Raw genomic sequence first — 243,793 nt, 5'->3', positions numbered from 1 at the left:
GAGGTGTTGAAGCTACATAAAGAAGGTATGCGCACCTGCCCAATTATTAATTCCAGGAATGTACTTGGTTTTCACCTAGAGAAGTTATTGGCAGAATATTTGAATAGGAATTTTAAACATCCAGTGAATTATAACACAAATTATTGGCAGAATATTAGAATAGGAATTTGAAACATCCAATGAAATACCACATTTTGAATAGGGAGGAGTTGATTAGTAAACTTTCTGAGGAGTTGATTAGTAAACTTTCTGAGTTGTCATTCCTGGAGGGGTTTCTCTAGTTTCCTTTGGCATAAAGAATATGTATTCCAGCATACCTACAAAGTTTCCACTTCTGCCTTCAACAGTCAACTATTTTTCATAATGATGGTAAAGAAGGTTATGTTAAATCTCAAAAATTTTATTTGCATTTCACGTTGGAAGCAAGTAGCTCACAGAATTTCTGTGATTCACAGTTTACATGCAACACAGGTTGCCACTTAATTATTTGATCTCCAGTAACTATTTTTACTTTCCTGATACTTCACTGTGACTCTCATCTCTGGTGAGACGTTCTGCACGTGAAAAATGATTTGACAGTGATTCAAGTTCTTTGTCACATGATAGGTTCCATCATAATAATTCTGAGTAAACTGTTTTACACCTTAGAGATAGGGTTATGCCATCTGTTGTAGTAAAGCATTGTAGTATTTTTTAAATAAAAAATCAGTCTTTTTGTTGATGTCTGTGTAGTGCCAGATGAAAAAAGCACTTCAGACATTGGAGTTGGGACTGTAGTGGGGCCTAGCATGCCTAGATTTACTTCTGGAGGAGGCTGAGCAGATACTGTAACACACACAAAACATTAGATATTTTATTAAATTTTGAAAATACTTAACTCTGAACAATCCATGTCCACAGGAATATCTATGTACATGTTACTGTTGCTGAACTCTATAGCTTATATTTTGGTACAATACAGAATGATGGTTCCATCTCAATGTACAATTAACTATAACCTTTGATGTATATTTTGGGCTTCTAATACAATTCATAGTGCTGGATCTGAAGTAAGAAGATCCTGTCATCACTGGTAATAATTAAAGAGTAGAGCTGAGTGTCACTGTGCTCTGACATAAGTACTCTTCCAGCAGTGGAGGTGTATGGAACCTCTTGAGGGTACATCAATGTCAACATCTGTCATTCATTACTGTGACAGAAGTGACTGTCCTTGGTTCATTCATGAGGTACCAACTTTGACATGGGACCTCATTCTTCAGACGACATAACAGATTAAAGTACTTTACTTGAAGAGGAATCTGCCAGGAAGTTTCATACTTTATCTGAGTTAGCAATAATTTAGTGCATACTTTATAAATGGCTACAGAATTATCTATATTTTTGACAATTCTTTTACTAAATTCAACTTTTATGTGCCACAAGGCAGCCTCATTACATTCATTAGTTTATGTAGCAAATTCATAAGTCATATCTTAGAAGAGTTTCATTCCCCAAATCTTTCTAGTGTGGAATAACAAATCTTGTTGGTGAAAGGAAGGAAGGTAAAGATTTTACATCACATCAATGACATTGTTATTACAAACAGAGAAAAAGTATGAAGTCATCTGTTAAAGCAAATTGAACTGTGACCAAGACTGCAATTTATACAGGACTAGTGCCTTAAATGTATCTGTTGAGTGTGTCTGCCATGTAGTATCACATTTGTGTTCTGCAATAATGAAAGGAGGAGAGGGTGAAACCTCGCTCAAGTAAGCAGCACACAACCCAGTCCTTTTTATTCACAGAGAGAAGACATTGTGGAGAAGTTTGGTGATCAGGAACTGTACCACAACCTCTCCTCTCCTAGCCAGCCAAATACTAGTGATGAAAATCTCTTCCACTGCCAGGAGTCACATCAGCTGCTCACAAGCTAAGCTCCACCACATGAGTGCATTAGTGATCTTGGCTACCCAGCTAGTAAGGTGAGGTACCTGACTGGTTAATTCCTTGTGTAATTTGCACATTCTGTTATGGAAAAGTTTACTGTCTGTAAAGTGTGTATGTAATATGCAGGATGCTACAGCATCTTTTTGAAATTCTATGTTTCTTTGAAGATGAGTTCAATAAGCTAGTGGCAGCTATTACACATGTGACAGGCAATGCATAAGATGACCATTTTATTTACACTGGTTTCCACAGCTGGTAACAAGAAGTTAAAGGTTAAAAACCAGGATTCCACTTGGGCTAGTTTAAACTTAAACAGTGCATAAGAAATTTCAGGTAATAATGTCAGGGTATATGTCATCACAATTGTTTGAGAAATGTATCCTCAAACAAAAATGGAAATGAGCATATGGCATTGTTGGCCAGGAGGCCCCATTCGGGGAAGTTCGGCCGCCAGATACGACTTACTGCAATCAACGCCATACTGGGCAATTACGTGTCAGTGATAAGGATGAACTGATGATGAGGACAACACAATACCTAGTCCATGAGCAGAGAAAATCTCCAACCCGGCCAGGAATTGAACCCAGGCCCATTGCACAGGAGGTAAGCACGTTGCCACCCAGCTAAACAGGCAGACATCCTCAAACAATTACTCATGTACTGAAACTAAAGCTGACCAGTTACATGTGATGACAAGAATTTTCAAGCTGTATTTCTTTACAAATAGCAAATAGTGCCATTAAATGCTACATATTGGAATGTAAATGAGCTCAGCTGTTGTACATGTACAGAAAATTCACTTTGGTCTGAAACCCCAGACTGTGGCTCAAATCCATGTCCTTGCCTTTCATGAACAATATTCTCATTGACTGAACTATGCTGCCTGGAGAGCTTCACTGCACATCCTCAGAGCATTAATGCAGTAATACTTCTTTTCCATCTCTCCAAACTCCACAGAAGTTTTCCTGAAAACTACAATAAAATGCCTACAATGTGATTATGGACAAGTGCTTTTTATTCAATTAAAACTTCATGTCCAAAGGATAAAGTAACCTGAACAATACTTAAAAATTACTGGGAAATGAAAGCAGGCGCAGTATGTTACCTCACTGACTTGTTTGTCTCAAAAACTTGCAATTTCATAAAGTATAAGAGTTATTGCAACTACTGTTTAAGAAATTTTAAACTGAATCATGCTGTTTAAATTCTCATTTACATGTACATCTAAAATTTTTAAAGCTTTTGCTTCATTAATAGAACAGATGGGAAAGTAGTGAGAGACAGTATATAACATGATGCTATAGCCAATAGCATCATTTCATCAATCTCATTTATGAGTGTGCTTTGAAACTTTAGTGGCAATTTTCACTGAAGTGCATTGTGCTAATGGTTGTATTGTTCTTGTAATGACAGAAAGAAAAGTTTCAAGTATTGCACAAACAAGCTACAGCTATTCCGTTATATGTGTATGATTTCTCAAAAAGTCATAAGCAGACATCTTGTTTCATGTGGTGCCTCCCACACCACTGCCAATTGCTAGGCAAGAGCAACTAAAGTTGATGTTGTGGCATTAGAACTGTACAGCAGGTATCCAGCAAAGTAGCCTTGTCTATTATCACATTCACTGTGGGCTTAAATATGAACTATATGACCTCATTCCCGTAGTACAGTTTTCAACAAGGGTTATGGGTACCAGCAGCACTGCTATTGATAACATTTTCGTAGATACTACCACACTATAAGATCATCGTATAAATCCAATATTTAATAATCTTTCAAATCATGATGCATATTTGCATAGACAAGCGTAGGGTAGGCAGTCTCTTTAGAAGTCCTGTTGCATCTTGTAAGTGTTCTGACAATAAAACACAGTCTTTGGTTTTCCTTCCTCACAGTATAACTTATGTGATTGTTCCAAGTTTTTTGTAATTGTAATTTGTAGTTATTTAATTCAGTTGACAGCCTTTAGATTTGTGTGACTTATAATGTAACCAAAATTTAACAGACGGTTACTTATTTGGATGATCTCACACCTTTCATTATTTAGGGTGAATTATGTCTTTTCTCACCATACAAATATCTTGTCTAAATCATTTTGCAATTGGGGTTGATCATCTGAAGACTTCACAAGATGTTAAATGACAATATCATCTGCAAACAATCTAAAAGGGCTGCTCAGATCGGCTCCCAGATCCTTTATATAGATCAGGAAAAGCAGAAGGCCTTTATTACTTCCCTGGAGAATGCCAGATATCATTTCTGTTTTACTCGATGACTTTCCATCACTTACCATGAACTGTGACCTATCTGACAGGCAATCACGGATCCAGCTGCACAGCTAATACTCCATAATTTGATTAGAAGTCACTTGTGAGAAATAGTGTCAAAAGCCTTCTGACAATCTAAAAATATGGATTCAATTTGAGATCCCTTATATATAGCATTCATTACTTCCTGTGAATAAAGAGCTAACTGTGATTGACAAAAATGAAATTTTCTGAATCTCTACTGATTGTTTGCCAATAGATCACTTCATTGAGGTAATTCCTAATGTTCAAACATGGTATATGTTCCAAAAGCCTATTCCAAATTGACAGAAGTGATATGCGTCTGTAATTCAGTGGATAACTCCTATTTTCGTTCTTGAATACTGGGGTGAACTACGTAACATTTCAGTCTCCAGGGATTGATCTTTCATTGAGAAAGTGGCTGTATATCATTAATAAATACGGAGATATTGTATCAGAACAATCTGAAAGGAATCTAAGTAGTATACAGTTTGGACTGGAGTCCTTGCTTTTATTAAGTGATTTAAGCTGCTTCTCTATACTGTAGGTACTTACTTCCAAGTTACTCATATTAGCAGTTGTTCTTGATTCGAATTTTGGAATATTTACTTTGTCTTCTTTGGCAAAGGAATTTCAGAAAAGCTTGTTTAATAACCGTGCTTTAGTTGGCGCTGTCATCAATAACATTTCCATTGTTATCAAGCATCAAAGGTATTGATTATGTCTTGTCGTTACATACTTTACATATGAGCAGAACATCTTTAGTTTTCTGCCAGATTTTGAGGCACAGTTTTATTTTAGAAATTATTAAAAGCTTCTCACTTTGAAGTCCACACTAAATTTTGAGCTTCAGTAAGACGTTGCCAATCTTGGAGATTTTTCATTCTTTTAATTGTGACACGCTTTGTTCAGTGCTTCTGCAACAGTATTCTGACCTGTTTTGTGTACTGTGGAGGATCAGTATCATATCTTACCAATTTGCTTGGTATATATCTCTCAGCTGTCAGCATACTATTTTTCTGAATTTAATCATTTCAAGTCTACACTTACATAGTCAGACTGGAAGGAATGTTGACTGCCGCTTAGGAAGACATCACGTTAATTATTAACTGCTTTTTTAAATGTTACAGCATTCATTTTTGATAAACAACCTTGTGCTCACTAATCCTTGTATCCGTCATGATGGTCCATGAAATCCTGAGTGTTAAAAAGATGCACAGATAGCATCTGATGTGATAAGATCAATATATAATGTGTGCACATTGCTCTTCCACTCATTTGACATCTATTAAAAGTCCATGTGCCATTATCACAAAACTAACATTCCGATGAAAGTGCATTCACAATTATATCACGTGAACAGTTTCATGGTATTCCATCATTTTACAGGCATGCATCCAGGATATTTTTAATTCTAGTTCCAATATCTTGGCTGATAACGTTTCTACCATTCTTACAGTGAGTCATTTGCAAGTTTTTAAATAACTCTACACACTGTGGAGTAAACATGCACCATTAATAAGAAGAGCTCAGTGATAGATAAAGCTTTATGCATTTACAGGTAAAACAAAGCAAGCACAGAGTCGGTGAATTATGAAATACATTTTTTATTATTATGGATGCCATATGTTGGAATGCCAGGCAGTGAAGACTTGGACAATGTTTTCTTTGACTTTGCAGAAGTAAAATTAGGCATTTCCATGATTCGTCAAGTAGGAAACCCTTGTCTCATTTGAACAGGTTACTTTCCCATAATCCATGGAATGGCTAGAGGAAATACAACATTCAGCCACTGCAGATTTATTAGATTATAGAAGGCAGATGTATCACTGGTGTTCAATGTAACATTGTTGAACAATGCATATTGTTTGTTCTACATACCTTTTACCACATTTACATGGAATTTCATATATACACAACTTTCATAAAAGCAAATCATTCTTCACAGATCCCAGAAGAGCTGCCATTTTGGCTGGTGGAAAGATCACATCTGCTTTATGCTTCTTCATTTTTCTTGCAATTTTTGAAGAGACATTTCCCACATACAATAGAAAGGATGTAGACTCACATCTCTTTCTTCCTGCTCAGCTTTTGGTTGGCCTGGCTCTCTTAATTTGTAATTTTGTATATCAAGTCTTATGTAATATTTCTTAAGTGTATCAGATCATTTTGTAGGTTGTCAGTATCAGACACTAAATGAGTCCTGTGTACTAAAATTTTAAGTACACTCATAACTTGAGAAAGATGGTGGCAGCTAAATGCCTGCAAGTATAAACTAGTACGAGTGGACGTATAGTAAATGGTATGTCCTAAAAATCTGTCTTCCTTAAGCAAACTAATACATCTAGAAATGGTACGTGGCCATTCATTTCCCATACAACTATAAAATTGATATTTTCAAGAATGGCATTTAGATGTCCAAGGAACTCGATCAATTTGTCCTCACTATGGGCTGAAACTATGAATGTATCATCGACGTTTGTCCAGAATTCTGTTGATTTTCAGACTGCAGAGTTGAGTGTTTTTTCTTCAGAATTTTCCATAAATAAATTAACTACCATGGGCTAGAAAGGACTACCCTTGGCAACACCATCATTCTGTTCAAAATGTTTATTGTCAAATAAAAATTAAGTAGAGGTTAGAGCATGTTTAACTAACACCATTATGTCTTCTTCAAACTTGCTGATAATCAATGGTGGCTAACAATAAGTGCTATGGTGAACAATGAAAACATGTCAGATCTGACCAATAAATCAGAGTTGTTACATTTCAAAGTTTTTAACCTAATAACAAAATCAGCTGAGCTACATATATAATGTTCACATTTACCTACAAAGGTCTCAATAAACAGGCTAAATGTTGGGCCACCCAATAAGTAGCTACATCTACGTTGGTCACTCTTGCCCCAAATGTCAATGCTTTTAGTATCTGCCACAATTGTGGTTAAGTCTTAATCTTCTGAAATACCAGCAAAAATATTGAAACTAGAATTAAAAATATCTTGAATGCACACCTGAAAAATGATGGAATATTTGCTGAAAAACTTCAATAAACACATCACATACCTCTTCTGGGAGTAGATGGTTGTGTGTGTCTCCACAGTAATGCTTAATTCAGACTAGCGGTTTATTAACTTTTGTATTATGGATAACAGGACAGATAGTAATCATTTGTTGCATTATTCTGATGGAATGTGACTTGAAAGACAGTTAGGCTCACAGTAACTAAATACTGAGTTCCTGTTAATGAACTAATTATGACTGTGTTGGGAGTGAATTCAATGGACTTTAAAGTAGTGTATGTACAAGTGAACTGTTTAATGACAACATGAATGGACTGTGTAAACATGTTACCACTGAGTGTTATTGCTGTTTATAACATTGAAAAGTAAAGTTGCTTTACTTGGTTGTTTAATGACATTATTTTGGATGCATATTAGCAGGGCAGTTATTGCTAAACCTACCAGAGGAATTATACTTAAAGAAGTATCAGTTGATAGAGACTGGTCATCTCACTGTATGAAAATATCTATGTTGAATGAATCTGAAATCTTGAAAAATTTAACCCAAGCATGTTGTGTTCATCACTGAACTGCATTACTACAAACAAAAATCAGTTTCAGATAATGAGACTTCAATTCTGCACATACCATTGTGGAACTTCAAGCAGTAACCAAGTAAGTAACCTTATAACTGTTTCAGAAAAACATTCATTTTTATTTAGTTCCTGTAAATGAAAGCTGACACATGCTTAATAATTTTTGACTGAGGTTGAGCAATGCCCGTAGTTTTGTTACATATACAGAAACATATTTTTCAAATAAAACTTTGTTTTATTCATAATTTTTGTAGTTACTGACTCACTGCTTCCTTGCACAGAATGGCTACAAAATCTATGTCACATTAAAATAAATGAATGCTCTGCAGAGGTTTTACAACATTACTGATTTTTCAGCTTTTTACATGAGTACTTCACTAATTTCACCTGTAACGTGTTGGTTACAAGGTAGTTTCATCTATGTGGCTTTCATTTAAATTACTTATTTGGAACTTCTGCTTTTACAGGCATATTTGCTGTTAATTCATCACATTTAGTAGTGTCTCTGAAATAGGATGTAACAATAGTACATAGTTGACTCCTCTCACAGTCTGCATCACACCCTGATTCTAAGCTTGGATCTCCCTCTTTCACAGAATATCTGAAACAAATTTGATTAATTCAGAACTATTTTTAAAAATATGCATTTTAGATACACGATATGAAGATAATATCAGAATTGATTGGAAAAGCCAGTTTACTGACTGATCCAAACTATAGTTTAAAAATGAATTTTAAACTCTTTGTGTGGTACAATCACAGTATTGTTGCTGACTAACTTTAAAAACAAAGTAAAGGTGATTATAGATCAATAACTTGTTCAGTGAAATACACTGATACCTACTTGAGGAATAACTGTGTTATCTTATTTTTTCAAGAAATCTGGAAATGACAAACACAACACTATTGTACCACTTTTTTTTAAAAAGATACATTTTTTGTAGAATTGAACCAATAATCTCATTAAAAAAGATTATCTCAATCTCTCAGAAACACACAATTATTCTGAGGGAATGAAATAAACTGGAACCTAGTAACACAGATGATGGGATGATTAACTTTTAGGCTGTTACGTCAAAGCCCACAAAGAATGAAAGAATTCAGAGGAGGCATATAGACATTTACCATTTTAACTGTTTGTGTCTGAGATCACATATTTTCAGTTAACTTTGTTTTTCATACTTACACATTTTTTAAAAAAAATTTTTTATTGTAAAACTGATGTGTGTACACATGCTCTCTACAGCAATAAAAAATTACAAGAGGGAATTGTGATTTGTAGCAAATATTAACTATGAAATTGGTATGAGAACCATATAAGTGTACAAAAAATAACATTAAAAGTTTAGTAGTTGCTAAGGAATGAGCACAGTTTAGTGCAAATTGACTTCATAAGGCTTTCTTTGTTAAATTGTTGAAATGACATGTGGTTGGAAGAATAAAATTGCAGTGCAATTAATGTAAGAATGGCACAACTGCAGAGAACGCTCTGTAGCTCTTTACAGGAGAGAAAGTGAAAAGTTTTATATATATTAATTGCTGATATCTGTGTTTTCTTCCAAGTATAGTTGGCATTTTTCTCAACACTTAGCAGATAACAAACCCTGAATGCTGACTGTGGCCCATTTCTTAGAAGATGGCTTTGTAAGAATGCAAGATGGTTGCAGAACTGGGGAACTAAATAATGCTTCTTATGCTCCATTAAGATTATTCTGTCCAGTGACTGGAATGAATGATTGTGAGTTAAGTAAATGCTGTAGAATGCTAAGTACACTTTCAGAAAATATCTGATACTGGCTGCTAAATATGATGTTCATTGGGAATAGGATGTTACCCAAGTGTGGCTTGTGGTTTTCATACTGGGGAAGGTGCGACATTTATTGATCAGAACCAAACTAGATCTTAAGTTACGCTTCACATCAGTCTGTCTCCGCAACCAAGATTTCAGAGAGAGAGAGAGAGAGAGAGAGAAGGAGGGAGGGAGGCCAATATCACACTCTATCCAAAATTTTGCATACTGTATTTTCTTTCTGTTTTATAATCAACTGCTAAATATCACCAAAAGCTAAGTGCAAGATAAGATCTACAGCTGTGCCACAGCAGCTAGAGACAAGGCCCATGTGTGTGGGAGTTGTGATTGTGTGAATGTATGTGTGTTTTCTATTTCTGAAGGAGGACTTATTAGTCTGAAAGATCAAATGTTTAAAAATCCTTTCATTATGCCTGTTTGCATTTCAGCACCTCCTCTAACTGGTGAATAGTGATCTAACTTTTTCATGATATTGTTGTTTGTGTGGAGTTTTCAGGTAGTAAAGTGTGTGCTAATATTGACTTACCTTCGAACTGAAATTGCATGCTACTTGGAGTTATAAATATATGAGGACCAGTAAGAGAAAAGAACTGCCATATTTAATAGACTACAAGATGCATCTTAATTTTTAAGCACTTTTTAAGAAAATAACATTTTTATTATTAGATTGCAAAGCTGCGCTAAAAAAATCTTAGTTTATAAAACTGAACTGGCCTTTAAAATCCCTGAAAATCGTCATCTGAACATTCTTCTTCTTCTTCTTCCTCTTCATCATCATTGTTGTCCTTTTCACATATAAGATGGTCTCCACTGCCATCGAGAGCATTGCAAATGCTGCACTTATTGAAAGAATTAACAATAAATTCTTCTCTCAGTCTAGACCATAACTGTTTTATCCACTGACACACTTGTTTGATTGTAGATCATTTTAAAACTCCCTTCGGTGTGAATTCGTGTTGGGTATCATCCATCATCCATTTGTTCCATTCCTCTCTCATATACATTTTAAATGGTTTATTTATTGAACCATCAAGAGGTTGCAATTGTGAAGTAAGTCCTTTTGGATTAACAACAAGCTTTGTGTTTCCCTTTCTCAATTTCTCTTTCACAAAATTTTTCAAATGACTACTAAACTGATCTAGCACAACTCCTTTTCAACCAAGCACCTTCCCTTCTCCCCCACACTCTGTTAATCCATAATTTGATACAAACCTTATCCATGCAACCTTGTCAGGTATATGAACAACAACACCTGGCAATACTTCAGAAAGTTTTTGGCATTTTTTGAGCTTGAAAAATGATCATTGGAGTACACTTAGTACCAGCAGGACATGGAAAGACAACAATGTAATGCAGCAGGACATGGAAGGACAACAACATAATGCAGTTTTTTCATTTGCACTTGCTTTTGTAGTTACAGTTTCATTACTTTTCATGGCAACGGTTCTGTTAATCAGCGCATTAAATGTCAGAAGAGTTTGTCCATATTCACTATTTGGATTAGTTCCACACTGGTTTTCTTTTGATGTTGAATAATAAAGTGACAGAAAGATAGTATTTTCTCTCTATACTCTTGTGGCATTTTCTGAGATGTTTTGGTTCATGAACTTGTAGCACCAGTCAAGCCTGTAGCACCAGTCAACTCCACCTTTAAATTCTGATAAATTCCACTGTATCACTAGCTTATGAGGGCATAATTGAATCATTTTTGTTTCAATTCCAACACAATTTTGATGGTGTCCTTGAATCAATTTCAATACGTCATCTTCTAGTTTTAGCCATTTTGCAGTCAGTCTTCTATTTCCACCTTTAGTCTTCCTCGTTTTTTTCAGTTCTTCTTTACTAGTCTGCCAATTGTGAATCGTTTTTCCTGTGGTTGAGGGCCGAAATACTGCTTAGCTGCTCTGTTCCATGTTCTTCTGCATATGCTATTACTTTCAGGGTGGCAGGGAGATAGTGTTAGCAAGCTTATGAATCCCCGCAACTCATGTTTGACACATCAGTGCAGTGCTACTGCTATCAGTGCAGTGCTACTGCTAGTTGAGTCCAATGTTGCCAGATAGAGATAGGTTTCCTGTGGCATTAAATATGTGCCCATTTTTAAGGTGGTAGGAATTTTAAATCAAATGCTGGTTATTTTTATATTGATTTTGTGTATAAGCTGCACCTGAATTTTAGAGACAAGTTTTCAAAAATAAAAGTGGGTCTTATAATCCATAAAATAAGGTACCAGGCTGCAGCTGGAAGACTGCTCATGATGTAAGTTTGCCTTACCTGATAAGAACACAGCATCCAAAAGCCAAAAAACATTGATCGTATCATAGTCCGGCACACACATTAAATATGTTAAGGGGCTCAATATCAATGTGTATTTCATTAGAAACCTGAAGCTTTAATACTGAATGTATACCTTCATAATGTTTGAAATATAGGACAACTGTAAATGATTCATTCATTTTCAAAGCTCTATATTTTCTGAAGTATTACATGTGCAACTCTAATAGGTACATAAATAGAACTGTTAACTCACCAAGTTTACATTCTGTACTCAACAAATGTTCTATGAGTGTCCATCTGGTCACATGATGCACATTCAAGTGACAGTCAAGTTCATTCCATACCTTATATAGCAACATCCTATCTGCAGTCATCACAGCAGTGTTCCTGAGTTGTCCCATTGATCTTGGCAGAGGAGGTATGTAAACATGTGTCTCAATGTATCTCCAAAGGAAAAAAGGCATTAGGTCAGATGACCTTGGAGCCGCTACCATGCCCAATCCAGTAATGTGGAAGTTCATCTTTTAGGAAGTAACAAACATTGATGCTCTGCTGAGGAGGTGCCCTGACTTGTTCTTTTTTTATAATTCTTTCTGAATACAAGCTGCACTGTTGTAACAGATAAACATCTTGCATGTTTCAATACACAAAAACTCTTTTCTTGCTTTGTTGTCAGATTGCCAAGAAACTGCACTTACAACACCAACAGGTGGGCAAAATGCAAACTCGTCAAAGTTATGGTTCTAATCATTCATCAATCATATTTGTACATGTAATACTTTGGTTAATGTAGAACTCTGAAAAGGAATGAATCATTTATAGAAGCCCTGTATATGAAAATTTATCACAAAAGAAATCAAATGCATTTATATCAATGAGAAATGCAGTGAAATAATCCAAGAAGAGAGAGACACATATCATGAACAATATTTTTTGCTAAGTAAAATACAGTTAAAAGAAAGCAAAATAAAGAACCTTTCATAAAATTAGAAAATGTCATAAATATACCTCATAGGATGCATTTATAACAATATATAGTATAGTTAGACATCTAATTCCTTTCAGATTGCAGATTATGTCCATATATCTGGCCAACAAAAGAATCTGCACTAATTTAGGAAATGACATATTCAGCTTACCCATAGTATTGTTGTATGATCTCAGGAGTCTCGGCCATTCGATGGACTAATTTGTTCAATTCAGTCAAGTTCATAGACTCTACACCATAAGCTTCTTGGAAGGAGTAAAGTTTGTACCAGTTAGGTTCATTATCAGGGTCAAGGTTGGCTTCAGTAAGATTAAACATCCAAGTAGTGTAATCCACAACAGCCTGTATTTGAAATAAAAAATTTTGCCACAGAGTGCATTCTTACCACTTTTGTTAAGGTTTTTAAAAGTATCAATGCTTTTGAGATTAGCTCCATTCCTTTTTAATTAATTTACAGTAAAATACAAACATGTAAAGGAAATACAAACATTATTGACTGCAAAAATAATAACTTTTTCTTGTCATTGTTAAGAATGCAAAAAAACTTTAGCCATTTTCGATAGCTGAGCAGACAAAGAATATTAAACTTTAAAAAATATTTACGTTAATTGGTATTATAATGATAAATGAAATGTGTATGCTTCCATTTTCAAAGTTATTAAATGGTTACACACACACACACACACACACACACACACACACACACACACACACACACACACACAGTTTGTATTCTATAAATGTGACGAAGAGTTTGATGAGACAGTTTTTTCTGATGAATTTTGGTTAGTGAACGCCCTGATAATGCAGGGAGGCTATGTAAGAAACACACTATGCATTGCAGAGATCATAACTCTCAAAATTTTGAGAGCCTGATTGCCAGTATCCATAAAAAATATAATTCTTCCTCCAAATTATATTTTATGTAATGATTATGAGGGTAAATGGTTCTATTTAGAAGAATAGTAACCATATTTCTTCCTACCCATCTTTTAGATAATTGTACAGAAAAGGGGAATGAGCAGGGAGGGAAGTGAGAAACAATTCTGGTACACCATGTATCTGACCCAAGTTGTGGGGTACAGACATAAATTTTTGATGGAATTTCTCAGCAAAATAAACATTTTGGCAAAGTCTCTTGAGTCCTTGTTGTCGTATATGGCAGCTTTTATACGAATGGATAGGAAACCAAAGAAAAATTTGGAGGAGGAATTATAGTTCAGGAAGATAAGATAAATTTTTTTAGGTAATTTGGCAATGACATTGTAATTCTGTTAGAGACATCAAAGGACTTAGACAAGCTGTTGAATGGAATAGACAATGTTTTGAAAAGAGGACATAAAACTAATATTAACAAAAGCAAAACAAGGGTGATGGAATGAGACAATGCCAAGGGCATGAGATTAGGAAGTGAGATACTGAAAGTAATAGATGAGTTCTTTTATTTGGGGAGTAACATAACAGATGATGACTGAAATAAAGAAAATAAAATCTAGACTGGTAACGATTTAAGTATTAGGAAGTCCTTTCTGAAGGTATATGTATGGAGTGCAGCCTTGTGCAAAAGTGAAACATGGATGATAAACAGTTCAGACTAGAAAAGAATAAAACATTTTGAAATGTGCTGCTACAGAAGAATGATGAAAATTAATGGGCAGATCACATAACTAATGAGGAGATACTGAATAGAATTGGGAAGAAAAAATATATGTGGCATAACGTGACTAAAAGAAGGGATTGGTTGATAGGACACATTCTGAGATATCAGTGGAAGCGGTACTGGAGGGAAGCATGGGGGTAAAAGTTGTAGAGCAACACTAAGAGGTGAATACAGTAAGCAGGTTCTACATGATGTAGGTTGCAGCAGTTATTTGAATATGGAGAGGCTTGCACAGGATAGAGCAGCACTGAGAGCTGCATCAAATCAGTCTTTGGACCAAAGACCACAACAATACATATATTTAAATTTGACATTACGTACATATTGTATTATATTCTATTTGTATTTCTAAAGTGATTTATTTATTCTTGTATCAGAAACATACTTATTATACACAGTTATGACTTACTACTTTTGCCCAAAACTTGGCCACTTCCAATGCATTTTCTGTTCCTTAAGGATTTCCTCTTCTTTTCAGGAGACTGGACATAGTTGGCATTGAAGTAAATGATGAAAAGTCTGTTCTCTTTCCACAGTCACATTGTATATCATCTTGATCAGTGTAGCCCCATCTTGCCAAATTAACCTTTGATCTGGCAACTCCAGTCTCAGTCTATTCAGAGACTTCCTAGTCATCGATTTCTCATCATAGCCAGGTGTCTTCTTCTCTGGAACTCTTTTTCCAGCTGGGGGAAGGTAGGTCATAGTCCTCCATAGTTGCAATCTTGCTTTTTCAGCTGTGGTTCTAAATGCAGTCGAAGTTTTAAGGAAATTCCTCCTCGACTTCAGTCATTGTGGATGTGGATCTGGCCATACAGAGCAAGCACTCTCTCTTGCTCCACTTTTTCTCTTTCCTCATTCACAGCTATTTATCTTTGAACAGGAAATGGTTCTGTTCCTGCACAGTGGTAAAACCATGTGACTGGTGTGGATTTCAGACAACCTTGTTTGATTCTGCATGTGTCATTGATAACCATGTCTATCTGTTTGGCCTTTGTTGATTTATACCAAACAAGATACGCATACTCTGCTGCAGCATAGCATAATGCCATTGCAGAGGTTCATAGAGTTTCTGGTTGAGAACCTCCTGTGGTCTGGTCAGTTTCTGTAGAAGATTGTTCCTGGCGGAAATTTTTGACTTTCAGTTCATGCAGTGCTTTTTGAAGGCAATAGATCTATCAGGTGTCACTCCTAAATATTTTGGGGTTTCACAGTGTTCAACACCTGACCATACTATCTGTAATTTGTGACTAGCTTCCCTGTTTCTCAAATGAAAAGATTATGCTGACTTGTGATTTGTACAGTAACAAGCAGTCAGGCGTATCCTGGTATATGTCAGAGAATGACAGGTAATCCTTTCACACCAGAAACATCCACATCTAGAGTGATGTGCAACTGCTACACCATGAACCACAAGGTATTGGTGAACGTTGATCCTTTCCCTTCCAAGACTTTAGAATGGGTCCAACATGTAATGTATAATGTGCTTAATGGATAAGACTCAATAATAGTATTATTTTAAAAGTTACGTTAACTATTGCTCATTCCTAATACATAAGGCATATAAGAGATGCTAGGGATAAAGACAAACCATTTGCACTATTGTATGGGGAGGGAATGGGAAAAGCTTCTGACTTTAAAAGAGTCTCTAACAAAAACAGACACACACACACACAGTTTCATTTTCCCAGACAGATGTCTTGTCCTGACACTGTGACCTGAATGAGCTGGGGGACAGGGTAGGGGGGGAACGGGTTAAAGAATATGACTTACTGTATGTTATTTGTCTTATAGATGTAGTACTTAAACTGCAGCATCACAAAATAGAATATTTCGAATTGTTGTACACATTTGCAATGTAAGTATCAATTTTTGTTTGTAATGTTACACTGCATGTGATTAATGCCATTGAAACTGATATTTGTAATAGTTTCTTATGTGTCAGAGAGTAGAATTCCACCTATTTCAAGACTTATAACTTATATCTAACTTTCTATTCTAAATATCTATCCACTATACCTTTTTTTTGTACAGTATGCACCACACATGCAAAAATTAATGTTATCAAAACATTTTGACAGAAAGGAAATTTTGAATTTCCCACACACTCGTCAAAACTTTATTCTAAAGGAGACAGTATTAAAAATTATAATAAGTTCAAAATCAGGAAAGTATTGAATTTGGAGTTTGATTTACTACTATAATGTCATAATAAAGACGTAGTATTATTCTGAAAAGGAATTCATGGAAGATGATGTAGCAATTTGAACAAGGATTTATATATTTAATATATACAGTGTGTCCCATTTATATTGATCACCCTAAATAACTGTTTGTCCAGACGCAAATTACAAAATGTTTCAAGCAAATGTTCTTTAGCCACCAAGGAGACATCAATCAGCACGATTTCCTTCATTGTAGCTTTGTTTTTTACAAAGATATGAACAGTGGTATGACTTTCTTAAATGGCATTCTGTGTTTTTTATTCTGTAATTCATTTCCTCACCTGAAGACCTATTCAAAGGTGTATCTCATTGTACCATTCACTGAAACACAATGTTATAAATTACATAACACAACATTGATGTTGATGCTCCCAGCACTTAGTGCAGCTACTCGGGGTAATGGAACACAGCTGCATGCTGACGTTATCAGAGGAAAAATGTAAACATAAGTATAATGCACACCCGTCATTCCATCAACCATCATCAATTGAAGAACTGTGTGAGCAGAATGTACACCAATGAAGGGAAGGTAGAAATGCTACTCATCTATGGGGAATGTAAGCTAACAGAATAGTAATTGCAATACTGTTTCCTTATGTACGGGTACATTTAGTACAGTAGTTTAGTCCTGCCAAATACTGTTGTGTAGAGTAGGCATGCAGTAAAGCCTGTCCTTCCTACAAACTGCATTCACATAACGTTTCTTTTATTGTTGTTGTTGAAGGTAGGTGAAATGCTACGCAGGCAGCGCAGCTGTACAGAGAGCAATATCCTGACACGAACCCACCTTCCCAATGAATGTTTTCTCATCTTGCGGCACTTTAGGAGATGGGAAGTTTCAACCTATGACAACGCAATCTTGTAGCACTCGCACAGATAAAGCTGCCGGAGCTACTGTTCTCGCTTCCAATGCTATGAATCCACATGTGAGCACATGACAGCTTGAACATGAGACTGGTATTCTTAAAACCAGTGTACATTGTATTCTTACACCTGACCGGTTCCATCCTTACCATGTACACCAACATCAAGAATTGGATGGGAATGATTTCCAGAATTGTGTACAGTTCTGTCAGTGGGCCCAGCAGCAAATCCTCACCAATCCGAACTTCTTCTCCAATGTTCTATTTACCGATTAATGTTCCTTCTTAAACAAAGGACAGGTAAATACGAGGAACATGCATTATTCATCCAGTAACAATCCATGATGGCCTAGACAGGTGTAACATCAGCATCAATGGAGAGTTAATGTCTGGTGTGGGATGCTTGGTACTACAATTATTGACCCTTATTTCATCAATGGTAGTCTAAACAGCACAGCATATGCCAACTTCCTCAGATGAATTCTTCCTTCTCTTCTGGATGAAGTGCTGCTAAGAACCAGAATGCTTATGTGGTATCAACATGATGGATGACCAGCACATAATGCCTTGCATCCACATCATGTTCTGAATCAAAGGTATCCTGCCAGATGGATTGGTCGAGGAGGAACAGTTGTGTGGCCTGCTAGATCTCCTGATTTAAATCCTCTGGACTTTTTTCTTTGGGGATGCATTAAAGATGTCTATCGTGATGTTCCAACAATTCCAGAGGACATGCAGGAACGTATCTTGCTTGCTTGTAATTCTCTTCAGCTGGCAACACTGGAAGCAGTAAATAATTCTTTCATTCAATGAGTGCACCAGTGTATCAGTGCCCGGGTCACCACTTTGAGCACCTTTGAATGTTCTACTCCTGGGCAATGGTACAGGAGGGTCAAAGTCAATTTTGTGTTGTTTTTTACTTGGTTTTCATTTGTTTTCTGACAACTCCAGTAAGTGGACGAATTTGTGATCCAGGGCTCAAAGTCAATGTTGTGTTATGTAACTAATAACATTGTGTTTCAGTGAATGGTACACTGTGATACATTTTTGAATAGGTCTTTAGGAGAGGAAATGAATTACTGAATAAAAAATAGAGGGATCCATTTAAAAAAGTCATACTGCTGTTCATATCTTTGTAAACAACAAAGCTACAACAAAGGCAATCATGATGATTGATGTCCCCCTGACAGCTAAAGAACATTTGCTTGAAGCATTTTGTAATTTGTATCTGGATGAACAGTTATTTAGGGTGCTCAAGGTAAGTGGGACACCCTGTATATTTAATAACAGGAAGCTAAGGATGGAAACAACAAATAAAAATGAGAAAAGCAATCAGTACCTATAGCTGGCTAAAGTGTGGCACACAGACACACTTAACAGCACAAAGACAACAAGGTTTCAAGTTACTGCTCTATTTTTAGAACTGGTACACACTTTTGGACACAGACATCAAAATAAACCCACCTGCAGCAGCACTACTTGTTTAGGACTAGTTGCTCAAATTGAGAAGAATGGGAGGAGGGGAAAGTCATGTGGAAACTGTATAGGGCATGTACAAGACAGTGATGAAAGGTGTGAAGAAATGTAGGCAGCTTTAGGCCTTAGGGATTATGAGAATGGAAGATAAGCTGGAGGTATCATGGTACCATTACCTGAGGAGAGGGGGAGGGGGGGGGGTTGGATGGCGGAGAACTAGGTGTGGTGAAGCTTTTAAGTTTTTTCAAATGCTTTCCTTACTTCGTATTGCAAAACATGGATGCATGTGTTCGAGTCTTTTGTGCAACACAGACAGAAATAGTGGGGTGTGTTCACACAAACAAACAGGAAACATGCCATTGGTGGAAATAGCTGTTGTGAATGGTCCCTGATATTCTGGATACTGGCACTGGGACAGAGTTGACATCTGAACAGGTCCTACACATGTTCTATTGGGGACAGATCTAGGGATCTTCATGGCTACGAGAGTGCCTTTACATCACACAGACAGTCATAAAGGAACACTCCACGTCTGCTGAAAAGTGGCATAATGATATTTCACATGAGAGGTAACACGTGGGGATGTAAGATGTCCATACATATCCTTGTGCACTCAGAGCCTCCTCAATCACTACCAGCTGTAACCTGAAGTCATACTTGATGGCTCCCCACATTATGGCACAAGGACTAACATCACAATGCCTCTCCAAAACACTGGAAGAAAGGGATCTCTTCCCAGGTTGCCATCATATTTGCTGATGGTGGTCACCTAGAGTAGTACGGAACCATGACTCACTGCTAAACACGATGTGATGAAGTTCATCAGCAGTACATATTTCCCAGCAATAGCAACACTCCAAATGCAGCTGGGACACAGAATGGGATGGTAATGTCCTAGTCCAGCTTCTGACCCACAGTGTTCAATGGCACAGAATGTTGGAGGTATAGATTTGAAGGGAATACGATGTGCTTCTTGGTGCATCATACTGAGATCCTTCCTTCTGATGTTCGACTGAACATTGATGACAAGTATACCTGCCATCACAGTCTCATGCAGCCAAAAATTAGGTATCGTGTTTACTCGAATCTAAGCCGTACTTTTTTCTGGTTTTTGTAATCCAAAAAACCGCCTGCGGCTTAGAATAGAGTGCAAAGTAAGCGGAAGTTCTGAAAAATGTTGGTAGGTGCCGCCACAACTAACTTCTGCCGTCGAACATATGTAGCGCTACACAGACATGCTTTGCAGGCACAAAGATAAATACTGGCGCCAAAACATCTGCGTCACTGAATAAATTTAAAAAAAAGGTGGAAGACGAGCTTTTTTTCTCCGCCCGGAGTTTCGACCACTGCATTTTCATACATTATCCAACGAAGTAAATACAAATTCCGTATTGTTCATCTTCGAATGTAGCAGCATTTCAATGTAATACGAAAATCCAACTGGCAAGACTATTTGGGATGTTTGTCAATATGGCCAACTCTACGTTCTGAATTTTTTCCTACCTGTGAGAAGAGATGGTTGCTAATAGGAACTTTTATGAATTTTGAATCACATGCAGTATTCTCTTCACCATAAGAATAATATGAATATAAACATTTTTCCATGTATTCTTTCGTGTTTGCTGCTATCTCATTTAAATCCTGTCTGCCTAATAAACTACGAAACTAGAGTGAGACAACAGCAAACGCAGAAGAATATACATATCATGTCATGTTTATATTCGTATTATTCTTATGCCAAATAGTGATACAGTCAGAAATTAAGCACGGCAATTGACTAGATTTTTAAATCTAAGATGACTCTAATCTCTGTGCAGAATGTAATGTAGTAAAGAGGCGTCTGAAAAGATTTTCAAACAGAGAAAAATTTTCGCTAAACTCTTGTTCAGAACATGTTCTATCATACGCAGGCTATCATTTGGTTCTTGTTGGTCATTATCAAAGAAAGCAGCAGTGTAAGTAACAACAAGTAGCAGTCTCTTGCCATTTTTTCACTAATCAGACGATTCCTCTCTTTTTTTTTCTTTTTAATTGTAAGCGGCGGTAGCGCGCACGAAAGCAAGCCATGCCGCGAGTGGCGACAGGCTGAAACACTCATTATCAGAATGCGACAAACAATGCATGACACAGTACAGTAATGCATTTTCAGCTTAGAGTGACGTAAACACCTATAACAAAGAGAACAGCACTTATCAGATCAAAGGAAAATAGGCAATCAATTCAAATCAGACGAAGTACATGAAAAAGGAAGGGTACCCGTATAAATACGGACGGAGCACCTGACGCATGGCAATGGTTACCTGGTAAAGCTTAACTGCTAAGCTTACGACTCGAACCAAACTACTGTAGCTGTATCGTCATTCATTCGACCTAAATTGTGTCTCATATTACAATGGACCAACTTTGTTTCGATTTGGAGGTGCGTCCTTAAACTCTCTCTCCCCTTGAATTTCGAGTCTCAAATTTCAGGTGCGGCTTAGATTCGGGAATTTTTTTTTTCCTTGATTTCAAGTCTCATTTTTCAGGTGCAGCTTAGATTCGAGTAAATACGGTAACTATCACATCCAGAAGCACCACATATCTAGATATTGCGCAATGTGACCAGCCGGCCAAATGGAGACTCACAAAGAGGCCTCTTTCAAATTCTGTCAGATCCAGATAATAATGTCTCACATGAGTATGTGGGGTCTGCGTGTCCTTTACAGTTATCATTCAGTACCTAGTGCTGTTCATACCCCTTGTATATCCTTGAGGCCTGCTAACAACACTAAACATGAACAATACAAATCCATTCTGGTGGGCAATATGCCTGTTACAGAGAATTGCAACTCTAGTCATTTGCATATACACCAATTGTGTGGATGTGATATAAATACACTGACTTCTGATCATGTCTTCACTTTTCTTGTCAGGCTATGTATTTAGGTGAAGAACTAACGTACTAAAGTTTCATAAGCCATGAACCACATAAGTGATTATTGTATTAAAGGGAAAGAGCAATGGGGAAAGTGACAAGACAAAATGTTCCTCATTGGGGGGCAGAGTGCTGAAACTGAGGCTGTGGAAATTGTATTTGTCAGAAGATTTAATGTTGCCAGAAATAATACATCAAACAGAGAGGGCAGCAAGTGAGTGTTGACCACACTGCTGTAGCTGATGGGTTCCCATACAACAGCTGCAATTGTCAACTCACCTGGTTGACTCTCTAAGATCCCAAGTAAAATTGTGAGTAATAGCTGGGGGGGGGGGGGGGGGGGGGGAGGCATACACAGGGGCAAGGCCCTGCCCCCCCACGCCCTACCCCTCCCAGCTCTCAGGGGAAGGAAAAATACAGTGTAGTTAGTTGTGTTTCTTCAATAAATGATTTAAAAGTCAGTATGACACAGATTTTTAACAGGATCAGTACAGGAACTTTTTTTTATGCTACATACAAGTTGCCATTTGTCCTCCAAAATATTAAAAATACTCCATATGCCTAGGTCTACCTCTCCTCCACTTTCAAACTATTGTATGGGTACCCTTGTCTAGGACTATAATAGTTAAAATAATGTTTAAATTGGTGTTAGTCTAGGGGTTGAAGATGGCTGCTATTTGCTTCACTGCTTTGCAACTAGCGCTGTCTATCGGCAACACAAAACACACACACACACACACACACACACACACACACACACACACACACACACACACACACACAGGTTCTTTTGCAATAAATAATTGAATGTATTCCCAGACTTCATGTACACCCTGTATGAGAAGGATTAATTGTATCAGAACTCCTTTGTTCAATAGAATTATGATGATAACATAACCAAGCAGAAGTGTCATAGGTTTTTTTAGAGGGGAAATATCTGTGTGATGTAAGACTGGGAGAATATTTGGCCTAGGGATGAATTTGGATATTGTTTAGGTTGTTCGGGTGACAGAATAATATTTTGGGTAATTATGATCAGATTTTTGTACCAAGATTAATCAAGAACACTTATTTTCTGGGATGCTTATCATCATAAGGCTACTGACAAGGCTTTGGAAACAACAAGTTATTGTAATGGATGTAAATTACTCACTCCTGTATTTCCATCTACTTTGTATACTTTGTAATTTGGATTTACATCATAGTATGTCACAAGACTTCCTCCATTGTAAGCAACAATGCTGGCCCTTGATGGATCATCAGAAGCATAGTGCAGCTGAAACCTGTCTCTGTGTGTGTGTCCATTGAATACAGCTGCAATGGTATACTCAAATCTGGAAACGAATAATGAAGATGAATAATAACAATAAATAATAAAGATTAACAATAATAATAAAGCAGAAGTTTACAAATTAACACAGAAACACACAATCAGTTTTATTTGAGCATAGTTTTTCAGTTGTTGTTTGTTGTTGTGGTCTTCAGTCCTGAGACTGGTTTGATGCAGCTCTCCATGCTACTCTATCCTGTGCAAGCTTTTTCATCTCCCAGTACCTACTGCAACCTACATCCTTCTGAATCTGCTTAGTGTATTCATCTCTTGGTCTCCCTCTACGATTTTTACCCTCCACGCTGCCCTCCAATACTAAATTGGTGATCCCTTGATGCCTCAGAACATGTCCTACCAACCGATCCCTTCTTCTGGTCAAGTTGTGCCACAAACTTCTCTTCTCCCCAATCCTATTCAATACTTCCTCATTAGTTATGTGATCTACCCATCTAATCTTCAGCATTCTTCTGTAGCACCACATTTCGAAAGCTTCTATTCTTTTCTTGTCCAAACTATTTATTGTCCATGTTTCACTTCCATACATGGCTACACTCCATACAAATACTTTCAGAAATGACTTCCTGACACTTAAATCTATACTGGATGTTAACAAATTTCTCTTCTTCAGAAACGATTTCCTTGCCATTGCCAGCCTACATTGTATATCCTCTCTACTTCGACCATCATCAGTTATTTTGCTCCCCAAATAGCAAAACTCCTTTACTACTTTAAGTGCCTCATTTCCTAATCTAATTCCCTCAGCATCACCCGACTTAATTAGACTACATTCCATTATCCTTGTTTTGCTTTTGTTGATGTTCATCTTATATCCTCCTTTCAAGACACTGTCCATTCCATTCAACTGCTCTTCCAAGTCCTTTGCTGCCTCTGACAGAATTACAATGTCATCGGCGAACCTCAAAGTTTTTATTTCTTCTCCATGAATTTTAATACCTACTCCGAATTTTTCTTTTGTTTCCTTTACTGCTTGCTCAATATACAGATTGAACAACATCGGGGAGAGGCTACAACCCTGTCTTACTCCCTTCCCAACCACTGCTTCCCTTTCATGTCCCTCGACTCTTATAACTGCCATCTGGTTTCTGTACAAATTGTAAATAGCCTTTCGCTCCCTGTATTTTACCCCTGCCACCTTTAGAATTTGAAAGAGAGTATTCCAGTCAACATTGTCAAAAGCTTTCTCTAAGTCTACAAATGCTAGAAACGTAGATTTGCCTTTCCTTAATCTTTCTTCTAAGATAAGTCGTAAGGTCAGTATTGCCTCACGTGTTCCAGTGTTTCTACGGAATCCAAACTGATCTTCCCCAAGGTTGGCTTCTACTAGTTTTTCCATTCGTCTGTAAAGAATTCGTGTTAGTATTTTGCAGCTGTGACTTATTAAGCTGATAGTTCGGTAATTTTCACATCTGTCAACACCTGCTTTCTTTGGGATTGGAATTATTATATTTTTCTTGAAGTCTGAGGGTATTTCGCCTGTTTCATACATCTTGCTCACCAGATGGTAGAGTTTTGTCAGGACTGGCTCTCCCACGGCCGTCAGTAGTTCCAATGGAATATTGTCTACTCCGGGGGCCTTGTTTCGACTCAGGTCTTTCAGCTTTTTCAGTAGCAAGACCTAAAAAAATTATGAAACATTATTGCAAAAGAGTATCATTTTCTTGAAGTATAATAAAGCATGTGTTGACTAGCGACTATACATGAGCTCTGACTGACAAAATAAACATTGCTGCCCTGTGCAGTAGAGTGAACAATAATATCTGTAATGGTTTAGTATGTGTCAAACTGCTGACCAGTGTAGACCAAGATGTAATTGTAATTCTGTCTTGTAAATAAAGTAAGTATTTGTCTACCACACACTGTGTACCATTTATGACTTACGCATGTCTGCCAGTACTGGATTAACTACAAAAAAAAAAAAAAAAAAAAAAAAAAAAAAAAAAAAAAAAAAAAAAAAAAAAAAAAAAAAAAAAAAGAAAAAAAGAAAAATTGGGGGCCTCAACTATGTACTCTCAGAGTCATAGTTGAAATATTAAAAGCTTTGGATGGTTTCGTTGTCTAGGGGATGGGATACATCGTTGCTGCAGTACATGCCAAATACTGCTGAGTCTACAGTATACAAAATAAATACACACATGAATCAAATGGTCCAAAGTTCCTATCACTTGGCAATTGTGAATTTTGAATATAACATAGAAATTTATGAATGAAAGACTGCAATTAAATAAAATCTGCAGGCCCTATTTTAAAGATTTTGAATGATGAGTATGATAGCAGAAGTACTTTTAAGAAAGCTGTTTGGTTCTGCAAAACACTTATTGGTGTCAATGGTCCAACAATTAAATAAAATACAAGTTGAGTAACAGGGAAACAATAGATTCCTAATTCACATAATTAGTTATGAACAACAACATGACTCGTGAAACACATACTGTGTCTTCACTGCAGAAGTCACAGAAATGTCACAAGTGCACAAGTTGGCACTACGAAATATTTCTATCTCCCGCAACCACGCGCAAACTGCTCAACACTTTCCAAGTACTTCATGCGACCCTCTGTTGCGCCTTCCTGTCCAAAACTCCCCCGCAGAACGTGCCACTCAATGCTCCTCCCCCACTTCCCTACAGTCTCTCCATTGACTTTGGTAGTCGCCTACCATGGTAACGATCACTGTGGTTGGTTTTGGTTAGAGGGCTCCCGCCATGTCTCCAAGCCAACGCACACTCACAAACATATTAAAACACTTATGAAATATTGGATTTGCATTTAAATAACTTGAAATTAAATAAATATTCCTATGGCTGGACCATAAACATGCTCTAACACACATTATTAAATATATAAACAAATTAAATAAACGTATATCAAAGGAATAGAAACAAAAGTAGGCCAGTAGCCTAATGTACCTATACTTTCTAAAACACAGTAAATATTTGACCAATTTCTTCATGAATAGTATATATTGGATATAAACAAAGACATAGATGAATAAATATACTTATAAGCATGCTGCTACCGTTTTTTTGTGTAATTGTGGAGTACTTATGGCCTGACATGATCAGTAGTAATCGTCCACTTTGACCTCCAATAACTCATGTACTATTCAAGTTACATGCCTGTAATTCATACCAATTTAGGTTTACACTAATATCTTTCTAAAGACATGTTGATTGACAAAATTTGATGAACTGTTTAGATTTTGGGAACTCATTGCTGGGTGTTACTTGTATAATTTACAGTCAGATATTAAGCTTTAAACTAATAAAGACATTGAAAATATGATTGCACCATCAGAATTGACATGCAAATAATGGTAATGTACATGTTTCTTTTTAAGGCATCGTGATTTCTCTGGCTATTATTAATTTCTACATGAACTGTGAAATGTGTGCCATTATGGTTTTGCAAAGTCCACCATCTTTGGAACTTTCGGCATACAAATCTCCTTCATCGACACCAAGCACAGTCCTTGACACTGATACAGCATCAACATGGAATTCCCAGCCATTTGGTCAGCCTGGACTGCACACATTCAACCAGGACTGGAGGAACTTCAGTGCAGTGGTTTAGACAGAAGCAATGCCAGGTGGTGTGAAGAACAGTGGTGGCCTGTTTATCCTGAAACAGTTACTTCCTGTGCTCTCAGTTTTTCCTCTGTTCCAGCTCCCACACCTATCCATGGACTTCTGAACCTTTCCAGTAATATTCTCCAGCCACAATGCTATACAAATGCTCCTAATGGTGCCTTTCCGATGCATCAACAATGGACTCTATCAAATAATATTGCCCAATGCTTCAATGTATGGACAGCAAGTAACCATGCCCAATCCCACCACAGTGTCTGAGTCTCATGTTGTAACTACTTCCACACTGTTCATTCTGTTCAAAAGTGATCCCTGTGCGCTGAATAGTGACATCACTCTTGTTCCAGCCATGTCCCTCATGCCGTGTACCATGTTTAACCTAACCACTGCCACACACCTGGTATCTCACACCTCTCAGGTGAATTCAGCATACGGCACTAACGTGCTCCACAGGCCTGAACTTTTGCAGCATTCACTGCTTCAGGTTCCATCTACATTGTGCCCACCCATGACTGATGTCATGTCCATGCCAGCCACATCACACACTTTTGACTTCTCATACACCATTCTTGGAAATGGCATGCATCTGTTTGACTAGTTGAGCTTTACACATCCCATGCTTGCCGTGTTGGTTTTCAAGACACACAGCGCCGTGCTTCCACAACTGCCTCATCAGTACAGTATGTCACTCAGGTCTATGCTCCAAATGACATGATGTCTGCACCACCTGCACTGTGTGCTTTTATGTTGCCACCAGACATGCACTTCCAAGAGATGCAGCAACCACATACTACATGCTCTGTTGCTCCCATGTCGGTCAACGCCATGCTCTGGCTGGTCCTTTGTGTGCAATCCATGGACAGTCTCCACACCACCTGGCCTTATTTTAAACTGCCTCCATTCCATACTGACCTTCTGACAGTATGGTTCACTCTATGTGTGTGCTTGATGTCTGACCACAGGATCATCAATGGCGATGCACGATGTATGACCTTCCTCTGCCACCTCAGCGACAATGCAGACATAATCAGTGACCTATTCCTGGCAGTACCCACTCACAACAAGCACAAGATGACTAAGGCTTTGCTGCTCCAGCACCTCCCACACTCCCCGGAACAGCAACTACATGTAGTTATGCATGAAGAAACCCTTGGAGACAACCTGCCATCCTCGCTCTGGCTACATCTATGAATACAGACTGAGCCTACGCTGATGTCTGACTGCATGCTCTGGACAATGTGCCTATTGAAACTTCCCATATATGTCCAGACCGCAATGCTTAAGCATGAGGATGACCCCTTCAATGCCAGACCTTTTCCTCAAGAACCAAATTCACACCATGGTGCAGCACTGTACTCTCATTAACAGCTACTCCATTGTCAGCAAGGCCATCACCCCACTTGACTACAAGGTGACTTAGGCTAATCGACTACCACCAAGCTGCCCTGAACTGCTCCACTTGCTGCTGGCCGCCATCACTACCCCCACTCTGCTTAGCAGCGATATGTCTGGAATCAGCTGACTCCAGCTGATTCAGGCTGGCCCCCGCCCGCTGCCATGCCGTGTGACCTTCACAGTGCCAGCAGACAAGACTCGATAAACTATACAGCCCAGAGTGTCCCCCCCCACCCCTCCCCCCCACCCCACCTCCCCCAGCACTGTTTACAAACAGATGGTGTGCCACTTCAGAGAAAAATGCCGCCCACCTCCATCCCTTCAATGGCCAAGAATACTGTTGGTTCCATAGCAGATTCAGACAGGAGGCTAGCGAACTGCAGAGTGCCTCAAGCTAACCCAAACAAACACAGTAGCCTGCGCTAACCCAAACAAACACAGTAGCCTGCCACAGGTGCACCAGGCCACTCTACAGTCAAAAGGTACCTTAATCAACAGCACCTTCACAGTTCTGCCACCTCATGTCACCCTTCTGATGGCTCACACTTATTTGTTTACAACCATCAGATGCCAACCTACTTCGTTGTTGACATGGGTGCTGACGTCAGCACCCTCCTGTCAGCTTGAGCACTTACTAATCTCTCACCATCATCGTTCCAATTACCTGCTGCGAATGATACTGTTATCATGGTCGCTGGCACTGCCTCAATCACTGTGGACTTGAGAGCAAAGAATCACATGCACTGGACCTTCCCATCATCTGCTTGCTGTCCTCATCCACGCTTTGTTGCTGCATCATGATGGTTGGCAGCCAGTCATTGGAGTTATCAACGACGTTTTCCCTGAACATTCCTGACCAGCCCCCACCTCTTCATCACATGTAGATACACCATTGGTATCTCCTCATAAAGTGCTCAGCACTCTTCAACAAACTTTGCTCTCTGATGTCCAACTATTCTTCACTATGCACCACAGATGACATCATGTGATGCAAAAACATGGATCTTCGGCAGTGCTTTCCTGAAAGTGCATAATCACTTCACACTGCCAAGTGCAACATTGCAGCAGCCATGCCAAACATCTGTCTCTTCCAAGGATGCCAACATACCTTCAGAGCCTATCTGAAAGGAATCTGAACAGGTTCATGAAGTTCTGCGTTCAACTTCAGTCCGCGATTCTGACAGTGTACCCATTCTCCCCCCAGTGACCCTCCTCTACAATGCAGCATGTTTCTGCCTACAGACATGCACACTACTATCAGGGCACATGCAGTTTGTGACAGTACTAATCATTATATAAACACTACAGCCAGCCCACTTGTTTGACATAGACCTCGACGCCTCCCTCCCCACAAACTTACAGGGGCAAAAGCCACTGTGGACAAACTAATGGAGCCAGGCATTGTCAGTCCATTGAGTGCCCCTATAAAGCTTGTTTTAAAGAAAGACAAATCGTGGCCCTTGTGTGGCAACTATTGGTGGCTTAATGATTGAACTACTATGGACAGTTATCCAGCACCTAACTTACAGGACTTCACTCAAATGTTAGCTGACGCCAAAATATTCAGCATTATTGACTATAAAACAGCATACCTCCAGATTCCCATGGTGGAGCAAGACATACCGAAGACAGTGGTCACTACACCGTTTGAACTCCTGGTGTTTTTGTGTATGCCTTATGGGTTAAAAAACACCTTGCGAACATGGCATTGTTTTATTGACAAAGTTTTGTTCAGCGTACCATTTTGTTATACCTACATAGCCGATGTCCACATATTCTCACCATCAGCAGAAGAGCACGAGGCTCACCTCCAACAAGTCCTGTCTGTAGGGTAATCATTAACAAAGACAAATGTCAGTTATGGTAAGCCTGCGTGACATTTGTCTTCCACCATGTAAGACAAATGTCAGTTATGACAAGCCACCACATAGATACCTCAGGCATCTACTGGCTCCAGAGAAGACCAATCAGATATTACTTTTGTCACCTCCCTCCACCTACCAAGAGTTACACAGACTTTTAGGTGTCATAAATTTCTACAAGAGACACATGCTAGACTCTCCTTTCTCTGACCAAAGTCCTGTGTGGGAATAATACTGTGGGAAACTCCACCTCAAGTGGGCACATCCTATGCAGTCCTCCTTTGATAAAATCTAGGAAGACTTACTGCAAATGACTACACTGGCTCATCTGTCCCCTGATGCCCATCTGACTAACAGCGGACATGAGTGATCTCATTATCAGTGCCATGTTACAACAGGAGATAACTGGTGTTCCCCAGCCTCCGTGGTTTTTCTCTCATAAACTTTCAGACATTCAGTGTAAGTGGTCAATCTCTGACCATGAGCTACTCACCATCTATGAGGCCATCCACTACTTTTGAGAAGTGATAGTGGGCAGACCTCTTACTATTTACATGGATCACCATCCCCTGGCCAGCTAATTAACACAGCCCATCTCTCCCAGGTTTTTTCAATACCTCTATTTTATTTCACAGTTCATGATCAATATGTGCTATGTCAAAGGCACTGACAATGTTGTCATGGACTATATATTGCACATTGCATCTTCCTCTGCCCTGCCTAATTACGACCGGATTGCCATGGTGCAAGACTCAGATCAAGACTTACAGAACCACCTTCATAACCTGGACACAAGCCTCAGACTGGAGCAACATGCCTTCCCTGGCTTCACCACATCAGTTTGGTGTGATGTGTCCTGTGACTGGGGCTGACTGGTTGCCACAAAACTTTTTTGTAAACAAATCTTTGATCTCGTCCACAATCTCACACATCCAGAGGTACGCCCCCCCTCCCCTCCCCCATGGCAAATTCCTGATCCTCAAGAGGAGGTTCCAACAAGTGCACATGGACATAATAAGATCATTTCCTATCTTGGATGGACAGCTTTACATTATATTACATATTGATGGAGTTACTGCTGGGCCAAGGCTACACCTACTGTTGGTATATCCACCGAGACTGTTGCCAAAGTTTCCATCAACATGTGGATCGCATGTTTTGGCTGCCCTGTGTCACTCACCACTGACCAGGGCAGACTGTTTGAGTCCTCTCTATTCAATGAACTGTCTCCATTTCCATACCACCGCATATCATCACATGTTAAAAGCAGTATTAATGTGCCATCCTTAATCATGGACAGAAGCCTTTCCCTGAGTATTGCTTGGTGTCCATCCCTCCCATAAGGAAGACCTTGATGCATCTTTAGCCAAGATCCTGTGTGGTGAGACATTATCTCTACCTGCTAATTTTGCTGTAAAGGCTACATCCCCCACTGATCATGATCGATCTGCCAGATCTCGCTGCCCATGTCAGACCCCACATACAGAACCTGCATATACCCCCCCCCCCCCCCCTGCCCATCACACTGTGCAACACTGTGGGTCTTCATCCATAAAGACCTGTCTACCTGCTCGCATGTGATGCTTCATGCTGATGCTGCGAGACCTGCTCTGCACCTGTCATATATAGATCCTCATAAAGTAATTACTCATGGCAAGAACACATTCAACATCATGATCGGTGGCAAATGATTGACAGTGCCTGTTAATAAATTGAAGCCGGCTTGGATCATCACAGAACAGTCTCCGCAGCCACTACCTAGCCCAGCACCCAACCAACCATCTTCTATCTCTTCCACACGTGCAACTCAACCTCTCTGACTTTCTCCCTGAGGATATATCTGTGATGCTCACTAATGGAAACCTGGTCATCTTCATGCAGTATGAAGACAAGAGATCCAGGGCCAGCACGATTTCACAACCACCACAATTTTGGCTGATGTGGACATGGCGGAGTTGACATCCCAACTTGCTACCAAGGACTCTTTCATCATAACTGCCCCAGTTTATGGTGCAGTTGTCCCAACTGCAGCTGACAATAGAACTACACCATTGGCCACTCCACCCTCAATGCCCACCGCCGAGGTTGCTACCGATGACAGCACATTGGTACTGACTACTTCCGCTATGGACATACCCTCCAGCCCCCTGCTGCCACAGAGGCTACAAGGTCTCTAGCATCACTGTGGCCATTGCTCCACGACAGATCAACACTGACACCTCACCTCCTCGCAACACTTACCCTTCTCCTGTGCTCCTCGTGGGGTGTGGGGGATCTATGGCAACATAGCACCTATGTGTTGACTCTGACTGACAAAATAAACATCACTGCCCTATGCAGTAGAGTGAACAATAATATCTTTGACAGTTTAGTATGTATTGAACCTCTGGCCTGTGTAGACATGATGTAATTCTGTCTAGCAAATAAAGTAAGGATTTGTCTACCCATTTCCATGCACCATTTATTATGTACGCATTCCCACCCACTGATACTGCATTTCCTACAAGAGTATGTTAAGTATAAAATATCTGTAGCAAAGAATAAATAAAACTGACCACAATTAAAAATACAAAACCTTTGAAAATGTATGAAATTAGTACCAAAATTTAGAAAGTTAAGGCTCAAATACTCTCTCCAAAATAACCAATCTTTGTACTGATTGAGTATACTGATGCCATAAAAGTTACTGTACCTTAACAGGTGAAAAAAATGAGGCAGTTGGGGCTGTTTAATCTCCAGTGTATCTGTTAGAAGCAAGTTCTCCTTCTTCACTCAAGGAATGCTAAAGCTATATTAAATTGTGATTATGAGTCTGTGTTATAACCACTCTCAAAAACATAATGACCCGTGAAGAGACAGATTAATGAAAACATCTAAATAGATCTATTCCCATCAACACAGCATAGTTTAGTTTCAGAAGCCAGAAGTACAAAGTCTGCTGCAACAGAAGACCTAACACAGAATCATTTCAGGGCTTAGATCCTGTTACCTACAAAATTATGGAAAATAGTGGGAGAACATTACTTACTTATGAGCCAGAACAACAGTTTCATCTGTGTAAATATTCTGCGAACCAGTGTGAAGTATATAACACAGAGCACTTAGCATCATAGGGGAAGATTGTGTATGTTTGACCAGAATGTACCTTTGACTACTGAGGCTTTTGGAGGCATCTGTAAGAGGTCTGTTCAAAACATTCCAGAACATTCATAATTTCATACCATAGGTGTGTTGGAGGGAAATGCGGCTGGCATCCCTACAGACACATGTGCTTAATGTGTAAATGCTGCAAGTTTCATTGTTGTATATCTGTTAGTTATTGTTCAGTGGTGTATTGAGTAGAATGTTGTGTCACACAGTTTGTGAATTTTGAAATGGCAGAGGTAGAGGAGCAACTTATTTGCATTAAATTTTGTGTGAAACTCAAGAAAACCTATACAGACAAACACCAAATGATGCAGTAACCCTATGGTATGAGTGCTTAAGCCATTCTTGGTGTTACAAATAGTTCATATTCTTTTAAAATGGTTGCACAGAAGTTAAAGATGGCACTCATTCAGGATGCCCTTCAACATCTATCAACGACGATCATGTCAGGAATCTCAATATAATTGTGCATGCCAATAGAAGGCTGACTGTGTGAGAGACTGCAGAAGACTATAACATTTCAATTGGATCATGTCACAAAATCCTTGCACAGCATCTTGGAATGCTCTGTGTTGCCACCAAGTTCGTCCTGCAGCTCATGAGTCAAGACCAGGTAGACCTTCACTTCACAATCTGTGAAGAGCTTTTAAATCACACAAATGATAACAAAATATTCCTTAAGAGAATCATAACTGGTGGTGAGACATGGGTCTATGATTATGATACTGAGACCAAGGTTCATTCATCACAAGGTGTTGGGAAAGGTTCTCCAAGACCAAAAGAAGCTCGTCAGATCAGGTCAAATGTCAAAGCCACACTGATAGTTTTCTTTGACTTTGAAGGATTAGTTCATCATGAATTCAGGCCACAAGGACAAACTGTTGATTGATGGTATTATCAGGATGTGTTGTGACACCTGTGAGAAAATGTGAGAAGGAAATGGCCTGAAATGTGGTGAGACATTTCATGGCTCTCACATCATGATAATTCACCCACACATTCATCCAGGTTGGTATGTGACTATTGCACCTAAAAGGAAAAACACTGTTATGTCCTAGCCAGTAATGCCACCCGAGCCCGCTGCCAAAAGGTTGGCAGCATCAAAGTCCGGACGCCGTCCGCATAAGCAGCGCCAGCAAGACAGCAAATCGCCGCAAGTCTGCGCGCGCCACCGCTGGCTTCTGGCTTCTTAAGCGCTGGAGTCGCGAGCGCTAGGACAGTTCTGTATTCGCCGCTCAGTTGTATACTCGCCACCGAATTGTGTACTTGCTAGTCAGTTGTGTGTTCATCGCAGCAGAGTTGTTGTTTGTCGTCAGCCGACGCTGACCTAGCCGCTCCGACTCGAACTAGACAGATTTCTGTAGACACCGAGTTCACCCCTGTGTTTCTGTATCTTCTTTAATAAAGATAAGTACCGACTTTTATTTAATCAGAGTGTTTGGGTTTTCATCTTTCTGTTCACTGTTCCAGCGGACCGGTCGGCCCGCTATTAAAAGTGTGGCGGTGACTTCGTAAGCCATTTCTACAGCCAAGTGTTTGTCGCTACGAACACCGCCACAAAATTGGCGACGAGGACTTCCGAACTCATGTGCAGGGCTGGTTCAACTTGTTTCTGGTTTTCCTAATTGTAGCGATAGAATTTTGGGGGCTGGTTTAATTTGTGTTCACTATGTCTGCCGAATTACAACAGTTGATCTTGTTACAGAGTCAGCAAATACAAAGTCTGGTGGAAGCAATCGCCAAACAAGCGGCTAATCCTCCAACACAAAAGGAACAAGCACAGGCAGGACCACCGTTCCGTGCTTTTGATGCATCAAGAGAAGAATGGCGGGAATATTTCGCGCAGTTGCAGGCGCACGACAGTCTACAAAATCACAGGTACTGAGGGGCTGCTTTATTTACTTTCCACTGCAGGCGTGGAAGTCTATCGACTACTTTGTAAGTTGTTCCCGGAATCCCAGCCAGAAGCTTTAGACTATGACGTTGTTGTTAACAAGCTCGCTGAGTATTTCGAGTCGCGAGTTTATGTGGCAGCAGCCAGATTCAAGTTCTTCAGATTAAAGAAACTGCCGCATCAATCTAATAAACAGTGGTTAACAGATTTACGGGGCCTCACCCGTCAGTGCCGATTTAATTGTGTGTGTGGAGCTTCCTACAGTGATGTCATGTTACGAGACGCTATTACTCAAAACATTGCAGATTCTCGTATTCGTGCTGCTATCTTAAAGTTGCCTGACCCGTCATTAGAGACTGTGATGAACATCATTGAAGCCCAAGATACTTTTGACTATGCTGAGTGTGAGTTAGATCAGCCATGTATTTCTCAAATTGCCTGTGCTAAGCAAGTTCTGTCACGCCCGCGGCCCCACCGGCAGAGTCAGACTGTAAACACTAGCCGGCCGCGTCATGTTAAACACATTCGTCAGCCGCGTGTGCAAAATGATAGAGTTAAGTCTTGCCCTAAGTGTGTTCTTGCTCATCCTCGTGACTGTTGCCCGTTAAGAAACGCGGTTTGTCACTTTTGTCAAAGGAAAGGACACATCCAGACTGTTTGTTTGCGTAAACGCAAGAACAATTCTAGTGCTGCCCAGCCCATGGATATTCATGTTCTTCAAAGCCAGCCCGCCCAGAAGGTCGCGTTTAAAGACTCTTCCACGGTTCGTGTGGGTAATAAACTTGTTCGCAATAAGCCACCCACTGAGCCCTCTGCTATGCGACCCAAGCGTAATTCAAACACTGTAAAACGTAATGTACAGACTGCAAGTGAAGCGGGAGTTGTTGTTCCACCCGCCCAACCCACGAGTTGTCGTAAGCAGCGAACACGCGCTAAACGCGCTGATTTTGTGTCTTCCGCCTCCACTGCACCGATCCAGAGACAGTGTAATAAACTATTTGTGAAGCTACGCATCCAGGATAAGACCTTCAATTTTCAATTAGACACTGGTGCGTCTGTGACTCTCATAAATAGTGCTACGTATGCGGCAATCGGCCGCCCTAAACTTTCAGCGGCAAAACATTCTTTGGCTACGTATAGTGGCGAACAAATTCCGGTGTTAGGTGTATGTAGCGTGCCAGCCACATTCCGTGGCAATACAAAAACAGTTTCATTCACAGTGCTCCGCGCTACAGACAGTGTAAACATTTTCGGATTAGACTGTTTTGACTTGTTTGGCCTGTCTATCCAAGACACTGTGTTGCAAATTAATTCTGTTGTTGTTCCTCAAGACAGCATAACCGATTTGTGTAAACGATACAGTGACATATTGAAAGACGAACTGGGTTGTGCTGCGAACTTTGCCGCTCATATTACGTTAAAAGATAATGCTCAGCCTCGATTTTGTCGTGCTCGTCCAGTGCCTCACGCCCTCCGGGCACCTGTAGAAGATGAACTTCGTCGTTGGCAAAACAACGGTGTTATTCAACCCGTTTCAGCGAGCCAGTGGGCTTCTCCCTTAGTTATTATAAAGAAACCGTCTGGCAAGTTACGTTTGTGTGCTGATTTTAAGTCGACAGTTAATCCTCAGACTGTCATTGATTCTTTTCCTTTGCCTAGACCGGGCGAGCTGATGGATAAGTTAGGGGAAGCTCGTTTCTTTTCCAAAATTGATCTCCGTGAAGCATATTTGCAATTGCCCCTCGACGAGCAATCACAACAGTATTTTGTCATAAACACGTCGTTGGGGTTGTTCCGTTTTCTGCGTTTGCCTTTTGGTTGTGCGTCAGCTCCAGCTGTTTTTCAGCGTTTTTTGTCACAACTTCTGGCTAATGTGCCATCGTGTTGCAACTATTTAGACGATATTGTTGTGTCCGGTCGGACGCCTGCTGAACATTTCCGTAATTTGGAGTGTTTGTTTAAAGTGTTGTCTCAGGCAGGCCTACGTTGCAACATCGATAAATGTTCATTTTTCCTTACGGAGATGGAGTATCTGGGACATGTTATTAATGCTCAAGGCATTCATCCCTCCCAGTCACATTTAGCAGCTATTCGTGATTTGCCCGCCCCTCGCAATCTGAATGAATTGCACGCAGTTCTTGGCAAATTGACATATTATATTAGGTTTATACCTAATGCATCACAGATTGCTGCACCGTTGCATCGTCTCTGCCGTAAGAATGTTCCGTTTGTGTGGTCAGCTGATTGCCAATCAGCCTTTCAGCAGCTTAAAGAGGCTTTATTGAATGGTCGTTGTCTGGTCCATTATGACCCTAACAAGCCTCTGGTGTTAGCTTGTGATGCCTCTTCTTTCGGCCTCGGTGCTGTGTTGTCTCACCGAGTCTGTAACACCAAACGTCCTATTGCGTTCGCATCTAAATTGCTAAACAAAGCTCAGTGTAATTATAGCCAATTGGACAAGGAAGCGTTGGCTATTGTGTTCGGTGTCACAAAATTCCATCACTACCTCTATGGTAGACCATTCTATTTAGTAACAGATCACAAGCCCCTGACGTCACTGTTTCATCCGTCTAAACCAGTTCCTCAGCGGACGGCTCAGAGACTACAACGTTGGGCTCTTTTGTTATCACAATACCAGTATGAGATACTGTATCGCCCTACAGCTCAGCATGCAAACGCTGACGCGCTTTCTAGATTGCCGATTGCTGCGGATGATGTCTTCGATTCCTCTGACGACTCTTGCCATCAGATTGACGCCGATGAGCATCAATCCCTCCGGGATTTTCCGATTGATTATCGTCAGGTGGCACGTGAGACAGCTACGGATCCTCATCTGCGTTTACTATTACGTTTTGTTCAACCTGGTTGGCCGTCCAAGGCAAAGGACATATCAGATCCTGTGGTTCGTCGCTATTATCCGCAACGTCATCTGTTGTCTGTTTCGCACGGAGTTGCTGTTACGCACCGAGAATGACCAGCTTCGTGTAGTGGTTCCCCAAGTGCTCCAATCCAAGGTCCTCGACTTGTTGCATCAAGGTCATTGGGGAGTGGTCCGCACCAAGCAGCTTGCCCGCCGTCATTGTACATGGATCGGCATTGATAAGCAGATTACGCAGATGTCTACAGATTGTTCGACTTGTGCCGAACACCAAGCTGCTCCGCCTCAACGCCATTTTGAGTGGGCACGCCCTGCCGGTCCCTGGCAGCGAGTACATATTGATTTCGCTGGTCCATATTGGAATTCTCGTTGGCTCATCGTGATAGATGCATTTAGTCATTTTCCGTTTGTTGTGCCCATGCAGTCTACAACGTCTGCACAAACTATACAGGCGTTGACTTCAATTTTTTGTATTGAGGGTCTTCCAGAAGTTTTAGTGTCTGACAATGGTCCACAATTTACCTCTGCTGAATTTGAAAGTTTTTGTTCTGCCAATGGCATTCGCCATGTTCTTACTCCGCCGTTCCACCCTCAATCGAATGGTGCAGCGGAACGTTTTGTACGCACATTCAAGGATCATATGGACCGCCTTCGTGCTACGCACTCTCGTCAGCAGGCCCTCATCACGTTCCTGTCGTCGTACCGGACCACGCCACGCGACGGCCCTTCGCCTGCGGAGCTTCTCCACGGCCGTCGTCATCGCACCCTACTACGGTTGTTGCACCCCCCGGATCGACCCGCCGCTTCTGAGCATCGCACGCGTTTTCAGCGCAACGACGCCGTTTTTTTCAGAGTTTATCACGGTCGCCGTCGTTGGGAACATGGTACCGTGATAAGTGTCCAGGGTCGCGGTTTTTATACTGTTCAAGGTGCTACTGGGATGCACAGGAGGCATCAGAACCAGTTGTGCCGCGCTGGCCGCCCGGATTCTGCCGCTCGTTCTTTGTCCACAGATTTGGTCCGCGGCGGGTTCCAGCCGCGCCTTCCGACTTCGCTGCCGCCCCCAGGGCAGCAGCAGCAGCCGTCGCCGCTACCACGTCGACAGCCCGTCCCGTTGATGCCTCCCGCGCAGCTTCATCCGGGAGCGCCCCAGGTGGTCGCTCCGGCGCCTGCAGTCCCTCTTCAGTCGCCACCACCTTCGGAGCTGATGGACGTCGACCCCTCAGCCGGGCCGCCTTCCCAAGCGGTGGCTGTGCAGCCTGTCCTGCAGCCGCTTTCCTTGGGCACCCGCAAGGAGTCTGACACCGCAGCGCCTTGTCTGGCGCCCACTCAGCAGCCGTCGACGCAGCGTCAGGAGCCGCTGCCTCTCTTCGTGGGTCCCGACGCCCCGTCGCGTCCAGTACCAGAAGCTGCGCCCGTGGTCACAGGCGTGCACCCTGACCTCGGTTTTCAGTCGGTGTTTCCCGAGGCCCCGCGCAGCCAATGCTGGGGTGCGGACCGGGGACTGCCACCGACAACAGTCTCCGCCCCGGTCTCTTCTGCTACGCCTGCGGCCAGACCCTCCCCCGCCGTCGACGCTCGCCACGTCATTATTCAACGATGGTGTGGCGATTTGGGGGGGAGGAGTGTTATGTCCTAGCCAGTAATGCCACCCGAGCCCGCTGCCAAAAGGTTGGCAGCATCAAAGTCCGGACGCCGTCCGCATAAGCAGCGCCAGCGAGACAGCAAATCGCCGCAAGTCTGCGCGCGCCACTGCTGGCTTCTGGCTTCTTAAGCGCTGGAGTCGCGAGCGCTAGGACAGTTCTGTATTCGCCGCTCAGTTGTATACTCGCCACCGAATTGTGTACTTGCTAGTCAGTTGTGTGTTCATCGCAGCAGAGTTGTTGTTTGTCGTCAGCCGACGCTGACCTAGCCGCTCCGACTCGAACTAGACAGATTTCTGTAGACACCGAGTTCACCCCTGTGTTTCTGTATCTTCTTTAATAAAGATAAGTACCGACTTTTATTTAATCAGAGTGTTTGGGTTTTCATCTTTCTGTTCACTGTTCCAGCGGACCGGTCGGCCCGCTATTAAAAGTGTGGCGGTGACTTCGTAAGCCATTTCTACAGCCAAGTGTTTGTCGCTACGAACACCGCCACAAGAAACACCATGCTGCCTCATCCTCTGTACTGTGCAGACCTGGCCCCTGTACACTTTTTCTTATTTCCAAAGTTGAAAACCCCATTTTTGTAACAATAGATGAGATAAAAGAAAATTCGCAGATAGTGCTTCAAGCGATCCAGCAAAAGGCATACCAAGACTGTTTCCAGAAGTGGAAACATTATCTTGAGCAGTGTATCAATTGTGGAGGAGAGTATTTCGAAGGAGACCAAGCACAATAAGTAAAAGGTAGGTGCAGAAAAAATTTGTGGACAATGGTCTGGAATTTTTTTGAGCAGACCTCATATGTGGAGAGATGAACTACATGCTCTAGCTCACAGTTTTGCCATGAGGCAGTGTATGCACATGTTTTTGTGGAGCTGTTTGAAAATATATTTGTAAAATAAGAAGTTATCCATTTGCAGCCAGAAAGTATGTATTGTACATATACTTCAGGATGTTATTTTATCATGTAAATTTGTTTAAATATTAAATTTATAGTTATTGATGTATAAAAGAGTTAATATTGAATAATATTTGTAAATAAGTTTTAACTAACAACATAACCTAACACAGACATGTGGTCCTAAGTGAAAACCTTACTGTAATGCATGTTGTACCTTTGACCACTCATTTCATGTACATTTGACAGGTCAAATGTACAGCATCGATTTATATTCAGCCATTACCAAGATTTTTTTTAAACTGCAGAGTGCCAAAAAGTAAGGCAGGAGTAACCAGAAAAAATATTGATAGAAATATGGAGGAAACAGTGAATGCTGTAAAGTTGGAAGTTATGGCTGTAGGAAAGGCAGCAAAAAATCTATACTGATTTTTTTACTTCAAACAATCCAGAGCATCTGGACAGGGAAAGTTTATATATTCACCTAACTTGGCTGTGCTAAAAATTTTTGAGGAGGATGAACTACTGCTGGTTAAATATATGAAAGAAGCTGTCAAGACCACCATGGTTTAAGCCTGATGATTGTAAAACAGTTGGCATACCAGTATGCTGTGGCCAACAATAAAAATGGTCCTCCATCCTGGAAAACCACAGAGAAAGATGGATTACAGTGGTTAAAAGATTTTCATAAGAGGCACTCCAATGAACTGTTGCACCCAGCCTTGCTTGAGCCTCTGGCTTCAATTGTGACAATAGTCCAACAATTTTTTTTAAACATTCCATCTGACATGCCAAGCCCAGTTGAGAAAGCCCTGTGGTTTTACTGATGGACAATCATGAAAGCCATATTACCATCCCAGCAATAACATTAGCAAAAGTGATGGGAATTTTCATGATGACTTTTCACCCTCATACAAGCCATAAGATGCAGCCCCTCAATGAGAAAAGATTTGGACTATGCAAAACTTACTTCAACACTTTCATGAATGGCTGGATGTTAAAACTTGGGAATACAGGAAAATCTTTGACACTTTATCAGATTACAGTCCTTGTAGGAATAGCCTATTAAAAAGCATTTGGCCCACAAACATTATCATTGGATTTTGTGTTTTGGGACTAGTTCCCCTGAATGAAATTTTTTTTTTGGCAGTTATGAGTTGGCTGTCTCAAGCATCACTCACAGATCAAATGATAACACAGTCTTGGGTAGTCCAACTCGCAAAATCTCAGAAGAACCACTTCATGAAGCACAGTCATCTACAGACTGCAAGATCCAGCCTGTCACTCCAGACATTATTCATCATTTCCCAAGAGCTGACCCAAGAAAAGAAAGTAGCAAAAGTTGGAGGAGAGGAAAATAAGAACAGTAACCAACACCCCTAAGGAGGAAGACATTGAGAAAGTAAAGAAGAAAGTCACTTCAAAGAATATGTAGGCCTACTGCCCCCAAAGTGAAGAGCTATGAGATGTAGTATTATTGATTATTCTTCTGATTCTGAAGCCATGAATGCAAGTGGCCTATGTGATGCTGAGTCATCACTGGGCTAGGAAGAGGAATTAAATGATTTAGATGACCAAGATGAAGTATGTCTAACTAACCCAACCTTGAGCCAAGAAAACATTAAAGAACACAATAATGTTTGAGTTAATGTGTCTGAAGTTAAACATTTTGCAGCTCAAGTGTTAAAAGTAGTTGGAAAAGAGAGAGCTGACGTGAAATTTGTGAGACAGTATAGGATGCATATCAATATTTTCACAATACCACTTGTGGATGACATCAGTGTGTCGTTCAAAGAAGGATCTGTTAGAAATTTCACATGTGCAATCACAACATCATGAACAAGTCAAATTTTTGAAATTTTTCATTCAAAGGCCAACACAAAAATGAGAGCAAGTTACATTTGTGTAATTTTTTTGTCTTGTTCTAGATAAAAGTATAACGCAAAGTCAGTTTTCATACCAGCGTTCTGTTTTCTTTGCATGGTCAAAGATACAACATGGGAGGTATCATTGTACCTTTGATCAACTGCACACTTCCACTAAAAGTAATACTTCTGTCAAACTGTTTAAGACAAAAAAATTAAAATGTTACTATATTATGAGATAAGGTAAGTACTGTCAAATACAATAATAAAAATATTGTTTAAAATATTTATGTGTCATTTATAATTATAAATATGAAAAGTGGTCAAAGATATACAACTTTCCCCTACTACATGGTAGGGTTTCTTCCCTTTACAATTGCTATGAAGTACAGAAAGAATGATTGTTTAAATGTCTCTGTGTGTGTTGCAATTAGTGTAACTTTGTCTTCATGGTCCTTCCAGGAGGCTGAAGTGTATCTTCAGATTCTTCACTTAATATAGATTCTTGAAATTTTGTAAATAGGCTTTTGCGGGATAATTTATGTCTATTTTCAAGAGGTTTTCCAACATTTCCATGATAGATAACAAATTTTAAAACACATCCCAATTGAACCATCAAGTGGTTTGTAAACATTTTATTGGCAACCATAATATATATGCCACAGGAGAAATCTCAACAACCTGGTGAATGTCAGCTGGGGTCGATGCTACAGCTTAACCTACAAACATTGGCTCACTTACCACACTGACAATTAGATGGGTCATCTCTGCCAGTAGAACTTTTATTCTCACACTGTGCATATGCACAAGACACTTTCCTCCCATCATGTTCCTTGCCTGTATGATATTGGACAACTTGTTGTACTGTCATGTTAACAAATTAACTTTCTGTTGGAGAACCAATACCTGCAAATATGTGCAAAATATTCACTATGGAGATGTTAGGATGACTAACTATATTGTGTGGTTATTGTCTTTACTGTTTTGTGTATGTATCCCCAGATGGTTGGTTGGTTTTGGGGAAGGAGACCAGACAGCGAGGTCATCGGTCTCATTGGATTAGGGAAGGAAGTCGCCCGTGCCCTTTCAAAGGAACCATCTCGGCATTTGCCTGGAGCGATTTAGGGAAATCACGGAAAACCTCAATCAGGATGGCCGGACGCGGGATTGAACCGTTGTCCTCCCGAATGCGAGTCCAGTGCCTAACCACTGCGCCACCTAGCTCGGTCATATCCCCAGATATTAGTCCTAAAACCCCATCATATCCACTAGCTGACAACAGTCTTAACACAGTTTAACACTGCACAAGTTGAAAAATTTGGAAGATTGAAGGTTCAGCCCTTCAGATACCTAAATATAACCACAATAAAACAGCTTCCAATCCTTTCATTTCTCCCTTACATAGAAATGTTCTTTATCTGCTGACCAACCAGACCACCTGATACTGTCTATTGTGAGTCATCATGACTTTCACAGGACCTAATGACCAAGTTGTTGAACGGACATAATTTTGTGATTATTTATTGTGTCCACAGACACAGAGAAGATAATACTGTAGATAAACATTAACAATGAACTGTTACATATTTCGTAATGTTTTTACAGCGACATACCGATCAACTATTCTGTTGTATTCTCTTGACCATGTTGAATAGCAGTTACTATCTCCTGATGGTATGTGGCCAAGAATGTGTACTTTTTCTCCTGCTGCTTCAGCTGCAAGTAATGTTTCTGCTAACCACTTTAGCTGCCCATATGGATCTGCAGGCTTGTAATGAATCCACCTATGAAACAATAAGTTATATTGTTGTACTGAATTTCAGAAGCATGAATATAGATAATTTTTACCTCTCTCTCTCTCTCTCTCTCTCTCTCTCTCTCTCTCTCACTCACTCACTCACTCGCACACACGCACACACACACACACACACACACACACACACACACACACACACACAGAGAGAGAGAGAGAGAGAGAGAGAGAGAGAGAGAGAGAGAGAGAGAGAGAGTAGGCCGAGCACTCGTATGTGACCACTTAAATAATGTTGTTTCTTTGGCGGCTAACTAGAGTGCACCAAGGGCCCGACCCATGTGACCTCTGCAATCATGTCTGTGAACTATATGAATGCATCCTCTCTGACATCACACACGTCATGAGTGCAGGTACACCACAGTCATAAGACATTATGTTTTCACAAATTGAAAACTGTGAACATTTAAAGCATGTTGTCAATTTTTGCACTACTCTGAAATCTTATAAGGATCTGACTGGATAGTGCTTCATTATCTGAGAAAATTCTGATGTTATTATTAATATCTCCTGTCAGGTCATTAGAATTCAACATGAATTGTAAGGACTCCAACAGACTTCCCTCGGGCATGGCTGAAATTATTGTAACATCAGTTAATGGCTCTCCACTGAAATAACATGTTGTATCCTCCTTACCAAGAATCCTTAGTAACTGAGACACTAAGAATCACAAGGCCCTAAAGCAAACTGCCATTGATTCTGAAACTGTAGCAGCACTTTTGCATGTTCCTGACATCTGTTGATCTTACACTGAACCAGCTTTATCTGTGCTGTTGGCCCACATTGAACATATGGAATTTCATGAAAAGCTGTCTCACCAACTTCTCTGGATTTCACTTACATATGGGCTCAAAGCACAAAACACTCTTCTGCTATGTGATAATAAATTCGGTCAAATTTGAAAAATGAAGAGTAGTGTGTTTCAGTTTTTTCACCTGATTGTTGGTGTCATGTGATACAGAAAGCTACACTAGCTAAACCTTTTATAGTCTCTAAAATGGACGCTGAGGATTTCAGAACATTTATGAGCATTACTGACCTTACTATCAAACCTAAAGTAGACATACATTGTACATTTCATAAATTCTACAATGATTAAGTTTTCAGCTGGTTGCCAGAAACTGTTGTTTAGAGTAACATAGTCTTCTTATGAGTCTTGGGAGGCCACCATGTTCTGCAAGTCATGCTGAGCAAGACCACTATTTGTCATTTCCCCACAGTTTGTAGCTGCCCTGAACAAGTGAGTGGCCAAATATGTACATGGAAGGCAAATATCAATCTTCACACTCAAAAACTTAACATAGCTACTAGATTTCATGCCTGAAGTGAACTGATAGTTTTACCTGAATCTCAAACCACTGAATGTTCTCAATGAAAATGACGTTAATGAGGAACATGAAGTATTTGCATAGGTCATATTTGTGTGTGTGCATTTAGTAGCTATTATTTATTTTCTGATTCTAATTTTACATTAATTACAAACTGTAATACAGCTTTCAAAAAGACACTATTGCCACCAGTGGATACATAAAAATTTTGTGAATTAATACCAATAATAAGTATCCTAAATGTTATTTAAAAATTCACAACATAAAAGTGGATAAATTATTTCTCATGGGAAATATAGGACATTGGGACTTGGTTAAAAAACAGGTTAAACATATGAGACTGTTGGCTTGTCTACAAATATGATTTTAACAAACATCTATTTTTCTCAAAACTTTGTTTCTGTTCTTTCCCACCTTTATCATTTTCAGTGCCTCAGTTATATAGTTAAAAGTTAATGTGTATCAGCATAATATGCAGAGATTAACTTCAGAATCTGTAAGAACTATATTGACTTTAATGTGACAACCAAATAATTTATGATAGAGGTTGTTGGCTTCTAAATGCCCTATCTTGCTTATACTGCTGAAAATCACTTGTATGTCATTCTAAAAGAACACAGTGATCACTAGCATTTAAAAAATGTAATTGTGGTATTTTTTGTACCAGAACATCACATCTGTATCAAAAAAATAATATTAAGTGATATAAATATTTTGTAAATCTGATAATAATAGACTGAACAGCAAAATTATATTTCATTTGTAGAATTTTGTGCTGTAGTTACTGCTACTTATATAGTGTTATGCGAAGCAGTTTACTCCAGTTTTCATAGTGTGTGGTGTGAACATCATATATCGCTTGTGTCAGAAGCACTAGCATCCATCATTTACCATTTCCATTAATAGCTTAAGAATGACATTCTTTTTCAAATCATTGCACTGAACCACTACATAGCTAAGCACACTTGGTTTGACACATACACTATCTAATCAAAAGTAGCCAGATACTCCTATGTAATTGGCCACTAAATGTCATGAGAGGTCGACCCTCAAGTATAAAAGGAGTCAGGGCATGTTGAGTTGTCAGTAGAGCAGCAGTAACAGCAGAATGGCCCAATCAGGAGAGATCAGTGGCTTCAAATGTGGACTAGTCATTGGACATCACATGAGTAAGAAATCCATCAGGGACATTTCAACTCTTCTAAAGCTGCCCAAGTACTGTTGGTGATGTGATTGTGAAGAGGAAAAAATGAAGGAACAGCCACAGCTAAAGCAAAACCAGGCAGACCTAATGTACTAATAGACAGGGAGCATCAAGGATTGCAGAGGGTAGTTGTAAACAGCTGCATGAAATCAGTAGAGGAATCACTTGTGACTAAAGTGCTACCAGCACTCTAGCTAACATAATGACTGTGCCTAGGGAGTTAAAAAGAATGGGGTACAATGTTTGAGCAGCTCCTCATAATCTGTACATTTCTGTAGTCAGAGTGAAGTGATGCTTGAGGTGGTGTAAAGAGAGATGCCATTGTACAGTGTACAATTGGAAACAAGTGATTTGGAGTGATACCCCATGGCAGTCTGATAAAATGGTTTGAGTTTGGTGACTTCCTTAAGAAAGATACCTGTCAAGTGTAGTGCCAACAGTGAAGTACATAGCTGGTTGTGATATGGTATGGAGAAGTTTAACACAGTTACGGTGCACTTATTGCATGTAATAAAACACTAAACACGGAAGGATATGAACACGTTTCACAGACTGTGTATTGTATAGAGTAGGGGAACCCTTTGGAGATGATCATTTTTCACATCAGCATGACACTGCATCTATCACAAAGCAGCTTCTGTGAGGCAATGGCCTGTGGACAATAACATTCCTGAAATGGACTGGCTTGCCCAGTGCCTCAAGCTGAACCCAATGGAAAACCTTCAGATAACTTAGAATACTGACTTCACTCCAGACCCCAATGTCCAATGTCACTCCCTTCTCTGGTTTTGGTTCTTGAGGAAGAGTGGACTGCCATCCCTCCACAGACATTTAGATACCTCATTAAAAGTATTCCTGGCAAAGTTGAAGCCATCAAAAAGGTGAAAATTAGACAAGCCTCATATTAATGTCTAGTAGTAGGTGTCCAGATACTTTTGATCAGAAGGGATATGTACATGAAAACCCATTTGTAATCCATGAAAACAGCAAAGAGACATTCTATTGAAGTTTTGTGTGGGTTCTCATACCTCTTGAGCAAATAATGACTCCATTATTACTTTAATATTTGTAAGACACATTTTATATACATGTAGGATATAGTAAGTACACAGAATAGTTCACCATTGCCTTTCTGTCATGAGACCATAGCCTTCCTGGTGTAATTCAGATTATGCATTTTGTAGAAATTAGTGCAACAGTTGAATTACAGTAGATGAGAATACTTACAGCGTCTGGCTGGTGTCTGAAAATTAGTCAGCATGGTAGCATGTTTAAAATACAGGGTGTCTCAAGAAAGATGCCTAGGGGGAGAAGGGAAGGGGAGAGGGGGGTGGGGGGACCGTGGGTCATGCAGCATGGCCACCGGCTGCCGCCACCGCTGTGCCCACCTCTCGGACACTTTTCTGGTGGTAGTTGGCTGCATGTGTACTTTCCCTGAGTTAAGCATAAACAACCTTGCCATCTGATTAACTTAAGCTTACTTTTATTTACAGCAGCTGTTCAAAATAGTGTTCCTCTTTGTTAAGAGCAGCCTAACATCTCCTGAACATATTAGCAAACACTTGACAAATTTTGGCCATCGCAATCTGGGAAGTGACTAGCCAAACCCTGTCTAGTATTGTATTGTATTGTATGTTAACCGGGGACCTAGAAATGATGGAGAGGCTCCGTCCCCGCCGCAGCCGCAGTGGTCCACAACCCCAGTACGACTACCGCAGCCCACTTCACCCTCCACCTCTCCACACCAAACCCAGGGTTATTGTGTGGTTCGGCCCCCGGTGGACCCCCCCCCCCCCCCCATGGAATGTCTCACACCAGACAAGTGTAACCCCTGTGTTTGCGTGGTAGGGTAATGGTAGTGTACGCGTACATGGAGAACTTGTTAGCACAGCAATCACCGATATAGTGCAACTGAGGAGGAATAAGGGGAACCAGCCAGCATTCGCCAAGGCAGATGGAAAACCGCCTAAAAACCATCCACAGACTGGTTGGTTAACCGGTCCTCGACACAAATCCGCTGGGCAGATTCGTGCAGGGTACCAGGCGCTCCTTCCCGCCTGGAAAGCCGTGCGTTAGACCGCACGGCCAACCGGGCGGGCTAAACCCTGTCTTTCAACTCTGAGTGTGTGAGGATTGGTTGCATACACATTGTCTTTTAACATTCCCCAAAGATAAAAATCACATGGATTTAGACCTGGAGAATGAGGAGGCCAGTCAACTATTCTATCATCAAAAACACTTCGTATTGCTGTCATAGAAGCATTGGCAATGTGTGATCTTGCATTTTCCTACATGGCATAACAGAACATCTTTTCATTAGGTGTTAGTTCTCATAAAAATAGGATGCAGGATATTGTTCACATACCTGTCAGAATGTATTGTTTTGTGGAAAAAGATTGGTACAAAAATTTGTCTTGCACTAATTTTACACCACGTTGCTGTTTTCACTTTGTGCAGAGGTTGTTGATATAATTCATGAGGATTTTTGGAGCTCCAATGTTAATTGTTCTGAGAATTTATATAACCTGATAAATGGAGCCATGCTTCATCAGAAAAAAAGAAGCATTTCAGGACCAACTTCCCCATAATGCATAGACTGTAACAGCCAGTTGCAATGACAATGTCAAGCAACAGTATCTGAATTGCTCAGCTGATGCACTACCGTCATTTTGTATGGTTTCAATTTCAGTTTGTGCACAGCTCTATGACCAGGTGCTCTTGACACACCAGTCTCAAGCACCAAACACTGCAGAGATTTTCTCAGACTTCTTTCCAAGGCCTCCCCTATCTCGTCTAATTTATTTCCAGTTGAAACACTATGTTCTTTAGATCTTTGTTTGTGTAACACAGATCCAGTCTCTTGAAATTTCTCCACTAATTTTTGTATCATTGAAATGTTGGGAACATGCACACTGGGAAGTTCTTGTGTGAATCTGGCTGATATTTTACATATGATTCTGTTTTTGCATAGTTCAATAAAAGAAACACTCACTGATGCTTCATGTATACCATGTAGAACGAAAAACTCGACAGGAAACTCAAAGCAAACACTCAAACAGTTAGTTGCACAGTATAGAATACATGTGCACTTTCTTTCTGTCTGAGGACTAAGCCCTGAGACGTAACTGCAGGGAAAGTTCCATACTCTATGCAGTTCCAATAAGGATGTCTGGCAACAATATTTGAAGCGACTGAATTTGACAAAAAAACTCAAAAGAAAACACCAGCACACTCAGTCGCACAGTTTACAGGGCACGTCCAAAGTATTGGTGTCTGAGAATTATGCGTAGTGACAACCGGCAGACTCAGTGGAAACAGCTGGCAAATACACCTCGCAACCTGCAGACACCTCCCAGGCATCTTTCGTAAGACATCCAGCTTCAATAATTTGTTAATGACTCTTCTAATATAATAGTCTGTGTGCATTGTGCATGAACTGTTTATAGCTCTGTGTCTCCCTTATCTTATGATATAGGTCCTTGATATTATTAATGTAACAAAAATTGAAATCAATTTTGAGCATATTCTTGAGGGATGATGTACATAATGAAATATACCTTGATGCCGTTGTGATGCAGTTGTTACTGAAAAAAATTATGAGATGACTACATATAAGCAGATACTTCTTATTTGAATGAGTCTAATTTTTGTGTTTATATGTTTACAGACTATAAAATAATATAGGGAAATGATAATATAGTATGAACTGATGTCCTTCACCTGTTGGTTCATAAAGAGAAATATTGCCTCTCTAAATAATATCTTTGTGCTCAGTTTTGAATATCAAAGCATAAACTCACAAGTTAATGCAGTAAAAATTGAATCCTGCATTTTCTCCATCTTTTGACATACTGTCTAAAGAAATAGACTGATGTCGAGTCAGCGTAAGTTGATCCCTGATAGTTGTGTGGGCTGGATGTGGCAGCTTCACATGCCTACAACAACCAATAACATAACGCTATTTTGTGAACATCTCTATAGTAGCACTACAGTGTTGTCACAGCTCCATAGAAAGCAACTGTTTCTGCCTGTAGTCATTTGTGCTTCACAGGTGAAAGCTGGCAACAGTGCTGCAAGCTATCAGGGATCTTCTTAGGCCATCTTGAATACAGAAGTAATGTTATACTTCTTCTCTGTAACTAAAATTTGCTGTGTTTTGCAAATGAGGATAACAATTTCAGCAGTGTTTGTGGTGGAATGGATAATTTACAGTATGCCAATCTATCAACAGGCAGATTATTATATGAAGTAAGTTTCCATATTGATTCATTATATTATAAGAACGAAACATGAAGTTTTATACTGGATCAGCCCAAAAACAACTACTGTTTGGTGGTCAAATTAAGATAATTGTAATCAAAGGTGAATTCAAAATTGTAAAAAATCCAACTTGCTTACCAGTTGTATTTATAGCACACATTGTTGTTGAGAGATATGATCCGAAGACCTGGCCTCACAAGGGTTGTATAATATCCACCCTTTGTAACAGTTGGCACTATTTCAGCTGGTAGCCATGTCTGCCACAGGTTTGCCATTGTTTCATACAGCCATTTAGTGGACACGGCTTCATCTGTTACATCATCAGGTGCATACCTGTTTTAAAAATAGACCGACAAAATACCTGCAAATTACGGACACGGCTTCATCTGTTACATCATCAGGTGCATACCTGTTTTAAAAATAGACAGACAAAATATCTGCAAATTACAAATAATCAGTCATAGGAGTTTACTCACTATTAATCAGTAATTTTAGACATAATGTCTACAGAATTACCAAGATTGCTGTTTCTTGGTCTATTGTATATTCTATATTGTATCTTATTGGTCCTGTTGTCTACATAGCAGCTTATGCATAAGACATTGGACAAGTCAAGTTATAAATATACAGGCTGAAAGTAATTTCAAGGCATACATATTTAAGCTTACAATAGTACACTTTACACGTAAGTATTTATATAACACATTTCATAAATTTAAATATTCTTCAATGGAATAAAAGCAGTGATGCTGTAAATATGACTTTAGAGATTTTCCAGATGTATTGACCTCAGTGATAGCTTTTATGTTTTCAGGAAGTTTGTTGTAAAGCTTAACTCCCATGTGAAAAGTACCTTTTTGGCACAGTGCTGTGCTGATTTGAGTCATATGTAAGTTTCTGTTTTGTCTGGTAAAGTGCTCATGTATATCAGTTTTTTTGTAGTCTCCGGTCCTTGCCTATTACATTTAATTTAAAGAACAAAAGGGTTTCCATAATGTATACACACGGTAATGGGGGAATACTAGATTTCTTAAACAGGGGTTTACAAGAGTCTCTAGGCTTGCACCCAAACAAGATTCTAATGGCCCTTTTTTGTAGTTTAAAAGTGCTATTAGCTGTTTTAGAGTTTCCCCAGAAGGTGACCCCATATCTAAGACGAGAATGAAAGAACGCATGATATGCATTCAATACTGTTTTCTCACTACAGCATGATTTTAATGAACAAAGAAGATAACATGTTTTGCTCAGTTCTGCATTGAGATATTCAATATCCTTATTCCATCTGATGTTACTCTGCAGCCAAAGTCCTAAGAATTTGGTTTCAGTACTGTTACCAACTGGTTCGTCATTGATAGAGACTGATGGGATAAACATGTCCTTGTTAGGAACATTGTGGAATTTTAGAGCAATGGTTTTCTTACTGTTTATTATGAGCTGATTACTCTGTGCCCAGCTGCTAAGTTGTTTTGTGACCGTGTTTACTGTCTGCTGTAACTGTTCATCGTCGTCTCCTTTTAGTAGAATCGTGGTGTCATCTGCAAATATGATTGTTTTGTGTGCATCAATACTTAAGCTTAGATCATTTATGTACAGAAGAAACAGAAGGGGTCCCAATACGGATCCTTGGGGTACACCACATTTTATTTGTTTATAGTCAGATAAGTGATTAGATACAGTTTTTAGTTCAATATTTGTGTGCTTGACGCACACTGCCTGCATACGATTTGTCAGGAAGGAACTGATCCACTTGTTGGACAGACCTCGAATACCATATCTTTCTAGCTTTGATAGCAGAATTTTATGGTCCACCATGTCAAAAGCTTTTGTCAAGTCAATAAATACTCCTATTGTTTCCTCTTTTTGTCCATCAGGTTTAGGATGGAATTGATGCACTCATAGACAGCAGTTGTCGTTGACCTCTTATTTCTGAATCCATGTTGTTCATTACATAGGATGCTGTTTTTATTTATAAATTTCATAAGTTTCTCATACATAACTTGTTCCAGTACTTTAGAGATGCAGGAGGAAATTGTGGTGGGTCTGTAGTTATTTACATTGTCTTTATCCCCTTTTTTATATACAGGAATAACTTTTGATGTTTTCAACACATCAGGGAAAGTGCCTGCCTGAAGTGAGCAGTCGCATAAATGTGTGAGTACTTCAATTAGGTTTGATGCGCTCTTCTTTAACATTGTTGCAGGTATACCATCAGTACCCGCCGATTTGGAATTTATTAGACCTTTTATTGCTTTAGCTACTTCATCTTGTGAAACAGAACTGATGTACATTGATCCTCTACATGCACTTATTTTATATTCATTTGCCCGGGTGCTCTTAAAGTTTGATTGTAACATATTTTCAGCAACACATGTGAAAAAGTTGTTAAATGTGTTGGCTACTTCTAAGGGGTTTGTTACTTTTTTATTTTCATGTGATAGTGTTATATTTTTCCAAGGTTGTCTGTATTCTCCACATTCTTTTTTTATAACACTCCACATAGCCTTTGATTTATTAGCTGAATTATAAATGATTTCATCATTATGCATTATTTTTGCTGCTTTTATTACTTTTCTTAATATTTTGGAGTATTTTTGTAGTATGCGCGTACTACAGGTGAGGAATTTTTTGAGTGACATATTTCATGAAGTAGTCTTTTCTTCTGGCATGAAACCCTTATTCCCTTTGTGATCCAGCTGTTTGTTCTAGAGTTTCCCCATATGGTTAATGTTTTCAGTGGGAATGCAAGTTCAAAGAAATGGGTTAATGTATCAATGAAAGTGTTGAATTTTTCATTTAGATCGTTCATTTTGTACACTCCTAGCCATTTTTCTTTCTGTAATAAGTTGTTGAAGTAGTTCACATTATGCTGATTATAACTTCGATATGCTGTTCTGAAAGACATGTTGTTAATAATACTGCCTTGTACTTTTATGCTTAATATTTGAGCAAGATGATCACTAAAACCTGCATTGAAAATTTTTAGTGAGGTGTTGTGTAAACTCTTCTTGACTAGAAACTGATCAAGAGCTATTTGGCAAGTTTCTGATACTCGGGTAGCTGCTTTTACTTCAGCCTTTAAATTGTAGGATGTTGGAAGGTTCAAAATGGTCTCCCTATTTCCACTATTCGTGAGGAAGTCAATATTGAAGTCACCACAGATTATCAATTCACAATCCATTTTATTTACTTTATTTAGCAATGACTCCATTTTGTTTAAGGAAAGTTCAAAATTCCCGGACGGTGATCGGTAAACTGTAGCAATAACCAGGTTGAACTGAGTAATTTATATAGCTGCAATTTCATAATCCTTTTCGACATTTGCCCTAGTTAAGTCAGGTAGTGTAATAAAATCTACATTATCCTTTGTGTAAATTGCTACCTCACCCTGCTTGCTGTTTTTCCTGCAGTAGTAAGCAGCCAAGACAAATTTGTTTATTTTCGTATTGTGGATTAATTCTGGGTTAAGCCAGTGCTCAGAAATGCATAACACTGAGATATCATTAAGTTGATGTGTTAATAGAACGTTAATTTCATTGATCTTATTACGCAGGGATTGCACATTATGGTGATAAATTTTTAGTTCGGGCGTATTCACGATAAAAAAATACAGTCTGAATCATATTTATTTAATGTTAAACAATGGAAAGTCCAGGATGGACATTCACACAAGTACAACTCACACACCCATGATGTGATTTGTGCTTGAGTGAATGTCCTGTACTATTACACCCCCATGTTAACAATAAAGTTTATTGCAGCTAAATGCTCCCATAAATTATTTGATCTGTGAACTGGGTTCACCTAATATGTCATTTTCAGTAGACCATAGATACTTTTTGGTTAATGGCTGCATCAGAAGGTGTGAAGAGTCACCATTTATGTGATACTTCTAATTGAAATTTTATTGTAAAATGTAATGTGGTTGCTGCTGCTCTCTATCGATAACAAGGTAAACATGAAAAGCTTCCTACCAAGTCCAGTAACCAGAAGCAGTCTTCTAGTAAGAAACTCCCAGACTCCCAGCGGGTTCTTATGCTGCCTTTAGCCAAGAAGTATAGTGTGTGCAAAGTGCCGTGGCCACTAGATGCGCAGTCAATTGAAATCACTTCAGTCATAAATAATTTATGGGAGCATTTGACTACAATAAACTTTATTGTTAAAATTCATGAAAAATTGATGAAAAAATGGCAAATAGTAACATCCTTATGTTGGCTCCCAAGCATTCAGGACGCTGCAGGGTACTCCTCTGCTTCTGAAAAGAGGTTATTGATTTAGAATGGTCTAGTAAAGTCTACATTGACTATATTATACATTTAGTTCAAAGAATGTTGTGCTTTCTTATTTTGAAGGATTAGAAAAAGTAATTATACCTTTAAAATTATCTTTGAAAGTGCAGGCAAATTTCACAATTCATCTAGTATATTGAGAACTGGACTTACTGGTTCTGAGGATGTGCATCATGATTGCCAACTGCTGGAAAAACAGGTGCATCATCGAATGCTTGTTTCAGTGTTGGATAAAAAAGCTGGAATGACTCATTATTCCTTTCTTTACTTGTCTCCCACACTCCATGGTCAATTACATCACCAGTAAAGTAAACATAACTGATGTCCTGTGGAGCAAAGAATTTCAGAATTTGCATTGCCAAAACTTTCATATACAAGTTAAATTCACATAATATCTTGTTATTTACTATCCCATAAGACTCTTTTATTTTAAGGCAATTGAGCCATGGAAGGTTTTACCAGTACATGTAGTTTTTAACAACTTGCATCATGCTGCTGGTATGCAGTCTTTGCCACTTTTCACTATTCTGGTAGAAGAATGAATTTTATTGTTTAACAAAGGGAGTAATCATCAAAATATCCACTGCTGGCAAGATTCATATATTAATCACTCACATACATGCCCACTGTAAATAAACTACTTCTGTAACAATTACAAAGAGATCTTTTCCCTAGGTGCTGTAATTATGTTAGGAAACTGAAAGTGGTTTCTGCAGGACTTTCTTGGTGCTAATTGTAACGTATATCTAGCTGCCTTCTTCTGGCATCTAAAAATAAACATAACTCTTGGAGGATTTCCCTTTAATAGTACACCATACTGCAGATTTGAGTGAAAGAAAGTGAAACAAGATTGATGTACTAAGTAAAATCAAACAATGGAAAGTCCAGGACAGAATAATGACAATATTATGAGAAAGATACGTTGCTACTCACCATACACAGCATACACTGAGTCACAGGAAGGCCCAATGAAAAGACTGCTACACATTTAAGTTTTTGGTCAAAAGGCCTTCTTCTGAGGCAGAGAAAAACACACATTCACGTAAGCATAACTCATTCATGCATGACAACTGTCTCTGGCCACTGTGGCCAAGCTGTGGTCTGAAACAGCACTTGGTGATAGAAGTAATCTGGCTTGGGTGGTGGGGGTAAGAAGGAGGTTTGAGTGGGAAGGGTGACGGACAGCAGAGTAGTGGTGAGGGAAAGTGTAGTGCTGGTTGTGGAAGCAGGCATGTGTTGGGGATAGGGTAGGGTTGCTACGTACAGCTAGGAGGTTTGGAGGGGGAAGGAAGGGGGGAAATGGGAGTGGAAAAGGAAAGAAGTAGAGAAGGACAAGAAGACAAGTAGGTGTGTTGGTGGAATGTAAAGCTTGTAGTTCTGGAGTGGGAGCAGGGAAAGATTAATAGGTGAAGGGCAGGGACCAGTGAAGGTTGGGGCCAGGGATTATGGGAGTAAAGGATATATTGCAGGGAGAGTTCTCACCTGTGCAATTCAGAAACATTGGGGTTGGTAGGAAGGACACAGATGGGACAGGCTGTGAGGCAGTCACTGAAAAGAAGCACAATGCGTCCAGCAACATGTTCAGCAAGTGGGTGGTCCAGCTATCTCTTGGCCACAGTATGTTGGTAGCTATATATGTGGGCAGACAGTGTGTTATTGGTCATGTCCACACAGAAAGCAGCACAATGGTTAGAGCTCAGTTTGTGGGTGATTGCTTTCACTGGTAGTCCTGCCTTTGATGGGATAGGAGTTGCCTGCAACAGGCATGGAATAGGTGGTGGTGGGAGATGTGTAAGACAGGTCTTGCATCTATATCTACTGCAGGGATATGAACCATGAGGCAAGGGGTTTGGAGTAGGAATGGACAAGGATATTGTGTAAATTTGGTGGGTGTTGGAATATCACTATGGAGGGGTATGAAGCATAGTGGGAAAAATATTCCTCTATTCAGAGCATGATGAGAGGTAGTTGAAACCCTGGTTGAGAATGTAATTCAGTTGGTCCAATCCTGGTGGTTCTCAGGCATGAGGGACGTGCTCCTCTGTGGCCAGATGGTGGGTATGTCAGAGGTGGTAGATGACTGGAGAGACAAAGCATGAGAGGTTTGTTACTGTACAAGGCTGGAAGGATAATTTTGGTCTGTGACGTCCTCAGTGGGACCCTAGGTATGTTGGAAGAGGGACTGCTCATCACTATAGTTGCAATAACCATGCTTATGGATGTTGGATACCTGCTCCATTCACCGAAACCAGCTGCCATCATTGTGTGAAATGGTCTGAAGATCATCACAAATTGCCTGAAGCCAGTTACCATTACCAATAAATATTTTATTGCAGTCAAGGTTATTTGTAATTCAGTTGTAGAATATGTGCACATTTACTGCTTCAGAAGAAGGCCTTTTGGCCAAAAGCTTAATTGTGCCCACCTGTGTCACAACCTCTCCTTTATATGGCAAGCAGAAAAATCATTCATTCCATAATACTGTCATTGTGTATTAACTAGTTGCTCACACATCATGTTAATTTCTACAAACAAAATATATGGACAAGTCTACTGCACAAATCATTGATTTGTAGAAGTGCATGATGGCTATACTATTGCTTATATTTCATAACAAATTACCACTTGCATAGAGAAGCCATTACATTGCTAGCTTTTGGAACTAGAGATTGCTGTAATATTAGTACCTGAAATAAACAAAGGTGTGGAGGAGTAAGAGTACCCTATGGTTACCCTGAATATTTGAATGATGTGCCTCATTCAAGTTGAAATTTAGAGCCTCAGAATTTTTAATCTTTTACATGCTATGATATTTAATTATTTGCTTGCAAAATCATTTTCGATTCAATATATGACTGACACTAACAGAGAGAACAGACAGGACAGAAAAAACTGCTATTATCAATATGAATGGGTGAAGACTCCACAGATTTCATCAAGTCATAAACAGTATGGATACATTAGATGTCCTCAGTGTCTAATATTGATTTTGGGCCAACCTAATTTTCTAAATTCTGTCAACAGATCTCATCCCAGCCAGAGAGGCCTATAAGATTAAGATCTTGATCCCAATCTCCCTCTCCCTCTCTGACACACACACACACACACACACACACACACACACACACACACACACACACACACACACCTATCCCCCTACATGATGCCTGCTGGACACACAATGCCAGGATTGCAGTTGAGCAGTTGGACTGGGGTAGGGTGGTGGTAGCATGGGGTGAGGTGGTAGAAGGAGAGAAAGGTGAGAGGTTGGAGAGAGAGGTTGTGGAGCAACCCGCAGTTTGCAGGGAAGCAGCCTGTTTGCTGGCTAGGAATGTGGGAGGGAGGGGTGGCAGGTACACCACTACCCTTCAAGTCCTATCCTGCCCCCAGTGAACTTCCTTGTCAACCCTTGACAGCATCCACACCCTGCCTAGCTGACCTTTTCAATTTGTCACATCCTTCAAAACTTCCTTCCATCACTCCACAAAATCCAGGATCCATGCAAATCCAAAACACTGTTGTTAACCTTTCCACACCAATCCAACGAATGTTTCAATCCTTTCAAAGAGCTCACCTTCAACCCCCATTCAAAATTAACCATGTTGGACTTGTCAAAGATCTACTCTCCTTCTCCCAGTACCCCCGGTGGAAATACTTCTCTGCCACCAAACACTCCAACCAAAGCCAATCTAATTCCAATATCGAACCTTGTCTCTCCCAGTTCATACCACCATTCAACTGTGATCCTTCACCCTTCCCACCTAATCACCCCTTGTTCAACTTCTAGGAATTCCTTATCTCCAACTCAGCCTCACCATTCTTCCCTCAATCTCTTCCTAAGGATACTAACCTTCAAGCTGAGGAAAGGACAGCCATACACAATCTTGAAACATATTCTGACTTAATCACTCTCCCTGCAGGCGAACCTCCACCATTGCCATGATAAATTGCAGTGACTACCTGACAGATGGGTTCCACCAACTGTCTGACTCTTCCCTCTACAAGTTTGGCCACTATCATCGCATCCCTGCTGAAATCCTTTCTCCCGAGACCATTACCTCCCTCGTCCTACTAACACCCCACATGCACACCTACATGCTTTCCTAAATCCATAAACCCAACAGTCCTGAATGTCCCGTTTCTAGCTGTTATTGTGCTGCTGCTGAAAGAACGTCTGATTTTGTTGACCACACATCCAACAAGTTGCCTGAAACTTGGTCTCTCACATCAAAGATACTAACCACTGCCTTGATCGACTATCCTCCATCCTCGTCTCTTTACCTCCTGGATCCTTATTTGTCACTACTGATGCCACGTCCCTGTATGCCAACAACTTTCAAGCTCATGGTATTTCTGTTATCAAACAGATGGTGTCCTTCAGACTCCAAATCCACTACCTCATTCCTCACATGCCTTACCAAACATAGCCAGACCACTACTTCTCCTTCAAGGGGAAGTTATACTGCACAACACAATTAAAGGATTACTCTTTTAAAACCCATCATTGTTTCCCATTGTGATGTAAAAACTTTAAATTTGGCTCAAAGATGCCTACAACCTTCCTCTACAATGATGCAAAACTGTGGTGTGTTGTGACATCACCTGCGTGCTCAGTGGTACTTCATATAGCAAGGTGTCGACACATGGGAAAAAATTTTTACCACAGTTCCGCCCAACACAACTGTGGACAGGTCACATGATGGGAAGGTCATCACACCCCTTCTTACTCACATTTCACCCCTTTGTTCGACCTCTCTGTGATGGACGTGAAAAACTTGACACCCAGCATTGAGATATATTAATGAAAGTAACCTTTGGAATTTTCATAGCATGTTGCATAGTGTTGAATGGGACAGAGACCCAAACAAAACTGTAGACTATAAATGTGAGTCATTTTTCTCTCATTATAAATACTGTTGTGATGTTGCTTTCCCCCTCAAAAAAGTAAAAATCTCTCTCAAATCTAATTCATAGTTAACTGCAGGAATTATGAAATCTGCAGGTACCCTTGGAAATCTGGGTTGGCATTCAAAGCGTAATGCAGCTTTAAAACCATATTATTCATGCATCAAAAAAACTGAACAAAGATTTAATTATCAGAAAAGGCAGCAATAAAACTAAATCAGTTTGGAAGGTCATATACCTTAACATTGGCAAATCCAAAGTGACAAACGATAATCTTATCATAAAAAAGGGAGGAAATGTTGTTGAAGGCCCTCAATGTGTTGCCAATATGTTCAATGACTATTATATTAACAGTGCTCAAAATCTTATCAACAAGCTGGGGAACTCAAAAGGTAGTAAGTCAAAAGTTCCAGCAAATGAAAAGACAATGTTTTTGTACCCTGTTATGCATTCAGAAGTAAGAAATGCAATTAACAAGCTGCAAAATAAAAATGTCCTGTGGATGTGATGGTATTCCTGATAAGGTCATAAAATATAGTGCAAACAAAATAATAATTGAACTAGTTGATATCATTAATACATCATTTAAAACTGGTGAATTCCGTTATACATTTTAAAAAATCAATAGTAAAGCCACTTTATAAAAAAGACTGTCCATATACCATACACAATTATAGACCATTGTCACGACTTTCAGGTTCTGCTAAAGTAGTTGAGAGGATTATATATGAGAGACTGTTGAGTTTCCTAAACAAATGCAAAATTCTAACCAATGCACAGAATGGATTCAGCCAAAACAGGTCTACAGAAACAGCTGTATATCACTTCTTGGAACAGGTTTTAACTGTAATGGATAATGAGGACTTAAACTGTGGAATATTTTTAGATCTATCCAAGGCATTTGACCTCATCAGCCATGATATTTTGCTAGAGAAACTGTATTGCTATGGAGTACGTGGAAAAGTATACAGCTGGTTTCAATCGCATCTGTACAACAGATATCAAAGTGTTGAAATAATACATAATGGCATAAAATATTACTCAACATATCTGAGAGTCAACTGTGGTGTACCCCAGGGTTCTGTTCTAGGCCCTCTGCTCTTCTTACTTTTTATTAATGATTTTCCTAACCACCTAACAAGAGCAGAATCAGTACTTTTCGCAGATGATATGAGCCTTTTTATTAAGGGAGTTAGTAAAGCTGACCTACAAGAAAAAATAGCTTCAACAATGAATGAGGCAGCTGAATGGTTCAGGACAATTAATTATAAATGACAAAAAAAACCACTTGGATGAACTTTGTGCACATAAGGATCAAAGTAAAAAATAACGTAAGAGTAGAGATTGGGAAATGTCTGATAAAACAAACTTCTTTTACAAAATTTTTAGGTGTATGGCTAGATAATAACTTGAGAGGGGAAAAACATGTTGAACTATTGAATAAAATACTTAGTAAATACTGTTATACATTAAGAAAACCGAGCGAGGTGGCGCAGTGGTTAGACACTGGACTCGCATTCGGAAGGACGACGGTTCAATCCCGCGTCCGGCCATCCTGATTTAGGTTTTCCGTGATTTCCCTAAATCAATCCAGGCAAATGCCAGGATGGTTCCTCTGAAAGGGCACGGCCGACTTCCTTCCCCATCCTTCCTTAATCCGATGAGACCCATGACCACGCTGTCTGGTCTCCTTCCCCAAAACCAACCAACCAACCATTAAGAAAACGTAAAGAAAACTGCAATTTTGAAACAGTACTATGTGCCTACTACTCTTACATTTATAATAATCTAAGATATGTTATTATATTTTGGGGGAATACAGGTTTCACAAAAAGTTGTTTTAAGCTCCAAAAGAGAGCTATTCATATTCTGAAGGATGTTGCCTACAGAGATCCATGTAGAGGACTCTTTAAGGAGTTGAAAATTTTGACCCTCCCTAGTTTATTCATCTATGAATCAGTATGTTTCCTAAAGTCAAATCAAGAATTCTGTTCTCTAAACAGTGAAGTACACGACTATCAGACCAGAAACAGGCACAATTTCCATAGAAACATACATTCAAAATTCCTGTACCAAAATAGTGTGATATATCTACCCAAAATAATGTTCAATGCCTTACCAAAAGAAATAAAAAGCATACAAAACATACATATATTTAAAAAAGAATTAAAGAGGCTACTATTAGGTCAGAGTTTCTATAATGTTGATGAATTTCTTTGCTATCTAAACAGATAGTGCTCATCTTTTGATTTTTCTGCATAATCCTTCATTTTTTTCCAACTTGCATGTAAATAGAAGACAAAATATGTGAAGTTTAATTAAGAAAAATATTAAAGTGTAGTTAAGAAAATGTTATTCCCCTTAATGAATTTTTCATTGTATAAACCTTGTAAATTTTTTTTCTCATCTTTCATGTAGAAAGAAGACAAAATATGTAAAGTGTAACTAACAAAATGTTATTTCCTTTAATTGTTAAAAATATAAATCATGCTCTCTCTCTCTCTCTCTCTCTCTCTCTCTTTCTATATGACAATTCCTATGTCATGTATATGATAAAATGGATGATACTAAATTGAATTGAATTGAATCATATGGTTTTCTTATGGGTGGCTCAGAAAACCATTTCGGACACCTTGCCACTCAGAATCAAAATGAAAAGCTCTCAGGGAGTGGCATAAAGGCCATCAGTGAAACCACCCCTTCACTTGAGACATTGACTGGCATGCATTTTGTGGTCAAAAATGACAGTTCACAATGCAGTGAGCAAAGGATGACATTCTTGACATCTTTGACACTGCTGACACCCCAAGGATGCTCCAAACCTTATCTAAGGATGTCATGGGCTGGCAAGCTGACTGAACATGATCACATCCGTTTAGAGTGCAGTGCAACCACAATTTTTGCTTTGGTGTACAGTCTGTAATGACTAGGGAACATTCAAAACCATTCAACGAAATCTGAGTGCAATCTGAAGCAGCAAAGGACACTTATGCTTTCTCAGCCTTTCTGTTTCATGCCCACCTGTGGTGTGATCATGAAAGGGTATGACATTGACACTTGTATGAATAAAACAGCAAAGTGTCTCATTAATACCATTCAGTTAGGAAACACTGTCAGTGATAGCTGCCCAGGTCTGTTGAGCACTTTGAAAATGCACCAGCACAGAGAAAACCTGTGACGAGAGCCCTAAGCACTTGCAGGCAATCAACCCCTTGACATGCCTCAGACCCTGCATGCCTATCACCTGGCATAGAGATGGACTAGAATCATGTGTAGATCGGGTGGGTGACGGAAGATCACTTTAGGGGCAGAAGAAGGGATCTTGGCTGGGAAGTCTCTCATGATAAATAACCATAGCCCTGGCAATTGGTATGGTTCAGTTTTCCAGTCCATGGTGATATCGGGTGATGAAGGCACCGCTTCTTTGGAGTTGATTCTTTGGGGTGAGGGGAGGATTAGAGGTGTGTGGGGATATGGCACGGAAAATCTATTTGCAGACTAGGTTTGAGGGGTAGTGCCTGACTGTGATGGCCCTCATGAGACCCACAGCATACTGACCAAGGGAGTTCTCATCACTGTAAATTGCAATCTATGGGTGACATGGCTGTATGGGAGGGATTTTTTGGTGTGGAGGGGATGTCATCTTGAAATACAGGTGTCATTGGTAGTTAGGGGGTTTAATATGAACAGAGGCGTGATGGAGCCATCAGAGAGGGAAGGTAAACTTACAGAAAGGTGGCACAAGGGGTTGAGAAGGACCCGGCGAAGCAGGTGGTAGAGAAGGTGTTGAGTATGTGAAGGAATGAGGATAGAATTTATTGGCACTGACGCCAGATCTTGAAGATATCATCAGTGAACTTTAAATAGGCAGGGAGTTTGAGGTTTTGGGAGTCTAGGATGATTTCCTTTAGAGGATGCCATGTGAGTGCACATGACAGCGCTGCAAGTTTGTTCATACACATTTCTTTCAAAGGAGAAGTAGTTGTGTATCAGGGTGTAGTTAGTAAAATGTATGAGGAATGGGTTTGAAGCCTGTAGGATGTTGGGAGCAGTAGTGTTCCATAGCAACAATGGCATGGGTATGAGGGGTGTTGATGTATATGGAGGTGGCACCAGCAGTGATGGGTAGGAATCTAGGAGGAAAGTGCTGGGGAAGGTGGATAGTTGGCGAAGGAAGTGGTTAGTATCTTTGATGTGAGAGACTGTGTTTTGGGTAATTTGTTGGAAGTGTTGGTCAACAAGTGGGGAAATACTTCAATTTTTTTTCCTGACTAGTCTTAAGTAAGTCACATCAAAATCCTCTTCTGTGACAACCTTTTCATCTCAGGGTAGCACTTTCATCCTACATCCTCAATTATTTGATGGATGTATTCTAATCTCTGTCTTCCCTTGCAGTTTTTAGCCTCTACTGCCCCCTCTAGAACCTCTGAAGTCCATCCCTGATGGCTTAACAGATGTCCTATCATCCTGTCCCTTCTAGTCATCAGTGTTTTCCATATATTCCTCTCCTCACAAATTATGAAAAAGAACCGCCTCATTCCCTACCTTATCAGTCCATCTAATTTTCAACATTCTTCTGTAGCTCCACATCTCAAATGCATAAATTCTCTTCTGCTCTGGTTTTCCCATGGTCCATGTTTCACTGCTGCACAGTGCTGTGTTCTAAACATACACTACTGGCCATTAAAATTGCTACACCAAGAAGAAATGCAGATTATAAACGGCTATTCATTGGACAAATATATTATACTAGAACTGATATTTGATTACATTTTCATGCAATTTGGGTGCATAGATCCTGAGAAATCAGTACCCAGAACAACCACCTCTGGCCATAATAACGGCCTTGATATGCCTGGGCATTGAGTCAAACAGAGCTTGGATGGCGTGTACAGGTACAGCTGTCCATGCAGCTTTAACATGATACCACAGTTCATCAAGTGTAGTGACTGGCATATTGTGATAAGCCAGTTGCTCGGCCACCACTGACCAGACATTTACAATTGGCGAGAGATCTGGAGAATGTGTTGGCCAGGACAGCAGTCAAACATTTTCTGTATCCAAAAAGGCCCATACAGGACCTGCAACATGCAGTTGTGCATTGCTGAAATGTAGGGTTTCGCAGGGATCGAATGAAGGGTAGAGTTACAGGTCATAACACATCTGAAATGTAACGTCCACTGTTCAAAGTGCCATCAATGTGAACAAGAGGTGACTGAGATGTGTAACCAATGGCACCCCATACCATCACACTGGGTGATACACCAGTATGGCGATGACGAATACATCATGATGCTGTAAACAGAACCTGGATTCATCTGGAAAAAATGACGTTTTGCCATTCGTGCACCCAGGTTCATCGTTGAGTACACCATCTCAGGTGCTCCTGTCTGTAATGCAGCGCGACGGGTAATTGCAGCCATGGTCTCTGAGCTGATAGTCCATGCTGCTGCAAATGTCATCAAACTGTTTGTGCAGATAGTTGTTGTCTTGCAGACATCCCCATCTGTTGACTCAGGGATCGAGACACAGCTGCACGATCTGTTACAGCCATGCGGATATGATGCCTGTCATCTCGACTGCTAGTGATATGAGGCTGTTGGGATCCAGCACGGTGTTCCGTATTACCCTCCTGAACCCGCCAATTCCATATTCTGCTAACAGTTATTAGATCTCGACCAATGCGAGCAGAAATGTCGCAGTACGTAAACTGCAATCACGATAGGCTACAATCCGACCTTTATCAAAGTCGGAAATGTGATGGTACACATTTCTCCTCATTACATGAGGCATCACAACAACGTTTCACCAGGCAATGCCGGTCAATTGCCGTTTGTGTAAGAGAAATCGGTTGGAAACTTTCCTCATGTCAGCATGTTGTAGGTGTTGCCACTGGCGCCAACCCTGTGTGAATGCTCTGAAAGGCTAATCATTTGAATATCACAGCATCTTCTGCCTGTTGGCTAAATTTTGCGGCTGTAGCACATCATCTTTGTGGTGTAGCAATTTTAGTGGCCAGTAGTGTACACTCCCAGAAATTTCTTTCTCAAATTAAGGCCTGTGTTTAGTACTAGTGGACTTCTCTCGGCCAGGAATGCCCTTTTTGCTAGTGCTAGTCTGTTTTTTATACCATCCTTGCTCCATCCATCATGTGTTATTTTGCTGTCTAGATAGCAGAGTTTCTTTACTTCATCTATTTTGTGTCCCCAGTTCTAATGTTAAGTTTATTACTGTTCTCATTTCTGCTATTTCTCATTACTTTCATCTTTCTTCCATTTATTCTCAATTCATATTCTGTACTCTTTAGATTGTTCGTTCTATTCAACTGACTGTAGCTCTTCTTCACCTTCACTGAGGATAGCATGCATCTTATAATTGACATAGTGATGGCTCTCAGCCACACATCGGTCCTAGCAGTCCCATATGGTCCCAAATCGCTACGACCGTCTGCTAAGGCTGAAAGTTTTTTCTTCACATGCTAACTTCTGCCACAAGCTGTCAATTCTGCCATGTGACTGGATACTATGGCTGCCAGTGACCAGTTCAAAGAAGGTAGCTTGGGTTCTGGTGAGGCTTCCGCCAGCCTAGATTCATTCAGTCCCGCTCTTCTCCTCGTGGTGTCAGCATTGTTTTGGTTCCACACCTGCATCCCGATGGACACGCCAAATGGTGACATGCCTGATGGCTCTAACTAAGATGGCGGCTACAGTAAAAGTTAAGCAAGTGTCCTTCCAGAAAAACTTAAATTTTGCCGTAAAAAAGAAATCGTGTGAAAATTGTAAAGACGAAATCAAGAAACTGAATGAACACATAATGAGCTTACAGTTCATAATCGGCAGTTTGAAAACAGACATTTGGAAAATACAACAAGAAAATAGTGAACTGAACATGCTAAAACTTGTGCGAGATAGTTCGTCCGTTATGGAAAAGTGGTCAAATGTAAAGTGCAAAAACAGCAAGTCCAAAGTGCAAATTCGGAAAACCTGCAAAAGTTACGCAAGCTTTGTGCACGAAAACACATTTCAAGTACTTTCAATTGCCGATAGTGAAAATGCAACTTACAGTTCGCATGAACAATGGGAAAAGCAAAAAGGCACTTTGGGGAATAAGGTAAGAGAAGAAAATTTACTGACGCAAACAACTGTGAAGGAGGTCAATATAAATGTGCCGACCAAAAATTGTGTCGAAGTGTGTAGTAAAACAATACAAAACGATTCGCAAATTGTGAGCTCCAATAACAGGAAACTGTTTGTGTTTTCAGACAGCCATGGTCATGGACTTCCGAGTAAACTAAAAGAAACAACTAAAACATTTTGGTGTGGTATAGTGAAACCAGGAGCCCCAATTAGCGAAATTAAAAAAATGACTGAATCTGCAGAGGCAAAAAATCTGCATGATAAAGACTTCGTTGTACTTATGGGAGGCGCAAACGATGTCTTCAAAAATGAAACAGCGAGTGCAACGCGCGATCTTAAACAGTGTCAGGGGAACCTCACTCACACTAACGTAATACTTGTCAATATTCCGCATCGCTATGATCTTGTAAGATGGTCATGTGTTAACAGGGAAATAGAAAGTGCCAACAGTCAGTTTGCAAAAATCTGCAGACATTTAAAAAACGTGAAATGCGTTGATATAAGCAATATTGGACGTAGATTCCACACGCAACACGGACTTCACCTGAATGGCTTGGGGAAAGAATATCTGACAAGCCTGATAACCAGGGTAATAAAAAACCTCCAAAATAAATTCAAAATCAAAACGATAATTGCACTGCCATCGCCTGACTCCATAACAAAAACGCTTCAAAAAAATTCATTGGAAACCTCATCAGCAGCAGCAAAACATGTAAAAAAAAGACCAAATTTTAACAGAAAGAACAGTGGACATCGATTTCAACAACAAAAGAACTACTGTTCCTCATCAGCCAAGTATTATTTTAGACGAAAATAACAAAAATGAGAAGACTCCAAGTTCACAAGGAAACACAGCAAAAGTGGTAGAACCAACATTTGAAGTGTCAGAAACAGCACCACCATCAACAACAACAAATAGAAGGCTGTTGGACAGAAGAAATGCTGAGCCTCATTCTCATCTCAACGATTTTTTATGTGTGGGCCTGAAGAAAAAGAAGGGACAACAGTAGGTAGTGTCAGGTGTCTCCTCTCTCCTGTCTCAAGGCAGACTCCAATGGATTCTCAGTCAGGTAACAGCACTAATAGACTGAAAAAGCAAGAGGAAGGCATCTATTTCTTTCATCAAAATATAAGGGGCCTCTTAAACAAAACAGATCAATTCCTTATTAACATTAGTGAAAAGGACAGTATAAATAATGCCCAGATTTTGTGCTTAACTGAGCACCATGTTACTGATAAATGTGCCTTGCCATCTATAGTAAGTTATACTTTAGTAACATACTACTGTAGGGAAAGTAAAGATAAAGGTGGAGTAGCAATTTATGTTAAGGATAGTGTAGCATACAAAGCTATAGATATTAAGAAATATTGTGTGGAACAACAATTTGAGGCATGTGCCACAGAAATAACAACTAAATTCTACCCAATAATAGTGTTGGCTGTCTACAAGGCTCCTTCAAGTGACATAAAAACTTTTCTGCATTCAATGGAACTCCTTCTGTCATGGTTACTTTCAAAAGCGAAGGATATTGTAGTATTAGGTGATTTCAATATAAACTTTTTGACAGAAAATAAGAATAAAATAGACTTTGAGATTGTGATGACCTTACACAATCTGACATCAGTAATAAACTTCCCTACAAGAATTACATCCGAGTGCCATACTATGATAGACAACATTTTTTTAGATGTAAATAGACATCAGAATTATATTGTCAGGCAGGTTATAAGTGGGCTTTCAGATCATGATGGACAAATTCTCACTATTTATGACGTTATTCTGTTCAAAAAAGAATTTCCTCGATGGAAATTCATAACAGTAATTAATGAAGAGGCGAAAGGAACTTTCAACCACAGGTTGCAGCAAATGGATTGGTCTTTAGTTTATAGCCATGATGATATTGATACTAAATTTAACTGTTTTATAAATGAATTCTGTGCTCTTTTTGAAGAAATATTTCCTGAGAAATGGGTCAGAAACAGTGCTTCCAATTCTGTTAGCAAGCCTTGGATTACAAAAGGTATAAAACAGTCATGTAAAACCAAAAGGGAAACTTATGCTGCAATAAGATTCTGTAAAGATGTAGAAAAATGGGAACACTATAGAATATACTGTAAAATTTTGAAGAAACTAATACAGAAATCAAAAGCCCTTTATTATGAGAAGAAAATAGATAATTCTAATAATAAAATAAAAGCAATTTGGAGCATTGTAAAAAAAGAAACAGGAAGAGATACAACAAGTAAAGAAGATATAAATAATATCAGATATGAAGGTATCCTAGTAGATAACCCCAAAACGGTGGCTGAGATTTTTAATAAACACTTCCTATCAGTAACTCAACAGATTGGTTGCAAGCCCGATGTTGATGAAGCTGTAACTCTTTGTCAAGCCGTATATTCAAACACAATTTCAGAAATGCTCCTTAATCTTGTCACTGTAGAAGAAATTCAAAAAATCATCATGTCTCTAAAAAGTACGAATTCTGCAGGGGTTGATAATATATCTAGTAATTTATTGAAATATTCTTGTGTGTGGATAAGGGACATTCTCTGTCATATTTGCAATGCTTCTCTTCAGAAAGGTGTTGTTCCCAGTAGACTTAAGTATGCCATTGTGAAGCCCCTGTAAAAAAAGGGCAATAAAGCTGAACTAACTAACTATCGACCTATCTCTTTGCTGACAGCTTTCTCCAAAATTCTAGAAAAGCTAGTACATGTAAGAATTACTGATCATCTCATGAAGAATGGAGTTCTCAGCAAGAGCCAATTTGGCTTTCAAAAGGGCCGTTCAACAGAAGACGCAGTCTACGCACTTGCAAATGAAGTCCTAGAAACCCTTACTGAAAAAATGCTAGCACTTGGTGTCTTCTGTGATTTATCCAAAGCGTTTGACTGTGTTGATCACCAGATTCTCTTGCAAAAAGCAAAATTAGCAGGAATAAGTGGTGTTGCAGGCAATTGGCTACAGTCGTACCTCCAAGACAGAAAACAAAAAGTTGTGTTGAATAGCTCGGGTGGAGTATATGACACTTCCTCAGATTCTGAATGGAGTTCCATTACATGTGGAGTGCCCCAGGGCTCAATTCTTGGGCCACTATTATTCCTGATTTTTATAAATGATCTACCATCATGTACAAGCCTGCCGTGTAAATTTACATTATCTGCTGATGATACCACAATTTTTATGAGCAGTAGAACAGACAACAATCTTGAGGAACTTATTAATCACATACTCTCAGATATGGTTAATTGGTTCAAGGTGAATGGTCTCTCATTAAATCCCAGTAAGACCAGCTTTATTCAATTCTATACAAAAACAGAAAAAGAGAGAGAGATAAGTGTGACATGTGGTAATCAACCAATAGTTAGAACGGAAACAACAAAATTTCTTGGTCCAATATATTTTTTCTCTCATGTGTTTTGTTTGTAAAAATATAGATATATTTCAACCAAACAGTAATTATCATGAGCATAACACACGGAGGAAGAATGACATACACAGTGAACTCAGAAATTTGAGCTTGGCACAAAAGGGTGTCCACTACACTGGAGCAAAACTCTTCAATGCTCTTCCTCCCGAAATAAAGACAAAGATTCATAACAAGAGTGAGTTTAAGAAAGCACTAAAAATATTTCTGCTAGAAAAAGCTTTTTACAATCTAGATGAATTTTTAACTAAATAAATTGTAATATTTTAGTATTATATAATACAAGTTGACATAATGCCACTAAGAATTTTATTTAGCCTGAGCTCTGTATCTGTGTGTGCTCCGTATCTGTTTTTCTGTAGTGTTTTAATGATTCTAAGAAAATATGTATTTTCTTTTTCTGTATTGCTGCCCAAAGAATTTACTGTGTAAATTTTTATATAATTATTTACTCAAATTTCTGTATATGCTATAAGATTATCAGGTTGTATTTGTAAAAAATGGACTCGTTCCACGTCCTTGTGTATCCAACACAGTTGGACCTATGGAACACGAAATAAATCAAATCAAATCAATCAAATCAAATCAACATGTTCACTGCTGAGTTTAAAGATCCTCACATGCTGTGCCATCTACACACTCACTATGAAGCCTGGTGAATAACTGATAGTTTGCTCTGAAAACATTCTGACTGGCATACATTTTACGACCACATCGATACTGTATGAATATGTCTGTCACCTCTGTTAACACACATATGATAGCCATGTGACCCTCATTCTTTATCTTGTCACTGATATTTACCATTAGAGATGACTAATCCCCATGCCTTGTTTCGGTAAAAGTTCAGTGTTGTACTAGTGTTGAGGTGGCAACTTTGTGCAGTGACTCATACTGTTACCAAATGCATAAAATTTAGCAAGTGACTTTCTACAAGGGCCATTAATTTGTGAGACTAATTCATTTCCTTTTGTGTTGCAATTCAGTTTTTAAAGAAAAGTGTCATTCTTTCTAACCATGTGTAGAACTGTACTTTATATAATATCCATCATGATGCAGACCACTGCATTGTATTTGGTTTAGTAAATTGGGTAGGAAAACATTTCCACATATCCTTTCACCCTGAATTTTAATGAGACACTCAAATCTTTCTTTTATTTTCGTTACTGCTTCTTCAATAAGTAAATTGAACAGCAGGGGCAAAAGACTACCTCCCTGTCTTACATCCTTTTTAATCCAAGCACATCGTTCTTGGTATCCCACACTTACTGTTCCCTCTTAGTTCTTGCACTTATTACATATCACGCTTCTTTCCCTATAGATTATCCCAACTTTTCTCAGAATTTCAAATATCTTGCACCATATTATGCTTTTTCCAGATTGACAAATCATATGAACGTATCTTGATCTTTCTTCAGTCTTCTTCCATTATCAATTGCAACATCAGAACTGAATCTCTGGTGCCTTTACCTTTCCTAAAGTCAAACTGATCATCATCTAACAGGTCCTCAATTTTCTTTACCATTCTTCAGTATATTATTCTTGTCAGCAACTTGGATGCATGTTCTGTTAAGCTGATAGTACAATAATTCTCACACTTGTTGGCTCTTGCTGTCTTCGGAATTCAGTAGATGATGATGATGATGATGATGATGATGATGATGATGAGTCCCATACTTCTTAACAGAGTGTAGGGGAGCGAGACAGGAGACCTCTCGCTGCCTTACTAGGCAAGGTCCTAGTGGAGGTGGTTTGCCATTACCTTCCTCTGACCGTAATGGGGATGAATGATGATGATGATGACAACACAACAACACCCAGTCATCTCAAGGCAGGAAAAATCCCAGACCCTGCCGGGAATCGAACCCGGGACCCCGTGCTCGGGAAGTGAGAACGCTACCCCGAGACCGGTGCAGAAAAGTCTGATGGTACATTGCCATTCTCATACATTCTACACGCCAATGCAAATAGTTGTTTTGATGCTTTTCCCCCAAAGATTTAAGAAATTCTGTTGGAAAGTTATCTATCCCTTTTGCTTTATTTGATCTTAAGTTCTCCAAAGCTCTTTTAAATTTTACCTCGATACTGGATCCCCTCTCTTCCCTATCAACTCCTGTTTCTTCTTCTGTCATGCCATCAGACAATTCCTTCTCCTGATGGAGGCCCTTAGTGTACTCTTTCCATCTATCTGCTCTCTACTCTACATTTAACAGTGGAATTCTCAATGCTCTTTTTGTGTCAGTACTCCTGCTTCTAATTTCACGGAAGACTGTTTTGACCTTTCTATATGGACTTCCTATTTATTTATTTCCTAAGTGCCTTGTATCTCTGTATTTCTGAATTTGCCTGCACATCTTTTTGTACTTCCTTCTTTCGTCAATCAGCTGAACTACTTCTGTTATCCTTGGTTTCTCTGCAGTTATCTTCCTTGTACCTATGTTTTTCTCTACAGCTTCTTTGATTGCTATTTCTAATTATGTCCATTCCTCTTCAACTGAACTGCTCATTAAGATATTCATTATTGCAATATCTATAGTCTCAGAGAACTTCAAGTGTATCTCCTCATTAATTTGTATTTCTGTATCCCACTTCTTTGCACACTGTTTCTTCCTGACTAGTCTCTTAAACTTCAACCTACCGCTCATCATTATAAAATTGTGGTCCGAGTCTGTATCTGTTCCTGTGTACATCTTACATCTACCTTAAGAAAGGATTCATTCTGAAAGCTTCAAGTTTTTTTCTTTTTTGCGTATGCCTGTTGACAACTCACTGCTTCTGCTTTCTGGTGGGTAGTCTCCTTTGCTCAAAAAGTATTTATTTTCTGAATTTAATGACATCACATTTATTCTGCCACTAGCTGCATTCCCTTTTGCTTCATCAGGTGGAGGTGTGTGTATTTCATTTCAGACAACCCATACATCTTTAATACTTTGTAATTACAAAGTAAAATACCATTTTATTCCAGGAACAGTGTACTGTTGCAAATAAGAATTAATTACTATCAAACCTGAGATGTTGCACATGGAATTTCCTCTCCTCGCAATATATATCACTTTCTCAAACCTCTCTTGTCCCATCCCCTTATATCTTGCAATTAATTCCCCACAAAGGAGCAAATAACTCCAGAGAGTCATTTTCACTCTGTTGTTGATTCTACACTGGCTATCTAATTTTTGTACTGGTAGAAAATTCTCTTCTTATATTTTATTATTGTTCCTTGACTTTACAGTTGACTGAGTTATAGACTTTGCAGAATCTGAACAGAAGTTCAACAGAACCTTAAATAATGTTGCTGTTAATTTTCATTGCGGCTTCCACTCTCATAAGGTCTCATTAACATTTGCATCATTTTATGTTCTAGTTAGCTTCCAGTTTAATTCCTAAATAGTGCTTTTTGCTCCAATGGCAACTTCAGTTTCATTGATTGTATGGATCTCTGGTCTCAAAAGGTTACTAAAGTCTGCAGCTACCTGATATTCAGAAGTGTAATTTATGTTTGTTTGGTTGTGGATTTCACCTCTTGTAGTAACCCATAAATGGTAAAAGCTGTACAGTTGTGAAATATGTAAGACAACAAGAATCCTCACATTTTCTTAGAGGTTGTTGATTTTCAGCTATGGCATATGAATGTTAGTGGAAGTGATACTGTCATAATACCATTTTCCTTGGATTGCTACACATATTGAACATCGATAGCATGTCACAGTGTCCATGTGTAAAGCAGTGTGTGATTACAGAGTATAAAGCTTTGTTTTTTTTCTCTTTAATGTTGTCAGTTTCTTTTTTCTGGCATGGTCATGGATAATTGAGAAGTCACATTCACCTATCTGAGAATTTCAATATTTCTGGGATGATGTAAGACAACTCATTATGAGGACAGTATGAAATACAATAGAATAAACTGCCTAGACCACATTGGCAATGGAAATCAGTGTGGGCTTAACATATGCATTGATCTTAGCTGGGTGGCACATTTCAAATAACTTTTACCTTTCACCTATCACATCTTTTGATTGATATTGTAATGTAGTAATCATGAGTTAACAGGAAGCTTCACACACATTGCAAATGGAATCAGCAACCAGCAACAAATAATCTGTAGAAAAAGAAACATGCATCTGTTGGAAAATATATCAGTACTTAAGGCTTTCATTTATTGCTGTAAAGAAGATAATACTTAAGAGTTTGCTTCCTTTTCTATTTGTGTGTGGCTGTTACCTGTGCACCTGGAAAAATAATGTTGATTTTGATCTGATGATGGCATATGCCACGTGGGGGATAGCAAATCTACTGATAATGGTTTTGTCATTGTCTGCCAACAGATAGTGTAGTGGCATAGCTCCCAGAGTGCCATATGTGTCTACTCTTTAATAGGCAATGCTCAAAGCCAGAAGTCTTAGTGTGATGCAAACGTAGCCAACTGAGTGAGTTTAAAAGGGGTCAAATTGTGGCCTTCCACTTGGTGGGATGGTCATTTCAGAGAATTGCCACACAAGTTGGATGTGTTGCTTCAGTTGTGCAATGGTCTTGGTATCAGTGGTCAGTTGAACATTCTCACACCTGTAGATGAGGTTCTGGATGTCCACAAAGTGCAGACTCCTATCAGGATTGTCGTATTGTAAGGGTATAATGGTTGATTTGACAGCTAACACACCACAGGTAACAGGACTTGTGAGGCCAGGTGTGTCAACATGAACTGTTTCAAAACAGTTACTAGCAGTGGGACTAGGGGCACACAAACCCTTATCCTGTCTTCCACTCAAGCCTTTAGCCCATCTTTCACTCACACCACAGCATCAACATGCATGGCTCAACTGATGATGTCAGAGGATCACTTGGAAGATGAAATGGCATGGCATGGTCATCAGCAATGAAAGTGGTTTCTGCCTGCCTGTAAGGGATGGGCGTTTGAGTGTATGATGTAGAATGCTGTCTCTCACAGTGCATTTGTCCAAGACACAATGCTCCCACTCCAGCCTCATGATCTGGGGTGTGATAAGCTGCAACTCTCATTATCCTTTGGTGTTTCTGTAGGCGATGCTATCCAGAGCTCACTATGTACAGAATGCTGTTAGACACATTCTTTTGTGTTCTTGCAAACAAAAGATGATGTGTTGTTCCAACAGGATAATGCTTGCCCACACACTGCCTGTGAAACTCAACATGCTCTGCAAGACATGCAGCAGCTTCCCTGGCCAGTACAATCTCCAGATCTGTTTCCAATTGAGTACATGGGGGATACAATGGGATGAGAAGTGACTTGCTTTACTCATCACCCAACAATTTTTACAGAACTACATGAATAGGTCAAGCACGCCTGGCATAAAATATCCAAGTACAGTATTCACCAGCTGTACCATTGACTGAATGCTAGAACAGCCACCTGTGAAGGCTACACCACTTACTCAATATAGGTATTTCAGCATGGGTCAATACCTGGTACCTCAGAATCAGTTGTGCTATTGAGTACTCCATATGCATTGTTGCAACAATAAATCTTGGGTGTACTGAAAACCTCTAAATGGGTGTATTATTTTTTTCTGGGAGTGTTCAAGCAGTATGATTCAAAATTTTTGTTACAGGCTTCTAAGGGTTATAGGGGAGACTCAATAGATGAAACTCTGATAAGGGACCCATGTATGGACGTGTACAGTTTGAATGTAAAATTAGTTTTAAGATGAGAAGAGGCTTCCATCATCAGTCGTTGTTGTATTATGACACTGCATAACATCTTCATCTGACTACAACAATGACTGTGAGAAACTGATATGTTCAATACCTGGAGGATTGGGTGTGGTGTTCCAAGGATTCACTGTTGTCTTGACTTTGAAGAGGACATCCTTTGCAACACAGAAGAGAGACATAGGACAAGTACTTGATACATTTCCTACACCATGTGCTCCTTACAGCACACGGGTCAGAGCTCATCGTTTCTGCTGTGTGTATACTGTGAATCGGGAGATGTAAAAGTGATCAGGTTCTACATCCCAATGATACATTTCTGGATAAGGGTTCCTTATCAGAACTTCATCTATTAAGTCCCCTCTGCAACCCCAAAGAAGCCTGTAATAATGATCATGTATCATCCTGTATAAAGCAGAGCGATGTGTGTATGATAGAGATCACCTCCCAAACCATTGAATCAATTTCAACCAAATTATCACAGAAACAGTAGGCCTTATGAATATCATCTAGCTCCAATAGGAATGGAAATACATGCAAAAACATGTTATTTCCAGCAGGCTGCATTACACAACAGGTATATTGTGTGGAAACAATATCGGCCTGCCAAATCATCCTGTTTTTTTAGGGCAGCTTACATATCACAGACAAGAAATGGTTTTCCAGGCCCTGACATGTAGGCTGCCTGCATGGCAGGTGGATGTGTTGTGCTGTAGTAGTACAGGCGTGCTTTATCAACATGCTTTGCTTGGTGGCCTGTACATCAGAAGAATTAAATGATTTTCAAGGCCCTGGTGTGTAGCTTGCCCTGCATGACAGGATGACAGGTGTGTTGTTGGAGCAGTATTGGCCTACTCCATTGTTTATTGAATTGTATTGCAGGGACTACACATGCCAATGAGCATGGCTAGGGACAGTTTGAGATGGACAGAGAATGGGATGGACAGAGTAAGGAGGAGAAGGAAATGAAGAGAAAGACAGGGGAGGTGCACGAAGCAGGTGGAAGGGAAGGTGTGGAGGGGTAGTGTGCAGGTAGAGAAGGGAAAGGGAGAGGTGGAAAAAGTGAGAGAGAGGGATGGAGAATATGGTCAGAGGGAAGGGGACAAAGATATGGTCCAATACAGGTGGTAGACGAAATGGACAAAGAAAGAGGGAGGATGAAGAGAAAAAAAGAGTTGGGGGGGGGGGGGGGGGAGTTGATAGACAGAGGTGGGACAATGAGGTGGACAGACAGAAGAGGAAGAGGTGGCCACAGAGAAGATGAAGAGGAGGTGTGTTCAATATATGTGTTGAATGCATACATGGTCGGAACTGTGGGGAAAAGGCTAGAACCACAATAAAGCACCAGTGTTTTGATAGTAAATTAACTTAATAATTATAATAGAGAGAAACATTCCACGTGGGAAAAATATATATAAAAAACAAAGATGCTGTGACTTACGAAACGAGAAAGTGCTGGTAGATAGACACAATAAAAAACACACAAACACACACAAATTTCAAGCTTTCGCAACCCAAGGTTGCTTCATCCTGATGAACTGGTACAAAAAGATGCAGGATTTTTTATGGCACCACCAAACAGACTCTTTTGCCACAACCATAAAAAGGAACATTTTTAAATGGAACCATAAAAAATAAATACTTCAATGGAATTATAAAAATGAACAGCCATCCTGATGAAGGAACCTTGGGTTGCAAAAGCTTGAAATTTGTGTGTGTTTGTGTGTTTTTTATTGTGTCTATCTACCAGCACTTTCTCATTTGGTAAGTCACAGCATCTTTGTTTTTTATATATAACTTAATAATTATTAATACTTATCTTACTTATTGCTTGGTGCTGTGTATGAGTACTCAATACATGGGGATTTCACTTCCATCCCTGTGTATTTTGAATCTTGAAATCTAAAAAGAAGGGAAGCACACTTACAGGATTATAAGTGACAGCATTTGTAAGCATAGACACCACACCATACCAGGGTATGTCACATTTCCTGTAGTCACCCCAGTAACCAGCAGCAGATGCTTCATCCGGTGCTTGACCCTGATCAATGCGGCAGCATGCCGGTGCTCCACATGTTGCAATGCTACCAGGTGAGTACTTTGGATCATGATGAGTATCTGTTATATGTAGCACTGTGAGAAGCTCAACCTCCTGGAAATGGCATAATATTGGAATTGGTAAGTTGCTCTACAGTATATTAAGCAATGTTTGTAAAGGTAAAACACCATATCACTATATTAAAAAAATTAAGAAGGGAGCAAATGACAAACAAATGCTTTTAAAAGTAAAACCTTATTCAAAGTGTGGGGTGGTATAAAATATGTTTATGAGAATAGATCACTACTTGCCAACTGGAAGAGATGCTGTGGCATTGGGTAGGTACATAAAAAAAAGATGGAGAATTATATAGATTTTCAACAAAATTCTTCATCAGCTAAAAACACACACACACACACACACACACACACACACACACACACACACACACACACACACAGAGTGGGAGAGAGGTGGAGGTAGCACACAAAGTGTGCCTTTGTTAGCCCCAAGAAAGGATTCTGGAAGCTAAGCAGTCTTCTTCTATGTGTGTGTCTGCTTCTCAGCTACTCCCCTGTTTAGTATATACTGATCTGTCCTCATAAATATTGCATTATAATCTGTTTGATTACTCAGTTGTGATATTTTGTTAAATATCGAAGTCTCTATTCTATTTCGTGTGCATCCCCTCAGCTGACTGATCATCATGTGTGACTACCATGCAGTGGGACAGCATTTGTTTCCCAACCAGGTCAGAGATTTTCTCCACTTGGTGACCGGATGTTGTGCTGTCCTCATCATCATTTCATCATCACTTCATCATCATTGACACACTAATCACCCAGTCTGGCATCAATTAAAAAGACTTGCAACTCTGTGGCCGAACATCACCAGGTGGCGACTCCCAGTCATCAATGCTATTCAATCATTTCATTTATGATATTTTGCCAAAAACTGACATTGTGATACCATCTCTGTGTAGAGACAGTAGTTAATTTTTACAAGAAGTAAAAATAGCAACCAGACAATGCTGACAATGCTACTTATTAAAAATAAATATCAGTATTACTGGTTTCTAGCCAACAAGTTCACCACCATCAGTTGGTTGTTCATGTTTATCCTTACATCCATCTAAACGTACTTTAAAATAATGATTAAGCCAAAACACACTGTCATAAATAAAGATTACTTATTATAAGGAGCTATTTGGTGTATGTGCTTTAAGAATCATGTCATTATCAGACATATATTATGCTGCTGGCCCCACAGAAAAAAATTATATGTACTGAAGTAGGCCACTAATCTCAAATATAAAGGGCATTCAATAAGTAATGCAACACATCGTTTTTCAGACAACTTTGGCTGAAAAAGTGCAGAATCTATTGTGAGACATTGTAGAGTATTCCCACTTCAGTCCCTGTAGTTTCATGTAATTCCAATATGTGGCGACGCTATATGTAGTCTTCAAAATGGCATCTGTAGCAGTGGTGCATTCCATGTGAAGAGCTATCATTGAGTCTCTTTTGGCAGAAAACCAAAGCATTGCAGATATTCGCAGGTACTTTCAGAATGTCTATGGAGACCTGGCAGAGAACAAAAGCATGGTAAGCCATTGGGCAAGGCATCTGTCGTCACCCTATACTGTCTGATTTCCTACATGCAGGCTGGCTGAACATAGCTGTGACTCCTGTAATGTTGGAACATACAGACACTCATTCATAGTGATCAGCAGATTACAATCGAACACCTCACTGCTCAACTGGATGTCTGTCTTGGTAGTGGTGACATACTCATCCACCATTTAGGGTGCCCAAAGACTCGTGCCCCCTGGGTTCCTCACCACCTAACAGAAGACAATAAACAGCAACAAAGGACCATCTATGAAGAATTGCTTGAACATTACAAGGCTGATTGTGACAATCTTTTGCTGATCATCATCACAGGTGATGAAACATGGGTTCATCGTTTCGAACTGCAAACAAAACAGCAATCCATGGAGTGGTGCCACACCACCTCTCCTCTGAAGAAAAAGTTCATAGCTGTATCCTCAACCTATAAAGTCATGGTGATAATCTTTTTGGGCTCTGAAGTAGTTATTCTGTTTGATATCCTCCCTCATGGTGCAACGATCAACTCTGGAGTGTACTGTGCTATTATGTGCTACCCTTAGGAAACTGAAGAAACAACTTAAGCATATGCATTTCCACAAAAATGTAGACAAACTACTTCTTCTCCATGACAACTTAAGGCCTCAAACAAGTCTGCACACCTGAGAGGAGCTCACAAAACTTCATTGGACTGTTCTTGCTGAACCATCCTAAAGCTGGGATCTCACACCTTCCAACCCTTGTCTGTTTGGCCCAATGAAGGATGCACTCTGTGGGAAGCAGTACTTGGATGATGGGGAGGTTACTGAGTCACCATAACATTGACTCTGATGTTGACAAATAGAGTGATGCCATGCAGGCATACATGTCCTCTCAGTAAGGTGGAATAAGGCCATCACACTAGACAGAGTTTATGTTGAAAAATAGGATTTTGTAGCTAAAAGAGTTGGTAATAATATGAAATATTGGAATCCTGAATAAAACTAACCTGCTTTCAGAAAAAAATTGTTTTATTACTTATTGAATTCCCCTTGTACATTGCTGTTTTAAAACTTTTGATAATAATGATGGCAAAGAAACTGGCCTGAAATTCTTAAAAGTATAAATTTGTAAAGTGGTTTCACTAGTGAGTATTTCAGCCTGTCAGGAAACTGACTACACATGGAAGACACATTACACAGGTGACTGAGTACAGAACTAACGTATGGGGCACTGATCTTCATAATCCTAAATCAAATTTCGTCATACTCATTGGAATCTTTACTCTTTAATGATATAAAAACTGATTCAGTTTCACCTTTGCAAGTTTCTTACAGCTGCATGTGATGTAGTTAGTTGCCTTAGAACACCAGTTTTCAAGAATTCTGTATGTTTATGCGTAACTCCAAAGTTTTGAAAAGTTCTGAACATCATTTATTATTCTGTAAAATATGAACCTCTTCAGAATTAGGTAACATTGGTACAAAAAGATGCAGGATTTTTTATGGCACCACCAAACTAAGACTCTTTTGTCACAACCATAAAAAGATACATTTTTCAATGGAACGATAAAAAATACATGTTTCAATGGAATTATAAAAAGGAACAGCCATCTGATAGTTAACTTGTCAATTTGAAATCTACAACAGCACTATTCATTTCCAATAAATAACATTATTAACAGTGGCTGTTTGATGCTTTTACTTTTTGTAAGTTTCAACCTGTTATAAATCTAGTGACAAAGTTTTGGACTGTTATGCATGAAGTACTTAGCACTCAACAGGCACATGAACAAAACTGAAACTCTTACTAAGCTTTAACTAACTTACAAAAACACACTACATTTTCCTGGAAGGCTACATTGTCTTGGCACCAGGTTGTGGCATCAGGACAATGTATCTAGCCCCAACCAATGTAGTCCTATGTCTGTACATGTATATTCTTGTTAGTCCCAAGGAATGGCATTGTCTGAAAGCTTGGAAACAGTTTTGTCCAGTATTAGAGTTTCCTCCATCTCTAATGACTTTGATGTCAGAGGAACATTAAATTCTGATCATGTAAACTCACAGATCACTTTACTAAATAAGGTGCCCTAACATACCATGAAATTATCCATTTCACTTGCAATAATCTCATGAAACCTGGCAAAGTAATAGATAACAAGTACATAAACAATTACTGTACCAGAGGACAATCATATAAACACAAAATGAGAAAAGTCTAATCAGCTTTGATGTCACATTGTACAATAACAATCAGAAGAAATGAAAGTTGTTCCTAAACCAATAATTAAGACCCAGCTAAGGGTGTTCTCAACAATGCGCTGTTTCTGTTCTGTAGAATTGTTTCTAAACATCTAACAGTAATTTTTCTTTAAGCATATGCACTGTGTGCCATTAACATAAAAAATAACAAAATAGCGCTTATTGTGTACATACAGCATAGCAGGAAAGACAAAAAATTAAATTTGTAGGTGATTTTAGGAGATATACAGGGTGAAAAATTTAGTACCCACAAGGGCTGCCATCTGTGACAACAATAATGACTCCAACCCAGTTGCATATCAAGTCAAACCTAGCTTGTATTACAGATGAAAGCACATCATTCCATGTTGCTTCAGTTCTACATAAGATTTCATCAATTGTAGTGGCTGATGAATCTGCCACTAATCTCTTGCCACCCCATGACCACATATTTTCAGTGGGTGAGGGATGTGAACATATGGGCCAGGGCAACTATAGAACACTGTCTGAACTATAGTACACTGTCTGTATTGAAGTATATCAGGATAGGAGGGACAACGTTTGGTCTTGCCTTATATTGTTGAAAAATACTGTCATGGAGACCTCAAAGACAGGGCAAAGCCACTGGCCTTAACAAGTCAAAAATGGACAGCCTGCTGCAAAATTACCATCTGTATGAACCAGAGGTCATCATGTTGTGTATCTCATGCCACCCTACAACCATTATGTCAGGTTCTAAGCCTGTATGACAGTGACAAATTGAATCTGGCAATTTTTGCTCTCTTTGGAGCCTCAACATGTCGATATGTCCCTCACGGAGCTGTATGCAGAATGAGGACTCTTCATAAGAGTCCTCTTCAGAAGAGATATGGTACCATCATTTATTCCACTGCCAGCATGTATCAACCTGCTGCCATATCAAGAGAAGCCACAGCAGTGTTAACTGAGCTAACAGTCCATGGAGTCATCACATGGGCTGTGTGGATACTTGTCTTGCTGCAAAAAAGTCCACTTTCTGACTCAAGCATGTGGCATGATTGTACGATCCATCATGCACAGGCAAGTGAGCACTATGTCTCTCCTTTCTGGCATTATTTGTGCATGATGTAGAGCTCTTGCATAGTGCTGAGTATGATCCTACTGAAGCCACTGATTCCAAATCTGGGTGACAATCTTGGGAATATGATTGACAATATTATGGAATGATTAAGTACAGTCCCTATAGGCCAGTAGCCTACCACTGTCAAATTCTGACACATGCTAGTAGATGTTTCTCCTTCTTACGTGAGGCATAACAAGTTCCTCTTGCAAGCACCCAACATTCACATGCAATGACAAACTTCTGCACAACTTTTCCTTAGAATAGATACAAAAAGTAAATAGTGTTACTTGTAACTACTTTCTGTGATGTTGCTGAAATACTAATCATTTGTACGAGGTGCTGCCCAAAACATCTAAGAGTTTCATTGTGCTGTTCAAACCAGTAAGAGTACAATATTATGGTGCACCATGTCTCAACATACATGTCTTAGCTACTGCTGCACAGACTACAATATTCTGTTGCCACATGTCTCAACATACACATCTTTGCTACTGCTGCACAAAGTTGTGTCATCATGGCACATGCCATTGTGAGCTGTAGTGGCACATGTTAGAATATGTTTCAGTGCTTCTGCAAATTGTGATATGGTTAATGTGAAGGAGCAATGGATTTGCATCAAATTTTGTTTCAAGTTAAAGAGAACTGCAGCTGACACAAACTGTATGCTGACAGAGACATTTGGTGAGAGTGCACTGAGTCAAGCAAAAACATTTGAGTGGTTCAAGCACTTCAAGGAAGGCTGAGAATCTGTGGAAGATGACAAACATTTTGACCTACCATCGACATCACAACATTGGAAATGATTGTGAAAGAGCATGATGTGATTCATGAAGATTGAAGGCAGACAACTCATGACGTTAGTAACAGACTTGGGCTGTCATATGGTACATGTCAGTGAATTTTGGCCAATGAACTGAACATGAGATAAGGCAGATAACTCATGACGTTGGTAACAGACTTGGGCTGTCATATGGTACATGTCAGTGAATTTTGGCCAATGAACTGAACATGAGATGACTTGCAGTGAAGTTTGTCCCTCACCTCCTCACCATCGACCAAAGAAACCTCAGGAGTCAAATGTGCACTGAGCTACAACAAAGAGTTTGTGTGTGTCCAAAATTCTTATCCACAGTCATAACATGTGCTTAATCTTGGGTCTATGATTATGTCCCTGAAATGAAGCAGCAATCATCACAATGGAAACCACCATCTTCTACAAGGTCAAAAAGACCTCGATAAGTTTGCAGCAACATGAAGTCTATGGTGATCATTTCTTTTGACATTCAGGGAATAGTGCTTAAGGAGTTTTTTTCCACCTGGTCAGACTGTTAACGGGCAGTTTTACAGTGAGGTTCTGATGTGACATAGGGAATATGTTTGGCACAGATGGCCTAGGTGTAAAAAAACAAAGAATGGTTGTTGCACCACGACAATGCACCTGTGCACACTTCACTCATTGTGAAGGAATGCCTGACCAAAATAAACATGACAATGGTCCCCCACCCTCCTTAATCACCAAATCCAGACCTGTGCAACTACTACAGCTTCCAAAAAATTAAAATCATGTTGAAAGGGTGATGTTTTGGCTCAACTGAAGACATCCAGGTGGAATCGCAACATGTCCTGAAGACCATCTACATTGCAAACTTCCAGGAGTGCTTCCAAAAATGGTAACAATATTGGGATCATTGTGTACATGTCCAAGGTGACTACTTTGAAGGTGATGGAGGACATGAGGACATCAGTATAGTTTTCTGATTTTTGAACAAAATTACTGGATATTTTGTGTAGCACCTCATATTATCCAAGCATGTAGTACAGTTCATGCCAGTTTGACATTTGCTGCATGCCATCTTCCTGGTGATGCAATTTTTATATCCAGCAGCTTACTAATCAATTTATATAGTTCTCTTTCTTGCTAATACAGTATGCTATGTTATGTTTTACCTGTCCAAGTCCAATATCGTGGGTACAATATGGGCAGTATGATACTACTGGACTAGCAAATATTCAGCATGAGACAAAACAGTTATACAGATTCGGTAGGAATTTTCCGCATCATGTTACACAAGTAAAATGATAAAGTTATTGAGCTCTTTATTTTTGAGAGCGTATGTTATATTCTCACAGCAAACACATCTTAACAGTGTATAGCACCATGCTATATCCATTTAAATTAGTGAGACTGCTGCTGAAATTCTGAAGGCACCAATGATTCTACCTATTGACTTTTAGCTGAAAGTGCAGTCCCAATAAAACTGAGTGTGTTGACTCTACATAAGTTACATTCACATTCACAAATCAAGCTAATTTTGTATTTACTTTAAGTGTGACATGATCAGTCTCTAAGTATTTTTTGTTTGTTTCTTCAATTAAAACTTTCGGGCTGAGAGGCCATGGATGACATATGAAACTATTCCTTGATGTTTCATCTCTGACTACAGGAGATATATTGCCATTTTATTTATCAAGATGTCTCCCAAAAGCAGAGACAAAACACCAGAGAATAGTTTTATATATTGAACATAGCCTCTTACCCTACAAATTTTAACTGAAAAAAAAAAAAACAACACCAGTTGTAAGGTCTTTAAAATTATTTATTCATTTATTATTGCTGGATTTGGCAAGCCACAGAGAGTGACAATATGAATGCAGACTGTCTAAACCAGAATTATATAGACATATAAGATTTTTTTTTACAAGCCTAAAGCAAAACCATGATTTGATACCCATCTGTGTAATTAAGGTAAGGAGATAAATTATTTTTTACATATCTGATAATGATAAAACAATTTTCATCACTGTGATTCTTTTTCAGCGATTTTAAGACTCAGACAACACCTATACTTCTTGCACACAAAGCACTGGCTTACTGATACTTATTATCCGGTTCTGACATTCTCTCTTTCATGATTACTCTATAGAAAAATGGTACAATCACAATAATTTAATTTATACATTTCTCTTACAAATTTACTCCTATATTTATGGATGACATATGATGCAGATTGTTCGTCTGAACACTTTTATGGAAACTGTTTTTCAAGCTGTGAAGCAACAAGCAAAGTTATTACATCTGCTGTACACCCTAACTCTTTATCTGCTTTTGCAGGTCTGACCTAATTCAAATCTTTCTCCTGTATTAAGAAACTTGATTTTAATCAAGACATCTAATATCTGGCATATGATTTTTGAAACAAATGACTACAGAATCTTTTCAAAATTGCCGTGGGGATCCAGAGCTATCAAAATGAAAGCCCAAAGCCAAGAATCAGTTCTCTGTTTTGTATACTGCACACAGACCACCACGTTTATTATGAGATAAGTTGCATATCAAGAAATCAAGATCTGAGTAATTATTTCAATAATCAGGCTATTTTTGTGTACAGGAGTATATTATGATAAAGGTCCCCACAACACAGCTGAGATTCCTCAAAAATTGAAATGAATAAATAAGAATGATCTAACTTTTTGGAACATCCACTATATATTGCTCTCTCAGTAACATATTAAGAATAGGATATCTTATACTACAGTACATAGTACTGAAACATACCGCTGGATCTGATGGTGGAACGTACTGTGGTTTCTGACCCAGATCAATATCAACTGTCCATTCATATGGTGGATCATTCTCTGGACAATTCAAGTCCTGCAGAAGAACACTACATATCTGCTTTGCTGTGAGAGTTGGGGTGTTATCAATTATGTACACCATTATATCCTGTAGAATAAATTAAATAACATAAGTTGTCATAGCACGTAACAGAAGATGGTTTATCAATATAGATCATAGTACTAGTAACAAAAAGAGACCATCGGGAAACAAATCCAGAGAATAGCAGAATGCTATTTTTATATTAAGAAGCAACTTCTGATATAATTACTGGTTTTTATTGCCCATAGTGATTTCTAAACTACATACATTTGTAACCAGTTACAAGCACTAAAGCCATAAATTGAGAAAAATTCAACTTGTTCCTACGATTGTATCTACTCTGTAATGCACTCTCAGATGCATAATGGAGGGGAGCCTGTCATTGTACAAATACTGTCAAATGCTGTTCCCATGCTATTCATGGTCATGGTACACTAAATGATAAATGACAATATGGAAAGGATAGATTGTTACTCATCGTACAGAGGAGGCGCTGAGTCTCAGACAGGCACAATGAAAAAAAGACTGCTCAAATATTAAAGCTTTCTGACAGATTCCTTCTCTGCAGCAGAAAACACACACGCATTCCCGCAAGCACACTTCATAAACATGTGGCCACTGTCTCAGGGCACTAGAGTCTGACTGTTACAGCATCTGATGAAGCAGCAATCTCCTGGGATGAGTGATGGGGGTAAGGGGGAGGCATGAAGCATGGAGAGAGAGGGGATGGCAGGGAGGGGGAGGGACAGCAGGGTGTGGGTGGGGGAAGACGCTAGTGCTGCCTGGTGAAGCATGCAGGAACTTTGTGGGGAAAGGACAGGACTGATAGTCACAGCATTGGGAGGCTGTGCTAGGGAAGGGTGTGCAAGGGGGGAGGGGGAGGAGAGAAGTAGAGAAGAGGAAAGAACTTGTAAGTGTATTGGCAGGCTAGAAGATTTATGTAGTGCTGGAGGGGGAGCAGGGAAGGGGATAGAGAGGAGGGAGACAGGGACTAGCACAGAGGGGGGTGAGTAGTAACAGAATGAAGGGTATGTTGTAGGGAGAGTTCCCAGCTGCCTAATTCAGAAAAGCTGGTGTTGTTAGGAAAAATCCAGGTGGCAAAGACTGTGGAGCAGTCATTAAAATGAAGCACTACTTAATTCTGGATGGTATATTCAGGAATTAGGTGGTCCAACCATCTCTTGGCCACAGTCTGGCATTGGCCACACAAGCGGACATTCAGTTTGTTAGTTGTCACACCCACACAGAAAGCAGCACAGTGGTTGCAGTTGAGTTGGTGGATCACCTGGCAGATTCCACAGGTGGCCCTGCCTTTGATCAGATAGGGGATGCCTGTGGGGGGATTAGAGTAGGCAGTAGTAGGTGGATGTATGGGACAGGTCTTGCACTCTAAGTCTACTGAAGTGGTATGAGCCACGAGGAAAATGATTGGAAGCAGCGTGTGAGTAGGGAAAGACAAGGAATTGCATAGGGTGAGTGGGTGGCAGAATACCTCAGTGGAAGAGGTGTGTAGGAGATTTCTCATTTCAGGTTATGATGACTGGCTGTCAAAACTCTGTTGCTCCAGCCCTGGGTGATACTGAGCCACAAGAGGAGTGCTCCTTTGTGGCTGGGCAGAGGACAAATGATGGGAGATTTGCTTGGAGAGGGACAGATGTCACTACAGATCAATGAGCATGCATGGCTAGGTTGTATGGAAGGGATTTCTTAATGTGACGTGGACAATAGCTGTCAAAGTGATAGTAATGTTGGTGGTTGGTAGGTTTGCTGTGAATGGAAGTACTGATGTATTCATCCTTGAGGTGGGGTTCAACATCAAGCAAGGTAGCTTGCTGGGTGGAGGAGGATCAGGTGAAGTGAGTGTGAGAGAAGGTGTTGAGTTTCTGGAGGAATGAAGATATTATGTCGTCACCCTCAATCAACGTCATGAAGATGTTATTAATGAATCTGAATGAGGTGAAGGGTTTGGGATTCTGTTTGGTTAGGAAGGATTTCTGTAGATGGCCCATGAATAGTTCGGCATGGGATGGTATCATATGGGTGTCCATTGCTGCAGCACAGATCTGTTTGTAGGTTATGCTTTTATAGAAGTTATTTGCGTGAGAATTTAATTGGTCAAGGTGACCAGGAAGTAGGTAGTAGTTCAGGTGTCAGTTGGGCATTGAGAATGGTAGTGTTTAATTGCAGCAAGGCTGTGAGCATTGGGGAATTTAGTGTTGTGAGAGATGGCATCATTATTACATATGTGCCCCTTACATATACACTGAAGAGCCAAAGAAACTGGTACACCTGCCTAATATCGTGTAGAGTCCCCGCAAGCACACAGAAACACCACAACACAATGTGGCATGGACTTGACTAATGTCTGAAGTAGTTTTTGAGGGAACTGACATTATGAATCCTGCAGGGCTGTCCATAAATCCCTAAGAGTACAAGGCAGTGGAGATTTCTTCTGAACAAAATGTTGCATGGCATCCCAGATATGCTTAATAATGTTCATGTCTGGGGAGTTTGGTGGCCAGCGGAAGTGTTTAAACTCAGAAGAGTGTTCCTGGAGCCACTATGTAGCAATTATGGACGTGTAGGGTGTTGCATTTTCCTGCTGGGATTGCACAGGTCTGTCAAAATGCTCAATGAACATGAATTGATGCCGGTGATCAAACAGGATGCTTACATGTGTGTCACCTGTCACAGTCTTATCTAGACAAATCAGGGTCCCATATCACTTCAACTGCACAAGCCCCACATCATTACAGAGCCTCCACCAGCCTGTACAGTCCCCTGTTGATATGCAGGGTCCATGGATGCATGAGGTTGTCTCCATACCCATACGTGTCCACCTGCTCTAAACAATTTTAAATGAGACTCGTCCAACCAGGCAACATGTTTCCAATCATAAAAAGTCGAATGTCAGTGTTGACAGTCCCAGGTGAGGCGTAAAGGTTTGGTCGTGCAGTCATCAATGGTACACAAGTGGGCCTTCATCTTGGGAAACCCATATCGATCATTTAATACCAGTTGTTAGAGCTTCTTCCCATTCTATTCACATACAAATTGCAGGATGTATGATAGAGAACTGTTCCTCTCTGTCTCTTGAAATTGGAGTCATTATTGTCCTCACAGCAACCTACAATGTGTAACTTTATCACCATCTCAGACATCCAAATGAACCTCAATTTTGTGATACATTCTTCACAGGAAAAGTTGTTCTGTGACTACCTTTATTACTAATTTCAGTCCTGGTAAGATCCACTTGATCAAATGGGTATCCAACTGTGAGACAATCTATCTTATGTGCCATCTGATGTACAGCAAGTGATATGATTTCTGTTGCAGCATAATGACAGCTAAACTTTCAATAACAATGAACTGGCAAGCAATAATAATAAGAAAAACACACTCTGAACCATAAAGACCCATCTTCAGAAGATTAACAGGTTATACAGTCTCTTTCTACTGCCCTGGGGTAAAATAGTGACCATCTAGCAAATAAATCCCCCACATGAACCATGGACCTTGCCATTGGTGGGAAGGCTTGCATCCATCAGCGATACAGGTACCCGTACTGTAGGTGCAACCACAACAGATGTTGAGAGGCCAGACAAACGTGTGGTTCCTGAAGAGAGGCAGTAGCCTTTTCAGTAGTTGCAGGGGCAACAGTCTGAATGACTGACTGATCTGGCCTTGTAACACTAATCAAAACGGTGTTGCTATGCTGGTACTGCGAACGGCTGAAAGCAAGGGGAAACTACAACTGTAATTTTTCCCGAGGGCATGCAGCTTTACTATATGGTTAAATGATGATGACATCCTCTTGAGTAAAATATTCCAGAGGTAAAAATAGTCCCCCATTCAGATCTCCAGGCAGGGACTACTCAGGAGGACGTTGTTATCAGGAGAAAGAAAACTGGCATTCTACGGATCGGGGCATGGAATGCCAGATCCCTTAATTGGGCTGATAGGTTAGAAAATTTAGAAAGGGAAATGGATAGGTTAAAGTTAGATATAGTGGGAATTAGTGAAGTTCAGTGGCAGGAGGAACAAGACTTCTGGTCAGGTGAATACAGGGTTATAAATACAAAATTAATTAGGGGTAATGCAGGAGTAGGTTTAATAATGAATAGGAAAATAGGAATGTGGGTAAGCTACTACAAACAGCATAGTGAACACATTATTGTGGCCAAGATAGGTATGAAGCCCACACTACCACAGTAGTACAAGTTTATATGCCAACTAGCTCCACAGTTGACGAAGAGATTGATGAAATGTATGATGAGATACAAGAAATTATTCAGATAGTGAAGGGAGATGACAATTTAATACTCATGGGTGACTGGAATACGATAGTAGGAAAAGGAAGAGAAGAAAACATAGTAGGTGAATATGGAATGGGAGTAAGGAATGAAAGAGGAAGCTGCCTGGTAGAATTTTGCACAGAGCATAACTTAATCATAGCTAACACTTGGTTCAAGAATCATAAAAGAAGCTTGTATACATGGAAGAAGCCTGGTGATACTGGAATGTCTCAGATATATTATATAATGGTAAGACAGAGATTCAGGAACTAGGTTTTAAACTGTAAGACATTTCCAGGGGCAGATGTGGAGCCTGACCATAATCTATTGGCTATGAACAGTAGATTAAAACTAAAGAAACTGCAAAAAGCTGGGAATTTGAAGAGATGGGACCCGGATAAGCTGAAAGAACCAGAGGTTGTAGAGAGCTTCAGAGAGAGCATTAGGGAACTATTGACAAGAATGGGGGAAAGAAATACAGTAGAAGAAGAATGGATAGCTTTGAGAGATGAAATAGTGAAGGTAGCAGAGGATCAAGTAGGTAAAAAGACAAGGGCTAATAAAAATCCACGAGTAACAGATGAGATATTGAATTTAATTGATGAAAGGAGAAAGTATAAAAATGCAGTAAATGAAGGAGGCAAAAAGGAATACAAACGTCTCAAAAATGAGATCAACAGGAACTGCAAAATGGCTAAGCGGGGATGGCTAGAGGACAAATGTAAGAATGTAGAGGCGCATATCACTAGGGGTAAGATAGATACTGCCTACAGGAAAATTAAAGAGACCTTTGGAGAAAAGAGAACCACTTGCATGAATATCTAGCGCTCAGATGGAAACCCAGTTCTAAGCAAAGAAGGGAAAGCAGAAAGGTGGAAGGAGTGTATAGAGGGTCTATACAAGGGCGATGTTCTTGAGGACAGTATTATAGAAATGGAAGAGAATGTAGATGAAGATGAAATAGGAGATATGATACTGCATGAAGAGTTTGACAGAGCAGTGAAAGACCTAAGGCAAAACAAGGCCCTGGGAGTAGACAACATTCGATTAGAACTACTGACAGCCTTGGGAGAGCCAGGCAAAACAAAACTGTACCATCTAGTGAGCAAGATGTATGAGACAGGTGAAATACCCTCAGACTTCAAGAAGAATATAACAATTCCAATCCCAAAGAAAGCAGGTGTTGACAGATGTGAAAATTACCGAACTATCAGTTTAATAAGCCGTGGCTGCAAAATACTAACACGAATTCTTTACGGTCGAATGGAAAAACTGGTAGAAGCTGACCTCAGGGAAGATCAGTTTGGATTCCATAGAAATGTTGGAACTCGTGAGGCAATACTGACCCTACGACTTATCTTAGAGGATAGATTAAGGAAAAGCGAATCGACGTTTCTAGCATTTGTAGACTTAGAGAAAGCTTTTGACAATGTTGACTGGAATACTCTCTTTCAAATTCTGAAGGTGGCAGGGGTAAAATACTGGGAGCGAGTGGCTATTTACAATTTGTACAGAAACCAGATGGCAGTTATAACAGTCACGGGGGCATAAGAGGGAAGCAGTGGTTGGGAAGGGAGTAAGACAGGGTCGTAGCCTATCCTCAATGTTATTCAATCTGTATATTGAGCAAGCGGTAATGGAAACAAAAGAAAAATTTGGAGTAGAAATTAAAATCCATGGAGAAGGGATAAAAACTTTGAGGTTAACCAATGACATAATTCTGTCAGAGACAGCAAAGGACCTGGAAGAGCAGCTGAACGAAATGGACAGTGTCTTTAAATGAGGATATAAGATGAACATCAACAAAAGCAAAACGAGGATAATTGAATGTACTCTAATTAAATCGGGTGATGCTGAGGGAATTAGATTAAGAAATGAGACACTTAAAGTAGTAAATGAGTTTTGCTATTTGGGGAGCAAAATACCTGATGATAGTCAAAGTAGAGGATATAAAATGTAGACTGGCAATGCCAAGGAAAGCGTTTCTGAAGAAGAGAAATTTGTTAACATTGAGTATAGATTTAAGTGCCAGGAAGTTGTTTCTGAAAGTATTTGTATGGAGTGTAGCCATGTATGGAAGTGAAACAGGGATGATAAATAGTTTAGACAAGAAGAGAATAGAAGCTTTCAAAATGTGGTGCTACAGAAGAATGCTGAATATTAGATGGGTAGATCACATAACTAATGAGGAGATATTGAATAGAATTGGAGAGAAGAGAAATTTGTGGCACAACTTGACTAGAAGAAGGGATCGGTTGTTAGGGCATATTCTGAGGCATCAAGGGATCACCAATTTAGTATTGGATGGCAGTGTGGAGGGTAAAAATCATAAAGGGAGACTAAGATATGAATACACTAAACAGATTCAGAAGCATGTAGTTTGCAGTAGGTACTGGGAGATGAAGAAGCTTGCACAGGATAGAGTAGGATGGAGAGCTGCATCAAACCAGTCTCTGGATTGAAGACTACAACAACAACATAGCAAATAAAACATTTTTATTATACATTTTAATGTCAGGTCAGACAAATGTCTGTCTTGGGGACTCCCAGCTGCCAAGCATACTCTCTAGAATGACTCGAAGGACCTGAATGCTTGTTACATCACACAAGCTATTTGGATCCTCCCACTTGATACTAGTTTTCTTGAATGACATTTGGAAATGGAAAATTGCCCATCCTTGTGTCCCAGTGCCCTCCTGGGCTTAATGTTATATATATTGCATCATTGTTTTCTCCAGCAATAATTTTTCATTGGACTATTCATTTCTGCTACCCATAACCTATCTTTTCTTCTCACTGTTATCTTTGGACTGTGGCTGGCACAGTCATTACCAATGTGCAATCTTTGACCTGTACACTCTGACACTTCCCCCTTCATCTTTGTCCAGCTTCATCCTCACTAATGGTGTGTCTTTCTCATCTGGGGAAGCGAGTGACCTGCTCTTCCTTTTAACCTTTCCAAACCTATCCATATCTTATCTATGAGGAAGGAATTATTAGTTTTGAAAGCTAGGAAGTGCATCACTGGTACTTTTATGTGTCTGTGCATTTCACCTGCAGACAGGCAAACACATTCATTCACACAAGCAAGCACACCTTACGCATACATGACCACCCTCTCCAGCAGCTCAGACCTATCCCATCCGCTGGAAATGACAGTCATGTGAGTGTGAGGTGTGCTTGCTTGTGTGTATGAATGTGTGTGTGTTTCCTTCAATGAAGAAGGATTTGGCTGAAAGCTAATCTGTAAGTGTCTTTTTGTTGTGCCTGTCTGCAACTCTGTGTGTCATTTTTATGGTGTGTAGCAATTAGGACCGTTGATATTTTTGAAAATATCGAGAATCCGATACATCAATATTTTAAAAAAATGAAATATTATTATCGACCACTGACAAAAAATATCCATGTATCAACAAAAAATTACCAACATACAGGCCAATACAAATATCAACATACAGGCCTATAAAAATATTGACTGCACAATTTAAATATACTGCTGGTTTTAAATAATTTATCGTTAGATATTCTGTACATCAACAGGCTAGCTGCCTGCTTATCCACATAGAGCAAGAACTGAAAGGCAGCCAGATGGTGGCAAATAGTAATGGTAAAGTTCTTAGTTTATGTAAAAACTCGTGTTTTGATGGGGAAAAGTGTAAAACATGTGGAAAGTACTGAAAACCAGAATCACGTGCAAGGAATGTAATGACTTGTATCATTTTCGATGTGCAAAAGTGGATTCATTGGTGAAAGAAAATAATGAATTTATAACATGCTGGAACTGTAGTCAGTGCTTCATTAAGAGCTCAGATAACAATCATAGAGCAAAAATTTGTAATTGTAGGTGTGGTGTGTGAATTTGAACAACAGCGCCTGATGAACGAATGTAGGCCTAAACTAAAAACCAAGGAAAGCTTTCCTACTGTCATTACTCAAAACAGGTTTCAAATTCTCAATGAAATAGTGGAACAAGAACAAGTTCAGTCCATGCAAATTAGAATTAATCCTTCCAGCATAAAAAATAAAATAAAATAAAATAAAACTGTCAGTGATAAGTTCAGAAAACACCAAGTCCCAAAATGGTGTGCATACCATGAAAGTAAACATGAACAAACCATTCAAGGAAATGGAACCTGTGGAAGTAGATGCAAGAAATCGTCCCTAGAGAAAAACAGAAGAAATGACGACAATCAGAAACACAAGAAGGGCCGGATTCTGTTATATGGAGACAGCCATGGACGTGAAATAGCGCAAAACATCGCAAATAAAACATCGCAAATATGCAAGACAACTTTGCAGCTGTGGGCAACATCCAGCCTGGAGCCCCTCTTTCTGCTGTGGTGAAGGCGTGCATGCAGGATTGTGACTCCTCCTCGTCCACTGACTGTGTTGTTATTATGGGAGGTTCATATGATGTAGCAAGAAATCAAGCAAATGATGCAATTAGACATATGAAAATGGTGCTGGGTAAGTTAAATGACACTAAAACAATTGTTGTCAACATTCCACATATGCATGATCTTATGAAACAGTCTATTGTGAACCGGGAAGTTCATAAAACAAATGATAGGATTAAAGCTCCATGTAGTAAATTTCAGAATGTGTCCCTAGTAAATGTCAGATATCTAGAAAGGGATCTGCACACATCTCATGGTCTGCACATGAACAAAAGAGGCAAAAAGGTTGTTAGTAGCAAAATTATTGAGGAAGTCAAGTGATGAAAAGAAATCCATTGCCATGGGGTGGTGCAATCCACCCCAACAAAATCTGCCACAACACCAGCCACCGCTGGCAAGCCAGGGAAACTTGTAAAGCCTGCTGACCTCATTTGCTAGTCCAAAATTATCCTCTATGGTCCAGCAGGTAAAACTCAGCCTTAAAACCATACACCAGAATCTTGGTAGTCTTAGAAATAAGCATAATGATCTAGATGTAATTTCACGGATTGACAAACTCTATACATTAGTTGTAACTGAACATTTGTACAATGAAGTTCTGATTAGCATTCATCAGCCACTGTTTATGAAATTCTGCACAGTCTTCAGTAGAAAAGACAAGACTGGAGGAGGTGTAGCAATTTTCACTGTAAATGAAAGTAATTTTAATGTTATTGATGTGAGTGCCTTCTGCCTGGAAGGAGTTTCAGAATTTGCTGCAATAAACCTAACATGGGGTAGAGATAACATAACAGTTATTGATGTTTACAGGCCACCTGCAGCAGATATCTTTTTTGTAAATCTTCTGAACTTGCTTGTATATATAGACACATTTTCTGGGCCAAATAGTTACAGGGGATCTAAATATAGATTTATTAACAAATGATGTCAACAGCAAAAAGTTATATCATCTGTGTGATGAATTTAACCTGACCCCACTCATTCAGGAACTCACTAGAGAAATTGGCAATAGTAAAACATGTCATGACAAAATAATAACAAACATGACCCACCTATCCCACAGTGCATCTGTTTTAAAACTAGCCATCTCAGATCACCGTGCAGTACAGCTTAAATTGGAGCTCCATGAGGCCCCCACTGTCACCACAAAGCAATAGTTTGTAACTAAAAGAATAATGTATAATGATAACATAAATAGACTAATCTGCATGCTAGCACATATAAAATAATTTGAAAATAATAGCTTTTCATATAATAGCTTTGCTGCTGACTTCTATTACTGCTTTGATACCACACGCCCACCTGCTATCAAAAAAATGATGCAAACAAAAAATATAAACAAAATATTTGGGTAAATATTAATGGGACTGAAGCTAGGGAAAAATTAGAACAACTCCACAGTGCAATGCTGAATACTAGAAGAATTCCTGAGCTGAAGGAAGCCTCCAAAATATATCAAGCACACTATAAGGATTTACTCACACAGAACAGGAGCAACTATGTTGCAAATAAACTTCAAAACTCACACAACATAACTGCTGGCATCTGGGCAGTCAAACAGTTTTCGAACTTGCAATGACAAATCCTGTCTGGACTTTACTATTAACCACAATGGCAAGCTCATAAAAGACCAACTGGAAATTGTAAATATTTTTAATGAATATTTTTCTTCCGTAGGGGAAGCCATAAATGACAAACATAAAAACATGCACTAGCCCAGTTTTAAAGGTAATACATGTTACCATAGTATATATCTAGCCTCCACAAACTGTATAGAAATAATGGACATCATTAGCTCTCTAAAACCCTCTAATTCAGCTGGGCATGATGGCCTAAATATTAATGTTTTAAAAGCCTGTAGCCATAATGTCTCTGTACCTCTGTCTGTAGCAGTCAACAATATAATAGAATCAGGCACCTTTCCAGACAGACTAAAAATAGCACAGGTAACACCCATTTTTAAAAAAGGTGACAACAACAAAACAGAAAACTACAGACCAGTCTCAATCCTTCCTATCTTTTCCAAAATAGTTGAGAAAGTTATGTAAAACAGGATTATAAACTTTAACAAATACAACCTTATGTTTGAAAATCAAAATAGATTCCTAAAAGGTAAATCAACTAGCACTGCAGCTGCTCAACTAACTGAAGAGGTGTTAGGGGGTATCGAAAGCAAGGAACATGTGGCGGGTGTATACCTAGACCTGGAAAAAGCCTTTGATTGTGTGAATGTTGACATCCGATTAGACAAGCTATGGAATATGGGCATTAGAGGTGCTGCTTATGACCTAATAAAGTGTTATATGAGCAATAGAAAACAGTTCGTTCTGCTTAAAATGGAAAGTGGTGTCTACAAATCAGAGATCACTTACATAAAATATGGCATGCCCCTAGGCTCGGTGTTTGGCTCCCTTCTGTTCTTGATCAATGTAAATGATACTAAATGCTGTACTATACATTCCAAAATTGTTATGTATTCCAATGACACGTCCATTGTGTGTAAAAAGGAATCATGTAATGAACTAAAGGCCGAGAGTAATATTGTGACAAAAGAAATTGTTCAGTTTTTTAATGAAAGCCACTTAAATGTAAGCACCAGTAAAACATGTTTGATGGAGTTTAACAAAAGTAGTTTGAATAATGAAATCAAATTATACATTGGCAACGAATTGGTAAAGAAAGAGTCTAGTGTAAAATTTCTTGGCCTAACAATTCAAAGCAACCTGAAATGGGAGACACATATCGACTCCCTAGCAACTAAGTTGTCAAAAAATGTATTTCCAATCAGTACTATTAGCAAGTTCTGTAAAGACACTGTAGTCCTAAAGACTGCATACCATGCTCTTTTCTCCTCTCACTTGAACTATGGTATTGAAATTTTGGGGGCAACAACCAAAGCTAATCTAGAAAGCTACTCATTCTTAAAAAAAGGGGTGTGAGAACAATCTGTGGAACAAATTTTAGGGAATCTTGTCGCAACTTGTTTCCAAAAACAGGGGTGTTAACTGTTATAAACACATACATTCTAAAAGCCATATTGCTTGTGAAAGGACTGCATCCAAACACTTGTTTGGATTTCCACCAGTACAATACTAGAAATAAAGAAAGATTTTACATTGGCAACCACAGAACAGCAATTTATGAAAAGAGCCCTCAGTAAGCAGGAATAAAATTAGCTAATACACTGCCTAGAGCAGTCATGGCTCTTCCTACAATTAAACTGAAACATCAGCTTAAGAAATTTTTAATAAAACACCCTTTCTACGCATTAGAAGAGTACCATACCTATATGAAGAACAACAAATGCTTTGTGAAATTATGCGAATAGAAATCAGTATACATCTTACTGTAATTTTGTTGTAAATTAATGACGTATTCAGAAGAATGTGTCTTGTGTATTGCGCAAATAACTGTAACCATTACTGTTTCTTTGTGCATGTGCAGTGTACCATTTGATGTTGAATAAAGCTATTATTATTATTATTGTTAGAGAGCTGTGCAGTTCATTTAACAGAAAGAATAATTGTGTTTTACAATATGGAACACAAACAGCCCTTCTTCTACAGTGATACATACATTTACCTTCCTCTGTTTGTAGTTTATTTGTACTTAAAATGGAAGTTCTGCTGCTAGACGTTCTCACAGAAACTGCCAACAGGTGCTTCTTTATGTGCAGCATTATATCGACACATCCTCCACATTCAATGAAAAAAAACTAATGACACATACTTGTGGTTTCCTTCATGAAAGAGAATTTGTCTTTCATGGTTTTCTTTTCCCCATGTTAATAGACATTATCTAGTCTCACACTTGGCAAACAACAGACAACAGAGCTCATTAAATCAAGCTTGCCGAATCCAGTGTTGAAACTGCTACCTATTTCTCATTGTTGTCTGTAACCGTCCGAAGACATTATGTTGTTTGCATCTACTGCAAATGTATGTCATCAGACAGTGAATTCCTAACTACAAATAGAATGGAACACTGATAACCCTGTAACGTTCTTTAACAAAAACTTGTTACATCAGTCCCTCTCATCTGCAGTAGCAAATAATCGTTACTAGAGATGGGCAAAGTGAAACACATAACTGTTTCAAAACGATTGAAACAGGCAACGTGATGTTTTGGAATGCTGTTTCAAAACAGTGAAACAGTTTGTGTTTTGTAATCGTATGGGCCTTCACATTATATCATCTTGAGTGTCTACTGTATAAATATTGTCATAAAAACATAAATGAGGCGCGAGAGCACCAATCATGTCACAGAAAGTATGAAACTTTCACTTACGCATCTTGCCAATTTCGTATTTCCTGCAGCAAATGCACTGCTTTCATGTCATGTGACTTTCGTAGTTTCCAATTGGCTGAGGACAGACCTTGTATGTTTCAGATAACGGATTTTGCTAAACTGGTTCCCCTGGTATTCTAGTGCCTAATTTTGATAGGTTTTGTGAGTGATAATTTGTACGTGCTCTTGAAAAGGCATATCATGAGGTACAATTTATTGAGATAGCATTCTGGGAAGTGAGGCAATGAATTAACATTTACTCACAGTTAAATTTTCCATTGTTTGTTATACAGAGCAGGGTGCAAAGTGACTGGTGCACACAGATCAAAAAATTACCATAAAAACTGGAGGATATAGCACAATGGTCAAGTATGGCAGTTTTTCCATCAAACATTCACAAGCTAGCTGGATACAGCTCATAAGATGTACACTTGATAGAACTGGGAAACATGTTAAAACATTCCAAGGTAACTGAAATGCAGAGATCGGTATGTTTTCTTGAAGTATAAAATCCAGACTAAAATTTAAACAATTCATACAGTGTAATGCCTTTCTGGTACCTATATCATGGCAGATCTGGCTCTACACCACTTATAGTTCTTGCTAAAGAAGTTTGTTTGGTGTACAGGTGTATGGAGTTCCCTCAAGTACTCACAGCAAGCAGATATATTATCATTTTATAATAAACTTCCCCAGAAAATCAGAGATGAAGTAAAGCTGCTGTTGAAATGCAATTTTTATCACAATATCTGAACAAAAGTATCAAATACCGGTACCATTGTTGATCTGCCTGAGAATTATTTATGATACATAAGTGTAGTGGATGGGTGCCAGGAGGTGCCATATTAAAACTCATTTGAGCTTTTCAAATGATTTATTTTTTCCACTACAGAGCTTCATTGACCTCGGTCCATGTCACAGGCCCCCCATTGCTGAGGTAGCACCTCAGCGGCCTGTGCAACGCACTGTGTTGAGCCGGCCTTTTACGCCAGCTGCAGAGTTCCTAGTATGTCAGGATGGCCGTGCTAGCAGCCGACTGAGCAGCCACCGTCACTGTTGACTCCGTACTGCTCCGTTGGGAGCCGTAGACCAGCCACACTGCTGCTTCTTCCTCAGCTGGCATAGCTGGGAATGCGGCGGCAATGACCACTCCCGTTCTGGCGTACAAACCTGCGGCCCTCATCTTGTAAGTGTCCAGCGTGTGTTGGGAGCTGATACAACTGTCCGTGGTAGTGAGCCGAAGAGCGGCGCATCCTGGCTGGCTGTGGACCACACGTTGGCCTCAGAGGGTCGAACCAATGACTCGCTGTGGACTGGGACGCTGTCGCCCCATCTGTTGCCGTGTGTCGCCGGTAGTGTGACATGCCCCGCCGTCAAGGAAAGCTGCCACACTTGAATGAATCTTGTTAGAAAACCACACCTATTTATACTCGGCTTCGCGGGTGTGTTTCACTAACGCATCACTCCGAGTCACGTATGCCCCATACCACGGTTGCGCTAGTGGGCCCCTTCTTCCTATAGCTTGCGACATGCGAACCGCTGCATTTACACTTTTCAGTGGTTCAATGGCCCCTGTGGCCTCCATTCCACTTCGCAACTGCTGGTCAGCATAACTTACTGCAATCCAGCCCGCACCCAGCTGTAACTTGTGCACTCTGAAATACTGCACCAAATCTAACTTCCCTATCTTAAACTGTGGTGCCACTACATTATTCCCCTCTTCAGAAAAACCTGGTCCCTGGGTCGTCCTTTAACTAACTCTTAAACTTGTTTGGATTGACACTTATGACATGCTTACTTACTACTAGAAAACTTAAATGTGATCTAGTGCCCCCTTAAAACCATGACGTAAAACAAAATGTAAAAATTCCTTACTGGTCAACCACTGCTTGATCAACCCTTTACCTACTCGTCTCATGCCCTCGGTATCCAATCCTCTGGGACTTGGACTACCCTTGGTTCCCTTTTGGAATTAGCTCTCCATATGATCAGAAAGAAAACAACACATAACAGAGTTAAAGCTGCGATGACACATGGCACAGAGGTGCTCAAAATGATCATTATTTGCCATTGCCTTTCCCTATACTGTGCGACATGTTGAACAAGCTGTTTGGCTGATATGCGCCCCTCTTGCTCTTTAATGAACTGGTTTACGGATCTCAACAGACCTGGTTCCAAAGTTTGATTTAACAAGGTCAGATTCTGCCTTGGCAAAAACTCTAAAGTGGTTTCTGGCCAGTACAGCTGTGGCTGTGTAACATTCAATTGTGTGACTCCTGAAATTGACACTGGCAGATGGAAGGTTGGTCCTATTATGTTACACTTAGTTCCATTGATAAAATTCTGCTCCCCTCGAGCTCTACACGTTTTGCTTCCGTAAACACTCCTTGCTCAAAACAACTTGTCACTATTATAAAATTCTTGTAGGGTGGAGAAGATCCAATGCATCCTGACTCATTGCAAGTTCAATTTTGGTTCCACGATGTCCCTTGGACAGTCGATTCCTTTCCACCTGTCTAAAAATAATTGCACCGTGCATGTGTCTGGATTGGTACTTCCCATCCTGGCTGGACATAGCATTACTTTCCCTCTATGGCAGCTTTGTAATTCCCCCCTTGCCATCTCAGCATATTGGTTTCTAATTGCCGAGATCAACAATACCTCTTTAGTTTTCACTTCCATAAATTTGCTCAATGCTCCCCAATTCACTGGATATGGGTGGACCGTGTAACACTGAAACTTTGCGTTCTTCCCCATAACCGGGAATTGGACCAAAATATACACTCTTGCGCGGTCAGTTGTTACCCTTACCATTGCAACATGTTAGAAAAATGGCAAATTCTTCTTGCTGGGCTCCATTATTAAATATAACCCTGACAGTAGTTCCTTCTGTGCCTTGCGCAACCCTCATAAAGACTGGTCAGGTGGTAACAAATCGGTACTTATCTGGCCTTACAATGCATGATGCAGCACTTCTTGCAGATTTGTTATTACTCCTTGCACATCCCACACACTGTCAGCTACTCCTTGCAAAAGTCTGGTTTACACCACCCTGCTATCTAATACTTCCAGATGCCCCTGTAGGGTTCCCAGGTTACCATTTATTATGTCTTCCGATGCCTTAGTGTGTTCCACTACCTGCCCTGCTAATGCGCGGAGCAACCATGTGTTATTCAGGACTTCCCTTCGAATGTCCCTATCTGAGTTACATGCCAAGCTTCCCTTGCCCTACTCTCCTCTGCGAGTTGCTTCACCACTTCCACCGTGTTGTTCAGTTCTTTTATATCACTTATCTCCGGTTCCAAAAACTGTCTTCAAAAATTTTCCCCCTGCGTTCAGCCATCCTTGTTTCTGTTTTATCCATGGCACCACTTCCTCCATCCATCCTACCTGCTTCCGTAGCATCTTATAAGCCTCATGCAATTTCTTATACTCCCCTGCAACTTCCTTCAGCATTCCCTTGCCCTCTGCGCATTGCCTAAGCTCTTCGAACACTTCCTCAATCCTCCTTATTTCATTCCGCATTTCCCATATGTTCCATACCAACTTTAATGCCCACTGGTGACTTGACACCACCACATCTTCCTGCCTTGATTACAGCTCACCCCCATCCAGGTGGTGAAGCTGTAAGGCATCCACCCCAATGATGAAGAGATGAATCACAACCACCGTTCACCATTTCAGTGATCTGAGGACAGGGATCACCATCACTCTTCCTCCCTCTTCAGAAGGACTGCTGCCTCTAGCAGGCTCACAATACTCGGAAACACATATAAAATACAATGCCTAATTAATCTACACAAACCCAATGATACATGACACGGAAAAAAAACCACTACAAATACTCTACTATTTTCTAGAACGCAAAGCATACGGTATTTCATGTTGTACTCTATCTTCCTGGTTTCCTCTGTGCATAGCACCTCTCTTCACTCTCTCTTTCTTCCTCTTTCTTTCCTGTGACACACCTGGAATCACATCCGGGCAACCCTTAAATGGCCGTAATTGCCCATTGTGTACTATCATTGTTCTAGTTGGCAGCTGAAGCTGAACATTAATGGGAGATGTGGTTTAACAAGTTGGTATGGCCCTTGATACCTCGTGAGGAATTTCTTCATTTTCCCTTTTTGCGTATAAGGGCTGGACAGCATTATCCATTGCCCCACTCTATACTGCGGTAAACTTCCTTTCCACTTCACTGCGTCTTCCTGCCTTTCCAAAGCCTTTGTATTTGCCTTTTGTACCCATTTCCAAACATCCCGAATTGTTCTCATGAATTGACGTACAGATTCACCAGTCCTTCCTGTCTGTAGCTTCACTAAATCAAACAATGACGGCATTTTTCACCTGTACACTACCTCATATGGAGGCAAACCAGTATTTGTATGGAATTTTGCATTATATGTGCGTACAATATGCTTCAAATACTCGTCTCACTGATGGTGATGAGAATATACATAAAAAATCAGCATCTTCCCAGTTGTTCTGTGTACCTATTCTGTCCTTCCGTTCACCTGTGGATGCAACACGCTCATCCTCAACTTCTTTATGTTCAACAATTTACATAGTTCCTTCATTAAATTCGACATGAAGTTGGTCCTTTGGTCAGTAATTATTGTCTCTGGTACACCAAACTTTAAAATCCAGTTATTTACTAACACTTGCACGACCATTGCTGCCTGTTGATTTGACATTCACATACCTTAAAAAATGGTCTATTATTGTCAGAACGAATCTGTTCCCAGATGGTGTTCGCCTAAAAGGTCCTAAGACATCAATCTACAGAAAAAAGAATGGACATGTTGCTTCTGGTAATCGTTGGATCTGTTTCCGACTCAAATCTGCTCTCTGCACACATGGTATGCAATTCTTGACATACTGATTCACATCTCCTTTCCTACCTCTCCACCAATACCTCTCCACCACTCTTCTATTCGACGCTCTACACCCTCCATGACCGGATAACATGTGATCATGTGCTTCCCTTCAAACCTCGTCCGTCAGTTTCGCTGGCACTACTACCCTTGGCCCTAGCTTCGTCTCCCTGCACAGAAGACCATCGAACACATTAAACTGTGGCTGTGTTTAATACAATTTACAATCGTTGTCCGCATCCTGTAATTTTTGCCACACTGCTAGGTCTTCTACTTTTGCCACCTTCCTACTTAGTGCATCCACATTACCGTGCTTCTACCCAGGCTTGTGAACCATCTCGTAGTCGAACTCACTAAGCCTCACAGCCCATCTAGCGAGACTAGTAGACGGATCCTTCAACCCCAACAACCACTTCAACGCTTCATGATCTGTCACTACCCAAAACCTTCTCCCATATAAATAACATTTAAAATATGTGATTACATAGATTATGCTAAGCATCTCCCTCTCTGTTGTTGAGTAATTCATCTCTGCTGCAATCAACTGCCTAGACACATAGGCTACAGGATGTTCTTTCCCATCAATTTCCTGACTAAGAACACACCCTAATGCTTGATTCAGTGCATCGCATGCTAGTATAAACTCCTTTTCAAAATCTGGAAACACAAGAACTGGACTTGATGTTAACACTTCTTTCAGTTTGTCAAATGCTTTCTGACACTCTTCTGTCCACTCAAATTTCACACCCTTCTGTAACAATCGTGTCAACGGCCGTGCTAAATCTGCAAAACCCTTCACAAACTTTCGATTGAAATTGCAAAGTCCAATGAATGACTGCATTTCTTTAACTGTTTTTGGTCCCCGAAAATCCCTTACAGCCTGTACCAACCTTGGATCTGTTCACACTCCGTCCTTACTGATAATACGACCCAAATATTTCACTTCTTCTAACACGAAATGACACTTTTCCAGGCTCAATATCAAACAAGCAGCTCTTAATCTCATAAACACTTCCCTTAACCACTGTTTATGTTGCTCCAAATTACTTGAAAACACTATAATGTCATCCAAATAGACCAAACACTGCCATGGTTTCAAACCCCTCAATACACTGTCTAGAAACCTCTGAAATGTTGCCGGAGTGTTTTTCAAACCAAATGGAATTCTATTGTACTGGTAATGGCCTCCAGGTGTAGAGAAAGCAGTTTTTGGACGATCCTCTGGAGCCACCTCTAACTGATGATAACCACTTGTCAAATCCATTGTAGAAAAGTACTGGCACTGTCCTAAGTGATCCAAAGTCTTTGATATGTTTGGAATGGGGTATGCGTCCATTACTGTCTTATTATTGAGATATCGGTAGTCACAACAGAATCTGAGTTTCTTAGTTCCATCCGCAGATTTCTTAGGCACAACGAAAATGCCTGCTCTCCAGCAATTATTACTATGCTCTGTAATACCATCCACAAGCTGCTGATCCATGAAATCCTCAACAATTGGCTGCAAATACCTTGGTATTCTGTATGGTTTATGGTAAACCGGTGCTTCATTCCCAGTTGGTATCCTATGTTGAACTAATGGAGTTGCTGGTAACGGCCCTTGTGGAAAAAATAAATCCTTAAACGCCCACAATAAATCTTCCATCTGCTCTCTTTCTTCTCCTTTCAAATGCTTAATTTTGTCACGCAATGCAGTTCTATCAGCAGTTAGTGGTTGATCGCTTCTCCTACCTTTCAAACAACAGTCTTCATCATCTGGCACATCCAAATTTGCTACAAAAACTCCTTTCCTCAAATTCGCACGTTCACGGGAGCTATTCACCCGTCATTTCCCTCCTGTACGCGTACAACACCACGTTTCACAAAACAACCCAATGAACCCAAATCTTCATTATCCTCCAATGGTTCAATAACATATACTGTACCCACAGGTAGAGTCGACTGCACACTTACCCAAAGTGACTTCCTGGTGCCACTGGACACACACTCATGCAAATTAAGCCTTAATGCTGATGTACGCGGTTCAATTGGTTTGTTCATTACGTTGAATGCCCCTCGCGACAGCTCTGCATTGACAACAGTTTCCCCTAGCAGAAATAACATTCCACCAAGTTCCACAGTTCGTTGTCCAAGGTCAATTTTGGCATGATGTTGATGCAAGAAATCTATTCCTAGGATCATGTTGTAGGTCTCGCTTACCCATGGTACTACCTCCATGCATGCATTAAATCAGACTTTCCCTATGCGAAAGTCAACTGTCACTGACCCCAAAGGTGTGACCTCCTTATCCCCCACTCCATGCAGCCTATAACGTGGTGGGTCTAACTTTCTTTGTACCATTAAACTCTTAGTAGCCACTGACACTTGCGCCCCTGTGTCCAACAAAATCTTTAACTTTTTAGTTCCTATGGATCCAACCACTGAACATTCCACCTCTGCATACGTATTCATAGCATTGAAATTAAATGGGAGCTCCTTTAGGTGGGTCTTGGGCCCCCTCTGTCGTTTAATGCTTGTCCACCTTTCCTATCTTCATTTCTCCATCCTCCACACTGCTGATTTCCAGCCCTTCCTCTATTCCATGGTGACTGGGTACATTGCCTCTGTACATGTCCCGTACGACCACACTTATAACATTTTATACCCGCTGCAAATACTGTTTGCCTCTTGTGTACTCCTGTTGCCACATCTATTTCCTCACACTGAATTGCCAGCTGAATGGCCGAATACAAATCTTTCGGAGTTCCTTCACGCACTTTGCGTGACATATGCGCTGGCAACCCTCTCAAAAATACAAGTGCCCTTTGCTCGGCCTCCTCCAACAGAGCACTATTCGCTTCATTGCTCTGGCCCAACTCATAAATGTACTCATTAATTTCCCTTATCCTGTCCACAAATTTCTCCACCATCTCCCCCTGTCTCTTTGTCTTTGTACTTAACCTCTCCCTAAAGTACCGAGTGCTGTTCTGTTTCTTGTACCTTTGTAAAAGCCCTTCCTTTAACTGCTTAAACTGTCCTGCCATCCTTAAGGCCTCCGAACACCTTACATATGTTTTCCCTTCACCCGTTAGTCCAATCTTGGCTACATGTAACAACTGCTCATCAGACCAACCATTCATCAAAGCTGAAATTTCCAAGTCCTCCACAAATGAATCCACATCCTCAGATGCCTTGCCAGAAAATGGAATAATCAAACTCACGGCGGTTGGATCAATCTCCTGCTCCCTAGGCAACAATGACTGATTAGATGCAGTTTCCCACTAACTTCTAGATGTTAATGCATTTCTCAACTGCGTATTGTCTGCTGTCAATTATGCTATCTTTTCCATTATAATCCGTACCGCTTCTGGTTCCACACACCTTGCGTCCTTGACTCTATCATTGTGTTGCTTTCGTTCTTAGTTAGTCCCGACAAAATCATTTAATTACATGAACAATCTGAATTCCTACAACTCCGTATCATCATGCTCAGTAACATCATACTCAAATTAACACAAAAGTAATTAAACGCCACAAAACACTGTTACACCCTGAACACACTAGCACTTACTCTGACAACAAAAAATACTGTAATCAAAATATCCACGGGTGTACTGCCGGTCTACAGTGTCCAACAGGCACAATATTTCGGCGGTCATACATGTTGCCATCATCAGGTGAACTGATGGACTGAGCTCCTGTGAACGTGCCAACATGGAGATCCGTACGCTATGGCTGCTCAGAGGGAACTGGGTTCGGTCATGGCGGCAGCCAATTTAAATACCCTTGGCCCGTGGCGTGCTCCCTTGGCTGTCCGCGCCCCGCACCCCGCGCCACGGTCGCGCGGTGGAACAGATTGCGACGGCATCTGAGATGACGTCGGAGTGATGGCTCTGTCTGCCGAGGTTGTCACAACTATACGTTTGCTCGATTTACTTTTGATTATCCCAATCACTGGTTCCCAAGCCTTGCTAAGATTATAGCCACAGTCACGGTTTATGAGGTCGTCATTGGTGCGAATTTCGATGGCCTCTCTAACAACGCTGTCCCAGTATCTCGACATCTGTACCAGAATCCTCGTGCGTTGCCCGTTGGACACTGTAGACCAGCAGTACACCCATGGATATTTTGATTATCAAATAGGCTGGGAGAAACTCAAGAATCAAAAAATACTATGCCCACACAAACATCTAAAATGTGGCTTGGTAAGCCATACTCTAAACACCAACAAGAAAGAAAATGTCCAACACCCAAAAGAGCAATTTTGACAGCACTTGTGACTGTACTGCAGGTGGTGGGCTTGAACATTGTACTAGACAGACAACGTCCACTATTCTGACACCAAATATAGTGGAAGGTGTCATATTAAAACTCGTCCAAGCTTTTCAAATGATTTATTTTTTCCACTACAGAGCTTTGTTGACCTCAGTCCATGTCACAGGCCCTGCAATGCTGAGGTAGCACCCCAATGGCCTGTGCAACACACTGTGTTGAGCCGGCCTTGTACATCAGCTGCAGAGTTCCTATTATGTCAGGATGGCCGTGCTAGCAGCCGACTCAGCAGCCACCGTCACTGTTCACTCCACACTGCTCCGTCGGGAGCCATAGGCCAGCCACGCTGCTGCTTCTTCCTCAGCTGGCATAGCTGGGAATGCAGCGGCAATGACCGCTCCTGTTCCGGTGTACAAACCTGCGGCCCTTGCCTTGTAAGTCTCCAGCGTGTGTTGGGAGCCGATACAACTGTCCGTGGTAGCGAGCCGAAGAATGGCCCACCCTGGCTGGCTGTGGACCCCACGTCGGCCTCAGAGGATCGAACCAATGACTCGCTGTGGACTGGGACACTGTTGCCCCATCTGTTGCCATGTGTCGCCGGTAGTGTGACATGCCCCGCCGTCCAGGAAAGCTGCCACACTCGATTGAATCTTGTTAGAAAACCACACCTATTTATACTCGGCTTTGCAGGTCTGTTTCACTAACCCATTGCTCCAAGTCACGTACGCCCCATACCATGGTTGTGCCAGTGGGCCCCTTCTTCCTATAGCTTGCGATATGCAAACTGCTGCGTTTACACTTTTCAGCGGTTCGATGGCCCCTGTGGCCTCCATTCCACTTCGCAACCGCTGGTCTGCTTAACTTACTGCAATCCAGCTTGCACCTGGCTGTAACTTGTGTGCTCCAAAATACTGCACCAAATCTAACTTCCCTATCTTAAACTGTAGTGCCACCATACAAGTATTAAGATGCCTATAGTGTAATAATCAAACACAGCACATTTACAAAAATAAACACTCGAACATATACATACATAAATCAGATAATTATTCTCAAACACTTAAATAAGTAACATAGTCCAAAAAATTAAACTCAGTGAATGGTGAGCAAATATGTAAGTGTCTTCTGTGTACAACAAATTTGAGAAAAATGTTCTTGTAAGATAGCAGAATGTAAGATTTAGTGGACTAAACAAAATATAGTAAAATACAAATTCAGTGCACATTGTCCAGGGAAGAAGAAAATCAACTGAAACTTTATTATTTAATTTCTGAGTTGATCTACTGTGCTTATTCTAAGTTGTAGTTTAGACATATCATTTTTGCTACTTTTTTCGCTGTCTGTTATTTTTTTCTCTTGCTTTGAAATTATGCGGTCACATGGAACATAGGTGGCCATAATACAAAGAGGTTGTTTCATTATTTCAAACAACACATGATTTTTTTTTTCACCACAGCAATGGCTGTTGTGATCTATGTATCAGTGGCATCTTCATACATTTATCAAGCTTGATTACACTGTAAGCACATGGATTGTCTACACTTTGCATCAAGCCTCCTATAGCTTGGTCAACATCTTGCCAAATGTTGCCACTGGTAGAGTTGAATGTGCTCACCACAGCTGGTTTGGCTGGTGGTGGATTGTATGAAGAACACCGAATGGGATTCTGTTGTATTGCACAGCACTTGTTAATTATGGCATTTTTTTTAATTGATGTCCAGGTTTTGGAAATCCATACTCCCTGAAGTGAGGAACCAATAGTGTTGCTTCACAAGTAGTTGCTTTATCTGCAAACTTTTGAACAAGTTTACCAGTTACTGCGTTAATGGCTTCATTGCTGTAATCTGAGTTTTTCAGTCTCAGACAATGACTTACCTTTGCTTAATAAGACAACTTTTGACAAGGTTACATTTCTTTTGCTGCTGGTTTCTGTTGTGACTTGCTCAAAAGGAGATAGTATTTCACAAGATTTTTCAGTAACTGACCAGTCTTCTTTGGACAGTTTTGTTTGTGAATCCACACTGAGGATGGCGAGGGTGCTTTGTAAATGCTCTCAGATTTTTTTTTTTTTTTAAAAAAGGGAAAAGTCAAACATTTCATATGTGGAATTCCATCTCGTAGGGTAATCTTGTTTTGGTGTTAAAATAGGGAAACACATTTGCTTCTGAATATTGTGTAATTTCTCAAGTGCTCGAGGACTTCTTTTGAAAAATTCCACTATTGACTTCACTTTTGCCCATGTGCCTGTAATTGGTTCAAGGCTTGCTTGCACAGTTAAACTCAGTGTCTATGTGACACAAGGTACATGCCACCATTTGCACATCACTACTGCCTCCACAATATTAGGTGCAAGCTATAATTTTGTTGGTACTACCCCAAGTTGAAGTCACATTTTGTGATTCACTGGAAATGTTTTCAGCCATATGCTTGTCATGGAATTTAAAATTAGATAACAAATATGACTTCAGATTGCAGTTTTCATCAGTGAAGTGAGCAGGCATTGCAATATACTTCTCATTTTTCACAGATAACCATCCATCAATCTTAATGCAGATGTAGGATGCAGCTTGCATTGCTGATCTTACACTAATGTATTGTTGAACACTTCAGAGAGTAAACTGTTGGAGAGTGTTTTTCTACCAGGAGTTACATAGTTTTCATTTAATAAATAAGTCATTTTTCTAAACTCTACACTCTCAGCTATATTAAATAGAAGATATTCTATGACAACAAGTCTTAAAATCTGTTCATCTATTTTGGCTTGTTTGGATGAAGGCACTGGTCTTGATGCAAATCCAGTAATCTTTGTTATCTACCACACTTACCCAGAACAGAACCGGTGGAAGTGGTGGGTATTTCTTGCACAGATTGTTCATCTTGACGCAAAGTCACTGAAATGGCAGACTCTTGAACAGTGCCGTGGAAACTGAACTGGTTTCGACACTGCCCAGATTCATAAAATCTGATTTCGATGCTTATGTCCCAAATGTCTGTTTAAGCAAGAAGTTGAACTTCTTTTAAAGGACAACACTGGTGAGCACAAGTTACATTTTATTTTCTCAAGATTCATCTTCACAAAATAATCTCACACTGGGCTTTGTAATGCTATAGCTGAAGACAGAAGAACCAACGCGATCAGAACTGGAGACGGGAGCAAACTGCAGAAACAACAGATAGCTGCTTGGATTCCAACATTCCATTGGTATGGATAATATACCCTTCCTGCATATTTCTGTACACACGGAAGGAATGATTATGGAGAATAGGCACATTGGCTATAGACTCACAAACAACGTCACGTAATTCAAATAAATAACAAAATATAAGACAAAAAATTTTTGTCCCCCAAGGTGTTTTGAACCATTACTATAAGTCCACCATGCTTCCCAGCCCTTCCCATTCACCATTAAACCATCAATGACCCATCAATCAAATTACTTGCAAGTATACGTACATCCAGTTTATGTATACTGATATGTCTAAAAACTGCCACTCTACACACTTATTGTATTCAAAAGTTAGAGGTTTACTTCCGTTTTTTAACATGATTACTGTACATGAACAGAGAAGCATATGTTATAAGAGATGTGTAACTTAAATGAATGTTTTTCACACTTTTATTGTTTTGGATGCGAATAGTGTGTGTTATTTTATTGTTTGTTAGCATTTATAAAACAGATACTACAGCATTTTGGAATAGGGCAGTCAATTAGAAATGAAGCTTTATTTTCGGAAATCTTGAGCTTCGTGCTGTTGTGTGTCAAAAAGATTTCGACCCTCTTGAAAGTGTTTTATGAAGTGGTATGTTAAACGTGTTTCAGTATCTGTGCCATGCCCAAATCTTGTCCGAGACAGAGCAGAATGAAACATCCTTGTTTCGATGCAATTAGTCTGTTCTAAGCACAGGTGGACTGAAATAGTGTTATTTTGAAACAACGAAACAGTGTCTGTGTCTGGCTCGAGATCGAATCTGGTCCAGCTATCCGAAACAGAATGGAATGAAACATCACTGTTTTGAAACATGGAAACAGTGGCCAAGACTAATTGATATGAATTACAAAGCTCATGCGTAAGTCATTGGCACTGAGCATGATGACAGAAAATCTTCTGTTCACACCGTTCTTCATATTGTGACGAAAATAATACTTCTTTATTCCATCTTTGTGTTTAAGACAAAGCAAGACTCAAGAAAATTTAAAAATCTATGTCCCTGACACTAAATTGAAGTAAAAATAAATAAAAACACAAAGTGAAGCTGAAAAGATAAGGTATATAATAATGTCGTGTGACTAAGGCCTCCCGTCGGGGAGACTGTTCGCCGGGTGCAGGTCTTTCGATTTGACGCCACTTGGGTAACTTGTGCATCGATGGGGATAAAAACACGACAACCAGTCCCTGAGGGGAGAAAAATCTCTGACCCAGCCGGGAATCGAACCCAGGCCCTTAGGATTGACATTCTGTCACGCTGACCACTCAGCTACCGAGGGCAGACAAAGGTAAGGTTACTACTGATAACAAAATAAATGGGATATAGGCATCCCGTTTAATATTTTGCAGGACAACAGGTCACATAATGAAAAACTGGTAGTACTATTAAAAACGCGACATCTGGTCACCCTGATTTATGTTAATGGGATACTCCACAAACAGTCCCATTAGTGTGTGAATAAATAGAAGCACTACCTTGTAAAATATATCTTGGCTGATTCCGGGTATCAAGGTGTTACTTCAGTCAGTTTGAGCGCTAACATGAATGTCTCTCAAGTGTATACATTAACATAAGTTCTTGTTTTGTTATATAATATACCACATTTGTTTTCATGTGTGAAGATTTCAGTTGATGAGGTACAATTTACTCTTCTGTATTCATTACTGTAAATTTTCATTACTGTATAAAATAAGAAAAATGTCCCTCACTGACTCATTCCATATCATAGCAGCTCAGCTGCTACTAGGATCAACATAAATCTTTAATAAAAATAACTAAACAAATAAATGTGAAGTAAAAACTAGTTCAGGACTTGAAACACATCAAGCTTTTCAATAAGGACCATAGTTTGTGACTGAAGACATATGTTTTTTGTTTATATTGCATGAATGAAAATCACTATGAATAAAATTAAAAGTTTAGCTGCTCATAGAAAATAATTTTAAACAGCATTAGGCTTAGTGAAAATAGGATTACTAGGCACAATGTTGTACATTAGTTAATTGCTTCTCATTTGTCAACATCATTAATATCTATATCAGAAAAGTTGTAGTTGCTGAAATCACAATTCACATCAGCACAACAACATGCCAACAAATCAGCAACTAGTGTTAACTCATGCAGTGTGTTCCACTCATTTCTGCAGAGCACAGTTACATTCCATTTTTCCTGAGCACATGCCACTGTGTTCGAACGGGATACTCTAACTGACATGTTTAGCACTAATAGCCTTTATATGTTAGGGTGAATGAAAGTGGATTCCCCAGGAATACAAACAGAGCCTCTTTGGTCTGAAGTGTTGAGATGATAGATGTTCATATTACATTCTGTAAAGGGTTAATTTTTTATCATCATTTGTAATGGATTAATTGTGATAATTATCGTTTGTTGCATGCCTCAGATATTGTGGCCTGCTGCAGACTTCATACTTGCTTAATTATTGTCAGTCTCTGTGATTTCTCTTTGGTTGTTTGGAGCTCCTGTACCACAAGAAAAGTTCTGGCAAATGTTTGTCACTCACTCATTTCACCGAAGAATTCCTGTTGGGTGGTAATTTTAAATTTTGTTTCTCAAACTGTAAATGAATATTTAATTTTCTGTGTCATCTTGTTATATATAATACTGTTATAAGAATCATTCATACATTCTTGGACTCTTCGTCATTTCCCAGCTCCAGTTTTATGGGTGTGACACACAAGCACTTGCCAATTTGTTCTGTAACTGTACAGTTTCATTCCATGAAATCATCCTAGCTCCACCTCATTTTCGTCATCTCTGTCTTTACTGTTCCCTTGGTATTTTCTTTGATCTTTCCGCTGGTACTTCTGCACTGACGTATTTTCTTGTTTTACATTCTCTGTCCTCACCAACTGGCCACACCATAGCAGTTTGTAATTCCCTGTAACATCAGTAACTGGAGGGCTCTTCAGAAATTGTTGTGCTTACTGATGCAAAGGATACTGATAAAGGGGCCAAACACATATATACCATACACAACTGGGAGCATAAAGCAACAGGCATACAGTGGTTCAGCACAAACAGCTTACCCGTTAATCTTCCAAAGACTTAAGTTATCCAATTCCAAACAGATGGTGGGTGGCAGAGAGTAGTTCTGGTACCAATATCCAAACCTTCTCCCCCCTGCTGTCCTATTTTTCTCATCATGGTCATTTCATGACCATGTATGTGAGAGGAATTAATATGTTGTCCAACTGTTCCCATAAAGTACTCTCTCAAAATTTCAATAATAAACTGCTCCATGGTCCGCAATGCTTCTCTCATAGTGGTTGACACTGAAGTTCATAAATCATCTTGTAATACTCTGTGCCAGGTGTTCATCAGTCTGGCAACCTGAATTGCTGCATTTATGGAGTGAAGTGCTGTTTATGTGGTGTTGCTCTTGTGCGGCCAGGTTCTGTGCTGTCACATGAACTCTCTGGGCTGAGTAGGTACTCTCGGCTGATGTGGCAGTCTTGCTGTGTTGAGTAGTGTGTTAGGATGTGCATCTTCTGTAGGACAGCAACAGTTTTGTAGTAGTGATTGCCAGAGGTGGCTTTATTGGACCAGTAGGTCTCTCCAGTTTAGATGTCACATAGAGTGTTGGATTCCTGCGGTTGTGGAACAAGGTGGATAACTGACTCTTGCAGCAAACTTGAATAATGTGAGCTATTTTAGATTGCTTGTCTTTTATCTTGGTTGTTACCAGTGTAGGTAGCTACTGTCATTGCATTGCTGCATTGGGATCCAAGTCATTGATTTGGTTGCATGGTTTGCACTTGCTCAAGTACAGGCATTGTGTCTGTTTGGCAACATTTGTGGATGCCATGCTGAGCAGCTTTCTGCTTTGGGCAGTTGCTTTGCACAATTATTTATTTAACTGTTCATGAAGTTGTTTGCTGTGTGTGCCTGTACCTTCCTGCTACAAAGTAGTGCAGTCTTGTTGTGAATGAATGGTTTGCTAATGTTGTTATGGTTATGAAAACTGATCTTCTGCATAAACTTTTGCCTGACTCAAAGAACAATATACCTATGGATTAAAGTGACTGTGGTTAAGTGTGTGATTCTCACCAACCATGGGTGCTGCAGATAAGGTTGTGTATTACTTATTGCTATACAGTGTTGTTAGCATAGAACATTTGTTCACAAAAAGTTGTGTGAGCCTTGGGTAAGCAATTTTCCTATGCACTGGAATTGTTTTGCTACCTTGGCTACAAAGCAGTCACTTCTAGGTCACTCTTGTGCTAGTGGCTTTAGTTCAGTTCACGATAGTAGGCTGTTGATGCAATTTGCTTGTGGTACTCCATCTGGTAAACAACGAGATATTTTGCCTATTGTGTTCATGTTTTAAGACTGAAATCAATATTGTCTGTGTGTGGGTGAAACTTATTAAAACATTCTGCCGGGCATTATTGTGGAGAGGCTACCTGTGGGTGTACCCAAACAGTGGTTTATGTCCTCAGTGCTGGCTATTGTGAACAGTGTTAGTAGCAGTGCTTACAGTTGTTTGATTTGGTTACATGTAATAAAGTGTGTGATTCTCACCAACCATGGGTGCTGCAGATAAGGTTGTGTATTACTTATTGCTATACAGTGTTGTTAGCATAGAACATTTGTTCACAAAAAGTTGTGTGAGCCTTGGGTAAGCAATTTTCCTATGCACTGGAATTGTTTTGCTACCTTGGCTACAAAGCAGTCACTTCTAGGTCACTCTTGTGCTAGTGGCTTTAGTTCAGTTCACGATAGTAGGCTGTTGATGCAATTTGCTTGTGGTACTCCATCTGGTAAACAACGAGATATTTTGCCTATTGTGTTCATGTTTTAAGACTGAAATCAATATTGCCTGTGTGTGGGTGAAACTTATTAAAACATTCTGCCGGGCATTATTGTGGAGAGGCTACCTGTGGGTTTCCTAGCATAAACTAAAAGTAGTGTGGCTGCACTCAAATATGTTTAGTGAGCTCCGTAGTTGTAGTCTAAGGTTAATTTTCTGTGTAAAATCTGAACGGTGAATAGGGATAGGCCCTGACAGATAATTAAGAGATTATATACTGTGGTTTTTCCACTGTAGGCTAGGCAGATTACTAACTATTTAAATTAAGTCATTTGTAATACCAAGGCCAGTGCCAGAAACCTAGACCAGCCTCGTATTAAGTTATTTGCAAGGCATGCTGTCGAGTATGAGTAGTGCTTTTACAATGTGGATAAGTATACTAGCAGGTCAGATTGGTAAACTTAAAACTAGGCAATGGGTGTTATTTGAGTAGATGGTTCATGTGTAGTCATGTGTGTGTTATATCACAGTGATCTCTTGTATGTGTCTGTGTCCAATGCTTTATTAGCAAAATGCAGAGTGCTCTAAAGTTACCTGTACAGATTTCTAGGACTTGAAGAGGGGACTGGGTAGACAATAATTTGAACTGGAACCTATGTCTGAAAACATACTGTGTTTGTTCTATAGTTGTTTGAAAACATGTTTGCTAGGTAGGTGTGCAATAAAGTGGTCATGGTAGGGAGGAGGAAGGGCACTTATGTCAGGTCAGGTGACGTAATTTGACATCTGCCTATCTGTTCTACCTTTCCAAGCTGATGTGAGCCTCATTCACATGTCTATGAATGTTAAATCAATGTGGTAGAGTAAATATTTGGAGAATACGCTGACATGATCCTTCTGCATGGCGAAGCACATGGTAATGAAAGAGCTGCTCATTGCCTTAATGCCAGACTCCATCGCATAGCCTTTTCATCACAACTGTGCAACGGCTTTGAGAAAGGGGTACCTTCACTGTCAGCAAGCATGACTCAGTACTTGAAGGAGATGCTACCACCCGAACTGGTAGAGGCCATAGCGTAAACCACAGTGTTTGTGAAAACTGATTAGGTTTTCTTTTTGTTTCTTTGCTTATTAATGAGAGAAATTGTAAAACAAATGATGCATTGGGTCATACTTAATGAAATACTTGTAAAAGTGGTCATCTTACTAACATGTTTTCAAATGACTGCAGCATTTACCGACAGGGGGTTCCCTCAGTACTCTCTATAAGTCCCAGAAGTTTGTAAGGAGAATTTTAGAGCACCCTGTATACACAAAGGAGTACCATTCACATTTTAAGCACAAAGCTCCAGTTCTCTTCAAAGTACGGTCAACTTGCGCAACTATACTTGGCTAATCTTTTGTCCCATTTTCAAAACATTGTTGAAATTCATCTTTTGTGATGCTTGACAGCATGTCCACCATTTTACATTCATCCTGGCAACATCAGCAAAATGCTTTCCTTTCATATCACTTTTCATTCCCAGAAACAATAATGAGTTGCACTGGGCAAGGTTGGATGAGTATTCAGGGTGAGGAAAAGGAGTCATGCTATTTTTGTCACATAGACAGGGCTGTGTGAGTAGGGGCACTGTCATGGTGGAAAAACCAGCCACCTGACTGCTACAAATCAGGCCACTCAGGCTGCTTCCAATGCACACTCTTGTGCAGCGATCTTACAAAGCCTGGTTAATGGTCTGACCCTGCAGAACAAACTCTGAATGGAAAAAAAAGAAAAATCTTGCACTGGCAGCTTGATTGCTGCTTTTATTCAGGATTGTAAGCACCTCTTCATCTGAAACAGATTTATGGCCATCAATGTCTTTCTTCAAGGCTCCAAAAATATGGAAATCACTTGAGGAGGGATCAGGACTGTTTAGAGAATGCGTAATGGCTTCCCAGTGAAACTTCTGCAGCATTTTGAAAACAACTTTGGCAACATATGGACAGGCCCACATGGTTTTTTGTTTACTTTGAGTACACTGCAGAAGTTTTGCTGGGAAGCCTTTTACATTCTTCTTACAGTCCAAATCTCTCCCTATGCAATTTCCATATTTTTGGAGCTCTGAAGAAAGACATTAGTGGCTGATGATTTGCTTCCGATGAAGAAGTGCACACCTGTGCACAACTGTGGTTCTATAGCCAACATTTTTCCATGAAAGCATTGACTGCCTTGTCTCACAATGGGACAAAAGTATTAACAGTTATAGTGATTGCTTTTGAAATAATAACTGTTTACTTACTTTTTTCCATCTGTCTTGTTTCCATTTGACTTCCCCTTATATATAAACATATATAAAGTAAATTACGTATGATTCCCATGATTCTCAGTGTGAATGGATTAGTACTAGCCATAATTTGTTGTTAGTACACATTACAGCAGTGGCTGCTTCTGCCTGTTAATGTGTAACTTGACTTATTCCACATCCAAGAAGTCTCCCCTTCATGATGCAATTTACAGAACACAATTGGTAAGTAGTGGATATTTTTCTAGCAGTTATCCTCTTTGTTTTTCTTTTTGTTGTTGTCTTTCTTAGGCTTCTGATTTATGGTTCTGATGAATTTAATTTCTTCAACTTTTCTTAGTGGATTTAAAGATTTGATCCATAACTATGTTAAATGTTAATGGTGATAATAAACTTTTTATTGAGCTCCTTTCCCTATTACAAAGCTCTCAGATCTTTCATCTGCTATGTGACCACAGCTATAATATTGTTAGTGTAACATTTTATGGCATTATTGTTCATAAATTTCGTGATGGTAGTGGACTCTGAGAGAAATGATATGACCCAAAATATAAATTACTGTATAGGTATGTCTATGGTAAACTGATTCTGTAGACAAAATTAACAACTGCCATTGCTGAGAGGTGGTTTACCTGACCATTTATATGGCAACTATCTTGTGCCCTTATATTAAGTATATGGCATTTAGTTTCATTTCTATATGCTTCTACCACTGATTATCACACTTGTTCAACATTATTTCCTTCCTTGCCTTGCTTGTTAGGACAGCTTCATGGAATACTAACAACAAGCAACTAGTAGGCTTTTAGTTCTCACAAACCTTAACTCATTTAATTGCACAGAAAATAGTCATTCATAGCGTAAGTGGTATTCTTTTCTAATGTTTTGTCCACAGTTATGTAATTTTCACAATTGAAAATGTATTTGTAATATTTCCAAAATATGTGCATACTTACAATACTTCCCTCGATGTTGCCTCTGCAGACTTCCTCAGTCTGTATGTTGAATGTGATACAAGCTTCCAAGAGTAAAGCTTCTAATTCATCTTTTGATTTCCCACTCTTGTAATACTCCAGTACTGCATTCACAAATACATCACAGAGTACACAAGTGGTCTCCTGGTCCTGTAACTCAGAATATAAGGAGGGTAACAAGCAATGTCTTATTTATTACAACAGTTATTAAATTTTCCACCACAACAACACTTGCATCTGTGTAAAATCACAATACATAGTAATTATTTTGAAATTTTAGTAGTGGATACCTTTTGCAAAGGTTTTGTCATGTGTAGGTAAGTATTCATATTGTAAATGCACATTTATATTTTTATATTGGATAAAATTATGTCTACTGGTTCTATGTTTTATAATAGTTCACAATTCTGCACTTGCTCTCAGGCAAGATTTTGTTTATGTGACTTGTGAATACCCCTCTTGAAACCACCAATATGATTTAAGTTGACCCCATAAAGTGCCATTATTTAGTTGGTTGGTTGATTTGGGGGCAGGGAACCAAACAGCAAGGTCTTTGGATTAGGGAAGGATGGGGAATGAAGTCAGCCACGCCCTTCCAAAGGAACCATCCCAGCATTTGTTTGAAGTGATTTAGGGAAATCATGGAAAACCTAAATCAGGATGGTTGGATGTGGTATGAACCATTGGCCTCCTAAATGAGCTCTGTGTGCTAACCACTGCGCCACCTTGCTCAGTCCACTATTTAGTACTTGTAGCATTCTGTGTGAACAGTAGCCCACAGCCAAAAAATAGCACCCCTAGTGAAATGAATAAACATGTCACAGGCCTATTTAATAAATTTAATGCTGATGAATAATAGTTTGAAAAGTAACAAGAAACAGAATTCCATTAACAGCATTTTTTATTATTTTGCTAAAGTCTTTGGTAGCATGAGGTTGCCCTCTTTGAATTTTAGTTGCTGTGTAAATCTCTACTATTATGGCAAATGTTTGTATATGTAAATGAAACTATCTTGTATATTCTGTTGGTTGACTATGCATTTGGCATACTTCTAAGCACTGAATCTGGCACTGGTGAATCATAATGTGTTATGGCGACGTGTATGATCACCGAAATATTGTGCCCATTGGACACTGTAGACCAGCAGTACACCCGTGGATATTTTGATTATCAAATACTCCGGGAGAAACTCAAGAATCACATCATACACCTTTAAGGGGAGGAGATGTACCGCAGCATGAAGAAATTTGAAAAGTTGCGCCACCGTAGATGTCGTTTGCTAAGTACTCTTGCCTTTCTAAAGAGATGTCATTCCGAGAATGTTGTTCCAAGTTTTGCTAAGGTTATGCATCATATCGATTCTGCAGCAGCTAAAAGAATCAAGAAACGTGCCAGCCTTGCATTGGTACGTGAGAGAGTGCAAGTCACCCGCCGGAGCCTTGAGTTTATCTCACAGGAATTACTCAAACTACATTTGCAACTGGCTAGTAATTTCACTTCTTTTTCATGGTATTGGATTGATGGTGACACCTGGGTTGCAGCTGATTCCGCCCATAAGAAGGCAACGGGACATCAAACAGCTAAGTTCTCACGTCTCCTTGACAAACCATCTCTGCAGGTTCCGTGCAAGACTGTCATCAATTTGAGTGGCATGGTGTTGAGTGATGATGCGGTATCAGTTTTGCAGAAAGGTCTCAACTTCGCTCCCACCCCCAAGTTCACTCCGGTCACAGAAATTGTTAGTGCTGTTGAACAGGTTGCTGCTCGACTTCCGTCTGAATCAGCTGAGGAAATACGTCGTGAAACTTGTCGTGCGTTGACGAAATCCAAGCTGATGAAGTCAAATATCACCAGTAAAGAGAGGGCGGCCATTCCTGATCTGAGGGAGCTCTCTGAAATTGTTGTCTTACCGGCTGACAAAGGCAATGCTACAGTTGTTGTCTCCCATAAGGACTAGACTGATAAGATGCAGAGCCTGCTAAATGACGTATCCTACCGGAAGATCGGCGTTGATCCTACAAAGAAGGTGGAAAACAAGACGAGGTCGCTTCTCAAGGACGCAGATTTACCAGAGGGTGACGCCAAGAAATTGTTACCCCAAGGTCCGGTACCGCATAGACTACATGGACTCCCGAAGGTTCACAAAGAGGGGGTACAATTACGCACCACTGTCAGCAACTTCAGGGCACCTACGTATTTGTTGGCCAAATACCTGACGGGAATATTAAGTCCTTATGTGGGTAAATGCCCTCATCACATCCGTAATTCCATGGATTTTATTAAACGCCTTGATAGCTTCAGGTTGGATGAGTCAGATGTCATGGTGAGTTTTGACGTCGTTTCCTTTCCTTGTTTACGAGGGTACCCCTGCAAGAGTCACTGGAATTGATTAGTCAGAAGTTTGACGAGAAGACCACTGAACTTTTTAGGCATGTCTTGACTTCCACGTATTTTCTTTTCAATGGAGAATACTACGAACAAACGGATGGAGTCGCCATGGGTAGCCCACTCTCACCGGTGGTAGCGAATTTGTACATGGAGAACTTCGAGGAGGAAGCCCTGTCGTCATCCGAATGGAAACCTACTTGCTTTTTCCGTTACGTGGACAACACGTTCGTCATCTGGCCACATGGTATGGATAAACTCCTCGATTTCCTTACACATCTAAACTCCATACACCCCAACATCGAATTCACTATGGAGACTGAAACGGAGGGTAAATTACCTTTCCTTGACGTCTTGGTCAAGAGATGGGCTGACGGCACCTTAGGTCATGGGGTGTATCGGAAGACAACGCACACTGATCTGTATTTGCACGCAGACAGCTGCCACCACCCTTCACAGAGGAATGGGGTACTTAAAACTCTAGTACATAGGGCGCGCACTATCTCTGACACAGAGAGTCTACCCCAGGAATTGGAACATCTGAGAACTGTATTTCGAAAAAATGGGTACTCTGAGTGGCAAATTCAACGTGTGCTCCGCCCAACCACTACGGCACAACCTGTGGAGATGGATGAAATCACGAGGGAGGAGGTAGGCACTGCGTTTATTCCATATACAGGCGCACTCTCGGGGAAAATCGCCCGCATTTTGAAGAAACACCGGGTCGGAACTGTTTTTTGTCCTCCGAATAAAACTCGTGCACTGGTGGGGAGCGCCAAAGATGACTTCGGTTTGAGGAAGGCCGGCGTGTACCAGATTCCTTGTCAATGTGGCAAGTCGTATATCGGTCAGACGATGCGTACCGTCGAGGATCGATGCCGTGAACACCAGAGGCACACTCGACTGATGTATCCGAGCAAGTCGGCGGTCGCTGAACAATGTTTGTCGGAAAATCACGCTATGGCGTATGAGCGCACTAGGATTCTGGTACTGACGTCGAGATACTGGGACACCGTTGTTAGAGAGGCCATCGAAATTCACACCAATGACGAAATCATAAACCGTGACTGTGGCTATAATCTTAGCAACGCTTGGGAACCAGCGATTGGATTAATCAAGAGTAAATCGAGCAAACGTATAGGTGTGACGACCACGGCGGACAGAGCCATCACAACGACGTCATCTCAGACGCCGTCGCAATCTGTTCCACCGTGCGACCGAGGCGCGGGGCGCGGACGGCGGAGGGAGCGCGCCGCGGGCGGAGGGTATTTCAATCGGCCGCCGCCGCGACCGAACCCAGTTCCCTCTGAGCAGCCTTAGCGTACGGATCTTCGTGCCGGCACGTTCAAAGGAGCTCAGTCCATCAGTTCACCTGATGATGGCGACGTGTATGATCGCCGAAATATTGTGCCCGTTGGACACTGTAGACAGGAAGTACACCCATGGATATTTTGATTATCATACTAGATCTTTTCAAACGATGTGACTACAAGAAAGTACGTGGTTAGCTTATTTGGTGGAAAAATCTGGATGTTTTTGCAAGTACTGCTTGTTATTTTTCCATACCGAAAATGGTGGGAAATGAGACCACTAAGTAGTAGGGGCATTGGTTATTCAGGCTTTTACCAATAAAAAAAACAAAACAAAGAAAACTACAGGGAAATGTTTAGCAAACATGAGAGCTTATCATATCATAAGAAATATGTTTTGATTGTTGAAAACACAGAAACTATAGTTAAGAAAAAAGATGAAAATATCATCAATCAAGTAAATACCCAAAGAAGGCTAGATATTGAGATTAATAGAAAATTGATAATCCCCATAATACAAATAATTCGATTTTGTGGAAGGCAGCAAATAGCTCTAAGGGGTCATCGTGACACTGGGCGAATAATCCTTGAAGAATTGGTCGAAAATGATGGGGATTTTCGATCGTTGTTAGGATGCAGAGCCAACAGTGGAGATACTATTCTTAAAGACCACTTAACGACCAGTGGTGGGAAGATGATGTATACAAATTCTTGCATTTAAAACGAAGTTATTACTTGGTCACTTAATACAATTAAATATTGTAGAAAACGTCAGAAAGCCTGTTTTTTACTCGATTTTAGCAGATGAAACCACTGACGTCTGTCAAATCGTACAATTTTCTCTCTGTGTACGTTACATAGAAGAGCGAACTTTCAAAATCAGGGAAGATTTTCTGGCATTCGTCCTTGTTTATGGCGCTACTGGAGCAGGTTTGGCTAACACACTATTGAAGACCTTGTCAACATTACAGCTTGACCTGAACAAAATGAAAGGCCAAGGGTACGATGGCGCTGCCATGATGAGTGGGCAGTTAAGAGGAGTACAAGCTTCCATCACAGAAAAGCTACACATTGTTCTTCACACACTCTAAATTTTTGTTTGTCAGATGCGAGCAACACACCTTTTATAAGAAACTGTATGGGTGTCACAAAAGAAGTCTGTGGATTCTTTCATTCGTTAGCCAAAAGAACAGAAATATTGAAATCAATGATATCTGAATGTTGTCCAGAACAAAAGAAAAAGAAACTTATTTCAGTGTGCGAAACCCAGTGGGTAGAAAGGTACAACTCAGTACTTTTGTTGAAAGACATTTTGGAGCCTATCTTTCTCTCCCTTCACAAAATAGAAGAAGAATTAAGTGACACAACATCTAAGGCTCAAATTCTAAGAAGTGCTTTAGTCAATTTTCGTTTCTTGTTAATCTTTTTGTTTTGAGACTGATGCTGTCAACCACCCATAACTTATCTGAGCAGTTTGAAAACAAAAATATTGATGTTACACAAACCTTGACTAATGTTATGAGTATCTTACACCTTCTGTCAAAGGAGAGAGCAAATACAGATGACTCATTTAAAGCCTTGTATAATGAAGTGAAGACATTCGCTGCCAAACTTGACATTAAGGAAGAGATTCCAAGAATTTACCGCCTTCATTCAGCAGTCCCTTACACCACAGAAGAAGAATAACATCGACGAGCTATTTATGTGCCATACCTGGACGATTTTTGTGTCTCACTTAAAGAATGCTTTGATTCTCACAAGGAAACAGTTGTATCCTTACGAAACATCATCTCACAGTAGTGTAAAACAACAGATTTCCTTTTATTGGACGTTGCTTTTAGTTTCTACGAAGAAGACGTGTCACACAAAGAAATTATGGAAAGTGAGTTTATGCTGTGGAAAGAAAAGTGGAGTGAGGAAAATTCTTGAAATCTTCCAAAAACAGCTATGAGTTCTCTTCAAAAATGTGACAAGACTTTCTTCCCCAACGTTTATACCCCTCTGAAATTACTCGCAGTTCTTCCCGTTTCTGTCGCAACCACAGAGTGAACTTTCTCCAGCCGAGAACACTGAAGACATACATAAGGAACAGTTTATCTGAAAGCTGGCTTAACAGACTTGCTTTATATTCTGTCCACAGAAACACTATAACTAGTGGCGATGAGGTTCTTGATAAGTTTGCGAGTGTACCAAGAAATCTGAATTTTGTTTTGTAAACATTGTTCTACATGAAAAGTGACGTTTCTTTTTAATGTTATGTATTATTGTTATTGTCAGTTCGATAAACAATTATTAAAACAAACTTTGTTGCATTGTCATTTGTCAAACAGTCGATTTAATAAACATTCTTGTAAGGTTTCTCCAAAAAAATACGTACTCAATACAGTCTTTTGAATTATAGTAGGTAAAACACACATGCATGTATACACAAAAAGAAAAAAAGTAGAGGTGTTGGTAATTTACACTTACGTGACAGAATAAATCAATATTTATAGCTAGAATCACTCCAAACACGATAATCACAATCCCATTTTCACTCTTTTAGTTTGGATTAGTGTTTGCAGATGAGATATTTTTAAAATCTTGACTGTTTGAAATATAATATTATTGTCTCGCTATGTTGGTTCTCCAGTGTTTCCTCGACGCTGTTATAATCACAAGATGCAGAACGCTGCGACAATGTACAGTACATTATTGAATTCGACACTGTCGCGCTAGTCAGCATCTCGTAATTACAAAAGCGGAGAGGAAACAAAGTGAGCCGCTGGACAACCATCACAGTGAAGCAATAATAACTGAGATTTTCATCATTTGTTTTTTTTAAAATAACTACATTTTTATGGTTTAATGTTAACAATAAAAAAGCTTGATCTTGGTAAAGTAAAAGGGGCTTAAGCACAAATTATCCTCTGAATATAATCAGCAAAACTGATACAAAACATCTTGGTGTATCTACTTAAAATTACTTAACCTATCTTTACATTAATCTTGCCCCCCCCCCCCCTCCCCAAGGTGCATGCTATATTCGCCACTGATTATAACTGCCACAGAATGAGCTTTTAGGTTCAGGAAATTTAGCTAAGCCAAATTAATACTGCATAGATTACTTGGTTGTATGGGTATATCTCAGAGAACATACCTTTTGGCTCAGATCTGAAAGATATTCTGAATCAATCTTATTTGTCAGGGCGAGATGATGCAATGCCTCTTGAAAGTGAGGTGGCTTCACTCCTGATGAATGAAATGTCTCCAGCCCACTCATAAACATCTCTGTTAAAGCTTTGTGCCTCCATGGTTCTGCAATATAGAGTTTAATAGTGTTAAAAAAGTAGTCAAAAGTAAACTGGAAGGATTTATGTAGGGAATTTTTTCAATGTGGCAACAATTGCTAAACTTCTTATAATAAAAAAATATCAATGAAACTTAATACTGCCTCCTTTATGTGAAGTACTAGTCTCATAGTGATGCAAACAGTGAAGTGATTATTTGGATCATGTTTATTACAATAAAATAAAATTTTCTGATACTGCTGTGATGCTATCAAAATGTTTACAAGTAGTAATATATAAATCTATGTGTATGGTGTTGTATGGGCTCTATTATATGATTAACCTCTGTTTAATTTTATTATTTGATTATTTAATTTTAGTTTGGAAATGATCAGATCTTTCTTGTGTAGGACTGGTACAGTATGTAAATGATACCAACAAATACTATTATATGCTTCATTTTTATAATCTATATTGTTCAGGATGTAACTGTGACTTAGCTGATGACAATGGTATAACTATTTTTCCGAGAAAAATTATATTGAAGTAATTATTCAAAATTTCAAAGAAATATTTAAAATCTAAGTTTAAGGAAAAATACTTGCACTTGAAATTCCAACTTTGCTAATAAGGATACGTTTTAAGACTGATATACCTCATCTGAAAACCATTATTTCCTTCTGTGTAAATAATATCTCGTATTTTTTCAAATTTCGGAATTCAGGAAACATCACTACTCAGTAATGTAATAATGTTATGTAATGATCCACATTTTAGAGCAGTGTTACCATTTCAATGGCAGATAGATGTAATTGTTACCTGATTCCTGTCTGATATTTTGTTATTGAATACTTAACTGCTCTGTTTTTTGATGTTTTGTAAAACACTTCCTACACCAAGCCTCGAATAGGAGCTATGAATAGTGTCATAGCTAGTGACTAGCAAAATCGTTGTAGAATTCAGTCACTAAATCAGTCTTCATTTACATTTCAATGAGATACCTTCTATGAGGCCAGTCTCCTTTGAAATGGTATGAAGCCAGTTTTGGTTTTTATATATTATGCAGCTGTGACTGAAAACTTTCTAACTGGAATATTTGTCTGTGACACTGAAAATCTGGAATGAAGAAAAAATGTCAAGATGGGCATTTTCATTCATATTAGAGCCTGAACATTAGTTTTGTTCATAAATATACAAGGTCCAGGATCTGAAGTGAACATTGTTGATGCTGACCACCAGAAAGCTTAATTGAGACCAAGAAAAGCTTTTTTAAAGATAATTCAACTTTCTTATATAAGTATGTACTACTTTCTCTCTCCAAAAAGAAACTAAAAATGCAATTTCATTATCACGTAATGTGTGCACTTACTGGATTAGAGAGCCACGTAGTTACATGATACACCAGCCTTAACAATCGTAACCAGATGCTTCATATGTGAATTAAATGTTTTGTTGATCATTTGCATTCTGAGAGATATTGGAATATACAGTTATTCAGATGTTCTCACTGAACTTCCCCCATTATCTCAGTAAGTTGCCACTTTGTATCTCCTCACCCAGAAACCAGAAGCAGGGTGGCAGTTAATGACAAAAGAGGAAAGGAGTTGAAAGGCCATTAAAAGAGCCCCTTAGGAGAGGAAGAACACGTAGATCAACATCATCTGACATGAGTAGGTAGCTTATTTTCAAAAATATAAATATGATAAAAAAGATTTTCTTTAAGGATATTTGATGGAAAGTCATCAAGCAAAACAGAAGTGATATGCAGTATTCCCCAAGAAAGTGTTATAGGCCCCCTAATGCTCTTAATGCATATGAATGATTTATGAGACAATCTGAGCAGCCATCTTAGATTGTTTGTAGATGGTGCTGTGATTTACCACGTAGTAAAGTCATCAGAAGATCAAAATCAATTGCAAGATGATTCAGACAAAAATCTGCATTGCACAAAAAGTGGAAATTGACCCTAAATAATGAAAAGTGTGAGTACTAAAAGAGATCTGTTAAATTTAAGTTACATGATAAATCACACAAATGTGAAGGCTGTCAATTCAATTATATAGCTGCAGGTAACAATCAACAACTTAAACTAGAATGATCACATAGATGGGCTGTTCAAACCTTATGGGTCAAACTGAAACAGGTGATAGTAGGTCTACAACCAGTTATATTGAGATAGGGAATCAGTGGTTGGAAATGCATATTTATTGTGTTATGGACATACACAGCATATGCCACATAACAGCAACGTAGGTCATAGTAATTGTCCTAAGTGAAGACCTCCAACGCACGCATGGCAAAGGTGCATGACATTCTACTGCTCTCACAAAGATTCCTGCTGTCTGTTGTATCAGGAGACAGGCAGTTTGGACCCTAGCAAGCAGGTCTTCATCTGTTACTACAGGGTTTCATACACCAACGTCCTGGCATAACCCCAGGGGAAAAAGTTCAGAGGCAATTGTACTGCCCGCCCCTTCCAGTCCAACGATTTGGTGTTCAGGTGCTTGTGGGTACTGGTGCATTGTCATGTTAAAGTCACAACATTTTGCGAAAGCAAGGGGTACAGTCTGCAAAAACTGTGGCAACACATCTTGCATGAACGCCAGGTAACATGGAGACCACTCAAATGGGAGGCAGCGAATAAGGTCCTATTACGTGATCTTGGACCATACCTGCTATTACACTGACAGAGAATCAGTACTGGTGGCCATCAATGTGGGTGGTATTGCGATTGCCCTCTCTCTGAACGTGGCTGTAGTGGCTGTTGAAAACGCCATCATAGGTGAATGAGGTCTCATCCATGAACAATACACACAGTACAAAGGTCAGAACTAGAGCACTGGAGTGGATAATCCTTTGACAGAAGTGAATGTGGGACTTAAAATCCGTTGGTCCTAGTTCTTGCACATATTCCTTATGATAAATGCGTAATACCTGTTCCACCAGCACTCTCCACACTGTATCCTCCCTAGTGTACATTTCACAGACAAGATGGCGGTTGCTTATTGCTGGCTTGTTGGCTACACGATGCAGCATCGTTCCTCAAAGTCTGGTGTTCTCCCACGTATTTGGCGGGAGCCCTGGCTGGCTCTCTGTGGCGTGAGTGACATTGTCTCTCGGAAGTTGGTATCCACTGAGATAAACATCATCCAGTTAGGATGACACCTGATGGGAAAGCGTTCACTGTACATTCATGTTGCTTTATAGGTACTGTATCCTGCTGCGCTGTACATTAGCTGTCTGTCTGCCAACGCTCATGATGAGTAACATTCCGTCTTTGACTGTGTGTCATGCACTGTACTCAGTAACGCATCTCGCTCACCATGGACACATCACAAGATGTCTCATCCAACTGAAACTGACACCAGGAATAGTGTTATGCTTGTGGCACAGGTTACTGCACCAGTGCAATGCATGCAGCTGGAACACGACACGTGTGCTATGAGCTAATCTGTTTACAGTATGTCTGTGTGGTGGTCAAGAGTGTACAGTGTTTATCACCTGTTACCTTTTCCAGTTACAACAGACACCTAGGATCTTTGCGAAAGTGCAGCAGAACTGCATGCTCCGTTGCAATAAATGCATTTAGACTGGCAGTCGTCAGTAGCAGATCATGGGCCTAAATTCTGGGAATATCAGGTAACGTTTTGGCAATCACCTTTCCTTCCCTTTTAATGTATGCACATCTAGCATTACAAAATCCTAAGGACCACGACTAGTACTATTACTGCTACTACTAAGACCGATGATGACTACCCCACTACTACAGCTAATAATAATAATAATAATAATAACAATAATTACAATCATATTCATTTACAAACGGACTGGTAGATCGGGAATTTGAGCGCTGTTGCTTGTAAAACAAGTTAACTCGATGATCCTTCTTCCTGACTCTTTCAATGACATTGCCATACCATGACTCTCGGCTTTCAAGTATTCGCAGTAATGGTTTTTCAACCGAGATACAAGCAAGAACTGATAAGCGATCCTGGGACATACTGTTCCTTAAACACGGTTATATGCGTTTAAGACAAGAAAAACCCCTTGCAACTGAAACACTTGTTCCAAGAATGGGTGGCAATTAGAGAAAACAGTTCGAAAGCTCCTGGAAGAATTTCGTTCTTTTCATTCTCAATCAATCTTTTGATAATGTCCACCAAACTGACAGCGTGAAATGTTCGTTTATGCTGGGAAGAAAATACATCTCCAGTTGTATACGTAAATGCAAGCGACTGAAGGACGCACCATAGTGAATCTAAAACGTCTACAGGGAAACTCCGGACACGATTGGTGAACTGAGTATCAGCGCCTAATTTACGAAAAAGAAATTTATCCTGATGTGAAAATTTTGTTTCCAACTGTGTTACAATATTATCCAATACCTTAAAGTGCACCTGTTTGTATTTTGACATCAATGGACAGCCAATACATTCATCCATCATTTCAGCTCTATCACGATGGCTTCAGGCTGCATATTAGTCGAGCGTTTCGTGGAATTTAAAAGGTCTATCAATGTATCTTCATTTCTTAAATTTTTTATGTAAGCTATGCATTCTGAGGCAGCAGTCGCAGGAGGAAGTAGTTGCAGCGTGGCCGATAAAAGATGTTAAGTAACGATGGTCTGCTATTGTACAAATTTCACACGGAAGTGACAAGGTTTCGTGAAAGCTCATTGTAAAGTGGCTCGCGTCCAGATGTGGTACTTATTGTAGTAAGGAATACGAATTTAATGTAACGCTGTTGAACACTTCAAATACCGTAAGCAAAGACTTGCAGCGATGAGGAGTGACACTCTCTCTAAAGAACTCTTCAACGTCTGAGAAACGGAATTCGGGGGGCGAGTCCTGTGCAGACTGTTTTCACGAGTTCACCTCTGAGAGGTTTACGATGGAGGAGCAATGACCACATTAATTCCCGTTTTGGAACGGCGGTGTGGGACTAGCGTCTTGTGTCGTACTGACAACTTAGTTTTCGAGCAGGTCATCTCCTGTGGTAAAAATATCGCACGGAACTAGAACAATTCGCGAAAGTGAATTTAAAAGATGTTCACGCTGAAATGTGATACAGAGTGCCTGCAACACATACGCAACCCACGAGCAAAACTTCGCACCGCGGTTACTGGAACGCAATTGTGTTGCAAACCGATCTGTAGATAGCTAGGATTGCCAGCAGTGAGATAAATCACGAAGTACCGCAATTTCTACCGAGCGGATCTAGATCACCTTACCTTGTAACTGGCAAACAGTCTGTTGACGTTGTTTCTATTTTCGTAGCTGTGTCTTGATCGGGATTCCCAAAAAATCGTTGTTGCTTGTCGCCTGTTTTATTTCTCGTTTCTTTCGTGTGGTTAAATGTGATTGCCATTGGGTGAATCACTGTTACTCTGATACTGCTTTATAAAAGAGTAGAAGAGTACCTTCTAAAAAACTAACAGAATAATTTGTAATAAAATATATCAAATGCTCTCGCAATTAATGAAAAAGGCATATTGTCTTCTTTTAAAAGTGTATGAAAGTAAAATAACCAGCACAGTGCATGTGTGAATACTAGGGTTTCCATAATACAAAAACGGAGGACTAAGAAAAGCGAAATTTATTTATTTTATTAAAATTACGTAATTCCACGTTTAACATTAATTACGAATTCAATAGAACGTAGACTGCTTCACAATAAATATACCGTGTTAATAATGAATAAACTCAAAACCTGAAAACTTGTTCAGGAACCGATCGACAACGAAATGAACAATATCAAATACCTAACTTCGAGGAACTCGAGAAAAAAAGATCCGCTTCTTTACAAACTGACTATGCAGTGTGACCTAGCTGAGAGAGCATAATTTGCTTCTGAGTCTTACCTGCAAGTGAAACATTTACAATGCGAAACATTTTTCAATAGGAATTCACGTAAAAACAGGATAAGGCGTTCCATACGTAAAAAAATACAAAACAGTTTATAAAATAGCAACAATATGTATACTACAGGATCCGTTTTTCAAAAAAGTTGTCTAAAGACTTTTGTTTCTGCCTACTCTTCAAAATGGGTGTTCACCGCGGATGACGGCTAGTTGAATGAAACATCTCTTTATATATTGGTTAATGCGTAGCTGTACTGACTGCGTGTTGGTTAACGATGACAAATCTAAAATAGAATTCATAAATAGATATTTCAAGGCCATGAATTGACACGAGTCTTAGGAATTAGAACACCTTGAAACCTGGTCACGGGGAATTCACATCATCATCGAGGAGCAGGGATGGAGGTATCAGAGCCGACAAGCCGACAATTAGAACGCGTGATCGTGAGGAGTGCTGCTGACAGTACAGCTGAATAGAGCACTGTCGGCGGCACTGCCATTTATCCGCGCTTCTGCTGCAGAGTCCGTGCAAAATACGAAGGCCAGTAGATGTGATGACGGCAGGGCACGCGTGGGGAGAGTGGTAGTGGTGTGGGTCTAAACTGCAGCCTACATTCACAATTTTTGTAAATACACTACTGGCCATTAAAATTGCTACACCACGAAGATGACGTGCTACAGACGCGAAATTTAACCCACAGGAAGAAGATGTGATATGCAAATGATTAGCTTTTCAGAGCATTCACACAAGGTTGGCGCCGATGGCGACACCTGCAACGTGCCGACACGAGGAAAGTTTCCAACCGATTTCTCATTCACAAACAGCAGTTGACCGGCGTTGCCTGGTGAAACGTTGTTGTGATGCCTCGTGTAAGGAGGAGAAATGCGTACCATCACGTTTCCGACTTTTATAAAGGTCGGATTGTAGCCTATCGCGATTGCGGTTTATCGTATCACGACATTGCTGCTCGCGTTGGTCGAGATCCAATGACTGTTAGCAGAATATGGAATCGGTGGGTTCAGGAGGATAATACGGAACGCCGTGCTGGATCCCAACGCCTCGTATCACTAGCAGTCGAGATGACAGGCATCTTATCCGCATGGCTGTAACGGATCGTGCAGCCACGTCTCTATGCTTGAGTCAACAGATGGGGACGTTTGCAAGACAACAACCATCTGCACGAACAGTTCGACGCGTTTGCAGCAGCATGGACTATCAGCTCGGAGACCATGGCTGCAGTTACCCTTGACGCTGCGTCACAGACAAGAGCGCCTGCGATGGTGTACTCAACGACGAACCTGGGTGCACGAATGGCAAAACGCCATTTTTTCGGATGAATCCAGGTTCTGTTTACAGCATCATGATGGTCGCATCCGTGTTTGGCGACATCGCGGTGAACGCACATTACATTACATCACGCACGTTACATTTCAGATGTGTTACGACCCGTGGCTCTACCCTTCATTCGATCCCCGTGAAACCCTACATTTCAGCAGGATAATGCACGACCGCATGTTGCAGGTCCTGTACGGGCCTTTCTGGATACAGAAAATGTTCGACTGCTGCCCTGGCCAGCACATTCTCCAGATCTCTCACCAATTGAAAAGTCTGGTCAATGGCGGCCGCGCAACTGGCTCGTCACAATACGCCAGTCACTACTCTGGATGAACTGTGGTATCGTGTTGAAGCTGCATGGGCAGCTGTACCTGTACACCACATCCAAGCTCTGTTTGACTCAATGCCCAGGCGTATCAAGGCCGTTATTACGGCCAGAGGTGGTTGTTCTGGGTGCTTATTTCTCAGGATCTAGGCACCCAAATTGCGTGAAAATGCAATTACATGTCAGTTCTAGTATAATATATTTTTCCAATGAATACCCGTTTGTCATCTGCATTTCTTCTTGGTGCAACAATTTTAATGGCCAGTAGTGTAGTAAGTGGGGCCCTTCCACGCCTGCACTTGCATGACAACCACTAAAAAGATCTGTCACCTCTGCTTTGGTTAGAATCTAGAAAGAAAATCCGCCGAAAATGCAGCGATTTATTTTTGCCTGGCTTGTTAACCATTTGAAGACCACACTGGAAGAAGGGGTTAAGTCAATTTTATAGATTTTTTAGGAGAGCAATTTTAAAGTTTAAAACGTTACAGTTTCATTGGTTATTGAAATATGCTTTTCTAATTTATACAGTACATTCAACGACCTTTTCTTTAGGGTTCCTTAAAAGTGGAAAACATATTATTAAATCTCGACCCTGTATGTTTTTTATGTGAATGTCTATTTTTTAATTTCTTTGTATAATCCACTAATTAGATTGTAAAAGTCAGAATGTAATGTCATATTGGGATGATAGTTCACTATAAATCTTCCCTGAAACTCCCTTGACAAATATCTATTCATCTTTGAATCTAGTCATTGTACAGGACGTTCATGATTGATCAGGTTTTAGGAACAATACCGTTTATCAATATCCTGTTTTTATTTTCATGGAACTCATGTAAATTACAGTGATGAATAAGCCCATGTTCTAACTTTTGTACCTTTAAATCACCTGGTATACAACTACCAACAATTATTCAATAAATGGTTACAACACATATATTAAAAATATAGTTAATGGGACGTAATTTCAGTTATCAGCATAAATCAAAGTTTTTCTAACCCACAGTCTTCATTTCTCACTTTTTGCTTATTACAAACAAATAACACAAAACGTGTTTGTAAATTCACTGCCCGAAAAGGAATATTTTTATAGTACTCTTGTGCCTTTGTGTGACAGAACACCTTCAGTTCTTTCAGATCACGACATTTTTCGTTGGTGATAGGTAGCAGTCCAGAAACATTGGACATGCTACCTCCTATTAGCATGGTATCTCAATAGGTTTGTTATAATAAAGCAGGAACTGCTATTTCACACACTGATATGATCTATTTTCATTTAAATACTGTGAATAAAGTATTTACCCGCCTACCTTCGTAACAGGGTGAAGGGAACAAAAACTCTCCTTCTGCAAGTTCTGGTTCCTCTTCCATTCGTCCAGCAGGAGCAGTAACAACTAATGTGATCCAAGACCCGTTGTAAGTGTTACGATGTATGATAAGCCTTGGATGGTGGCGTTCTATCTTCATCTCCTTAATAATTCACGACGGGAATGGACATTTTGATCGGTACCTTGGTTGAACTAAATAAGTCCAGTCACGTATCATTCAGCCATCAACTTCAACAACCTGAAAAGGAGTGGGTTTCGGACGCGCATCTTTAATTATGTCGGTCCAGTCCTTTGGGAGCTCAGCTTTTGTTTTACGTCTGATGAGGCCCATATCTTTTGTGACTTTCCAGGTATGAATATCCTCTTACTGGGAATGTCACACGAATTGATTGAAATCGCTTTTCATGATGGACAATATAACGGATAAACTGAAAGGGGTATAATTTTTGTTTTTACGACCGCATGAATCATAGAAGATTTCCAAATTTTTAACCTCAGGATCCAGAAACGAAGTAACATAGTGATGCAGGAATGAAACTACTTCATTTGAACCTTTCTTCCTATAATTTCAGGATAAACATAAAGCACTGTCTTACTGTCTGAGACTTGATGCATGTTAAATAGATATAGAGAAAGCTGTCGCTTATAGTAGACAATGTCGGTGCTGATGTTTGGACTTGGAAGATTTCGTTGGAAATCCATACATATCGATTCAGTGTTTGTAATCTTTCTGCTTCTCTGTCGAGATTGTCTTTTCGCTGATAGAATGCATCAGGTCTACGGTGGAGCAGTTTGGGTTCAATTTTGTCTTTCTTAGTATTACTTTGAACGTCCGATCGTTCCTTTCCATCTGTTGCATGTATGAGTTGTGCCTCTAGAGCTTTGGAAGTTACAGAAAACTTATCACAAGTACTGCTTGTTTCACTTCGAGGGAAACCGAATGAGATATTAAATCTGTTATTAAATATTTTACGATAAGTTTCATATGATATTAATGTGTGTCTTGAAACATCTTGATTGTGAGTTCTTCAGGCATATGCAGATTCTGTGTTTTATTTATGCTGTAATGACTGGACCGTCCTTTAAATGACGACGTGAGCGCAGATGTTTTGCTCTTTTTCTGTTGAAAGTTTATGAACTTGGTTTCCGTGTTTCCCTCGTTTATCAATTGGCGCCATGCCTTCATTTTTAAAAGGAATTCCTGACAGTTTCTAATCTTTTCTTTGAAATACCATGCAATGATATAAAGACATTTTGACAAACACACAATTCTGTTACAGTATTTTCTCTCATTATTCTGATCTTATAATGAAATGTATAATCACTCGAAGTAGCTACTGTCTCATCTCTGCGAGACGTTCGGCGTTGTACGTTGCCAACAGAATCCAGCCTGTCAGGTGACAACTTTGCTCATTCCAGTCCTTCAGCAAACTGAAATTAGATATTAATGTAGACTTCTCTGAATCAGTACAATTCTTCTTGCAGTTAGAATGCTCTCCTATTTCATGTGACATGGTTCTTAGCTTTTTAAATACTTTAGATTGTCTACCATAGCTCTGTGTTTTTCTAGGCTTACCACTGAAGCTTGACTCTGGATATTCCATTAACAGTTGAAACACCGACCTCAGTTGGATTTTACACGAAATTCAATTCTATCTACCTCACCACAAAGCGCTGAAGCGATTGTCAAGGCTGCTCTGTGTTACCACAAATCATGGCACAAAATTCAGTTCCACCACAGCACAAAGCAAAGAAGCTTATGTCAAATCTGCTCCGTGTTAGCTTCGACAATACTTAAGAAAGATCAACAATGACATTGCATTTAATAATGTCAACAATGAGACTTTCATAAAAGCACACAAAAAAGCATTGCTCATTGAAGTACGAAGTATATTTCGAATTTCTGCAAAACTTTGCCAATCTTGGGGATTTTGTGTTTTTTTGGATTTGACATGCTCTATTCGGTGCTTCTGGAACAGCAATCTGACCCATTTTGTGTACCATGGGTGATCAGCACCATCATTTATTAATTTATGTGGTATATATCTCTCAATTACCTGCCAGGGTAGCCGAGAGCACTAATGCGCTGCCGGCCGGAGTGGACGAGCGGTTCTAGGCGCTACAGTCTGGAATCGCGCGACCGCTACGGTCGCAGGTTCGAATCCTGCCTCGGGCATGGATGTTTGTGACGCCCTTAGGTTAGTTAGGTTTAAGTAGTTCTAAGTTCTAGGGGACTGATGACCTCAGCAGTTAAGTCCCATAGTGCTCAGAGCCATTTGAACTAATGCGCTGCTTCCTGGACTCGGGTAGGCGCGCCGACCCCGAATTGAATCTGCCCGGCGGATTAATGACGTAGGCCAGTATACTGGCCAGCCTGGATGTGGTTTTTAGGCGGTTTTCCGTATTCCCCACGTTCCGCCTCAGTTACAGGGCTCACGGACATTAGAAAATGTTCACACTATTTCATGAGCTGCACTAGACGCAGACAGCTGGGGTACACTACTTACATCCCGGGGGTTTCGGGGTGGTGGCAGGAAGGGCATCTGTCCACCCTCTGCACCTAACACCGCCAAATCTGTAAGAACACTGCCGACCCCGCCTTGAAGTGGGGTAAAGGCCTAAAGAAAGAAAGAAATAACTCTCAAATGCCATCGATACTCTCTCTTTGAAATCATTCCACATCTTTTCTACGCTTACATGATTATAACGGAAGGACTGGAGACTGTTTCTTAAAAAGGCATTAAGAGTATTTTTATCAGCTTTTTTAAATAGATGTACTTTGCGTTTCTTTTTGATGGTTGTGGGTGTTACGTTATTCAGCCTAGCAGCAACTGCCTTGTGGTCGCTAATCCCAGTATTCGTCATGATACTCCCTATTTGCCCAGGACTATTTGCTGCTAAAGGGTCAAGTATGCTTTCGCAACCATTTGTGCCTCGAGTGTGCTCATGAACTAACTGTTCAAAATAATTTTGTGAGAAAGCATTCAGTACAATTTAGGATGATATTTTACACCTGCCGCCAGTTCGAAACACACAATTTTTCCAGCATATTGAGGGTAGACTGAAGTCACCACGACTATAATTGAGTGGGGTACCTATTTGAAATGAGACTAAAGTTTTCTTTGAACTATTCAGCAACTATATCTTCTTAGTCATGGGGTTGGTGAAACGATCCAGTTAATAGTTTAGCCCAACTGTCAAGTATAACCACTACCCATATTATTTCACTACAAGGTAAACTATAGTCCGTGAGACGAGTGATTGGTACTGACAGTTCCGGCGGGCAGACGGCGCTGTTGCCGAACGTGGCTCACAGCACGCGGCGCCCTGTCTGCTACACGCATTCTCTAGCAGCAGAAATAAAAGCGAGACAAAATACAAGTCGTATTGGTACGCGTGAATTTATTTAAAGTTGATGCTTGAAATATATTAACTCGAAAACTGATAAGAGCTATTTAGTACAAGTATCTAAGATGCTGAAACATAATAAAGTTATTTGTTAAACTTCACAACTGAAATGAAAACTATTTTCGCAAGTTGTTGAACATTAGCAGTTTTGGCTTCCATTGTTAAGTATTAGCATTATTAATTTGTTCTACTACAAGCTACAGAATAATTGGTTAGTGTATTAAGAGTTATAATCTGAAGAAAGTATTCACAATATGACGATCTGGTTGTAGATAGCAAACTCCCTCCTTACATTCCTGAATACGTTGTAGTTACTGTAATGGAAAAACACCACTCACATCACTGTCAGAATCTGATTTGACATTGTCTTCCTCAGCACTACTGGAACTATCACTGCTCTCTCCCAGATGTATAATTAAATTTTCGATGCATTCTTCCACAACCCCTTCGGTTTTGGCCGACTCTCTGATGGCACTTGCAGTGCTGTTTACAATTTTAGCCCACGTCTCGCTTGTCACTTTATTGATAGCTACTGGAAGGAGAGTTTCCACTTCAGAGATCGTGAATTTTTTATTGTTTGCAGCACTGTAATTTTTTATCTGCGCCCACACTCCTTCAATTGCATTGAGGTGACAGTGGTATGGAGGAAGCCGAACGATTTCATGCCCGTGCCTTTTAGCAATCTCGTCAGTTACATATGTTGGAAATTGGGGTTTCTTTTGTGCCACAATTTCGAGCAGTTCCGCCTTCCTTAAATCTTCTCTGAAATCTACTTTTCGCCGTTTCAACCACTGAATGATATCGTCTTTTTTTGTTGCCAAGGTTGGTGCCTTATCGTGAACAACGGAATGATAAGGCGCATTGTCCATAACAATCACTGATGGACTTGTCAGATTCGTCATAAGCGATGTCTCGAACCATTCTTGAAATACTACGTTGTTCATTTCTTCATGGTAATCTCCCGTCTTTTTTGACCGAAACATTTTCAAGCAGTTTGGCACAAAACCTTTCGATGTTCCTGCATGTAAGACAATAATACGCCCTCCTTTGCCAACAGGCACTGCCATTGTCCCCTCGGGCGTTCCATCATTCCAGCCTCTACGTAAGTTTCATCTCTACCCAAGTTTCATCTAACCACACTATACTTTCGAATTCCACACCCATGATCCTGCGCAGAGATCTGCACCGCCATGCAACTACATCTGTCCTTTCCATTAATATTTTGCGTCCGTTAAACAGTGAATAGCTGAAGCCTATGTCTTTCAACACTGTACGCAATGAAAATTTGCTCCCTTTAAAAAGATCGTCTTTCTGAAGCGACACCTGTAATTTAGATAGAGTGGGATGGTTGGCTCTGAGCACTATGGGACTCAACTTCTGAGGTCATTAGTCCCCTAGAACTTAGAACTAGTTAAACCTAACTAACCTAAGGACATCACAAACATCCATGCCCGAGGCAGGATTCGAACCTGCGACCGTAGCGGTCCTGCGGTTCCAGACTGCAGCGCCTTTAACCGCACGGCCACTTCGGCCGGCTAGAGTGGGATGTTCCCTTCTCTTATAATAGCTGTATATATGACGACGAATAGCGTCTTTCTGAAAATCGTCCAAAGCTGTCACCTGCTTATTTCTCGGTCGCTTCTTTCCTGGTGTGTGCAGCTTTGTTGTGCCACTCTCGTCACAATCTACACTATACTGTTCTTTCCCTATCTTTACAACAGTGTTCTTACTTATTTTCAATGCTGCTGCAGTTGTCTTCACAACCGGAACAACAGGAATTAAGGGCCCACCTTTGTCCTTTTCTTTCTCAAAGTAATCCCTCACAGAGCACACGAATTCACGGGCCTGGGTGTGTAGCACACTTTTCTTCCTCCATTTCACTTCTTGTGTTGGGCTGGTATTACCCGCCGCACTAGACATTGTTTACAACGAAACATAAACAAAGAAATACTAAAAACAACAAAAACGAAATAAACTGCGAATTCAACTTCAGACAAACGACGAACGACCGCACCGCCTGCACGCGAGACACTGGTAAGTTTCATAAGCGCGCGCGACCGGGTTTCAGAGCGGCAACGTGGCCCTTGCTACCCGCTCAAAGTCAGGCCGTCATTGGCTGCCTGCCTGCGGTCGCTAGGCAACGGAAAGACGCTACCGAGCTGTCAATACCAAAGACTCGTCTCCCATACTATACTTCTGACAGCAATAAATACTCCACCACCAACTGCATTTAATCTATCCCTTCTAAACACTGTTAGGTCGTTTGAAAAAGTTTCAGCTGAACCAATTTCTGGATTTAGCCAGCTTTCCACACCTACTGAGCCGTGCGCGGCTCGTGTTCATGCCGTTATTGCTTGACATCCTGTCTTGGCGATACTGTCGTCTCGTTTCTTATTCGATTTTCTGGCGTTACTAAGTTGCTGGCTTGCCTGCCCATGAGTGGCAGCAGCAGCGCTTATCGATAAGAGCACTGTCGTACTATCTTTGGAGCGACCACTAGTATTTTCTGGCTCGTTGTGTACGGGACTTCAGTGGGGACGGAGCAGTGGTGAGGTGCGGACAGCCATGACTCGCCCGACCGTTGCCGGCACCAACGACTTCAGTGGGAACGACCTTGGTTACTCATTTGGTCAGTCGTCTCATCGGACGATGTGTATATGGTCACTGACCACTTCCGGGTTCTCTGAGTGTGTCGACTTGTGATTTCTCCTAGTTGTTCCACAGTGGCTGCTTTTAGTGTTCTTCGAGTTGTTTGTGGAAGTGTTTTCGCGGAACCATGTGTAGCTTGTGTGGTTTTGACTGAGCAGTTATTTTAATGCTATCTGCATGCTGGATTGAGTCAGTCGGTTGGGATGGAGCAGCGAGGAAGTCTCCGCGGCGCGAGGCCAGGCTGGGACCACTTGCGGTGTGCACACGCTGTCAGATTGTGAGGCGCTAGCTGCGAGAGCGACAAAGTTCGTTGCCCACCGAACGTGGATGCTGAAGTTAAGTGATCAGTTAACTATAACTATTTTGACATCTCTTCGTTCATTTGCGGGTTGTTGCTCCCTGGGCTGTTCGGGCTAGCAGCAACGTATGTCATGTTGGAGTCGACAAAATCTTGCAGCCATCTTCCTATATTGTGATTAATTATTAAATTGTCTGTTGCTTGCCAGTGAAGTGCACTAGCGGTATTTTCTGCCCTGTGGCCGTCAACGCCCCAGTTTCCTTCCCTATTCGTTAGCGTAGTTTTCCGGCAGTGTGTCTTTCCTCGTCATGTTGATGCTGTCCAGCATGGTGTGTAGTTCGACAGCCTTTTAAATTCTTTGGTTCATATTTTGCTTAGAGTGGTTATTGTTCCCTTGGATGCTTTTAGACGCCAATTTCTGAAGACGTAGTGCTGTTTGTACCCTCGTCCTTGGCCGATATTTTTCATTGTTGTGCTGTTGGTCGGATGGAAGGAAATTAGTTAAATTGTTGGTCAGCCCTTAGGCCGTCCCTAGTTTGGGTTGCCATCCGATTAACTTCAACTCTTGGCTGCCTGTCTCACGTCACCTTATGTTTGAGTTGCCTTCTCAGCCCAACCCTTGGAACACTTTTGAGCACCACTTGTTCTGTTTGTTTTAGATTGTTCAAATGGTTCAAAAGGCTCTGAGCACTATGGGACTCAACTGCTGAGGTCATTAGTCCCCTAGAACTTAGAACTAGTTAAACCTAACTAACCTAAGGACATCACAAACATCCATGCCCGAGGCAGGATTCGAACCTGCGACCGTAGCGGTCTTGCGGTTCCAGACTGCAGCGCCTTTAACCGCACGGCTGTTTTAGATTGTGATTTTCATTTTAGTTTGAAGTATTGTACAAGGGCTTTGGCCGTGTATTAATTCAGTCTTCTTTAAATTTTACATAAAGGCCTTCAGCTACGTTAAAATAAAATTTTGAAGATTTATCTTCTTGTAAAAAAATTTTTTTCCTTAAAATTGGTTCTATCTGAAATGGTTTGAAATCCAGACCCTAAGCCGTTAGTTGTTCGATGTGTTGTGTGTTGTCTTCAGCCGAGGATTTATGTGAACTCCTTTTAATAAGGCCTTCAGCCGTGTGTATCCTTTAAAGGAAATTTTTTTATAAGAAGGAAGGGGTTTATTTTAAATTGACCTCTTTTTCGGTCCTTCAGCTGTTGTTTCAAATTTGTTGTGGCCTTCAGCAGTGCATAAGTTAATATTTCTTTGATTAGGCTTTCAGCCGTTCTGTTGTAAGTTTAAAAAGAAAATTTCTTGGTTGGAAAAATTGTTTATTAATGTGTTTTAATTATAGTTGCCCTTCAGAAGTGTAGTGTAGTGTAGGTCTTCAGCCGCTAATTGTCTTCAGTTGCATGTTTTTTTTTAAGGGAAAACATTTTTACCTTCTGTTTTTTATTGCTTTCGATTTCTAAGCCAGGCCTTCAGCCGTTCTTGTTTTTGGTGTGGTTTTGGGCCTTCAGCCCAGAAAGCATCTCAAGTTCTTTAACTAGGCCTTCAGCTGTATTGTTCAATTGTGATCTTTTAAAGCAATGTGTAATTGAGTGGTTCTTAGAAAAATAAAGTTGTGTGTTTGATTGTGCAACTCACAGTAACTGTTTACGGCCTCATCAAATGGTTCAAATGGCTCTGAGCACTATGGGACTTAACTTCTGAGGTCATCAGTCCCCTAGAACTTAGAACTACTTAAACCTAACTAACCTAAGGACACCACACACATCCATGCCCGTGGCAGGATGCGAACCTGCCACTGTAGCGGTCCCGCGGTTCCAGACTGTAGCGCCTAGAACCGCACGGACGGCACCATCCACAATCGTAGCCTTATCCTGTGCGTTCTCTGAGTACCTACCATCCAGGTTTCACCTCTAACTATTTGAGCTTCAGTGCTTTCTACTAGGGCTTGGAGCTCTGGTTCTTTCCCAACACAGCTACGCCAATTTACAACTACAGTACCAATCGTTTCTACAACTGCCTCACTGTGTTTTACCTGCCCCTTTTAGATGAACCTCCTTTCTGTGGTTTCCTGAGGCCTTCTAAGCTAAAAAAACGCCCAGTCCCTTCTGCACCCCCCCCCCCCCCCAACCCACTCGTTACCCCGCCTGCAGCCTACACAGTCACAGAACCGCCTGAGCCTCTAATTCAGACCCTCCTTCGACGTGCACAGGACGGAAAGGGTAGGTGGAAGGGGGACCCAAAGTCTCTGCCCAGAACCGAGATTTTTCTCCGAAAAGTTTTGACCACTGAAGCGATGTTACAGCACACCAATCGGCTGGTGTGTAGCAACAGAAGACTGTAATGCTATAAACGGAGAACTTGCAATTTTTGATAGTGTTACTGTCATGTTGCCCAGTCACTAAGCGTGGCGGCGACTTACCCAACATGAGAAGGAAAATGCAATTTAAATACTATCCTGTCTCCTGTTAGAGTCGACCAAGGGCGCCCATACAAGTCTGTAGGGCAATGGGGAGAGGGGGGAAGAGGAAGGCCAGATCTGGTTATGGAATATTTTTAATATCTTGGAAGATGTACGGCGACTTGTAAATAGCCACAAAAAGTCTGCATAATACCGACTTTTAAATCAATTTCTTGAAAGACGACTGCACTATGTTTTCCTATCCCCAAGAGCTAGTGGGTGGGCGGGGGGGGAGGGGCGAGCATCCCTTGCTCCCGTGTATGGGCGTCCTTGATGTCAACATACACTCCTGGAAATGGAAAAAAGAACACATTGACACCGGTGTGTCAGACCCACCATACTTGCTCCGGACACTGCGAGAGGGCTGTACAAGCAATGATCACACGCACGGCACAGCGGACACACCAGGAACCGCGGTGTTGGCCGTCGAATGGCGCTAGCTGCGCAGCATTTGTGCACCGCCGCCGTCAGTGTCAGCCAGTTTGCCGTGGCATACGGAGCTCCATCGCAGTCTTTAACACTGGTAGCATGCCGCGACAGCGTGGACGTGAACCGTATGTGCAGTTGACGGACTTTGAGCGAGGGCGTATAGTGGGCATGTGGGAGGCCGGGTGGACGTACCGCCGAATTGCTCAACACGTGGGGCGTGAGGTCTCCACAGTACATCGATGTTGTCGCCAGTGGTCGGCGGAAGGTGCACGTGCCCGTCGACCTGGGACCGGACCGCAGCGACGCACGGATGCACGCCAAGACCGTAGGATCCTACGCAGTGCCGTAGGGGACCGCACCGCCACTTCCCAGCAAATTAGGGACACTGTTGCTCCTGGGGTATCGGCGAGGACCATTCGCAACCTTCTCCATGAAGCTGGGCTACGGTCCCGCACACCGTTAGGCCGTCTTCCGCTCACGCCCCAACATCGTGCAGCCCGCCTCCAGTGGTGTCACGACAGGCGTGAATGGAGGGACGAATGGAGACGTGTCGTCTTCAGCGATGAGAGTCGCTTCTGCCTTGGTGCCAATGATGGTCGTATGCGTGTTTGGCGCCGTGCAGGTGAGCGCCACAATCAGGACTGCATACGACCGAGGCACACAGGGCCAACACCCGGCTTCATGGTGTGGGGAGCGATCTCCTACACTGGCCGTACACCACTGGCGATCGTCGAGGGGACACTGAATAGTGCACGGTACATCCAAACCGTCATCGAACGCATCGTTCTACCATTCCTAGACCGGCAAGGGAACTTGCTGTTCCAACAGGACAATGCACGTCCGCATGTATCCCGTGCCACCCAACGTGCTCTAGAAGGTGTAAGTCAACTACCCTGGCCAGCAAGATCTCCGGATCTGTCCCCCATTGAGCATGTTTGGGACTGGATGAAGCGTCGTCTCACGCGGTCTGCACGTCCAGCACGAACGCTGGTCCAACTGAGGCGCCAGGTGGAAATGGCATGGCAAGCCGTTCCACAGGACTACATCCAGCATCTCTACGATCGTCTCCATGGGAGAATAGCAGCCTGCATTGCTGCGAAAGGTGGATATACACTGTACTAGTGCCGACATTGTGCATGCTCTGTTGCCTGTGTCTATGTGCCTGTGGTTCTGTCAGTGTGATCATGTGATGTATCTGACCCCAGGAATGTGTCAATAAAGTTTCCCCTTCCTGGGACAATGAATTCACGGTGTTCTTATTTCAATTTCCAGGAGTGTATAATAATAAAACTCAGAGCAATGTAATATATACGGTTCACAGTAGCAGAGTCGTAAACGTACCATCGAAAATCGTTTAAGACAGGAAATAAATTGTGGCCTGTTGGGTTGGCAACTACTTTCTGATGCTTTGTGCTGATTGCAGCTCGTTTCAAGAGTTTCTTTGCGGATTTCAGTCCCATTTTAATACATCCAAAACTAGGTACGATTTTTACTGTCTTGGAGATAATTTTTTATTGTTGCTACAGTTTATAGCGGCACAATTAACTCCGCAATACGGCCTCGTTTGCATTTTGAACGTATTTCTGTACTTTACACTATAGGCTATAAGATACACAATCATTCTGCAGTGTGTTTATACATGCCAGCCGCATGGCAGCGCTGAAGTAGCGGTTGCAAAAGAACTGTTTAAGTTTCGCGACTGTTTCAGTATGTTTACATGTGGCTTGCAAAATCCGATTTTGTGAACTGCTTCTGATATGCTCCCATGCAAATGCAGAACCGTTTCTGAAACGTGCTTGGGTTGTCAGCTTATGTCTTGTTTTTAAAAATTTTCGGCTGATATGGACAGAGTTTTAGATTAGATTAGATTTACTTTCATTCCAATTGATCCGTAGTGAGGAGGTCCTCCTGGATGTGGAACATGTCAGAAAAACAACAATACATGACAAATATTTACAACTAAAACAAATAAGCTAATGTACCATTCCACAGGTCCCAAGTGGAATGATCGTCATTTTTAATGAACACTAAGAGTCATTTTACAAATACTAATGCACTGAATTTAAAATAAAAAACGTTTTTTATTTATTTATAAGGTAATAAACATGTAATACAACTACTGTAATACTTATTTACAATGAACACATTACTGCACTGAAATGGTGCAGAAGTTAGATTATACTTAAACACACACACACACACACACAAATTTTCAGTGAACACATTACTGCACTGAAATTGTGCAGAAGTTATGTTGTACTTATATACAAATCAGTTGGTTTTACTAAGAAATTCATCAATGGAGTAGAAGGAGTTGGCCACCAATAAATCCTTTAGGCTTCTCTTAAACTGAATTTCATTGGTTGTTAAGCTTTTTATGGCTGCTGGCAAGTTATTGAAAATGTGTGTTCCTGAATAATGCACACCTTTTTGTACAAGACTAAGTGACTTTAAATTCTTGTGAAGATTATTCTTATTTCTAGTATTGATTCCATGAATTGAGCTGTTGGTTTGAAAAAGTGATATATTTTTAATGACAAATTTCATTAAGGAATAAATATACTGGGAAGCTGTAGTTAGTATCCCTAGTTCCCTAAACAGGCTTCTGCAGGATGTTCTTGAGTTCACACCACATATAATTCTTACTGCACGTTTTTGTGCCCGGAAAACTTTAGCTTGGCTTGATGAATTACCCCAAAAAATAATCCCATATGACATTATGGAATGAAAGTAAGCATAGTATGCTAGCTTTTTCATTTTTATATCCCCTACGTCTGACAAAATTCGCATTGCAAACAGAGATTTGTTAAGACGCTTCAGCAGTTCTGTGGTGTGCTCCTCCCAATTGAATTTATTATCAAGCTGTAATCCCAAGAATTTAACACTGTCCACTTCTTCTATCTTCTTGTCATCATATGTTAGACATATACTCTTGGGACACCCCTTACAAGTTCTGAACTGCATGTAGTGTGTTTTTTCAAAGTTTAGTGACAAAGAATTGGCTAGGAACCAGTGATTAATGTCCACAAATATTTTATTGGCTGATCTTTCTAAGACTACACTTGATTTGCTATTTATTGCAATGTTTGTATCATCGGCAAACAAAACAAACTTGGCATCTGGTAATGTTACTGATGAAAGGTCATTGATATACACAAGAAAAAGTAAGGGCCCCAAAATGGAACCTTGTGGGACCCCACATGTAATTAGTTCCCAGTTGGATGATGCCTGATAGACATGTATCAAGCTCTTTCCTAATAACACCCTTTGTTTCCTGCCAGAGATATAAGATTTGAACCATTTTGCAGCATTTCCTGTTACACTATAATATTCTAGTTTACTTAAAAGGATATTGTGATTTACACAGTCAAATGCCTTTGATAGATCACAAAATATACCAGTTGCCTGCAATTTTTTGTCTAATGAATTAAGCACATTTTCACTGTAAGTGAAGATAGCCTTCTCAATATCAACCTTTTGCACAGTGAAGGAGAAGACTAAGCATTAAGCTGTCTACGTCTAGTTCTTAACTGAAGAGAAATGGGATTGTACTGCCTACATCAAAAAGTGAAACAACTGTTTTCCAGATACCATATTTGACAAAGCTAGAAAATCCGCTTCAGGCCTTAACATGTGAACACGACAGCGAAAAAGATTTCCGAAATTCGGTTTTCATGTTGTGGGAGGTGTGTTGCATGTAAACGTTTCTTTCGTAGGCTGTAGGGCAACGGCGAGCGAGAATCCTCTGTAGTGTAACAGCTAGGCGTGAGTGCGCAAATGGCATTTGATCATGCGCCGGTCGCATTCGCACATGTTCACTTGTGATCCGCTGATTGTCTGTTCTTCAGAGAACCAACAAAGGAAGTTCACATCCTCTCTGCGTCGTTCCCGGAAAAGCAGGTATATTTCGTCTGCTATCTTGTCTATTTTTGTTGCTGTTGACAAGAATTACTTGTGAGATGGAGGGATCCGGAGAGAATGTAATGTTGCTGATAGAAGAATACACATGGTGCCCCAAAAACACTGACAACGCTTAGTATGTTGTGCGGAGATGCACACTGATCGATTTTCAAGAAGGAACTCACATCTGGAAGTACACGGCTTTGGTGAGCGAGAGCCTCGAAGTTCGAGATGGCTATGCGTTTCACATTACGCCAATAAACCCAACATGAGTAACACATCGCGCTGTCTACGTTACAAAAGGTCTTCGAACTGCGCACCTCTCACGTGAATGCAGAACCTACATCGACGGTGCTGAGCCTTACGCGTATCAGCCAATGTACGTATGTATGAATTGAACTGGGGACCTAGAAACGACGGTGAGGCTTCGTTGCGCCGTAGCCTTCAGTGGTACACAACCCCACAACAGGTTACAGCAGTCCACTCACCCCACCGCCACCCCACACCGAACCCAGGGTTATTGTGCGGTTCAGCCCCCAATGGACTCCATCGGGAACGTCTCATTCCAGACTAGTGTAACCACAACGTTTGCGTGGTAGAGTAATGATGGTGTAAGCGTACGTGGAGACAGTGTTTGCGCAGCAATCGCCGACATAGTGTAACAGGCGGAATAAGGGAATCAGCCCGCATTAGCCGAGGCAGATGGAAAACCGCCGTAAAAACCATCCAAAGGCTGGCCGGCACACCGGAACTCGACACTAATCCGCCGGGCGGATTCGTGCTGGGGACCGGTACGCCTTCCCACTCGGAAGCACTGCGTTAGAACGCACGTCTAGCCGGGCGGGCGCATGAGCCAATACTTGCGGTTGTCTTTGAAGTATTTCAGTCGCTCCGTGGAATCGAGCAATGAGGTCCTCTGCTGACGGTACAAGTGTGTTACACACCATTCTCTTCATACTGCCCCACAGAAAATAGTCGAGAGGCGTCAGATCAGGCGACCGTGATGGCCATGGAACTGGTCCACCTCTACCAGTCCATCGACAGCGTTGTGCAACGTTGAGGTGACTCAGCACATCAACGTCATAGTGTTCTGGACTCCGTCGTGTTGCAGCCACATGTCAATCAGAATATTTAGTGTCACTACATCCATTAGTGTAGGCAAAACATCGCTAATAAATGTCAGGTACATCGGCCGTGTTGGTCTGTTTGGCAGTGAATATGCCCCGATGGTATTGTCACAAATTACCTCTCCCCAGATGTTAATATCGATCATGTGTTGATGATTTTGAATCATCTGAACACGCCGATACTCTTCCTCCCAAACATGCATGTTGTTGTTGTTGCTGTCGTCTTCAGTCCTGAGACTGGTTTGATGCAGCTCTCCATGCTACTCTATCCTGTGCAAGCTTCTTCATCTCCCAGTACCTACTGCAACCTACATCCTTCTGAATTTGCTTAGTGTATTCATCTCTTGGTCTCCCTCTACGATTTTTACCCTCCACGCTGCCCTCCAATGCTAAATTTGTGATCCCTTGATGCCTCAAAACGTGTCCTACCAACCGATCCCTTCTTCTAGTCAAGTTGTGCCACAAACTTCTCTTCTCCCCAATCCTATTCAATACCTCCTCATTAGTTACGTGATCTACCCACCTTATCTTCAGCATTCTTCTGTAGCACCACATTTCGAAAGCTTCTATTCTCTTCTTGTCCAAACTAGTTATCGTCCATGTTTCACTTCCATACATGGCTACACTCCATACAAATACCTTCAGAAACGACTTCCTGACACTTAAATCTATACTCGATGTTAACAAATTTCTCTTCTTCAGAAACGATTTCCTTGCCATTGCCAGTCTACATTTTATATCCTCTCTACTTCGACCATCATCAGTTATTTTACTCCCTAAACAGCAAAACTCCTTTACTACTTTAAGTGTCTCATTTCCTAATCTAATTCCCTCAGCATCACCCGATTTAATTTGACTACATTCCATTATCCTCGTTTTGCTTTTGTTGATGTTCATCTTATATCCTTCTTTCAAGACACTGTCCATTCTGTTCAACTGCTCTTCCAAGTCCTTTGCTGTCTCTGACAGAATTACAATGTCATCGGCGAACCTCAAAGTTTTTACTTCTTCTCCATGAATTTTAATACCTACTCCGAATTTTTATTTTGTTTCCTTTACTTCTTGCTCAATATACAGATTGAATAACATCGGGGAGAGGCTACAACCCTGTCTCACTCCTTTCCCAACCACTGCTTCCCTTTCATGCCCCTCGACTCTTATAACTGCCATCTGTTTTCTGTACAAATTGTAAATAGCCTTTCGCTCCCTGTATTTTACCCTTGCCACCTTCAGAATTTGAAAGAGAGTATTCCAGTTAACATTGTCAAAAGCTTTCTCTAAGTCTACAAATGCTAGAAACGTAGGTTTGCCTTTTCTTAATCTTTTTTTCTAAGATAAGTCGTAAGGTTAGTATTGCCTCACGTGTTCCAACATTTCTACGGAATCCAAACTGATCTTCCCCGAGTTCCGCTTCTACCAGTTTTTCCATTCGTCTGTAAATAATTCGCGTTAGTATTTTGCAGCTGTGACTTATTAAACTGATAGTTCGGTAATTTTCACATCTGTCAACACCTGCTTTCTTTGGGATTGGAATTATTATATTCTTTTTGAAGTCTGAGGGTATTTCACCTGTCTCATACATCTTGCTCACCAGATGGTAGAGTTTTGTCAGTGCTCGCTCTCCCAAGGCTATCAGTAGTTCGAATAGAATATTGTCTACTCCCAAGGCCTTGTTTCGACTAGGTTTTTCAATGGTCTCTCAAATTCTTCACGCAGCATCATATCTCCCATTTGATCTTCATCTACGTCCTCTTCCATGTCCATAATATTGTCCTCAAGTACATTGCCCTTGTGTAGACCCTCTATATACTCCTTCCACCTCTGCTTTCCCTTCTTTGCTTAGAACTGGGTTTCCATCTGAGCTCTTGATGTTCATACAAGTGGTTCTCTTTTCTCCAGAGGTCTCTTTAATTTTCCTGTAGGCAGTATCTATATTACCCCTAGTGAGATAAGCCTCTACATCCTTACATTTGTCCTCTATACATCCCTGCTTAGCCATTTTGCACTTCCTGTCGATCTCATTTTTGAGACGTTTGTATTCCTTTTTGCCTGCTTCATTTACTGCATTTTTATATTTTCTCCTTTCATCAATTAAATTCAATATATCTTCTGTTACCCAAGGATTTCTACTATCCCTCGTCTTTTTACCTCCTTGATCCTCTGCTGCCTTCACTACTTCATCCCTCAGAGCTACCCATTCTTCTTCTATTGTATTTCTTTCCCCCATTCCTGTCAACTGTTCCCTTATGCTCTCCCTGAAACTCTGTACAACCTCTGGTTTAGTCAGTTTATCCAGGTCTCCTTAAATTCCATCCTTTCTGCAGTTTCTTCAGTTTTAATCTACAGGTCTTAACCAATAGATTGTGGTCAGAGTCCACATCTGCCCCTGGAAATGTCTTTCAATTTAAAACCTGGTTGCTAAATCTCTGCCTTACCATTATATAATCTATCTGATACCTTTTAGTATCTCCAGGATTCTTCCATGTATACAACCTCCTTTTATGATTCTTGAACCAAGTGTTAGCTATGATTAAGTTATGCTCTGTGCAAAATTCTACTAGGCAGCTTCCTGTTTCATTTTTTAGCCCCAATCCATATTCACCTACTATGTTTCCTTCTCTCCCTTTCCCTACTCTCGAATTCCAGTCACCCATGACTATTAAATTTTTGTCTCCCTTCACTACCTGAATAATTTCTTTTATCTCATCACAAATTTCATCAATTTCTTCATCATCTGCAGAGCTAGTTGGCATGTAAACTTGTACTACTACTGTAATAGGCATGGGCTTCGTGTCTGTCTTGGCCACAATAATGAGTTCACTATGCTGTTTGTAGTAGCTAACCCGCACTCCTATTTTTTTATTCATTATTAAACCTACTACTGCATTACCCCTATTTGATTTTGTATTTATAACCCTGTAATCACCTCACCAAAAGTCTTGTTCCTCCTGCCACCGAACTTCACTAATTCCCACTATATCTAACTTTAACCTATCCATTTCCCTTTTTAAATTTTCTAACCTACCTGCCCGATTAAGTGATCTGACATTCCACGCTCCGATCCGTAGAACGCCAGTTTTCTTTCTCCTTGCATGTTGTGCAAGTTTAATATACCATGTCTAGTAATCGTGCAATAATCTTTTAATAGCACCATGCTCGGGAATTGTGGCTGGAGTATACAGCTTTGTAAATACCATTGTGCAAACTGTACCCGTCGTAGGTAGTCCTCCTCCCTTAAAGCCTGGACACACTGCAGATGGCAGGGATGGAGCCGGTGTTCATGGACAATACGCCACACGGCACTTTTAGCCGTGTGGAGCGCCTGTACCACCTGCCGAGTGGCTGAATCCTCTTTGAACTTTGTCAGCACGTCCTCCTGCAACAGTAACGCTCGAGGCGAGTGTGGAAGACCCGCATCACGTTTCAGCACCTCCCAGAGGACAAACAGTAGGCCTTAACTGGTATTCGCAAGTATCAAGCACAAAGTGGTACTACTTTTCTGCACAATGGATGCAAATAAAGCAGAAAAAACCGACCTGCAGCTTTCTGGCTACTCTGAGGTGACTCTCGGTGGTCACGAACGTGGAATGATGTGGTGTACATGTGTTTGGAAAACTTTCCGCATACAATCTTACAGCAGATCACCCACTGAAATATCACTTTACCGCATGCAAGCACCATGTCGGTCATTTCCGGAGCTGTATACTGGTACGTGTCCTACTGTGGACTGTTATGAAGCTCAGTTCGTCGATCAGCGTACACAGGTGGCTAAAGTGTTACATACCTTCCGTATTCATATACCAAAACAAATTGGAACAAACCATCACAACTGTTCGTTCTCAGACTTCGACGCTCTCCAGCCTCCAAGCCGTGAGTTTCCGGATATCAGTTCCTTCTTGAAAACTGATCCGTTTTCCTTCCCACACAACATACTAAGCGTTGTCGGCATTTTTTGAGACTCCTTTAGATACCATACGTGCTGCTTCTGTGATCGAAGGGCTCGACAGCGCAAATGCCGAGGGAAAAGAAATAGGATTGGTAGAAAATTACTGAGAAGTAATAAAAATCCCATCTGGGGACGTGAGAAGGACGAGATGCTTGCATAAGGTGAGAATGGAGTGTATAAGCACAATCTTCTTTATTCTTTTTATTAAAAAGAAAAGCATATTAAATGTCCTTGAAAGTAAAAAGTGCAAATATGCATGTTTTTCTGATTAAAGTTAAAAATGTGCAAAAGACCTTATCATTTTCGCCATTTACATGAATGGTATCTGTAATTACAGGGCTCATGTATCATTGTTATATTAGAAATTTTTGATGATACATAAAGATCACGCTATCTGTCCTCTAACAAGCTACATACGGTAGCAGATTATATCAAGCAGTCTCTGTGAAAAGTTATATATATGTCTCACATTTTGACTAAGATGCAGTTACGGTGTACTTAGCTGTTACTACTCGTTATGAAGTTGGCAATTTTTTTCGTTTTCGTTTCCGTTGCTCCTAGCCAATGAAGTGATAATATATGGCAGCCAATGAGAGTCAGACATTCTAATGATTTGTCTCGGCACAAAATATCATTTCATTTTGTTTTTGTGCAAGAAGCATTTTGATAATATCTGCTTTCGAATCTCTCCATCATGGATTATAAAATTGTTGAAAGTCTCTTAACCCGGCGTCAGTTCTCAGCGGGACTCATCAGCAGAAGCAGCATTTTCCTGAAGATGGCGACCAGTTGGATCGCCGAAATATCGAGTCAAGTTGATTTTAAGATCCAGCAGCAAACCCGAAGAGACTTTCAAGGCTTATTACGCCGGGAAAGCCTACGTAATCACGATTATAAAGTTGGTTACTGAATTACGTAATTGTTTTGTAGATTGTACGTTAAGCGGAATATGGTGAGATGTCTTGTTATATTATTTCGTATTCCAAAATATATATTAATTTGTAGGGTGAGACAGTGAGATGATGTACGGATCATGGATTCACTGCTAAGGAAGATTCTGCAGTGAATGTTCTCAGCCTATGACGCTTGCAGCGGTTATGCAAGCAGATTTTACACTTTTGTCGAATCAGTATTCGACAAAGAAGTAGGTTTGAGGATAGTACACTGAACGTGGGAAATATATTGAAGATGAGATATTTCACCTGTGATTGGTCTTCTTTACTTCCCGTCGTTCATCTCGCAGAAACCAACTTCACAACGCACAGTTCCAGCTAGGTTCACAGTAACTACATTTTCCCCAAATTTTTGTAACAACTTTATATATCTAAACAACATGGTGCTAAACATCCATCGGGGGACTGATGACCTTCGCTGTTTAGTCCCCCTTAAACATCCCAACAACCACCACCACCTAAACATCCATCTACATTCTACAGCCACACAAGCAGAATTTTTCCAGGTCATAACTTTTCCGGAGACCCTGCTTTATCTGCTGTGATGGATGACAACGACAGGACTACACAGAACACGTAAGAGGGTGTCTTACACGTCAGTTCGTGAAGTTAATCCAAGAACAGGTTATCTTTTCCTCAGTCTCAGATGACAAGGTAAGCTAAGTTTCATTGAACCGCTCCTATGTCACCGTCTATGGACTAGTGGTGATTCTGAGATAAGACTCTGAGGTGATCCTGGAAGGTGAAAGAGGTAGCGACGAAGCAGCTAAACACCTGGCATGGGCGCTCACGAGCAACGAGCAACATGTGCAAAGCGAGCTGGGGTTCCTTCATGTTAGAATCGCATACGTAAAGAGAGATCGAGTGAAAAAATATCTTCCAACAAAGTGAGGAGTATGTCTCCTGGCAACACTGTGCATGCTGGTGCATTTAAGCTGAGAGGCTTCATAAATCGGTCTGTTAAACGACAAACTATCTGTCTCCTGGTACAAGTTCATTGTGAATCTACGTTGACAGCTCTTCACAATTGTAGCGTGGAAATACATGTCTGGTGCTACTACTGAGAATTCTATCTCTGGAGGAACGTGTTTCTTCCAGGACAAGTAAATACGTGGGAAATGAGAATCGCCCAAATAGCGCTGTAGCGCTCATTAGCACAACGTGACACGGTGAATGAAGTCAGCAGGAATTAATGCTTCCACTTTCTGTAAATGTTACGGCGTAGCTGTTGTTCTGGCATGCCTGTGTAAGATCTCAGTTTGATTTTAATGCCTCCAGCGTATAAATTGCATTTTGTTTGCGATATATTTTAAATACGCTGTCTTCTGCGGTCTTTAGTAAGACAACGATTTGGATTTTTGTCCCTGGGCACTCAGCTGTCTTCCTCTTTGCGGAGAAGCAAACAATATCAGAGATTAATTCTCGTCCACCAGTTGAATAATCAAGACGCTTGTTTGTTAAGTTCCGATTTACGCATTTAGTCGCCATTTAAGGAAGTATGATTTAACAAATTACTACTGTTGCATAAGAATCTTTAAGCTCATTCATATTAGTATGTACTAGACGCCTGGATAAAAGTGTATCCAGTGCTCAAAAATAATGGAAGCAAGGAACGCAATTCTTTCTTTCGTCATTATCAATCACAACTAATGCTTTACAAATTTATGTTCGTAGAGCTAGCTGCCGATTTGTGACGGAAGTTCGGAGAAAAATAATTGTTCTTGTGTCTCGTATATCGTATCTAAAATTACAAAGTATGAATCATTCCCAATTTACGACGACACTCTTTCTTCGCTTATTTCTTTTATCGAGACACGAGACCTGCATAATGGGCGGATTTGCATATCGTACGATGTTAGCAACTATGGACATAATAGATCAGTTTATTACAAATGATTCGTTGGTTCCCGTATTTCACTGGCAGTGTTAGTCCTCAGCACGCTTGGGTTTGCTACTTGTAAGTCAGTCGCTTCTGGACAAGGGTGAAGTATCTCATATTGATACATTTCCCATTCTCCACTATTTCTCTGAGTTTGCAGCTAGGCCGCAACACTGGCTCCTGCCACTGAAATCTGTCAACCATGAAGTTATTTTGTTCCATGAAGGTATTATTAGGGTCTATACATCCATATTTTATTCGAAGTCGAATAGTAGCTGTCCATTTTGTACCAGCCAAACATCTTCGTTCTTCGTTTCATACAAAGAGTTTCCTCCACAAAGAGTCACTTGAATGCAAACAGAAAACATCTTCCGAGCCTGCGTCCACATGAGCCTGTTGCATGGTACATTCGAGATTCTTGGAGACAAACAGAATGAATTGATCCATAACTAGTTCAGGAATTAGTAGTTGTGCTGTATGCTTTCAAATCTCGAGTTTGATCCAGAAACTAACATGCTGATCATAAAACTGATTTCGCTTTATTTCACTTACGTTTTACTCGAAGTTTCCGTTGTCATGCAAATCAACATTTTGGGATTCGGTAGAAATAGGTGAATCAGGTACTGGTTCAAATGGCTCTGAGCACTATGGGACTCAACTGCTGAGGTCATTAGTCCCCTAGAACTTAGAACTAGTTAAACCTAACTAACCTAAGGAGATCACAAACATCCATGCCCGAGGCAGGATTCGAACCTGCGACCGTAGCGGTCTTGCGGTTCCAGACTGCAGCGCCTTTAACCGCACGGCCACTTCGGCCGGCGAATCAGGTACTGTATTAGCCAATTTTTAAGTGCGCGTAATTTGTTAAATCAAATGACGCAAACAATGGATCTCTTCAACAAAGTTGACATACCCACTATTAAAGATAATATCAAGTTAACTGTGGAAGAACTCATGCGCAAGCGATCTTATCAGTCAACAGCGAAACACATTACCGCGCACTTCGTATCTGAAGTGACTGGTACCTGAAGTGGTTCTTGTCTGGAGTGATGTATTTCCTATCAACATTTGTGTTCCACTCACTGCCATCGAGACACGTACTGCAAATGTGACAACGTATTTATCTCGACAAAACAATGAAAATCGAATTTACAGTAAGTCGATCTGCAGTTCTCGGTACCAAACGTGGTCTATACTAAGGTGACAAAAGTCATGGGATAGCGAAATGCATATATACAGATGGTGGTAGTATCACGTACACGAGGTATAAGAGGGCACTGCATTGGCAACGCTGTCTTTCGATTATGGCCCCACAACGGGAATTAACAGACTTTGAAGGCAGAATGATGGTTGGAGCTAGACGAATGGGACACTGCATTTTCGAAATCGTTAAGGAATTTAATATTCAGAAAGCCACATTGTCAAGAGTTGCCGAGAATACCAAAGATAAGGCATTGCCTCTCATCACGGACAACGCAGTGGCCGACGGCCTTAACGAGCGAACGCAGCGACGTTTGAATAGAGTTGTCAGTGCTAACATACAAGCAATACTGCGTGAAATAACTGTCGAAATCAATGTGGGACGTACGACGAACGTATCCGTTAGGTCAGTGTGGCGGAATTTGACGTTACGACTATGTAAGCAGACGACCGACGTGAGTGCCTTTGTTCACAGTGCCTCTCCTGGAATCGTGACCATATCGGATGGATCCTAGACGAATGGAAAACCGTGGCCTGGTCAGATGAGTCCAGATTTCAGTTGTTAAGAGGTGATTGTAGGGTTCGAGTGTGGCGCAGACCCCACGAAGCCATGGACCTAAGTTGTCAAAAAGGCACTGTGCAAGCTGTGGTGGCTCTGTAATGGTGTTTACATGGATTGAACTGGGTCCTCTGGTCTAAATGGTTCAAATGGCTCTGAGCACTATGGGACTTAACATCTGAGGTCATCAGTCCCCTAGAACTTAGAACTACTTAAACCTAACTAACCTTAGGACATCACACACATCCATGCCCGTGGCAGGATTCGGCGACCGTAGCTGTCGCGCGGTTCCAGACTGAAACGCCTAGAACCGCTCGGCCACTAAGCCCGGCTTCGCTGGTCTAACTGAACCGATCATTGACTGTAAATGGCTGTGTTCGACTATCTGGAGACCATTTGCAGTAAACGGCGATAAAATTTTTATGGATGACAATGCATCATGTCACCAAGCCACAGTTGTTCGCGATTGGTCAGAAGAACATTCTGAACAATTCGAGCGAATGATTTGGCCACTCACATTGCCCTACATGGGACATAGTCGAGGGTTCAGTTTGTGCACAAAATTCTGCACCATCAACACTTTCGCAATTATGGATTGCTATAGATGCGGCATGGCTCAATATTTCTGACACGTCGGGTTCCTGCATTATGCAGGGCAAAAAGAGGTCCGACACGATATTAGGAGGTATCCTACGACTCTTGTCACCTCAGTGTATTTGAACGATGGAAAGAAGTGCGCTGCGCGGAGTGGCCGCGCAGTTTGAGGCGCCATGCCACGGACTGCGTGGCCCCTCCTGCGGGAGGTTCGAGTCCTCCCTCGGGCATGGCTGTGTGTGTGTGTTGTTCTTAGCATAAGTTATTTTAAGTTAGTTTAAGTATTGTGTAAGTCTAGGGACCGACTACCTCAGCAGTTTGGTCTCTTGGGAATTCACACACAACTGAACATTTTTTGAAACAAGTGCACACGGTGACAGGTAATGGATTTCATAACAGTGTTATGAATGTTTTTCAGTTACCTCCAGGATATACTCAGTAAAGATACAAAGCACACGAAATATTTCTAGAACAGTATTACCATTTGGTGCAAGAAAACTGCAAGAGACGTCGTAAAATTAGCAGATTATGTGAAGGAAAGCATTATTCCGTCTCGATGTCTTCAAATGAAGTGTTATGATGATATGATTGTTTCCTGCATGAATCAGTGGCCTAAGGTTCATCATTACTTGGAATGATATTTAATCGTTAATGAGGTAAAGACTAACAAACTTTATGTGTAACTACAACACGGAGGACAATAGAGACAACAGGAATGTGCAAGTTGTCTGCACCAAGACGAGAGTTCCCAAAAAATGTGTGTGAAATCTTATGGGACTTAACTGCTAAGGTCATCAGTCCCTAAGCGTACACACTACTTAACCTAAATTATCCTAAGGACAAACACACACACCCATGCCCGAGGGAGGATTCTAACCTCCGCCGGGACCAGCCGCACACTCCATGACTGCAGCGCCTTAGAGCGCTCGGCGATAGTTCCCCATGTAGGTAGTATACAAACCACTGACTCATAATATTGCGCGCACTGCTGTTTTATTTTATTTTTATTTATTTATTTTTTTTTTTTTTTTGCCTCCGTAATGTAAGGACACGGACTACTTCGAGACACAGTTGCTGACTGGCACTTCTGTGGAGCCAAATGAGAGTCTTGTTCGAACAACGCTTTTATATAACGAAAACATGAATCATATGGGGGCATCAAATGAAATTTGTGACTAAATCTAAAATGAGGATTTCTTGGAAGGATGGGGGTAGGGGGGGAGGGTGGAAGGAGGAGGCGCGACTTGTATTCTAAGTGGGGAGCCACCAACAGATGAAGTAATTTCTGGCGTGCCCCGGAGATGAATGCTGTGACACTTGTTATTCATGTTGTATATTCAAAATATCCACGGGTGTACTGCCGGTCTACAGTGACCAACGGGCACAATATTTCGGCGATCATACATGTCGCCATCATCAGGTGAACTGACGGACTGAGCTCCTGTGAACGTGCCGGTACGGAGATCCGTACGCTATGGCTGCTCAGGGGCAACTGGCTTCGGTCGCGGCGGCGGCCGATTTAAATACCCTCCGCCCGCGGCGCACTCCCTCCGCCGTCCGCGCCCCGCGCCACGGAAACGCGGTGGAACAGATTGCGACGGCGTCTGAGATGACGTCGGTATGATGGCTCTGTCCGCCGTGGTCGTCACAACTATACGTTTGCTCGATTTACTCTTGATTAACCCAATCGCTGGTTCCCAAGCCTTGCTAAGATTATAGCCACAGTACTCAAGAATCACATGTTGTATATTAATGACCAAGCAGACAATATTAGTAGTAATCTGAGACTTTTCAGAGATGCAGTTATCTGTGAAAAAAAAAAAAAGAAGCTGCACAGATGTTCGGTCTGACATTGATAAGAATTTAAAGTGGTGAAAAGGTTGCCAACTTGCTTGAAATGTTCAGAAGTGTAAAAATCCGCACTCCGTCAAATCCTAAAACCTTGTATCCTGTGATTACAATATCAACGAGCAACAAATGGAAACGATCACCTCATAAAAATACCTGGATGTAGCAATTTCTGGGGATGGGAAATGGAATGATGACGTTGGTTCAGTCTTGGGTAAGACAGATGGTAGACTTCGGTTCATTGGTAGGATACTGGGAACAAGTAATATATCTAAAAAGAGATTGCTTACAAAACACTCATGCGACCTATCCAAGAACATCACACAAGCGAATGGGAATCATGGTAGATAGTTCTAACACAGAGTAAAGAAAGGGAAGACGAAATGTCATGGGTTTGTTGGACCCACAGGAGAGTGTCACTCACATACTGGGAACTATGATCTGGCAGACGCTTGAAGATGGACGTTGACTATCCTGTGGAAGCCCGTTTACTGTGTTTGAAGCACCACTATTGAATGGCGAATCTAAGAACATAATGCAGACCCTGACAGCAAGGATAAGATAAGACTAATTACAGAGCGCACAAAGGCATTTAAACTGTCATTCTTCCCCAGTTCCATACGTGATGGAACTGGAAGAATTTCAGGCAAATAATTTGTACAGTGGGAAGTACCATCCGCCGTGCATGTGATTGTGCTTTGCGAGGTATGTTTATATACGTAAACAGGTTCAGTCGTAATTAAAGCAGGTAATTGACTTAGGTAGATTGGAAAACGACTTAAAACAGTTGTCGTCAAACTGAAGGCTACGGGCCGCATGCGGACCGAATGAAGCATTCGCGCGGACAGCGTTATTTTATAATAATACGCATCTAGCCATTAACAGCCGAATCCAAAAAGTCTACTAAAATTACGAGCTTTTAGAGTGTAGTTTTCCTGCTCAGTAAAAAATCAAAAATACGTATACAGGGAGTAACATATGAAATATGTGCGTAATTTTAATAGACATTGGCGAATTCACCCGTGAGTTAAGTAAGTTTGGCCGCTTACCTCAGGGGCAGATCGATAAGTAGCTTGGCTACTGTGGGTTAGAGGATGTGAGAGGGGGGGGGATGTTTTATTGTTTGTCTTCTAGTACTAACAACTAACGGATGTGCGTGACTAGTACTGATCAGATCATAGGGTATAAATTTTGACACGAAAATAACACGGATTGGTGAAAGTGCATTACAAAAAAATGGTTCAAATGGCTCTGATCACTATGGGACTTAACATCTGAGTTCATCAGTCCCCTAGACTTAGAACTACTTAAACCTAACACACATCCATGCCCGAGGAAGGATTCGAACCTGCGACCGTAGCAGCAGCGCGGTTCCGGACCGAAGCGCCTAGAACCGCTCGGCTACAACGGCCGGCAAAGCGCATTACAGAGACGGTCTCCTTCAGATGTGGTACTTATTAGTATCAAGGTCCGCCCCTGGTAGCTGAGTAATGGCGGCACGGTAGCTCAGCGTGTTCGGCCAGAGAGCTGGTTAGCCTCTGTAATAAAAAAACTGAGTCGAAAGGTCAACAAAACGAACTTGAACGTATGTCATGTGACGTCCGCAACGATCAAATACAACGATCAACAACGAACAAAATGCAAAAAAAAAAAAAAAAAAAAGAAAAGTGGTCAGTGCGACAGGCTGTCAATTTTAAGGGCCCGGGTTCGATTCCCGGATGGGTCGGAGATTTTCTCCGCTCAGGAACTGGGTGTTGTGTTGTCCTAATCATCATCATTTCATCCCTATCGTCGCGCAAGTCGTCGAAGTGGCGTCAAATCGAAAGACTTGCACCAGGCGAGCGGTCTACCCGACGGGAGGCCCTCGTCACACGACATTTATTTATTTATTTTATTGGTATCAAGGAGTATGAAATCAAAGTAAGGCTATTTTCGTACAACGCAATGAGAAAACGCAAAATAACATTCCGAACCTTTGCTATCACGCCTCATTTTGCACAGTGCATTTAAATGTAAGTTCAGTATTACTGTTATTAATCAACAAATGATCACTCGCTTAGACAACACAACAACACTTCGTCAGATAATTACAGTATCACAACTTTGGGGACACTAACAGCGGCGACGATATGAAACACTTAACAGTCGAGAATAAGTGTTACAAATGGTGCCGACTTCTAACGATCAGTACTCGAGGACCAGCGGCGGCCAATTTATCGCGCCTATACGTAGCTAGTCTACCATTATTTTTTATTTTTTTTTGGGAGGGGGGGGGGCGGGAGTCTGCTGACAACATACAAAATTTGTGTAGGTTATCAACTGAAGAGTGGAAATGGAAAACGTTGTAAGTCCCATTTTCTTTTCAAAAAGCGCGCTCTGGAGAAGGACAAATGTATCAATTTGAGGTAAGGGGTCGAGGCCCAGAAACGATGCAGTCGAAAATTATAATCGAACATCTTTCTGATATCCCCGACAGTGCACCTGATCTACTGGAAGCTCTTTGCTTTCCATATTTTTGGAGAAGGTAGCATGGACCAAAACAAGAGCCTCCAGTAAGCATGATCTTTAAAGTGCATGCGCTAATAGCTGTGAGTACTTGACAAAGGTTCACTACAAGAGGTATCAAAACGATTTTCAATTCTAATTTCCGCCTCAGTCTTTCCCGGACAAGGATCCATTACCCGAGATATATACATTTACACTACTCCATCATCCCCGAAAGTTTGGAAGAAAATGTCCTACTCTGAAAAAGAAGAATGAAAAAAATGTCAATCTGTTCAAAAGAGGAGAGACAACAGTCGATGTATGCCATGCTGAACTTCATCTGAGAGACCAGCCACGTTTATTAGTTACAAAACAGAAAGGGCTGTTGACGATGTTGCTGTTTTTTTGCTCAACAGCGCAGGGAGTTTTACGCTAAACTTCGCAACATCTGATCCCAAGAACGAAGTTGTGTCAGGAACGGAACTTGATACGAGAGATCTTTTTCTTCAATTATGTTATTCTTTTTACAAAAACTCAAAAACTGTGAAATGGTTTTCGTTGAGTACAGTTGTAATTAAAATGTTAATGGTGTATTTCTGTACTTGTTCACAGTAAATGATGCCAGCCAAAACAGTTGCACGATAAAGATTTATTAAAATTTCTCGACCAAGGTTTCCGTATATATAAATATACCTTCATCAGAAGTAAAAAATCTAAAATTACATCTGCAATGGAGATTAATAAAACAATTGTGCCAAAGGCGTCGTCAATAGTCAAGACATTATCTCCATTTTATTAATCTCCATTGCAGGATGTAATATTAGATTTTTACTTCTGATGAAGGTATATTTGTATATACCGAAACATTATTCAAGAAATTTTAATAAATTTTTATCATGCAACAGTTTTGGCTGGCATCATTTACTGTGAAGAATTTGAACAGTTGCTGTTTCAGCCATGTTTAAAATCTTGAAATTCTGTGCTTGTGTTATCATGAAACGTTGGATCTGTGTTAACTAAATGATTTTCTATTTGTCTCATCCTTTACAATCACGAAGTGGGCAGCATAATTCTGTGGATACTAGTAAGTTAAGCACTAAAAGAGATACATCGGTTTTTGAATGTCCTATAAAATGTCAGATCTGACATTTAGGGCATTTTCCGTTTCCGCTCTTCAGTTAATGATGGAGGTTGGTACATACGCTGCCCGAGGTGCCGGCTCACCGTGTTGGTATTGGCTGTTGAGCAAAAACGTTTAACGACGACTCGTTTAGAGTCCACACAGGAGTCTGGTTACAACACTCGTTCGACCTAGCCTATTCGTAGACATTACTAAAGTGTGTGTAACACGCACCGAACACGATAGATAGAGGGTATTGCAAATAAACAGGGAAACGCGCCAGGGTAGCCGAGCGCACTAACGTGCTGCTTTCTGGACTCGGGTAAGCGCACCAGCCCCGGATCGAATCCGCTCCGCAGATTAACGACGAAGGCTGGTGTGCAGGCTAGCCTGGATGTTGTTTTTAGGCGGTTCTCCACATCCCGCTAGGTGAATGCTGGGGTGGTCCCCACGTTTCGCCTCAGTTCCACGGCTCGCAGACATCTGTACACGTTCGCATTATTCCATGAATTACACTAGTCGCAGACAGCAGGGGTACACTGATTCCGTCCTGGGGGGTACGGGGTGGCGGCAGGAAGGGCATCCGGCCACCCCTTTCCACTAACCTTGCCAAATCCGTTCCTAACAATGCCGACCCTGCGCCAGCGCGGGACATGGCACCAGTGAAAGAAGAAGAAGAAAGATTGCACGTATACAGGGAGGGGCAGTACGAATAGAAAGTTTGTTTGGCCCGTGGGAGAGTGTCACAGAGAAGTCGAAAGAACTGAAATTACAGACGCTTGGAGTACACGCCAGCTATCCCCCGAAAGCCTACTTATAAATTTTCAGGAAACAGTATTCATGAATATAGAGATATACTGCAACACTCTGCGTGTTGCTCCGGTGGGACAGGAAGACCAAGACAGCGTTCATATAGGCATTTATGCACTCATTGTTCCAGCAACTCATATGGGAATGGGACGGTAATAAGCGGTACAGCCTCTGTCGCGTACGTGGCAGCGGTCTGCATGGTACAGGCGCAGAGACAGACAGTGCGGCCAGTTACCTGAAGCGACGGCCCCGGGGACGGCGGCCAACAGCAGCGCCAGCAGCGGCAGAAGGCAGCTCCTCCCCTCACCCATGGCGAGCAGACTGAGCAGTGCCGGACTTGGTGTCTCCCTTATCTGCAAAAGTGCGATTCCATAACGCCGCGCGCGCTCGCAAGGAGGACCGCGGCGCGCTGCAGCTGCAGCTGCTGCTCTTGTTGCCAACTGCGGCCCGCCTCGCACGTGCCATGTAACCAGGAGTTAGCCATTGCCACGGATGATGACTACTTGGCGTCAGTCGCTGTTCCAAACAGTACCAGACTTTTTCAGTGGAGCTACGGGCAGTCGAGGAGTGACAGGGTTGGGACACGCGCACCTCTCTCCAATATTTCAACAAAGGCTTAATCAGTCATATATCGAGCAATTAAATACTATATGCGGAAACAGGAAATCACGGGAACAACTGAAACAGCGCATCACTTCATTGCAATTTGCATTTATTGTAACACTTGATAACAGACCAAGAAAATGTCACGCGTTACACTTGACATAATAGCACGAGAAAACTAATAAACACCTGATTCAGTTTTCTGCACTTTAATTAAAGTTCAACAGGCGAACTCAATTTAAGTTCTCCCATAAATATAAATATGCGCTTAGGCGCGTTAAAGAACTCGTTATGATACAGACATTTATAACATCAAGGCAGGCACACTCCATTTAAAGGGAAAATAATTAGCAAGTTTACACATTGAATAGAACATTAAGATGAATAACAGAAAATTGCATCGTCCACAACACCTTACGGTAACAGTTAATCCTCCAATAAGTTCCTTTCATTACAATATGACATTAAGTACTATATATATAACCACGATCAAAAATTGCTGGAAAAACACTAAATTGGAGATTGAAATGGCAATTTAATGGCTACCTAGAGTAACAAAATTAAGAATAGCATACTTATAAAACTTCCTGGCAGATTAAAACTGTGTGCCCGACCGAGACTCGAACTCGGGACCTTTGCCTTTCGCGGGCAAGTGCTCTACCACCTTTTTTTTTTTTTTTTTTTTTTTTTTTATTTTCTCGGGACCTTTGCCTTTCGCAGGCAAGTGCTCTACTATCTTTTTTTTTTTTTTTTTTTTTTTAACAGTAAGGAACTGAAAACTAGTAAGTGCACTCTTTGCGTCGAGTTGGGGAGGCACATAACTAAAACCATGCTAATAGTTGTAGAGAAAGGCATAAAGAAAGAGAACAAAGTGCGGGGCGAAGGAAACCATGAAACAAAACTGAAGGGTGGAATCCATACCACCATTAACCAGTGCTACATCTTGCACCGGATGGGGAAACTAAAACTGCGAAGACCTTTTCGCACCGGGGACAAAAAGAGGAAATGGGGCAAATACTGCTACAGAGTGTGAGGGTTCACAACGAAACTCTCCATCTGCTGTATCATCCAGGTATGACTTCTCGTAGTGATGAAAGTAGATCCCACGTCGTACCGTGTAGTGTTCTATCATCGTATTGTAATTTTAGCTTCTCTTACCCGTGATGTTCCAGCTACGTGGAGGGTCGTGGAACGCACTCCACAAAAAATTGGAAAAATATTGTCGATACTTAGGGTTACGGAGGATCTTGCAATGTCGTTCCTGCAAATAGTTCCAAAAGTCTAAAGTGTCCTTAGTGCCGTCTTGAAACAAATAATGCACTGCATGTCCACGAAGCCACGTCATTGCATTAGTTTTAGTGCGTGGGTAATACGTTTCATCCGGGAATAAGATAGTCTTGGGGTCGATATGATTCGGCGTTACCCGAAGGAAGTATGCTGACATTTGCCTCACTAAGTGCCACACTGCCGTAGACTCGCCACAGCTAAGACGGTGTTCATCGTCGTCTTGAACGCCACAGTACGTGCACGTGGGTGAGTCCACCATGTGGATCGCATGTAGCCTTGATCTGGTCACCTGCTTACCGTTGGCAGTGATATACCACATCGACGTGACGTCAGTGTCCAGTGTTACGTGGTGAATTGTCCTCCACACTACTCGCCAGTTGACGTTCGGGTGCTTACTCTCCACGACGTTATCGGGTCGTCCACGTTGTAGGACCCTATAAACCGCCTTTGCCGTCGCCAGTTGAGTCGCTGGTAAGGCAAGTTGAACGTAACTGAGTTCGAGGTAAAAGACACCGATGTAGAAGAGCGAGGGGGGGACGTGGTGTATCGGCACAGGCGGCAACAGGGAGGGCGGTGCCAGTTCTTCTATTAACAAACTGGTCAGACTGTCCGGACGGCGGTGCCGTAGTTTGACTAATGTGCTCACAAATAGGGCGACCGCTCTGTCATAAACGTGATAAAGGCCAAGCCCTCCCCGATCCGGAGGAAGGGTGAGAGTCTCATATTTGATCTTGAAAAGCATTCCTGAACTCACGAAGGACCCAAAAGCCGCATGTATACATCGTGCTAACATCACCGGTATAGGTAATATCTGGGCGATGTGCGGAATGCGTGACGCTAAATGTGAGTTAACATACTGGGTCCGTTGGACGATGTCCAGGGCTCGTAGGCGGTTGTTGGCAATTCCAGTCCGAACATTCCGTAAAAGCCGTCGAAAGTTGTGAGCAGCGGTCCGTCGTATATCGTCTGTAAAGTCAATGCCGAGACATTTCAAACTATCTCTGAGCTGTAAGGGGGTGACACTGTTCTCAGACAATCCGACCCCGATGTTCATCGCCACCGATTTTGCGACGTTGATACGACTACCAGCGGCCATGCCATATTTCGTTATCCAATTTAGTGCGCTAGCGGTGTCGTCACCGTGGCGGATGACAATCACCAGGTCGTCAGCGTACGCTTTACACCGGAAAGTGTGGCCTCGTAACGTCATACCCGTTAGCCGTTGGCGCAGGCCGCAGAGGAGAGGTTCCATGGCCACAGCGTAAAGTAAAGTGGACAGAGGGCACCCTTGGCGTATCGATCGAGAAATGGTGAGGGGCTGCGAAGGTCGGCCGTTGACGATCACCTTGGACGTCGCGCCACGGAGGAGTCGCATGACGACAGTGACGAATGGCTGTGGGTACCGCATATGTTGGAGAACCGCTTCCAAATAGTTGTGGTCCACTCGGTCGAAAGCTTGACTAAAATCGATTGCCGCCAGTGCACCCTTCAGACGACATGCCCTCGCCAGTGAGATCAAGTCACGATATTCACTGAGTGCTGTTTGAATATTATTGTCGCCTCCTAATGACGTTTGATCGGGTGAGATAACATTTCGTAGGGTCTGGCGTATCCGCGCCGCCAACAGTCGAGAAAAGATCTTAAAGTCGCAGTTCAATAGCGTCAACGGGCGGTAGTCCTGCAGTCGTGAGCCACCGGACGGTTTGTGAATAGGAATAATCATTCCTTCCACAAGGGCCGCAGGGAGCGGCACGTCCGGGGATAGGAGTTCGCGACAGATGTCCGTCCATCGGGAGGCTAATAAATATTGAAAAGTCCGGTAAAATTCCAAGGGGAGGCCATCAGGACCCGGAGACTTGTTGACAGCACCTTTTCGAAAGGCGTCGATCACTTCTTCTTCTGTAATTTCTTCCATCAAGGCCGCTTCCATTGCCGGGGTGACGGTGCCGTAAATCGTCTGAGAGACGTCCTCCAGTGCTGTCGGATCAGGGGTCTGAGCGGAATAGAGTTGGGAGTAATGATTGTAGAACGCTGTGTTTATGTCTTGTTGCGTGGTGAGGCGATAACCGTCCTCCGTGTCGATGAAGCGTATCAGCGCTCGTTGGCGTCGTTTACGTTCACGAAGGACGTGGAACATTGACGGGCGTTCGCTCGGTATCCGATCCTGCGTCCTCGAGCGGATGACTACCCCCTCTAGGTGGCGTCGCATATGAGCGAGGATCTGAGCCTTAGCACGGTGGACCGCCGTTTGTCGTTCCGGAGACGGCGCCATAGCATCGCAGTCGCGCAGGACCCGGAAGTAAAAGTCGAGTGTATGTCTTCGCCAGGTAGCGTGGTCACGACCGTAGGTTATCAACGTTCGCCTCAGTGCCGGTTTGGCGCAGTCCAACCACCAGCGGATCGTTGTGGGATATGCACGGAGGCGATTTTCACACGAATGCCACGTATCCTCAACGGCTTGGCGGCAATCCGGGTACGACAGGTGAGCGATGTTTAATTTCCACGGGCTGCGGCTTCTCCACACTTGTTGCCGCCGCAGGGTGACGGCACAAATGTAAGCTGAGTGGTCCGAGAATGCTGCAGGCCACAGTTCCGCATCCTGTGTTCCAGCGGCGAGAGAGCGTGAGACATAAATCCGATCGATACGACTGGAAGAGTGACTTGTGAAGTGCGTGAATCCCGGTCGGTGGCCGTGAAGATGTTCCCAAGTGTCCACCATCTGCAGGTCTCGAATTAGCGTCCCGAGTTCCGGGCACGGATTATGTCGTGGGAGTTGATCTCTGGGCGCCAGTACGCAATTGTAGTCACCTCCAAACACCAGGTGGTCGTGGCGGCCTTGGAAGAGCGGGGCGACGTCTTCCGCAAAGAATCGTGAACGTTCGCGACGTTTGTCCGTCCCGGAAGGTGCGTAGATATTGATAAGGCGGACCCCCAGTACTGTGAGTGCCATTCCTCTTGCCCCAGGCAGAAACAGGATATCGTCCGCCACTATCCCTTCCCGAAGAAGTACAGCGACACCGCTGCCTGTTGGGGAAGCTGGAGAGAAGCAAGCATCGTAACCGTACATGCCTGGGAAGTCGTCGACGTACACTTCCTGGAGAAGGGCTATGTCGATGGAAGCAGAGTTCAACATATCCTGAAGCAAGGATAACTTAGCGCGCGTCCGTATAGTGTTGATGTTTATAGTTGCAACGCGATAAGTTTGAGGTCTATCCACAGCATCCGTGTTGGCCATCAATACCCTGGTAAGGCTGTCTCGTCACTGTAACTGACAGCGGGAAAGGATCAACACTGGTGGGGTAAATTTCCCCCCGTGTCGTCCGACACGATGGGCAAGGAGTGTTCCTCACAGTCGTCCGCCCAGTCGCCGTGAAACACCATCGGCTGTTGGTGGCTGTTAGTGGCTGCTGCGGCACTCGGCGCTGACTCCATCGGCTCTGCTGGCTGGGAATCGGCAGCGGATGTCTGCTTGTGATCCTGCTGTGCTGTGGGGTCTGAGGGGCTGAAGCCGTCACCACGGCGATCTGTTGAGTTTGAAGTTACAGCGGCCTCTGTACCGCCGGTACCGTCGTCGGAATTTCCACAGTCCATGTCAGACGATCGCTGCAAACACTCGTCCGAAGGAGCACGCTGCCGTCTCTTGTGTTTTCGCGGGGAACGCTGTTTACGGACGTGTGTTTCAGTATCTGAATGTGGGTGGATTTCGTCAGCTGCTCCGGTGTCTGGAAGAAAAGCCGCTGTCGGCACAACCCGTGGGTCAATGTCCATTCTGGCATCCACGCCTTCTTGCAAGGTCGATCGGTGATTATCTTCAGGTGGGGGCGCCGTTGTAGAGGCCGGATCCTGTACTGCAGAAGCCATTTTGGTCTCTCCATCGGGGGCGGCTATCGGACTACTGTCGTCAGCATCGGAAAGAGTTGCTGCCCGTGTAACTTCGGCGTAATTGAGAGGAAGGGTCGTCACCGTAGAAGGAGTCAGAGATTCACCTGTCGGGATTTGAGTAAGCCGTCGTCGGAGACAATCCGACCGGACGTGCCCTTCTTGGCCACAACCAGAACAAGTGCGTGGCTGACCGTCATACATAATGATCGCCCTACATCCGCCGATGACAAGATATGACGGAACATGTTTGGTCAGTTCAATTTTAATCTGTCGTACCCCGTTAAGAACGGGGTACGTTGTAAAGGTGGTCCATTTTTCGGCCATATGGCTGATCACTCTGCCGTAGGGCTGGAAAGCCGCGGTGACTACGTCCGGTGGTACTTCGAAAGGGAGTTCGAAGACGCGTATCGTACGGAGGCCAAGCCCCGCGTGATCGATAGAGATCGCCCCAATATGGCCATCAGAATGTTTGAATTTAAGATCGTTCGCATGTGCGCTCACGATTCTGTTGCACACCGCGTCACTTACTAGCTTGACGTAGACAACACTGCTCGTGATAGAGAGATGGATACCAATTATGTCTCGCGGGTCAATTTTAACGTCGTCACGTAGAAAACGTTCCACTTCAAAAGCTCGCGGTCGTGCATGATCGGTTTGAAAACTGATCTTGATGGTGGTTTGTCTGTATGAATGTGCCATGTTGCGTCGGTAGTGATGGACTCTAAACTAGCGGCGACGAAGTAGTAAACAACTACGGGCACTCGCGACCGCGCGGACGGGACGTAAACAAGACGTCCTCGCCGCAGCGCTGCGGAAAGCAGACTGTTGCCACCTGAGCTACCGAAGCACGACTGACGCCCGGTACTCACAGCTTTACTTCTGCCAGTACCTCGTCTCCTACCTTCCAAACTTTACAGAAGCTCTCCTGCGAACCTAGCAGAACTTTCTTGCCCGCGAAAGGCAAAGGTCCCGAGTTCGAGTCTCGGTCGGGCACACAGTTTTAATCTGCCAGGAAGTTTCATATCAGCGCACACTCCGCTGCAGAGTGAATATCTCATTCTGGAAACATCCCCCAGGCTGTGGCTAAGCCATGTCTCCGCAGTATCCTTTCTTTCAGGAGTGCTAGTTCTGGAAGGTTCGCAGTAGAGCTTCTGCACAGTTTGGAAGGTAGGGGACGAGATACTGGCAGAAGTAAAGCTGTGAGTACCGGGCGTGAGTCGTGCTTCGGTAGCTCAGATGGTAGAGCACTTGCCCGCGAAAGGCAAAGGTCCCGAGTTCGAGTCTCGGTCGGGCACACAGTTTTAATCTGCCAGGAAGTTTCATATCAGCGCACACTCCGCTGCAGAGTGAAAATCTCATTTTGGAAGCATACTTATAGATTGACTAGAATAAAGGAATAAATAACACATACACGGCTTCTGACGGCCGACAAACTGTGTTGGGCTATTGAGCAGTGATTAATTTAAGCTAGCCACAACATACGCTAACCAGGCTAGCGGCGTATTTAAAGACAAACGTCGAGCAAGAGCCCTGGTCAGAAAGTAATGGAAGCAGTACTAGTTTACAACTAACTACAGCATTGAAATCGACTGATGGCAGGTAGACCATTACCGATGTGGCGAACGATGGACAGTCAATAGACTGAAGACTGCCGACCGCGGTGGCCGTGCGGTTCTAGGCGCTGCAGTCCGGAACCGCGGGACTGCTACGGTCGCAGGTTCGAATCCTGCCTCGGGCATGGATGTGTGTGATGTCCTTATGTTAGTTAGGTTTAAGTAGTTCTAAGTTCTAGGGGACTGATGACCAAAATGTTAAGTCCCATAGTGCTCAGAGCCATATGAACCATTTTTGAACTGAAGACTCAGCTGAAGCCCAAGTATCGTGCTGAGGAGCGAAATGCCCAGCCCAAAGCATGTTTAGCGCAAACACCTAGTTTGAGAACCATGAAACAACAGGATGATATTGCAGCTTGCAGTACAAATGCCAGAGCCCGAATATAGCCTTAACCCAAGGCAGGACTAAAGCACACTAGTTTCTCTCTCTCAGAGTTTCCAAAACAAAACTATCAGGGTTCCTTTACACGGAAGATGTGTCAACACTTCCGTTCATACCCCAGAATCAACTAGCGCAACATAAATCATTGACACATTTCATATAATATTTTAAAAGAACATACTTAAATACCTTTGTTTACCACAAGCCTTAATTAGTTAACAGGTTAGGCTCTGTTACTGATTCCAGGCAAATTAGGTAGCACGTTAAGGTCTACAATTCTACTTTGCCATTTAACACACGTTGTGACGAGGAAAGAAAGAATCCAGCTAATTAATTGAAAGTCACTTCTTGGATTCAGTATTTGACGATGTGCTTAAAATCAGCAGACAAAGGTGAGAGTCAAGTTTACACTCGCAAGCAGCACACGCAGAACACGAGCATAAGGTGGGCATTACATAAACTGCTCCTTGTTCAGCCATTTACACACCGACGAAACAAATAATCTTGCCCGAATTACTGCAGACGCCGGAATCCCTAGTTACTTGCAAATGACGCAAATAATGGTCAAAACGTCTAACTTTAAGTCCGATGACATCCGTAGGATAGCAGTTTCAATGGACAACCAGGCCTCATCCCCTTGGATCCACCCGCGACCAAGACAGTAACATTGGCTGCTATCACGGCATTAGCGATGCATCACACCTGACACGAGTCACGCAAATCCATCAACAAAACGGCGTGGCCTCCTGTACACTCCCAGACGTCCGCAATCAGAGTTTCCCGTCCCGACCGACGCTCTCCCGCAAACACGACCAGCCGGCATCCTCAGCCTGCAGGCGTCACTGGATTCGGATATGGAGACGCATGTGGTCAGTACACCGCTCTCCCAGGCGTAAGTCAGTTTCCGAGACCCGAGTCGCTACTTCTCAATCAAGCAGCTCGTCAGTTTGTCTCACAAGGGCTGAGTGCACCCCGCCTACCAACAGCACTCAGCAGACCGGATGGTCACCCATCCAAGTGCTAGCCCAGCCCGACAGCGCTTAACTTCAGTGATCTGACGGGAACCGATGTTACCACTGCGGCAAGGCCGTTGGCAATTTGAAATAGGGCTTCGAAATTAAAAATTACCTTGGTGTTAGCTATAACTCGATAGTTCTTGAGGTTTACGGTAGGTGTGTCTGGGTAGCAAGCTCGCTCGCTCCAACCTGCACGTCAAGTCGAGATGGCGACAAAATAGCAGTACATCGCTTTTTGCGATCCCTGTTTCGACAGGAACAGTTCAGCGGCAAATGTACGGCTGATTTTCGTCTAGAGTGCGCCACTGCATCTTCTTCTAGGATGAGGGATGTTCGGACTTCGCATTGCACTATTGGCTTCCAATGTCACCTGAGCTCATTATATGTGATTTTTTGAGGTGGGTTCACAAAGACTTCGTCTGTTGTGTGTTGTCAGTGACAAGGCATAACAACAGCTCTAAATGATGTAACTAGAAACATGGAGGCAAAAGTGTGGAAGAATTTCGCTGTCATCTGGACGATTATTGTGTGTCTGGTAGGGGCACACTGAACATTTGTCGAAGATAAATTGAAACCCTGATCCTAATTGAAATTTTCAACTGTACTCAAGGGTGTACGTGCAAGTATATAAAATACTGTATCATACCCTTATAACATTGGACAGTTCTTTTGAAAATAAAAACTTTCTATTCCTGTGCCTAAGTTGAAACTGACCCAAGGTTTCTAACTTCATTGAAATAGAAGATACAATGATGTGAAACTGTAACTAGCTTTTGAAACATCGTCCTTGCTTTTATTACTAGTAACGTCGTCGGATACACTGAAATCGGAGCAAGCAAGCGCCCGTTATGTGTGGCTTCCTTTGAGACGAGATCCATGTACTCATTTTGTTCGAGGTTTTGGTGTGTTGGCGCAGTCCAATAGGACGAACATGCCGTTTTTTATCCACTCCTGCTGTTTGTACTCATAGGTACAGACCGCCCTGCATACGCACTGGACAATAGTTTCTACTTTTACTCCTTCTTCATACGGTTCACGATCTTGTCTCTCGACATTTTATCGATCAGGCGAAGTCGAAAATTTTATCTGTAATGCTGTTATCGAATAATTCTTGACCGTTTTGCCACCCCCCCCCCCTCTCTCTTTCTCTCTCTCTCTCTCTCTCTCTCTCTCTCTCTCTCTCTCTCTCTCTCACACACACACACACACACACACACACACACACACACACTCTCTCTCTCTCTCTCTCTCTCTCTCTCTCTCTCACACACACACACACACAGAAATACATATTCCCATTGACGGTTTACGCAGAAACGCAGCATATCCCGCATTTACCTACTTCTAAGAGCACCTGTTGCCGCAAATTCATTTGGTCTCAGCCGTGTATTGACTAACACTTAAGCCACATCCTGTGGCAATATGATAGTTCTATTAGGATAAAAGCGTTATTAATAAATACCTTATACGATACGCACCACTTATCTGCATTTAAAGTTTTCTGGAGATGCAGAACAGGAGCAATCTGGTACGACAGTGGTATCTGCCTTTCGAAAAAGATATCAAGATACACAACATGCTGGTCTCTTAGCGATACGGACTGTACGATATTCCGTAGCAACAAGATCTTTTTGGCTTGCCTCATTGTAATCAATAGATTATCAGACATGCTGTACCCGACGTAAATACCTAACCCGTACAGTGGTGGTTTCTTTGATATGCTCCGGGAGGAAACTGAGTGGATGCTATAACACATAAAATATTATTTCACTTTATTGCAGCATAGATAAGAATAACTACCTAACTTCGTACAATCCATTTCCACAGGAATGTCGTGAGTATTTACAACTGTCTGCGAACATTAACGTATCACTTTATACAGACAAATTACAAGACTGTCTCTCAGAGTACATTTGACAATAAGTTTTGCATAGTTCTGCCTAAAGCACTGATCACACAGCTGACCTACTAGAAGATGATGGTGTCATCTTAGTCGATGATCGCGGACTGGGACTGAGCGGCACTGTGCTCATACGTAAGTGGACGAGCGGATGCGACGGCGCAGCGAAACGTTTATGGCGTGTTTACAATGGTGTCACTCATTCTTTAGTGTGGCTAGCAGCGACTATCGTTCCTTGTGGTTGAAATCCGAGCTGCCAACCTTGCTTTGGTATCTAGCTCCTTGGACAACACCGCAAAACGGAGAAACAGGCAGAATGAAGTTCGTGTACTTACTTTCAAGGGAGAAGTCACAATCTGCTTCAAGAACTCTAAATTTTCTGACTCCATTAGGTAAAATTCTCAAAAATTAGCTTCAGTTGAGACAGTTCTCGCAAAACAACCGCTGAATTGCGTTTCACATTGACCACATTATAAGTCTCTCTCCAATATTTCATGTTATTTCTCCTTCTATTTAAATATGAATAGGCAAATAACTCTGCCCTTAGACAAACAAAACAAGAGATTAATTTTATTAGTAAATTTTAATTTATGCCCCGTAGAATCACTTTGTGAAGCATAGCTATGAGAATGGATCATGAGTCGTGCTCCCGTAGCTCAGATTGTAATGCACTTGCTTTTGAAAGGCAAAGTCCCGGTCTGGTACGTAGTTTTTGTCTGTCAGGAGGTTTCATACCGGCACACACTCCGTTGCTGAATGAATATTTGTTCTGAAAACTTCCATTCTTATTTCTCTTTTTCTTTACAATGCCCGATGGTGTTATAACTAGGAATAACACAATATCACGCTTCTGCAGTTTATTGTCACAACAATGATACAAGTAATTTTGTTACCAAGCGAGAATCTGTAGATGAACACTTTATGGAAAATTGTATAAATTGATGGTCGTTATATCAATGTCCAGGAAGTGCAAGTGAAATGCAGAATTCCGGCGGTTATCACACTAAGCAAAAAGGCCTTGCTGTGCTGGTCCCGCGGAAGGCTGAAAGCAAGGGGAAACTACAGCCGTAATTTTTCCCGGGGGCATGTAGCTTTACTGTATGGTTAAGTGATGACGGCGTCCTCTTGGGCAAAATATTCCGGAGGTAAACTAATGCCCCATTCGGATCTCCGGGCGAGGGCTACTCAGGAGGATGTCATTATCAGGAGAAAGAAAACTGGCGTTCTACGAATCGGAGCGTAGAATGTGAGATCCCTAAATCGGGTAGGTAGGTTAGAAAATTTAAAAAGGGAAATGGATAGACTAAAGTTAGATATGGTGGGAATTAGTGAAGTTCAGTGCCAGAAGGAACAAGCCTTTTGGTCAGGTGAATACAGGGTTATAAACACAAAATCAAATCGGGGCAATGCAGGAGTAGGTTTAATAATGAGTAACAAAATTGGAACACCATATTGAACGCATTATTGGAGCCAAGATAGGCACGAAACCCAAGCCTACCACATTAGTACAAGTTTATATGCCAACTACTCCGCAAATGACAAAGAGATTGAAGAAATGTAAGATGAGATAAAAAAAATTATTCAGATAGTGAAGGGAGAGGAAAATTTAATAGTCATGGGTGACTGTAATTCGATGGTAGGAAAAGGAAGGGAAGGAAAAGTAATAGGTGAATATGGAATGGGGGTAAGGAATGAAACAGGAAAACGCCTGGTAGAATTTTGCACAGAGAATAACTTAATCATAGCTAACACTTGGTTTAAGATTCATGAAAGAAGGTCATATACGTGGAAGAGGCCCTGGGACACTGCAAGGTTTCATATAGATTATGTAATGATAAGACAGAGATTTAGAAACCAGGTTTTAAATTGTAAGACATTTACAGGACAGATGTGGACTCCAAACACCATCTATTGGTTATGAACTGTGGATTAAAACTGAAGAAACTGCAGAAAGGTGGGAATTTAAGAAGATGAGACCTGGATAAACTGACTAAACCAGAGGTTGTACAGAGTTTCAGGGAGAGCATAAGGGAACAATTGACAGGAATGGGGGAAAGAAATACGGTAGAAGAAGAATGGGTAACTATGAGGGATGAAGTAGTGAAGGCAGCAGAGGATCAAGTAGGTAAAAAGACGAGGGATAGTAGAAATCCTTGGGTAACAGAAGATATATTGAATTTAATTGATGAAAGGAGAAAATATAAAAATGCAGTAAATGAAGCAGGCAAAAAGGAATACAAACGTCTCAAAAATGAGATCGACAGGAAGTGCAAAATGGCTAAGCAGGGATGTGTAGAGGACAAATGTAAGGATGTAGAGGCTTATCTCACTAGGGGTAATATAGATACTGCCTACAGGAAAATTAAAGAGACCTCTGGAGAAAAGACAACCACTTGTATGAACATCAAGAGCTTAGATGGAAACCCAGTTCTAAGCAAAGAAGGAAAAGCAGAGCTGGAAGGAGTATATAGAGGGTCTACACAAGGGCAATGTACTTGAGGACAATATTATGGACATGGAAGAGGACGTAGATGAAGATCAAATGGGAGATATGATGCTGCGTGAAGAATTTGAGAGACCACTGAAAAACCTAGTCGAAACAAGGCCTTGGGAGTAGACAATATTCTATTCGAAGTACTGATAGCCTTGGGAGAGCCAGCACTGACAAAACTCTACCATCTGGTGAGCAAGATGTATGAGACAGATGAAATACCCTCAGACTTCAAGAAGATTATAATAATTCCAACCCCAAAGAAAACAGGTTTTGACAGACGTGAAAATTACCGAACTATTAGTTTAATAAGTCACGGGTGCAAAACACGAATTCTTTACATACGAATGGAAAAAAAAGTTGTTGAAATGGCTCTGAGCACTATGGGACTTAACTTCTGAGATCATCAGTCCCCTAGAACTTAGAACTACTTAATCTTAACGAACCTAAGGACATCACACACATGCATGCCAGAGGCAGGATTCGAACCTGCGACCGTAGCCGTCGCGCGGTTCCAGACTGTAGCGCCCAGAACCGCCGGCCACCCTGGCCGGCGAATGGAAAAACTGGCCGACCTCGGGGAAGATGAGCTTGGAACATGTGAGGCAATACTGACCCTACGAATTACCTTAGAAAATAGATTAAGGAAAGGCAAAGCTACGTTTCTAGCATTCGTAGACTTAGAGAAAGCTTTTGACAATGGTGACTAGTATACTCTCTTTCGAATTATGAAGGTGGCAGCGTCAAAAACGGGGAGCGAATGGCTATTTGCAATTTGTATAGAAACCAGACGGCAGTTATAAGAGTCGAGAGGCATGAAAGGGAAGCAGTGGTTGGGAAGGGAGTGAGACAAGGTTGTCGCCTCTCCCCGATGTTATTCAATCTGTATATTGAGCAAGTAGTACAGGAAACAAAAGAAAAATTCGGAGTAGGTATTAAAATACATGGAGAAGAGGAGGAGCCCGTATCTCGTGGTCGTGCGGTAGCGTTCTCGCTTCCCACGCCCGGGTTCCCGGGTTCGATTCCCGGCGGGGTCAGGGATTTTCTCTGCCTCGTGATGGCTGGGTGTTGTGTGCTGTCCTTAGGTTAGTTAGGTTTAAGTAGTTCTAAGTTATAGGGGACTGATGACCATAGATGTTAAGTCCCATAGTGCTCAGAGCCATTTGAACCATTTGAAGAGGAGGAGAAATAAAAACTTTGAGGTTCGCCGATGACATTGTAATTCTTTCAGAGACAGCAAAGGACCTAGAAGAGCAGTTGAACGGAATGGATAGTGTCTTGAAAGGAGGATATAAGATGAACATCAACCAAATCAAAACGAGGGTAATGGAATGTAGTCGAATTAAGTCGGGTGATACTGAGGGAATTAGATTGGGAAATGAGACATTTAAAGTAGTAAAGGAGTTTTGCTATTTGGGGAGCAAAATAACTGATGATGGTCGAAGTACAGAGGATATAAAATGTAGACTGGCAATGGTAAGGAATGCGTTTCTGAAGAAGAGAAATTTGTTAACATCGAGTATAGATTTAAGTCTCAGGAAGTCGTTTCTGAAAGTATTTGTATGGAGTGTAGCCATGTATGGAAGTGAAACATGGACGAGAAATAGTTTGGACAAGAAGAGAATAGAAGCTTTCGAAATGTGGTGCTATAGAAGAATGCTGAAGATTAGATGGGTAGATCACATAACTAATGAGGAGGTATTGAATAGAATTGTGGAGAAGAGGAACTTGTGGCACAACTTGTCTATAAGAAGGGATCGGTTGATAGGACGTGTTCTGAGGCATCAAGGGATCACCGATTTAGTTTTGCAGGGCAGCGTGGAGGGTAAAAATCATAGGGGCAGACTAAGAGATGAATAAGGTAAGCAGATTCAGAGGGATGTAGGTTGCGGTAGTTGCTTGGAGATGAAGAAGCTTACACAGGATAGAGTAGCATGGAGAGCTGCATCAAACCAGTCACCGGACTGAAGACCACAACAACAACAACATTGCCAAATGAATCAGTTCTTAACCTCTCATTTAATGTTGGCTCGGTGTGACCCTTCCATATACTGTGAGTGAGAATATTTTGTGTGTAAGAGTAACAGAAATAAAATATTCATCATTACTGCATGAGTATTTTGCTAAACACTCTCAAATACATTGAATATGGTGAAGGAAACAACTTCCTTAGTACTGGAGTTGAGCTTAGAAGCCACCCTTTGTGACTCCCAGGTCCAGTTTAAGTGGGTATTAGCAAGTAAGAAATTTTCTCATTCATAATCATTGATAAAAATGGCTTTGAGAAGGAATGTACCTCTTTCATGTGGCAATCCGTGCCAATCAGTGACCTTGTGTATCGCAATCAGATTATTGGCTGCCTATAAAATGTAGTGTAAAACTTCTTTATTCTTTCCTTGCAGGAGTCATACAATTCGGTTTTCATACTGATTTATTACATTTATACATAGCGATGTTCTGTTTGTTGTGTTATATGTGTGACTCTGTGTTTCTTTTGGGGGATAATTTCATAGATTGTATATCGATTCATATATGCGGATGCAAAATGTGGGAAAGAAATTGTTGGTAGGGAGTGATAATGCAACAGTTACTCGGGCAAATAGTGGGATATATTTCCCTAAGAATGAACGTTAGACCCGCTCGAGAGGAAGAAGCTTAATTAATATTAGTTGTGCAAGGGACTAAATGGCGGAACAGGACGAGTTTGTCGGCATCCCCGAGATGTTGGTCACGGCGAAGCTGAACCGTTAGGAGATACAATAGAGGCTGGTATCAAGTTGGTGTGTGACAGAGAAAGCATGGAGGTGGTTAGCCAAGGTGTGTCTTCCCCCATTCTCCGTCCAGAACAAGTCAACGGTGGGGCGGAGGGGGGGGGGGGGCAGCTTCGATACCAAATGCTCCACCATGGCAGATACAGGCAGATTTTGTCAACCATCTGGAATTCGGGACTGGTTCCTACAAAACAGAGGTCGCGGCGCCCAAGTCCAGCTTCATTGTTTTCTAAGCATCGGTACTGCTACAATTTCCAGAGCAAAATGCGAGTATTGAGAGTAGTGGAAAGATATTTAATAAGCAGAATTCAAGCATTGAGAACCTAGAAAGGAAGCTGGATGTGCAGAAAACTATTTACCACGAAGATTTTGGAAGACAAGTAACTGACAGGTTGAGAATCAGTAAATCAGTGGAGAGAGGAAATCAGTGAGAAGGTAACTAAGGTGACGGAAAATCAGTTTGTGGTAACTGAGCGACTTGAGAATCTGATATTGGTGCTGGAAAATTCTTTAACTATGCGTGCTTAGGTAGTTTCAGTAGACCCTGTAGAAGTTCTCTTGGAATCAAATTAACAGCAAATAGAGATGTTACAGAGCGTTTGACAACAAATGTCGCTCCATGATTAGATCCACAAACAGCGAGACGAGGAAGTGAGCAAGTTCCCAGATAGACTAGGGGCTCTCACGATAGTTGTGAGGAACAGCTGTCACATAGGAATGGAATGGACTGAAATCGAATTGAGCCGGCCAGAGTTCCTTAGAGAGAAGTCGTTGCTCCAACTGAAGCAAACGCAGAAACTATAACTTGCCGTGCAAACTCCATCAGCTAATGATGCGATGCAAGGCGACACCGGGAAATGAAGCAAATATGAATTGTGCAAATAATAACGAGCGCAAGAGAGCATTAGATGAATTTGAGGAGCTGTAGGAACAGGAGCAGAGTTCATGCTGCATCCATGACACACCGTTGCATGGAAAGACGAGCCAGATTGAGCCACTTAGTGAGTTTGATTAGGAAGATAACAGAAGACACTTCATAACGGTGCAAAAATAGTCTTTTGCCAGTAGCAACTGTTGATCAACAATCACTTACGTGAATTTATCTGTTTGAAAAAAAAAATGGCTCTGAGCACTATGGGACTCAACTGCAGAGGTCATTAGTCCCCTAGAACTTAGAACTAGTTAAACCTAACTAACCTAAGAACATCACAAACATCCATGCCCGAGGCAGGATTCGAACCTGCGACCGTAGCGGTCTCGCGGTTCCAGACTGAAGCGCCTTTAACCGCACGTATCTGTTTGAGGAAGCATTACTATTGTCATGGAGCCAGTCGCTCGAAATGAATTTTGTATGTACTCATCTCTGGGAGCAAGTGGCAGCCTAGAGCCCATGTGGGCCGAAAGTACACAGAACCAAGTCAAGCTTAGTATTGTTATGATGGAGGCGTATGGAGATTCCAGTTACAAGGAACCCATTTTCTACTTTAAGTAACTTGTAAGTTACATTTCACTGCACACGTTTCTGTTGGTCATAGTATATGGACAATATGTGAGAAGTAGGGACTCATAGTGTTTGCACGTGTGTTAATAATTCAGCGAGGGACTGGTTAACAGCATTGCTGGTTCTAAGGACAATTAAAAAAAAACTTTGTGAGTGCACTAGTGGTGGTTATAGACTTGCTATATAATCCGCAATACTCTTCAATGGTGATTTTGCACCTGCACAGTCACAACAGATGGCTGCTGGCCATCTCTACAAGGATGCCATGTGACCCCTCTGAGTTGATTAGGATTTGTTTGACCTGACTTCCGACTCGTTTGGAAGGAGAAATTGTAATCGTGGGTCGAAATATGAATGGCATCTTACCCGTGCTAAGTTTACTGCAAGAGGTCATGTGTGATCACGGTACTGTGATGCAGGAGCCAGTGTGCCAGAGTGTCGTTATGGAACAGATGAACTGGCTTTATCGATGGCCCCGATAGCAGAGTGAGCAGGGATGGAATCATATTTTGCAGGGAAAATATTGACAACCTTGAGCTAGGTTCAATGATAGACGTAATTTTTATACAAATGTAGGAGCACCCCGAATTGTGGAGATGAGGATGGCGAATCGTAGGAGCAACATGTCACACGAAGGAGGAACTGACACTTCTAGAAAGTATCAGTGTCCAGATTGGGTAAATCCACTATTTGTGAAGAGGACCACAGCACATTCAGTTCAATTATAATTATTAGTGGTAAGACTGTCCAGTGTAACTGAAACACCAGGAGTCAAGATGTTTCGATGATTAACAGAAGTATCTTTGACACCCGTATGCCGTAAAACGAATGGCCTGTCTTAGCATTACAGAAAACAAGAGTTAGGGGTGCTGTTAGGTGGAAAGAGTCAGGAGGGAAAGAAACAAGTGCAGACTGAGTTTAGTGTCAGTATTTTGTCTTAAGTGCAAACTTCTTGATTGCCCATTTTCTATTTGTTCACGTGAGTCTGGGCATGGATTTCCTAAGTAAATACGGAATGGTTATATAAGGGGCAGGCAAAATGAAGCTCATGGTAAGAGTAAGTAAACTGTTTATTATTTCACAATGAGACAAGACAGTCAGTACCCTCAGGAAAAAAATATTTGAGGTTTTCTGTGGAACCATCACATGAGGAGAGATCAGGATTGTATGGAAGGTGCGTAAGGTCTGCCCAGCGAAACTTCTATAGCATAGTTGAAACAACAATGATAACATGTGGATGAGTAGGACGTGTAAGGGCAACCCAGCGAAACTGATGCAGCATATACAAAACAACTCTGGCAACATGCAAGTGGGCCCACATATTGCCAAGACTGTTATGCGTGTGCTACAGAAGTATTGCTGGGAAGCCCTGGATTTTCATATTTTTGGAACCCTGTGAAACGTCCCCTTTGAAAAATTATACATGACTGTGCTTAAACTGACACACAATATTTTTTTTTTTTTTTTTTTTTTTAGCGCAACGCAATCTGACTTTCAATAATCCCTACAAAAGAATGGCCCTGACTAACATTAACCTATACCTTTCACAAATCACTTACTACACCAAAAATCTTCGTTACTCGAACTACTGCAATACAGCGAGCGCCACTACTGCCAGCTAAATAAAAGATTCGAACTACTGAAGGCACTAACTACTGATAGGCATAGTTAGAAAATGAAAGATTTTGATAGAGAACAAACAATGTATTTACCTTAATAGTCATAATTGACATCCAGTCTTATAAATTTCTAAACTCCGCCATCTCTCTCCACACATCCACCACTGCTGGAGGCTCACCTCCAACTGCGCAGCGCTATGCGCTGTTAACATCTAGCTGCCCAACACTACAATGGCAGATATTCCAACAACAATGCAAACCAGCCACAGACTGCACTCAGCAGATACAGAGCGCTACGTGGCGTTACCAATATAAAAACTTTAACAGCCTACTTACACCTGTAGTAAGATAATCATGGCCGTTGATTTTCTTCAGATGAAGCGATGCACACTTGTGTACAGTCATGGTTCCAGAAACATTGACTTTCTTGTCTCACGACAGGCTAACTGTATTAACAGTTATGGCGATTATTTTTGAAATAACGAATAGTTTCCTTATTTTTTCCCTTCTGGCTCCTATTCATTTGACTTCCTCTTATAAATTAAGATGGAAGGGTTGTCAGCCATTTGGGATAAAAAGTAGTGCTACTAAAATCTGATGACTGCCTGGACAAGAATTGGGAAAACGGGAGAGGCTTAATGGGATTTATGACCAGTTCAAAGGCTGGGTCGTTGAAATTGGAGAGTAACGATAGTATTGTAAATGTGGATGTCATGACTGATGATAAACTATGGGTTTAGCCTCAGCAAGAAGAGGAAATTCTCGGTGTGTCCTTACCCCATCCATTTAATTTACAGTGGGAGGGCGGAAGAAGAGATGTGATCTCTGATTACACAAGGGGTGATTGAACCAGTGACTTCTTCTTACAATAGTTCACTTCTTTATATCTCTAAGAAAAACTGCTCTGTAAGAGTGGTTCTTGGCTCATGGCAAATAAATACAATAATACAAACTGAGACAGATTACCAGAGACGATCGATGAACTTTTGCACCATTTTCATGGAGTGTGAATGAATACTTTAGTGGACCTATGACCACCTATTGGCAGATCGAGTTACATCCAGCAGCTGTTTATGTTGTTTTTATCAGGTCTGGAAACTTTCGTGTGGGTTGAATGTATCATCCGCAGCTTTCATACAAGGCCTGAGCACCATGAACCAGAGGAATTGAGAATGAAGGCTACTCTCTATGTGGACGACGAATTGATAGGAGAAAAGACGTGGATCATGCATAATGAGACTCTCGACCACTTGTTATGAGTATTCAAGGAGTGTGGGTTAACAATGAATCTAGGAACGTCAGATTTCAGGTGCAGCGGGGACATGTGATTACATCAGCAGGGAGCTGTCCCATCTTCGAAAAATTACAACTATCCGAGATTATGCGGTACCCTCCTCTAAACGACAATTCTGTGCATTTCTCGGACCAAACAATTTTTGCAAGAGGTGCCTAGAGAATACAGTAAGGGCCCTGTATTTGTGCCGACTAACCGGCAAAGATGTAATGTGGAATAGGAAAGAAGACACACAAGGGGAGTTTGAAGTGCCGAAGGAAGCGGTAATTAATGCTCCAGTCCTGGTCCACCTGGAGCTGGATAAGAAATTCTGTAGTCGTAAATCAGAGAAGTCATTCATATCTTCTGGGAAATGGAACGAGAAGGCGCAACAGTCCCACAGTCTACATGTAGCATTCACGGGTTGATCCTTGAACAGGTCAGAGAGACATTCCTCTGAGACCGAACAGAGGGTCTTCGAAACATTAATATGATGTCATGTATGAGTTTAAAAAAAGTTTGTCTCTTTGGGAGAACAACTGAAGTACATAATGATCATAAGGCTCTGCAGTTAAGGTTTTAGTGATGCCTGGGAAACAATTCTTGGGAACTGTCCTGTTTTATTTCCATTTGAGATCAGCAGGATCTTTCCTCTTCCCTTATTACGCCTGGAATATCTGCCTGTACATTATGGAAGTGTGGGTGAGTTTTTTTCAAATCTACCAGAGTAGATGAGAGAAATTTCCTTGTTTCATAGTGGAGCAATGCCATACTAAATATTTCCATTACCTAGATCTCATCTAACAGAGCATGCTGCAAACCCAGAATCTTCCCGCTTCTTTCCAGTACTAGTCTAGACGGATAGCACCAAAAACAAAGCCCCATCTTCAACTGATGCCTGGATGCTAGTTTTTGAGTCACATTCTAGCATACTCACACCTTGGTGTGAGTATGCTAGTTCCCCTGGAACATGACTTACTCTAAGACAGATTACTTTATGTAAGTCAGTGTGTCGGTATATGTGAGTAAATGAACACTTCCTTGTCGAGCTAGTAATCAATAATGCTTTCAGCGACGCTCATTTTTTCAGTTTAATTAAATTCGTGTTTTATGTGCGATCTTGCAGATATGCTTCGCCTTTAGTCAATTACCAACCAGGTGGGTCTAGTATGTTAGTGGTTGCTCAGTTTAATATTGCACATTTAGATACGATTTTTCAATGTCAGTGTCTTTGCGGAGTGTTGTATTGTATTGTATGGTATGGAACAGGGGACCTAGAAACGACGGAGAGGCTTCATCCCCGCCTTAGCCCTCAGTGGTACACAACCCTCAAACAGCAGTCCACTCACCCCACCGCCACCCCACACCAAACCCATGGTTATTGTGCGGTTCGGCCCCCAGTGGACCCCGCAGGAACGTCTCGTACCAGACGAGTGTAACTCCGATGTTTGCGTGGTAGACTAATTATGGTGTACACGTACATGGAGGAAGTGTTTGCGTTCCAATCGCCGACATAGTGTAACTGAGGCGGAATAAGGGGAACCAGCCTGCATTCGCGTAGGCAGATGGGAAATCGCCTTTAAAACCATCCACAAACTGCCTGGCACACCGGACCTCGACATTAATCCGCCGGGCGGATTCGTGCCGGAGACCGGCACGCCTTCCTTTCCGAAAAGCAGTGCGTTAAACGGAGCGGCTAACCGGGTGGGTTGCGGAGTGTTCGTTTGTTGTGGTGTGCAACGTGTATAAATTTGTTCTGATGTACCGGACTTTCTTTGGTTGTGATGTAATGAATCTTATGGATGCGGAAAAGGAATTTCCTGTAATAAACGTTCAGTTACTGTAACTGATTCCTAGTTGATTCGCCATTCTCCTGCTTTCCACTCCTATTAATTTTGCCACATATGTTCAGTGATTATGAAGTTAGTTTCCCCAGAGACCTTTGTGACAGTATAATTATCCGAGGAGTATGTTGTCTCTTACAATTAAGAATGCGGATTTAATCTGTAGAGAGATTCCTGCTACTGTACGTTCGTACAGAATCCCAGGCGTTCTATCTATAGTTTTAATGTTTTGTTACCAAATCAGTCAATTCTTAACGTTGCACTTAGTCATTTTGTGGTCGAAGCTCTTTTCTTGTCCTCATTTGCTTCCTAATATGTAATAGCAAACTGCAATTCTATCTTGAGCAAACAAAATTCTTCTTCTTTTTTTACTACCCATACATGTTTGGAGAAATTTCTCTTTCTTCAGTGCGTTTTATTTATTATCTGTTGAACAATATATGAGTACAAAGAATTTATGCATTATTTTTTCTATGTACCAGTGTTTGATATTATAGTGCTTGCAGTACTATAAAAACTGAGAGAGATATTAACGTGAAGAATAAATATATTCCTTTTTATTACATACTGGTGTTCACAAGTCCGTCTGCTATTTGCGTCATAGCTATCCAGTACGTCATTTGCTATTAATAAGCGTTTATCAATGTTTTATTACGTAATTTCTCAAATTTTGTTCGCCTGATATGGTATTATTGATTTTCCCCTTTCTGTAGCATTACTGTCTTTATATTATGTTGTTTTGTAGATGAGGATTCGCTATTTTACTTTTTGACTAACGTTTTTTTGGTTACAGTATCATTTTTCGAAAAATGTGTTGAAGTTAATTCTGATTGTCATTAGGCTTAGGGGAGGGGCAGAAGACTATGTATGTCAATTTACTTACTTTTTGTAGCTCTTACGTTTCATGCTTCTATAGGGCGGTTGAGGGAAGCTTCCTAAGACTCACTCTTCCATTGTTTGTGTGACATTCACTTGTTCCGTCATCTTGTTCTGGGCAGGAATTTTGAATTTTGCAGTGACATTAGGCTGTAGAGACACTCTACATCCTAATCTCACTGCAAAATTCAAAATTATATATCTATCTTTCTGTGTTAGGTCTCTTGGTCTTCTGATAAATTGAAAGGAAATCTCAGAGTAATGTTGTTTCTGTAATCTTTATGGTCAACCAGTTTTGAGCCATTCTTAAAAGTTGTCCACATACTTTCCTTCTCCATTCCGCACTATATCTGTAATCTTTTTAGTTTGTTTAAGGCTTCATTTCTCCCGTCCTTCCACGTCTCTGTAATTAACTGAGGTCCTAAAATCAAGGTGTGACGTGACTTTTTCTCAAGAATTTGTAGTCCCGTGTACTGGTACTTGGTTAGTTTTCTGTAAAAACCAGAATTCTGAACTTGTTGAAAGAATGCAACACTTGTGCATCTTCTCGAGGAGTAACTGCAGACAGAAATACGGAGCTAGTTGTGTGACTACAGATCAAGTCAGCGAGTGAGTATTTTCTCGTACAGAGATAATACAGAGGCTTATCTAATAATTTAATTGATGCTTGTGCAACAGTTTCTATCAGAATGAGCTCTTATCAGCTCTAATGTGAAAAATTAAACTGTGTTATCTGATTACAGTTGAGACATTGTGCCGATGCCGGTAACCAATAGTTATACAGTTCCTAGAAACAAACACTTTCAAGATCTGGGGATTTACCAGGAAGCAATTTTCATAGCTTGTTACATAATGCAGTGTTATGGCATGTTAAAGATGTCTCGAATTTATTCACCACACTAAATACGAAATCAGTTCTTGACTTACCACTTGTCACATATCGTGGGTTTTTATTCCTTTATTCTAGTGGCCAATAAGTGGAACAGGTAAATGAACAGAAAGAATATAAACGTGAAGAAAATAACCAATAGAGTTGCTTTATTCTGGTATCAGCCACCCATTACATACTATGATCTCAAAAACCTGTTGAGACATGTGGCATCTATCATCAAAAATACCATAGAATTCCAAATTGGATATATATTAGGAAAGAGTGGCTGACTTATGGATACTGAGTAATACTTCACAAAAAACAGAATACAATGCAAAATAGAACTAGAATTAGGGTCAGTTTAGTTTTATACCAAAAATGGGTCAACAGAAGCCATCCTCCCAAGAAATTTATTATTCCTCCTCAGACATACTGTGTATTGTTCAGAGAAAGTCTTTATTGAGTATTTTTGCGCATTAAAGTTTGCAGCCATGCACCTTCATGTTGCTCCTGCAAGTTTTCTATGTCGTCGGCCCGCCTTACTATGTCGTTGCATCGGTCTTTTGGCATGTTTTGGAATATAGTAAAGGCCTTGCTTGCTTCGTCGATGTACATGTTCCATTCACGCATTTTACGTTTTCATTGCATTGATAATTATTTCTTCCACTTCACTGTGTTCTCTGGTTAATTTGTTTCTTTTCTTGCCTCTCCTAGTAAATTCCTGCATACGTAACAGGCTGCTGAATGGTTTCCGCATTGTTATTGTCATACATCAACACAGGCGATACACAATGATTGTAAGCTTTCCTGTACAGACACAATGGAAGATATTTTTTAAAGCAATTTACTATACGAGAGAAACCACAGCCCATTTTTACTCTTTTGTTTCTTTCTTTATCTTATCATACCGTCGTCTTCGCCTGCCCAAAATAAAGTAACTCATTCACTGGTCGTCTGAATTTATTGTAAATTTCTATCTTTTCTTCATTTTCTATATGTGGATTGTATTTACTTTGTATCTTATTGTAAACTTTCAAAGTTGACCTGTTAAGTACTTCGGTTCGTTGTGGTTCATCTGCACTAAAGGTGAACTGTACAGTGTCATTAATAAAATGAGGACGGTTCAGACACAAGGTGTTGGTCTATTGGCAGAGTGGGCCGTGAAGTAGAAGACACAAGCCCGACCCCTACACAGGTCGCCACAGGCTGAGGAGCTATGTGGGGGAGCAGACTCGCCTGCCCCACCATGTGCAGGCAGCTTAGCCTGTGGTTCACGCTTCCTCACAAGCAGAAGTTATGCACGGCGATAAAGATCGCTTAAGTGTTGTTCATAATCGAAATTGAAATCGCCGTATGTATTCATCATCGTCACCCTCAGAGATTAGGCTAACTGCCTGCTTCGCTTTCAAAAGTTATTGTTAAATCCATCTCATTACCATAGTATCATAGTCCTCGCGGCCTGTATCTCAACAGTTGTTTCGCCAGTGTTTCTTCCATCATCCTGCTCATACGTTCTTTCTACCTGTCTCCATATTCCTCTATTGTACTGCTTATACCTTTAACATTCAGTTCATCTCTAATTTGTTCATTCCTAATCTGGTCTCGTCGCATGAAATCTTTCACGGCTCTTGGAAATCTCATTCCAGCTTGCTGTATTTTCCTCTTACCTCTCTTTATGATAATTTTATGCAATGGCATGCTAAATAAAGATCCAAACAAACAACGGCGTTTACTTATCACAAGGAAAGGAAACAGCACTATATAGAGTGACGTACAAAAGTGACACAGCAGACGTCTAACCACACCGTTAGTTAGGTTACGTTGGCTGTAACAATAAAAAAAAGACAATCAGCCGAAACCTTCCGATTTCTATCGATTCAGATCTAGGAAGCCGATTGGCCATCTTAAATTAACACGCTGGGCGTTCTCGGTTTGCCGTGCGGGATTAGCCGAGCGGTCTAAGGCGCTGCAGTCATGGACTGCGCGGCTTATCCCGGCGGAGGTTCGAGTCCTCCCTCGGGCATGGGTGTGTGTGTTTGTCCTTAGGATAATTTATGTTCAAATGTGTGTGAGATCTTACGGGACGTAACTGCTAAGGCCACCAGTCCCTGAGCTTACACACTACTTAACCTAAATTATCGTAAGGACAAACACACACACCCATGCCCGAGGGAGGACTCGAACCTCCGCCGGGACCAGCCGCACAGTCGATGACTGCAGCGCCTGAGACCGCTCGGCTAATCCCGCGCGGCTTAGGATAATTTAGGTTAAATAGTGTGTATGCTTAGGGACTGATGACCTTAGCAATTAAGTCCCATAAGATTTTACACAAATTTGAACATTTTTGTTCTCGGTTTCCTCAGTTTCAGGAAATGACAATTTTCATTCGGAACAGATTTCGAAACAAATAATTTAGCACTGTCGTTAATATTTCAATAGGCCTGTTGCATATCGCGATCCTTGTTAGAGGACAAGGACAACACAAGAAAACTTTGGAGACGTAACCCAGGCGCCGACAGGAAGAAACGAAATGAGTGATTTAAAATTTACAATGGCGGCTCGCAATGTCATCTGTTACAACGATGGATACATTGAAAAAGGTGTGAACTGAGAATTCGGCTTGCTAGAACTATAAACGAGTTAAATATTTCTACAACTGTTTGTGTATGAAACAGTGCTCTCGACAATTGCTGATGGACGTGTTAATGGTGAGCTAATTGTTCAAAGGGACGATAATGCTCAGGAAATTGGGGCAGATAAATTAAAATTAGTAATATTAATGAATTCAGTTGCGATGAATTTAGTTTCGATGGAAAATGAAAATTCAAATTCTAGTGTGCTGACTCCAGACACCACGATGAAGGGTTCTACGGTTAGAGACGTTGATAGTAATTACGCAGTTCTGCGTTATTTGAAACAAATGGTCAATAAATTAGACACAAACGACCTTGAATTAAAGGAAATGAAGAATAAATTAAAGTGTTAGATATGAGAGGTGTTCACAGATTTGAAAAAACGAGTGTATAGGATCGACAAATGCTGAATATTACGTTTTCACTCAGGGAAGTAAACAACAAACTGGAAAATTTGAAGTTAAGTCCCAGCGTGGCAGTAATAAGAAGTTCATCAGATTACAGTTTCTTCTGACCTGGAAATTGATGATAATTACCTGGATCAATATTGCTGAAGTCCAAAAGAATCGCAATGCTGACACTGATCGAAATTTGATGAGAAAGCGGATTGATTCCTTAATGCAGGAGTGTTTCAATTATAACTGTTACTCCGGTGTAATAATCGGCAATTTCAGTACCAAAGGAAATTTTAAAGTTGTATATGGACGGGTAACGTAGTAGATATTGTTTAACAGTTTAAAAATGCATTTTCACATAGCGTCAATGAGGCAGACAAGATTGATGGTATTCGTGTGCAACGTATGTGTGTTATTGACCCTAAATGGGGAAAAAGTGGTGTGGAGAAACTTATCAAGTCTGCAGAGTTTGAAACAGAATTACTAGGTATATATTTGCCCAAGGTTACATTTAACAACATACATAATTTGATGAGTCACGACGAGTACTTGAAGGATCGAATTGGGGGCCAACAGAAATTTTGGAAGATTTAAAGTGGAATAAGAGCCCGAAAAACATTATAACAAGAAGAAAAGGAAGAATGCTGTATTCCAGATTTGAGGAAGGAAAAGAGGAAAAGTGACTGGCAAGGGAAGAAGAAGGAACTTCCTGTTTACTGTCTGGTGACAACAGCTTACAATGACTTTCTAACCTTTGTCTTGTGCAGAAATTCGTTGTGTTCAGAATTGTAAGTGAGTGGTATTAACTGGTTGATAACCCACCAAATGATGGTTAATAAGAGAATCATGTCTTTGTGGTGTGTGCTTGTGTGGCGGCGGGGGGGGGGGGGGGGAGGCTTTATTGAACAGGTGGGATGGAATTGTGACTTTGGCTCTGTTTTTTTTAACTGTTTTTCATCACTGACAAAATTGTGTTGTTTCATTTCTTTTTTGCCTGTGACATGTGTCTACCCGTTCAACGGCGTTAGCAACCCAAGTCTCTATGTGATACTGCTGTCTCTTCTTCCTGTTTATTTACGAGATGTTAGGGGCGCGACGACACCTGCGCCACTGCTTTGTCGTCAGATACTGGCAAATGGCTCACAGAAGACGGCAGGACTTCAGTGCACAAAGATTACTTCTACTAAGAACAACCATTGGGTAAAGCCAGAGGACGTGGTAGTTCTCCATTTTGGGCAGACCAGGACGAAGGTGTCTCCATTAAAAACACAGTGTGAAACTTGTCCTCTCTATTTGAAGTCACTGAATTGATACTCACTTCTTAATATGTATTTAGATATGATGCAGCTGCATGGAAGAATACTCATAATTAACAGTCGACAACCTACTTGTAGACGCAAAATTTCGTTCGTTCAGCGTAGACTACCAGTTTAGGGCACAATCAACACAAGCCGCCGTTTGGGACCAATGTGAGAGGGGCGCCGAAGACATATTACAATACCATTAGTAGTGGCCGCATGGCGTGCTAAGTTGCGTGGGGCGCCAGGGGTGCCAAAAATTTATATAAAGAGTATTACAGTTAGATACGAAAACTGACACGGATGAACGATGGAATAGGGGGCAATTAGGAAGAGGGGTCAGTTACGAAGCGGGGTTGGGGGCGCCAAACGACAAGCCACTGGACAAATGTTCTCAAACCGTCCCTGACTACTGGTTTCGATTTCACACAACCAGAAATATATTTATTATGATTTTAACTCACCATTATAGTACCTAGCACACATACACACTAAGGCAAAAAAAGACGCACCACGCATGAATTATCCGAATGGGACGGAAATCGGTAGATGTGATGTTCAAATGTGTGTGAAATCTTATGAGACTTAACTGCTAAGGTCATCAGTCCCTAAGTTTACATACTAATTAACCTAAATCATCCTAAGGACAAACACACACACCCATGCCTGAGGGAGGACTCGAACCTCCGCCGGGACCAGCAGCATAGTCCATGACTGCAGCGTGTAACGTCTCTTAGCAAAAGACATATTATGTAATAAAGAGAAAACATTGTGTGTCATGTTTTGTTCTTGTATGGAATTATGTACTGTTTTTTTTATTTATTTTAGATAATATCTGTGTCGGCGAGTACTGAAATCGCCACAGACGATACTTATTAAATATCAAACAAGGATGAGAATAGGTGACTAGTATAAATAGTACAGAACGAACATTAATTTGTCTGTCGTCTTCTTGGAGTTACGTGAGTAGGATAGCCTGTGACGTTATATTGTACGCTAGCGTAGCATTCTTTTGTCAAGATTGTAAGAGGGACGCCATTAGACATAGTCTTGGAAAGGTGTGTAATTAATTGAATTGTTTAAATGTTTTGAATAGAGTTACTTAGTGAAACCTTGCATTATGATTTGTAATAAGCTTGCCTGGTATTTTATCCCATCCCTTTAAGACATTTTCAGTTATTTAAATATTATTCGTGGTGCAGAGCTGCGCTACGAACGAACGAGCCGCTGCCGCGGCGCATTCAAATTGCATTAAATGAAATCTATCATACCGCAAAGAAGCGAGCAGATAATAGTGAAGTAAAATTATTTCTTTCAGCTTTCGGAATTGCAGAGCAGAGCAGTAGATTTTATGATGCGTTTTACAGGTTGACGCAGGCTGCTGATAATATATTCTTAACAGTGCAAAAAGATAATTTACCTTCATAATATAAAAGAAATCTTGCTGTGCGTAGTTCTGGTCTGGCCAACTTCATAGTAAAAACATCTTTTTCTATGACAATAGTCTCATGCTCTCGTGTTAGTCGTGGTACTTATTGGTGTTTTACTGTTAACAAAAATCCACTGCAAAATTTTGTTGTTGAACAATCATTGCGTACTGTAACATCAGTACTGATAACGAAGTAATTTTCATTAACCTTTTCAATAACTATAAAGTAAGGAAGATATGTTGAACTTTATAGCGAGTTACAGTAACGAAAAAATGTTCCTTTAATAGAAAGCCAGATCCAGTATAATAAGAACATAATATATTTTGTTTTGTTGAAAATTAATGATCCAAAGAAAGTCATAGCACAGCATCACTAAAAGGTATTTCGGGGCTTTTTTCGTAGCAACAAATTTTATCTCATATATTAGTTGTTACGCGAGTAATAATAAAACAAAGCAAATAATAATAGAACCAGCGAAAAGCGCCTGAGACCGCTCGGCTAATCCCGCGCGGCAGATGTGATGTACATGTACAGACAAACGAATGATTACAGTTTCACAAAAATTACATGATTCGTTCAAGAGAAAGAGCTTCACAAATTGATCAAGTCAGTAACGCATTGGTCCGTCTCTGGACCTTGGCAAGCAAGTACTCGACTTGGCATAGATTGAAAGAGTTGTTTGATGTCATCCTAAAGAATATCGTACCAAATTCTGTCCAACTGGGGCGTTAGATCGTAAAAATCCCGAGTTGGTTGGGGCGGACCTGTCCATAAGTTGTAATATTATTGGTATTTCCGTCCTACGAAAGCTTTGAGTACCCTTTGAAAGACATTTGTTTTGTATAATTTACATAACTGTAAAGATGCGCATCTAGCGCGGACGCTAATACATCGATTGCGCAATCAAAGAAACATTTTAACAGAAGCTGAACTGTCGTTCCGCTTCGATCTAAATAAAAGATGACGGTAGAAAACGTTTGTAGATCTTCAGATTTTAATGTACTTCTGCTTGTGGTGTGAAAGCGTGGAGAAGGTCGACTTTAAGCTAAAAAAGTGAGCGGTCTTGCCAGCGTGCAGATAACATTATTAATTAACAACATTCAAGTAATTTATGTTCGAAACTGTAACTCGGCAAGCTATTGTTATCGGAGGTGTTGAACAGTGCAAGAATTGTCTTTAACGAAGGAGAAAAGTGACTGTAATTTGTGACAAAAACGCGAACATAGGAGCTAGTAAAGGACAGGCTGAAATGTGATCGCACCATAGAGTTAGATAATTACTTATGTAAGTTATGCTGTCTATAAAGTAGCTCTAATTGCTTGTGAGAATTATTAGAATATATTTAGTGTTTACCAGACTTCTTATTCTGTTCTTTTCCTTTATACTTTTTTATCCTCCGTGCTATATTATTTTTATAAATGTCAAACAGCCTTTACTACAGCAGAGAAAACTGCGGCATCCTGGTCGTGTACAGAAGGCCGCCCCTTATCTTCTATACAACTCATAGCAGCCCCATTTATGAATGATTTCATTTGCAAATGCATTTATTTTTCACTGTTCATTGGTAAAGGTCCCTTAGGTAATTATAAAATTCATACTGATTACGTAAAGCAATCCGGGTTGTTGTTTTCCAAGTAATAGAAGTCTTTGCGTAATCAAAAACTAGCCTCCTTCTGACAACGATCAGGAGCCGACCAGAAGACGGACGTCTTCGACCGCTTTCGTGTGTCCTGTGGCAAAACTGTGCCAAACTGGGAACGCGGCATTCTAGTGTGAAATACCGATTTAAATTGATAGAATTGAAATATATCTAACGTAATAATAATAGTAATAATTTTTTTATCATACTAGAAAGTCTCCAAATATTCCCAATTGGAGAGCGTTCCGGCAACTTTGCTGGCCAAGGAAAGGTTTGGTAGGCACGAAGATAAGCAATAAACACTTTCACAGTGTGTGGGTGGGCATTATCTTACTAAATTGGAAGCCTAGGATGGTGTGCCATATTGAGCAGCAAACCGGGTTGTAGAATATCGCTGACGTACCGCTGTGTCCTAAGCGCGCCGCTGATAACAACCAAAAAGTCGTACTTTGAAAAGAAATGGCATCCCAGACCATCACTCCTGGTTGTTGGGCCGTATGGTGGGCGACAGTTAGGTTAGTATCCCACCACTGTCTCAGGCACGCCTTCGCAGGGCATCGGGACCCAGTTCGAAGCAGGAGTCATCTTTAAAGACAATTCTGTTCCAGTCAATGACATTTCAGGCCGAAGACATGTCTGGAGATACCCCTAACATTACAGGCTGAGAAAAGTTTGGAATGTTAACTATAGTACAGATGATGTCGAGTGTGCCAGCCAACTTGGTTGATTGAGTAGCAGACACTACAAAAGATCAAGAGAGAATAAATACAGAACAATCTGATCAGCATAAAAAAACGTAATGAAAGATGAAACTGCTAAACAGCTAGAAGAAAAAGACAATGAAATGTCAAAATTAACTGATGAGCAACTCTCTTATTGCCAGCAATTTCGCAAGGAGAAAAACAGTAACTGCTTTTAAAGAATACAAAGAAGAAACTAGTAAGTGTTAAGCCCAAACTGTAGGAAACGGCTAATGCCATAAATAGAGGTCATGTTGGCTAATAATTTAAATTAACAGATATATGAAGTTAAAGATTCTATCATCTCCAAATTTAAGGACTGGCATGAATCTGTTGTACAAGATATCACCACCATCAAACAAGAAATAAAAAAAATAATACAGATGCGGAAACCGAAAGCACAATGGTTAGTGGTGACAATATTGTATTTGGACCAAAAGGAACATTTGTGCCACAAGCTAGATGGAACATACGACTAAACCCAAAAAAGACCTACTATTAAGCACAGGTTCAACACATTTGATTGCAGATCCTATAATGAGAAAAACCAATAACGGTACCAAAAGTTCAGCGTATCAACGCCAAGCAGAAAAAATATACGTTCTGTTATATTCATATGTTAGTTCAAGAGAATTTAACTCCAAAATGCTTCATGAGTGGTTTTATAGACGGTGATGCAGTGCTCTGGGCAACAAACCATACAGATCATTGTGAGACCTGTGAAGATTTTTAACAGGTGTTCCTCACATGATACAGCTCTGGTATTACTCCAAAACCTTATAATGTGCATCACGATAGCCTCCATTGTTGGTCTGAAATACAGAATAAAAAGAATAAAAACTGAGATGTGGGTATACCATTCACAAATGTGCTTCAGATCCTGAAGGCAATGTTGCCCTTCTACATATGAGACAAATTTGTAAATGCTCCAGATAATTATCAATACACTTTTCTGTCCATTCTTGACAACGCTGACTTGGCCCATGAAGACGTCTGGGCAGCCCAGAGAATGTGAACCCCTGGAACTAAGAACAACAAAAGATCACACAGCCATGACAATGAAGTCTCGGAGTGATCGGATAACATCGTTCTCGATCTCAATGTAACAGTCCCGTGGTGAGAGACACTATCATAATAATGGAAACTATGATCACCGAGGCAATGGAGATCACTAGCATTGCTCTGTTAACGGTTGGTAGTAGAAGAGGTGTGAAAACAGATACAAGGCAGTCAAGCGAAATAATGAACCCTGGCATTAGCAACGGTCATGGATCTGTGAACTAGGAGTGACAAAATCTCAGTTTCATGCTGACTGTGAAAACTGTAAAAAATCGAGGAACCAAATGAGACTGAAAGTTGTCCCACTGGTCTGGTTTTCGCGAGTAGTGGTGGCGTGCATGATTCCCCCAACCTAATTAGATATAACAATGGAGTAGAGATAAGAGATGAGTTATGTCGAGAGCACACGGATTACACTATTGATCAAAAGACACAGAATGCAAGGTGCAAGGTGGTTAACGCCACTTTTAATGGATTACCATTATCGGAAATCTTAGACACTGGGACACAATTAAGTGCAGTTTTGGCTTGTATATTTAGGAGAAAGTTATGAGTGGTTCAAAGATTATCGGAGCGATTAACCCCAGAGTTAAGCCAGTAAAAATCCAGGACTAATTATAAATCAGACTGGAGGAAATTATATTGTTATCACATGTTTCTCAATGTAGAAGGTCTCACAACCGACATCATTGTAGGAATGGAATTTTTTAAATCATAAGGACTCAACTGTCAACCTGTCTACTGGCAAGCTACATGTTAGAGTATATGGTCATGACATTGCTATCGATTTAATTAGTACGATAGCAGGAACGGAAAATTTTGGCGGGGAGGCAATATACACTACTGGCCATTAAAATTGCTACACTAAGAAGAAATGCAGATGATAAACGGGTATTCATTGGACAAATATATTATACTAGAACTGACTTGTGATTACATCTTCACGCAGTTTGGGTGCAAAGGTCCTGAGAAATCAGTACCCAGAACAACCACCTCTGGCCGTAATAACGGCCTTGATACGCCTGGACATTGAGTCAAACAAAACTTGGATCGCGTGTACAGGTACAGCTGCCCATGCAGCTTCAACACGATACCACAGTTCATCAAGAGTAGTGATTGGCGTATCGTGACGAGCCAATTGCTCGGCCACCATTGACCAGACGTTTCCAGTTGGTGAGAGATCTGGAGAATGTGCTGGCCAGGGCAGCAGTCGAACATTTTCTGTATCCAGAAAGGCCTGTACAGGACGTGCATTATCCTGCTGAAATGTAGAGTTTCACAGGGATCGAATGAAGAGTAGAGCCACCGGTCGTAACACATGTTAAATGTAACGTCCACTGTTCAAAATGCCGTCAATACGAACAAGAAGTGACTGAGTCGTGTAACCAATGGCACCCCATACCATCACGCCAGGTGATACGCCAGTATTGCGATGACGAATACACGCTTCCAATGTGCGTTTACCGCGATGTCGCCAAACACGGATGCGACCATCATGATGCCGTAAACAGAACCTGGATTCATCCCAAAAAATGACGTATTGCCATTCGTGCAACCATGTTCGTCGTTGAGTGCACCATCGCAGGCGCTCCTGTCTGTGATGCAGCGTCTAGGGTGACCGCAGCCATGGTCTCCGAGCTAATAGTCCATGCTGCTGCAAACGTCGCCGAACTGTTCGTGCAGATGGTTGTTGTTTTGTAAACGTCCCCATCAGTTGACTCAGGGATCGAGACGTGGCTGCACGATCCGTTACAGCCACGCGGATAAGATGCCTGTCATCTCGACTGCTGGTGATAAGAGGCCGTTGGGATCCAGCACGGCGTTCCGTATTACCCTCCTGAACACACCGATACCATATTCTGCAAACAGTCATTGGATCTCGACCAACGCGAGCAGCAATGTCGCGATACGATAAACCGCAATCGAGATAGGCTACAATCCGACCTTTAGCAAAGTCGGAAACGTGATGGTAGGCATTTCTCCTCCTTACACGATTCATCACAACAACGTTTCACCAGGCAACGCCGGTCAACTGCTGTTTGTGTATGAGAAATCGGTTGTAACTTTCCTCATGTCAGCACGTTGTACGTGTCGCCACCGGCGCCAACCTTGTGTGAATGCTCTGAAAAGCTAATCATTTGCATATCACAGCCTCTTCTTCCTGTTGGTTAAATTTCGCGTCTGTAGCTCGTCATCTTCGTGGTGTAGCAATTTTAATGGCCAGTAGTGTAAGATTTGAAGAAACGTTCAGTGACACTATCCGGTCGAATTTGAGCTACAGTAGTGTGCATATAATGAGCGCCATAAATGAAAGAGTTAATAACTCAACTATCTCTATGCTACCCATAGAACTGAATTACAAGTACTGGAAAACTCATAATGTATTTGAAAATGTCCTAGCATTATCTGGAGATATGAATGAGAATAAATGTGCATGCTCACGACACTTGTCGTGCATCTAGCAATGATCCTCGGCCAAATAAACAGTGGTAACCAAAGAAATTCGAAAAGCACTAGATTGCGATGTAACAAGATCTTCCAGAAATCCACTTTACTGAATAGATGTAATAAAAAGTAGTGGCTATTATATTCTGGTCTGTTTATAGTGGCCAGAATTGCTAATCCTGTATGCTGTTTGTTGTTGTATCCAGAGTACGGCAAAATTAAGGAAATGTCGCATTACAAGGCTCAAAAGGAGTTGCACAGATAGTGCGTGAACCAATATAATTGCACTATCATGGCAACCTGGAATACTTAAAGACGTTTACACCAACACCATTGTAATGGCGAAGAAAAGAATAAGTTTATACAGTATATGGAATAATTTTCATGCTTGGTGAGTGTAAGTAACATATGTTTTGACAATCTAAACATTTCAAATATATTTTTGTGTAAGATGTAGATATATTCCGACTTATGCTAGTTGTATTAGTTGTAAGAATGTTTATTTTTTGTGAATTATGGACTTGACGTGTGAACTAAACATTCAAAATATGGTGAAAGTAAGTACTACGTATGAATAATGTGTTACAATGTTCTTTAGCGGTATTTCATATACACTCCTGGAAATTGAAATAAGAACACCGTGAATTCATTGTCCCAGGAAGGGGAAACTTTATTGACACATTCCTGGGGTCAGATACATCACATGATCACACTGACAGAACCACAGGCACATAGACACAGGCAACAGAGCATGCACAATGTCGGCACTAGTACAGTGTATATCCACCTTTCGCAGCAATGCAGGCTGCTGTTCTCCCATGGAGACGATCGTAGAGATGCTGGATGTAGTCCTGTGGAACGGCTTGCCATGCCATTTCCACCTGGCGCCTCAGTTGGACCAGCGTTCGTGCTGGACGTGCAGACCGCGTGAGACGACGCTTCATCCAGTCCCAAACATGCTCAATGGGGGACAGATCCGGAGATCTTGCTGGCCAGGGTAGTTGACTTACACCTTCTAGAGCACGTTGGGTGGCACGGGATACATGCGGACGTGCATTGTCCTGTTGGAACAGCAAGTTCCCTTGCCGGTCTAGGAATGGTAGAACGATGGGTTCGATGACGGTTTGGATGTACCGTGCACTATTCAGTGTCCCCTCGACGATCACCAGTGGTGTACGGCCAGTGTAGGAGATCGCTCCCCACACCATGATGCCGGGTGTTGGCCCTGTGTACCTCGGTCGTATGCAGTCCTGATTGTAGCGCTCACCTGCACAGCGCCAAACACGCATACGACCATCATTGGCACCAAGGCAGAAGCGACTCTCATCGCTGAAGACGACACGTCTCCATTCGTCCCTCCATTCACGCCTGTCACGACACCACTGGAGGCGGGCTGCACGATGTTGGGGCGTGAGCGGAAGACGGCCTAACGGTGTGCGGGACCGTAGCCCAGCTTCATGGAGACGGTTGCGAATGGTCCTCGCCGATACCCCAGGAGCAACAGTGTCCCTAATTTGCTGGGAAGTGGCGGTGCGGTCCCCTACGGCACTGCGTAGGATCCTACGATCTTGGCGTGCATCCGTGCGTCGCTGCGGTCCGGTCCCAGGTCGACGGGCACGTGCACCTTCCGCCGACCACTGGCGACAATATCGATGTACTGTGGAGACCTCACGCCCCACGTGTTGAGCAATTCGGCGGTACGTCCACCCGGCCTCCCGCATGCCCACTATACGCCCTCGCTCAAAGTCCGTCAACTGCACATACGGTTCACGTCCACGCTGTCGCGGCATGCTACCAGTGTTAAAGACTGCGATGGAGCTCCGTATGCCACGGCAAACTGGCTGACACTGACGGCGGCGGTGCACAAATGCTGCGCAGCTAGCGCCATTCGACGGCCAACACCGCGGTTCCTCGTGTGTCCGCTGTGCCGTGCGTGTGATCATTGCTTGTACAGCCCTCTCGCAGTGTCCGGAGCAAGTATGGTGGGTCTGACACACCGGTGTCAATGTGTTCTTTTTTCCATTTCCAGGAGTGTATGTGCTAGTTAGGATAGACAGATAAATCTATTTTTGAGAGAATATTAGATTATTATGGAAGATTTTATTTATATTTCTGTCTTTGAACAGATCTGTAGGTGCTTCGAATTCTGCATATTCTAACCACTCTCTTATTTCTCTGTCGCTAAACTTCCATGCTCCTATACATTTGTATTCTGACATTTGTATTTACACTGTGCAGAAATTACAGGATATCGCTGAGCGCTAAAAAAATTTGATCCAACAAACGCGTTTGATATAAGTATATAAATTCATGCAGCTATGGTCGGGCATGATTAATTGCATATAGCAGCCTTTAATAGGACAGAGATACAAAATTTCACTGTAGATGGTTTAAATAACTTCAGATTTTTGTTTGTTTTATTTAGCTTGTTAAATGTGAAGTTAGTTCCGCTATGGAGGTGCAATATTTTCACTCGTGATGTTAAACGGAAATGTGCATTCAAATTCAACATGTTTTAATGGGACGTTGGAGATGTTTTAGCGCTATACACCGATTGGGAATCATTGATCTAGTGGTATGGAACGAAATGAACAAGAGTACTATGACTGATGCAGTAAGTACACTCTAAAACTCTGCTGTTCTTTAGGAATAAACAATAAACTATACTTACCATTCTCAAACGCTCTAGATCAGGTGGACAGCTGTGTGGAGTCAGTGTACAGGTGATTACCCAAGATGAGCCCTCTCCTGCTTGGGGATACCACACAATTTCATTTGAAGAAACACTTATCACTCTCAATCGGATGGAACAACGAAAAACATCACATCTGGACTGCTTTCAAATTGCCCAGTGCCCTGTTGGCAAGCGGATGCTGTGGGGACTGTAAATGTTATTTGGAGAACATAAATGGTGGTGTTGTGGCGGCAGCAACAGATCGAAGCCTATTAATGCTATGAACTGAAAAACTAATAACGGACTATTATATCTACATGAAAGTTATCAAAGTCATGTATGACGTATGTAAACTGAATGTAGCTTAAGCAGAGATATATTGAACTAGTTGCATACTGTTTTCTCTGGATGTCTCTAGACTAGGATAGTTATATGATTAGAACAGATATATGCACGTGTTGCGTATCAGTCAAAAAGTTTTGAGATTGGTTTGTTAAAAAAAAAGTTAAGATTGTCGTTTTAATGCTTCATGTGTTCTACACAGTCTACCCCCATTTGAGTACAACACAAAAAACGAACACAACCATGTGAAACTGTCAGAAAAGTCCATCTTTGGGATGTTGTTCAATCACGCATCACGTTGGCTTGAATATCGGATATGCTGCTAGAGCGTTCCCCCATCCTGCGAATTTCCGTAGTTTGTCATTTTGTGGCAAGTTCATTTTGATAACACCAAGTCTCATCACTTGAGATGATTTTTTCCAGAAGAGATCTGTCTGTGTTTTGCATTTCAGTCAGTTCGTACCAGGTGTCTACGTGTCATTGTTTATTTTCTGGAGTGAAGGTGTGTGGGACAAACTTTGTACACACGTTTCTCTTCTTCAAAACACTCTGGGAAATGACTTGAACTTTTGATTTACAGGTGTTCCATTGCAGTTTGTGACACAACAACGTTGATGCACTATCGCCACATGTCTACTACTTAACACCGCCTGCTCACAACTAACTAGTCGAATGCACATCTGTTGCTTACAGTTGTTGCTTCAAGCTATCTCCATAGTTGCTTCTCTGCCTTCGCTTATACGCCAGGAATATAATCAGTCCCGAAACATTTTTTCAGACGGTGTGTATTGAGTTGTTTCAGGTACCTGTGCCATCCCATTTACGATCAAGACGATCAGACAGATTTTCCTATACTAATGATGACTTTCATTTTCAGGAAGGACAGTTTGTTTGATAATTCTAATCCCTATTGTGCACTTTTTATTTAGCTACAACATATTGCCGAAACATGGCGTGGAAGATGGGCCACAATCCAGCCACTCATCACACTTGACTGATGAAGTTCAATGCTATTGTTTTTTATGCACTTTCTGGCTTCTCTTCCTTCTTCTTTTTCAGTAAAACGAATGTCAAAGTAACGAAGAATTGCCGATGAAATCCAGGTTTGGAACGCCCTGCCTGCAATTTTTGCTCTTGTTTTTCGAGGGCCGTGGGGAAATGTCAGGACGAGAGAAAACACCGCGCAATTACGAGGCCGCCAATCTGAAAAGACCAAGATTGATTCAGATACCATGTCAATAAACTCTAAAAGAAATTTCAATTTTAAAACTTTTGTTCAAGTTACTAAATAATGTAACAGCAATGCAACACTCATATTATAAATATTAGAGATAATTATCCGCTTAGTTAAGTGTTAATTATGTCAATGATGTTCCTGTCAAGGAATAAATTTTGTCGATTTAGAATCAACATATGTAAGATATTGTCTTGCTGTGAGTGTTTGGATTATAATAAACACTCTCTGAACTACTTATTCAGTTAAGCACATTTTAACTGCATTCACTTGTTATAATATTAATTACTTATTGTGTAGCGCCATACTTTCCAGTAAGACATCTAGTGTAATGTGAAACACATCCTTCATTGTGATTGTCTTTGATGTTAATTCTATTTTATCACTTAGATATTAAGTTAATGTGATAAAGTATACCACGTAAACATTCATCCACGATTCCTGCTACAACCTCTGTAATGTATGTGCCATTCTGGACTGATGTACTTGTTCTACATTCCACTTTGTGAATATCCATTGAATATGAAATAATTACAGTAATAATCCTCGGATAATTCCTGTCGCTTTTGGGGACAGTGTAATACACATTTCAATTTTGCTTAATTTTATCGAGTTTATCATCGACAAATTTTTTTCACGATTTTTTGTACCTCTGTGTATGATTCTTAGTCATATTGACCCAGACATTCTATCGCCTTCGCGAGTCCATGTCCAAGCACTCGTTTTAGAAGTTAATCTATCTTTTGTCACTTCTGAGTTGCGACCAGCTAGTGAGTACTACGAATTGTAGCTGCTCCAAGGACTGCTCTTACTATAAACAGAAACAGTTGGACTGTCGACTTCTGGACTTGAGCTCTCAGTATATTTATACTGATGGAAAGGAACACCAATAAAACAAAAGGGTACAAAGAAAATTTCCTAGTTAAAATATTAATATAGCGTTAAAATAATAATACAAGGACGACCGCTGATGCTACGACAGAGGTACTGTGTAGTTATTCTCTCATGTAAGCAGAATGAAATCAAACAGACCTGCTGAATTATATTTAAAGATGGCGTTATGGTAATACTGTTGAATGTCGGTCGTTCTGCAAGACGAAGGAAGAGGTCTTTCTACCAGTCAAGTAATATTTTATTCAGTAGTTACCGAAATGCAGAAAAATCTTCCAACATAACAATTAATGCACAATAATCGTATATGCAGGTGGCTTGTTGAAAGTTTTAAATGATAAGGTTTGTTTCCTGGTGAAAACATTCGTTCACTAAACTGCCTTAGACATAAACATTTTATGGACAGCTGCTATGACACCAGCTGCCGACAGCAAAGGAAAACAAGTCTGACATAAAATTCTGCCACATAAGTAGCTATCACACACTGAAATAGTACAATCATTTATGAAACGTCTGGTGCAACTCACATTCTGCATGTATGACATAAAAAGACAAGGCATGGTGAAAGGCATATGTCGTTTGCGTACGCTTTCGTAAATGTGTCTTTCCATGACTTTTATTTGATGTATTTCGGCTTCTGTCAGTTCTTACTTTTGTCAGATGTTGATGCTTGAGGGAGAAATTCAGTGGCATATTTTATATTCCTTCGCTTATTGAGATCAGCAGCCTCCTTCCTCCCCTACCCCAAGTCCTAGATTTGCTGGCAGTATGAAATGGGAACATGGCTCCGTAATTTTAAAGTTAAAGCTTTTTATATCTTTTTTATCTTGGGGGTTAAAGTGGGAATGGCCGTAATATCTCTTCCAAACAAGGTTGGCACGCTCGAGTCTCACCGGAAAAGGCGACCATGTTACAAAAATTTTGCCGTTCGATTGGCCACTGCGGGATACTCTAGAAGGTTCTGGTCTTTCCCTCTGTTCCGAAGTGACCCTGGGTCAACGAACGCTGGAGCTTGATTTTGTTGGGCCAATGCCTCTCGCGTTTTGCTCGCACTAAGGGATTGGCTTCAGCCCCTCCCTCGTTAAAGATCTGACTCTGGACGTGGAGTCCGGAGAAAGCTTGCTAAGAGTCGGCAGGGCTTTATTTTGGCATGAGAGCTCGGTGAGTATGATGTTCATCTGTAACACATCGGTGTAATGTTGAGTCGGGTTCACGTTTACAAGTTAGGCTATAGTTACACTTGAAGGTATCAGTACTTTCAGGAGCAGGGAGTGTTTAACTGTGTATTTATTAACGATTACGTGTGAATAGTGATCGTTTTAAGTGAAACTTAAGATATCGTGGTCAGGTTTCGCTTTGCGTTGTAACTTTTCGTGTGATCGTGCCATGACATCGGTGGTTAGCCTTGCATTCAGTCTGCCCCTACGTTATCAGATGTGGCTACACTTACGGAGTGTTAACTTGTTTTAGTGAAATTTAGAGTAGACTTATCATTCTTAGCATGGTGTCGGAAACCACGTGGCCAGAGGCCAGCGCTCTTTGATCACTGACCATCTTAGCTAGAGAGATTTCAAGCATGCGATCATAACGAAAACCAGCACCCTTAGTACCAAATGAATAACTCGTTCTTTTGCAGGATTTATCGCAGTTTGGTACCACAGGTTTTCCCTCTTGCTTTTTCACATCTGTCTCGGTTTTCAACCTGCTTGCAAGGCGGAAATTTGTCCTGAAGTAATTCGAAACGCCATATGTACAAAAATGTTTTCATGCTGATCCTCAAGCGAATTTTCAATGCGAGCTATTCGCCTTATTTTCACTCTGGCCCTTCCTTGGAAAGCACCCATATTTTATAAAATTTAGCAGCCACTGTATGGTCGCACTGGATCACATGCGTTTCCCTTGCTTTCTCATTTGTCAGGTACATGTTAAAGGTTAGGGCTCAAACATTATTTGCCATTTTTGTGTGTCTGTTTATTTGCAGCATGCTCCATTACAACTTTCTGTAGTACTATCTGTATGTAATGTGAATGTATTTGTTTGGACTGTAGTGTAAGGTTTGTGTTGTGTGATGATGTTGATAATGATGATGATGAGAGCAGGGCGAGGGTTAAACCCAGTGGTTTTTAATGTACCAGAATTCACATTTGAAATGGCTTATCTCACACATTAACCTGTGATCTTGGCATGTTAATCACGTAAATGTGTTATCTAGACAAAATTATTGCCGAAATTTTATCAAGCTACATTAATTCTTTTTTGTACTGAGATTTTTTCTGTCAGTATATATTTGACTAAGTTTAAAAATTGACGCTTTTCATGTGCACATTTTATACGTTTAAGACTTTCACGGTATCATGATATTCTGATGATGCTGTTGAGTTTCATGCACATTAATCGTGCTAAGTGGCTACACAATTATTTGATATTTTGTTGGTTATGATTATACTTAAGGAGAGATATCCTCTAAGTAGATACCTATAATATCATAGTTTGTTTAATAAAAGGAAGAGAGTTTGTTGATTTGTCATTAATTGAATTATTTTATTTTGTGGAGAGTCATTTAAACAGTACATATAAGAAAGATTTTTGTATGTCACATTGCACTTAGTAAAAAGCTGATTAATTTGGATTTTTATCTTTTATCATATTTTGAATTAAATTAAATAAATAACAAACTACATCTTTGGAGCATTAATGTGTAAATACAGTTTGCTATTGTAAAGACACAAATGAAGGTTATCTCACTAATTTGTCCATATTGATTAACAATTGCTTACATTCATTTTATTTGCTAAAGGAGTTCTATTAACAATTATTTTTTGTATTTTTTCTCCACTTTGTTATTTTAATCATAACATTTAGTAAGATTTTTCCTTAGGTATCGTTTTTGTGTTTGAAACTGTTTTTATGTAACAACATCTGCCAAGTTTATATATCTGTATATGTATGTTAATTTATCACTCTGTAGCCTTAATATATGCTCTACTTGTTGCCTGTTGGGGACCTTAAAATCGCCCTAATCTTAAAAGTGAAACCTCTTTTTAAGTCTGGAGATGTGAGAGGATCCTACATGCTCACACCTCATACTACTCGTATTTACTGTTTCTTTGTATTTTTACACATATTCTTTAGTTGTGCTTTATACTGAGTATTTCTAACCACACAACAACAGCCGGTTAATCTGTATCCAGTATTAAAAACAATCTTTGAATGCTAACATTGCTTTATAAATCTTCGTTTGCTAATTTTGTGTGTATACTGTGCATAGTATTGGTCGGAAGCACTCTTGAAATGTCGACGCCCGCTTTGTAATTCCGGCCTCGGCACAAATTTTCATTCGTCGCTTCACTCTACACATGTACGTCATAGACGCTTGAGACTTTAAAGAGTTTCTGGAACCATATAACTGCAACTGACGAAAACACCTATGCCTGGGTTTCGAGTTCGAGTTTTAGGGGTATGCCAAGTGGGTTGGACGTGAACGGGAATTTGAACTGAGGAGGGAGGCGTGCTAGGGTAGTTGGTGCAGCTGTGCAAAGCCACTGTGCCAACCTGGGGAAGAGGTCAGTGTAACCGCCTAATGGGCAGGAGACCCCGATCTGAATCCCGGCCTTGGCACAAATTTTGGTTCGTCGCTTCAGTCTGAATACGTACGACTTCCTTCTAGTTAGATAATAGTTCCAGAGTCAAATAAGGGGCTGTAGAAGCTATCCAGGCCCAGACTTCGATAGCGATCATAACATAGTGATAGAAGAATGTGATCTGAAACTCAAACAACTTAAGAAAAGAAATTGGGAGAAATGGGATCTGAATAGATTAAAGAATGATATGGTTATTTTGTCATACAAAGAAACATGGCTAATGAACAACACCAAAAATAGTGAAGGAATATGGGAGTCCTTGAAAGTCGAGAGACAGACGGTAAAGCATAAAAACGAATGCATTGCAGGAAGCATAATAACAAAAAAATATTTAAGACGTAAGCTGTAAAAAACGACACTGAGTAAGGACAAAGGCAATAGAGAGCGTTAAGGAATGAAATGAGTCGGGAGTCTAAAAAGGCTAAACAACAATTCTAGGAAGACCAATGCAAAGAGGTAGATGATATGATCAACGAAGGGAAACTGGAATATGTCTATAAAGAATTAAATAGTTCTTTGGAAACAGACGAATAAAATGCAATGGAGTCCGAAATGCGGATGGAATGATATTATATGAACAGAAAGACATGTAAGAAGATGGAAACAATACACTGAAGAGCTGTATGCAGAAAACAATGACGAGCTGGAAGTGGAGACGCTGAGGAGGGCGGTCCGGAACAAGACGGAGGCTATGTCTTGCGCGGTGAGTTCGACCTCGCACTCAGGCACCTAAAGCCTGCGAAAGCCGTTGGAGTTGTTGATATACCAGCAGACCTCAACAGGGCTGTTGCAGAACAGCTACATGAAGAACTGTTCCATCTCATACAAGTTGTATACGAACCAGCGGAGCTCCCAATAGTTTTTTTTTTAAATTTGTTACAGTGCCAGTACCAAAGAAAACATCTGCAAACAGATGTGAACAATATAAGACGAGTTCGGTAACGCACGCCTTCAAGATCTTGAACTGTACCATTCTAAGGCGGACTGAAGGCAGGATAGATGCAATGATCGCGAACGATCAGTTTGGTTTTAGACAGGTATAGAGATACGAGAAGCAATTCTCGGCTTCCGATTATTTCTTCAGGAAAGACTAAAGGAGGCTCAAGACAGATATATATTGCCTTCGTCGACTTAGAAAAAGCATTTGGCAGGGTAGACTGACGACAGCTTTTTGAGGTGCTGAGAGAGAGTGGCATAAAGTATGAGGATAAAAGAATAATGCAGAGGCTGTATGGAAGAGGTGGTCGTCATGAGAAGTCGGGAACATCAAGGAGAAGCTATTATTACGCAGCGCGTGCGACTGGGCTGCTCACTCTCTTCCGACTTGTTCAATGGATACATTCAGAGGAAAATAATGAAGTTAATCAGAAACCAGGAGCTATAGGAGGAATTAAAATTAATGGTAAGAAAACAAACATGTTACTGATGACATAGCAGTGCTAAGTGAAGACGCGGAAGAATTGAGAGCTATGCAGACCCAGGTGGAAACCAGCCTCAGCTCTTCCTATAACATGAAAATTAGTAAAGGTAAAACAAAAATCTTTGTGGTAAGCAGACAAAACGTGGTTGTCCAATGCCCACTTAGTAATGAGGCACTGGAGACTATCGAATCCTTTGCATATCTATGGGGTACAATTACATCCGATGGAAGATCGAGGAAGGATATTGTAAGTCGAATCCACCAGGGAAAAGCTGCTTTTAACGAGAGAAAAACATTTTCACATCCATCTGCATAGACTAACAACTCAGGATATACTTCATAAAGATATTTGTTTGGAGTGGGCTGCTGTATGGAAGTCAAACATGAACACTCTGAGAACCAGAGAAACACAAAATAGCCTCCGAGATAAGATGTTGCCCCAAAGTGCTCAAGACTGCCTGGGTAGACAAGATGTCAAACGAAGAGGTGCTCCACAAACCGGAGGAAGAGAAACCATGTATCTTCAAGCTTATCCAACGCAGAAGGAACACATGCGTCGGCCGTTAGCTGAGACATGACGGTTTCATTAAAAGTGTCATTCGAAGGACGGTAGAGGAGAAGTACGCAAGAGGCAGACCGAGACTAGGACACATCAAACACGTCACGGAGGATACCAGCTGCACCACCTATATCGCTGTCGTAAGGAAGGCCGAAGGCGAAAATGCATGGCGAGCCTCTTGTAACCAAACTGACAGGGAAAGTTAGAAGGCATTACATGACCTGTTTAACGAAATGATCAGTTTATTAAGCACAGATATGCACTGAGAAAAACCAAAAACATACGAAAATATTGAGAAGGAACAGAAATGAGATCAGCGACAAACTTCAAAACTGAGACTATGCAGTAGACGCTCTGAAGAAGTCTGCGACCTCGGAAGGAAGATAATGTATGATGGGCGAAGCAAGGAGGACATAAGCAGCAGGCTACCACAAACAATGAGAGAATTTCTCACCAGAATAAGGCTATTACTATCAACGTGGTGCGCCAGATCTCGCATAAAAACAGTGGTGCAGACACAGCTGCGCTCTTGCAAACGTGGAATCACGTCTTTCACAGATAACAGACCCGCTCGGTATCATCACCTCGAAGATAAACGGACCGAAAGTGAAGGAGCTTATGAAACCATGCCACACAGTCACATGCGCTGAGTGCAGTGGATGTGGCGGAGTAGAGACCCATATGCGTCGGTTCTGTCCTTTCACGGTACCATGCAGAGAATAAAATATGCCTCGTCCGTCCAAAGAATATTCCCCGTTCACATGTCATTCTTCTTCATGAGTGACAAAAAACGAAAGTTAAAGTCACGGCATTGTAGACGATCTTGGGATTTCATTTGGTGCACGTTCTGAATCTTATAGGGACACCAGGGAATGCTCCGCAAAACTTTTTGAACTGTTGACCAGGAGAGAAAAAATCCTGTGACACGGCTCGAGCACTGGCTTCAGATTCTGAGGCATGGAGTTACAGCAACTTCATTGCCATGGGAATGGGCTGCTTCCTATACCTGCTGCATTACCAAGTTCATCTGTTTCTTCAAATTTCTTGATCATATTCTTTAGACCTTTTATTGACATGCGTCCTCTTCCCAACTATTTGTGTCTCCGGTGTTTCCACAATGCAGCGGTGCTACTGCTGTTCTGATAAATCAACCAGCAACGCATAGCTTTTGTTCTCAATAGCCATTGCTGTTTTACGGAAAACTTCAACTTTCTTAACCCTTTACACCAACAGTCACTTCGCAAAAGAAATCAACACGCGTCGCCAAGCAACAAACAACATACTGACATCAAAACAGGAAACATTTCACATTATGATTGCTTACAGCGCCATATTTTCACGTGGTGGCAGGACGTGGAACAATTATGTTTTTCAGCATACTCCTCGAGCGCGTCGATTAATGAACATACCTATGAATCTAAAGCGTCCTTCGATGTGTTCAGCCAGCACAGCAGCACTCGGAACACCGTCAGTTTATGCCTTAGATCTGTAGACGTGTTCCTCGTGATCATGGGATAGCACGAGCATCATCCACAGAAACTGATGAGAAATAATTAATGGCTCCTTCGGGAACGTGTCGGGCACTGGGTGCTCTCCAATTAAATAACCAGCACACATACATGTCTGCCCAACAGCAATCAGTTTGTCTCCATCTCATTTCTTATAGAGATAAATGATCCATAATTTGATTACAACAGGGTTCCTTAATCTTTGGAATTGTCGGCTAAAGTGTAACATACAAACATCTACGCTCTCATTTAATATCAGAACTCATTCCTTTCCTGTTTCTGCAGGTAACGGGTGTTTCCGCGGTATCAAAGAAGCGATAAGCCCCAAGCAAGCCACTGTGTGTGTTGATGTGGCATTCACTCCGATAAAAGAGACAAGTGGGGCACGTCTTTTTTATTCCTGTACTTGACATCTGCTCCCTAATACAGGATCTCCTAGGAAGAATGGTCAATATTCAGGGATATGACAGGAACGACCACTCGAAGCAAAAAAGTCCGGTAAACGTGGTTCTAAAATGCATACCTTAAGCTATGAGCGCCTCTTCATTTTCGATATTCTGAAACAAATACACTGCCGGAAAAAATTGCAACGCTGTAGAATAATTAATGTAGACTAATGAAATTTCGAAAATGCATTCGTCTAGGTGACATATTAAGGGGCTCCGGAACGCCCTATACTTGCAATGTTAAAATAACGCTTATAAATTACATCTTTCCTCACAAAGTATTTGAGGTAGGAAGTTGAACTTTTTACAGATTATTTATTGGAATATGGGCTACAACTTAACACAGGGATTTTACAAAATTTTAGTTCAGTTATTAAAGATGATTTTTTTTTCAATTGTAATGAAAATTCACAACATTTTTTTGAAATTTTTTATTTATATATTCAAAAATATACAGTTTTTTGGAAAAAGGCTGTGTTAAATTATGCAGAAGGTACTGTGTAACATTTATTGAAAGTTTGAAACAAATATGTTTGGAAGATCCTTAGAAAGCATGTAATTTGTATGAGAAAATAAAAGTTTTGAGAATCGAGCGACAAAGATTGGATTAACTTTTTAGTGCATTCCAGGTCCATAGGATGGATTATCTTCATCCTCTGCAAACTCCTCCTCCAGCTTCCTCTTGTTCCTCCTCCTGTTTACTCTTGCTTGTATTTCTAGACTCTTTACAGCCCCGTCTGCAGCCCGAAGGCGTTCCTTGTCTAAAGCAAGCATCGCTCGTTGTTGTGTTCGTAGATTTTGCTACCATTTTCTTCAGTTGCAGTTACTGCAGCACTGTTCCAAAAGGTGGTCATGTATGAACACTTATCACATTTCAGTTGTATTTCACTAGCAAGTCCTACGTGCTTTGTTATGGAGAGTTCCAGACCAACTTCACTACAATGAATACATCTTACACAGTTTGAAAAAATTTCTTTGAGAACAGACATATCAAATATTTCATTCACATCCGATTCGCCCATAAAACATTCATAGTTTTCACTCATTGAACCAAGCTTCTTCTGTGAAGTATTTTCTTTCCCACTTTGACTGCTATGGGCAGGTGTACTTGAGAGGTTAGGTTCACTCACTTGGTTATCGTCTTTATTGTTTACAGTAATAACACATACCTTTGGCTTTCCAACATTTCTCCTTTTCTTAAAAGCCTTCAGAGGATTTCTAATAACTTTACTTTTACTCATTATTATACTTCAACAAAACAGATTGACGCAAAAATTTGCAATCAGGGTACTTGGAATACCCTAGAGGGTGCTCATGTTGTCATACAAAATCGCACCCCAGACTCTAATTCTAGGTGTAGATCCAGTGTGTCTGGCACGCTGACGAGTTGTTTGTAGGCCCCGCCATCGTCAGATGTAGAAGTAACTGCGAGAGTGTCCCAGGAAAGTGTGCTGGGACCCCTGTCGTTCACATTGCTTATTACAGACCATGCAGACAAAATTAATAGCAACCTCAGATTTTTCGCGGGTGATGCGATAGTCTATAATGAACTGCAACTTAGGTTTAAGTAGTTCTAAGTTATAGGGGACTGATGACCACAGATGTTAATTCCCATAGTGCTCAGAGCCATTTTTTTGGCCTGTTTAAATGGCGCCATAACAGAGGCGGTAGCCGCCCAAGGCACAAACTCTGTCGCCAGTAAACTAGCACTAAAAAGTTTATTTCATTTAATTTGGGAATGGTTATTTCGATAAAAGTGTTCATATTTAATTTGAACTTGAGGCTTTACAATTTTTGGTCCTCCACTGGAATTCGAATTCGGATCTCTTGGAATGGAACGTATCTGGTTTGCAGTCCTGGTCCAGCACAAACATATTCATAATTTCATTTTACGCCCTAGCACGTGCACACTGACCTACCACCGAAAATAATTTGCATATTTAATGTTTGTTCATGAATAGGCAACAATAACGATAGGTACAGTTATTTCTAGTGAAACATGCGGGCACCTCGCTACTGATGAGCAAGCAGTTGATACTTAACGTCTATTTGTGGATGGAAAATATCGACAGTACGCACCGGATTCCATTCCCGGGCAAGCAGTACAAATTGTACCCTCATCTCATATTGAAACAGCTCCATGCTGGTAAATAAATTCGATTTCTAACATCTGATTTTACTCAGTTTGCAATCCGATAGCGTGCTGGGCAGAAAATCCCGTCACAACATTTTAAATCATAGCATTCTAATTTTCAACACATGCATACTTGGTTACTTGTGAAGGAGAGTATATTAAACGTCTTTCGTGGTTAGTTAACAGGGCGATAATGGTTTTGATGTAGTAGAAATAATTTCGTCATTTCAAGTTCAGATGTGTTAACTAATACCGGTGAAAACATTTATATTTCACGTCTCTCTACGGCTAGTCAGCTTTGATGATCGTTGCCTTGATCAAGACCCGGACAGGTGCGAAAGTGTATTTTAGCTAGCAGTGGCTACGTCTACAGGGTTTCTGTCCAGATCCAGAACAAAAAATTTCATCATGCTATTTATAGTTCAAACATGTGGGCAAATAATTCTTCATGAATAATTAGTACAGTGACGTTACTAATTATAATTCATTAGTATTGAGGTTTCGATAGAGTGTTTTTCACTGTTTATCACGTTTTCTTTAACTAGTTCCTTTAACAAAAACCAATCGTCACTGGGACATTTAGCAGGTGCGGGAAAACCTTATACAGAGGAAAAATGCTTCGAACTGTCGTAGACCTTTATTAGTCCAGACATTGTCTCAGAAGATCTTGTTCATGCAAAAATTGACTTTGTTTAAGGATTGCTGCATAGTTTATGTGCCATAGTTAATTGTTTCAGATTGTAATGAGATGGTAACGCTTTTGAAAATCATTGTAACCTTTACAAGCGTAAGGGATTAATTCCTCTCTAATTACGTGTTTTTCTAGTTTTTACAGTATCATGGTTGATGTTACAATGCACTGATTGCCTTAAAGAACAGTGTTGTCTAGTGGTCTCTCGTGGTATCATCCATTTTGTATAGTCGAACGACCGTACGCAAAGCGATTAGAGGACCCGCTAGACTGCTACGTTATGATGGTTGCATGCAAATCAGGTGGATCACAATTCAGGTCGTTCTGATACTTTCGTGCATGATAGTACATTGGAGTTTGTCACGGGCGCGTTACTCCGCTCGCAAACAGTTTCTGTCTGGTGGACAGCTCACACAGTATAAACACGCCTTCAGCCCTGTGCGCTGTTCCACCTAATGATCATTGCCCCTGTGACAGATGTTGTTCTGCATAATTCATCCCGATACCACTGATTGTGAAATGTTCGGTTTCGAATTACACTGTTTCCCTAATAGTAATAGACATGATGTTTCCACAATACCATCCATAGAATAATAATAATAATAATAATAATAATAATAATAATAATAATAATGCATTGAGACACGTACTAAACAGCATGCGGTTGCCAGACTGATTGTTGAAAGGCATAATTAGTGGGACCATGGTGATAACACATAGAAATAGTAACCGAGACATTATTCGCAAAGCGCGTGCTAGTCCTACAGGCAATGTAAGGCACTAACGAAATATAATGGACCTGAACGAGGCAAGGATAACTGTTGGTACTAATCTATGGGACCACTAATCCATGGGACCTACTGGTAATGTAAGGCACTAACGAAATGTAATGGACCTGAATTAGGCAAGAATAATAGTTGGTACTAATCTATGGGACCACTGGAGGAAGGTACAAACAAAACAGGTTGCGCATCTAGCAGACGAAGTGGTGCGAATATTCACGTCCACGACGTGGAAAGGGATTTTTTTCAAAGCTAACCAATCTTCCATTTCTACAATTGTAGTATGTAAGTGCAAATGTTTTATAAAGGACCTGCTGCAATCGCTGTGGACGATTAAGATACCTGATACAGTACCACCTGGACTACATTTACCAAATAAAAACCATACACCTCAACCCAGCATCGAACCATCGAACCATGCAAACCCAAAACTCTATCCACAGCACCAACTGTATAGCACAATTGTTATCTGCTGACGGAGATAGTTACCATACATGTCGTTAAAGTGTTGCCAGATTGCCACTCTTTAAAGTTCTTTTTTTGCCGGATGTACTCGCCAGACGAAATTTTGCGAGATACATTTTTTTATCGCTATCATCTGAGGAGTCGCGCTGCGAAGCCCGACAGCAGCATCCTGCTAATCCGAACCCCAGTAATCGGAACGTTCGGTTAATCCGAACATGAAAAATGTTAGTCTAAGTATGGAAAACCGTGCGGTAAACTTCTGTACGTACACACTATTTTAATTTACACAGTTCAGTAAACATGTATTAGAGAAATTGCCAAGAAAACTTTAGATTTAAACAATACATAACAATGAAAGAAAAGCTGTCAAACTTACTAAAATACAGAAGATATACTAAAATACAGAGGATATTTTATCCCTACTTTTTAGATGACAAAAACTCAGTCATTGTTATTTTTGGCGTAATGAAGACAAGTCTGTTATGTGACGCATAATTGTGCCATCGTCTCATAAACATCAAATCAGTAGGTGTAGCAGTGGGCTGTTGCTCCAAATAACGTAGCGCGAGGTCGAGGGCTTCTGCTGCGTCACTGTGTGGCACCAGCTCTCCTTTGTCGCTTTCAGGCTCACTGTCACTTCCGTCACAGCAGTCCACTTCCTCCTGGTCTTGAGTCACAGCAGCAACTAAATCAGCGTCAGAAAGTTTCTCCACACATGTCCCATCTGCTGCCATCCACTCGTCTACGTCTCTTTCACTAACTTCTTCGCATCCAGGGATTGTCTGTATCATTTTTAGCAGATTTTCAACTAGGTTGTCCTGAAATTCAAGAGATGTCCACAGTTTTCTCCACGATTTTCTCCGAGTGTTTTCTGAAATATTCTACCATGCCTCAGTGGCCCAATAAACAACATCCTTCACATCGATCTGTTTTATTTTGTCCACTAAAAGAATGCTATCATCTTGGATCAGCATACTTAAAAACTGTTTTCTGCAAATCAGTTTTAATGTTTGCAGTACGCCTTGGTCCATTGCCTGTAGAAGTGGTGTAACATTCGGCGGCAAAAACTTCGCTACAATGTCTCCATCACATAATTCCGCGGTGCCGGGGTGAGATGGCGCATTATCAGTGAAAAGGATTACACGGGAAGGCAAATAATTTTTCTTAGAAAATCGTCGAACAGAGGGAACAATGTGGCCGTGAAACCATTTTTTGAACAGCTTACCATCCACCCATGATTTTTTTTGTTGTTGCGATAATATACGGGCAGGGACTTCATGTTGCAGTTTTTAAAAGCTCTGCGCCTAGCAGATTTGCCGATCAGCATTAAAGGTAGCTTGTGATTACCAGCAGCGTTGCTGCAAACTAATAAAGTCACACGATCTTTGCACATTTTAAAACCAGGAGCATGGTCTTCTGCTTTTGATGCCAGGCTTTTTGTTGGCAATGTCCTAAAATTAAGGCCAGTCTCGCTAGCGCTATAAATTTGTTGGGGAGAATATTTCCCTCTCTTATCATTTTTTCAAACTCACCCAAGTATTCCTTCACTGCATCGCGGTCGGAAGAAAGCTTCTCTCCATTAGCTGACGGATTCCATGAGGTTTTTCTGAATCTGTCCAATAACCCGTACTCGCACTGAAAAACTTGTTCAGGTAAACAGCTTTCTCCTGAACCAGTGCTCCACTCAAAGGAGTTCCCCTTCCTCTTTCCTGCGTACACCAAAGGAAAAGAGCTTCATCCACTTTATCGTACCGGGACTGTTTCAAAGTCTGCCGAATTTAGTGTTTTTCCCGAAGACGTTGCACAAGACTGTTCAAGCTTCACTCGGTTCTTCTTCCAATCACAAATGGTTGCTTTACTAACACCCAGATCCGTTGTCAGCTTAGATACAGTCTCACCATTGTCTATAAGCTTCAAAGCATTCAGTTTTTCTTTGAGAGATAACGTTGTATGTTTCTGTTTACTCATGACGAAAATATGTACACCACTACAAATGAACGAATACAATACAACTGTTACGAGTGGCAGCGATCGATAACTAACATAATCAAGCGCTTTATGAGCCAACTGGCAGTGCACTGACCTCAGACACTACAAAGGTCTCAACAATGCACAACAACAAGGGCAGGGAGTGAGAGTGATCCATTGTTCCCACTCTTGTTCCCATTTGTTACCATGGTGTACCTACTTATCTGCTTGGTATACTTCATTCTAGAAAGTCGTCACCGTAATTCCAGCTAATCCGAACAAATCGGTAATCCGAACAAGGTCCAGTCCCAATTAGTTCGGCTTAACGGGTCTCTACTGTATATATATACTTGTGGCGGACCAAAACTACCAGTAGTGTCGGTTCCCACAATGGGTGGCTACAAGAGGCTTTTGCATCACATGTTAATGACGGCCTCAACCAACCTCCTGATCAATTTTGTTCATCTGGTCGCTTCCTTCCTGTCATGCCATCCTTCCTATGTCACCCTCTGCAATACCAGCTGCAGTGACTTTTATCCCACTGCTGGCGTCCCGCAAGGCTCCATCCTCTCCCCTCTCCTCTATCTCCTGTACACCGCCAAATGCCCAAACCACCCCCACCTGTACACTTCCTCAATATGCTCACGATACTACCTTCCTGTCTCTCTATCTTACCCTTCAATGGGTCCAACGCACCCTCCAAACCCACCTTGACCTGTTCACCACTTTGTACAACCAGTGGTTACTTGATATCAAACTAAGACCCAGGCAATCATCGTAGGCTGCACCACCTGCTCCTTGTGTCTCCGTGATTTCTATCTGACCATTTATGTTCGTTCTATCCAGCTCACCCCCACCTTGAGATACCTTGGCCTCACCCTCGACTGTCACCTCACCTCGACCCCTCATCTCCTGACCATCCGGAAGGAAGCCCATACCCGCCTCCACCTCCTGAAATTCCTGTCCGGCCTCAGTGGCTATCATTACTCGTAGATCACAATATTTGTAAAGGGACGCTTAAAATAAAAACAAGTGCCGTATTTTACTTACAACTAATCGGTCCGTTGCGCCCTCCACCAACTGAAAAAAAAGAAGACGGTAGTAAGTTGACTACACTAACAAATGAATATAAACACTAGTAGAAAAAATAGAAAGAAGGATTCATATAATAACAGAAAGAAAGTATGTTTAAAAAATCTGAAAGGCATCATAAGGGGACCACCCAGAGGTACAAAACGATGTCACTACACGCGGAGAATTAATGCTACAAGCCAAATGTTAGAATGTTTATATATCTCGTAATATAGCCTTAAAGTCATTAACATCGAAACACACAATATTAAAAGTTTTGAAAATGGACTTTTTTTAAAAAAACGATAAAACGTGGATCAATTCACAGAAAAAAATCGGTAACAATGTATGACAATTCTGCACTTGGCTAAATCACCAGCATATCTCAAGCTGCCCTAGTGATTTAGAAGCGGAGACACACGACAAAGAAGTATTATAAATTGCAATAAGTTGGCCACGTTGCCAGCAAAATCAGTGACCACGTACGCAGGTAATCTGATGGTTGTGCCTTGTGTGAGTATAGGGCATAACCAGCTGTTACAGTAATATAACGTGTGATATTGGACTGATAATTCTATGAATATCAGTGAAATATTGCGATTTTATCTCTAGTGCCAACAGAATCGGTAATAGATTTATTGATGTTTATAACAGTAATAACTGCATAATTGTTAGTGTCTGCCTTAAGTGGTGTGAGTTACACATTGGTTAATATGGAATGAAAGTGCGTATCACAAGGTGACAACAAATTTCTATATGAGAGTGGGTTATATTCTGGCGGCACTGAAAGAAATTGATGGGGACTTTTCATCAGAATTCAAGTCCGTTTACACCTGAATCAATTAATTTCATTTTAGTCACACAAGCCCTGCAGATTTTGAATGTCTCGTACTATCCCTGGATATTTATTGAGTGGAAATGACCAACAGAAGACTGCGCAGAAGACCATTTGGGACGTTTAAGACGCTCAATGGATATTTCTTGAGAAGAAAGTGCAGATAAAACGGATAGTACAGAAGACCCTCCCGCTAAGATTTGTGTGACTCATAAGTCGATAAGTATCTTATACCAAGGAATACATAAGACGAATAAGTATAATGTGTGATAAGAGCATTTCGAAACCGTATCTGAGAAATGCGAAGCACAGTCCGATTTTACATCGTGGAAATTTTGATGGAATGAGGATGCACCATGCTATTTCAGGGAGAAACTACAATAAACCCTGTAGCATGTCACACGTGAAAGTGTACTGAGTAAAGCGAAAACCTTTTGTCGGTTTGAAAGCTCAGGTAGTGGGAATCACATGACAGCATTAAAATTAAGAAAGTGGAAAATGCAAAACATTAGCTAATTGTTGTTATGTAGCGTTACATTGGTTAGACACAATGACATAGGTGCTCATGCAGAAATGTGAAGAGACTGTCTACACATCGGTTGTGATAGAATTGCACGAGACTGGAATCGAAACACTCCCTATTCTTACCCCACATTCCCACTTCACTACATACTCGTTTAGCCCACCGGGCTAGCCGCGCCGTATAACGCGTTGATTCCCGAGCGGGAAAGCGTGCCGGTCCCCGGCACGAATCCGCCTAGTGGATTAGTTTCGAGGTGCGGTGTGCTGGCCAGCCTGTGGATGGTTTTTAGGGGGCTTTCCATTTTCCTCGGCGAATGCGGGCTGTTTTCCCTTATTCCACCTGTTACACTATGTTGGCGATTGCTTTACAAACACTGTCTCCACGTACGCGTACACCATCATTACTCTACCACACAAACATTTGGGGTACACTCGTCTGGTATAAGACGTTCCCAGGGGGGGGGGGGTCTATTGGGGACCAAACCGCACAATAATCCTGGGTTCGGTGTGGGGCGGCGGTGGGATGGGTGGACTGCCGTGGCCTCCTGTGGGGTTGTGAACCACTGAGGGCTACGGCGGGACGAAACCTCTCCGTCGTTTATAGCTCCCCGGTTCAGTACACATACACACACACAATACACATATTCGTTTTCAGTTTCTTTCCGTCTTATGCTCGAGGTTGTTCGGAAGGCAGTAGTTTTCGTGGAATTAAAAAGTTAGCCTTTGGTGTAGATGAATGTTATGCAGAAATGGGATTAAATTTATCTTTTAAGGGAACAGAAACTTTAATTTTCTCTAGACCAAATAGATTAAGCCGAATGGATTTTATGATGATAAATAAAGAATAGTTTTAGTTGAAGAAAAGCATTTCCCTAGGTATTTTAATAGAACAATGTTCTAGTTACTTCTGTATGATATTCTGTCACAGCTTCCGTTGGGAAAAAAACGGAACTGAAGTTTCTTTTTACACTAGAAGTGTCTATGACTACAAAACAATATCTGAGTATGGTGTAAGCTGAAGGAGTGCCAGGATTCGAACCCTGGTCTCTTGCTTACTAAACAGATGCACTATCCTTTGCACCACACTAGCACTCCAACTACGACAGCTGCACGGACTATTCTAGTACGATTCCCTTCCCGATACAAATTCCAATTTGCGCCTCAACCCAATGTTGTTGTTCTTCTAAATTCGCATCAGTGTTGCCAGGACTCTCTGGTACTGGAATAGAACCGTACCAATGAGCGAAAAGTGGTTAGCCCTGCCTGACTTCTGGTGTAAATGGTATATTAGTCATATACAGTGGAGGTTCCTGAGACGTATTGAGTCTCACCTCTATGTACACTCATGCTCATAAATTAAGGATAATGCTGATACATGGTTAAACAACGCTCTGGTGGGCGGTTTGCGGCTTTAAATCACCTCGGGGTACGACCATGCGGTGCAGCTGACCTGCGATCGTCACACGGTGGCGCTGGCAGCAGTCCACATATGCAGAGGTGTGTTGGTGCATGTCAGAGCACAGTGCAGCAAGTAAGGGTACAGACGTTCTCAGACGTGCTAATGGTGACTGCGTGTTGAAAATGGCTCAAAGGACACATATTGATGAAGTTATGAGGGATAGAATACTAGGGCGACTGGAAACTGGTCAAACACAGCAGGTCGTAGCACGGGCACTCCGTGTGCCACAAAGTGTGATCTCAAGATTATGGTAACGATTCCAGCAGACAGGAAACGTGTCCAGGCGCTACAGTACGGGACGTCCACAGTGTACAACACCACAAGAAGACCGATCTCTCACTATCAGTGAGTGCAGACGGTCACGGAGTACTGCAGGTAGCCTTGCTCGGGACCTTACCGCAGCCACTGGAACAGTTGTCTCCAGACACACAGTCTACAGATATGGTTTATTCGCCCGGCGATCTGCAACGAGCATTCCACTGACTCCCGGTCACAGGAGAGACCGTAAAGCTTGGTGTCAAGAACACAGTACATGGTCATCGGAACAGTGGTCCCACGTTATGTTCACGAACGAGTCCAGGTTTAGTCTGAACAGTGATTCTCGCGAGTTTTTCATCTAACGTGAACCAGGAACCAGATACCAACCCCTTAATATCCTTGAAAGAGACCTGTACGAAGGTCGTGGTTGCTGGTGTGGGGTGGGATTATGATTGGTGCACGTCACTCCTGCATGTCTTTGACAGAGGGACTGTAACAGGTCAGGTGTATTGGGACGTCATTTTGTACCAGTATGTCCGCCTTTTCAGGGGTACAGTGGGTCCCACCTTCCTCCTGATGTATGATAACACACGGCCCCATCGAGCTGCCATGATGGAAGAGTACCTTGAAACAGAAGATATTAGGCGAATGGAGTGGTCTGCCTGTTCTCCAGACCTAAACTCCATCGAACACGTCTGGGATGCTCTCGGTCGACGTATCGCTGCACGTTTTCAAACCCCTAAGACACTTTGGGAGCTCCGACAGGCACTGGCGTAAGAATGGAAGGCTATACCCTAGCAGCTGCTTGACCACCTGACCCAGAGTATGCCAACCCGTTGTGCGGCCTGTGTACGTGTGCATGGTGATCATATCCCATATTGATGTAGGGGTACATGCGCAGAAAACAGTGGCATTTTGTAGCACATGTGTTACGGGATGGTTTTCTCAACTTATCACCAATACTGCGGACTTACAGATCTGTGTCGTGTGTGTTCCCTATGTGCCTATGCTGTTAGCTACAGTTTTGTGTAGTGCCACGTTGTGCGGCACCACATTCTGCAATTATCCTTAATTTATGAACATGAGTGTACAATAATGACGTAAGCTGAAGCACTGAATTAGGTTAGTTCTCGCAACCCTGGTAGCTGGAGTGCCAGTGTGGCGCAGTGTACAGCACACATGCCCAGTAAGCAGAGGACATAGACTCGAATACCAGCGCTGGTACAAATTCACATTCATTGATCCAGCCTACATCATTATAGTAGATCCAGGTGAGACTTGACATCTTGGGTTGTCGGGTGTTCTGCCGGATATCAGCGTCGTACTTGCACGATATTTCGGTCACGTAGCTCGAGACCTTCATCAGGTGCGACCTGAGACTGCTCCTCGAGTGGACCTGGTCCAGTATTTATGCCTATGGCCTTCCCCCTCCACCAACGGCTGCAGGCGCTTCCTCTGTGGTCGGCGCCCATTCCCTGTGACCTGCTGGAGCGTTGCTGCTCCGTTTTCCGTCCGCTGCGGTTCTAGGTGTTCCCTCTGCGGTCCGCGCCCACCAAACCCGCTCCTGGGGGTTTCATCTACGGTCTGGGGTACCAGGCGTTCCCCCTGCGGTCCGCGCCCGCTCACCACGACCTGTTGGAGCGTTGCCGCTCCGTTTTTCGTCTGCTGCGGCTCTGGATGTTCCCTCTGCGGTCCGCGCCCACCAGTGTTCCATCTTCGGTCTGGAGCTCCTGGCAGTCCGTCAGGGGCTCGTTTACCATCTCCATGTCTCTGGTTCTTCTGTTTGTGTAGTGTTGCAGCTGGCCCCGTTGCTCCTTTAATAATTCCAGAGCCGGATCCCAGGCTCTGCTTAGATGGTACCCTGTGTCACGATTCATAAGATCGTCAGCCATTTTAATCTCAATTGATAAAACGCAGAGCTAGCATGGCACTGGTGAGAGAGAGGATTCGAGATATGCGCCACAGGTTAGGTGTTGTGGCCAGGGAGCTGTTACACATTCATCTGTACATGGCAGCCTCCTTAACAAGAGAAGATTGGGATTGGGTAGACCGTGCCTCCTGGTCTTTAGCTGAGTGTGCTAGAAGGAATGCCTCATCTTGCCAATCTGCGAAGTTTGACCGCATGAGCAAGAAAGCACAGTAGATGGAAGAGACACGCACGGTGACGAATCTGAGAGGCATACAGTTTGATGATACAACCTTAAAGGTACTCAGCAGGGGTCTCAACTTTGCTATGAACCCTAGAAACGTACCCATTTCAGGTTTCGTCAGTGCAGTAGAGCAAGTTGCAGCCACACTTCCACCTAATGTGGCAGAGGAAGTCCGCCGAGAGACCTGCAGGGCCCTCACCAAGGCCAGGCCGCCGAAATCGAACATCACAACCGAGGAGAGGCTTGCACTCAAGAAACTACGGGAAGACAACAGCATTGTGGTACTGCCAGCAGACAAAGGGAACTCCACTGTCATCTTGCAGCGAGTGGATTATGATGATAAAGTAAGCCAACTTCTGGAGGACACTGCATACAGAATTCTGGAGTGTGACCCCACGGACAAGGTGGCCAAGAAGACTAGTGCTCTCTTGAAGGAAACAGGGATGCCCGATAAGATCATCAGACAACTACGGGAAAAAGCGCCAGTGCCACCTAGACTGTATGGTCTGCCTAAAATACACAAGGAGGGTGTGCCCCTACGTCCTATTGTCAGTAACATTGGGGCACCCACGTACACAACAGCCAAGTACTTGAAAGGTCTCCTGGCTCCATATGTGGGGAAATGTATTCACCACATCCGCAACTCAGAAGATTTCCTGCAACGCCTCAAGCAACTGCACATCACAGATTCGGACATCATGGTTAGTTTTGATGTGGTATCGCTGTTCACCAGGGTCCCACTGAAGGACTCACTAGAACTGATTGCAGAGAAATTTGATGGTGCTCTGTTGGACCTGTTCAATCATACACTGACATCCACGTATTTCCTGTACAGAAACCAATATTATGAGCAAACTGAAGGTGTAGCTATGGGCAGCCCACTGTCCCCTGTGGTTGCCAACATGTTTATGGAGAGTTTTGAGGAGAGGGCATTGGAGACAGCCACATTTAAACCCACATGCTTCTTTAGGTATGTGGATGACACCTTCGTGATCTGGCCACATGGGATGGACAGGCTCAATGAGTTTCTTGAACATCTTCACTCATGCCACCCTAATATCAAGTTCACCATGGAACTGGAGAAGAATGGCCAGCTGTCATTTCTGGATGTACTAGTCCAGAGGAAAGCATATGGATCAATTGGCCACAGTGTGTACCGAAAACCTACACACACTGATTTATATCTGCAGGCCAGCAGTTGTCACCACCCTGCACAGAAGAATGGGGTTCTGAAGACTTTGGTCCACAGAGCACGTGCCCTATCAGACCAAGAGAATCTACCCATAGAGATAGAACGTCCCAAAACAGTTTTCTCCAAGAATGGATACATGGACAGACAAATTGAGAGGGCACTCCGACCAGCCACTATACCACAGGTTCCAGAAGAAGACCAAGATGAAGCAAGGAAGGTGGCATATCTGCCCTATGCTGGCTCTATTTCTGCCAGAATCAGTAGGATCCTGCGTAAACACAATATCAAGTGTGTTTTCTGTCCATCCAACAAGATCGGGGGACTGCTGGGGTCAAAGACGACCTGGGGTTACGAAAACCAGGGATTTACAATATACCTTGTCAATGTGGCATGTCCTACATTGGCCAGACGACAAGAACTGTGGAGATCAGGCGCAAAGAACATCAGAGGCACACTAGATTAAGACAGGTGACTAAGTCAGCCATTGCTGAACACTGTCTAGAACTAGATCATGCCATGAAGTATGAGGATACCAAGATTCTAGCACAAACACCCAGATTTTGGGACAGTGTTATAAGAGAATCGATTGGGATTAAAATGGCTGACGATCTTATGAATCGTGACACAGGGTACCATCTAAGCAGAGCCTGGGATCCGGCTCTGGAATTATTAAAGGAGCAACGAGGCCAGCTGCAACACTACACAAACAGAAGAACCAGAGACATGGAGATGGTAAACGAGCCCCTGACGGACTGCCAGGAGCTCCAGACCGAAGATGGAAAACTGGTGGGCGCGGACCGCAGAGGGAACATCCAGAGCCGCAGCAGACGAAAAACGGAGCGGCAACGCTCCAACAGGTCGTGGTGAGCGGGCGCGGACCGCAGGGGGAACGCCTGGTACCCCAGACCGTAGATGAAACCCCCAGGAGCGGGTTTGGTGGGCGCGGACCGCAGAGGGAACACCTAGAACCGCAGCGGACGGAAAACGGAGCAGCAACGCTCCAGCAGGTCACAGGGAATGGGCGCCGACCACAGAGGAAGCGCCTGCAGCCGTTGGTGGAGGGGGAAGGCCATAGGCATAAATACTGGACCAGGTCCACTCGAGGAGCAGTCTGAGGTCGCACCTGATGAAGGTCTCGAGCTACGTGACCGAAATATCGTGCAAGTACGACGCTGATATCCGGCAGAACACCCGACAACCCAAGATGTCATTAGATCGCCGGGAAAGCCTGAAGAGTTACAGGTGAGACTTGATACGTCTCAGGAACATCAGCTGTATATGATTAGTATATCACCTACGCCTGAGGTGAAGGCAGGATTAACCCCATTCCACTCATTGATGAGGTGCTATCGCAATATCGAAGAGCCTTGGCTACAGTGATGCGAGTTTAGAAGCGGAACAGCAATGACCTGAGGCGTGAATTTGAGTTTGTATCGGGGAGGGAGACACATCACCAGCCTAGTTTTGGAGTGGGTTTCGAAATAGGTGACAGATAAAAGGTAAGTGAGTACCACAGGTATCGGAGAGCTCATGCGGCCACCGACAGGGAACATTGGCCCTGCAGTAATTTCGTTGACGACAGTTCAGCTGCGACAGAACGCCTGTTACCTACGATTTTCCACGCGACGTAGCACAGCGCCTAAGGGTTTACAGAGTGAATTAATATTCGGTGTGAAAGGATGCCAGTGAGAATACCCGCTGAAGACGATGTTGCACTCTTTGGTAGCGAGGAATAATTACAGGAGCTGTTGAATGCAATGACTCTGCATAGTATTGAATGTGGAGTGAGGGTAATCAAAGAAAAACGAAAGTATTAAGGAGATGCAGAAAGGAGAAGAAGACAAAGTTTGGATGAAGATTGGAGATCATGCACTAGAAGTAATGAACCAAAACTGCTACCATGGAAGTAAAATGACATTACAAGGACATTAAATGCGGACTAACTGGGGCATAGAGATAATTTCTAAGTAATAACTGACTGCGGGGAAGCTGGAACAAGACGGATATTGTGTTGCAGAAGTTGAACATTAAGGTGACTGATATGAATCAAGCAGGTTCCCCGCAGATTACGGGAGGGAAGAAATATAAGGAAACTATCAGCTAGAGGAGAGGATAGAGTGGCAAGACATGTGTTAAGATATCAGGGAATAGATTCCATGATCCTACCAGTATCATTGGAGGGCAGAAATTAGATTACTTACAACAAATACTTGAAGATATTAGGTGGAAGTGTAATAAGATGTTGTACATTTTATGCGACATATTTATATTAATATTGTATCTTCTGGTATAGGCAGTGGTTTGAGAATGAACGCAAGCGTTCGAAACTTGTGACCATCATGCAACTGAGAGAGAAAAATAAATAAATAAGAAATAAATTGAGTTGCTGGTCCTTTATGAAAACGCGTTGGATAAGAGAGAAAATCCTGGTGGATCACGTCAGACCGCCAGATGACTCATGACCATTCTTGTTACTTAAGCAACGGAACGCAGAGATCTCTCCAGCCTGATTTGGCGGCGTGGGGCAGTAGCCACGGCACGGAACACGACTCGCTTGCCGAGGTGCTATGATCAAACCTCTGTCCGACTCTACAGATTCAAATCTCTTCACCTGCATCCTGGGATGCTCATTTCTGTCAGCGTGTTAGTGCTTCATCTTTAACGGGCTCGTCTTCATCTGACCCACCAATCTTTCGTCCATTTCAGGTCAACATGTCGTAAGTCGTCTTTTTTTATGACATTTCTGTCTTGTACGGCTTTCGGATTGACAGCTTGAGTCAGTGAAAACTACGTGTTTCAGATAGTTGCTTGTATGCAAGTTTATTACATAAATAGCTTAAAAAACAAACTGGAACTCAGGGAGACTTTCTTGCACACAAGACATAACTGCATAACTGCAGATATTTTTATTGGTGACTGAGGACAGTGTACTGAAGAATATTACATCGGTATTTACTTCACGAGCATATTAATAATTATAGCTATTAGAAGTATGTAGTATGTTTTTAGGTTGGTAAGTACATCCAAGTACATGTAGCAAGAACAAGCTATTAATGCTTATTTTCACCTGGACAGCAGATCAGGTGTTGAAGTGGGGACGTGTGGACCCAAAACGGTTAGTATCTACTGACAGGTACACTCCACTTACAGCCAAACCTCTAGACGTTAGACGCTCTGATCGCTACCAAACGTTGCATATCGATAGATTGTCAACCAAAACTTCAATTCAGTTCGTACTATGTACCGTTGTTCAGCAGAACTAGCGTAAACGTTAATTGATAGTGATATCAGAACTACGGAGCACAGGAAACGCATAATCGTGAGTTATAAATACATACATATTCCGTGAGGAAGTTGGTCGAGTGTTGGACCGTAGTACTAAGGAAAAAAAAGGTCCTACGTTCAAATATCAATGACATTTTTTTTTGTATTTTGCGTGAAAGTGTTGTATGGGACAACATGTTTATGACACGTAAAAAGGCTGTTTGGAGTTTACAGCAATGTTCTCTTGGGTGCCTGCTTTCGTTTCTTTGAAAGTAGTAAACCTATGGAGTACATTCGTAGTTTCACAGAACACACAATCCGAACAGAAAAATAACGAAACAATTGCATCAGATGTGTGGAAGTAATGACAGTAATAATAATAATAATAATAATAATAATAATACACTTAATCAATGCGGCCGCTGTGGCCAAGCGGTTCTAGGCGCTTTAGTCCGGAACCGCGCTGCTGCTACGGTCGCAGGTTCGAATCCTGCCTCGTGCATGGATGTGTGTGATGTCCTCAGGTTAGTTAGGTTTAAGTAGTTCTAAGTCTAGGGGACTGATGAACTCAGATGTTAAGTCCCATAGTGCTTAGAGCCATTTTTACGCTTAATAAAATTAATAATAATAATAATTTATAAACAATATGATAAGATCAATAACAATTACATAACATTCAACAATCAATGCAAACACGTTCCTCTCCCATCCCCCTCCACCTCCCCCCCATACGCACACGCACACACACACACACACACACACAGTATCATTCATTCAGGAACAAAGGCCTCACAATAATGGTTGCATACGAAGCAGTGTATGAAGCAAATTTGGAGCAAATTACATCTACCAGTTTCACGCGTAAACAGTTAAAAAAATTGGTCATCAGTGGGGTTTGAACGCGGAATTGTGGAACGACGCCCTCACGCTCTACCAACTCATCCATGCAAGAGCAACAAACAGTTTCTCACAGATACCCTTTTCCCATGCCTCGTAGTTCTGATGTTACTTTTAATTACCGTTTTCATATGTTCTACTGGACGACAGCACATAGCACGAACTAAATCAGTGTTTTGATTGATACTCTGTCGCCGGCCGAAGTGGCCGTGCGGTTAAAGGCGCTGCAGTCTGGAACCGCAAGACCGCTACGGTCGCAGGTTCGAATCCTGCCTCGGGCATGGATGTTTGTGATGTCCTTAGGTTAGTTAGGTTTAACTAGTTCTAAGTTCTAGGGGACTAATGACCTCAGCAGTTGAGTCCCATAGTGCTCAGAACCATTTGAACCATTTGATACTCTGTCAATATGCAACGTCTGGTACCGATCTGAGTGTCTGACATCTGGAGGTTTGGGTGTTAGTAGTGTAGTTACAGTAGTGCAGAAAAATCAGGTAGCAAATTATGTGATGTGTTTGTGGAAAGACAGTTAGACGTAGAGGAAAAACAAATCACACACTGAAGTGTGTGCGTATTAAGTTATCTATGATCACAATATCTGCTCTTGTACTCCTAACTCCATGTACATACAAATGTGAGATATAGTTGCCCTTCGATAATATTGTCCCATAAAGAAAGTAAAACGGTCCCAGTTCCCCAGTTTTGGGAGGCTCCCCTTGGTTAACAGCCGAATGCCTCAACTGGGAATCCCCTCCCAAATATTCCCAACAGAATTCGCTCTGGCTCTCTCTCAGTCTGTTGGGACATTTGACTGGAAAGAACCACCACGCTTTAATGGGTTGGATCTCAAACAGTCCGCTCAGCTCCTCCGAGTAGAGAATGAATAGTACTAGGAAAGATAAGTGCTCGACCTAGGTACAGGTACCCTGGTCATGTTGAGCAAATCATCAGCTTTCCTCTATGTATAGCTAAATAAATCCACCGTCACATACACCAAGCTCTCAATTCCTCCTCTGCAACATAACGTCCAAATTGAACTGACAATTGTTCCCATCTTGAAGTATTCCAAGAATTAGCCGTGGCTCTAAGGCAAATACTGGGACCGGAAATTACCTCCCTAACATCCCGTATAGGGAATCCCTCTCCCTCACTGCCAGCTTGCCTTGTCTTTGGCTGAAAATTTCTTACCTTAACAGCGCTTCACTCTCGAGCAACCTGCTATGGCTAAAGAATGAAAAAAATATGTACAGAATTAATTTAAAAAATGCAATTCACCTGGAGTAGGCACACTGAACAGGTCGCAAACGTTATAGGTTCTACTCCCTTAAACTCATAAACAGATACTCAAAAAGCACATAAGTTCCCTTTTTCTCTTTGACATATTGTTCCGAAAAATTTAGCTCCAATTTCGCCGTTCCGACCATGTTTTCGGCTTGGTTATACTGCATGTGCCAGAATTATAATTTCCCTTCCAAATATACCCGACTGGGGCTGTTCCCTGACCACTATCAACTGAGAGAATCGAATGGTTGAATCTCGAACATCCCGATCTACTCTTGGGTGAGTGGAATAAAACGTACTGAGAGCAACTGTTTTGAATGCGAAATTTTTGTTTAGTGATTCAAAAAGAGAGAGCTAGAGTTGCAACTGAAATGGATGTTTATTTAGCCTGTGACCGGTTTCGGGATATGCCCATTCTCAAATCAAACAATGTTTGCCAGTCCGTCAAAATAACAGTAAACAAAGTGCGTATATATGCGTATGGTCCCAACTAACGTTTGTTAATTTTTGGCAGGCTTCAAAAATGGTTCAAATGGCTCTGAGCACTATGGGACTTAACATCTGAGGTCATCAGTCCCCTAGGACTTAGAACTATTTAAGCGTAACTAACCTAAGGACATCACACACATCCATGCCCGAGGCAGGATTCGAACCTGCAATCGTAGCGGTCGCGCCGTTCCAGACTGAAGCGCCTGGAACCGCTCGGCCACACCGGCCGGCGGCAGGCTTCATCGTGACTGTTTCTGCTATAGCATGAAACATCAAGTTTACTGTTGCCAGTCACTATTTATTAATTTCCACAGCCTGTTTTGGAGACTGAAAGATCTATCTGCAGATGCATTAATACGGGCATCATGTTACATTACGGCATGGTACACCACATCAATACACTTTCACATTATATCACATAAACACTTTTCTTCCCTCACTGCTTTCCACCTCTATTACTGAATCCCGCGCTCGACAGCGTACATACGCAAATGCGCGCGCGCGCGCACACACACACACACACACACACACACACACACACACACACACACACACACATTGAAAGTGTAACGTAGTAATAGTAAGTAGATAATGGTTTATATACGATTTCGCTCTGTTGACAACATAATTATTACACTGAATGTTTCTAACATGCCATCCTGTTTACTTAAATGTTTACAATGTATTAAGCCACGTAAACTTGACAGAGAACGATCTGTGAGTACTGTAGTTATTTGCAGTTACATTTTTAATCACCTACGTAACCAAAGATCGGTACAATGCTTTGACAATGAGACATGCTCCGAAACAGTGCCATGTTTGCTGTACGTTCTATCCCCCTTTTTAGATTCCAGACACCGTTCTGGTTCCCTACAGTGTTTTCAAAGTGTGGTGGTGCTTCTGACGTTACACAACAGGGAAAGTAGTCTGTGACTACTGGAGATACTTTTAATCTTATTTTACATTCACTTATATGTTTTCGATCAACCTTTCAATCGAACAAGTAAACCTACCCAAGGAATTTTGTTCGTCTTTGAGTATGTTGTAGTGTAGAAAAATAAGCGACATACATTTTTTTATACGCTCCCATACGGCCGTTAAAGGCTGAAACACCCCCTTGAAAGAAATTGATTTCAGTATTTCTGAATAAATACCGTTGAAACGGTAACACATTTAAAAAATTTCAAATAAAAGTTCAATGGTTTTTAATTTACGTTACAACGACGGAACCGGACTTGTCGGAGAAGTCAGTTTCTTCGAAACTCCCTCACACCCACCATTTTGTTTTTCATTTCGACGTTTGACTAGTAGCAAAACATATAGCATCGTTAATGTTAAATTCGATGATGTGTGATGCAGTGGTATATGATGAAGTAGCAATTGTCCGATGTGCTTGGTGCGCAAAATCAAAGTGCATTCGGTGCTTTTTTGACCCGAACAATTCTGCTCTTCCTCATTATTGTACAGATTCATAATAATGTTACGACAATGATGTACAAACAATTTCAAATATAACATAATTAAATCTGAAAATGTAACAACCTGAAACGAAAAAATACTCCAAATGTAGAAAGAAAACACCAATTATAACATAAGATTTTTTATACTTCATAAAAGTAAAAGAAAAAAATATATATAATAAAAATATATAGAAAATACATTTAGAATATATTTGTCTGGGCAATACATATTAAACAACTCAACATGGCAACTGGTACTGAAGCGGATACATATCGGGCGTGCGTACAGCGATACTGAGATATTTCTATTTCTGACAGATGCGTCTTTGGAATACCACTCCATCGTATGTGATTGAATTTGGTATTAACGATGCTATAGGTTTGTTGAAAAGAAAAACTAATACCTGGGGGGAGGCAGAACGAAAAAAATTGGCTTTGTCGATAAATTTGAGTGCATCGTTGACGTACATTGAAAACCATAGAACTATTCATTGATTTTTTGTATCCGTTACCGTTTCAGCGGTAATCATTCAGAAATATGAAACTAAAAAAAATGGCTCTGAGCACTATGGGACTCAACTGCTGAGGTCATTAGTCCCCTAGAACTTAGAACTAGTTAAACCTAACTAACCTAAGTACATCACAAACATCCATGCCCGAGGCAGGATTCGAACCTGCGACCGTAGTGGTCTTGCGGTTCCAGACTGGAGCGCCTTTAACCGCACGGCCACTTCGGCCGGCTATGAAACTAAACTTTTTGATGTTTCACCCCCTTAATGCCTTATGGGCACGTATAAAAAATGTATATTTCTTCGATTCCTCTGCGCTACAGTATATGTGACGTCAATCAAAATCGAAGTGTATCCCTTGGATAGGTTTATTTGTAGCACCGCCACAAAACTTTGAACTATATACAGAAATAGTGTCGTAACACAACACATACATGTCATATTAACCCACATGAATCCACTTGATGATGGAGGTCTGAATCTCCGAAACACGTTGTAGAAATCAGTAAATAGTGAAAGGTAGCAGCAAAGTCGTTGTTTCATCCGAAAAAAGCAACCATTGCTCTCTCAGATACAACGTAGGAATTATCACTTTCTAGTAGCTGGCGCCCTCAGTAGGTGTAACTTCGTATTACTGGTCTCTATTTTTGCTCACCTGAACATTTCGCATATCGCGAAGCCTATAGCAGCACCGAGCGACGCAGTGGCGGCCGCGCCGGACACCTTCAATAAGAATCTAATTAACCGCACCATATTCTCCATCTTGGCGCGACTAATTGTTTCTGTGGAGACGCAACTGTGTGTGGCTGACAATAATAGCTAGATACTGCACTCCTCTAGGACAGCAATGCTCACTCGCTCACAAGCCATGACGTGTCCTGCAGATTCAGTTGCGAAAAATAACGTGATTTATAAAAGGATAGAATGATCACTACAGTTCTGCTCGAAACGGAAGCGGCAAATACAGAGAGACTATGAAGCAAACGATGATCCACAGTCCTCTCTCAGTTCGTTACTATGTGACAAGCACGGCTACTCATCTCCAGCTGACACCAGCAGTTCGGAGTGAGCTGACGGCCTAAACAGCCACAAAATGCTTACCTTGAGTAGCGGAACTTGGAGTTACTCCCAGTTCTAGCGAAGATGGCCACATAATTAAATTACTAATTATACAAGGACAAACATAGATCTAGCGAAACTCAGCTCTCTCTGTTCCTCCATGAGATCCAACATACCGCTGTAGACAACGCCGCCGGCTGTTGTGGCCCTGCGGTTCTAGGCGCTTCAGTCCGGAACCGCGCTGCTCCTACGGTCGCAGGTTCGAATCCTGCCTCGGGCACGGATGTGCGTGATCTCCTTAGGTTAGTGAGGTTTAAGTAGTTCTAAGTTCTAGGGGACTGATGACCTTAGATGTTAAGTCCCATAGTGCTCAGAGCCATTTGAATTTGAAGACAACGCCTTTAAGATTGATACCGTGTTCATTCACTTCCGGAAGACATTGGAAACCGTCCCGCACTACCGTTTATTGAAAATAAATAAATAAATACGAGGTTATCCAATATCGGACCAGATTTACGAGTGGATCCAAAACTTCCTTGTAGTCAGAACTCAACACGTACCTCTTAACGGATCAAAATCGACAAAAATAAATATAATTTCTAGTGTACCCCAAGGAAGTGTGATAGGACCATTACTGTTAAATGATTTAGTAGAAAGGAACGGAGCTCTTTTAGACTGTTCGCAGATAATGTGGTTGCTTATAAGAAAGTAGCAACGCCAGAAGAGAGCATCGATTTGCAAAATGACCTTCAGAGGATTGAGGAATGGTGCCGGCTCTTAGAGTTGATCCTGAACGCAAATAGATGCAACATAATGCGCGTACATAGGAAAAGAAATCCAATAGTATTCTTCTGCTCTATTGATGACAGATTGCTGGAAACAGTATCTACCGCAAAATATCTAGGTATAACTATCCAGAGCGACCTTAAGTGGAATGATCACATAAAGTAAATAGTAGGACAAGCAGATGCTAGACAGATTCAAAGAAAGAATCTTAGGGAAATGTGAGTCATCCGTGGAAGACGTGGCTTATAAGGGGCTTGTTCGACCGATTCTTGAGTGCTGTTCACCTATCTGGGATCCATACCAGATAAGACTGATAGACAGGTAGAGAAGGTCCAATGAAGAGCGGTGCGTTTCGTCACGGGTCACTGAGCGAGGTGGCGCAGTGGTTAGCATACTCGACTCGCATTCGGGAGGACGACGGTCACACCCGCGTCCGGCCATCTTGATTTAGGTTTTCCGTGATTTCTCTAAATCGCTTTAGGCAAATGCCCGGATGGTTCCTCTGAAAAGGGCACGGCCTACTTTCTTCCCCATCCTTCCCTAATCCGATGGGACCGATGACCTCACTGTTTGGTCCCCTCCCCCGAATCAACCAACCAACCGTCACGGGATCGTTTAGCTGGTGCGGGAATGCTACAGAGATGCTAAAGAAAGTCCAGTGGCAGATGTTGCAGGAGAGGCGTTGTGTAGCACAGAGAGGTTTCCTATTGAAATTTCGAGAGAGCTCTTTCCAGGAAGAGTTGCACAACATATTTCTTCCTCCCACATATATCTAGCGAAATGACCAAAAGGACCAAATTCGGCAAATTAAAGCTAATACAGAGGCTACCACAATCATTCTTCCCACGCGTCAATCTCGGTTGGAACAGGGAAGGGAAAATCAGTTAGTGATATCAGAAGTACGCTCCACCAGACAACGTCTGATGTTTGCAGGGTATGATGTACACTGATCAGCCAGAACGTTATGACCACCTACCTCATAGCCGGTATGTCCACCATTGGCACAGACAACAGCAGCGTCTAGTCGTGGCATGGGTGCAATGAGGCCTTAGTTGGTCGCTGGAGAGCGTTGGTACCACATCTGCACACACGTGTCACCTAATTCCTGTAATTTCTGGGAAGGGGGGCAATGAGCTCTGACGCCAAGTTCAATCACATCCCAAGGGTGTTCGATCGGGTTCACATCTGACGAGTTGGGGGACAGCACGTAAACTGGAACTCGACACTGTGTTCCTCGAACCACTCCATCACACTCCTGGTCTTTTGACATGGCGAAACATGATCGTCATGATGGGGTCCTTGGCCGTCATGGTGCCTTCTACGAGCTCCACAGGACTCATGGATGCCCACGTGAATGTTTCCAAGAGCATTATGGAGCCGCTGCCAGCATGTCTCCACCCTGCAGTACAGGTGTCAACAGCTGTTCCCCTGGAAGACGACGGATACCCGCATTCCCGTCGGCATGATGAAAGTACCGGGATTCATCAGACCATGCAACACTCTGCCACTTCAGCCACGTCCAGTGCCGAAGGTCACGTGTCCATTTCAGTCGTAGTTGCCGATGTCGTGGTGCTAACTTTGGCACATCGGCTGCGGAGGCCCATCGTTAGGAGCGTTCGGTGCACTGTGTGCTCAGACACTCTTGTACTCCGCCCAGCATTAAAGTCTGATGTCAATTTCGCCACAGTACGCCGTCTGTTCTGTTTCATCAGTCTGCTCAGCCTATGATATCCGACATCTTTAATGAGGGGTAGCCACCCATTACCACGACGTCTGGACGTGGGTTCACCTTGGATTCGCCACCTGCTGAAGACGCTCACCACAGCACTCCTCGGAGACCTGACAAGTCTCGCAGTTTCAGAAATGCTCGCCGGCCGTTGTGGCCGAGCGGTTCTGGGCGCTTCAGTCCGGACTCGCGCTGCTGCTACGGTCGCAGGTTCGAATCCTGCCTCGGGCATGGATGTGTGAAATGTCCTTAGTTTAGTTAGGTTTAAGTAGTTCTAAGTTCTAGGGGACTGATGACCCCAGAAGTTAAGTCCCATAGTGCTCAGAGCCATTTGAACCAAAAATGCTCGTGCCGAGCCTCCGGGCTATCACAATCTGCCCTCGATTAAATTTAGATGTATCGCGCGCCTTTCCCATTGTACACACTGACAGCACACTCACTGACTGTGCGTGTGTCTGGCTAACAGTAATTCCTCGCCACGCGACGCTACTATCACCTGGATGGATTTTTGTCGATAGTAGGTCGGTGGTCCTAATGTTCTGGCTAATCAGTGTACATGTAGATGAATGGAGTAATGTGCGTTCACTACTGTCTGAGTGATTCACTCCAATGCCTTATTGTAAACGAATGAATCGAAACTTTTTGAAAACGGTTCGTTATCACATGGACCCAAAATAAATGTGCTGTAGATTAGGATTTCCTACGACTTCAGTAAACAATAAACAAAATTCAGAATTCGAGCTCTGAGCAATCTGTGAATCCAGGGGACCGGTGCTTAAGTCTCCAAAAATCTGACTGAGGTCCTATCATTCATCTTCCTAGCGAGCCGAAAAATTCGCTGCAAACTTTTTTCTGACGTTAGCCCATCACTCAGTCAGCGATAAAGCGCACGCATTATACATATTACGTAATCGTGGATGTAGACGAACCGCGTCAGATATGTTAAGAATGCATCAACCTGTAGCGAAGGTCTCGGTGTTTTGAAACAGATATGTCATATGTTGCGTATCGTAATAGATATTGTGTTATAGACGGACCTAGCTACACCAGAAAATCGTCTTTTCTTTTCTTTTTGGATCGTAAGCCTTACAACTGGTTTGATGCGGCCTCGAACAAGTTCGTTTCATTCGCAAACCTCTCCATCTCCGATAAAGATTTGCACTCTGCACCCTCAATTATTTGTTGGATGTATTCCAGTATCTTACTTTCTCTACAGTTTGTTCCCTTTACCCTCTGCTGTTCCTCTAACACTATGGAAGTTATTCTCTGGTGTCTCTTCTTTTTGTCAGTGTTTCCCGTATGTTCCTTTGAACGCAATTCTGCGAACAACCACCTCATTCCTTATCGTATCAGTACCCATAATGTAAGCCTCCGTAGCTGCGGGGCCAGTGTGGACTCGGGTTTGATTCCAGACCAGGTGTGTGTTGTCTTCATTATCATTTCATCATAACCGACACACAAGTAACGCAAATGACATCACATAAGAAGACTTGCACCCGGCGGCGAACCGCCACGCGAGGGGATATAGTAGCACTCCGTCTTCAGGCCACAAGTGGCCCATCGGGACCATCCGACCGCCGTGTCATCCTAGAGTTCCCTTAATCATCTACGGGAGCCCATTGTAGATAAAGAATTATTTATGTAGAAACTGCTATCAGAATTACGTAGACCAGCAGACAACTGTTTTTCCACATCTTCTTGGAAAACTAAGTCCCACAGATCTGAAACGGCGTCCAAGAGATTTTGGTGTACGGAATATTCTTCGTTCCTAGAGCAGATGGTACTCCCCAAAAATCGATGTCAGTTTTGAAAGTTTGACCCGTGTGAACCACGAAACTCTCTCTAAGCACGTGATACCATGTGTATCGAGGACGCAAGATAAAGTGTCAAATTCTTTACACGTAGATTTCCTAAAGACGTTCTGCAGCTTACCATGCCGCCAGATGATTGCACATACACTAACTAGTACACTGGCGTGTCATCTCAAAGATGTGACCGAATCGAATACTTTCTGACGCATTAAACCTTTGTGCGTTATCATGAACGACGAGTTTTCATAAGAAACAAGCCTAAGGGTGGATGCCCTAATGTAGACAAGTACAAGACTTTGAGCGTAAGTATAAGAAAGAACCCAGATGAGTTCGAGTACAAAGTCCGTATTGTGCCACTGCTACGGGCTCTTGTCACGGCTGCGTGTGCTTATTCGCCGATTCGCTTTCTAGGCAGGAAGCGCTGTACAAACCACCGATTAAAGCGCTTCTTCGTATGGCAAAAATGAGTAATTTAAGCTTTTTAAAAAAATACTGGCAGCGGAATGTGAGAACGTGGTATGCGGAGGATGGGCGATCTCACAGAGATAGACATTGTGAGGGCGACCGAAAGGCTCAGGTACGTTTAGAGGACTCAGCGAATAACTAGAGAGAGGCTACGGGAGCTAAGGTATAGGGATTGATATCCAGATGTGGAGCGTCAACATCCTTTTCCAACAGTCTTCACGGAGACTTTACGCGATTTAACTGAATTACTTCTGGCGAATTACGGCATAACATAACTCCATCCTGTTTTAGGAAATGTTCTCTGATGTCACAGGACACTTGCACTACATTTAGAATAGCGGAAAATTCAAAAAATGGCGGAAAATTCAATAGAACCCAGTTTTGCTACTGACGTCCCAACTCGGAGCCCTTTTGTCCTAAGTGTGAATTGGAGGGAAATTAAAAAAAATCAAGATTGGGGAATTAATAATGTACCATTGACATAAAATTGATTGTATTTTCCAACGTAATTCTTCTTTACTAAGCCACATTTTACACGTTACAAACTGACACAGTTTTATTTTTCAGTGTGGCGTGCTATGCATTATTATGAACTTGCTTTCTTGTTTGCTTCATGTTGTTAAGGAAGCTTGTCTTGAAATTGTTTTTTTGTAATACCCTCTCACCAAACGAAATAAGCTGTTCACTGAATAGTGGCACAGCCAGATAACACCCAAACTCTGACGACTACTAGTCCGAATTAATGTTAGTGATAATCTACTCCACATAGCGCTGTTTTTTCGATCCCGTATTTCATTATTTTCATTGTGTGCCTTTACAGTATGTTTTTCTACCAGGTGTCAACACATTTACATAGTTTTCGTGCATACTTAAGTGTTTAAATTGTTAAGACATGTCTGTGTTATCACTGCCTCCCTATGTCGTAATGTTGTTTCTAGCTTTCACTGGACTCGCATTCGGTAGGCTGACGGTTCAAACCCACTCCCGGCCATCCTGATTTAGGTTTGCCGTGATTTTCCTAAATTGCCTCAGGGAAATGCCGGGATGGTTCCTTTGAAAAGTCACGGCCGACTTACTTTCCCATCCTTCCCTAATCCGATGGGACCGATGGAAGTATCATGGAGGTCATTCCCTGATTAAAGTTGAGCTAAATAAGCCCTCGGTCATAATTTTTAGTCTTTTTCACCAGGTTTCAACACTTCTATTAGTGTCTTCATCAGAAATTAAATATTTAAAGTGGCCTATAACATAAGTACAAATCTGTGGGGAAAATTTTTTATATAAAATTGTAACTATTGACTAACAGAACAAGAAAGAGACGAGTACTTCCATATCACGTATAAAATAAGTATCAAGCCAGAAAGGCTTTAGTCACAAAAATTTTAAAAAGAATACATGAAAGACAAGCCACTGGGCTGCTCATACCTATAAAGCCATATGTAGCAAAAGACTGAGGCGCTCGCGTTAGCAAGTGCGGGCAGGTGAACATTGCACCGAGAGTGCCATGTAGTAGCCTTAAGTACAAACCGGCTACTTAGCATTCAAATAAAGGCAGACGAATATTATGTACTTTCTCTCTCTCTTCCTCTTCAGCTTGCGACGTCGTCCTATATACCTGAACCATCGTTGTCTGTTTGCTGTCGATTCTGATAAGAACAACCCTATCACTTAAATGTTCACAGTAACACACTCTCTGCCATAACTTCCTATTCACAACGAATCCTACTCCCGTTATACCTTTTCTGCTGCTGTCGATATTACAATCATCTGACCAGAAATCCTTGTCTCCTTTTCATTTCACTTCACTGAGTCCTACTATATCTAGATTGAGCCTTTGCATTTCCCTTTTCAGATTTTCTAGCTTCCCTACCACGTTCAAGCTTTTGACATTCCACGCCGCGACCCGTAGAACGTTTTCCTTACGTCGGTTATTCAATCTTTGTCTCATGGTACCTGCAAGATTTTAATAAATCTTACTTAAAATTCACTAATAAAGGACTAGCACATTGCTAGTTTCGTCCGTTTTATATTAAAAAACCATCGGCATGCACGCTTCAGACGCTGTCCTACACGCTTGTCACGTATTTTATATACTTCTTATTGAGAACAATGAGAAGCTGCCGACAATCCATGATCGCGTGCGCCGCGATGTCAACTCGCCCGCTAGGAGGTTGTGATCAAGCAAACCAATTGTGCAGGTGTACCTTCC

At 41.3% G+C, this 243,793-nt stretch overlaps 1 protein-coding gene and 1 pseudogene across 1 annotated transcript; both read right to left on the bottom strand.

Moving 5' to 3' along the window:
• Positions 1-8,249: 8,249 nt before the first annotated feature.
• On the bottom strand, positions 8,250-166,341 carry LOC124775934 (sphingomyelin phosphodiesterase-like). Its single transcript, XM_047250779.1, has 11 exons — positions 166,266-166,341; positions 127,386-127,543; positions 87,108-87,275; positions 78,510-78,734; positions 69,810-69,826; positions 55,582-55,746; positions 51,281-51,475; positions 44,154-44,324; positions 23,178-23,358; positions 13,038-13,228; positions 8,250-8,412 (listed from the first exon to the last, which is right to left on the bottom strand). Exons 1-11 carry the CDS (start codon positions 166,339-166,341, stop codon positions 8,250-8,252), a joined length of 1,710 nt encoding a protein of 569 aa, XP_047106735.1.
• Positions 166,342-174,774: 8,433 nt separating this feature from the next.
• On the bottom strand, positions 174,775-174,892 carry LOC124778856 (annotated as a pseudogene).
• Between the last annotated feature and the right edge of the window lie 68,901 nt (positions 174,893-243,793).

This window comes from Schistocerca piceifrons, chromosome 2, assembly GCF_021461385.2.
Source record: "Schistocerca piceifrons isolate TAMUIC-IGC-003096 chromosome 2, iqSchPice1.1, whole genome shotgun sequence".
Classification (NCBI taxonomy): domain Eukaryota; kingdom Metazoa; phylum Arthropoda; class Insecta; order Orthoptera; family Acrididae; genus Schistocerca; species Schistocerca piceifrons.
This window is presented reverse-complemented; position numbering and strand designations above follow the sequence as displayed.

Excerpts from the sequence above, each read along its gene's own strand:
- LOC124775934 (XM_047250779.1), bottom strand. The coding sequence starts at position 166,341 with ATGGGTGAGGGGAGGAGCTGCCTTCTGCCGCTGCTGGCGCTGCTGTTG. Across the intron at positions 44,325-51,280 it reads GTGTGCTATAAATACAACTG|GTGGATTCATTACAAGCCTG; the intron begins GTAAGCAAGTTG and ends ATTGTTTCATAG. Across the intron at positions 23,359-44,153 it reads TACAACAGAATAGTTGATCG|ATTTGAGTATACCATTGCAG; the intron begins GTATGTCGCTGT and ends ATTCGTTTCCAG.